The sequence below is a fragment of the Molothrus aeneus genome, chromosome 3 (assembly GCF_037042795.1).
Source record: "Molothrus aeneus isolate 106 chromosome 3, BPBGC_Maene_1.0, whole genome shotgun sequence".
Lineage (NCBI taxonomy): Eukaryota > Metazoa > Chordata > Aves > Passeriformes > Icteridae > Molothrus > Molothrus aeneus.
In genome coordinates, this window is record NC_089648.1 from 17296809 (window position 1) to 17541459 (window position 244651).

At 47.8% G+C, this 244651-nt stretch overlaps 5 protein-coding genes and 1 long non-coding RNA gene across 14 annotated transcripts; 3 read left to right on the plus strand and 3 right to left on the minus strand.

The window, feature by feature from the left end:
* Positions 1-39506: 39506 nt before the first annotated feature.
* LOC136555226 (uncharacterized) lies at positions 39507-41022 on the minus strand. Its single transcript, XR_010783443.1, has 2 exons — positions 40921-41022; positions 39507-40263 (listed from the first exon to the last, which is right to left on the minus strand). It is a non-coding gene; the product is annotated as an uncharacterized lncRNA (long non-coding RNA).
* Positions 41023-52714: 11692 nt separating this feature from the next.
* SLC8A1 (solute carrier family 8 member A1) lies at positions 52715-167599 on the plus strand. Of its 5 annotated transcripts, none has more exons than XM_066546383.1 (9): positions 52715-52801; positions 62585-64420; positions 143961-144067; positions 146589-146609; positions 147357-147374; positions 148988-149118; positions 149733-149832; positions 153353-153628; positions 155676-167599. In XM_066546383.1, the coding sequence occupies exons 2-9, from the start codon at positions 62592-62594 to the stop codon at positions 156050-156052; spliced, it is 2859 nt and encodes a 952-aa protein (XP_066402480.1). In that variant the 5' UTR covers positions 52715-52801; positions 62585-62591; the 3' UTR covers positions 156053-167599. The 5 variants fall into 5 exon arrangements, with proteins under 5 accessions (XP_066402480.1, XP_066402481.1, XP_066402482.1 ...); XM_066546384.1 differs by lacking the exon at positions 143961-144067 and adding an exon at positions 144413-144516; XM_066546385.1 differs by lacking the exon at positions 146589-146609.
* Positions 167600-168873: 1274 nt separating this feature from the next.
* GINS1 (GINS complex subunit 1) lies at positions 168874-171159 on the plus strand. Its single transcript, XM_066547830.1, has 7 exons — positions 168874-168948; positions 169073-169137; positions 169241-169336; positions 169606-169696; positions 169870-169986; positions 170367-170441; positions 170701-171159. The coding sequence occupies exons 1-7, from the start codon at positions 168874-168876 to the stop codon at positions 170767-170769; spliced, it is 588 nt and encodes a 195-aa protein (XP_066403927.1). The 3' UTR covers positions 170770-171159.
* A 726-nt stretch (positions 171160-171885) lies between these two features.
* Positions 171886-187129, minus strand: LOC136555229 (ninein-like protein). Its single transcript, XM_066547831.1, has 14 exons — positions 187028-187129; positions 186080-186249; positions 185467-185650; positions 185095-185231; positions 184877-185014; positions 184520-184658; positions 183356-183466; positions 182734-182823; positions 180700-180796; positions 180083-180150; positions 174577-174828; positions 173343-173555; positions 172602-172718; positions 171886-172510 (listed from the first exon to the last, which is right to left on the minus strand). Exons 4-14 carry the CDS (start codon positions 185160-185162, stop codon positions 172322-172324), a joined length of 1482 nt encoding a protein of 493 aa, XP_066403928.1. The 5' UTR covers positions 185163-185231; positions 185467-185650; positions 186080-186249; positions 187028-187129; the 3' UTR covers positions 171886-172321.
* A 682-nt stretch (positions 187130-187811) lies between these two features.
* EIF4A3 (eukaryotic translation initiation factor 4A3) lies at positions 187812-194461 on the plus strand. Its single transcript, XM_066546393.1, has 12 exons — positions 187812-188030; positions 188205-188277; positions 189057-189123; positions 189994-190056; positions 190496-190628; positions 191317-191397; positions 191704-191845; positions 192623-192761; positions 193220-193335; positions 193828-193935; positions 194021-194148; positions 194263-194461. Exons 1-12 carry the CDS (start codon positions 187865-187867, stop codon positions 194277-194279), a joined length of 1233 nt encoding a protein of 410 aa, XP_066402490.1. The 5' UTR covers positions 187812-187864; the 3' UTR covers positions 194280-194461.
* A 1896-nt stretch (positions 194462-196357) lies between these two features.
* On the minus strand, positions 196358-234049 carry ATL2 (atlastin GTPase 2). 5 transcript variants are annotated; one of them, XR_010783330.1, is made up of 15 exons: positions 233956-234049; positions 217098-217375; positions 212126-212260; positions 210378-210482; positions 209596-209646; positions 207348-207404; positions 206673-206765; positions 206274-206412; positions 205320-205447; positions 203103-203159; positions 202247-202318; positions 200139-200570; positions 198898-198912; positions 198558-198791; positions 198157-198271 (listed from the first exon to the last, which is right to left on the minus strand). XR_010783330.1 is itself a non-coding variant. In XM_066546389.1 (15 exons), exons 1-14 carry the CDS (start codon positions 234014-234016, stop codon positions 198684-198686), a joined length of 1731 nt encoding a protein of 576 aa, XP_066402486.1. In that variant the 5' UTR covers positions 234017-234049; the 3' UTR covers positions 198160-198271; positions 198681-198683. The 5 variants fall into 5 exon arrangements, 4 of the variants coding, with proteins under 4 accessions (XP_066402488.1, XP_066402485.1, XP_066402489.1 ...); XM_066546389.1 differs by having other exon boundaries at positions 198160-198271; positions 198681-198791; XM_066546388.1 differs by having other exon boundaries at positions 198155-198791.
* Between the last annotated feature and the right edge of the window lie 10602 nt (positions 234050-244651).

Here is a 244651-nt window from a genome sequence, read left to right on the forward strand (position 1 = left end):
ACACCAGTAATCTCTTCTGATTGCACATGCTTGTCTTCCCTTTTGCCTTGGCTCCTTACATCCATGATGTTTAAGAGATTACATTGTTCATGCATCTTTCAATCCTCCACTAATAAATATTAACTCACTAATCAACCTCACTGAGCAGCTGATGTTTCCAGGATTTTATATCCCTACAGTTTTTCTGAAAACTGGCATCTGGCTGGAGGAATGCAGTCCAGAGAGTGTTCCTGCTCTCTGCTACAACTGTGCTTGGCAGCAGCTGGGAACCTGTCAGCTGGCAGGCTAAGGAGCATGGATGTCATTTGTCACTACCTACAGGCATCATCCCTGACAGAACAGAAACTGTCCACAAAGGAAACAGGGCAGGAACTGGATTTTTGGAGGAAAGAGGTCTTAATTAGTTCTGCTGCTTATTGAACACCTTGTTCTATAGGACATTGACATTCTTGTGGTGTGTCCTGTCTCCTCAGGCAGCAGCAGTCAGAAAAAAAGGAACAAGCAAAATGGTAAGAGACAGGGAGTATAAATGTGAATTTGTGATGCCCAGCTCTCCTGACCAGGTCCTGAAGGGTGGGTGGTGGCCCCTTGATGAGGAAATAGGGAGAGAACTAACACCTGTTTGTTTTCCAAAGCACTGGTTTTCCTTGAAAGAATATCATTTAAATGAGGACTGTACAGAGGACAGGTTTTATTTGCTTGATTTTTTTTTTCTTTGAGTGATATGTTTAGGATGTGACTTTTTAATAGCTTATTTATTGTAATGAGAGACCTGATGACCAGACATTTTCATGGGCAGGAATTTTGATGTTTGCCTGGAATGGAACAGGTTGGAGGAGTCTCATAGCAGCATAACTGCCCTTACAGGGCAGGAATTTCACAGTTCATTTGTCCATAGTCTCAGTGGCAAAACTGGGAAAAAAATACCATAATAAGTAATCAACCCATAAATGTGCCTACCATGGGTCAAAATGGGGAATAGAGTAAATTCACAGGAGGGATTCAAGAACATGTGGAATACCCCACAGTGATTTTTTTTTTTTCTGTGCAAGCAGAGATCATATTAAAAATATTTTTGACTCAGTGAAATGCTTTCTAACAAAAGCTTTGGTGTGAGTGATCAGAAAAACCAGCTGTGTTTAGTTAGGATCCACTCCCACATCTGATTTAGAAGGATGCCGTGTGCCTTATGTCCCTTCTCTCTTCAAAGCACCCTCAGTCAGAAATTTCCTCCCATGTGATCCCATGCAGTATCTCAGGAAGAAAAGGGAAAAATTTACTCTTCAGCCTGTGAATGAGCTGTGCCTTGACCCTGGTTGAAGCTCTTGCATTCAGATCATGAAATAGTTTCCCCCTTTGCAGGATGGCTGAATCCAAACTGACTTCTGGGGTAGCAGGGGCCCTTTATCAGTACCTGTCACTGTATCATACACAGGACAGGAATTCTTCTGGTGAGGATCTCTTTATAACGTTCAGGGAACCATCAGAGTGAGCAAGCACTCACTAGTCACAATGCTTCCACTTATTCCACACAGCATGAAACAAAAAAAAAGTTTCTTGTTTGGCTTTTCTTTTTCTCCTCTGTGGAAATCCAAAATGTGTAGGTCTAGTGTGGGAGGGATGCACTCATTATCTGTTTCTTGTCATGGATGAGCCAGAAGATATTATATCTTTAAGTAATTGAAAATAACCCCCCTTGCTTCACTTGCCTGTTGTTTTGTGGTTTGGTTTTTTCCCTGTATGTGCCAGAACATTCATTTTGCCCATGGTAAGTAACACCACCTTGGTCCCTCTTAGAACTAGAGGTGTATCTACTGTCACACAGAGGAGCTTTTGACCTTTGCCCATGCAGGTCCAGCAAGCAAATAATGGTTTAATAATCCCCAGTGCCCCACAATCCTTGCTGAGGAACAAACACTACTGCCCTGACAACCAGATAGGGCTGATGCCCAACAGATTACAAGGCCAACAGATGAAGGAGTGGAAATAAACCCCTGAGGGGCTGAGGAAAGGCTCCAGTTAAAGCATTATCCCATGCAATCCTGGCTGTGCCATGCACAATCAGACACTGCTGGAAGCCAGAGCAGTCTCTGACAGGCACAGCACAGCAAGGATGCCCTAAAGCAGTGCAGCCAAGCAACCTCTGACAGCAGAGTCACCTGGGCACCCCACCCACCCCTGGGTGCACAAGTGCCTGGAACCTTTGGAATGGAAATGCAAATTCCAGCCATCTGTCAGCTGCTCCTTCAGTGAGGCAGGGCAGAGGGGCTCATTAAAAATCAAATAAACTCACCAACAGCACAATACTGCACTAGGTCAAAATAGATGGTGAGCTCAAAACACACAGGGAAGATTCATGAGTTGCACACAAACTAGGGAGGAGACAGGGAGCCAGAAAAGAGCCAGAGGAGATGGATGCCAGGGGGGAGCCAGAGCCATGGTGTGAGCAGAGCTCTTGGTAGAGTGCAGAGGGCTCAGGTGTGAGCCCAGTGACCCACAGGGAAGGGACCTGGACAGCCTCTGGACAGCCTGAACAGCCCAGTGACACACAAGGAAAGGACCTGGACAGATTCTGGACAGCCTGAACAGCCCAGTGATACATAGGGAAGGGACCTGAACAGACTCTGGACATCCTGAACAGCCCAGTGATCCACAGGGAAGATGTGAAGGAACCTGGACAGCCTCTGGCTTTGGCAGAGGACAAAGAACCCAGAGAGCTGCAGGAGGAACCTGCCAGGCAGAGACAAGGAGATCCTGGTGCACAGGGATGATGCTGAACAGCCCAAATGTTTACACACATCCCTGCTCCTTGTGGCTGTGGGGCAGCAGCAGGGACAGCTGGGAACAGCAAACTCCTGCTCCAGGTATTGAGAAGGCAGCTCCTTACACCTTAGCAGGCATGAAAGGTGCTCTGCTCTGGCCAGGGAAGAGACATCCAAAGTCCTTCATCACAGCTCCTTCTGGGAGCAGCAATTTCCCCAAATTTCCCAATTTCCCCAGGCAAGCCATGTCTTTGTCTGCAGCATCCTGGCAGCTGCCAAAGATGGAGCATCCTTGGGCCTCTGGTCACCTCTTCCAGCAGAGCAGGGGTGAATGAGATTGCCCCAGGCTCTTTCTAAGGCTAAACCCCCAGTGTCTTGAAAGGAGGAGATGGCAGGGGGTTTTTGTGGGTTCTGATACACATTTGAAGTCAGGGATATTGTTATGCACACTTAGTTATGGATTTACATCTCTGCACTGGAAAATCTTCCCAGGCCTGCTAAGCTCTGTGGTGAGCTGGCAGCCACATGCAATATTTGAGTTTGCAAACTGTGAGGGGAAACTGGAACTGAAACCAAACCAAGTTATATTTGGGAGAACTTTGTTAAAGTGTAATAATGGTCTAGAGGGACAGTTGAGACACCAGCCTTCATAGGGGCAGTGTGGAAACTCACCTCACCCTGTTTCAGCTTAATTCTTACTGTGGCTTTGTTTTGATGTCACAAAATGGGAGAACTGGCAGGAGGAAGAGAGGAAGCTTTTAGGAGGGTAAAAAACACAATGGCAAAGGTCAGTCCTACCACATTGAACTGCTGTATTCAGGTTTCTTCTCTGCTCTCACAGATTTTCCAAAGGTCAAAAACTACTTGATCATGACCAAAAACAAACAGAGGGAGATGGAAATACAGTGTCTGCAAATAATAATAAAGATAAGGCAACAGGACATAATGAATGTAATAAATCAAGGCAACAGGAAAAACGCTTTGAATTTTATATTAAAGAGCACTTCTCTTTGCATTGAAGGACAGGCTTTGAGCTGGCTTCAGCAGACAGTACCCTAACTGTGATTCACACCAGCCCTGGGGATAGGGAATCAGCCCAGTTAGGGTTGTTAGCACCTCACTGAAGGCTCCAACAAAGCTGCCTAGGGCAGAAAAGATGCCAAAGGCACCCAGTCCCTCAGAGGAGCCCCAGGAACCCACAATTTACTTCCAAAAATCCAAGCCTGGGAGCACCCAAGGTGACTGTCAGGAGACAGCCTAACCTTGGTCCTCCCTTCTCACCTGGGGAGCAGGGAAAGTGAAACCTTTGTGAGGAGACATTGCACTTTGGTCATGTCCATGTGCCTGCACCCACTGCAGTAAGACCCAAGTTTGTGCTTGAGATCTCCAAGCACGACTGCAATGTAAATAATGAATTAACATAACAATGCAGATTGCAGATAGTGCTTTAGGCTCCAGGCAGCTAATATAGCCAATGTGAATTTTTCATAAGAACATAACAATCCCACCAGTCTATAATATCCTTTCCTCACTTTTATTTTGCTGAAAAGGTACGAATATCTACACATCATTTTCAATCATCATCACTTTCTGAAGGATTTTTTATTACCTCTAGCCATGACTCATAAGAGTGGGAAACAAATTACTCCTGCTCCAAGTATAAACAGTGACGGTTCAAAATGCCTTCAGTTTCTGTCTCCTGAACTGTCTGCCTCTCAATCAGTTGGAGAATATCAGAACATATTTACTCTGAACAGTAACAGATGTTTTCATCTTAAGTTAAATTTAAACTCAGCATCAATCTCCCAGAGAGGAATGAGATAACACAGGATCTCCTTCAGACTTTTAGATATGCTGTACAAAACCCTGCAAAAAGCAGCTCAGAGCTGAGACTTGGCTACACCTTGCCAATTTAACTAAATCAGCATCACTCTTCTTCAGGACGTTTTCCTGTCTGGCCATGCAGGACCACTCTGGTGGCCATCCTCTCACCAGCCCAGACTTCCACTGCTGGGACCAAAGCTGATCTGGGATTTGCTCTGTATTTAAGGAAGATGCCCCTGACTCTGAGAATAGTCTGATTTCATATTCCTAAAGTATTACAGTTGGGAATTTTGCAGCAAGAGCTATAAGAGCAAAACCATCTGAGCCCTGAAACTGCCCAGGAAAAGTTTACTTTCCTGCTTCTTGTCTAGCAGTTTTCTACTTCACAGCAATTTTTGAAAGCACCCTATAGTATCCCAGGGCAACAGGAACATAAACTGCCAAAGCTGACCTGGACAAGACTTTCTGCTCTAGGATAAATTTTGCATTCCTGGCACAACACAAACAGAAGCAGCTCCAGGGTGGAGGGTGGGGAGGATGTGGAAGCACAGGGCAAAGCTCCTCATACTGAGCCAGCTGAGGAAGCAGCAACTTTGGTGTGAAAAGTCTGCTTTGGAGAGCTATTCTGCAGGCTTTGCTCAGCACTTGGGCCCCATGGCTTCCTCACTTTTCCTCTGGTTCATCTCTGTTCAGCCTGCAGTGTCCTCAGACCTTGTCTCCTGAAGGCCCCCACAAGCTGATCCAGTGCTCCTCCAGGTGAGGAAAATCCTGCTCCTCTTCCTGTGTGGACAAGCCTTGGCTCAGCAAGTGTCCTGACCAACCCAAGAGACTTTGTCCAAAGGAACAGAGCTGAGAAGGTGTGTTGGGACACTTCAAGCACTGAATTTATCTCAAAACCACCTTGTGTTTACCTCAATCCTCACAGTAATGGCAGGGAGACTTTGGAAGAAACAGGTGGGACTGGTGAGTCTGCCAAAACTTTGGGCTTTTGAGCCATGGAAGAGACACAAGGTGTGCTGAGGCCTGACTGGATTAGTCTGAACTGATGGGAAAAACACATTTGGGGCATAAGCTGGGGGGCCTGATTGAGAGAGCTTGAAACTAGAATCTGTGAGGGAAGGGAAAGCCAACAGCAGGCAAACCAAGAGCTGCCATGGCATTACCTGAGGGGGGAAATGGCAGTGGGCACATTTGCACTGCTCACAGGAGCACAGCAGTCTCAGGGGTATGTCTGAGTACCCCAACACAGACAGCGTGAGGGAAAAACGGGATGAACTGCAGGCACTGGTCAGTTCCCAGAGTAAATATGGAATTATTCCTCCCAGAGTATGATTGGTGTTGGTGAGACTGGGTGGGATGAGTGCCACAGTGGGAGTGCTGGGGTGGAGGGCTGAGGGATGTTCAGCAGGGACAGGCAGGGCAGGCAAGCTGGACCTACCACTGTATAAGGGAGAGGTTTGATTGCACAGCCCTTAAAATTAGTGATGATGTGATAAAGAGGATTAGGGGGGTGTGGAAAACAAAGGAAATGTAGTGGATGTCCATCACCAATACCCCAGCCAGGACAGGCTAACTCACTGATGAGTTATTCCACAGGCAATTAGGAGAAATTCCTGGGTCAGTAGCTTTCAGCTTGCCAGGCACCATTTGGGAATACCCTGCTGCTGTGATGAACAGGTCTTGGAAATCCTTGAAGTTGGTAGAAGATAATTTCTTGTCACAAGCACTCAGTGAGCCAGCTAGGAAAGATGACCCCTGGACTTGCTTCCTGTGAACAGAGAAGTGCTCATGGGGGATGTGATGGTAGGTGGCTGGCTTGGCCACAATGATCAAAAAATGGTTAAGCTGAAAATTCTCACTGTACTGAGAAAAAAGAAAAGCCATCAGAGTTGCTACCCTGAACTTCAGGAGATCAAACTTCAATGTATAAATAAAGAAAGGAATTGTAGTACTTGCTCCTGCATGATTTTTATGGATAAGAATGCTTGGTCTGACCTCACATGAGCCACAGCCTATCCTGTGGACCACGAGAAATGTCTGTGTGTCCAGCAGGACCTCCTGACTTCTGGTCAGAGTTGTTTACCTGTGACACACCTCACTGTTCATCATCTGTGAGGCAGTGAGCAAGGATAATGTCACACATCTCAGGTAACCAGCAGCTAGGATTCAAGTTGCTGGCTGAACCCCCACTCACAAGTGACTTATCCAGATCATTTAGCAAATAAATTAGTCTGGCAAACAAACAAGGCAGATTCACTCCTGTAGAAAGAATCTGTCTGTCCTGGAAGGGACTGATTTGCATTAGTTCTGAAGCCCACCACTCCAAAACCTACAGAAAAATGCATAGTCTGCTCCTGGTTTCAAGGCAGGTTGAACATTTTATTCCTACTGTTGTCTCAGCATCACATGGGCTTCCATAGCTTTGTAAAGAAAAAGCTGAAGGACATAGCTGGGAGTTATTGTGTCTCAGTTATTGTGTCTCAGTTCATCTGCTTTTTGCAAGTGTTTTCTGTGCTAACACCATTAAGAGATGAGGCCACATGGAGGTCCTGAATTCACAGCATCCATTACAGAGCAGGAAATTCAACCTTGCACTGTTTGGGTGACACATTCACACTTCTTCCTAGCAGGGAACAAAACCTAAGCCCACCACCACTCCAAAGCAAGCACACAGAGCTTTGGGCAGCTGGCAACCCTGAATCACCAGGGCTTTGCGAGGACTACTTCAATTTTTATTTCAGAAATGCTGTGAGCAAGAGGCCAATTTGTGACCTATTCTTCCTTTCATTTCACAATAATTCCAGTTGCTATTCTGTGCATCAATCTTGTCTGCCTTTTCCACTCTGAAACCTCATGCAGTGTTTGCCTTCAGCTCCTGGTGCTCTGCAGCTGGAAGTGCTCTCACAGACACACAGTTTAGGCTGGGGATGGTCTCCATCACAAAAGCAAATCTCCCTGGTTTCAGCATTTCTTCCTGACTATGCCAGGCTGTTTTTAGGAAGGGGATGGTCAAAATTTGGACACAAAACTTCAGAGCAAGGTGGGCAAGTCTCTCTTCTCCTGTGGGCTCACAGCTAGTTTGGCTGCACACTCCTGTGTTCCCAATGGGCTTGGGAAATGACCAGTTCTGCATTCCAGGTGCAGGGAGGCAGCGAGAGGAGGGAGCTCAGCTCCTGCTGCAACATCCTGGCTGCAGCAGGGGATTTGCTCCCATCAGTCACAGCCTGGGCTTCTGTCACTGCAAACTCCTCAAAGCATCTCCAGGTCAGAGCAGAGAGACACTGGGTGTACACATCACCTTCAGTGGCTTGGAAAATTTCTGGGACCCTATGCATGGAACGAGGATTTACAAGGAATTTGGGGATTGACGTGCTCCTGAAAATCTTGTCAGTTCCACTGAGGGATTGGTTACATAATTCAGATAAATGCCAAGCTCCCTTCTCTGCATTTTCAGGATTAAATGTGTCTGGTCACAACAATTTTTTCTCTATTTTTCCTTTGAGCTAATTGTTTCAAGTAAAGAAATCACTTGCTATCAAAGCAAAAAAATTCTTATTTTACCAATGAAAGTATAATTTCAATTTTCTATTTTCCAGTTTTCCTTCTTTTATGGCTTTAAAATCTTTCATTTGGGGGGAAAAAAAACCCCATTTCACACAGCACTAGAAGGAACACTGATTCCTAAGTGATTTCCTAACGGCACTTAACCCTGCTAGGATAAGATGAAAATTTTCATCACAAAAATTGCACTGCTCGTGAGGTAGGCTGGAGTTACTCTGTTTTAGATTAAGTATCTGGGAGGACAATAAATAAATAACTGGTAAAGCTTTATTGCAGCCACTGTGCTGCACTGTGATACAGAAAGCATCACAGCTCCTTTTGCAATGCCGGAGTGCAAAGATGTCTGTGAGTGGCACATTCTGGACTGCTTTCAGCATGAGAAGCTAACATTGCTGGTCTGCAGAGTCTCCCTGGAGACTCTGTGATGGAAGGGCCCTTCCCAGATGGCATTCCCACATGCCCTGGATGTGCTGTGCCTGGCTCTCAGCCCCAGGACAATGGAGGAGCTTGCTGCTCTGCAGCGGGGTGAACCTGCCCTTGCCTAAAAGAAGTTCTCATGGCAACATGAGTTCTGTTTGAGAGTAGGTGATGAATGGAGTTGTTCTCCTGTAAGGAAATTGTGTAATAGCTCACATGGCTGAGCTGATGGAAGCTCTCCATGGGTGGGGTCTGCCCTGGTTTCAGTGCCCTCATCAGAGACCAGCTTAGTGCCACACAGGTGGGGGCTCCCAGGGCCTGAAGGGACATGGCATCATCTCCACCATCCTCTCCTTTACAGCTAAAAATTTAAATTGTACCTCAGTTACACCCAAGTGCCTTTCTGACTAGGGTCACAATGAAGCAGCCCCTCCTGGTGCATAGCAACATGTACATTCCATGTGGGCACTTCAGGATGCTGCAGTCCTGGCTGGCTGCAAGCTCAGCCCTGAGACCTCACCAAGAAACCAACTCTTCTCCTGGAGAGATTGTCTTCTACCTCCATGCCTCCCATGCTCTGGCAAAGCAAACTCCAAATTAATAGATAAAAATAATGCATTAAAAAAAAAGTATGACTAATGTTTTCAGAATTTTTTTAAAGTATCTCTGGAAACCAAGAGAAAGTTGCCTTGGCAACATTGTTTTCTGTTCCTCCTGTGCTCACTGTTTTCTTGTGTGCCTGTTTCTCTAGCTTACATTTCTGACAGTACACACAATAAATGGAGCTCTGGGAAGGAAATCAGCATTCAGCCAAAAAAAGGCTTTTCTTCCCTCTCACATCATCAGGGTGGAACAGTCCCATCTATGATTAAGAGCAGTCAATTACAAAAGCTAATTTAGAAATTTTCAATGCTGAAAAGAATTTATATTCATTAAAAAAATGTTCTGAATAGCTTCTGTAGGACAGACAACTCAGATTAAGTGGGAGGGGTAAGCACTGCTCTGAGCCTTTTTTCGACTGAGTATGAGCCCAAAAGGAGCTATTACCTCTATGTAAATGCCAATTTTCATTAAGCAAACAGAAAGTAGTGTAGCAGCTATGAAGTAACTAGGATATAATTCAAGCTGACAGCTTTGAAATCTCTTCCCTTTGGTCAGATCTCATTGAATTTGGCAAATGGATTCAAGAGCTGTGAACTTGCAGGTGAACAGGAAGAAAAAAGTCATTATGTCCTCTTGCTTCCACCCACCAAAAACTGTACTGAAAATGTTAAATAGTATTTAGAAAGATCAGTCATCCCTGTTTGAGTTCCTTGAACTTTCTGTATGTCATAAAAAATGTTTAATAATATATAAAAGTAAAAACTATAACTTAAATGTGTCTAGAGTACTTCTTGAAATCCATTCTCTGCACAGTGCTGTCTTCTCCATCACACCTCATGGAATGCACTGACTTCCAGCTAAGTCACAATTAATATTCCTGACCACAGCACTTTATTTTTGCCACATTTATGCAGATATTTTAGTTAAAAGGTCCACTCTGTCTTCTCAACAACTCTCTCATCTATAAGTTTGCAGTCCTCTCACCCTGCCAGGAGAAGTGCAGAGGAGCTTCAAGAGGCCAGATCTCAGTGTCACAAACGTTGTGTCCCTTCCAAGACTTTGGCCAAACCACCTGAGCTTCACAATATGGGGACAAGGCACTTGCACAAAGCTTAGAGCTGCTCCAAGGCTCTCTGCTAATGTGTGACCTGGCAGCTGAAATGCCTTCCAGGTTCAGGTCTTTCCAAGCCAGGAGATGGATTGCCTTTAACAACTTCAGTGCTTCATCCTTCTCCCCTTGATGTAGCCCACGTTTCAGAGTTCAAAAACATTTATAGCTCTCTGTAATTACTTACCAAGAGGCAACTGACAGCGTGTTGACATAATTTTGCCAGAATTAAAACCTTTAGATTTTCTGAGAAAACACTTAAAACCTTAGACTGCCAAATATCCCAGGGTTTCATATATCTAAAACTATTTTATACAAAGTTTAAGGTGTTGAGTTTCTTTGCCTTGAAATTTTCCAATACCTTCATGTGACCTTGCCTCGGGGAAAGAAAAAGAAACAGAAAGTTAATTCAAAACAGCCTCAGTCAGCACAGATATGTTCATTTCCCTGCTTCCTTTAGCATTGACAGGTCTGGCAAAGTTCTCCATCAGAGCAAACAGAGTCATCACAGGATCTCGTTTGTGATGTATGGCTCCAGCCTCACTGCAGTAGCTGTCGGGAGCAGATATCTGAATGTTTCTGTCTGAAGAGAGAGAGATTGTGCTTCTCCTGTGATGGACTTTGCTATCACAGCAGCAAGTTGCAGACAGACTGCAGACTGCAGGACAGACTGATGGATGTAGGTTTGCAGCCCAGCTCCCACCTGAGACCAGCAATCTCTCCTGCATTACCTGGGTCCCATCACTGGATGGGAAAATCCCCCCAGAGATAAGCACAGCCCCTTAGGTTAAACTCTGACAGCACTCAGGCCAAGGGAAAAGCAATTTTTGCCTTCAAGAAAGGCAGGATTTTGCTCATCATGGGGCATATTGAGGACAGATCAAGCTAGCAAGACAGGACCTTAAAGCAGTAACAAGAAAGACCACAGGGATGCACATGTAGATGGACAAGAGCACATCCAAAACACGATGGAGGGAAAAAGTGGTGCTGGACTGGAAAAACTCATGGGGCCTGATGTCTGGGTTCACATTCACCTTGCTGTGCCTCACCCTCTGACAACCCCTGGGGGACAGCTTTAGCAGAGGACCTACAACCACAAATCACCCTCATCTTCCAGACAGTGCGCATGATGATCAGCCTGAGAGATGCCTGTGGATCAAAAGACCCTCCCTGCACTCATTGCTCCTCCACGGGTGTGGATGTTCCATTCTCGCGTGCCATTCAGCTGCTGAGTTACCAGATGATTTGTGAACACTCAAGACTTCTACCTCACCCACCCACTGCTCAGATCAATTGACACTTCTGGAGTTGTTTGCCATGAGAGTTTTGCCCTCCCTGCTTCTCCCTTAGCACTGCCTTCCTCACACTTTCAAATTACAGCTCAAAAATCCTCCACAATAGATGGTACAAACACGTCTGTCTTGAGCAACAGCGGTGGCTCAGCTTTCAGCTAACATTCCTCACTACCCCAAAGCTGGCAGGGAGTCTGCAGAGAGCCTTTGGAATGAGTCCCTGTGTTTTATTTGCAAAGTATCTGTGGATGCTCCTGGTTGGATTTGCAAGGCTCCAGGAGTAGATGTGGATGACTCAGAAGATATTCAGCCCTCTGAGGAACCCTGTGGGTCACTAATGAAACAGGCAGAGTGGGACAGCAGAAGTGCTTGCCTTGGCACAGTCAAGCATTAATTGATTTGCACTGAAAAATTGGGGTTTCAGTTAAGTGATGTTTCGCAAAAAAAAAGTCTGGTTTTCAGCTAAACGCATTGAGTTTTCAACCAAAGCCAAAGCCTAATTTCTGAAAGCTAAATGAGAGCCAAAAGTTGGTAATAAAACATTGAGACTTGTTTTGGACAGATTGTACTATGACTTCATTTTAAACCAAGACCTCCTGAATCCCAAGAGGAAGGCAATTTGAGTGGCTTATCCACTCAGAGTATTACAGATTGGGATGTTTTATACCTCCCTCAGCAGATTTTTCTGCTTGAACATGGCTTCCAGTTTCAGCTGTACCCACTCAGGAACCTGATATGAGAAAGCACTGAAGGGTTTTTCACATATTCAAAGGCATCCACATGATCTACCATGCACTGCTTTCCACCTCCTTCCTCTAAAGATACAGACACCAAGACATCATGAAGACATCTTTCCCTCGTGTGAAAATCAGCTTCAGCACCAGCCTTGTGGAGATCCCTTCTTGCACTTTTACCTCAGGATCTTTGGAGATTGCGATGCCAACGCTCTCAAAGTTTGAAGAAGTGCTGACTGACATCCTCTGCAAGACTGGCAAACCTGTGTGTCCACAAGCAGAACCAGAGTCTGAGGAGAGCTCAGGATCCATCACACTATCATGGATGTTTCTAGAATTAACATCCTGGCTGTTGGAGCCTTTCCCATAGATGTTCCTGATCCTGTTCACCTTCAGGACTCATTAACTATTCCTTTAGGAATTAAATTACAACAGTACCCAAGAGCACTGAAAAATGCATGTGTATAAAGAACTTTTTTTTTTCCCTCTTTCTCCACTGATCCCAGAAGCAAAATATTGAACAGAGGCTATGAAAATGAGATTGGGCTGCTCACTCAAGGAACCAAAAGCCATAGTCATCTGAAGGCTGCCCTGTGCATATTAGAAGTTGTCATTATGTGTCTCAGTCAGCTCAGATCTGCTTTTCCTGAAGTGTGAACACCCATTCCAATTAATTTCCCAGCTTGTGCAGCAGATGAAAACCCTAAATCAAGGCAAATTACTCTTAGCTCTTTGTATTGGATGTCTTTGTGACTTGATGGACCATAGCAAGAACTGGAGTGACTGCAAAATATATCTAGAACAAAAAATAAGCTTTCATGTGGTGGGATTTATTATTTAATTTAGATTGAAAAATTATTTGTTAGTTATGCAGTCATTTAGTCATAGTCCTTAGGAACTGAGATTATTTTGAGCATCTTAAAAGTCACAATTACCCTTTGTAAGTGTAATTTTACGTGCTCCAATATCAGTGCTGATCACTGTGCAATAAGAGACATTTTTGTTGTCACACTGCTCCTCCTGGAAAAAAAAACCTGGGACATTGCAGAGTAACAAAACCCCAGGATGGGTCAGGCTGGAAGGGACCACTGTGGATCATCTGCTCCAACCTCCCTGCTCAAGCAGGGCCATCCCAGAGCACAGGGCACAGGATGGTGTCCAGGTGGTTCTTGGCTATCCCCAGTGAGGGAGACTCCACAGCCTCTGGGAGTCACATGAATCTGTCCCAGTGCTCAGGCACTGCACAGGGAAGCTCTTCCTGGAATTATCACAAAGGCAAAAGTTCCCATTGCACAGCACCACAGCTGCTGTAGATTGCTGCTTCCAGGACCACATTTTCAACCTTTCTGGCAAAGCAGTTCCAACTTTGTACTTTCAAGTGCTTACACCTCATTCTGTGAAAACAAGGCAAAAAGGGAGGAAAGCCTGAATCCATCAAAAAAGGTATTGCTTTGCAATGTTTGAAACATATCCATTTAAACAAAAATCCAGGATCAAGCAGTAAGTTTTCTGTGTTTTACACCAATATTAATGAAACCACTAACATTTTTTATTCACTGCCACAGAATTGATTCCAAATTTCACCAAGGAGCAACATCTTGTCTCGAACATCAGACTCTAAAACTGCACATGCAGTGTTTGGTTACATAACTGGGGACTTGGAGCTAAACCTTATTGCCAGTTTTTGGGGCTGACCTTTCTCAAAACAAGTGTGAAATTAAACAGCTGCAGAAAAATAATAAAACCTCCTGGAGCAGGCAACACTCACAACCCCATCCATTGTGGTGGCCAAGCAGAAAAACATTGAAAGCTGCATTTTAGCAATCAGGAAAGAGGCAGAGGAGACTTCTACACCCTCAGTACTATGAGGAAATCAGAGATGGGAAACTCAAGATAAACCTACTTAATTCGAAATGACACTATGGGGAAAAAAAAAGTTCAAAGACTAGAGAGGCCTGTTGGGAACTGGGAACGAGTTTGCAAAATTATTTTAAACAATGAGATTTTGTGCTTCTTAAAGGCTTCTCTAAAAGAAGTCGACGCTTTGTTTAATTGGAAATAGGAAACCTACAAAGCTCACCCTTAAATATATTTAAAAGCTTTGTAAATGGATTATCTGAGCACAGCAGGCATCATGCTTTTGGTAAGTGCAAGATGATATAAGCCTTAGGGAACTTTTGAAGATAGTTCATTCAATAATTCATTCACTTCCCTCTAATACTGTGTTGAAGAAACGTTAAACACTGGCTCTGCTTTAATAAGTGAATGATCACTCAAAATGTGGTTTCCTCACAGGATTAATTCAATTTGCCACCTTTTTCAAAGTAACCCTTTGCAAGGCAGCATCAGGAGCAAGGCTCAGGAGCAAAGGACCGTGCAGACACCAGCAGATAACTTATTGCCACACCAGCACCAGTTCTTTCTGAGCTACAGATACTGAGTTTGAAGTGCAGATATTGCAGATGGTGACACATTTTCATGTCTTGGCACAACATCTGAGGCTCTCTTCTAGACCTGATGACTTGATGCAGGCAGCATCCGGCACAGGAGGGAAGGCTTTCAAAAATCCTTCCATATTTTTATTTTAGGAACCGCTTGAGTGATCCTGGGCAAAATTCAAGGGAATTATATCAGCTGCAGGAAACCAGGAATTTGAGGACAGGACACACTATTGTGTTAAGTTTGCAAGTCCCAGCAGAACCCCTTGAAGAAGACAGCACAGGAAGGGCAGGAAAGCATCCCATATTCCTGCTCTGGGAAAAGGTATACATCAGAGATGGAAAAGGGTATGTGTAAATGCTCTGCAAAATGCCATTAAAATGCAAGACTGACACTTAGTAGGTAAAGTATTTCCAGAATACTTCTCAAGTGTGCCAAAAAAAAAAGTAAAAATCCACAAACCAAGCTTACTTTGAGCCTTTGAAATGATAAGAGGAATTAAATAAACTAATTCAGATTATTCAGTAAATTGAAAGTCTCTTTTTCTTTATGGGGAACAAGCCCAAATTTTCAAGAAAATTAGGAAGTGTTCCGTTTCATAGAGCAAGTCTCAAAATCTGACTTTATTTGGGATTAACTGTTTTGAAAAAGTTGTGCTTTTGTTCATTCAGTGGGACTTCTCTTCAACTCCCTGAAATGAGCAGAGAAGTAACAAAGGAAAATAGGGGTGGCTGGTATTCAGTGGAGGAAACAAAGTGTGAAGGATTTGAGGATGTGGCAGGAGGAATTGCTCCCTAATGTTTGAAGGCTGCTCTGCATAACGTGGTGGCCTTGTCATGGTTCTTCTTTCACTTCCACATCCCAAACAGGGCTTTTCCAGCCTTGCACAGCTGAGCAGGCCATACCTCTATTGGTCACCCAGACATCACACTTTGACTGGGCTGAAGCTGTTTGAAAAACATGACCCACCCCAAAGGCATCAGAGGCCTTTCCTGGAACTGCTGGAGTTTCTGGGTATGCTTTGCCTAAAAATGAATTTTCACATCTTGATTGTTAAACTGGTATAAATATATTCTTAGGCCTGAAAATCTATTCAGCCAGGCTGTGTTCTCATGCCTTTGCCCTCTACCTCCAAATGCTCCTCTGACAGCAAGTGGCCTCTCACCACTTTCTGCACAGCCCTGTGGATAGTCAACACTCACTGCTTCAAATCCTTGGAACACATCCTTTGTCTTTTGGTGCCATGTGATCCTTCCAACACTGCATTGTATTTAGAGATCATAATCCTATATCTTCTCTGTAAAAATAAGATAAAAAATCCTGAGAAGTAAATTAGAAAAGCAAAGGTGCTCCAGTGTGCTGATGAGCTATCACACCTGCTCAGGTAAGGCCATCCAAGTTCCTGAAGGCATCAGTGCCACCAAAAAACGAGAATTTAGCTCAGCCTTTCCTTCCTATAGACAGTCTTCAAAACAGCATAGGTTTTGGGAGGATTTAGAAGGAAAAAGACTGAAAGAATTTTAAAGCCACATGTTGTGTGGCCCACATTCCCTGAGATCTGCTCCCAGGTATTTTACAAATTCCCTGTGCAACCTCCAACAGATATTAAGAACTATTAACATCTATTGTGGGCTGTTCACAAAGGAACACTTTTGATAGCCAAGTCAAAATTAATGTGTATGTTAATAGGTACATTTCATTTCCAATGTCAGAAATTCCAGAAATTACTTTTTCTTAGGACCTTCTTTATCTTAGCTTTGACAACTCCATTATCAATGTAGTTCTGATGATATCAGGTGAATAAGGTTTGGTGTTCAGGTTGGGGTGTTCTTTATTTGCAAGGTCTGTGGATCATTTGGAAGCAGGAGCACTGCTGTCTTCATGCCAACCATGGATCCTGCACAACTTTGACCCAACCTGGGAAGTCATTTATGGAAATTTGCAGAATCATTGAGTAACTCAGCCTCAAGAATACCAAGTCCAGCTCTCTGCTCAAAGCAGGGAAACTTCAAACCAGATTGATTGATCATGCACTTGTCCAGTCAAATTCTGAAAACATTCAATGGTTACTGTCCTCTTCTGCTTTTCCCCCTTATTTTGTTTGAATGCAGGAATTTCTCAGGCCATTTCTCACTAATGTGGTGTAACTAAGCAGAACAGGCAGCTAAATCCCAGCCTGTAAATCACTGACCCTGTAAAATATGCTGATTCATTTGTAATTAGTCATATAATGCTCCCATTTCTCAATTTCTAGGATTATTTACTATTATCAAAATGGATATTAAGGGAAAAGTGTCCAATTCAGTTTTCAGTAAGTAATGGCAATATTCCAAGATGAATCAATGTGTGTCAGGTGAGTTTCCAACACTAGAGCAAAAACACAGGTTAAAGAAATTCCACAGTAATTATTGCAATGCCACAGTTTTTACTGTGCATTAAGGAAAGTTCCAGGAATTCTCAGTGCCAGGCTACAGCTCAACACTTTGGTGAAAAGACACCTTTTTCCTATTTGTTGTGTCTGTCCTTTCTAACACCTGAACTCAGAGGGGTGATCCAAGGACAACAGATTCCAGCACAGTTTGCTTTGCTGACTTTGGCACAACATTAATAACAAACATCAGCATTCAGATAAAATCAATTATTAGAGCTGTTCACACAACAGCAAGAAATCTGATCATTAAGGCCACATTCACCTGACTCAGTTTGCAATGACAAATCCCAAATACACTGGTCCTACAGTGACTTTCCCTTTTTATCCCAGAGGGAAGAGGCAGAGCTTTGTGGTCTGAACCAAGAGAAAGTGCAGCTTTCTAGAACCACAGAACCATACAATGCTTTGAGTGGGAAATTACCTTAAAGATCATCAGGCTCCAACCCCTCTGCCATGGGCAGGGGCATCTTGTCTAGACCTGCTTGCTCAAACTCTCCAGGAACACCTCCAGGGATGGGGCATCCACAGCTGCTCTGGGCAAGCTGTGCCAGTGCCTCACCACCCTCACAGTGAAGAATTTTCTTCCCTTCATTTAATCTGAACCTGTCCTCTTCCAACTAAAGCCATTCCCCTTGCCCTACAGGCCTTTGCCTTTAGCACAAGTGGGTACAACCCAACCCCTTCCCCTTCAGCATTAATCCCTGCTCAGAAATTTGGCCATGCTCAGATGGTCACTGATCAGCTGTATTCACAGAAAAGGAAACAGTGAGGGATGAATCAGCAATTGCTGCTCCTAGAAACTGGGGAAGACAGGCTATGCAAGTGGTCCCCACCCTTACTGGTTAGAGGTGTGACTCTCACCAGAAGACAGTGATTAATGTGCTCTTTCTTCCACTGGGCTGAATGGAAACAAAAACTGATGCTGTCTCTTTGGGGTTTGGGGTTTTTTTTGGGTTGTGGTTTTTTTTTTTGTATTCCTGCACCCTAGCAGCTGGTAATGTCAGAGTAACAGGTAAATCTACAGTTCTGGCACCCTCAAAACTACCTGGTCTGTCTTGGGGGAATCACACAGAGCTGTTGTGAGGCCAGTATTTGGTAAAAGGGTAAATTTTGGTGGCTTAGATTGCATTGCTTTTTTTCTGATGTACACACAACTTTCTTGAGCATTTAGAATTTTAAAAATGCTCCTATTTCCTGTGTACACCTCCTCTATCACTGACCCGTGCTAGCTCAAATCCTGAAGCACTGCAGCTCCAAACACATGAGGATATGGAAATCATATAAAATCTATGTTCCATCATTTGGATAAAATTGTTATAATCATCCATGCTAAGCAAGAGAAATCCAGCAAGTTTACCAACGGCACAGATCTGGGAAATACTCCAGCTAGCTCTCGAAAGATGCATGCTTGTGCTCGGAGACAGCAGCATGACAAAGCACCAGGTTAAATGTGGTATTTGAGAGAAAAAAACCTTGCAGCGGCATGACAAAGGAAATACAGCCATTAAAGCATCCCCCAGGGACAGGCCACAGCATCTTTCACCTCCCACTGAACCTTTCACCCGTCAGTGGAAGGAAGGAAAACCTCCCTGGCTGGAGAAAGAGCATGGCTTCTGCCTTCCACTGCAACCCAAGGAATGTCGCCCACCGAGCTTCCCTCCAGCAGAGGGGAGTGCAGCCTGTTCTGCAGGAGCTGTCAGAAGCTCCAGGAGAAGGGAAGAGCTTGGCATTTTCAACCAGCCTGGAGCGATGACTTCATCTTGCGCAAATATCAGTGAAAAGCCCCGTGTTCCTCCTTCTTGTGTAACTAGAGCTGCAGGAAAAGCAGGCTGAGGTTAGTCTGCTTCCACAGGTAGTCAAGTTTGGAAGGAAGTTGGTGATAAATGAGAATATTGCTACAGATGAGTTCCCTGTGCACAAGGATTTTCAAACAACTGCTCACATATTTCCACAGCACCAAGTGAACACTGAAGTGCATTTGTAAACTTGTTTGCTGGGTCAGACCCACCATTCAAGCTGACTCTGCCCATTTTACTTTTCCATTAAGTATCTGCTCTCTACTCTTGCACTTGGACACATTTTTAGTGAGTTTTTATGTGTGAGCTGTAATGGATTCACATTTTCCTCTTCGATACTGCTAAGCATGTTCCAGAACATTTTCTCTTCCTCTAAAAAGATACTATGCAGCAAAATATACCTTAACTTCCAGCCTTTTGGTATAAGCAGGTAAGGTCATTTGTCACAGCACAGCCTTCTGAGGGAGTAATAATCCACATCAATGTGGTTGAGGTCACTGCTAAAAGTTTTGCGGGACAAAAGCCAGACAAGACTGAGAGAGTCAAGCACACACTTGCATGATTTTTCCTGCAATTTTCATCTCAAAAATTGATTTTCAAAATGCATTTGCTTCAGTATTGAGCTATATTGTCTCGTTATTGCTGTTTCAAGATCACATTTGTCCATATCAATCACCATAATTGCTGTATTGTAAAGGAAGTCTATTAGAATTATGTCTGCAAAGATTTCACAATTCAGTGCTAGGAAGAGCCTGGGCTATTAACAAAGTGTAAGAGTAGTCTAAAATCCAAATGTCTTGGAATGATTGTCTTTGTCCTTGGCCACATTTCACCTGCTACCTCCAAAGGGGAAGAGGGGAATTCTTTCCCTCATGCCAGTGAGATTGTGCTCTTATTTAAAGCCTTTATTCTACCTACCACACAGCATCATGCTTTGGTTCTGCCCTGCCCATTTCCTGACCTGGGCTCACCTCTCTGCTTCACTTGCTCAGTAGAGACTGAGTAAATCAGTTTGTTCCCAAGGGAATGCAGCGTCAGCAGATTTAGACACCAGCTGTGGTAACTTTAGTTTCATTTTGCTCTGGAGAACTGGCATCTGATCCAGTGCATAAATATGTTTGCCAGACTTCTTCACTGATGAGGGTAAGAGGAATTGATAGCTCTCATAAGAAATACATGTCAGAAAGGCAAGGATGTTATTAATATGGAAAAAAGTAGTAAAAGTAAGAAGCCACATGGAGGAGTTACCAGGCAGAAATCAATCCATCAAAAGAAAAGCAGAAACAACACAATTTGTTCCTCTGTCTTCAGGCACAGGACTTGATAGTAAATTACTGTACCATGAAGATAAGAGGAGGTATTTAGATATTCTAAAGTGTTTAACCTTTCTTACATCTAGAGCATCTTTTAAGCTAAATTTCTATCACATCTTGTGGAAATAGGTGCTATGGTCCTTGGTGACTCCCCCAGTTCAAAGTACGAATAAAAAAGGCCCCAGAAATGAATCTGCAAGACTGTCCATCACTAATTCACCACCTCCTGTGTGCATTACTTTTTTTTTAAAATAAAGCATTAATTTTGTCACATGAATACACCTGTTTTCACCACAACACTGAGGTGATGCTATTCCCAAATTATCAAATGAAAGCTGTAATAGGCATTGGCTCCGGAGAATGAAACAGGGATTAGGGATTTCCTCTCAGGCTAACAGAGAAAAAACACATTTGAAGTGGCACAGGCTCACATGCCTTGTCTCTTCTTATTTGATCTCTGTCTGTGATACTTTGATTCACTCTTTTTTCTCAAGCCATCCTAACCTCCCTCCCACCTAGCTGGGGTATGCCAGTCTCTTCCTCTACCCATATGCCCTTTTCCCAGCTCTCTCTCCTCACCTGCACCTCAAAGCCAGACCCTTCCTTTTCTTCCCACCAAAATCCTTTTCCCATCCTTTCCCAGCCTATCCCCCCATCTGTAGCATCTACCTTTTGTAAAACAGTCTCCCTTTCCCTAGGGGTCTGCAGGGAATTTGTTATCCCTACCTCCCACACCCATGCTCATGCCCAGTGTATCAGGATATGCTACCTGCCTCCCTAAGCTGCCTTGTACCCAGAAACATCACCTTTTAAAAATCTGGTGAATATCTAAAGGCAAAATTGTCCGTGTCAAGCAAAGGGATAAAATAAAGAATGCAAGGTTTTTTCCCCTTTCCACCAAATGGGCAAACAGTAAACAAGTTTGCTTTGCAAGTGAAGCAGATCATAAAACAGATCAAAGCACTCCCCGAATCTCAGCAATAGTACGGATCATTTCTGAGTAACACATCCCATGGAGAGAGCTCTTTGCAGGGGCTGCACCAGCCAAAACAGGATTAGCAAGTGGTAGAAATAAAAAGAAATTTTCACACTTTCACTCTAGCAGTGAAAGCAGTCACTGCTAGAGTAACTCAAAATGTGCAAAGTACTTTCACTATAAAAGATACCAAGACTGAGGAAAAAAAATATATGGGATGGGATCCCATGCTACCAAAATGCTGCCACTTCTGAGAACAAGCATTGAAACTGTTAAAACACGTTTCACATTCTTGTTCCAAGTCATTCAGGGGCACATGGAAAATGCTGACTGCAAGGCACCTTGTACTTGGGCTCTGGAGATTATGTAGAACAGAACAGATTCATTGTCTCAAATATACTGCAGAATCTGACTCTCGCCTGTCCTTGCACACTAAACTGTTGTTATCCTTTGGAGGAATCCAACCCAAACAGAGTTCCCCATACTTATTTCTGTAAATTCATAAAGTAGCACAGCCTGAAAACTCAGTGGCAGGGAGGAGAATACAGGAGGGAGGCAAAGAGTTATTTTTCCAGCAGATACATGGACCAGACACAGTCATTATATCTCTGTCTGCACCTTGTGTGATCATCACATGCTGGGGACGAATTCTAGGGGAGACACACAAACACCTTTTCCTTGCCATATTTGCCCAGCATATTGGTCAGAGTGCAGGCCATTGGAGTTATTGTCCTGTTAGACAACCTTTGACAGATAATCTCTGGAACAGTTTTCTAACTATTTTCTTAAGCTTTCTCTCATTTAGATCTTTAGCTTGTGCAGCGCTTTCTGGCAGGAACACCATGGCTTCACTGTGCAACACGGGATCCATGGAAGAGGGTCTTCTCTTCAGTCTCTTTTAATATCTCTTTAAAAATTTTTTAAGGTTTTTCAGTGATGAAAAGCAGCAGCTGCTGTTTCTCTGCTCTTACCCTTATTCATGGAGGACCTGATCACAGCCCTTTCAGTTGTTTTCTTTTATATTTGTATTTAAACTTTATATTTATATTTAATCTTATATTTAAACTCTTCTTAAAGACCATTCACCCATACCTCGGTTCCCAGATTGCTTCTTCCTGTCCCTCCACTGCTTCCATGGAATTCTCTGAGGCAGAGTGCACAAAGCTTCATGCCATGTGCAAGTCTGAGGCACATGTGGGGTTTATGCAGCAGGATAACCATGTCATCTGCTTTTCCCTGGATATCTTTCCTAATAGTTTCTCACATCCCATTTTCAATTTTTGAGCATGCTGAGCTGGAAATTGACATTTTCACAGTGATTTGCAGAGTCTCACAGATCATCACACCCTCTTTGTAATTGGTACATGATAATTTAGAGACAAACAGCATATATGCAAATTGAAGGCTCCCCTGCATGCACAGATACAATTTTGCAGTTTAACAAAATGAATTTTATTGGCAAAGTCTTTCATTTTTTCTGAAGCTTCTAAGTTAGTTTAGACAATCCAGAACAGGTCTGTATCAGCAGCAAGCTTGGCCATATCCTCCTGGATGCTGTGTAGGAGATTCCACAGGCAAATTCTCTCCATGGAGAAAACAAGCATTCATTCCTCCTTTGCCTTTTGAAACACTTGCTATTATGCTTTCCTACACAGCTCCATTTCTTATTTCTATGTCCCCTCTAAGTCTTTTCTTACTCATGATTTCCTATGAATGTGCTTGGCAGATCTAATCCCCTGCACAACCACCAACTCTGCAGAACATTTCTGAGGTCTCTGCAGCCTTTAGAGATATCTTCACCAGCCTAATGTAGCTCCATCTAATTTTTCTCCCTTTTTACCATGCAGCATGGATGCCAATTTAACAACCTGACAATCATTAAGATCCTTCAGAGCACTGCTCAAGTTACCAGTTATTCAAGTTCTCTTCTTAGGTAGGACATGAAAGATCTCATTGGTTTAATCAATGAAAGCTTCTGTCACCCAGCATCTGCCCTTCCCTGCCCCCAGCAAGGAAGGGGAAATTTAAAAAACCCTCAAAAAAAAAAAAAAAAAAAAAAAAGAAAAAAAAGCTGAAGTTCTTAATTTAGGCAAGGAAGGGGGGAAGGAAATCATACCATAAAAGTTTATGAGGGAAAAGCAAATGAAGGGGCTGCTCTGGAGAACATATGTTCGTTCTGCAGAGACACCCCAGCTGACGCCAGCAGAGCACCGGCTGCTCCCAGGCTTATCTTAGCTCCTGTTGACTCAGTTCCAGGCAGAGAGGGAACCTTAGCACCACCACACTGCAGTTCCACTCTGCAGTGGAGTCGGAATTATTAAGAATCTCTCACTGCTTCCAGATACACTGGAAGCACAGGCTTGAAAATGCTTGGATATTCTAAAAGCAGAATCCTTGCACTTCTGGCAACCTTGAGATCTTAGACCATTAAGAATAACTGTGTGGGCTTGAAAAGAACAAGTTTAATCTATAAGATCTAGCTAGAGTTCAAGTTAAGGCTAGAGTTAAGTAAAACCATAATCTTGTTGCAAAAAAATCCTGTTGGGGTTTATGCAAATTTTTAAATTGTATTACTAAATCCACATCACAAGATACCACATCTCCTACTCTGAACTGGCAAACCTGCTGCTGTAGAAAAAAACATGTTATGCGGTCACTCAGGTTTCCAGGAGAGCCATCCCATGGCCATACACCTGCAGGACTGTTGACCAGGGCTGACTGTGGGGAGTGGACAGGCAGGTAAGGTGGGCTATTTCTAAACCTAGGGTTAATTTTACAAAGAGGTTTTCTTAAATAACATCACTTTCATTAGTGGAAACAGCATATCGAGGGAAAGGGAGGCCAGGACACTTACACAAGAACTCACTGATGCAAAAGTCTCAGTTAAAAGGTTTTTCAAGTGCTGTGAACAGGGCATGGATACCCATGGCCTACACTAAAACAGAAAACCTACTGGTATCAGGAAGGCCCAGGCATTTTCCTGAAAATTTTGCCTCTTTTGGAGATATCCCAGTGCCCTGCCCTCTCACAGTGCTTGTAAATGTGCCTCAGCCAGCCACTTCCAGCTGTGGGTTGTATCCACCTCTTTGGAGAAAAGGAGAACTTTCCTGCTACTTTGCAAATGTTATCCCACTGTCCTTGCCATAGGAAGGAGGGGAAAATAGTGCCTCTTACTGCCCCTCCTCCCAAAATACAGCTGTCTAAAACCCTCCTCGGGCAGAGGCACAGCACAGAAAATTTTAGCCCCAGAGGTGAATGTCTCTGAAGGTTATGGGGAAATGAAAACAAATGGGATTGAATAGAATCTGACTCGTGACCTCAGTGCCAGTGGTTGCTACGAGAGCCCAGAGCAGGGATTGCTTGTGACAGGCTGAAAGCAATCTTCCTCACACCACTCACACAGATTAATCAAAGACCTTGGAAATTTTGATTTATAGATCATATATTCCTAACAAGGATGTATTTATTATTATACATCAGAAAGCATCCATACAAATGAGACATTGCTAAACTAGAGCTGTCAGATATTTATTTTTGCAGTCAATAGAAGTAATGTTATTAGACTATCCAAAGGCAGCCTTCAAAAGCAAGAAAAATAAATTCCAAATTGGTTTAAATGAATGAATTCATAGTAATCACAGCTGAAATATCAAGTGATCAATCTCTGTCTCCATTGCCTTCCAGTCCTGAATATTTAATTAGCAGAAGATGAAACACAGTGCGAAGGTTAGGGTGTCTGATGGGGAGGTAAATCTGGAGCCAGCCCACACCCATGAAAGGAGCACTTGGCTCTCTGCTCTAGGCCTCCTGCTGGGTAAACAGCAGTCATCAGTGCCAGAAAAGTTCCTCTGCTCAACTTCTTGGAAATACAGGGAATTACAGGATAATCGAGGTGGGAAGGGACTGTGGTCAGGCTCAGATTAGGTTGCTCAGGGCCATGTCTGGCTGAAATTTGAGGGTTCCAAGCAGGGACATCCTACAGCCTCTCTGGGCTTCCATGCCTATGTTTGAACATCACAGAGAAAGAAGATTTCCTGGCAAATCTTCCTGTCTTCTTCTGGCTGCTGACACTGTCCCCTTTCCTATGCCTCAAGAAGAATGGGGATGTTTCTGACAGTACAAAAGGAAGCAGCAGGCAAAATCAGCTTCTCTCTTCTTCTTTCTGCCCTCCAACTACCACCAAACAGGGGGTAGATTTAGATCAGATATAAGGAAGAAATTTTAGAGGGACATTGTGGATACACCATCCCTGGAAGTGTTCAAGGACAGGCCGGATGGAGCTTTGAGCAAGGTGGTCTAGTGGGGGTGCCCATGCCCATGGCAGAGGGTTTGGGACTGGATGATCTTTAAGGTCCCTTCTAACCCAAACCATGCTGTGCTTCTGTGATTCTATTATTCTGGGCAGATAATCTTGAGGAAGGGGAAAAAAATGAGGACACTTAATCAATGATGGGACAGGACATGCAGGACTGCAGATCTGCCAGCCTGGAGCTCACTTTCAGACCCCTGAGAACATGCAGGAAATTATTAATGATTAGCTAGTAATTATTTTAATTGCATATTAAATCTCTCCTGTGTTGTATGAAATGCATTAACAGCATTAAGGAGCAGCTTGTGAAGTATAAGCAGCCATAGCCAGCAGTAAGAACTTCTGCTTTCTCCTCTGCTTTCCTCTCTCTTTCCAGGGAGGTGGTAAAGAAGGAAGCCATTCATGGAGGCTGAAGGTAGGAAAAGAGAATTTTGGGTTGCCTCAGAGCTGTGCACTTGCAGCTTTATGGCCCCAGCACTGGCAGTGTGAGTAATTTCATGCTTTTTGGAGGGAAGTGATACTTTTAGTCTTTGTATTTCTGTTTTATAGGCCAGACTTTCTGAAATGTTTCACCCTTGACAGGTTTACAGACCTGACATCTTTCTTTCATATTTAGTCATGTTCATGCACAAATTACCTAATTCCAGTCACACCAACATTACACCCTTGCTTTGCTCTCTGGCTTTGAATATTTATCTACTCTAGTTTATACTGGAGGTTGCAACAGGGAGGTGCAAAGAACTGCCTTTCCCCAGCCCCCATGGGAGAAGCTGCTGCCTTCAGCAAGGCTTCAACATATCCAGGAGAGTCTGGAGACAACCCCTTCCACAGGGAGACCAATAAAGGACATCATCATTGTCACCCCTGGACTTCTCTCCTGACCCTGCAGGTCCCTGAGAGCCCTGGAACATCTATGGACCACACAAAAAAAAGGGAGAAAGTTCTGCATCTCTTCAGCAGGGCAACAGGATCTGGAATGAGGGGCCTTGCAGCAAGAAATGGGCAGCTTCCAGTTTCTCCAGCACAGGCATGGGCCAGGATTTCTGCTTCTGCACTGCCTTCCAGGAGCCAAAGATGCCAGAGAGGCTGGCCAGAGGACAGCACAAGGGGGACACCCCTGGCACACTGAGGAAAGCAAGACTGGAAAATGTGGGGGATGAGGACCATCTCTGCTGGGGCTCCACAGAGGGGCCAGCCCCTCAGACTGTGGGCATCCCTGGCTTTGTCAAGCTAGCATGGAGCTAGTGGATAATGGTGGCTTTGGATCAAAATGCATGTTCCCAGTGAAAGCAATTTTGCTGAATTTAGACTCTTTAATTTCAGCAATACTCATCAGAGGCTCTTCATCCTGATTACAATGTTCATCTCCAAAAGCACTATTTCCACAGAAGTGCTGATTAATGTTATCACACCAACAAGGTTTCAGAAATGAAAACACTCTGGAGAAAAGTTGTCAAAATCTCATCAACTCGACATGACTGCAGATGCAAGGGAACCCCTGAGCTCCAGGATGGGAACTCCTTCCTAATCCCAGAGGGCTAAAGATGATCTCTGTGATTCCCTGGATGACAGATACCTTCAGGCAGAATTCTGTGACCAAGCTTTCTTCAGATAAAGCACTGCTTTTATCCTGGCAGCTCCACTGGCCTGGGTGAATCTGGTCATGGTTTCACAGCAGGGGAAGAAACCAAAATATGGGATCTCCTTTCTAGTCAGGACAAAGGAGTATCAGACCATAAGCAAACTGTAAAGATGAAAAATTTCTGAAATTCACAATATTCAACCATTCAGGGCTCCAAAATCCCGTCTGGCTGCAAGGAAGATTGGCAGAGCTATGCTAGTGACATTCAGTTGTGGCTGAACCAGACCTTCCTCTGGGTGGTTTGCTGTGAATAGAAGTGTGAATCTCCTTTCTGTCTGCCTTTCTCTTGCCTTCATCCATCATAAGACTGTGAACATTTTGAAACCTTCAACTGTTGTGTTACTACACTTCTGTCATGTTTGCTTCTGTTTTCTGGGACAGGTGCTGTTTCTTTTTTGCCATTGCAGTTTTGCCATGTGCATCACTAGTGAGAAAAATAACTGCTTTCCCTCACTGCATTATAGCTGTACCCAGAACCCAGCAGAATCCGACACTTCTGTCATAAGTGCCTCCGTACCTCCAGTGACAGACAGAAGTTGCCCCATCAGTCCAAACAGACACAGCAGCAGAAAACAAACTCACTCCATTTCTGCTTTGCACAGGAATGAACAAGAACAGAACAAGATCAAACCCAGTTTCTGCTTGCAGGCTGAGGTTCCAGATGCTAATGCACCAGGCAGCGGTGAAGATATGGGGTGATTTCCATAGGAAACCCTTTCCCTGCACTGTCCTTGTGTGCTGGCTGTATAAACAACTGGACTGCAGGATCAGCCAGGGCCTGAGGCTATGAGCTGGGCAGGGTTTGTAGCCAGAGGCAGTGAATTGGACCAAGCCAGCAATTCAGCAGGAAAGCCATGCAGAGCAGAACCTTGATCTTGCCACTTTTTGCAGGTTGAGAATGATTTTCTTTAATTACCCAGACTCATACAAATCACACAGATTAGAGAGATGGGCAATCACCAACCATGTGAAGTTTAGCAAAGGCAAGTGATGGATTCTGCACCTGGGATGGGGCAGCCCTGGATGTACAGCCTGGGGAATGAGAGGCTGGAGAGCAGTGCCATGGAAAGGGACCTGGGGGTCCTGGTCCATGGCAAGTTGAACATGAGCCAGCAGTGCCCTGGCAGCCAGGAGGGCGACCTGTGTCCTGGGGGGGCATCAGGGACAGCATGGCCAGCTGGGCAAGGGAGGGGATTGTCCTGCTCTGCTCTGCACTGGGGCAGCCTCACCTCGAGTGCTGGGGGCAGCTTTGGACACTAGAAACATAAAAAAGATATAAAGCTGTTAGAGAGTGTCCAAGGGAGGCCACAAGGATGGTCAAGGAAGCCGTGTGAGGAGTGGCTGAGGTCACTTGGTCTGTTCAGCCTGAAGAGAAGGAGACTGAGTGGAAACCTCAGTGGGGTCTTCAACATCCTCACTGAAGCAGGTGGAGGGGCAGGTACTGATTTCTTCTCTCTGGTGACCAGTGACAGGACTTGAGGAAAAGACATGCAGCTGAGTCAGGGGAGGTTTGTGTTGGATATCAGGAAAAGTTTCTTCACCTGGAGGGTGGCTGGGCACTGGAACAGGCTCCCCAGGGCAGTGGTCACAGCACCAAGCCTGACAGAGTTCAAGAAGCATTGGACAACAATCTCAAGCACAGGGTGTGACTCCTGGAGTGTCCTGCATGGAGCCAGGAGCTGACTCGATGACCCTGATGGGTCCCTTCCAGCTCCACATATTCTGTGACTCCATGGTTCTATGAATTTAAGAAAACAGGGTGGTGTTTGGGCAGCACACAGGAGAACCAGAGAGGAGGAAGGTGAAGAAGTGGCTTGGACCACAGTGGTGGTTAGGGAAGAAAATAAAAGTGTGGTGATTCTCCCCAGGTCCCTCAGGGGCAGCTGGACAAAATTCCTGTGCACTGTACAACCAGCAACTCCTGTTTGCCAAGACCCACTGCAGGTATGAATTTTTGCTCCTAGGCTGATCTTTTGATGTCATGTTTGCAGATCTCCCTTGATGATCACGATGAGAAAATGAGAAACAAAGGGACTGTGTAATGCAGAATGTTCCCTCGCTGGTAACCAAGTGTGCTGTCCTTTACAGACTGTTTGTCTCTGTTTGTGCTATTGTACCACGGTTTCTTGGCTTGCCTCGCATAGTTTCCGTGGTGCGTTGGGTTCTTTTGAAGCAGATTGTGTTACATAAAGCAGCTCGGTTTAGTGGCGTATGAATGGTGCCGCCGTCCCCCTGCCCTGTGCTCCGGGCAGCGATGTGATATGAGAGAGAGATGATGCTCCTGTCACAGCCAGCTCCGAGCAGCCTCAGAGGGCTTTTATCAGGCAAATGACGGGGCTATCAGCACCTGATCAGGTGTAAATGGTGCAGCCCCTCATGACAGGCTGCTCTAGGCAAACAAATTAAAAATAAAATAAAATTTAAAAAAAATAAAGGAAAAAGGTAGGAGGATTTTTTCTCCTTGCTTGGCAACCAGCAGTTCATTTTTTTTCCAGCTGTGGTTTTCGAGTTTCAGATGACAACCCAAATATTTTCACTGAAAGCAAAACTCTCAGGGAAACCCTCTGTCTCTTTTACTTTTTTTTTTCCAAAGGCAAAACTTTCAACAAAATTGTTGAGCACATCCAGTGTTAAAACATTGTCTGGATCCTCTGCTTGCTTCTGCTAGCTGGGAGCCTGGCCTGTTGAGACCTGAGGTTTCTAGTAGAGATTTTCAAAATTGTCATTTCTCTGATGTTTTAAATAAATGTAGGCAGCTGTCTGAGCCATACATCTCCCCTAGCCAAAATTTTGTTCATTCCAAGTGGATTTGCTCCATTATAAGTTGCCTGCAAATAATTTTAAAAAGTGACAGTGTTTCTTAAATTACCTTAGCTCTTTAAATATTGAAATGCATCAAATATTAATGCTTAGCAATTCAGAGTATCCTTAGTCCTGGTTCCTGCAACATTCTGATCAGCATTAGAGCCACGTTCTGCCAGCTCTGGGGTCTGAAGAGGGGGTCCTACCTAAGGGAAGGTCATGAGCACCACCCTCAGAAGCTGGTGCCCTGCCCCAGGGGTGTTTTTGGAAGGGGGAAATGGGGAAGGCCAAAGATCTGGGCTGGTTTCAGCAGGAGTGAAGCCAAGGAGTGAGCAGGCACAAGCAGAGCCAGGAGCAAGCATGGACTAGTGCAGGCACCATCCAAACATGCTGCTGGTGGCATGTCTGGTCCCCAAGGCCAGCAGATCAGGTCTGGAGCGGGCTGGTACCACCAGACCCAAGCTCGTGGGCTTTTCAGCTCCTGTTTGGCCATAGAGCCCTCAAAGTTCCATGCAAATTGAAGCCCATGTAGCTGTTTCTGAATTCATGACTATCACAGTGCTGTGATCCTCATCTCTCCACCTGCAGAGGCAGCTCTGTCAGAAGACAAGGAAGATATAAAAAAGCACTGCATGTGTATTGGGCATGTCACAGCTGGAAAAGCTGCACCTGCAGAAGCCCGAGTTCCAATGAACACTGATAATATCAGAGCAGCTCGTCCTTTCCTCCCAGCAGAAACCCCAGAACAAAATTCATGTCTTCTCTTTTATAAGCTGAGGAGAAGGTCTGACTCAGCTGCCTGAAGTATCTCATCTGGGAATGATGATATGCCATTCTGCATGCACGTTCCCAGGCTGGTGTCCAGTGGAAGGGAGCTGGGGAGATGAGACAGGCTCCCTGACTTCTGTATTTACAGCTCCCATCCAGGAAATGGGAATTTTCACAACTTGTTCATCAGCACGTTTTCTGCATGGCAGATTGCCCCAAACTCTGATCCTCAGCAGTGCCACAAGGCTGGCAGCCAAGCAGATGAATTGTCAGGGAATCAGCAAGAGGGTTTTGATGGATTCCTTCTTTCCTCACTCCCACCCCACCTCAGCTCACCCCGTGGCATTTGAGGCTCAGCAAAATCAACATGTTCTTCTGGAACATTTCAACTTTGACTAATCAGAAGAGTTTCTGACAGAAAAATGTTCCACTGGAAAATTTTTGACCAGCACTAATTAGCATTTTTTCTATTAGCTTTGTCCTGAAGGCACAGTAATTTATGCCTTGGTGAAATAAAACAATCACTAAGAATTGGACACTCCCCAGGTTCAAGGCATATTTGCTTACCCTAAACGAAAAAGTCTTATTTGCTTGCAAAACTTTACATACTTAACACAAGGAAAGAATGACTGCCTGACTTTCTTGTGCTTTACCTGGGCACAGGCCCAACTGCATTTTAATCACTTCGCTTTAAAAAAAAAAGGGGTAAGTAGTGGATTTTCACTTGCAGAGCAGTAAGGTTCAAGCAACACTGGAAAAAAGCCATGGATGTGGAACAAGAGCTGAACCTCACTCAAAGAACTTGAAGGTAGTCACAAGAAACAAGAGGAAGACAGAAAATGTCACAGGTGCCCTAGCAGTTCAGATTTTCTTGCTATTCCTCTACCATGTGGTTATATCCTAAACTGAATTTCTCACAGGATAATTAAGGCTGTGAGGGACCTCTGGAGGTCCAGCCCCTGCTCAGGGCTGGGCTGCTTCCACATTAGATCAGATTGCTCAGAGCTGTGTCCAGCTTTCCTAGCACATAATGCCACATAAATGCACCTGAGCTACACATCTGAATGTGTTGAAGCCTGCCCATCCATCCTTTTTCTCCAGAAAGCCTTCATTTTGGAGCCCTGTGCAAGCCAAATGCAGAATGACAAGTCCCTGGTGGTTTCTGGGAAGCGGCTGCGAATGCTGGGCAGATGGTGCAGCCTTTGCTGCAGTGAGAATACAGCTACAGGGTCTCCCAGGAAAGCAGGCTGCTATATTTAAATCACTCTTACGAAATCCACATTGATATTCATAAAAGACACTTCAACACCTCTTTGGTGGCTCCAAACTGCAGCACACAGCCTGGGGAAGAGCACACATGGTTCTGAAGACCAAGGCCTGCTTTCATTTTGTGGCTACAGCATTGATAGTGGCAGGCAGGGAGGACAAAGAGCACAAAAAAGCTCAGCCTCCTGGAGCACAGTCCGGGACAATCAGCATCTAAATGCTGTGGGAGAGCCTGGGGAGAATTTTCTCCAGGAAGGTGTTTGGCTCTGGGATGGGACTCAGGTGTTGGGGGGCTCTCCAGGAGGGCCAGGCTTCAGCAGATGAAGCCCCACCACCCTCACCTGGCACAGACATGGGTCCTGGTCCAGCCCTGCATCCACCAGCACTCCTGCAAGTCCAGCTGGTGCCAAGCCTGGCAGAGCTGCTGATGTCTCCTGCATGTCTCACCACAAAGATGGACTTTATCCTCCTGGTCTGCTTGTTCTGGGGAGGAGGAGAGAAGTCAGTGGGCACAAAGGTCAAAGGTGCTTTATTTCCATCTCCCTGAGGCCCTCTCGGTGCTTGGCAACACTGCTGTCTGCTCTTTCTTTTGCTTTAGGAAAATGCCTTTCACCTTATCACCACCCTGATACAGACTTCACCTCTCCCAGCATGGAAGAATGGAAAAACCTCTCAACAGAAAATCTGAGAAGCTCTTTGGCCACTCTCTGTGGGGAGCAGAGTTTAAAGGGGGTGGTGTCACCCATCTAGAGGGTGACACGGCCACTGTGCCAAAAGGCAGATCAAAGCCAGAAAACAGCCTACTCCCTTGTCCTTGTAGCTACTGAAATTCTGAGTGCAGCTTTGTCATGTTATTCTCAAAGCCACCTAGGTTTTTCTTTGGCACTGAAAACCACAGACACCTGTGGTTTTCAACATTTCCCTCATGGAAAGGAAGACACATGCAATGAACTGAGATTTTTCTCATCTTAGCCCATTTTTGTTGGTCCTTAGACTTCCTAGGAGCAATACCTAAAGTCAAGATACTTGTGAGATGCAAATACACTCACATGTGAGTGCCAAACCTTGTTTATTTCTTGTGCTGCTTCATGCCCATTTGTGGGCAACCTAGTAAAGCATAGAATGGAAATCGCATGAATAACCCCGGAGGAATCAGAAGCATTATTCAATATTTAAAACTAAGCAGGAATTTAAACACTTTGCTGAATCATGTTCTTATTTGCATTAGAGCACAGACCTCCTGAGTCACCAGGTGTGTCTAACATGCAATGGTGATATTTCTGTTCAAGCACCTTCCTAGGATCAGCTTGGCTCCTGCTCTTGAAAGGCTGGAGAAACTCCAGGGCAAATTTCCAGAAGGAATTTTTCTCATTCCTCTGCATAACCCCAAACAACAGGGGGCTACATTGGAAAATGTACTGAAAACTGGAGGGTCTCCTTCATAACTACTTATCTTTTCCAGAAGACTCCTTTTGCTGCCTGTTGCATGCTTCCGTTGGCCTTCAGTTTGCTCTGGGATGTGCTCCCAGGGAGGCTGTGCTCTGGATGCTGGGGAGATGCTGGGAATCTCCCCATATCCCCATTTATACGCACACTCCCATGCATATTCCCTCCAGTTTCTGAGACAGCAAACAGCAGGAGTCAAATATGCCACTTGAAGAGGCACTTCTACTTGGGCAATTTGTTAATGTAGAAAATGTAGTTTATCATTAATTGTAAAGGTGGAGCTGGTGAGCTCTTTTAAAAACTTTTCTTCCGCCTGGTGTTCAACAGATGTTTAGGAAAAATCTCAGTCAAGGTCATTGGTGTGTGGGAATATACAAGGAATTTCCATCTCCTGCAATGAATCAAAGCCACCATGTTTGAGGATGCCATTTTCCATGCAAGTGCCTGAACAGGGACACTTACATTCAGCCTTAGACATCTTAAGTCTCTCTGAATATGACTTTTACCAGATTTCGTTCATCCAGAGAGCCCAGTATGAAGCAATTGATTAGCTCACTAATATCTCTTCTACTCCCAGCTGCCACTATAACAAACAATAATAAAGACATCTATTTAGTGTTTCCCTTTCATTGGAGCCCTTAACGTTTCCATTTGCACAGCAAAGATTACAAAGGGCAGAGTTAAGGGTAATTATATGACTTATTTCCTGACCTGTGCCACAGGGCTCTCTCCCATGTTTGTTCTTTATCAGCCCTTTCTGAAACTGAAATCGAGGAAGCAGGAAAGTACCTAGAAAGATAGGGAAAAGAGCAAGGAGTGATTTATTCATAAATAGATCTGCAGGAAGCTTCCAAACTGCAGCTTCTCTCTTCAGAGTTTCAGGCATGTCCCACGGTGGCTACTGTAATATCAGAGGAATGCTTACTCCTGCTACTGCTGCTAATCTGGGAGCAGTCACGTGGCTCAGCTGTATTCTCTCTCTCCAAAAATTTGACTTTTAACCTTCCTTTTCTACAGACATGATGTATATTGCTTTGACATGATTCCAAGTAGCAAACATGCAAAACTCTGACCTATAAGCAAAGCAAATGGAAAAAAAAAAAAATATTTATGAGAATAAAATTATGTGAGCCTGCGGGAAGGGGAGAGAAAAATCTGCCTGGGTCATTTCTGTTTGTTTTCCCCTAGGAATAACTTTGGGAAAAACAGCAAAATGTTAATCTGGGGAGAAGGAAAAAAAGAAAAGGTGTCCTGAGGTGCAAATCAAAAAAAAAAAAAGGAGAGACGGCAGCAAATGTAATTATTTATTTGCGCTCATTTACGTGTCAGATGAAGCTGAAAGCTGCCAGATAGCTTCTTTTCGACAGCTTGGAGTTACTGTTGGGAACAGATCCATGTATGGAAGCGAAAGCAGAAAAGCATAGATAAGCTGAGATCCAGCTATGCAAACCATCTTCAGAGACACTTAAAGGACAAGCACCCCAGCTCCTTTCTTTCTGGTAAATATAGAGACACTATCATATGAGGGCTTTTTTCCATTCTGCATGACCCACAACTGCTGAGCCTCGGCTGGGGTAAGTGAAGAGCAACTCAGGCATTTCTTGGGAACACCTGGGGATTCGGTTGGACTGACATCCTGGGAAAAGCCGTAAATCTGGGGCAATGGGACGGCTCCAAGAGCTGGATAATGGTTAAGCTCTCTGAGTAGGAAACATGACATATAACAGCTCTGCCGCTGGAGGGACAGGAACTTTCCAAGTGTCTGAAGGAGGCAAGAGAAAAATGTTGGAAAACAAGAGTTTTATCACTCAAGAAGTGGATTCACAGACTGAGTGATGATAGAGCTTCAGTGGGCAGGAAGGATCAGTGGTGGTTGCCAGTGTCAGAGTCTCTCTGTGTTTCTATTTAAAAAAAATTCCTTTCAAAAGTCAAGGGCTTTTTCTTTCCTGCTCTGCGCTACTTTCGTTTTGAGAAACATGTTTCACTTGGGTTGAGATGACTGGACATTAGGAAGAGCTCGTTGTAAACGACTGTTGTTTTTCTTGGCACTTAAAGGCAGTTTCCCAATGTTTCTCTGTAGATTTGAGGTTGATTACATCCTGTGCAAGGATTTTTGGTTCAGCTTAACTGCCATTACAGTGTTGTGAAAGCCAGCTCCAGCAAAAACAGCTGTGTGCTGTCGTGAATATTTCCAAAGTACTGAAGTAATAGGTCTCCTTCAAACTAGCACAGAAATGTGTCAGCTCTGGGAATTGGGCACTGTCACAAAAACAGAGCATAGCCTTGGCAGAGAGGCTTTCTTCACCAAGTGTTTTGTTAAAAAGAACACAAAAAAAGCTTTTTATAGCCTTGGCTTAAAATCTGGTTTGTATATGGTGGCACAGTTAAACATGAGGTTTTTCTTTAAATGCTAGTGAATGGCTTTGGGTTAACATTTCATGTGTTTTCAGATGTTATAATATTGTATTCATAGTCCTACTGCAAAGTTCTAGGTAAAGCATTGTCATTTTTCAGGTGGTTAATAGACTGGAAAAAAAACCATCAGAGCAGGTGAAGTGAAATTATACAGAAAGAACTGAAAATAATATCAGGAGTATGATTGAAATTGTAAGAGATTTCCAGAGATATGAAGGATGATTGTAAAGGGAAATCACTCGGCCACAAATGTCATAAACATTTCCATTCGTGAATGAAAATGCCTTCCCTTGTCCTTACATAAGAGGAACATAATGGAAGTGTTTGCTTGTAACCCCATAGTAGAGTCTGCAGTTGAAAGGGCCGATGCCCTCATCTTCCCTTATTTGGCCAGCATCTCCACAGATATTCCCACTTTCCTCAGCTTTCACCCTCACTGAAATACACATCTTGTCTTTGTCTGGTTTCCCTTGTCTGTGCTAGGCAAACTTTGATTCTTTTGACAGGTACCTTTTAAACACACGCCACCTGCCTACAGGAATGCAGATGCAGAAATCAATCTTTAAATAATTGGGGTCAATAGATAGCTTTTAAATTGCTAGTGAGTCACTAACAAAGAAACCTTTTAGCTGCTAACGCTATGAAATAAAATTTCTGCATTTCATTCTTACTCAGATTGTTTCTATTGAATATGGTCCTGGTTCATAGGTTGCTGTGAACCTGCTGATATAAAAAATTTCTTCCTCAATTTTTCTTTTTTCTCCCCACCCCCCTTCCCCAGATTGTGAGCTTTCCCTTCCCCAAGAGACACAAAGAGCAGCTGATAGTGTGTGGTCCCTTGAGCAGGGCGTTACCCGACAGCTGTGCTGGGTAGGTCAGGAACAGGATGGCAGGATGGGGCTGGAAAAGCTGGGACTTATTTAATTTGCTGTTTCCATTTGGTGCAGGGCCTGGGGCAGTGAGGCCTGGTAGACAAAGCCCTGGTGGCATGAATCATCTCTTGGTTGCCAGCCCCAAGGCAGACTGCCCTTTGTGCCCCCCTCCCTCTAGCAGGAGCATTTTCAGGCATTAGTGTTATCACTAATACTTATTGCTATTATCAGTGTGCTGGCTGCTGTTAATATTTACTATTGATTAGCCAGGGTACCGCTGGGATCTGTTCGGCCCCTTGTGTGCAGCGGGTGGGATCTCACTGAGAGACCCCAGCCGTGAGCACAAAGAGCCCCAGGAGCATCAGTGATAGTATCACTAATATCTTTTAGCAGTGACTCGTCATTAGGAGCGCTGCAGCCTCCGAGCATCCACCGCCAGGTCCTCCCACGCTCCATTCTCTGCCAGAGTGCAGGCAGGAGAGGGGGAAGGGAGAGCTCTGCTCTTCCTCACCATCAGCCTCAGCAGCAAGGCTCACTCAGGGCAGCGCATACACATGGAGTGAAGGATCAAGGGCGAAGCTGAGCCCTGTGCCTATTCCTGCTTTCCTCGCCCCGGTGGCACCTGGAGGGAGCAGGAATATGTTCTGTGTCTCATGAAAGGAGTCAAGGCACACAGGACTTCTAGATGCACTGGTGGCTTGTGCTCCCAAACCTTGGTGGCTTTAAAAAAACAAAGCCAAACACACCTGGATTTCAGATAATACATCTGAAGAAAGTCTTTGCACCAGGCATCCACAGTTAGTCCCTGAATTCAGACTTTTGTGTGAGAAGGCAAAACCACCTTTGTGGTTTACAGGGTGCCCAGGAAGAGAGCATCCCCAAAAAGAAATCAGCAAGGAGGGCTACAACCCTGAATTCACTCAGTAAGGATTTTGCAAACTGGCTCTGACTTGAAGTAAGCCCACTGCACATTCTCCTCCTCCAGACACCTCAATGTTTTTGTGGAAGGATGGTGTTTGGACACCATCTCTGTATTTTCTCTAGGAAGTCAGAAGACTGGAGCACATTCTGAGGACACGCTGACAGACTGATCCACCTCTCTGGCCAGATACACATTCCTGCCTATGTCCCAGCAAAATGGCCTTTGTGCAGTGGTTCTGCCTGCTCCCAGCCTCAAAACCTGCAGACCCATTTGCCAATTGAAATCTGATTTGGCCCAAGAATTGAGGCCTCTTCAAAAAAAAATCTGAAAATGTCCAGCTCTCTTCTTTGGTTTTCTCACAAAAACATAATCTTCCTATTCTTACAGGAAGAGGAAACAACATGACAGCTTTTAGTAGTGGTGGTGTTTTCTGACAATTTACAAGTAAAGCAGGGAATATATGAGTGGACATTCATTCCAGAGCTGATCCTTTGGGGAACTCACTATTATTCTGGCAGCATATAGGGGAAAAACAGCAACAATGCAGTAAACCTAGAGGTCTTCAAAACTCAGTTTATTCCTATTTAGGGCTCCAGCCATCACTGTTATCTAATCATAAATGTATTTGCATTGCATGGGGTCACTGCAGGGCAAAACTTAAGTTATTTTGACTTCCATTCCTCAATATATTTGGATTTCTCTTATATTTAATGCTGAACTTTCTCCTGAGTTTGAGATGTTTGTTTTTAGGATCTTTCCCAAATCCTTGGAATGCTGAACTCTGACATTGCTATCGTAAAATTCAGGTTTCCATGTGTGATGTCTCTAGCAGAGTCTTTTCCAGAGACATGAGGGAGAGGGAAAGGGAGAAGAGAAGAGAAGAGAAGAGAAGAGAAGAGAAGAGAAGAGAAGAGAAGAGAAGAGAAGAGAAGAGAAGAGAAGAGAAGAGAAGAGAAGAGAAGAGAAGAGAAGAGAAGAGAAGAGAAGAGAAGAGAAGAACATTTCACTCTGGAGGATTCCACATCAGTTTATTTATGGAGAAAGGTGGGCAAAGGAGAAGGAAAATGCTAACAGAATGGGTATTCTGCAAAATGTGACTATTGGGTAAAGGTACAGTGTGAAGACCAGTTTGGATTCCACTCAGCTTAACAAGGAATAATGACTTTTCTCTAAATAACCAAAAAGGATGAATGCTCAGAAACTACTTCTGCCACAGAGAACTGTTCAGGTATAGATTTTCCCCTGCCAGGCAGGAGATTCAGCACTTGTGTTGCTTTACTCTCCACAGGAATAAAGTGCACTGAATAGTATATAAAATCCTTTTCTTGCCATCAGTCCCCCAGAGCTCTCAAGCTCTGCTCAGGATGAGTTTCACCAGAAGTTTTGTCCCTGTGGTATTTCCCAGGTTATCCCACAGACCACAGTGTGCCCTGGAGTTTGCAGACTAATCCTGCATGACACCACCACACATCATTTCCTGCTCTTCCAGAGAAATGTTCCTTCTTTCATTGGAACATCAGTTTGGAGTTTTTTACTCTCTAATATAAGAAAAAGCAGGAAAATAGAGGAAAATGTAAAAATAAGAAAGCATGGAAAGTGCAGGAATGGGGCCTGCAAAACAATTGCCGCCTTTCTATGTCCCCCCAGGCAAAGGTTTCCTTGAGTCCCTCTTGGAAATGGCACAGGAAATGCTCCCTTGTTGTGATTTAGGAATGGTATTCCCCAGTTTAATACAGCCACTAAAATCACTCTATGCTGCTCCCTCTCCCCTCCAATTGGAGGCACAAAAGGCAAAGATCACGGGTCGAGATAAGAACAATTTACTGGGAACAGCAATGGGATAAGAAAATTAACAGTAACATCAATAATACTGAATGTCAGTGGAGATAAAGAAAAGAAACAATTCACATAGAATTACCCCCCTGATAACAGCAGTATCTGATGGCTCCCCCAGCCACATTTTCTCCATCAGGAGGAACCCCTTCTGCCCAGGACAGTTCCCTTCCCCTTACTCCTGGCAATAGCACGAGGGGCTATGGAATAACCTTCCAGTCCCAACCATGTCCCCTTCTGGCTACTACACCCCTGCAGGTACCGAGGTCTCCCATGCTACAAGGAGATCTCCCATCTCAACAAGCCTTAGGAAGAAAGGGACAGCACATGAGCTCAGTGGAGGTGATGAAGGGGCCCACAGTGACTTGGACATGTTTTCAGCCTCAGGCAGAGAAGTCATGGAGAAGTCAGGAAGCAGCTGGTGGGTTGTGCATGTCCACCTAAGGCATCCCTCAGCACCCTCAGGGTTTCTGCAGGGGCCTAGGGTTTTGTGGAATGTATCTCTTGCTCTACAACCCCTTCACCCATCCAAACCTTCTTGGTTTGACACCTGTTTCTAAGAGGGAACCACGCATCCAGGCTTTAGTGTGGGAACGGGGATCCCATTTCCTTTAAAGAGCACCTTCCCAGCATCAGCACTTGCCACATCCACACACTGGAGCAAGGAAGCAAATCCAAGTTGACGACTCCTTTCCCAGCCTCTGATTCCCAGCTCACTGCTTTAGCTGCAGCCTGGCAAGGAGGACAGGAGAATTATCCTGTGTTATTTTTTTGGCTTACAGAAAGGCTCCAAGCGGAGATCTTATGCTTCTGCCCGAGACGCAGCAATAAACTTCTGGATTTGCTGCTGCTGTGCTGAGACTGCCAACATGTACACAATAAAAGTAAAGCCTTCCTGTGGCCACAGACCACAACATGCTAGTGATCCGTGGTATTATCCTGTTATTTAGTGAGTCATCCTTGCTGCTGAAAAATACACACAGCCCAGTAAGTTGTTAACAATAACACTGGATGTGAGAGACTGGTGTTTGTTTTATTCCAGTGTAACTTATTCCATATGGTCCTTTAAAGCATGCTAAACGTTACATGGCTTTGGGCTGCCAACTATTATTTCAAGATGAACTCACAGATCTAGAACATAGCTACTTGAAGCAAGGCTCTGAAAGTATTCTCTGTCCAGGAAAAATGCCCAGTTCGGGAGCAAGACAGATGTTGGGGATTGCCCTCTCTTTATCTGGATAACCAGGTCTCCACTTTTATTGAGTGGCCACAATAGTGATGTTTACTGCTGCTCTGCTGCCTGCTATGACATCTTTCAGATGTAAGCTACATGCACAGGGCAGAAGCCATATCCTGACCAAGGAAATAAGTTTAATTTCTAGCATTTACCTCTTATGCATGTTTTTCCAAGTCGCTGATGAACCAATTATCTGTGGAATCCTAGTATGTTTTCCAAATCTCCTTGGTAGCCTTAATTCATGAGAAAAATACTGCAAAAAGAGAGACATGCAGCTGTGAGAGGTGTCCTCGCTTCACTCTCTGGCTACATCACTCAAAAGTTTAACCCAACAAGATCCAGCACCACAGTGTCCTTGTGCTCCTGCCATGTTCTGTCCTGGACTTAGCCCACAGCACTGCTTGGAAAACAAACACATTAAAAAGTTTGTCTTGTCACTAGGGGTGTTCCCCAGGCCTCAGTATCAGGATAAGTCCTGTTTATTTATTTAGGAAATGGTGGAATCACCATTCCTGAAGGTATTGAAAAGATGTGTAGACCTGGCAGCTGGGGAACATGGTTTAGTGGTGGACTTTGGTGTGTTAGGTTAACAACTGGACTCATGATCCTAGAGGCCTTTTCAACCTAAAACATTCTGTGACCCTACTTTTTTAGCCACTGGTTGAAGAAAAGAGATGCTCCACAAAGCATCTTTCTTGATAACTGAGAGATTTGCCTTTTGGCTTGAGTTGATGTGATCCAAAGTGAAGTTTTGAGAGCAAGAGTAACTGACACTTAGAGTTTTTTAGAGCCTTGCTGATAACCTCACCCTTCCCCTGAAGTGTGACATGTGTCCAAATTAATCTTGACAAAAGAGTTAATCTTGAAGGTTCTCTGCTGTGAGTGCATACAAGGACCATGGAGATGTGTATGGGGATCATGTGAAGGAGAATGGTGTGTGTGGGATGTGAACCTCTCATCGTCAGAGAGGAGAAATCTTTGTACTGCTTGCCACTGACAATCTGCTTAGTAGGCAATGGTTTGTCTGTTAAGTTGTCAATCACCAGTTAGGATTCAGGACAAATAATGACTATTTTAGAAAAATTACTCAGACCTTTTCTAGATGCTTAAAACCTCCAAAATAAATCACCAAAGACCCACCTGAGGATCCATAATTTGGTGAGAGTCATTGCATTTTTAGAGGCCAGGGCAAGTCTGTCTATATGTGCACCATCTTCATGTGAACCTGGAAAGGGCCTTAAGGTGTTAAAATGCCTGAAGATGTTAAAATGCCTGAAGATTTACCTCTACAATAATGAACTAAAAAAAGTATTCAGCCTTTTACCCTTAATTTCAATGTTCTTACCTTAAAACTAACCAGGCAAACTATTTTGAGCATGCCTTGAGGCACGACCTAGAAGATTGCTACAAAACAAGACAAGTTTGTAGGCATTACAAGCTGTGCCACTACCGATGTTTTCTAGACATTTTCTGTCCCTGTTGATAAGAACATGCCAAATTTTAACATCCTTCTCTTTGAAACACATTCTGGTTATCTTGAAACGTGCCTTGATGTACGCAGCTTACAGAAAATCACACAACAGACAAGTTTGAAGGCTCTAACCTTAATAAAGTTGATGTTTCTCCAGCACAGACACCCTGCCTTCATCCTGAGTTGTAACTTCATTTCTTGCCTTTGGCGTGGATGTCATTTGATGCATGTCCCTTCTTTTGTGGCAGTGTCTTATGCAGACACTGCACTTCAGCAGGGTCTTGGGCACACAAAGCCATCTGCAGGAAAGCCCTGTGCTGAGTCAGGCTCTCTGAGGAGCTGGGGGTGTGCTGGATGTGGAAGATGTTCGGGACCTGGCTGACTTCAGGTACAGCCTCACACCTACATTGCCGTGGTGGTTTTGTATAGGAGGTATTTATGGATTATGATGTAAAGTTTTTATGCAATTGACAATCTGTTTGAACTACTAAAAAGTTATAAATGCTTTTGTGAAAAATACATGTTACAGATGGAAGAAACATGTGAATTTTTTTTTTTTTTTTTTTTTTTTTTTTCCTTCTGGTTGGTAAAGAAGTAACATGGCTGGCCCAGCCCTTGTTTTGGTTAGGTTAGGCTGGGCTGCCCCTGCTGTGGGCACTTGCTGGGTTTTTCTTATTAGCTGCTGATTAAAGGGAGAGGAGAAGTTATTAGCTTCTTACTTTAGCGTGTTACTGCTGAGTTTTAGTTTAGTTCCTGAGATCTTTGTTACTTTTCTTTAGTTATAACTTTGATCTGTAAGGTACTGAGCCCAGCTAGGGTTAAGTGACTATTTGTAAGCCCTGGGTGAGACATTAACTTTTTTTAGTGCTTTAATTTTCTTTCGAGTGAGAGAAAATAATAAAATCTAGACATGTGGAAGAACAACATAAAAACACTGAAGTCAGTAAAGAAGAAGTCAAGTCCCAGATAAGAAGGATGAAGAAATGCCTTTAGTTTTAAGGTAAAATCCTCTTGTAAAAACGGGAAGAAAGACTCTTTTTCCCTACAATGCATGAAGGTATAAGGAAATAAAAGTGTTCAAATTATAGGTATCAAACAAAGGTCTTCATGCTAAAGCAAGCAAATATTAAGCTAAGTGGAATCCTATGAGAAGTTTGAACGAAGAAAGAGAGAAGAGTAATGAAGGTCCTGTAACCCCAAGAAAGAGAAGAAGATCTCTGTTCCTAAAGATGAAAATTATTTCAGAGATAGATAATGAGAAGTTTTACCTTTAAACACTAAAACAATACCCTGTAAGTTGAAATACCCCATAAACACAGTTGTAAGAAAAGCTTATAGAAAATGGGAGGGATTTCATGATTACAAATCTCCCTGGGCAGCTGCTATTCATGAAAATTACAGAAAATTACAGAAAAAGAGCCACAAAAGAACTGTTTTCTTGTGGAGAAGTGTCCATAACATTAACAAAAGAGACTTCTCTCCCTAAGCAAGCTGAAGAAAGTCTATTCTAAAAGTAGTAAACTAACTGAAACTTTAGGCATCATCTCTTTACATTGTCATTAGGAAAGAAAAAGAGAAGAAGGAGAAGAAAAGTGTCCTAAGAGTTTTGTTCTAATTCTTATGACTCTTTCTCTTAGTTACTATTAATAAATTTTTCTTTATACCCTTTTAAAATTTTAAACCTTTTACCTTTCTCCCAGTCCTATCCCACAACAAGAAATGAGCAAGTACATTCTAGTAAATACAATAGCAACTGGCCAACACCCAACCCGCCACACTTGCTCATTTATCACGTTGCCATAATCAAGCATGCAGCTGACCAAAGGCCCCAGATCAGTCTGGCTGTGTCACTTCCTTTACCTCACATTTTGGTTTTGCCTCTTTTTTCTTTCCTGGATTCTGCTTCTTTATCCAGTCCCTCTCCCCCAGACAAGCCAGTGATTAAGCTGGTGCCCTGCCTTTGTTATCAGCAATGTTTCTCTTTCCTGCCATTTTTCCTGCTGCTGTCTAGTCAGTGCAGCTACTGATCACGCACGGTCAGCTGCACGTGCATCACCCCTCTTCTTATAATCTGCAGGTTCTGGTAGCTTCTCATATCTTTATTTCATGTTGTTAGACTGCCACAAGTCAGGGTTAACCAAAGATATTATTTTCATAGAATCATAGAATCACAGCATGGTTTGGGTTAGAAGGGAGTTTAAAGATCATCCAGTTCCAACCCCCCTGCTGTGGGTAGGGACACCTTCCACAAAACCAGTTGGCTCAGAGCCTCATCCAACATGGCCAGGAACACTTCCAAGGATGGGGCATCTGCAGCTTCTCTGGGCAACATGTTCCAGTGCCTCACCACCGTCACAGTAAAGAATTTCTTATTAACATCTAATCTAAATCTCCTCTCTTTTAGTTTAAAACAACCAGCATTGTTCTATCACTACCTGCCTGTGCAAAAAAATGGCTGTCTCATGAGCACATTGGCATATGAATCACTCTCTCTCTTTTGTACACTTTTAAAATTAATAGTGTTGCTGTTACCATTCATTTTCTTATCTCTCTGCTGTTTCCAGTAAATTGTTCTCATCTCAGCCCATGATCTGTGCCATTTTTGTTGGAAGGGGGAGTGGGAGCAGCACGTGGTTTTAGTGGATCATTAAACTGGGGAATACCATTACTAAAACACAATAGCCTGGACAAACCTTGACAGGACAAAACATAACTGGGATACACCATGGGCTTCAGAGCAGCAGTCAGCTCTCTTCCCTGGTGTCCTGTGAGCTACATGGCTCATCCACCCAGGAAACTGGCTGCCAGCCTGGACTGAAGGTCAGTCTGCTCCCAGGTTGTGTGAAATTGGATAGTATTGCCACTTAGACTTTGCTATGCTCTCCCAGCATGGCCTAATTTCCAAAGTTCTGACTCTTCAACAACACCAAATTTTTGTCCCAAGCCTAAGGCACGTCTTCTTTCCTTTCAGCCTAATCACAACCTTGGTGCTCTCTTTGTGATGTGCTCACTGTCTTCTGATTGTTCATCTCAAATTTTCTGGTGTAATGATGTTGAGAACTAGGTCACCTACACTCAATCTGAGGTTTGCTCATCCTGATCTTAAAACTTTTCAGTGATAAAATACACACTTCTCCCTCTTTACAGACAACCCAACTGCCTACACCATTCCTCTCATGGCTATGGAAAGTTTTTCCTTGTGCCAAACTTCAGTGTCCCTGCCTATAGTTTAACCCCCTGACTTCTTATCATGTCCACAGGAGGAATGGAAAGCATCCGCTCTTTCAGATGTGCAAGGATAGATGTCTCCTCTTGACTTGTCAGTTTGCATTCCTGCAATGTTTCCTCTTGAATCATGTCTTCGAGACCTCTCACCCCTCTTATTTCTTATGCAGCTGTTGTCTGCTTCCCTGATGCCACTGGCCATATAAATACAGCTGTTAACTCTGGAATCCACTGATGGCAAATAAAATCCAGGTACTCTTAGTAGCCCTGGCACAATGACCAAAACACCACGCTGGTATCTTGAGGTGCAGGGGGCAGAAAGTTTCTGAGTGACTGAGGTGCATGTGGAAGGGAGCTGAGTGAAAAGAGACAGGCTGTGTTCCCATCAGGCCTGTAAGACACTGCCCTACCAAACACACCAGCAAACTGGTCCTACAGCCTCAGAACCAAAACAGATCTCAGAGAAGCTGGGTACAGCTTCCCCAGAGCAGCAGATTTCCTTAAGGGACTTGGGGATTTCTAACCATGAGGCAGGTGGCAAAGAAGCATCTTCAATCATTTTAAAGAATCATCACAATCCAGAAAGGCATGATAAAAACATTTAGCTCAGGGCAGCTTTTAAACAGGCCATGTTTGAAATTTCAAGGGGGAAACAGATTAGCACATGAGAGCATGGAAATTTGAAAGGAGAATCCAATCCAGTCTTACAAATGGAGCAGTTTCATATCTCCAAAGTGTCCAGCAAAACCCCCAACCCCATAACCACTAAGCAATCAGGAAGTTAGTCTGTTTTTCTTGTTTCTTGCTTCTTTCTTCTTCTTTTTTTTTTTTTTTTTTTTTTTTTTTTTTTTTTTTTTGTAAATTCTCATTACATGCAAGGCTTCAATTCCTACATTTAGGGCATGCAGCAGTGATTTCTGCTCAGCACTGCTGGAGCAGGCAGCACAGAGAGGATGAGCATTTTTGGTTCATACATCTTCAGACAAAAACAGAAGAACTGGAGCAGACTGTGCCCAAACAGCAAGATCTGTGCACCAGTGTGAGTCCCTGGCCAGCAGACTAAACTGTGGGGAAGGAAACTGGGAAAAGAACCCAGCTGCTGTCTCAGCTGTCCCAGGGGGAAAGTCAACCAGGAGCAAGGACACAGGATTTCTGCAAGGTGCCTTGGAAAAGCTAAGGAGCACAGAAATTCCAACCACATGGGTCCTTGTGGCTAAAATTGACTGATAACAGCAGACAACATGTTCCTCTCTCCCCAGGACTCGAGGACTCTGGCAGAGCTTTTCTGTGCTGGAGGGACACCTCACCAGGCAAGGCCACTTGGAGGTGAAACAAAGCAGAGCTTGGTAAAGTCAAAGCAGCAAGGAGTCAGGGAGCATTTCTGACCACTCTCAAAGCAGCAAGGAGTCAGGGAGCATTTCTGACCACCCCCAAGGACAGCAGATCAGAGCCCACTACAGAGAAGAAAATTTCCCTTTAGGAGAAATCGTTGCACAACCTCTCACCTAATGGGCCTGGCTCTCGCAAGGTGTTCCTCCAGCCTTCTTCATCTAGAAGACATAAATAAAATATCAATACAGTGCTTTGTGCAGCTGAGGCCAGTCACATCCCACTTTTAATAAAAAAGGCCATTTTCCCTGGAATACCCAGCCTTGCTGAGGCTGGCAAACAGAATATACAGAGGAGGCCAAATCACTTTCACAACCAGGGGCCACAGCCAGAACCATGCACTACATCTGATTTGCCTTGTGCTCCCACTGGTAACTATGGGAACCTTGCTCATGGATCAAAGAAGGAATAGGGCTAGAGCTGCTGGGGAAGCCTCACAATCCCCAGTTTGCAGGACACGGCTCCCAGACTGTGCCACATTGTACTTGCACTTCTGTTTTTCTGGAAGTCCCAGCTCCTGCAGTCATGTGATTACTATTTCAACACTCTTATGGTTTTTTAAACTTGCTTCTGGTTGCCAAGTAAATTGGAAAGCACCAAACTCTAGGGCTCAAGAGCAGAAGAGAACACATTATTTGTTACTTTATAATTCTGTACTTATGGGGGATTTTTTTTTTTTTCCAACCAAAATTTTTCCAGGCCTTGGAATGGTGGTGAAGGGGGCAGGAGCGTCAGCTGGAGAGTGCTAATGCCTATCTGATGGCAGTGCTACGCCAGGGCTGGCACACTGCACTTCCATGGCCCTTTGCAGGGAAGCAGCAGAGTCACTGGGCTGTGGCTTTCACTGGGAAACAAATTTCTGTCAACCTTGCATCTGCATTTTGAGTCCCTGCTCTCTGAAGTCTTGAAACAGCAAAACAAAGCTCCATTGGTGTCATGGTTTTGCTAGGGAAAGATGCTAAGGGACAGCCAGTTCAGCAGGGGACATCTGGCCCTTCATTTTCCAGTGATTCAGTGACTCCAGCTAGGAGCTGGGTTTTGCCTGAGAAGTGGGAGTGAGATGCTGGTGTTAGCATGCACTGCTGGTGAGACAACTGGCTGCTGCCAGAAGGCTTTTTTGTTTCCACCCCTTTGAGAAGAGTGAGGAGACAGTTTGCACCTTGTACATCTCTCACAATAAGCCCAGCTGCTGAAGTCATTCTGTGCACATATTGAAGTTTTCCTGTACATTCCTGGTGACCAGAAAATGAGTTTTTTCCACAAAGTAAAGTACGACTGTGAAGCAGAACTTGAAGAGAAGAATGTGCATCTTGTTTTTCAGCCTAGATGTTTTGCAAAATATGTGCAACTCTCCTCATTTCCAAGCTTCCTAAATTCAAGTTCAGCCCCTCTAACCACCCCTTCTTTCAGTCCTCATGCAGCAGGTGGTTTCCAGTGCAAATGTACTTTTGTGTCTGTTATACATAAGCAGTGCTCTGCAAAATTTGGCCAGTCAATGCTTCTTCCAGGAAAGCTCTCTCCCAAGCTGTTAAATGCTATGCTCATGAATTACTGTTCTGGATTTATTGTTTAAACATGCATAAAACACAGCACAGAGCAAATATCTGGGGGGAAGCTCTAAAGGGGCACAAGCTTGGTTTCTCCATTTACCCCTGCACGCTCTCAAAGCAGGGGAGGGACAGCAAATCACACACTGCCCATTTTTCACAGGTGTGCCCAAACATTCCATCAAACACTGCCTCCTCCCCAGGGTGCAGTCTGTACTCTCAGCTTTCCAGGGCAGAAGATACCTTTCACATCCAAGCCCCCTGGCTGGCTGATGGACAACTGTGTTGCAATCAGACCTCCACAGGATCATCAGGGCTCAGACTGCACCAGGCACTTGGAAACAGCTACAGAGGCACTGCCTAGAGAGCTCAAAGAGAAATATATTGATGTCCAGCACATGAAATTGCCCTTCCTACTCACTGCTGTGTCCCACTCCATCTGCCACATTTCTAAATCCCTGATTTATCCTCCCAACAGCAAAGGCTGGTTTGAAGGTGTCAGTGAAAGGAAGTGCTCAAATTGCTGGAAATGATGTTTCTAAGCATCTTTTTTAGAAACACCACTCTCCAGGGATCTCCAGGTCTCTGCCAAGAACATGCATAGGAGAGCCAGAGAATGTTCAGGGAGCGCATGCTCAAGCCTGCCGCAGCAAGGAGCAAAGACAGATGGATGGCAAGCAGAGGTGACAACCCATCTGCTTCTGCAGGACCTCTCTGGCATCTCCCAAGGGACTCGAGGAAAACCATGACCAGAGATAACCAGCCAAAGCAGACTCACTGGTTATCCCCAGCATCATCTGAGACCAAAGCATTCCACTGAGGAGATGTTCCAAAGAGGGACAAGAAAGGGTGGTAGGACAGCTCCTCAGAGATGAACATGCTTTGGCTGGGCTGAGCATTGTCCTGACCTCTTCTCTCTTACACGGAATACAAGGCAGAAATTTTCCAAGCAAAAAGTGCCTGAGGCTTTGTGCCCCCCTCCTCTAAACTGTGCAGCAGTTCAGATGTCTTTTTTCACAAGGCCACAGCACAGAGAATTGGCCTGCACCGTTCTGTCCTGTGCTCAAGGCTCCACAGCCCACTAACCCCATTCTTCGCCAGGAGGAATTGCCTTTGTGCTCTGCACATGCAGACAATACCCAGAAACCTCCTCCAGCAACTGCAGAGAGATGCAGGCTGCTGTCGGGAGAGCTGTGGGTGGGCATGAATGAATGAGGGAATGAATGAGCTGTTCCCTACTACTGGCATGAGAATCTCCATGATTTGGAGACGAGGAATCCGTGCTGTAAGCATGGCTGCAGTGGCAGGTGCTCTCTTGCATGGCTGCAAGGAGTCACAGGCAGGTAGAAGTAGCTGGAGCAAACAGCTGCCTCTCCCAGCCCAGTGCAGGCTGCAGTCTGGAATGCTGAAGCATGGATGTGCCCACACGGTGACAGAACTTGCTGTGTCAGGACATGAGCAGTCCTGTTGGGTTTTTGCCTGGAGCACCAGGCAGAGCGCAGGAGCATTTGCTCAGCTCGCCCAGCAGATCTCACAGCCCATGCAGAGCTCCATTCTGTCACAGCCACCACTTCAGCTAGCTTGGCTGAGAAAGAGCAGAGTGAAGCATGGCCACTGCAGTGGGGAGCAGTCCTGGAACACAGCACCTCCTCTCAGCAAGTGGACTCACTGTCTCTCCCACCCCCTGACTTCCACCCTTTCCTTCAGAGCCCATCTCCACCTTTCTCTTGGAGACTGTAAGAAATGAAGATCTAAATGTTCCTGGAAAGGGATGTGTGAGGGACCAGGGAGTGGGACACATCTTCTCCAAACCTCCCAGCCTCATGTTCTTCCTAACCAGTCACTTTTGAAGCAGCCAGATCAAAGCTGCTCCCATGTTCAGATGGGAAAGGGATGCTTCACCTTTTCTGTCCCAGTGCCATTAGGGCTGGGTGGGTACAAAGGGCTCCTGGACTGATGAGCATCACCACCAGCACTGACAAACTCTTTGTTTTCTCCAGGTCCCCTGGAATGTCACAAAAATCCCGCAGCTGAAGCAGCCTTTCTGAGGGGCTCAGCAGGAGGCACTGGAGACAGGAACACCACTGCAAGCTGCAGAGAGAGGTGAGTTTGGAGGAGCTGTGGGTGTGCCTGGCTCTTCAGAGGGCAGCTCACCAGTGGATGCCCATCAGCACAGCCTTGGTGATCCAGAGGAGCTGGGTACTGCATTCACTGAAAGAGCTGGGAAGTAGGTCAGCAACATTACTGAGGGAATTAGGGAGTTTTAGGGAGAACTCCATGACTAAAATTTGAGTTTCACTGCTTACTGGTGCAGTGATTGGATTTCAGTGTGCAGGGTGAAAAGCACCAGCAGGGATTGTGTTTGATGCACCCATGCCAATTTCTGCTGCTCACACTATCCTTTTGCCATGCCAGCTTGTGCAGTGCCTTGCATCCTGCAGCCCCTGCCAAACCAAATGCCACTGAGCCACATCCACTGCTCTGCTCAGCTCCTGAGCCCAGCACAGCACTGGGCATGCTGCACACATTTAGCTGGGCTCATTTTATATCAATGGCCCTGCTGGGAGAATTGAGTACCATCAAAGTACCACACATGGCCAGATGCAGACTTATCCCTCCTCTAAAGAGTTTTAAATCAAAAGAGGTGAGGCAGAAAGTCAGAGTTAGCTATTTGACACAAAATCCTGGTTTTTTCTAAACCAAATTCTTATATGGAAATGCCTTTCATTCCATATACAGGCAATAAGCTCTTAAAGTGAGACCAAAATAAAATAACACCCATAACTGCTGCAACACTAATTTTAAGTAGCTGGTTTGTTGGTTGGCCAGCTCATCACAAAGTGCTTCACAAAGGAGTTTTGTGACAGTGTCCATGTCCTACCCCTCATGTTGAACAGAGAAATTTAATTTTCCAACTCTGCTGAAAGACACGGTGGTGCAAAAATCTTCCAAAAAAATTTTTTTTGAAAGCAAGTAAGAAAAGCACAAATGAAATTGACAGGTAAAATTCTGGGTTGCTGTCTTGCCAGTGGTGACCAAAATTACAGGCAGGGCTGACATGGTAAGAGGGAGAGGATGCAAGAGGGTGCAGGAGCTAAAACAATGTCTCTGCTTCCCCACAGTTCTTGTTGCACTGGGGGATCTGGGCACAGAGGGTTCATCAAGGTCGCTGGGTACTTGCACACCAGTGTGTGAGCTATTAGCTCTGCTCCTATTTTAAGTTCCCAAAGTCACAGAGTTTTGCCTGGAGGGTGGGACAATGGGTTCATCTGCTCCTTGCTGGAGCCAGCGAAGGGTGGAGGAGTCATTCAGGCATGGTGAAAGGGGAATTGCCCACAGGAAGGACACTTTGGTCAGCCTGAGGTGCAGCAAGTCCTTCTGTGCCAGGCTGCTGCCTTCCTGCAGGACCCTCCTGTGGGGACAGGAGACTCTGTGGGTTCAGGGGCTGAGCCAGCTGCCAGATGTGAGGCCAGCTCCCAGGAGGGTCCCAGCTGACCCATATGCTCCTTGCCTGTCACCCCACGTCCCCTGTTGAGTCTGGCCACAACTCTGAGGATGTGAGAGGGGGGTGAACGTCAACCCAGGGCCCCTTGGGATGCTCCTGACCTCCTGCCTCCCCACAGCTGCCATGGGCAACACTGTGGGGCACGGGGACAGACACAGCAAGGCACTCCTTGCACACACACAGACACACACACGGACACACGGACACACACACACACACACACACACACGGACACGGACACACACACGTTTCCTTTCTCTCCATCTTCCCCAGGGCTCTCTCCCTCCTGAAGGGTGCAGAAGGGTTCAGGATCGCCCTGGCAGGCTGCAGGTCGGCCGGGGGGATGCGGGCAGGAGCTGACCGACCAGGGCTGTGCTGGAGGCAGGCAGGGCATGGATGGGGACTGTCCCGGGCAGGCCGGGCAGGGCTAGGGGCAGGCAGGGCAGGGCTGGGGACTGCCCCAAGCAGGGAGGGCAGGGCTGCTGGGGGTGGGTCCGCAACCAGCCCTGCCTTTCAAAGTCCCTCGATCCGAGGAGGAATTCGGGAAATATTTCCAGCAGCGGGTGGACGAGGAGGAGGGCTGGAGCTGCTCCCCAGGAACGGCAGGGCCGGCGGCCGAGGGATGCGGAGGGAGGGGAGGCAGCCTGCGGGGCGGGCCGGCTGAGCGCATCCCCGGGGCGCGCCTGGGAGAGTGTGCGCGCGCGCTCCCTCCATCCATCCCTCCATCCCTCCCTTCCTTCCTCCCTCCCTTCTCCCTCCCTCCCTCCCTCCCTCTCTCTCTCTCTGCCTCCCGCCCGCCGCCGCAGCCGCGCACCGGGGCTCCGCCGCCCGCCCCGCCGCGATGCCCCGCCGCTGCTGAGCCGGCCCCGGCGCCGCCCGCTCCCGCAGCCCGCCAGGTAGGACCGAGAGAGCGGCCGGCCCCCGCCCCGACCCTGCCCAGCCTCACGCTGCTTCCCAGAGCGCGATCCGAGTGCCGGCGGAGGCTGCCGGGGGGCGGCATGGGGCACCGGAGCCGTGCGGGAGCGATGGGGAGGCGGGGGTGGGATGCTCGCACTCGGCACACACGCCCGGGAACGCTCCCTACAACCCCGCCGCGGCACCTCCGGGCGGGCGGAGGGGCTCGCCGCCCTCCCCCGGCGGCCAATCGCGACATGTCGCGACGGGAGGCGCGGCTGCGGCGGGGGTCGCTCCCCCACTATCCCGGGAGCCGGGCATTGCCGGGCATTGCCGGGCATTGCCGGGCAGGTGGGGTCGGGCAGGGGCTGAGGCACATCTCCTTGCCGGGGGGCTCGGGGCGCATCCCCCGTGCGCGGCGGGGCGCGGTGCCTCCGCCTGGCGGGGCTGTGCGAGCCTCCGGGCAGCGCTGCTCTCCCTGCCTCGAAACGCTGCCCGAGGGGAGTGCTCAGAGGCACCTGCAGCCGCGCCGAAATTCCCATTTTCCTCTCGAGCAGCGTGCGGTATGAAGGGCTGGCATTAAGCAGCGCTCATCACGTAGGCTTTGTCTAGGTGGAAGCATGGCTGGGGCTCTTCCGTCATCTTGAGTTTAATTCTTTATTCACAGCCTTGTTGCTTCCCTCCCCGCCGAGCCATGCAAAACAACTCCACACTCTGCTCTGTCTCCAAGGCGAGAGCAAACTGCCAAAATGTTGCAGAAATGCAGCAAGCACTAGGGAGGACTGGAGTCTGAAAATGAAAGCTGTAGTAAAATCACAAGGTCACGGGTGTGAGGGTGCGAGCGTGTGCTTTCAGGGCTCCTTTTCCCCTGCGCTTTGCAGGAACCTGTTCATTCCTCCAGTCCCAGATGTTGCAAATTCGCAAGTCAGGCAATTGAAATGAAGGCTGAGAGAGGCTGGGGTTCTCTGTGTGCTCCCCTGGCACCTGCCTAGGAATTCACGTGCTGTTTGTCGCCATCGCCATCGCAAAGGGAAGGGGTGTGCTTTTGTTTAGAAAAGGGAAGCTGGGACACTTGTGTCTTGATGTGATGGTGGCATCCAGGAAAAAAAGAGCTGTGACATATGGCTTTGGTTGGGGACGTGGCTATCATCAAAGAAAGGCATTGGCATTTGTGATCATTTGGGAACGTCTCTTAGCTGTTCCTTTCTCCCCTTTTCCTTCTGATTGGTTCTGCAATAGTAGTTTGCCTATTGTCCAGCACAGACATTAAGGCCAAATAGGGAAATAATGTGACATTTCTAGGACCACCACCTGCCAGCCAAGCCATGAGCCCCCACCACCAACTCCTAGGAAAGCTGTCTGACTCCTCTTACACCCCCACCAGCTCACCTCACCAGCTGACATGGACAACTCCTAAGTCAGTGCTGAGGAGCCACATTGGTCAAAGCTTCCTCTCTACCAGACTTTGCATTCCAGATACCTGAGGAGGTTGGACACACTCTCTGTGTCCAGCACCCCTGAGGGTCAGCAGCAGCACAGTTCTAACCTGATGAAACTTGGCTTGCTTCTCCTTCCCTCACTTTCTCTAAGGTTTTTGCAATCTCTTGGCTGTGAATGGCTCCTGAAACTTAAATGTTCACTGTCCTGTACCTGCCCAGGCTGTGCCTTGTCTTCTCACCTGGCACTACTGCACATGACATGGCACAAACTTTGATTTATGTCCTCACTGTTGGGAGTCTCTACAGCACCTAAAAGGATGCTGTATAGGCACAGCCACTTCTCTGCCTTTTGTAGTGCCCTGATACTCTCAGGGCATTCAGGGTTGCGATTTTCAGGTGTTACATCTGGGACAGAATTTGGATTTTTGCTGTGGCTTTGAGGGGACACAGTCTTGATTGCTCACTGGGGAAAAAAAGCCCTGTTCTCCAGCATCCTAATGAAACTTAGATCCTGTAATAAAGCCCAGTGCCCTGCAAGATACAAGCATCACTGGGCAATCAACCAACAGGTTGGTCATAGACAACACAAGTGACAGTGGCTCTCCTTGTGACTGGCACGGGAACAACCTGGAGCTCTGTCCAAGCTCAGAGTGCTGGGATCTGCATGTGCTCCCAGCTCCTGGACTTCAGTGCACACAGCTGTGCAAATCCTGGCTGCACCTGGGGCTGCTGCAGGCTGCTGTGCTCTGGCATCCACTGTGGGCTGAACTCCCTGGCTGGGCTTTCCCTTGCCAAGGGTGTGAGTGGGATCTCTCCAGCTGCTTTCAGGAACCTTGGAGGAACTTGGCTTTTGCTGTTATCTCTATCCCTCTGGTGATTTTAACTGAAATTGGAAAGAGGGGGGAGCCATGTGAACAGACAGACATGGAAACTGTGATTTCATGTGCCTGGCTTCCTAAGGAAACCTGGCTACAAATAGAAGTGGGATTTGGTGCTGCAAAGAGCTCCTGAGGAGACAGAGAAGGCGGGGGAGTCTGAGGAGAAGGAAGGGTGGCTAACCTTGTGTGTGAGGTAGGTAAAGAAAGGCTGGCACACACCCGGGCTTAGAATCCCTTGCCTGAGGTCTGGGGGTCTAATAGCTGGCCCTCTGCTCGGCACTAGCATCCAGCTCCCTCTAGAGTCAGCCGTGCCAGAGCTGTGCCTCTGGACGTGCCTCTGCTGGGAGGTGCTACCACCTTTCCCCAGGCAGGAGCAGCCACACAGATGGATGGAGCATGCCAGGGTGAGCCCCAGCCCAGCCCAGCCTGCCCAGCTCCTGCCTAGTACCGTGCCTGAATTGCTCAGGTCAACAACCTGCATCTCCATCAGTCTTCCCCCACAGCCATCCCCATGGACATCTCCCCCTCTTCATCCCTGGATGTTCACAGGGACCTGGGGATGGGGATTTATCTCCTCTCCCTTGAAGCTTTCTGTTCCTGCCCAGGGGAGCATCCCGCTGCACAGAAGACACATACACAGCTACAAAACCCAGTGCAAAAACAGTCCCAGAGGGAAGAGAGGACACAAGCACAGGGGAAAACAAGAGGCCTGTTAATTCCTCCCTTCTGGCCTCTTTGGAGCACCTCTGGGCAGATACTTCCTCCCCAGGCTGCCCAAGAGCCTCAGGCTTATTAGCAGTGTTTTACTCCCCCAGCACTCACAGGAGATGCTCTGCCCATGTTACACAGAGCCATGGAGCACAGGGAGATGCTGGCCTGCCCTGAGATCACACAGGGAGTCTGCCAGCCAGGCAGCCTCAGGGCCAGCTCATGGAGAACAGGCAGACTGTGCTAAAATCAGCAAGGGAGATGCACAGGCACAGAGGAAGGCATCTGCAACTCAAGAGGAATCACAGGAAAGAGCCTGATGCTGCTTGATAAAGAAGAGACCAAAGGCAGGTGGTAAGGGTAAAGAAATGGTCTGAAGACAGCAGCAAGTAGGAAGACAGTTGTTTGAGAAGCAGACAAACAAACAAACAAAAAACCCCAGTCCCAGAGAAATGTGGTATTTCCCCCTTGCTTCTTATTTCCTGGTATATTCCTTGCTGAGATCTTGAGTCGTGGGAGAAAGGGACAACTTGACACTTGGTCTCCATGTGTGAAAAGCAAGACTGCAATCTCCCTAACAAACAGTTCCAAGCTCATTTTCTGCAAGCTGCCCCCAAATTCAACCAATGCGGTTGAAATTGTCTATCAGGGATGTTTTATTTTCGCTATTTGTCCGTTTATTTTGGAGAGTTGCTGGGGAAATTGTGGAAGGAGATTGGATGTTTCATTGAAGAGATAGGATACTCGGAAAAATCAGTTTCAGACTGATAATTATTCTTACTTTTTAACGTCCTTTACAGAAACCCAGGGTGGCCTGATGTGTGTTTTACTTGATCGGCTTCATGGAGGGCTTGTGCCTCTGACTATATTTGGAAAGGTTTTGATGTTTTTTGTACTGATGCAATCAGGATGCTGATGGCCTGGAAATCATTTTCCTGATGCGGAGATCTCCAGGGTCATGGGTAGGGGATGCCAACAGGCTGTGCCTGTTTTGGAGTGGTAGAGCTGGGTGAAAGGGAGCAGGAGCCAGGCAGAGCCAGAGCAGGGAAGTGAGCCAAGGGTTTTCCAAGCAGTGTTTAAAGAGCCATCACGCTATGCTGCCCTGAGTGGCAGCACAGCCTTTGGACTTAGCAGCTCTCCTGCACGGTTTGGATGTGCCAGTGCAGCAGAAGGGTCCTTTTCCTGTCCTGGTGGGTGAATCTCACAGCTGTCAGGAGCTCAGTTTTACCAAAGCTGCGCCACAGGGTCAGCACCAAGATCAAAAGCAAAGCCAGCGGAGCCTGTGTCTGCCCAGACAGATCTCCAAGCACCCTGTACCTCCTTGCAGGGCTCTTGGCATCCCTTTTGTGTCCCTTGGCTGCATGAAGCTGGACCTGTGATGGTCAGAGACCAGATGGTTTGTTTGGGTTATTTTTTTCCCTACAGCCATATCTTTTCCCAGACCAGGCTCTGCCCAAGCTGTCTGCTGGAGGGCAGGCTGCTGATTACAGTGAGTCTGCACAGGTGTACAGGCTTGGGCACAGCCAGGCAGGGCCAGCAGCAGAGGAGAAGTTCACTGTTCCTCCAGAGATGGGGCCATGGCTGTAAGTGCCTTGCACGGAGGCAAGGCATGCAGTGCTTCTTCCCAGGAAGATTGCAGTAGATTCTTCTTCTCCTGCAAGAGAAAACGGGGGACAGGTGCTGTAACCTGGGGACTTCAGGTTTGACCATGGGGTAGGAGAGAGTCAGTCTTTTTGGGGCTTGCTGTCTTTTCCCCTGGAACAGGGTGGGGAGCAGCTGAGCTGCTTTGTGCCTCTGTTCTCTGTCGTGCAGGCTGGCTGTACTTTGCAGTGACCACTAGCTGCTTCGTCCTCAGTTTTTGGCCCCTCTGGTTGAAGGAACACCGTCTTTCTCCAGCCTGTGACACCAGAAAAGGTTGGCTTGAGCTGCCTTCCCTGTCTCTCCCTAGTGCACTCTTGCTAGGAAAAGGTCCTCTCTTGTCTAGCTCTGACTGTCGGATGGGAATCCCTGTGGTGTTGCAACATGCTCCTGGTTGTGCTCCCACATCGAGCTGCAAAGCAACCACTTTCCTGTGAATAACAAACTTTTACTGGTCCCAGCAAGCAACCAGGCACCCTGTGGGGAGAGGGTGCTGCTCCAGCCTCCTGCACACTGGTGACACAGCTGTGGCGACACCTCCCATCCCAGCTGGCAGTAAATTGGCAGGAATGATGCTCATGATGAAGATGATGGTGTCGCAGTGGGGTGGGCACCGTTGGGGGCTGTAATGGTGTGAACACTGCTGTGTGCCAGCTGCTCTGTGCACGTTTTCTGTGGGATGCTGGGAGAAAATTTCCATGTGGAAAGCCTCTCAGTCTTTCTTTGTGTGGCCACTGATTCCTCCTGAGCCCAAGCCATTTCCTTCCTTGCCCAGTCCTTCTGTAATTAAAGTGTCTGGACCAGCAGTGGTTTTTTAGTGCTCTTAAAAATAATGGTGCTTCTAGTGTGGTGCAAATGGTCATAGACCCCTGTGTGATACCAAGCTTTAGGAAAATAACAGGGAGGGTCTTACAGGGGATATTTCAGAGCTGAAGTGCCTCGATGGAGATGGGACTTTTGGGAGGCTGCTGCAAAGAAAAAGCTGTGCTTTGTTGAAATGCAGAGCAGCTCTTAGGCTGGCTTTGCATGCAGCAGCCAGTCAGCCTGAAGGATTGATGCTGCCAGGGAAAGATCAGAGCAGAGTCTAAAAGGCTGTTTCCTCCCCATCTGGCAGCTCCTCAGCTGGGGGGCAGAAGCATGAGCTGGCAGCAGGAGCTCTCTCCTACCAATTTGTAAAACCTAGAGCTCCCATGTCCAGCAGGAAGGCAAATATCTCTACAACCCTCCCAGCCCTGCTGTGGGCAGCAGTGCCCTCCTGGTGTTTGACAGCATCAAGGGGTGGAAGAAAGGCTGGACTGACAACCCTTGGCCAGAGCTCCATCTAAGCTGAGCTTGTTCTGGAGCCTCTCCCAGGCTTTCCTCCCTGACTGTGCAGAAACACCTGCTGGCACCCCTGTGGAGCTTGTCTGGAAAGGGAAAGGGGCTCAGGAGAATCCAGGCTGGGCTCTGTCTCTCCTGGTTAGTTTTGGCTGTCCCTGAGAGCTCTCCAGCAGCACCAGGACAGTTCCCCTGCTGCAGTGGTAAAAAGGGCTCAGGGTGCTGTCCCTGGGTGTCAGGTGGTGCTTGCGGGCAGGGCAGTGCTGGGATTTTTCACCACACGTGTATGGCCAGCACCCAGCCTGAGGGCAGCCTGAGCCCCTGCCCTGTGCTGCCCTGATCCCTCTGTCCCCAGAGGCTCTGGGACAGTGCCACCAAGGCCATGAACACCGGGGCAGGCAGGGTTTGCCAGGACTGCCAGCCTGGCACTGTGCATCAGCTGCTGCACACGCTGTTATTGCTGATGGCCAGGATGGGAAATGCAATTGAGACCTTAATGAAAAGCTAACAAAGTTGGGTTTGGAGGGAGGGCTGCTATTCAGGTGGCCTTGCTTCCCCTTGCAGCATGTTGGAAATGATTTTTCTGGGAATATTCCTACACTATGCCACAGTGTGCCTTGCTTCCCCTTGCAGCATGTTGGAAATGATTTTTCTGGGAATATTCCTACACTATGCCACAGTGTGCTGACTGTGAGCTGAGACTGTAGGCAAATGCAGAGCAAGAGGGTCTCTGGGGACCAAGCTGTTTATTTTGGATTGTACAAATAAAGAAATGCTGATGATTTAATAGCAGGTGCTTCTCAGAGATATTTTGAGTGCCAGGCTCTGGTTGCATGTGTGTAACTAGCATGTTGTGGCCAAACATTTTCTAGCCCTTCATAATTCCTGAGCCTCATTGTGAATTGGTTTAAGTAGGAAAGCTGGTCATGATGTATGAACCTCGCTTGATGGCTACACCACAAAATGCTGGAGGAAGTACAGCAGAGTTGGGGGAGGCTGCTGCTGCTGCCCAAAGGATGCACATTGGCATGCCTGGTGGATATCTCTTCCAAAGTTCCAGCCATTTCTTATCCCTCTCCAGAAAAGCTCCACATTTCTTACCTCTTGACATCTGAGGGAAAAATATTATTTGTACATGGAGTGCTAGTTGGGAATGCCAGAAATACGGATTGCTCAGATGCAAGCCTCTAGGCCTTTTTTCCTCCTGTTTAAAGTAGTATGGGACTTGATTTCAAACAAACAAACAAACAAAATAAACAAACCAGAACAAAACCCAGCTTACATTACAATGTTTGAAAGGGGAAACACATGATAAATAAAGTTTAAATTACTTATTAATTTGATTTCGTGGGTGTCTTTTTTTTCCTGAATGAGACTTCCAGTATCCAAATCCTTTTAAGACTGGAGAGTTGGTCCAAAGTGTGATGGGACTCTCTTATTCTTCATGACCTAAATCAGTGACCCAAAGCATAATATTTTTTCTAGAACCATCTGTTTTCTCTTCTTGCCAAGGGGATTTCACAATGCCTGATTGCTCTGAATAATTGTACATGTGCAGGGATATGACTTGCCACAGGGAGAAAAATTAACTGAACAAGGACAGGTGGATGTTCTTGAGTTTTCTGAAGAAACTACTACCCTTTAGAAGGAGAGGGTGAAGAACCATGCAACTGAGTAATATTTTATGCCTACCACGAATTTTTTTAAGCCTACATATTTAAAAAGGAAACAAAACTACACTTAGAAGCTATCTGGGATTAACAGAGTAGGTACCAAGTCAGCCTGTGTTTGACAGGCCCTTTATCAAATGTCTCCATGACTTGGTTTGGAGCAGTGTGAAACACAGGAGTACAGATGTTGGGTGACTAATTCATGCTTCAGCTAAATTTCAATGACCATGAATGCACATCTGTTTCAGCTTAGCCATCCACTGAAGGGTGTGCAACAAGGTGCTCCTCTTTGCAAACATCATGCTTGCATTTTTTTCACTTTGGGCTTGTAAGCAGTGGTCACAGCTCACATTTGGGAAAGCAGAAGATACCCAGGCACTATGATCAGGGGGGCAATGAGTCTGGTAGTAAGAGCTTTTTTGTGGCATTAGCAAGATTCCTAATGCAAACAACTTTATTTTAAATCTGGCTTCCTGCAAGAGACTTGCTTTTTCTTGTTCAATTCATCTGTTCTTATCACCCAGCTTTCTGATTTGCTCACTTCCTCCACTATGTATCTTTTTATTTTCTTAATTGCAATACCAGGGAGTGGGGGGTTGGAGGCAGACCAACAGTTCCTGGTGAGAAAATGCCATTTATATGAAACTGTCTTGATAAATTCTCAGTATTACCTTCCCAGACCAATAACAGTGCTACAGCATCAATAAATAAAAGCAAACGGAGGAGAGGGCTTTGATCCACCATTACAGTGTCTCTTTGTGGAGCAGATCCCATACTGTGGTGTGGGATGGTACTCCTTGATTCCTCCAGCCAGTTGTTCCCTTGCACACAGCTCTGTCCCTGCATGATGTGCCCCTGCCCTAACGAGGAGTTAAAACCTTTCATGGCTGAGCTTTGTTGTTTTTTTCTTTCAGGGGTTTGGGGTTTTTCTGAGGAAAATCAGCTCAGCTTTTTGTATTTCCCAATGCAGTCGAGGTATTGACGTGCTCATTTTCCTCTCTTCATAGAAACATTTTTAAGTACCATCTGATTAAATTAACTTGGATTGGAGAAGCGTGATATAGCAAAGGCTCTCCTTGAGGAGAAAATACAGCTTTAATAACTAGGGATCTAGCTTTATTGGCTAGTAAATTTGAGAATGTAACACTGAGCATGCCCAGGCTTTTTTTTTTTTTTTTTTTTTTTTTCACTGAGCATCTCTTTGTACTTAAAGGCATCTGTTCTGTCGGTTTATGCACTGTTAACTAACTGCAAACCTCTTTAACTGCTCCTCTACATTGCTGGAAAATCCTGAGGCAGGACAAAGGCAAGAACGGCTGTCATGCCTGATGACTGATGTTGTAAATGGAGTGAGAAAGGCCCTTGAAGGGGAAGCCGTCAAAGCTGACCTAGTGGGAAAAGAGCGTAGGGACATGTTTCCTCTAGAAGCATGCCAAGAGAGCCGGGCTTCGATGCATATGCGGCTCTTTCCAGTTTTGGGAAGGTGCAAAGTGATGCACTGTAGAAGGAATGGCTCCAAAATCATTAATTACAGGCTGCCCTTCTGGTGCACCTTATGACCAAGTTACTGTTAAGAGTAAGGTTTTGCCAGGGCTCAAGCTCACTTTGTGCAGATTTCCAGTGTGGAGTAGATGCTTGGGAGGACTGTGAGCAAGAAAAGACTGTGAAATACATAGCTTACAGTGATTAAAAAAGTATAAAAATACTTTTTAAGCATGATGAGGAGATAGTAGATTTCCCTGTCCTCTCCTGCTCTTACTCTGAATTCCAGTGAAGTGAGTGCACTGTAATTTTGAAATGGGAAACACTTCTGCCAGCTGTGAAGCAGAACGATGGGCTTTAATTAGATTAGAGTAACAAGAAAATGCAATTGAACAAATAGGTTTTCAACAAAGAGAAAGAAACATCATGGTAGCTAAAGGGGGTAGGTGCTAGCTCGCTGGTACCATCTGAATCCATCCTGGTTCAGATGACTGAACTAGAGGATTTCTACAGGGAAAACATCACCAATCATAACAAAATGGGCTCATCTGCTGCATCTTCTTGAGTAACAGGATAACTTGATCCTATCTTCAGAGAGGAAAATCTGTTATCTCTGGTTGGCCTCACTTAATCTTTGCTTTTTGCCTCTTCAGGTTGAGGATGTTCGGGACCCGTCTGGTGGAAGCGGCCATGTCACGAGTAACTCCCGCACACGCCTCCTCAGGGAGCTTCCCTCTGCTGAGCCTTGTCCTGGTGCTGCTCCTCCATGCAGAGGGCACACGTGCGGAGAGCCCCAGTGAACTGCCCGCCAACGACACCGAGGAGTGTGCTGGCTCCTACATCTGTAAGAAGGGAGTGATTTTACCAATATGGGAACCCCAGGACCCCTCGTTTGGGGACAAAATTGCTCGGGCAACGGTGTATTTTGTAGCCATGGTGTACATGTTCCTGGGAGTGTCCATCATAGCCGACCGCTTCATGTCCTCCATCGAAGTCATTACGTCCCAAGAGCGGGAAATAACCATCAAGAAGCCCAACGGCGAGACCAGCAAAACCACCGTGAGGATCTGGAACGAGACTGTTTCCAACCTCACACTGATGGCCTTGGGCTCGTCTGCTCCGGAGATCCTCCTGTCTGTCATCGAGGTGTGCGGCCATGGCTTCACGGCGGGGGACCTGGGGCCGAGCACGATCGTAGGGAGTGCTGCCTTCAACATGTTTGTCATCATTGCAATCTGTGTGTACGTGGTGCCAGATGGAGAGATAAGGAAGATCAAGCACTTGCGAGTGTTTTTTGTTACAGCGGCCTGGAGCATCTTTGCCTACACTTGGCTTTACATTATTTTATCTGTGTCTTCTCCTGGGATTGTGGAGGTTTGGGAAGGCTTGCTCACCTTCTTCTTCTTCCCCATCTGTGTGGTGTTTGCCTGGATAGCTGACAGGAGGCTTTTATTTTACAAGTACGTCTACAAGAAATACCGAGCTGGCAAGCAGAGAGGCATGATCATTGAGCATGAGGGTGACCGGCCCTCCTCCAAGGCCGACATTGAGATGGACGGAAAGGTTGCTAATTCTCACGTGGAGAACTTTTTGGATGGGACACTGGTGTTGGAGGTGGATGAGAAAGACCAGGATGACGAGGAAGCCAGGAGGGAAATGGCTCGGATCCTGAAGGAGCTGAAACAAAAGCACCCAGACAAGGAAATTGAGCAGCTCATAGAGTTGGCCAACTACCAGGTCCTGAGCCAGCAGCAGAAGAGCAGGGCCTTCTACCGCATCCAGGCCACCCGGCTCATGACCGGCGCTGGCAACATCCTGAAGAGACACGCCGCAGACCAGGCCCGCAAGGCTGTCAGCATGCACGAGGTCAACAGCGAGGTGACCGAAAATGATCCCGTCAGCAAGCTCTACTTCGAGCAGGGCACCTACCAGTGCTTGGAGAACTGCGGCACCGTGGCCCTGACCATCGTCCGCCGGGGAGGAGACCTGACCAACACGGTGTACGTTGACTTCCGGACAGAGGACGGCACGGCCAACGCCGGCTCTGACTACGAGTTCACTGAGGGGACGGTGGTCTTCAAGCCTGGAGAGACCCAGAAGGAAATCCGCGTTGGCATCATCGACGACGACATATTTGAGGAGGATGAGAACTTCCTGGTCCATCTCAGCAACGTCCGTGTGAGCACCGAGGCCTCAGATGAGGGCGTTCTTGAGGCCAGCCGTGTCTCAACACTCGCCTGCTTGGGATCACCGTCTACTGCCACCGTCACCATTTTTGATGATGACCACGCCGGCATCTTCACCTTCGAGGAGCCAGTAACACACATCAGTGAAAGTGTAGGAACCATGGAAGTGAAAGTGTTGCGAACCTCTGGAGCACGAGGAAATGTTATTGTGCCCTACAAAACCATTGAAGGCACGGCCAAAGGTGGAGGAGAGGACTTTGAAGACACCTGCGGGGAGCTGGAGTTCCAGAATGATGAGATAGTGTAAGTCAAGGTTTTATTTGTTTCTTACAGTCCCTGTTTCTCCTGAAATAAAATGCACTTATCTCCCAGAGCTGCACTGGAGGTGTTTGGGTGCCAGTGCATTGCAATAAGCCATGAATGGCCTCAGGTGCTGTGGGGAGCCTGAAACACTGCTGTGTCCCTGCTTTGCCAGCAGACTGGAGAGTGATGCCTGGTCAGGGGCACTGCAGCCCTCCAGCAGCAGGGAGGTGGAGCTGATTGGGAGCTGTAGCCATGCACTGAGCAGATCTCTACAGCCTCTGCTGCAGCTTCTACAGCTCTGCAGTAGAGCAGAGAACAAACCCCACCCAGGCATGAGGGCCTGAACTGCAAAGGGCTTGAACTGAGTGTGTGAATTGTGGTACCTGCTTCCTGTTTCCTGTTGAGGCTCAGATCATCCAGTACTGGGTCTCAGCTGTCCTACTGATGCTCTGCTCAGGGCTTTGGTGAAGGTTGCTTCACCTCTTCCTGTTCTAAAGAGTGCAGGCCTGGGTCATTCTCCAATATGCGTCTTGAAAAAATGCTGTCATGCAGGGAAGCCTCATGGTAAGGATGTAACTGCAGCCACATTCAGCTGCTTGCAAGTAAAAAAGGAGGCTGAAAGCTGTTGGAGGCTGCTCTTGAGTGTTGCTATTTGGATGGTGGGGAAATTATTAGTGCTGTAGCCTTATTACAATATGTGGAGAGCATAAATTTGCTCAATAAATCACAGTAGAAAACATCTATCCTTGGGTATGTCATGAAGACATTTCCTTGCCCAGCTGGTGCTCTGGAAGGAGTAAGGTTTGGGAGCTGTGTTTTTCCAGTCTGAGGCTCTTCCTACAGTGAATTCTGTGTTTGCAGACAACAGGGACTAAGTTCTGTAGCACAAAAACACTGTGTAGAACTGAAAGAAGTAACTGGTAAAGGGCACTGCTGTGTAAAGGGAGAGCGAAATTTTGGCTTGGGTGTTATTTATTGTGCTGCTGGTCTCCCAGGAGCTGAAACAAACCATGGTGTGTGCCCAGAGTGGTCCTTGTGTTCTGTCTGTCACCTGTGTCTGCTGTGTCTGCAGAGGGAGAATGAAACTTCTTCATAAAACTTCTTGAAGTAGATGGCAGGGGGGAAAAGGTGATTTGTAGTTCTCAGGCAGAATTTATACCAGTTGGGATTTTGACTTCCCAGGAAAAACTGAGCAAAAAGTTCACAGCTCTACCATGTTGTAGCTCTGGAGGCTACAACAGACATGCTGCTCACACAAGGGTCGAGAGCACATGGCTCCTGACTCCTGAATGATAAATGTAGTAGAGAGGAATGCATTTATTTGAATTTTTTTTATCATTTTGGGAGAAGCAGGGAGTTGTCTGCAAAGATCCAATGAACTAGGCTATAAGGATATCTCCCAAAGGCTCTTTGCTTTTTATCCAGGTCACTCAGCACTACCAAAACTGGGCTAGTGGCAGTTAGCCTTTGCCATTTGTTCCCAGCTCCCATGGGATGTGACATGTTTACATGGCAGGCCAAACACACGACCACAGGCTCTGTAACAGTGCTCAGAGAGGCTTGGAATATGCCTTGCCTTGGATCCAGCACTGTGGCCAGGATCTCTGTGCTGTCCTTCATCCAAGACCTGTGTCTGTGCTGCCCCTTGGTGCTTGGGCTGTGATGAGGCAAGGTGTTCTTCCCAGTACTGCTATGCCTGGTGTGGCCTTCCCTCCTCTGAGCTGTTCACTGCTGACTTTTGCCAACAGCCCAGTAACCAAGGGGTGTGCTGGAAGCCAGCTGACCACATCCTGTGGGATCTGTGCTGGTGTGCCCTCACCAGGGCTGCAAGCCTCCTCCTTCCTCTTCTTACCAGCTGCCAGAATGTGCACAGCCAGCAAGAAGCAGGGGAAAGGAGCTTTCTCAGAAACCCAAGCCTGCCATTGTATCTCTTATTGTCTTTAAACTGCCCCTCCCAGGAATCACAGTGAGTGACGGCACCTCAGAAGTGTAAGGAGGTGGTGACTGCAGGGACAGATGTTGACCAAGGGGCTCTCTCCATTCAGGTGGGAGAGGACACTGGCAGAATGAAACCAATGGTACATATTCCAATCTATCCATGGGCTCAAAGGCAGTATTAATCTAAAGCTCAGCTATTAATCTAAAACTCAGCTGCCACAGTCCATGCTCAGGTGCTGGGTGGTACAATCTCACTGGCAGATTTCCTGCCAGGTCCATGTTTTGCCTGGACACGAGTTTAGGACAACACAGAGGCAGAGGGTTCCTGATGCTGAGCTGCTGCTTAGAGGCATGCTCCCCTGGAAGAATTTGCTCCAATAAATATATACTAGCACAATATGTGGATTATGGAGCTAAAGACTTTTTGCTCTGTCATCGCTTGATAGTGCTGTACTTCAGTTAAGCCATGGTTATATGGAATGGTGCAATTCCCTAGCATACTGGATTCAATAAAGTTTTAAAATTCTGGGTTTTCTCATGCTCTGATGGCCAACAGATGTCTTTGCTGCCCTTTCTAAAGGTCTTTAGTGCCTCTTCAGTTCTGCCATTCAAGTCTGAATGAATCAGCTTGATAAAAGTAAGATGTGTTTTTCTGGGGCAGTAATAACAAAGGTAGGGCAGTACAGGGAGACATGAAAATGAAAGAAAAGCATGCACAAGCCTCTATTAGTAGAGGGCTGGCTTGCTGGTAAGTCCCAGTAAAATTAGAAAGCGCTGGGAGGGCCCTGATCTTCTGGAGACCTTCCTCTGGTTCCCAAAAGGCCTAATTATGTAACATGTTGTTTGTTTGCAGTGTCCAGAGAGACTTTCCCATTTTGCAATCTGTTGATGTCCCCCCTTCCCAGAATACACAAAATAGCAGTTTAACTGCTGAAGCCATGCTGCTCCTGTGCATTTAATCAAACATCTCATTCTGATGCTACCAAAAAAAGATGTGTAGTGGAGAAGATGTTGGTCCTCCTGTGGAACATTTCAACCCAGCACTGCCTCTTGGAGTGGTGCTTTTCTGCTCCTTGTTCCTGGAGCACAGCTTGTGTGTTCAATGGATGCATGTTAGGTTAAATAAACAGCTTTTAGATGGAGTTTGCATGGCCCATTGTTCCAAGCTTCGTGGAAAAAGGTGTCTGGCTGGGGTCTGAGCAAGGTCACTCTCAGTGATGCTGCACAGGTACCTGGGGCTCTGAGATATCAGTGTGGGTGCTGTGATTTAAAGTGTAAGAGAGCCTTTCCTCTGAGCCCAGCCTCAACAAGGTGGCTCCAGCCTTGTCTTGCACCTCCATTAATGATTGAAGCTTTCTGCAGGAGAACATGGGGAAGATGTGCACTTGTAGCCCTTCCTGCCCCCCCAGCTACTACAGCTATTGTGATCATAGAAGAGGTCACTGGTTCATCCAGGCAGTGTATTTTTATCTGCTGACTGAATGCTAAATAATTCAAAAGAAGTCCAGCTTCCTATATTAGAGAAGGAAGCAAGCTTTCCCTCAGCTGATATCCCATCAGCTCTTCTCCTTTCTGTCTCAGCATCAGGAGGAGCACTTCTTCCAGATGTGACTGCAAAGCCCTTTGAAAGCAGCGTGTTCTTTCATGTTCAAAAAACACCATTTTTCTAGGGATAACATTGTAACTAGAGATCTGTTACAATCTGCACTCCAGATGTCTGTACACACACCCCAAAAGAAAATATTTTACTGCATTAACGTCAGTGAAGAAGATGGTACATATGGACAACCAATTAAACTCATATTTCACCTATGCACTCACACCTGTAAATGCCTGGAAAATCTTATGTCAAATGGTCTTGCTGTTCATAATATGCAGTTTAGTTGTTTTCATAAAACATGTCTGCTGCAGATTTAGGAAATGACACTCTTTGCCCACTGAATTTTACTTGTCCAAGTCAGTTTTGGCATTTCTCTGGAAGCATAAATTTAGGAGATGAATACTAAAAGAGACACAAACCATCAGTTACATTCTCTGATTTTTTTTGGGAAAGTGTCCTCAGAAACCACATAGGCTCCTTCCCAAGAGCCCTTTAAAAATGTCAGTGTCAATAAATAGAGATGGTGGCAGGAGGGAACCAAGTGGTACTGCTTTTTTAAGTGCCCCTTTTCTTTTCTTCTCCAAAAAGAAGTTGGGTCAGGAATTTCTAAAGAAACAGCAAAAATAATATCCTGACTCAGCCCTGGAACGCCTCTATATCAGTTTTTCATCTGTGGCTTGCAGCTTCAGAGGAAAAAAGTAAAGCCTCCAGCATGAGCAGCCCTGCAGTAGGATGCAGTTGAAGAGCAGGATGTCTTCTGATGTGGCAGAGAGAATGCTGTGAACCAGGCTGGAAGGGAAGCAAAGAAACATTCCCTTTTTCAGGTTTCACTGTTGAGCACATTCTCTTCCTCTTTGTGGTCCCACTCTGTTCCTCTGGGCCAATGTGCATCCCCTGACTCCACAGGCCCAGCTTGCACAGGGTTAATGTCTGGCAGCACACTGTGAGATATCAAAGGAGACCAAACAAAGATTAAACTCTTGCTTGGCCTGCTTCCAGGGCCCAGCATGGGCTTTGCAGAGTATTCTCCCCTCACCACTGGAAGTCTTGCCTGGCCCAGTGGGATTTGCAGGCAGTACAGACATGGCCAGCTGGATCTAGGGCTTGGATCCTTGGTCCAGTGGGATTTGCAGGCAGTACAGATATGGCCAGCTTGGATCCTTGGCAGAAGCACCCAGTTTTCCTTGCCCATCCAGTACGGATCCCTCTTGGGGAGCTGGCCCCGGCCGAGGCCCACAGCAGGGGTGTTGCACCACACTGGGACATGGATGGGGCCTGCTTCCCTTTTGAGGAGGAGAAGTTCTCTGGGCCTGAAATGCATAATTTCTTTGGTTCCTGAAGACCAAAAGCTGGTTGTTGCCTCTTCAGAGGGGAAGATACAGCTCTAACAGGGTCAACTGTCTTTTCTTTTTCTCCTCTTTGTTCAAACAATGTTTAGTCTTTCCTGAAGACTCTTAAAATATTGGTCTTAATATCTCCCAGGCATGGGCATCTCTCTTAAAGTGCTGTGCTCCTGCCTCAGCTGCATGGTCAACCACATCGCTGTTAGGAGACAGCAAGGGAATAAGGCCATGTGATGTCCACAGACCTTCCCCTTTGTGCTGTGCCCAGGACATGGCAGGTGCTGAAAAACTCATTCCCAAGTGCCCCATCAGGTCTCAGGCCCCTGAAGGGCAAACTCACAGCTGTGTCTCTGAGTGTCCCATGACTTCATTTCCTCACCAGGGTGAAGCCACTGCGGGCACTCCTGTGGCACTCATCATGGTAGTGTGGGACAATTCCTGCCCCTGGCTCCCTCAGGGAGGGTACAGAGCACGGGATGCAGACTGTGCTGTTTGCCCAAATAAGTCAGGAAATCCAGGAACTTGATTGCATGATGTCCCCTGTGGAGGGGATTAGGCAGTGAAGTCATGTTATTGGACAAAGCAAGTTGCGCCAGCACATCACTGGGGGTGAGTGGCTGGGGGAGAAGGGTGAGGACAGGAGTTAGCTGAGGAACTGACACAGTTTTTGTCCTTGGAAAAACAATGTTTCCTTATTTGTAATGAACTGTTGTTGGCAATTTACTGCTGCCAGCTGCATCTCTGTGGTTGATTAAGGGAGCTTGGATCTTAAATATGTAATAACTCCCTGAAAGCCATTGAGAGGTAGTTATTAGCTTCATCAGGGCCTGTGCACACATCCGCCGCGCTCCCTTATGAAAAGGCTACCTATTAAATGCATTGTAGTGATTCACAAAATGCGGGATCTAGTCTTGTTTTAAGAAGTTAAAACAACAGCCCTAGCAAAGCTTGTTGGCACAGGAAAGTTATCTCAGAGTGAAGCATTGCTCCACAGCTCCCTGATGGGGAGACAAGAATAGGAGGTAGGAGGAGTCCTATTCCTTTTTGCAGACCCTTCTCTCCCTGGCCTGTGTTTGAGCACCACTGGGAGCAGCATTGGCACCAGCAGGTTTTTACAAGAGAACAGGCATCTCTCCCTCTCCCAGCTGTGCAAACAAAATCCATGGCTGTGGCAAGCCCTTGAGCAGGGAGAGGTAATTCATTGTTGCACAGGATCCCAATGGAACTGGAGTTCAAGTTGGGCATTTGCCTTGGGAGTAGACTTCTTTGCTGTGACACTTTGCCCTTGGGTTTGAACTCAGAGGATGGCACTCGGTATTCTTCCAGCAGCAGGGCTGAATCCGTGGGCTCAAAATGAGAGTGACAGGACAAAAAGCAGACAGCTGACCACAGCCAGCATCCAAGCATCTGTACAGATAGGCAGAGAAACATCTGCTGCCATCCAAAGCCAAACAGAGAGGAGAAGCTGGACCTGGCAGAGTGAGTCAGAAGCAGCCCCTCCTCAGAAGGAGAGGCTGAGCCTGGAGGCAGCATCCCGCATGCTGCAGGCAAGTGAGTGTGATCAGCCAGCTCTCTGCTCTCAGGGGGATGTGATGCTGCCCTGCCCTTGCCAGACCCAGTCTTCCATGTCTGGAGCTGGTTTCTGTGTGTCTCCACTGACTCTGCTCACACCAGGGACAAAATCATGTGTCCACTAGCAAGGACATGCACATCACTGCCATGCAAGGGGAAAGTCACCTATCCTATCCCTTGTGTCTGCTCCTTCCCCTCTTCTCCAGCACCATAGGGGAACTGTTTTAGCTTAACCTTCACAGTCTGGTCTTGCTGACCCACCTGTGTTTTCCCAATACTCTTGGATGAGGAGCTTTGGTTAGCAACGTCTCACAGCCACAGTGTTTGCCATGGTGTGTGCATGGCCTCGCTGCACTGGTACTATGGGGTATGTGTTCCTCTTTGCAGTCCTGAGCATGGCTGGAGTTAGGGTCAGTCCTCTCCAAGTCATAAATGCCACTTAGCCTGAGGACATCTTGGGAGATATCAAAAACTCTACTAATAAAGTTTCTGACAATGACATTAGAAGCACTGTGCTGGTTTCCAAGAATGGCAGTGCTGGATCCTGGGTGACAACAAACAGTAACAACATTCTCTGTTTTAAAAATATCTTAGTGTAAGAGAGAAAATATTCCCATTGCTGTGTAAGTAAGAGGGTGACCAGCATGAGCCTCCTCTGCCCAGTCCCTATATGGTTCCATTTCCATAATGTCTGGACTGCTTCCTACACAATCAAAGTAACAATCAAATGTGTCTGGCAGTGAGAAACAAAGCAATAACAAAGAATGGGGGGCATGGCTGGATCCCTGTCAGCTGGGTGCTGGAAGGAGAGAGATGGAACTGATGACATATTCCTGCCCCCTCAGAGCAAAGTATTTTCCAGGGAAAGGTCCCCTGAGTGCAGATGGCTGGGTGCAGGGATAGGGCACAAGTGAGTGGAGTCCAGTGCAGAGACACTACCTTTGGAGTTTTTCAAGCAATGGTTTAAATTCTATGGCATTGTTATCAGGAACCTTCTTTTGAGGGCTTGAGTGATTTCTCTGGTTATTTGCTCCCATTAAAACACTGATGTGTGCTTGTCACACACTGTGCTATTTTGGGGCCATGCAATATGGCTCTAATTCAACCACAAGCCCAGTACACCCTGCAGGAGACCCTTGTCCCAAGGGCTAGATGCACTGTCACCAGGTGGCAAAGCTGTTGTCTCGCTGGCTGGGACATAGGAAGGACATGAAGGCAAAAAGGGATTGATTTGCTCAGAGTTCTTTTCCAAACTTGGTTGCTTCCTTCCTTTGAGATGTGCTTGTGTGCTCCTGGTTTAATTTGTCAGGACACGTGATCCTAAAGAACAAAATAGTTACGCGTGGGTTTTTGCAAACAATTTGGAGTAGAAAACTATGGATCCATGAGCACTCAGCAGCCCTCAAAACTGCCAAGCAGGCTCTCAGCATCCCCCTGCCTGGCCCTCTCCCTGGTGCTTGCCCTCCCATCTCTGTACTGCTCATGTGGCCGTGGCTGTGCCACCCTCTGCCCCCAAACCTCCCCCGTGCATCCTGAGCAGCAGCCTTGTGACAGATGCCTTATTCTGGCATGCCTTGGGATCAGGGCAGGCAGCAGATGAGTTCTTCTGGCATGCCTTAGGACCAGGGCAGGCAGCACTCCTGTCTGGAGCCTGTGGACACTGTGCTCCCAGGAGCTGTGTGTCTGTCCTTGGCCACAGCCACGCTCGGCCCTCGGCAGTGCCACTGTGCTCACGCTGCACAGCCCTCACTGAAATTCACAGCCCTGTCACAGCGTGTAAGGCAGGAAAAAATCCAGTTCTGCAGGGAGTCTGGAATGAATTGAGCTGCAGAGAGCAAGGGAGAGACGCCCTGGTTTCATTGAGAAGAGGAGGATTGATCTGAAACAAAACCTGTTACTTTGGCTCAGGCAGGTAGGGAGCAGGTTTTACCTGCACAGGAGCCAAGTGCTCGCTTGGTTCAGTAGATTTCCATTCACACTTTAGGTTTGGTTATTGAAATTTATCTTCCTCCTCAGTGACTGGGTATGTTACAGGACCAAGGGGAATAAGATATCACCCCTACACAGGGCAAAAATAATCTAAACATAGTCTGTATCAATGCCCCAGGCATATATCATCCTGGGAATAAGGAGGGAAGTGTAGCACGAGATTTACCTGACTCATGAGCTCTCTGGTGACCTGGAACTCAGAAAGACTCCTACAAAAATCTGAAAATGGGTCAGTTTAGTAGGGAGGATTGTAACAGAAAAGTGTGGGAGGGTTGGGTCAGAATCAGGCAGAGCATGAACTGGACAAGAATTAGATGGGAAGGAGATATTGTGGACATTCATGCCTTAGCAATGCAGTGGGAAAAGGAGAAGGGAGCTGAACAACAGCTTCTGCCAAGAAGCAGGCCCCTCTGTGATGTCTGTGATCATGAGGCCTGAGGTGTAGGACAGAGATGACACAGCATGCCCTGTCCCCAGAACAGGAGGCACAGGGAATTCTGGCCTCGTGCTGTAAGGGGAGTGCATGGGGGGCTCTTAGCAGTCCCTCTGGAAGGTTTCCTGGCCAATAGGTGACATGTGCAGGCAGGCTCAGAAGCTGCCTTCAAAAGCAGCTCAGCCAGATTAGGTCTGCTTTTGTACCTAAAAGAGCCTAGAATAAATCAACACGTTATTTGTAAGTACCTCAAAGATAACAAGGAGATGAATAACAGCCAGCATATATTTGTCAAGAACAAATCTTATCAAGCCAACCTAATTTCCTTTTATGCCAGCCTTTTGGGTAAAGGAGAAGCAGTGTTGTCATATCACTGAGCTTCAGAAGGGCTTTTAATGTTGTCTTGTTTAGCACTGTCATAAGCAAGCCCTGGCTAAATGGGCCACTGGGGTGAAGGGGGCTAATCTGTCTGGAAAGAGAAATGTGTCACTGGAGGGGGGTGAAAAGGTGTTCAGTAGGTGCTTGTCTTGAAATTGAGCTTGTTGGGCATGGGAAAGAGAAAATTGGTGTTTTAGCTTGCAGATAGAATAGTTTGAAAGTGTTATCAGAGGTAGGATGGGGCTTTACAGAGATGTGAATTAGCCTGAACAGAAGCAAGACACTGTAAAGTGCTTGTGTAAGAGCAGTCATAAACACAAATTCAAGTGGGAGGGGAACAACTAAGTCAGGAGGTGCCATTATGACCTGCCAGCCAAATCTGAGCTCAGAACACTGTGCTCTTGCAATGAATGAGACAGATGATATATCCTGAAGATATTCAAGAGGAGGGTAACCATCCTTGTGGCTCTCTCCTGGGGGAGTGGGTGGCCTCTATCAACAGCAGAAGACAGCTTAGAAGGCACTGCCCAAAAACTGACTGAAGGTATCAGGTGTATTGTCTCTTTCAATACACCTTGGGTCAGATGAGGCCTTGGGAACTCCTTCTCTCCTCTTGCTATGTGCTAGCCAGGCAAAAGTGCTCCTCGTGTGAGCTGCACTTCAGTCAGGTGGCCCCTTGTCCAGCAGGATCTTCTGCCATGAACCTGTGATGGGATAACATGCAAAGCAACCTACAGATGGAGCAGAAAGACCACATGCACACATGGCACAGCTTCCCTGTGGCCACCCATTCTGAGCTCCTTGCTCTCAAGGGACACCTGGGGCAGGGGCAGTGTCACTGTCTGTCTCCTTTGCTAATAATTAGATGCAATCCAAGGTTCCCTGCAGGAGAGCCCTGTCCCCGTGGGGGAAAAAGCAAGGCTGCACACATTAAGGAAGCTAATTAGAGGAGAAGAGAGCATTGGTACTGAAACCCCAACAGTAAACTTTGAAATCTAGATAAGGGAGCAGTATTTAATTATATACAATTAAAGCACCGTATCTCAGCCCCCTGAGAACCGGCACTCCTGGAAAGCCCTCCCAAAGGTGCTAATGAACAGATCTGAAGGCAGAGGTAGGCTAGGGGCTATGCTTATCAGACTTTACCTGGGAAACACACCTAAAGAGAAGAACTAACTAGGAAAATTCCCTTGGACCACCACCTCTTTATTGCTGCACCATGTCCCTCCTCTCCTAGAGCAGGTAATGGGAACCCAGGTCTTGGGAACAGAAAGGGAGATTGCTCTGCTCTTACATGCAGCTGAGCAAGGCCATTGCAGGCACCTACCTAAGGAAAGGCAGACCTGAGAATGCAGGGGAAGTCAGAGAGGGTTGTAAATACTTGGTCTGAGAAACAACCTTTGTGCCCTTTTCTCCCATTGTGCAGGAGAAAAATCTCCTGCCCCTGTGCCTGCCAGCCAGGGGTATCCTAGAATCTCCAGGGAGCACCATGCCAGTGTTCCCCTTTGCTCCACAAATCCTGCAAAGTTATCTAGGTTATTTTCCTACAAGTTCCCTTCAGCCACTAAAGCAACCACTTCCCCTCCCTGCTCCTTTGCTGCATCCCATATACAGTCCCTGACTTCTGATCCTTTCACCTGTCCTCTTCAAGCCAGGAGGGCAGTTTGCTTCCCCTGCAGAGTGCCTGCCTTGTGCTCAAACATTCCCTGTCAGCTGAGCCAGCTGAGCCAGCTGAAAGCTCCATGGACTGCAGCAGCAGCTCTCATCCCATGGCTGCTGCTGGGTGTTAATGCAGAATCATGACGAGGGAAAGCTTGGATGGATTCATGTCATCTGACAGATTAGAACTGCAGAACCAGCCTCAAGTTATCCAAAATTCTTCTTCCTCAGCAACTTCAAACCCTTAAGGAAGGCTTTTAGTTCAGCCTTGGCTGCCGAATGAAGTGGTTCCTGTTTTAATTTGTAAATATAAAGTGCCAGAGGGCTTCTGCCTTCTGAAGGCAGCAGCTTTGAAAAGCACAGGTGAAAGCCTAGGGCTCCTTTTCCTGCATCCTTGACGCCTGTTCTTGTTGAGGAGCACACCTAGTGCAGGTCTCTTGTTGTGCAGCTGCAGTGGGAGCTGCACGTTGTGCCTGGGGTGGGGGAAAGAACTGGAACTTCAGGCAAGGGGCCGTGACCTGGCACCAACCCTTTGTCTGACAAAGGGGACAGGGACCTGCAGCACTGCCTGGGGGTGGCCAGTCCCCTGGAGACTCTACAGAACCCAAATAAACAAGCAGAAGACCCCAAACAGATATCAAGTGTAAGGGGCATAAAGAGCACGAGGGGAATGGGGGCACAGACCGTAGGGGTGCAGAAGCCCAGGGATCCCTTCACTGACCCTGGAGGCATCAGCTCAGGCTGTTACTGTGTGACTGCACCTCGATTAAATGAAAAGAACCAGACATCTGCAGGAAACCTGGGACTGAGACAGTGAGAGAATCTGACAGTGTGAGTGGGGTGTGGGGTGGGAACCAAGCTGGGTTCACTGGAGCCTCCTGCTGCCAAGGGGCTTTGGTCCCAGCAGGGGAAGCCTTGGGTGCTGCACTTGTGACTCCCAGAGTGGCTCCTGAATGGTCACACAGCAGAGATTCCTTAACAATCTCTTGCCTGGCCTTTGCCCCCACATTCTGCCCATGAAGAGCCTTGCTCTTTCAATGTGCAAAGCCCATGAGTCACATCTGTGATGTTGTCACAAACAGCCTCCTTCCCTGGTGATACAGCTGCTTAAAATGTTACAAGACCCAAAAGTGATGCCTGTGCCATTGAGGCTCATTTTATTTGTCTGAGCCTTTCTGGTGATGTTTTCCTCTGCTGTGCCAAGAGCTAAAAACCTCAGGGCATCCTTCACTCATTGTGTTTTAGGTGAAAATTGAATTTGTTGTTGAATCCCAGGGCTCCAAGAGCTGTGGTCATAAGAAAAATGCTGACTAATATCTAGTGTGCCCTGTCTGGTCCTTGGTGTGCCAGGGAAGAAGCTGCCATGCTTAGGGAGAAGAATTGCTCTTAATTGCCAGTCCTCTAGAGCTGGAAGGAAAGGTGGAAGGCTTAAGTTGCTTCTCAGTTCAAGCATTCCTGCATTAGTATGAATGAGCATGTTGGTGTCTTGCAAATACACAAACAGATTTCCACAAAACACTTGCTAATGAGGCAAACCAGCAGTCTGTCCTTTCAGTGATTTGTGGGGAGTCAGTAAAAGACTCAACCTGGGGAGCTCATTACCCTGCTGAAGGAGTGCATTTTGAGGGGAGATGCTGGGAAGCTGTTAGCTGCCAGCTGTGAGGCAGGGCCAGAGGCTTGGCAGTGCTGGGAGGAAGCCTGGGAGAGGAGATGGCCTTTGCCTTTGTGGGCACAGGCACAGGGCTAGCTCACAATGAGAATAATTTCTCTTTCTGTGGTTGTGGGGCACAAGAGGGGCTGATTTCCTCCCCCAGTCACTGTAATCTCAGGGCCAGGCACACTGATACTGTGCTGGGGTTTCTGGTGTGAAATGGAGAAAAGCAGAGTCAGCGCCAGCAACAAGGGAGAGCCACAGCAACCTGCTTAACCACACACATGGTATAAACCAGAGGCCTTCTGGAAAACACAGCCACACTCCCAGGGCTTGAAAAACCAGCACTTAATCCTATAAATCCTATATATCAGAGGGAGTGTGGCACTGCTCAGCCACTGCTCTGCCTCACGGGCACAGTTCATTTGTCACCTGCAGCTGCTGCACAGCTCAGCCAGCTAATCCACAGCACTGCCTTTCCTCTGGTGTGAGTAGATGGGCTCAGGCAGCAGCTGCAGCCATTTGCACCCAAAAGGGATGCAAATACCTCAAGGTGCACGTGTACCTGAGGGCTGCACCTGCCCATGCCTCAGCAATTAGGGAAGTGAAAGGATAACGGGGGAAATGCATCTGTGGGGATGAGGTGGGCTGAGGTAAAATATGAATAACTGGAAAAGGAGTGAAAGGAAAAAGTGAAAGAGGAGCCAAAATCACAATGGTTTTTATGAATGCCTCCTCTTAGCTGCTGCTGAGCACTTGAGAGCTGCAAAGTGCTTGGTTCCCCTCAGAACCCCCTGTCCCATCAAACCTTAGAGCAAGGTTGTGCTGCTCAGGTTGGCAACAGGTACTTTGAAAAAGCTGTCAAGTGTCATGTTCAGTGTGTTTGCAGGGAGAACCCTGGCTTGGCACTAGGCATCAAAGGTAAAAGCAATGAGGAAAAGAGAGTACTTCTAGCCTTGCCAAGAAAAATCACTTGTCTGGGAAAGGAAGAACTAAATTGATCTGAATTTTCCTGCTATTCATCAGCGTTTTGGTGCCAACGCAGTGCATGTAAGAGAGGAAAGAAAAAGGATAAGATGAAGAGCTCCATATTTAATATTGTGTTAATCTCTTCCCTCCCAGCTAGAGCAGAGGTTTAAAATACCTTTCCTGTACGTGAAGGAAAATGTACTGATCTGTGTGAGTGTTATTGTTTAGGGAAGGAAGATTTACCTTTTGGGAAATCTGCAACCTGAATAACCCAATTTGGAAGTCTAAAGAAATTAATTGACATTTGGGGTGGTCAGATTTTTTTTTTTTTTAGTTATTTCTTGCTTCACAGAAGATTCATTTTGCATTTTGACCCAAACTTTCCTCTATTGACTTGGGAAACTGAAGCAGGGGGGTTACATTTCAGGCCAAGTGTTTTGGGAAACCCTGCTAACAGCAACTGTGACAGAAGGTGAAGCAACAACACTTCAGCACCTCAGCCTCTCTGTGAAAGCCCATACATTAGGAAGGTATAGATTGTCAGGCAGCTTGTGCAACAGCTCTTTGCAAGTAAGGATTTACTTCTAGCACCCCAGTTATGTGGTGGGAAATCCTGCAGAGGAGCAGGTGGAAGTGGCAAAGCCACGTGCCAGTTTTGGACCTGGAACTCAACATGACAGTGACCTCCCCCAACCCCCTCGGGGAGTGGGGAGCAGTGCCTGCCCTCCAGCCCTGCCTGGGTGCAGGCACTTTGATTTGTGGCATAAGTTTTATTCATTTATTTCTTTCTGAGCTTAGGCTCATGGACTAATTAGAGGAGAACTGGTGAGCTCAGCTAACGCATTTGAACACTGGTAGCTTTAGGCTTGCATTTGGGTCATTAAAAATGAAGTAAAATGATGTTCTCTTTGCACCAGCTATTGTGAGCAGGGGCCTTGGTTTGGCAGCAGTTATCTCCCCAACACCACTGCACTAATGACTGCCAGCACAGAAAGAGCAGCATGTCATTAACGCAACAGGGTGGTGGGAATCTGCTGCAGGCAAAGCAGGATCTGGGACAGAGCAGTTTATGTCACACCTGTAACAAAGCTGGCACCAGCAGGCTGAGTTTAAACCCTTAGGAGGCTGGAAGGCACCATAAGGGGAAGCCCTTCCCTCGGGGCCATGCTCCCAGGGGTGTGGGCACGCTGCAGGGGGAGGGAAGTGGGTCTCCTGGGGGTCTCTTCTGCCTGCTGGTGAGTCCAAGCAGCCTGGGTGACCTTGGTATTTGAGCAAGGCTTTCTTCATTGTTCTGTGGGATGTCTCTGCTGGCTGCAGGCTGGTTTTGGTTGAGATGGAGGCCATCAGTTTATAACATAAAAGGCTGTGGAGAAAGGCTTCATCTCAAATTTGTCTAAAGTGCAAATGCAACATAGCTACATACGCCAAAGCAGCTGGGGATGGCCTCTGAAGATAATTTGGCTTACCTCCCTGTGGGACAGAGGTTGTATATGTTTGTTGGTTGTCATTCCTACAACAGCAGAAACTGAGGAAATGTTAGATTGAGGATTTCCCCCACAAGTACCTTGCTGCATTTTCTCCCCTCAGGGAAATTTAGGAAAATTGGAAACTCCACAGAAGCACACCTGATTTTCATTTAAAAAGCTGGAGGAGGAGAAACCATATAGATTTAGAGGTGTTGTTTGCTTGTATTTTAGAGTAAACACCTGGTATGAAAGAAAATGTCTTTTTTGCCTACTTCTGTCCCTGATGACAGAAACCTGCATTGCAACACTAAGGATGAGTGACCTGCAGAGATTTACAATGCTGGGAGGGCCCTGGGCCGTTGTCCTGCTGTGGAGATGCAGTCACATTGCTCCAGGTTCCATTGAGAGGGAGGTGGAGGTTTGCTTGCGTGCTGTGACAGTGGAAATGGCTCACATTTCTTGAGCTGCAGAACAAAATTACCTTCAATTTCTTCCTCAGTCGCTCTGTGCCTTGTAGCAATGCTCTCCAGCGGTGGTTGCAATGCAGGCATAAATAAAATTTGGCATGCACTGGGACTACACATACCTGGAGCCATAACTTAATGAGTTAAATCAGAGCTTTTATTATCTAATTTCTCATTGTCATCCAGTTTCTTGCATCTCTGTAGATAATTGACATGGAGAATAGTTCTTGCCTTCTGGAAACTGGCTGCCTTTTGAAATGCTCCCATCAGAGATGCTTTTTTCAGGCTTGTACTTCTTTCTTCTCATTATCCTGTTAATAGGTCTGACTGGGCCAAGAGGAAGAAGGGGAATGTACTGGCAGGGTGCACGGTGTGCCTTTGCCTTGGGGATGTGGGCACTGGGGCCTGGGGAGCAGCCCCTGCCAGGTGAAGGGAGGATAATTCCCCTTTCTGCCAGAAGAGCTGTAAGGGTGGCTGCAGCCTTGTGAAGGGAAGCCAGCTGAGCCCCAACTGGGGCTGAAAATGCCTCGGAGCAGGAGGGCTAATCCCCTGGCCACTGCTCCTGTTGGGAGGCTCCATGGCCGCTCTTTTGGCAAAGGAGCTCTTCTGAAATCTCAAAAATCCCAGCTGCAAAGGCAATGCATCTCTGAAGTCTAGAGGAGTATAAAAGACTGCAGAGTTTTCCCCAGTAGCTAAACCCCTGGGTTATATCTGTTGAGATTGCCAAGAGAAGATCCAACAAATATTTGTACCAGATTTCTACCGAGGACGCTGCATATTCACATGAAAGAGTGGAGACGGCTGCTCCTGCAGCTGGGGAGAGTGAGCCTGCATGCAAATATCACTGTGCTCTTTTGGGGACAGCTCCTTTTCCTTTCCAGCCTTGTGCTTGGGCATATCTGGCAGATGTCTCCAAAAAATGGCCTTTCTTTTCAGATTTGTCCCTGTGCAGTGTTTGGAGCAGCACGTGTTGGGCTGTGGCACGAAAGGCAGGGGGAGCAGTGTGCACTGGGGACAGAGGTGGCCAGGCTTCCCAGGCGTGTGGAGTGAAGGTTGGCAGCAAAGGGGCTCTCACATAAGGCAGCAGGCATCAAGGTCACTCCTCACTACACCTAATCCTCCTCTGAGGCTGGAACACCCCTTCTTCCCACAGAGACCTCTTGGCTTTCATCAGAGAGCCCCTGTTTCAAGCTCTTATCTCTGTCCTGCCATTCCAGCTTCCTCTGCTCAACTTCTGTGTGATGATCCCAGGGTTAGGAGTCTTGTGCTCTGCCTCATCCTGCCTTACAATGTGCTGTGCCTACCCAGGCAGGTGAAATGCTGCTCTCCTGGCTTGGCCTTGCAGGCTCCCTGCAGAGAGGACTGGTGTCTGTCAGGCCCAGTCCTCAGAGGTCACAAATGAGCTGTATTTTCCTGGGATAGAATTCAGGATACCCCGGTGCCCTCGGGTGCCCCGGGCCGCAGTGGGATGTGCGGTGGTGCATGTGCGTCCAGCCTGGTGCTGCCTGCAGGATGAGCTTCTGCTGGGAATGCACCAGCACTGCTTGGATGAGCCCAATAGTGCCCTCTGATGCAGCCCACACAATAAAAACTAGCACAAATAACAACTACCAGCACACCCCCCCTGCTGGGGAGGGTTCTGTTTCAAAGTGTAGCTCTCAAGCCTGCATATCCTTATTTGCAGTCACTGCAGAGAGGTTTGCTGTATCCAGGGGTTGTTTCCACCCTGGGAACTCACCCTTTGCTGTGTCACAGCTGGCTGGTGTTACTGCTGCTTTGGCACTGAGACAGACCAAAATATGGTTGGTTGGTCGGTGGTTTCATGATCACACTCTGTGAGATGCAGCATGAGTTACAGAAGGAGAAACAAAGAAGGGTTGGTATTGAAATAGAAGTGGTTCTCATGGTTTTGACACCCCATATGGCAGGGACATATGCAGAAATGGATTTGCTGCTGTTTGCTTAATAACAATAAGCAGGTTGAGACAGTATGTTAGATCTCAGAAAGGAAACGTGACTTTTTGGTTCTAATCTCTGCTTTTTAATTGAGATGTTCACTGCTGTTTTCTTGAAATTCAGCTGCGAGTAGTGGGAAGGCATTCAACTGCAATGAAAAGGAAAGGCTGCCCCAGGGGCACATGCCTGTCAGAATGCTCTATGAGATGTCCAGTGCAGAGGCTGATGTCTTGATGAGGACCAAGCGTTGTGAGCTCCAGCTCAAGGCTTAGACATGTTGGCAAACTCACTTGACTGGTTTGAGATTAACATTATGGGTGAGCTGTTACAAGCCTGCATGCAGCAGGCTGAGAGCAGGAATGCCAGCTCCTTGCTTTTGAGCACGGTGCCATCTCTGTGCTGGAACAGCAGTGTCTAGGCAAGAAAAAGCTTTTAATATCACAGGGTCAGAGCTGTTGATTCTTCAGGGGCCACGAACCTGATCCTCCCCCCGTAAGAAAAGCCTGCAGTGCTGTTTTTCAGGCCTGTCTGGTTTTGAACATACATCATAGAACCATAGAATCATAGAATTATTTACTTTGGAAGGGACCTTAAAGATCACCTCAGTCCTACTCTCCTGCTGTGGGCAGGGTCTCCTACCACTAGAGCAGGTAGCTCAGAGCCCCATCCAGCCTGGCCTTGAACACTTCCAGGGATGGGCAGCCACAGCTTCCCTGGGCAACCTGTCCCTGTCAGCAAATGCTTAGGAAAAAGCAGAGGAGGGCAAAGTGGAAATGCCTCAATCCCACCCACGCTCCAGGGTGGAAAGAAGGACTTTGTGCTCTGCACCAGGGGGGACACAATGTGAGTAAAGCCCTGCAGTTCATTTTCTGCTGGTGCAGAAGGAGGTGTGGTGGGAGTTCTTAAAAAAAAACCCAAAAGTGTAAAATGTGGACTTTTGCTATCAGAAGAACTCCTTCAAAAAGGATAAGTCATAAACACTAGTAAAGTCTGAAGCAATGCGTTTCAATGCCTTGTGATTTTCTTGGTCCCTTTCCATGCAGGAGTTGGTTTTGCTCTCGTTTTTTGCCAGCCTGAATACCAGAAAGCACCATTCCTCTGTTCCTGTGTCTTGTAGAACGCCCTGCCTCTGCCTGGCAGTGCTTTCCTGCAGGAGTGCAGGGGGTCACCCCATAACTTTTGCTTTTTAATTCCCAGCTGCTGTCACAGGCACACGAGGCCGGGGGACGTCTCAGCATTCAGAGAATGCTGCGCCCTGCCGTACACGTGGCTGTGAGTGTGACATGCTGAGACATCCCTGGGAGAGCAGAGCTCTTAATGCAACAGCGTGACAATCATACTTCAAAGCTAATTGACGAAACGGGCTTGCTAATTTTACAGAGGTTAATGGATCTTCTTGGAGCCCTGTGTGTGAGCAGTGCTGGGGACTTAGCATCTTTTTCTCCCCCATGGAGTTCTTTGACCATATATAGCCAAGGTATCAACTTACAGGCCTGGGATTTCAGCTTTCTGTTTAGATTTCAGATGAAAGGCTGCAGTTGGAAGTGATTGTTATAAATATTTCCTGCTATCTGGTAGCAGGCTGACTTCAGCCCCTTCTAAGGAATTTGCCATAATTATCCTTTACCAAACTGCAGTGAAACCACCGCTGCTGGCGGAGGCCGGTGACTGGAGCACGTCCTCCTGCTGCCCCAGGAGGATGGATGGAGGGACACCATGAACCAGAGAGCTCACTGGAGGCTGGACTGCTGGCTGAGGGGCTCACCAGGACTGCTTGTGCAGCCCTCACCCTGCCTGGCTGCTTTCTCCTTGCTGGCCAGAGTGACCAGGGCTGGGCTGGTTTACAGGAGCTGGGGCTTGAGAGGCATCCTGAGGCTTGCAAAGGAGATGGGAGTGCTCAGTGCCAAGGGCAGCCTGCTGCTGTGGCCACACAGGGCACAGGAGGTGGGACTGGCACTCTTCACTTTGCAGGAGCCTAAGGATTCACCTGGGCTCTGCTCCCTGTTGGCCACCAGCAGTGAGTTCCCAGTGGAAGGAAGGGAAGGAAGTGTAAAATGTGGACTTTTGTCATCCAAATGCTCAGAGTAATAGGGATGAAAAGTGCTGTCACCCTGCCCAGGACTCTTCCTTTTTCATTTTTCCCTTTATCTCTCCATCTCACCTATCTCTTTGAATCTCTTCATGTATCAGAAACCCACATCAAACCAGCCAGAGCTGCCACTACATGCAGTAGGGCTAAAAAAAAAAAAAAAAAAATGCAGCTAGATCAGTTAGAAATCCTGACTCCCGGGGCCCCTGGAAATTTGTGCCACAGAAATGCTGCACAGTTGTGCAATTTAGTGCCTCTGAAGAAGAATAAATTTGCTTTAAAAAAAAAATCCATCAGCATATTGCATATATTTATAGTTAGCTGCAAGCCTTTCCAGTGAGAACTTTTAGAATTTATTTTAAATTAAAGTGACTAGCATGACATACCAGTACTTAGCCTTTTAACAAAAACATTTTAGTCGTATAAATACAGTTGCTATTATTAAACTCTAGGGAAAGCCAGCAAGCTGCTCCAAATAGCATTGCTCTGGCCTGCCTGTCCAAGCTCCTCTGTTCATACCCAGAACCAAGACATTTGAACACCTTGTTGGAAAGCAGGGGTTCGTTTTATTTTCTGTTCCCTGGATGGCTTTTTAAGCTTGTTTTAAACTTTGTTTCCACTTTCTCTTCTTTAGTCCCTTCTCCATTCCATTATGTTACTCATTATACTGTTTTTCCTTTTCCTTGAGACTTTTTTTACCTTTTTCCTCCCTCTCTCTCATTGCCAGGGAAGCCCAATTCTCCGTGGTACTTTCTGGCCTTTCTGAAAGCTGTTTGCTAAATTACTTGCTGGAACTGACTTTAAGGACATCACAAATTGCCCTCTGGGTTAGCAGAGAGTAAGGGTGCTTCTGTGCATTGAAAAAGTGCCTGTAAATGAGATTTCAGAAAATCTCTGCCCACTTGTCCTGTCTGTATTTACATCTTTCAGAAGTGCTAAGCGAGGGCAAGTTCTGATGCTGCAGAGTAAACACCAGACACGTTGCCAACAGAGTGACAGATTTTGACCTGTGAGCAGCACAGTGCAGGGAGGACCTCCTTTTTGGGGACCCCTCCCCAGCAAAGAGCTGTCTACAGTTAAAAACCAGGCAGGCAGTGCCTGGGGTTATTCCCATCTCCTCCACGTTAGCCTTCACCCTGCTCATTTCCAAACAAAAGCTGAGCAGCCATTCCTCATGCAGCTTTTAAGCCTGTGTGGCTGCTAAGAGAGGGAGGATGCAATAAATCATCCAGTCAATTAACCAGGGACTTTCTCCTTATTTGTAACCTCCCTTCAAAGCAAATGAGTATGACTGGTAATGAAAGGAAACATATGCAATAGTTTAAAAATAGGTGTCTGAGGCCAGTGGGGGAAATGTTTGCCCTGCTGCGTGTGGCATCCAGCATCTCCAGCTTGCCTGGGTCACTTCTCCTCCCAGCACCCACTGTAGCTTATTCCTTCAGGTGATGGAGCAGCATTTCCACATCCAATGCCATGCCAGCACCATCCCATTCACAGGACATTGCAGACTTTCTACAAACCTAAACCCCCCACAAATCTTGTCCTTGCAGATGAGGAATGGAGGCAGCGGGGTCTGGGAGCAGCCTGCAGCATTGCAGCAGCTCCCCTGCCAGCCCAGGGCCTTTGGGGTGAGCTCTCAGAAATTCAGCAGCCCACAGGTGGGACCTGAGTCTGCTGGGAGGAGAAAAACAGCAGCTGTGTCCTGGTCAGAGCCTCCTCTTGCTGGCTTCAGTCGAGTGTCTCCTGGGGGAAATCACCAGACCTTCCCAGGGTTTCTGATGTGCTTTAGCATTCACTGGGCTGAAAGGCTGGCTTCAGCTCTACACCCTGCATTTCAAACTGGACTAGAATCTCATGGGTTTGGGACACAGTTTTTTTGTTGTTTGGTTGCTTTTTTTAAATTTTATTTTATTTTAAAAATTCTTGAGGTCTTTCATATTCCTTGGCTTCTACCTCCTAGTCACTCTGTGTCCCTTAATGTGCATTATGAGGGAAGAGCAGGGCAGCTGCTCATGGCTTGGAGGTCCTGATCTGTGTACCTGAGAGACTCAAGGCTTTCCAAAAATGTAAGAGCATTGATTTGATGGCCCAAACAAGGGCACATCTGGTCAGGCTGGATGGACAGGATACTGGGCAGCAGGAGCATGGCGTTATTGTCCAAAACAGTGTGGGTCCATGGTGTTCCCCTGCAAAGCCAGGATTTGCTGCAAGTAGGAGAGCTTAAGATTTTAGCATTTATCTTTCTCTCCAGAATGAGAAATTGAAAGGTATCAGGAGTGTTCTCTGAATGTTAATTTCTGTTTGCTTTGTCCTTATTCCAGGTTTTGGTTTTGGTTTTTTTTCCTCTCTTAATTCTGACAGTTTAAAGGACTCCAAGAGTTATGCTTCAGAATTAAAAGCAGACAGTCTTAGTTGTGCTCTGAAAATAGCTGAAACTTTGCAATTATGGGGCAGTAATTCTCTCTGTCCCTGTCTGAGCTGGTCACTTGCCCTGAATTGCTTTTCCCCAGCTCAGCAGCACCCACCTGCTCACACTCTGCTCCCCTTCTCACCACAGAAAACAGGGCCAGAATGGATAGGGCAAGTATATTATATCCTTAATAACCAGTAACCAGGAAAAAGGCAAACACTCAAGCAAGTATGGGGGAAAAATAATTTAATCCCCGTAACAATCACTTTATTGTTGGGTTTGGCTTTTGGTTTATGGCCATGGGGTTTTTTTTTGCCTGGAGGTTTTCTGATGGTTCAAGAGATTAAAAAAAGCCTTTCTGCCATAATCTATAGCTTTAATAATCACCCAAGTAATTGCATTGTTTGTAAACTGTGTGGTAATGAGCATGTGTAGAGCTGTGATGCAGAAAGCAGAGCTAAATCTGGCCGAGGGTGCCAGGCAATATGCAGTGCAGCAGTAATGATTATTAATAGTGTGTGTTGACTGAGGCTGATAAAGCCCCAGAGTCTTTGTGCCATCTCACCAGACAAATACCTTGTAACCTGGAAACTGCCTGTTCCTGGGCTTCCTGGGGCTGCACTGACCTTAGGGACAGCATTTCCCCAGGACACAGCCTTGGGGTGCCCCCTGAGCAGCACCAGGGCAGGGGATGTCACCTGTGCCTTGCAGGTCTCTGTTCACAAAGGATCCCAGAACTGTGTTCGGACACAATACACAACACAGGTTTGCCTGTGGGGAGTTAATGATTCCCATAACCAGAGATAATCAGTGCTGAGCCCTATTTTTGGAGGCAAATGCCAGGTGAGCTGGTGAAATATTAAATAGGAAAAGTTATTGCATCGTTTGAATTGCATAGTCTCTCATTGAAGAGGGCGAAAAGAAATTTAACTGGAAAAATACAAAACCTCAGAGTATTGAAATAAGAAAATGCTGGATTAATCCAGGAAAAATCCCTAAACCAACCCAAAACCTAGAATCATTGCCTTTTCTTTCTTTTCTGGCTCTTATTCAATCTTTTCAAATAGGACCATATGTGACTGTCAAGGCCCTGGGAGGGGTTGGGAAGAAATTCTTCATTTACTTTCTTCTTTAAATATCTCTTTTTCTACCCTCCATCTTTCCCAGAATTCCCTGAGTTTATGGGAAGAAATCTCTGCTATGGCAAATGAAAAGTAAAACCACAGCAACGGTAACTTGTAGCATTTCATAATGTAGAAAACTGTTTAGCAAAGAAAATTAAGTCAACAGTAATTCTTCCCCTCCAATTTTTGACAGTTTTGAAAAATTAATGAAATGCTGAAAGTCAAAGAAATTGGTAGGACTCAGCAACAGTGAGGATGTAAAGTGATGGCAGAGAAATAAGTATAATAATAATAGGAATTAAAAAGAACACTAAAATAATACTGTAAAAAATAGTCAGAGGGAATGTGGTACTCAAACATTTTGTTTGAGGAATAGAGAGGGCTTGACATTTTCAGAAAGTAGTTCCAAGATAAATTTTGGGTGGGGAAAAAACTTCAAGCAAGACATTTTTGGGAAGGTCTGATAGTAAATATTATTATTCTAACGAGAATTGTGGACATTTAGAGGAAATAAAGTGATTTTCCTTAAGCCAGAGCTGCAAGTGGCCTCCACTCAAATGTAGTGATTCATCCTGCCTTGTTTAAGGATCTGAGATCCCTTATATTCAAAAAGAAAACTGGGAAAGACTCCAACCATAAGGGCAATTAATACTTCAGATGTGAAATCTAGAGCTAAAATTTTCACAAACAAAGCTATTTCTCATTGTAGGGCACTACTTCTCATACCATGTGAGCTGGAATTCCAGTAGGTAAAACAAGCAGCTAAAATGTCACCTATGATATTTATAAAAATGATCTTATTGCACAAGGTGGTGATTTTAAGGGGTTATGCCAAACACCAGCGTGCATCTTAACACTGTCAGAGCTCAGGAAATATCACCTGCAACCCAAGGCCATTGGCATTGTTTATTGAAAGCTTTCATAAAGATTTCTTCAGCTATCCATCTAGGCCTGGATAAGACCTCAGGGGCATTTCTGGCAGCAGAGAGCTGTTTCTTCTGTTTTCACTGTAGGACTAGGGGGGACCAGAAACCTTGGCTGTTGAGATCTCCCAAACCCAGTCTGTAAGAGATGGAGGACACAACCACAGATGCAGCACAAGTGCCTCTTTCCTTCTGGATATTTAACAAGAAGTGACTAAAAACCTGTGCTTGGCAGTGGGGCACTAAATAGCTAAGAATTGCAGTAGTAATAGTGGGAGGAATTGATTTTTTTTTGTTACTTAGACTTGTAAGCAAGTTTCTTTAGTGCCCATGGAACTAAAGGATCATTTGGGGACTTGGGGTTTCTGCTAAGAAACATCGTATTTGAGGACAGGTGATTGATCAGGCATCCATATGGACTTCTGTCATGACAGGCCTTAGGAAGTGCTATCATTGGTTTTCTCAAGCTGAAAACAACCAAAATAGCTTTTGTTGCAGAGTAAGTGGTTTGGATACTATTTTCCCACTGCATATTGTACTTTGCAGACAAAAAAGACATGAGAAATAGAAGTGACTGATTTTTCCATTCCTTAAGCTGCCTCCATGTGGGCTGATTGCTCAGGGGATTTCAAGGCAGACTGAAACACAGACAAATGCTGGCTTCGTATACGCTCTTAAATATTGCTGTGTTTTGAATTTTATTAGAAACTTGGCAGGCTTCTGCTTGAGCTCTAACTACCTTTTCTGCCTTCAGTTTATCAGCTACCATAATTTTAGATGCACAATCACAGTGTGCAACAGTGTAGCCCAGCACGCATGAGCAAGGGAAGCACTCTAAAAACATGTCTGGTTAAAGTACTTGTCAAATTAGTAGCTGTCAGCCAGGATAAATTAGACCCAAAATGGTACACGCACAAGTGAGGAAACACGTTCTCCAGCACGCCTGGTACCATCAGTCCTGCTGTGCTTGGACAGGGAGCTTAACCAGGAAAAAGCCAGGATCTTCTCTCTCTCATATTGTTGGAGTTCTGCCCAAAGACACCTTGGGTCTACGTACTGGAGGGGATATGTGTTCAAAGGAGAGGATGTGATAAACCCATACATCTGTCAGAAAGTAAACACAGCCTCGTGATCTTCCTGAGCTGGTTGCAGCTCTAAATCCTGCCGATGAGGCAGCCATAATTCCTTGTGCGAGACGCTGAAGGCAGATGTACAAATCCTGGTTTAACAGGGGAAGTAGGTGTTTTTCCATTGCTCCAAAGAAGCATTTCACTTGTGAAATTAGTGCCTTCTGTTTAATTTTGCTGCAGTTTGTCCTGTCCAGGGTCAAAAATGCAGGATGGCAGGTGCTGCTGTGTCTAGCTGATTAGGTCTCACAAACCCATAGGGATGTGGAGGACACGAGCAATTTGGGAAGAAGAGATGGGTGCAAAACTCTTGCAGAAGGAACCCAATTCTTTGGAGCAGCACCACCTCTGAACACTTTAATGACCAAGAAGGCAGGAGAGAAAAAAAGCTGGTTGATAACTGATAATGCTGGTAATGTGATGAGATGCTTTCTTGAGCATGGTCCAGGCCACAGCACATCTGGGAGTCATCGGCAGCTTGCCACCTGCAAGGGAGATGTTTGTGGTCTCTGTCAGCGTGAGACAGGGAAACTCCCTGCTTGATTCAGCTTCCCACACCAAGAGATCCTGTGCTGGCTGGTGTGCAGACTCTCTGCTTGTGAGGAACTGGGATGTGCCCTCAAAGGGGGGGACACAGTTGTTCTTCAGGGCCCTGCAGCACAGGCCTGCCTTGGGGACAGCAAGGGCTTTGCCTGGCGTGGCTGGCACAGCTCTCTGAAGCAGAGGTTTCATCACACCACGGGGAAACACCAGGGAAATAAACAAGGCTTCCAGGTAGTCTGTCAAACGCCCACATCACCGGGTCTCAAGGTGGAGTGATAATGAAGACAACATGGGGAAAGGCAGTCTGTACCCAGCGAGGTTTTCATAAGTGAAATTGGAAATAAATCACTGCAGATGTGATGGCTCATGCCAGCTCTCATCCACGCTCATCCCCTTGCTCTGCTTTCCTCTCCATTTGCTAATTCCTCTGCTGCAAAGCACTGTTATCCTGGTTTACTACCCAGCTGGGATAGTCTCTGAATCTGCCTTGTAGAGGAGCTGCACAGGCACAAATCAACCATCTCAGCCTGGGAGAATAAATTAGGAAAGGAGAACTGGAGAGCCTGACACATTTGATGTGCAGAATTAGGTGTACTGAACTGATTAACAGCAAAGCCCTCAGCACTTTGGCATATTTGTGTGCCCCCTTGAAACTGAAAGCCGGCTGTCATGGTGCCAAAAAGCAGCCGCCCAGAAAGGAGGGCTCCATGGCTGCCCCTCCCCTCCCATCATTCCAGAGAAGTTAAAGCAAGGTCTGGGAAAGCAGCCGTGTGCTGGAGACCTTATGAGATGTGGCTCAGAATAGAAACGCTCTGCCTCAGCACAGCCCTCTTGGAAGCCGTCTCTCAGCCAGAAGGGGCTTGTTCCCATCTCCTTAATGACAGTCCCCCAGCTGTAGAGCAGGGGAAACCAGGGTTTGCACACTCCCCTGGGTAGTTTTTGTGTTCTTGGGTGAAGGGCAGCTGTTCTTGCCTTGTTTTTTGCCATCAGAGATGTGGATCTTTGTTTTGGAGCAGATGGACAAAGGCAGCAAAGCACAGGCATTGCTCGTGCATGTGGGGGAAGGCTGGACTGTGCTTATCTCACCATGCTTTGGGAAGCCAGATTGCTCCCCAAGCCAGCTTGGTGTGCTCCTGGTTCACACCCAGCCAGCCTGGCTTGCACAACTGTGCCTCACCCAGCTCTATGGTGAAAACCAACCCTTCAGGGTTTAAAATCAGCTCTGGGTAGTGCCAAACCAGACAGAGCAAGAGGTGCTGGAACAGCAGGGCTGCCTGCAAATGTCAGAGAATGGAGAGCTGTATTTGGGGCTGCTGGTGGTGGAATCTGCAGCCAGCAGCCTGCTGCTGCTGAGCAGGAGCAGATGAGCTTGTGGGGGCTGGAGGGTGCTGTCTGTGCTGCATCAAGCAGCAGAGAGCTGTGAGAGATGGACGAGTTTCGGGAAATGGCCGTCCTTGGGGTAAGCTAGGACCACTGTCACTGTGCCTGAGGCATATCACTGTGCCAAAGTCCAGCCAGGGGATTTCTCAGGCAGTGGCAGTGGTGCCATTGCACACAGGGATGCAGAAGGGAGGGTGGCTGGGGTGGCTGTCCCTCAGCACAGTGGACTGAAGTGCAAGGCAGTGATCTGAAGCATTTTGAAGATGTTTTCTCCTGATGTCTTTCCATTTGGCATGAACCCAACTCTGCTGGCAAGAGCCCAGGAGTGCATTGTTGCTGAGAATCACAGAACCATTAAGATTAGAAGAGACCTCTTCCCAGATACCTCTGGTATCATTGAGGACGATACCAGAGATGATTCCATCTGGTATCATCATTCTCTTCCAAAGATACCTCTGGTATCATTGAGTCCAGCCTTTGACCAAACCACCACCATGTCAGCTAAACCACAGCACTGAGTGCCACCTTCACATTTCCAGTGATGGTGACTCCACCACTTCCCTGAGCAGCCTATTCCAATGCCTGACCACCCTTTCAGTGGAAAAATTCTTCCTGATGTCCAATCTGAACAGTTTGAGGCCATTTTCTCTTGTCCTGTCACTAGCTACCTGGGAGAAGAGGCCAACCCCCACCATGAGTCAAATCTCCTGTCAGGGATTTGTAGAGAATGATAAGGTCTCCCCTGAGCCTCTTTCCTCCCAGCTAAACACCCCCAGCTCCCTCAGCTGCTCCTCACAGGACTTGTGCTCCAGACCTTTCAGCAGCTCCATTGTCCTCTGGACTCGCTCCAGCACCTTGGTGTCTGTTCTGAATTGAGGGGTCCAGAATTGGACACTCAAGCTGTGACCTCACAGGTGCCAAGCACAGGGGAAGAATCACTGCCCTGCTGGCCACACTATTCCTGATCCAGACCAGGCTGCCATTGGCTGTCTTGGCCACCTGGGCACATTGCTGGCTCATTTTCAGGTGCTGTGAACCAGCACCCCCAGGTCATTCCTTGCCAGGCAGTTTTGCAGCCACTCTTCCCCCAGCCTGTAGTGCTGTAGGTGGTTTTGAACCTTCTACCATTGGCCTTGACCCCTCAGCCTGTCCAGATCCTTCTGCAGAGCCTTCCTGCCCCCCCAGCAGATGCTCAGTAACAGCAAGCAGGACTCACCTGACAAGGAATGTGGGGATGAGCTGGCTCATGCTCAGCTGCCACTCCATCCATCCCACACTGTCTCAGAGAAGTGTCAGGGCTGAAGTCCTGTTAGTCCTGGGTGAATGCTCACTATCAGTCTGACCCTGTGAGTGCTCTGCAAAGAGCCAAGTGCCTTTTGGCCACATCAACCTTGCTGTGCATTTCCAGGCAAACCTGCAAGGAAGCACATGCCTAGGATGTAACACACATGCTGCACGTGCAGGAAGTTTCCTTGTTACAGGTAGATGCAAAGATGCTGACTCAAACCTCTCAGGAGAATTAGGCAAGCTCTTTGCTGGTTTCTCCATGTCTCTGAATTATTCAAGCAATTCAAAGTAGAGAGTAGGTTACTCAGGGACCCTCTGTGAACAGCCAGAATGGAGACAGTCTGGTGAAAAATGCAGGGAGATTAGGAGAGCTGAAGCAGTAGGATCCCCTGGGCAGATAGCCAGGGAGGCTCTGCTGAGGCAGCAGGACTGCTGATGCTGGAGGTGGTGATTGTAGCAGAGAAGTGGGTGCTTGTAGCTCCTGCACCTGACAGAGTGCAGTTTCACTCTGGGTCCCCTTTGCAGGCATTCTGTCCCCTGAATTTCAGCAGTATTGCACAGGGCAGAAATCAGTGCAGTTTTATAGGATGTTAGACAGTGGCTCCAGCCAAATCTGGTTTTGAATTCGGGAGCAGCAATCAACCAGCATGGCCCCCTTCTTGAACTTTTCACAGTTGTGTGTCCATGTCAGGCTTTGCACACCTGTGCATATCAAGTGCTCCCCAGTTACAGAAATCTGGCATACAGAATCACTCGTCTTTCAGGAGCAAGGGAAAAATTTGCCTCGTGTTTCCTGGCTTTGGCAGTGATTCTCACCCTTTTATCTGAAGCCCTTGAGATGTGAGAAGCAGGGATGGTTCCTTGCACACTGCAGATGGGCTGCTGCATGACAGAAATGAAATGATTCCTCTTGTGTGTAATCCAGAGGCTCAGCTGAGTTACTCATCAAGCCCTTTATAAACCACTTTGTAGACTGCCACTGCTGCTTATTACTTATGATATCTTACATTGTCTGATGAGTTACAGGATTTTGCCTGCTACTTCTTCCATCACATTCAACTCTGAGCAGCTTTAGTGTCTCAGGCAGCTTCTGCTGACTCAGAGCCACTCAGCCCTGCTGAGGAACTGTGAGTGGCTTGGAACTACACTGTGCAATCCACTGGAACCTGGAAGCTGAAGGGTGAGGGCTTCCAACAGGTACACTTGGAAATATTCAGCATGGTGGCATTTGGGTAAGGAACTTTCTCCAGCTCTCTGTGTTTCGCTGCTAAGCACACAGCCACTGGTCTCGAGGAGGCACGTTCTCTGTCTGATCTGCATGGAGTTTGGGTGCAATAGGATTTTACACACATTTTCTGGAGTTTTGAGTTTCATTTCCTCATCAACAAATACAAGTCTGTGCAGGAATGGAAAGTGCTGAAGTGCTGGAGAAGGTTCTGATGGAAGCTCTATGGAAGAAGCACTGATATGAAAGTGTCCAACTTTGGCTCATCACAGTGTGGTGGAAATAAAGGGATCAGCTGAAAGTCTCTTACACTGTGTGCTGCTGGCTCTTGCTGGAAACTTCTTCCCCATTTTTTTGTTGTTGTTTTTTTGTTTTTTCCTTGATGTGTGCAAGGGGAAAATACCACAGCTGCTTTCTCTGAAAAGTCATGTCTCCTAAACAGCTCCTGAGTCGGGGAGGCAGGCAATGAGGTGCTCTGGATGCATCAACATGAAACCCCCTGGAAAACATTGTTTATGTCCCAGCCATCCTGCTGGCATGCTGGAGACAAGCCTTGCTGGTGGCATAATTCAGGAGCTCACTCGCTGCTTTAGAACATGATTCCTGCTATCAATATTTCCAAAATAAAACAGCCAGGACTTCCAGAGATATGGGGGGGGGGGGGGGGGGGCAGGGGGGCAGCCTGCCTGCCTAGCCCCAAGCTATGGGTGGTTTTGGGCATGGCAGGGCTGGATTTGAGGCAGCCTGGCACAACCCCCAGAGAAAGCTGCCACAGGAGGAAGGGTCTATCTATGCTTCCAGCAGCAGCACAAGGACAATGGGCAGACATTAACAATGTGAGCTGACCCTCAGGTTCTCTGTAGGCTCCTACAAATTTGAACAGGGTCTGAACTATTAACCAGTTAAGAGAAAAATGCTTTCTTCTTTGAAAGAAGCACTGTCTTGGGTTGGATCTAAGGCTTTGGTAGGTATGTTTAGCTTTGACTCACTTGTATTTATTTGGCAACCCAGCTCTGTTTTGTATCCATGTGAAATGAGAGGGATTTCCAAAGAGATCTGGAGTTTTCCCCACTAGCTCTAGCAAGAATCCCTCCCTGCAGCCTCACAGTCCTGTTCCCTTCCCAGAGTCCAAGGTTCCCCTGCACTCACACCCTGGGTTGCTGAGCTCCCTGCGCAGCCTCTCTCATCCCTTTTCTGTGTTGATGTCACAGTCCTCTTCTGAAATTGTTTATTTCCCCCCTTGCTACCTTCACCTTGTGGAATCAGAAAAGACCAAGGGCAGGACATTTTCCCCATGGGCTGGGTGAGGAGGGGAGGGCATGGAGGGCACCATTCCGTGGGCAGAGCTAGCTGGCAGGAGGAGAGTGGGGAGAGAGCCCCAGCCACAGTGCTGGCCCCAGGCAGTGTTGGCCAGGCTGGCCCCAGCCCCAGGCTCCACTGCATCACCATGACCTACATACACCCCTGCTGCTGGTGGATGCATTCCCAGACTTCTAAAGAGTTTGTTCCCCTTGGCCTTGCTGGGAGGAGCCTGGGATGTTTTTTGGGGCCAGGCTCGGAACATTGCTCGCCTCAGAAGAGCTTCCTCAGTGTGCTTTTTTTTTTATGGTGTAAATAATGAATTGTACATTTAATATTAAACATCCTGTGCACTTACCAGACCTTGCTGTGCACGTGAAATTTGACAGAAGAAGTGCGTGAAGGTGGTTTGTCTTCACAGCCATGCAGGATTCCTAATGTGCCCCATTCTTTTTTTCGGGGGAGCAAGGTTTGGTCCTTTGCTCTTCCTTCTGCTGCTCCAGTCACTCCTCAGTGCATCTTCCACTGTGCTGAGCAGAGTCCTCAGAGTTCCTCTGCCTTGGCCATCCTGCCCTTTCAACCACAACTACCCACATCTCCTCATCCTTCTGCATTGAAACCCCAGCTGCCTACATGGGCATGGTTCAGCGCACAGCCCAGGAGGACCACAGACACAGGCAGAGAAAGCCTGAGGGATTTGCTTATGGTGAAACAGCAGAAGTGTGTGTGCAGAGCCTGGTGGAACCAAGACAAGACTGTTTACTGGCAGGAAGCTCAGCAGGGTGCTGGAGCTGAGCAAGGGAGATGGAGCAAGAGAAAATTAGTCATTTGGGAAGGAAGGACTGTCAGTACAGTGGGTGACGTGTGCATGGTTACCTCACAGCCTTCCAGGGACATGCTAGGAACCCCTCCTCTGGAGCGATTAAAATCCAAATGTTCTCATCCATAGGGAGGGATCCTGCTGGCAGCAGGGAGCTTGTGTGTATGGGCATGGATGCATCCATAGGTGAGGTGGTGGACAGCAGCATGATGCACTTGGCTTTTCCATCTCTGACTTCTGTGGCCCAATGACCATTGATCATTTTGGAAAGCTAACCACATTACTCCACAGCTTCAGTTGAATAAGGAAGCAGGCAGACTCCCTGGGGACCTGGCACACTGTGAAGCAGGCATCCATCTGGGAGAGCATTATTGCATTAGCTCAGCATTCCTGTTGGTATTGATGCATGTTCTGCTCCTGTGCTGCTCCTTGCAAGCAAAGGCTGCGTGGGGTAACACACACAAGGTGATTAGACAAGGCTGGGCACTCTGTTTTTTTAGGTGCTGTTGTTTGTTTGTGTAAAATTCATGGGAAGCAGAGGGAGGGGAAAAAATCAGGATGAAGATGAAAAATGATGCTGCACATAAAGCTAGCTCTAAATCTATAGAGCTGGCCTTTAATTCAGTCATCATAGTCTGAAAGCAGCACACACACACACATGTGCAAAACCCAGGCTGCAGATAATGAATTTTGAGAAAATGAGCCCTCAGCTCCCTCCTCCCAAGCTTTACTTTTTAGAGAATGCCCTTCCTTAATTTTGGAAATGATTGCATTATCTCAAACTGCTTGTAAATCTTGTTAGCCAAGTAATATAGTTTGGACTAAATGTCTGTTCCTACATGAGCCTCAGGGGAGTATGGAAAATAACCAATGCAGCCCTGTTGCAACCTCCCACCAGCTCTACAAAAGAGACTCCTTTTTTCTGATTAACCTCAGTTCCTTTCAGCAGTGAGGCAGAGAGAGGCAACAAGATTAATGAAAATTAGGTCTATTAAAGCCAGCCTTGTTTTCTAGTCGTGTGTATAGCCTTGCCACAAGCTGAACTCGTCACCAAATGCACAATTAATCAAAGTCAAGTGCAGGCACTTGGTGTCTCTGTGTGCATGTGTGTGTGTGTGTGTGTGTGTGTGTGTGTGTGTGTGTGTGTGTGTGTGAGCATGCACTAAGGTGGCTGCTCCAGATTAGCAATTGAAAGGAGCAGAGGAACAGAAGCAAGATGTTAGTTTTCCTATTTATTATTTATGTGGTTGAGAGTCTGCACCCAGCAAAGCTCGGGGAGCTGTGACTGATGAGTTAATTGGATACCACACTGGCATCTCTGGAAGAAGCTGTGGAAACCCAGGGACAGAAATAGTAGCTGGGACTGCAGGAGAGCATGTCCAATGTGTGTTGACGTGCTTAGTGATGCAAAGCCACAGCTCCTGCTCCTGCTCCTGCTCCAAAGGGAAGGGACTTGTCATCCTTGGTTTTATTTCCCAAAGGACGCCGGTGTAGGGTGGGAGCTTCTATAAGGATCTATAAGGATCAAGATTCCTTACATTAAAGCTGTCTGATCTCCAGCTTTGGGGAATTGCTGGGGAGGTGCCAGAGACAGGCCCAGCTGCATTTCTGTACATCCCAGATGAGTCTTAGACTCTCACTGTTGGCACTTTCCTCCTACCAGCTGCTGCCATCCACCCCCTTTTCCTGCTTTTCTGACGGGGTTTTAGGGGGTGGGGAGGACACTCCGAAGCCACTGCTGGCAATGATTTCTCTGGCCATTCCCTGATGTGTGATTGCCCTGCTGACCTCCTTGGATGTGTGTCTGGGCACCTCCTCTCTGCCCATGCAGAACCCACAGCCTTTGCTCTGTATTGGTGGTGGTCCAGCTCTGAGTTTCCCTTTACCAGGAGCCAAGTCCAGTTTCTCTCCATGGATCCTCCAGGTGAGCTCCCAAGCCCCATTAAATTGCACGGGGATATTAAATGCATCCATTGCATCCATTCTCCTGGCCCTGGTGCCGTGGTGGAACTGGGTCTTGGCCAGACATGACTCCCCTTGTGTGGTCCCATACCAAGGGGTTGTTTGTTTCACAGGGACAATGGAAGGGGAGTGAAGGGACTTGGAGACTTTCCCACTGCCCCTTGGTGAGACAGCCCCTGTTGTGGTGTGAAGCAATATCCTGTTTCACCCTTCCCGTCCCACAGGTGTGCCAACCTCTCCCTTCCCCTCCCCCTTGTCCCCTTGCTAAGTGCTGTCCGTCAATCTTAACATTCCAGCAAGGGCGTCCTCTGGTTGGTCAAGTTCAAAAGATGCTTCTCAGCCCTGGGGTCATAGGCCAGTCTAGGTGTCATTGTCCCCTGAGACTGCCCCCCTTTCCACCTGGTTGGTGGCACACCTACCCCTTCTCTTCCCCCTTTCCCCGGGCTTAAAAAGACAGGGACCATGCAGTCTGGATTCTGTTGGGGCTATTACCAAGATTTGGAGATCTGTGACCATGGAATAAAACTCTGGATTAACCCTCCGGCAGAATCTGTCTCCTTTTCCTCTTCACCTCACCTAAAGCCCTTCCATTAGAGGTAAAAACTGAATTCCTGCTTGTCTGGACTTGTTCCAAGTGCCTAGCTGCAACATCCAGCCAGCCAGGGGTGTCTCTGAGGTGAAACACCACAGTTGCCGCCTCTGGTCAAGCAGCAAGGGCCAGAAGAGCCCAGGCACGTTCCACCCGGTAATATTGGGATCTTATTCCATAAGCCCCCATGGGGAGCAAGGAAACCCCCCAGCCCCTCTGCAGCACTGCCTGGGGCTAAACACCTCTGAACATTTCTCATGTGATGCCTTTAGAAGAAAATCACAAACTTACATTGTCTGAAAGCCAGTCTAAGCCTGCTGATGGCAAACAGGATGAAGAGAGTCCAACAAGTCCAACACTGCAGAGAACCTGGGCAAATGTAGATCTTCTCATTCTGGTAGACCATGCTGCCTCTGGGAGCAATGCAACAGCTGAAAATGATGGGTTTTACCTTTCCAGCCTCCCTATAGAGATTGTGGGGAGATCTGCAGTGGAGATTTCCTGTGGGCCTGTGTGCTCAAGCAGTCCCAGAAGGCTGGCTTGTACATGTCACTCATCTTCACCACCCTGTAGCAAACAGGACAAGAGATGGTGGCCTACCGGGCTCACCAAGGTCAGAGCAGGGCTGGGAATAGCATTAGGGTCTTTTTTTCCCCTTGGTGGGACCACTGAAAGGGAAGTAGCAACCAGTTCTAGTGACCAGCAGGCCTCTGTGCACCCCTGCTTTTGCTGCAGGCAGCACCATGCCCAGGCCCTGGCTGCACTTGCTCAATTCCAGGCAAAGCTCCATGTTTTCCTGTGACTGGGAAGCCCTGAGCCAGAAGTAGTCACTGCTGGAGAGTGCTCTTAGGGGACCAGATGGGCAGAGCCCCCCAGCAGACTCAGTGCTGTGCCCAGGGCAGGTGCTGAGCAGGACCTTGGCAGAGTCACATTGTTCCTGTGTGGCTTCTCCTCCCTCTCCATCATCCCAGAGCTGTTCCACATGGAAGATGTCAGTGCTCTATGGCACAAGAAGAAAATATCAGCATGTCCAAGGGTGTACACAAGGATCAGCAATTAAGCTGTTTCACTCTGCAAGCATCCCCCTACCATGGTGAGTGGTTTGATTGGGCTTGGTTTGTGGATCTTGCCAGGAGCTGTGGTTTCATTCCCACCACAAAGCTGAGCCCACTGTGGGAAGATCTCATCCCTTTCTGTACCCTAGCACTGATTAGGAGCAGCCCCTTTACTCACTCTTTTCTCAGGGAGAGTAATTTCTGATTCTGGGGGACACCATCAAGGTGCCAGCAAAGACAGAGAGAGGAAAAAGCCTTTTGTTCCTGCAGCAGAGCAGCCCTGCCCAGGGTGCCCCAGCTGGAGAAAGACATCGCAGGGTTGTGACTGGGTGGTCAGCTTTGGCCTCTGAAACTGTTGGGGAAGGGTGTGAGCAGATCTAGAGAGCACTTTACCATAGGAAAGGACAGGAGGATGTGACCTCTGGAGCTGCACCCTGGGCTGCCTGTTTGCCCTCTGCATCTTGCAGTGATTTCATTTCCATACCCTTCTCTTCCAACCAGGCACTCAGCTGTGAGGCACAAGGTTGAAAGGAGTCAGGCCAGGGAGGGAGCATGGGGAAGTAAGGCTGCTGTAGGATAAAAACAGCTGATGGCTGAAATCCTATCCACTGAGAGCCAGGGGAAACCTTCGTCCTCGGTTCTGCTGAGTCCTACATGGCTCAGAGAAAAGGGAGTTAAATTACTCCCCTTACCCAGTAAATTCAACCCTTTTTGCTTTCTACAGACACAGCAAATTTTTTTTTGTTCATCTTACTGCATGCAGTTAAATGTTTCAGAATAATCATCTGGATTTCTTAGGATCCCATTATTACTGTGGTGTTGGCCATGCAGGTTAGGTCAGACTCTCCCAAAGGAGCAGAACCTGCCCAGAACCACTGCTCTGGGTCCACACTTGTCAGGTGAGCTGCTCTTCAGCCTTTACCAGGGCCTCAAACAACCAAGTTGAGAGGTGGCCATGGGAGTTGAAGGACCTTTTGGTGGCCTCACTGGTGTTGGGCTGTGATGTCCCTGACTCCCTGTGCCCACCATCCTCTCCCTTTCTGATGCACCCAGCTCAGGATACAGAGAAAGGTGGAGGGAGAGCTGCACCATTTCCAGAATCACTGGTTTGGGGCTACCTTCCAGCATCTTTGGACCAATTCTTTGTTCCTAGTTGTTTGGCCTGGACTGAATGAGAAAGCATATTTGTTAGTATTTTCTCATAAAAGCACAGGGGCTTGCATGTTTTTTTTCCTAAACTTTCTTTTAAAGTAACTGTATTTTCCTCCTAAACATCTGATTCTGTCTTTAATCATGCTAATTTCCTGATCTCAACAACGTGTCAGTGCCACAATTTGGTGCACTGTAGGTAAGAATATAAAAATCCTTTTGTTTCTTTGAAATACGTTGCTTTTTCATTTCACCGAGATGATTTATTCTTGTGTCAAGGAAGAATAAATGAGAAGTGTCAGGCAGACCTTTTATATATTGCTTTATCTTTAAGCTAAACAAATCCCCTGTGTGCAGCAGCCTGGCTTAGTATGGAAATCTCTGCACTCCTTTATCAGTTGTCACCCTGTTACTTGATGTTCTCCCTTTCTGAAGTAGAATAACAGAAACCTCATATGTGCCTTTGCATCTGCTTTACTGAATGTTATTGTGCTGGTTGGATACTATTTTTTTCAATCTACTGTTTGCACAGCAAAAGGTTGTATTTTGTTTTTATGATGTCAGAGTTCTTCGCCGGGCTGGCTGCTGGGAAGATGTTTTCAGGAGCAGCTTCAGCTGATTTACAATGTAGGGCATGTAGGAGTAGTTTGGGTCTTTTGCCATTGGTATGTGTGCTGCTCTGCATTAGTTTCTTCAGACTTCATCTTCCCACTCCCTTGTCCTCCTCGGGTGCCTTTGGAGGTTCTCACAGTTCTCTCTAAGCTGGAGTTAAATATGCATCCATGTGTGTTAGCCTCAGGTACCTGAGGTCGGTCTCTTCCACGGGCAGCACTGACAGAACCAGAGGACACAATCTAAGCTATGTCAGGGAAGGTATAGGCTGGATATTAGGAAAAAAATTTCAGCAAAAGAATAATAAAGAAGTGGAATGCTCTTTCCAGGGAGGTGGTAGAATCCCCATCTCTGGATGTGTTTAAAAAAAGACTGGACATGGCACTTGGTGCTAGAGTCTAGTTGAGGTGCTAGGGCATAGGTTGGACTTGATGATCTTAGAGGTCTCTTCCAACCTCATTATTCTGTGATTCTGTGATTCTGTATATGTGTACATCCATGGACACATCCATACATTTTTCTCAGCCTGTTCAAGGCCTTCTGCAGCCCTGTACATCCTCCCACGCACCCCACAGGTGAGCTCATTCCTTTGAAAACTGACCACTTATTCTTCCTCCTTGTTTTCCACTTCTGAGGTATTTTCAAAGCCTCAGCCTCTCTCAGATCCCTTAGCCATTGTCAGTGGCTTTCACTGCTGTCCTTTCATGGGAGCTGGGCCAGGCTGAAGCCATCTGAACTACGCACAAGATACGCACAGAGCGCTCTTAGATGCTTATCCTGAAATTTCCTGCTCTGACACCAGACACCTCTGGTTGATGGCTCACTTTCTCTTCAAATTTAATTCAGTTACTGCACAAAGCCACTTTGTGCCCTGAAAAAGAGGTTGGAAACTTTTCGTGCCGCACGTGAGCTGGGGGCAAGAGAGGAAGACAAAACGTCAAAGGCCTTTTCTTAGCTCTGCCAGCAAACCAGCAAGGCAGATCCATGGCCACTGGCCACTCACCCCACTTGGTGCACTGAAACCCAAATAAGCCAGCACATAATCAAATCTAATTCCCATCCAGAAATGCAGCCAGGTCCTCACAGAGGGTCAATCACCACAGCCTGCTGAAGCCAGTGAAGAGTCCATGCAGGACCTGGGCCAGGCTCTGTGTTTTCCAGGTGGGCCATGAAACGGTATCACTGCTGCAGATCCAGGCAGCCTCCCTCAGCAGCGGAGGATGGACAGCTCCTTTGGGAATCCTTCAGGAGGCCAGGAACAACATGATCAAGTTTTACATAGGGCAGTGAGGCTATCTGGCCCCTCTCCATCCTGAATTAACATGAGTGGTGCATCCTCTTGGGTGAACATGAGGAGAGCTACTGCCCTGCTTGCTTTTGCTGTAGCCTTTCAGCTTTAGACCACCTTAGAAGGAGCCAGATTCCTTAATTTTATGAAGGGCTTTTTTTTTATTATTTTAAATTTAAGCTAGCCTTACATTCACTGAGTCTCTTTGTGACAAATTTCCCAGTGACAATTCAAGGGGGGAGTGTTCCACTCTAGTGAGGTCTGGGGTCTCATTCAGCACAGGGAGTGGCTCTCTGATACATAAAATTCGGGTTCACCATGATGGGAGAAATGGAGCATATCATGCATGCTGTTATTGAGTCTCTGTGAAACAATGTTAAACAGTATAGAGGAGAAAGAAAGCATAAAAACAATCCTTGAGCTTTTTTTATCCCCAAGCAGCACTGCAATGTGTGTAGGGGAGGGCAGAATTCAGAATTGTTGTTTTTCAGTGAAGTCTCATTTCCCTTCAGACAGGGAAACCAGTCCCAGCAGAAAAGCACTTGCTGCCCTGTGAACTTTGCAAGGAGAAATACCAGCAGAGGCCTAAAGTCAGCAGCTCTGGTTGAGCTGTGTACTGAAACAACACAGGAGATGGGCTGGTGCAGGCTGCACACGAGTGAAGCCCGGGGACAGCTCTGCACATAACTGATCATCCTGCCAGGGTGGTGTTTGCTTTCCCCACTGGGTGCAGGTGGCTTTCCACTGCTCCCACAGGTCCTGTCTCTGGCTGAAAAGGAGGCAAAAACCCCCCTGTGGCTCCCATCCTGCATTTTCTTCATGGGTGCAGATGCCTTGCTGCTTTGCAAGGCCACAGGGATTTCTGTATCTTTAAGAGGTGAATAGGAACTCCTGGATTAGACCCAAATTGTGCATAAACCTTCTCTATCAGGGCAAAGCCTTAAGGCTGATTTGGGAACTGAACCTACCCAAGGGTTTAAATGGCTTTGAAGCCCATCTTCATGTGACCTGCCCTCATAACCTCGAGTGAGACACTGGAACAGGCTGCCCAGAGAAGCTGTGGATGCCCCACCTCTGGAATTGTTGAAGGCCAGGTTGGAAGTGGCCCCGGGCAACATGCTCTAGTGGGTGGCATCCCTGCCCATGGCAGGGGTGTTGGAATTAGATAATTTTCCAACACTGAACTATTCTATGAAAATACTTATACAGGCATGGATGGTAATGGCTCCTTTGAGTGACTGGGTTGTGTCAGTGTCCTTGGCAGGGGGGCCTCAATCAAGCTTGGCCGACATCACTGACTGAATTTACTGAGATTTCTCTCATTTTTTCATCATCCTGCCAATCTTCCCAGCTGGGCAAGTGATGAAAGGCCATGTTTACCACCACAGGAAAAGGAGAATGTTGAGAAATATGGTTGTTGCTGGAGGGGTATCTCCCAAGCTTGCTGCATGAGGTTTAGGCAGAAGTGAGTAAAATTTAATTCAGTTACTGCACAAAGCCACTTTGTACCCTGAAAAAATAGTTGGGAACTTTTTGTCCCACATGTGAGCTGGGGGCAGGAGAGGAAGACAAGCCCTGATGTGAAAATGAGGCTCCAAAATCCAGCTTAGGGCAAAGGGTTCTTGTCCTGCATGGTGCTGTGCTTCTCACATGTCTGCACTCCACTGGGGAGTTACACTCTCACCTCTTTACTCAAGCACTGTGAATAGCTCCCCAAAACTGTGCAGCAATTCTTGAGCTGTCCTCAGGAGTCCTGGCCTGACACCAGGAAGCAGGAGCCCATCTCTGACTTTCAGTGCCAGTGGGGCAGGGGGTTGCTAATACCAACATTAACACTTGAAGTCTCCTGTGGTTTAAGAGCCGAGACCTCTGGTCTCAATTGCACTGAAATGAAGAGCAGATCAAAGGGAAGAATTTGGCCAAGATTCTGATGTGCCTCTGTGTTTATGAATGTGCACTGCACAAAGCAAGTTACAAAAACCCCACTTGGGTGTGATTCACCCAAATATTGTGTGGGGGAATCATTTTCCACCAGGGAGATAATTGCTAATTACATGAGTGTGATGCAAATTCATTTGCAAAGTTTTGCTCTTTGCGGCCAAAGAAACCAAATTTTGCAGAAGCTGAGCTGATGGGTATTTAGGCAACAGAGGTATTGTTATTTCTGTCAGAGCCCTGAGCTGAAGTTTTTAAGAAAGCTATTGCTCTTTGAAATAACTTCACTTTATTTATTATCTCAAAACTTTCCCAGAGTGAATGACAAATAAAGCCTGTGTTATTTTTCCAGGGCTTATTTTGAGATAAAAGCTATCTGATATAAGGGGTTCCTCTGGCAGCTGGACAAGGAGACCATACATAGCATCAAGGGGCAGGGAGAGCTGCCTGATGGATGTGAGATGTGCTGGAGGCTTTCTCTGCCCTGCTTGAGAGCTGCTCAGGCTGCTTGATACACAGGTGTGGGGCATGAAAATGGGACATGAAAACGGTGGAGTGTGGGGAAAAAATATCCCCTCTCTGCTCTCCTGTCCCCTCTGTGGTGGGCACCTCCACAGCAGAGCGTTGGTGTGGTCATGGGGCCAGAGCAGAGTGGCAGAACAGGGCTGGGGGCTGCCAGGGATGATTCCATCAGGAAATGCAGCCTGGATGAACGTGTGGCAGCAGCAGTATTGTGGTTACACGGCCGTGGAGCTGCTAATTAGGGATCATAAGCTCAAGCAAATGTGGCTTATTTCTGTGTGCCTCAACAGAGAGCTCATCCTCCCCTTATGAGTCCTTTAGTCCTCGCAGCCCAAGTCCCTTTAATTTATCCAGCCTGTGCTGGAGTGGCTCCCAGCAGGTTTTGATCAGGAAGAATGGAGAGGGCTTGGGTTGCAAGAGCTGAGGGAAGCTGAATGAATCATTAAAAGCAATATAAGAACCTAAAAGCCTCCACCAAATGCCCTTATTAATGCTGATTTGACTGTTTATTCCACTTGACAGGGATGAAACCAGAGGCAGATGCAACAACTAAATCCTGGGTCACTGCAGCACCCTGCCCGTGGTGCCTGGCCTTTGCTGGAGACGTCCCTTGTGCATCCAGGCACGAGGTTATGTGTTTGGGGGAGCAATTCTCCTCTCTGTCTCCTCAGGGCTGGCTGCTGCAGGCCAGGCAGGGTGTGTGGCTGCCCAAGCAGCTGTGGCCAGATGCCGTGCAGGATTTCTCACAGAAGGGAGAGCGGCGGTGGCACAGCTCGGGGCGGCCACGCTCAGCAGAGGCAGGGGCAGGCTTGGTCACTGTCACCCATCGCGCTGGGGGCATTGCTGGTGTCCCCCAAGGGCTGCTGTGGGTGCCTCGGGGTACTTGCTTGCTGTCCTTCCTGTGCCTGCAGGCTTTTTGCTTGCAGCCAAGAAAAGGAGGCTGAAGAGGGAGCTTTGGAAGGCTTTTTTAAATATAGATTAAAAGAGGAGCAGAAATCGAGCTCGTGGTCTTTGCTACTTACCCCAGAGTAAGGCAGATGCTCGTGCTCTGGAGTCATTCTCTGCAGGCAAGGGGAGCAGGCTTTGTGCAGCCTGGCAGAGAGGGCTGAGGGGGACATCTCCCCTCCCCAGGACTCACACATGCCATCCACACCAGCTCCCCACCTGCTCCAGCAGCCAGCAGCAGCTCCCTGTATTGCAGAGAGCTGGGAAAGCTTGCAAGGTGCTCAAACACCATGGCAAAAGTGATAAATGCAGACAATTTCAGGCAGATTATGTGTGCTAAAGGAGCTGCCAGTACCTGGAAGAGTCATTGAGGGACAGCTGCTGTGCAGCAGTGGAAGATGTTTCCTTTTCCTGCCACTCCCGCATCAGCAGTTGGGTTTAGGTGCCTTTTGAGCATTCTGAATGCTGTTTTGCAGTGCATACTGGAGACACTCCACCATGGAGCAACACTCTGCCTTGCTTTGGTGTCCTGCAGCTGGAAGGAGAGAAATGAAAGGCAGGCCAGCAGCTCCACCAGGAGCAAGTCATCAGAGGGATGTCCTGGCATATGTCAGGACAGAGCTCTGAGGGTGTTGAGGTCTCTCCTGACCCCTGCAGAAGACAATTATTAGCAGTGTTTCACGTCTCCTCTCTGTTTAACAGCATTTCTCCAACTCACGGCAGTGTACTGTAAAAACCATGGAGGGTTTTTAGAGGAGGGCCTGAGTATGCACCAAGGAGCAACGTGCCAGGCTCTTTGCAGCTGCACACAGGCTTTGCTCAGTGCTTGTGCTGCTCTGAAACCTTGCCAGTGCCCAGTGCAGCCCTGCAGAAGGGGCACACAGGATCAGGTGCTGGAAGCTGAAGAGGTCTCAGAGGCACAAAGCAGAACTTTTTCTGGTCCAGGTCTTCGGCATGTCCTGCATCTTGCTGTTAGTGGCAGATTGTCATTGGCAAACTTTTAGCACCATGCAAGCCAAACCCACCCCTGGGAGCACTGGGAGAGAGTTGCCCTTATTTCTGTGAGGTCTTTCCATGTCTTGGCTGCCTTGGATGGCCGGGCTGGCTGCTGAGCTCGCTCGCTCGCGGTGTCTCAGGATAACTGCGGCTGGCTGCACGTGGCTCTCACCCCCTGCAGCATGTGCCTGCTTCTTTGGCTCCAAAGGCTGAATTCCTGGTGCTTTTCATAGCATTGTGCTTCCTCCCATCTTCAGAGCGAGCCATGTTTCCCAAGGATAAAAGACCAGAGCTAAACCAGGCTGAATTCAGAGCTGCTGCGTTTGTGAAGCGGAGCTGATCTGGATTTAGATCAGCAGAGCTCAGCTCACGGTACAAAAATAGACAAAATTCTTCAAGGCAAACTGGAAATGTTAGCAGCTCTTTGAACAGCAGCTCTTTCAGTTTATCCTCCTGACTTTCTCCCTAAAATCCTGCTTGTTGCACAGAATGGGCCCTGTTTTCTCCCTCCTCAGTCCTGCAGCTGTCTGCAGCTTTGCTGGCATTTGGAGCTGTCTCTGTGGCAGGGTCTCCTGGGGTTATGTCACCCTCCAGTTCAAGTGTGATGGTCTCCCTGGGAGTGCCAAGCCAGGGATGTTTCTTCAGTCAGTTTGAGAAGAGGAACCCTCTGATCAGGTAGATCCTTGGCTTTGGTGAGGTGGGGCTGGGAGGTGGGAAGGAAATCCTCTCTGCTCTTCAAATGCATCAGGCTTCAGCCTCGTTGCTTCCCCCATAAAATGTCTTACAGGGAGCTGTGTGTGCACACAGGTGCAGCTGCAGCCCCTCATGGCAGGAGAGAGAGCTTTCCAGGGGGGAGCTTGCATGGCACAGTAGAGGAGAATCAGTCCAGGCAGCCCCAGTGCTGCAAGGGTCAGAGCAGCCCTGAATTAAACATTTGGTTTAGGAGGGTACTTGTATAGGTCAGGGCAGCTGCCACATTGTACCCAGTCCACACTTCCAGCTTTTCCTCTGCGAGTGTACAAGGTGAAATTTATGTTTGCAAAAAAATAGAGTAGCTTTTTTGTGCTGGGCATCCCCTGATGCAAATAAGATCCCTTGATGGTAATGCCATGCCAGCCCTGATCAGTAGATGCCTGGCTGTTGATGGCAAGAGGTGATTGCCCTGAATTAGCAGCAGTCAGTGTTCCAAGATTCCTCTCTGCCCAGGCTGGGCTGGCCCCTTGCACACCTGGAATCAGGGGATGAGAGGCTCAAAGCTCAGTGCCTGCTCTATTTTTCCTCATCTCCATTTTTTTTTCTCTCTTTTTCTCACATCTGCCCTGTGCATTTTAAATCACATCTCAGGCCAGCTGCAGCATCCTGCCTTATTGCAGTGATATGTCTGTGTGTCGTCCACACTTGCTCTCTTCGCAGCTGAAGAAGCTTTTCAAAATAAAAATTCCCTCTCTTGCAAGCACCACACAGATGAAATATGCTTTCCTTAGTAAAATATTAAAACAAATCTCTTCCACACAGGCACAGCCCATGGAAATGTCTTTAAAACACACAGGGAGGCATGGATGCAATATTTACAATCTTGAGCAAGGCAATTTATAATCTGCCTGAGCTCCCTGATGCTATTTGAGGGGTTTTTTTCTGAAGTGTATCAGAACAAATTAATCAACATTTTCCTAACTATATGCATATGGACTTGTAAAATTTTTTGGCTGTAGGTTGCAGCACTGATTGCTCACAGGGCTTATCCAAGTGTCTGGGATTTGATGAGCAGGAGAATGCACCAGCCACTCCAGTGAATTTCTAATGCAAACTGACCAGCCCATTTTCCCGTCTGCAATTATTAAAGGTCAGCTCAAAATGAACCAGGGAAGGGGAGGGATCTGGTTGCTTTTTGCTTTGATACTGGGCTCTTATTTCTCTTCCTTGGACTGGGGGTGGGGGCAGGAATGGAAGCAAAGTGCTCTTCTCCCCTTGTGCTCCTGTTTCCTCACTCTGGGCACAGAGCTGGCCAGAGACCTGGACCCTGCCAGTCCTGGGAGCCTTGGGGCTTGCAAAGGGTCTCCTACACCACTTCCTTTGGCTTTCTGCTCATTCGCCCCTTCCTGAATTTTCCTCTTAAAAGAAGTGTATAAAAGAGACTGTCCCACTGCTCTGGCAAGCTCTTCCAACCCATGAACTCAGCTATCACATGCTGAACCATTTCTCATATGGCAAAACACAGCTCCAGGCACCTGCCAAAAGACTGACTTTTATTGTTGCTATTAAAAAAAAAAGTAATAAAAACTGTCTCCCCCCCAGAATGTCAAATTTTATTGCCAGGCTTTGCCAGAGCTTGAGAGATCCCAGTGCTGACCCCTTGGGTACTCCACCTCTGTGTCCCCTGCAAGCACTGGTGCTGAAACTGCAGGGGCACAGCAGGAACTGGGGTGAGGTGGAGCCTTTTTCTGGTGAGGTGCTTTGGAAAGGCTTGCTCCCATCCCCTGCCACTGCCTGGATGTGCATGGTGTGCCAGGGATTTCCTGCATGTGCTTCCTGCTGAGCCTGAGCAACACTTCCACTGCCTCGATGAGTTTTCCTGCACTTTTCTGTGTGGCAGCTGCAGTTGGGAGAAATACAGGAGAAGAGGAGTGAGGAGAGGAGCAGAGAGCTGCCTGAGGAAGCCAAAGGCATTTCTGTGTGTCCCTTTGCTGCCTCATGTCACAGGGTGCTTGTGACCCGTGGGTGTATGTGGCTTCAGCCAGACCCTGCCAAGCATTCCCAGGCATGGGCTGAAGTGGTTGAGCATTGGGAAATGCCTGCTCACTGCAACCATGTGGCAGGAAAGCCAAACCTGTTTTCCATGTTTCAGGATCCATGTTTTAGGAACATGGTTGCTGAATTTTAAGGCATGCCTTAGATCCATGAATACTGGCTTGCTCTAACTTCTCATGTGGAGACCAGAAATGCACAGAGCTATGAGGAGGCAGCTCTCTCACAACACAGGTCTGAAACCAGAGCAGACCTGGATCACATCACATCAGGTCAGGACATCTGCAGGCAGAGAGGGGCTGAGATTGCTCTGGAACAGGTGACACTGCCTGCACACCCCTCTGGGGCCAGAATTTGCAGAAGTCCTGGTGAATCTGAAAAGCTTTCAGCACAAAGCAAACTGCTCTGCAGAGGTTCAGAGCCTGCTGATTGCCACTGGAGAGAATCCACTCCAGCATCTTCCAGCAGGAACTGCCAAGCCTTTTGTACCAAACACTTGGAGATGATTTTCTGTTTGCCACCATAAATTAAGACTTGGTGTTTCCTAAGTTTGTCCCAAGCAGCTGAGTTGTGTGCCTGGTAGCCAGAAGGAGAAGCTGACCAAGGAAGCTTTGCAGCACTGCTGACAGGTCCCTCTCCCCCAGGGCCCTGAGGGACTCTCCCAGCAGAGCTGAGTTTCTCTGGTGGTGCACTGGGGCAGGCTGGCCAGCCTGAGCCTAAAACCACAAAACAGAGCTGCAGCCAGAGCTGGGCTGCTGCTTTGGCCATGCCATCACTGCAGAAGGTCAGTGCTGTGGCAGAGTCCCTGCTGCAAGAATGGCAACACCCAGCAAACCTGAGGTTTGGAGACTCCCCAGGGTGAGCCCTTCTAGCCATGGCAGGGTTCTGGGGGTTTCACAGCTCTGCCTTTGGCCACCAGCAGCTTGCAGGGCCTGTTGGGTAGCCCAGCCCTGACTGTCCATCCCCAGAGATCACAATGCCCCAGTCCAGTGGCAGGAGAGCTGTGGGCAGCTGGGCACTGAGAGGTTGGTGCTGAGACCGAGTGGAAGCAGATGAAAGTCTCTTGGATGAAAGTCTTTCACAGTGTGACTTGTGGGACAGCTAAGGGCCAATGTCTGCTCCCTGAAGAAGCCTGGCAGAAAAGTTACATGTGATAAATCCCTGCTGCACAGCCCCTCCCATGCCTGCCATGCTCTTACCATCCAGCTAGGCATTTGTCAGCATTTCCTGGGTGCTTCAGCAAATGATCCTGCAATATCTGAACTAGGCATGCATGTCCTGCAGACCTTGATGCTTTTTCTGGGAAGTGGAGGGTCAGCAGAGAGCTGCTGACCAAGGTTTGGCAGGTCCCTTCTGCTCCAATGCAGCTCTCTGCTCCCCTGTACCTACAGGGAAGGGACAGGAGGAATAAATGTGGAGTGGGGTGCAGCCAGCTTGTGGCCTCACAAGAGTGTGGGGAGGGCTTCCTGAAATTGTGGCATCCTTGGTTTCATTGCCTTTCCTAGAGCAGAGACTGCCATCATTGTCCCTTTTTCCCTCAACTAAAGTGCCACTTTTAAAGGTGCTGCTGAGAGCTGTGGCATGCAGTGTCCCCGTGCTTGTGCCAAACAGCCCCTTGGGGTGACAAAAGCCTGTCCTCCCTATTCAGTGATGGCAGCAGAGGCTGGAGTTTCTGCCTGACCAGCAGAGTTTCAGCACAAGCTTCAGGAGGGCCAGGATTTCTCTGGCTGCCCTAGAGCATAAAGATGGGACAGCAGGAGGTCCCGGGCACTTTGCCCATGGGCACCCTTGCAGCACACTGGGAATACCAGGGATGGGTGTCCAGCACCCACTGCATGGGCAGAGTCAACAGGGATATGGCTGTGGGGCTGCTGAGACTCCAGTGAGCTCCTGAGAAGTTTTGGGTGAGTGAAGGCTTTGAAGCATCTTTATAAAGCAGCTGGGCAGCTGTGGAGTCACAGCTGTTGGCAGAGGGACTCCACAAGTGCTGGGTAATGTATCACTGTGGTACTACCCCCCAAAAGTACCTCCCTGCACTTGGTGCTTCCAGGATCCCTGTGCCAGGCACCCAAGCTCCATGATGGCTGGGAGAACCAAGAGGCTGAGCCATTTGGTGAATTATTTATCCATTATTCATTTACTCAATATGTGTATAATGCTGTGCACTGAGTGAGCAGGCGTAAAATTAAAAACCAAAATGATGGATGCTGCCTTATCAAGTGCTCCTCATCCCACTCTAGAGACTCATTCAGCTTTAAATATTGATGGTGGATGGCCTGTTGGCAAACAGAGATTGTGTAAATCCATCCATCTCCTCTCGCTGCCACGCTTTGGAGGCAGAGCTGCAGCCCTGGCCAAGCCATGTGGTCTGTGCTGCCTGGGATGGAGAGGGGGCTCACAGTCCCTTTAATTACCTCCTGAAGATGGCAATTAATCTGTGCCTGAGTACTCACCTAGGTGGCAACACAGGGAGCTGCAATGTTTATTAAGCTGATCCTTAGAACATCCCTCAGAAGCTGGGCCACCTCAGCAGGGACTGCAGCACGGCTAGAATCGCAGGGCTGCCGTTCCCTCTGCGGAGCTGCTTCAATAGCTGCTGCCTTCTGCTGCTCTTCTTCCACTTCTAAACCTGCCGGGCACACATTCGTATGGAGGATTAACTAAAAAAAAAAAAAAAAAAAAAAAAAAAAAAAAAAAATTAAAAAGCAAATCCCTGCTGAGAAAGATGGTGTGATGCCAGAGGAGATTTGGGAGCTGCTGTGTTGAGGGACTAGCTCAGTGAGGAGCAGCTTCCCAGGTGCAGGGGGAGCTGCATTCCTGCCCAGACAGTCTTTCCAAAGAGCTGTAGGACCCTGCATTTCCCAGGTGGATCCTGCCCCTGCCACCTCCAGGCCTTCTCACACCTTTAACAGGAGCTGCATTCCCAAAACCAGGCACAAGCTGAGCAGACCAAGAGGGGCTGCCTGCACAAGGATAAATTCAGGGCTGTCCCAGGTGAATCCTGACGCTGGGGATTTGCTGTTTTTCTCTCTCTTTTTTTTTCCTCCTCTTCTTGCTGGGCCCATGCATGTGGCCCGAGCTCCTCACAAGAGTAATTTCTGAGATGAGACCATTGGGTGCCAGCTCAGGAGGCAGCAGGGCCCATCACACATGCCAGCTTCATCCACAGCATGGAGTGGGGAAGCAAACACCTTTCCAGGCTGTGTGAGAGCTCAGGGGAGATCTCCATCCACAGCCTCCTCTACCCTGCCAGCATTCCCACTGCATTTCACACCGTCCCCTGCCCTCCCTTTCCCAGCTGTCAGGAGTGTGGGGAGGGATGGGGGCTGTGCACAGAGGGCAGGGATTTATCTGCTCCTCAGCAGCCTGGAGGCACCCTTGGGAGCGAGGTCGCAGATGGATGGCCTGGGGGAGATGCCAGCAGAAAGCACACTGGAAACATCTCCTCTGGCCCTCCTGAGCTGAGGCATGTGGCAAGGTGCCTCTCTGGGGACGCTGTCCTTGCACGACTCCGGGGCTGATTCACCACGTGCTGCAGTGTGACTCCCACGTGGCAGCTCCTGCCTGCTCCTGCCTGCTCTGGCAGCCTGTGCAGGCAGCTCAGGGCATCACAGGGCTTTCAGGACAGCAATAAAAAGCAGGTTTTCACGCTGGCAGCGTTTCAAGGGACAAAGCAGCGTGACTTTGGGGTAAAGGCCTAGAGAATATGGAAGCTGAAGAAACAAAATGCCATCAACCCCTCTCATCCTTTCTCTCTGGGAGAAAGAAGTGATATTCTTTGCACATTTGAAAAGCCCAAGACAAGTATCTAAAACGTGGAGCATGGCCAGTCCAATTACTTCTCTTGGTCTCGTGCCCAGGGTTTATTCCATGAAACATCTCAGTGACAAATGTTCCCACTGCAAGAAACTTTCTAGTACTTCTTTTTTTTCCATTTCTTGACACTGTAAACTTATGCCAGAGGCTGCTCAGAACCAAGGTGTAATTCAGATCCATCCAGACCTCTGCAAAGTGCAGCTGGAAAATATCTCAGGAAGGAGATAATCACTACAGCCTTGAGAAACAGCTTTGTGTAAATGAACCAAGAGATTTCTTTTGTGGGAATAAACTCTCTTGGAGATATGTCCTTTCACTCCTTTAATCTTTCCACTGGGATTTCCATATCAGCAACCTAAGACCCAGCCAGACTGTATTGCTTATTTTCAGTGTGTTTTGAGCACAGATTAATTGCAGATACCCAGCTGTCCTGCTCTAACTAACCATCTCATACCATTAAACTAAACAACTTCCAACCCATCTGAAAGCATGCATGAATAACATTTCTAATTGCCATTCTTCATCCACTGAAAAGAAAAAGTCCTGGTGGCAATTCAGGTTCAGACCTTTGCCTTGCAAAAAATCAGTGCCTCTCTGTTGAGCACACTTGGCCATCTTGTGCTGGCAGAGAGCTGCTGTGTGTGCTGCTGCTTGAATGCAAATTGTTTACACAAATGCTGCAAGAGGATCAGAGAGCAATGGGAGCTGCCACCTCCAGAGGTTAAACTCTGCTCTGCACCTCTAGGCTGGATCACAGCTTCTAAATGGGGAAGAAACTGGGAGGTAGTGGTGCATTTTGGAGGGACAAGGAGTGTGCTAGTGGCAGAGCCACAGGCATGGAGAGTGCCAGGAGAGGAGCAGGTCACTATCCTGGCCCTGAATTGAGTCTCAGCATTGGGGCTTTTTATTCAGTGCAAGACCCTGTGCCAGGTCTGGCTGCTTAGCCAAATTAGTAGTGCCAAGCAGGAACAAGATGTACTGGCGAGTTTCCCTGGGACCAGGTGGGTCCTGGCTATCCCTCCAGGGGAGCCAGGGGAGGAACAGGCTCCCCTCTCCCAGGCAGAGCTCAGCCCCGATGGCCTTGCTCTCTCACAGCATCCCCAGCTCCCTTAAGCTCCACTTAAGGGTTGCATTGATTGGTCATGTTGGAGTTAGGGACAGGCAGCTTACAGAGGTGTGCAGAGATGTGCAGAGATGTGCACCTTCTCCATCCCCCACCACCGGCCCTGGGTGGCACAAACCCTCCCAACCATGGCTGTCCCCTGCATGTGCTTCATTCCCTCCAGATATTTCCAAGCACTCATGGCACAGCAAGCACCAAAGTCCCTCTCTTTTCACTATTCTTGCAGAAATCCAGTTCAAGCCCCCCGTCTGCAACCACAAACCACTTCCCCTTTGGAAAGCACAGGGACAAATGGACTCCAGGGGGGCCTGAGAAGCACTGTGTGTAGAAAATCAGCAATACCTGGGACAAAGCAGTCACTTGCAGCTCACAGAGCAGCTGCTGTGTGCTGATGTCACAGGCCAGCAGGCTGTTTGTCCCTGCCTTCCCTTTTATCTCCCATGGGGAACCTCCTGCACTGTGTACGTGGATTTCCCTGATGGAGCTGCTGGATCTTCACAAACCCATCCCTCCCCATGCCTCTCTTGAGATCTCACTAGAAAGTCTGGAGTCTTGGCCATCCAAAGGTGCAGACAAAATGGGAATTTCCATTTTGAAGCAGCCTGAAAGCCCCAGGGGTTGCACACAGACAAGGCCTCCCCAGCTCCTGGGCTGCCATGCACCACTGGCAGTGCTGGCAGGTACCAAACCATGTTTGGGGTTTTTTACCAGCCAGGGACTTACATTTACTTCTTTGCTTGCTGGAGGGAAGGCTGCCTATGGTTCTGGTCCCCAGCATTTCACAAAGGCTTCATTCACAGTTCAGTTTGGGGTCCAACAAAGCTTCAGATTTGTGGGAGACTGCTGGGAGCTCTGGCTAGTTATTAAAATAATACTGGTATCGCTTCCACTACCCTCACCCAAGCAGAAGGTGCTGGAGAATGTGAGCAGTATCCTCTGCAGCCTGCAGAGGAATGGAAAGCTCCTCAAACCAAACTCAGTGACTGAAATTCAAAGCATGGCATTGAATTTTTTTAACAAAATGCTGTCATTATCCTAAATATAAAAATGTTTGATTCCAAACCATTTTTCATAGTAATATTAGACAAAAGTAGCTTGTTCTAAACATGTCACTTTTGACAAAACCAGCATCTTTGTGGCTGAAAATAAATACTCTGCGAATAAATCTCTATGCCAGTACTAGTGATAAGTCTTTCATTTCATGCTCTAATTGAACATTGGCTTTACAACTTAAAAGCAATCATCCTAAATTGCCTTCTGCTAATATTAATGCTTCAGACAAAGGGTAGCAGCCAGATTATAGGTTCGTATATTATTCAGGCAAATCTGGGTTTTTCATACATCACTTCTAAAAAGAAAATTAATTTTTCCATGTGTCAAGAATGAAAATAGTAATAATGGATGATACCCTTACATCACCCTGTATTGCTGAGATTGGCAAGAACATTGCCTCTGAACAAAGTGAGCGTAGATAGCATGCGTGCCTTCACGCCAAGCAGGCGGGTGAGCAACCTCAAAAGTGCCACCGCCTGTGACTTAAACCTGCACTTCTCCAACTGACAAACTAGATCTCACATGCTGCACTGATAAGCAACACCCCCTTCCCCTGTTGAAGGCACACAATCTATTTAAATCCCCCACCTGGCAGGTGGCTCTGTGAATTGGCAAAGACTCACCCCCTCAAACAGGGCTGAGAGCAGAGCTGCAGGGGGCTGTTCTGTGACCCCACAGTGTGCCATGGGTCTGGTTTTGGGCAGGGTTGGAGCACTGCTCCAGCCAAGTGACCAGCAGCACCCATGCAGGGCTGACACTGAGCCTGGACAGATTCCAGCCATGGTCGTAAAAGTTTGGTAACAGACAGGGTCTTCCAATGGGAAATAAACAAAAGCTCAAACTTTAGCCATCACCTGAGGCTGTGGTGTCAGGGCTAGACCTGTCTTTGAAGCATCTGGACTCTCCACTGGATGGGAGTCACTAATCATTTGCACATTTTCCTCCTGCTTTATCTATTTCCCAGCCCAGCTCCCTCACAGGGATGGTGGTGGGTCTGCACAGCAGCCCTAGTGCCACTGTGCCACCCTGCATGCCCTCTGCTTTTTTGGCTGTGCCATGGGAAACCCGCTCTTTCCCAGGCCTCTGCTGGGAGTGGGGTATTTTTAGCTCTTGGTGCCGGGGCCAGGTGTCCATGGATCCCTGGGAACTGCCTGTTCCCACTGCAGCTGCTGCCCTCCACTGCAGGCACAAGCACCACCATCTCCTCCTCACTCAGCAGCTTCATTCTCTCACACCTTGCTGTCTCTTGCAGGAGCACATTCCCTCTGTCAGCTTCAGAGAGCCACTTGTACTCACCCTGCAGTCTGAGATCCTGTCTGCCTTCTCACTCACCCTGGCATGCTGACCCTCTGACCCAGCCCAGCATGTTCAGGGACTCACTGGCACCTGAATTGTTGGGGGGTGACTTTGGCATCAGCTGGAGGAAGTCTGTGCTTGTTCTGAGCTTGGGTGATGAGGGGATCACAGCTGGCTCCAGCCATCACATCTGCAGTGCCAGATCACCCCTTTGCCCACCTCAGGTGCTCTGGGCCTCATGCAGGAGATTTGTGACCCTAGTAATGATGGTGGGAACTCAGGCTGCTGAGGGAATGGAGGTAGCAGGTGATGAAGGGAAACCACCACATTCAAACTGTGCTGTCCTAGCACTTTTCTTTCTTTCTTTCTTTCTTTCTTTCTTTCTTTCTTTCTTTCTTTCTTTCTTTCTTTCTTTCTTTCTTTCTTTCTTTCTTTCTTTCTTCCTTCCTTCCTTCCTTCCTTCCTTCCTTCCTTCCTTCCTTCCTTCCTTCCTTCCTTCCTTCCTTCCTTCCTTCCTTCCTTCCTTCCTTCCTTCCTTCCTTCCTTCCTTCCTTCCTTCCTTCCTTCCTTCCTTCCTTCCTTCCTTCCTTCCTTTCCTTCCTTCCTTCCTTCCTTCCTTCCTGGAATCCATCCTTCTTTCCTTTCTTTTCTTTCTTTCTGGAATCCTTCTTTCCTGGAATCCTTCCTGCCTCCCTCCCACATGTGGAAACAGCTGCCCAGCACACTGATGGCTCCTTGGGCAGAGACAGAGTGGAAGGTTGTGTGACCTGCAGAGGCATCACCCAGTAAGAAAAGGCAGCTGTAGCTGGGAGCTGTGCCTGGCTCTGGGAGCATGGCCCCAGCAGGGTCACATCCCTGCAGGCAGAGGCTAGAATGCCACAAGCAGGATGGAGCTGTCCTTGCCCTTGTTGGAGCAAAAGAACTTGTGGCTCTCCAGCTCTTTCCTTGCAGGAGCTGAGGCTCCAAGGAGGGCTGGGAGGGAATGTGTCATAGCCCAGGGCTTTCTTCTTGAGGTCAAGATGATTGGACAGGCAGAGGGTGAAGAGCAGCTGCAGCCCTGGGGAGTGCACTGTGCCTGGCAAAGGATTTCTCTTGTGTTGACTGAGGAACATCTGATACCAACAGGGCTGAAATGGTCACACAAGAAATCCTGAGCTTCTTTAGGCTCAGGAGGCCAAATCCCAGTTGGTCATGGTGCCATCTATGTCCCATACACCACCCAAGGATGCCATCAATGCCAATCTACAGTAGCTCAGCAATTTGCAGCAACATCCAGAGTCTCATGCAGCACTTCCAGGCTAGAGGTGCCCAGGTGCTTCCCAGAGCCTGGCTGGCCTCGTGCTGTCCCAGAGGTAGGGGGACAGTCATGGTGAGGCTGGCACAGAGGTGATGTGAGCTCCCCAGCACGGGGCTGGCAGGCTGAGCACTGCCCTGGGCTGTGAGCAGCACCTCGTGCAGCCACAGAAGCACTTGGGGCTTATCTGCAGGCTGGTATTTACTCTGCAGTTGTCAGTCTCCTGTGAAGAGCAGTGCAGTACCAAAATGCCTCTTGTTAATGGCTTGTTATCAGGACTGCTGCAGCTATGTACAAGCCTTATCTCCTTGATCCCATCTGTCTCAGGAAATGTGGTTGAGGGGAGAGCAAGGGTGGAGCTCAGTGGCTGCAGGGGTCTGGGAGAGAGCCCTGGACACCCCACAGCTGCATCATGGCCATCTCTAATCATCCCTGCTCAGTGGAGCACTTGGAAATGTCACTGGGGAGCTGCAGTGGCCATGACTGATCGTGTCTCTGCTGCATGCTGACGGAGGAGAGCGACTTCAGCAAGAGGAGACCTTGGCTCCTGAGCCTCCCCTTGAAGTGCAGGAATGAATTATGCAAACTAATCTGTCCCTTGGCTCCTCCAGCAGCTGCTGCCTTCCCAACACCTACTGCCTTCATATCTTTCTTTATCTCTGAGCAGTTTTAGAGCCATTGAGGCTACATATATTTTTAGTCTATTGTCTGTGTGTGTCTCAGGATGCCTGTGGGGATGGGGGCAGCTCATCACCTGTTGTAGGATGTTGTCCCACACACAAAGATAAATTGCTAAGCCAGCCTTGAGCAGAGCCTCTGGGGTCCCAGGTGCATGAGGAAATCATAAACCATATTAAATTATAACCAATTTCCTCTGGCAGCCTTCTTTTGGCTCAGCTAATGGATATATAAGGGTTCCTCTGCTGGATACACACACAGGCTGGGGATGGGTTATTAGGCTCCCTGCATGGACTGATGCTGTCTTCAGTGGATGGGAAGAGGGAAAAGGGTGGACAGAGAAGTGGCCCATTGGAGAAGGGCATCTGCACAGAAGTGTTTGGTCAGGCTTTTGTATCCATGTCCCATTGCAGAGGAGATTTGGTCCTCACTTGTCCAAGCTAAGCAGGTGTCCCCTCCTGCCCATGGCTGCTGCTGCACTGCTTGCCCTGGCTGCCTGCTGGGATTTTGGTGCCTGAGAGAGCTGGAAGCTGAGGCAGGCAGAGAGGAACCAAGGGGGAGCAGGATGGATGTGTTGAAGAAGGTGGACACAGGACCCTCGCAAAACTCATAGCTCAGCCACCTCTTTGCCACATGCCTGCTGTGCCTCTCTCCCCAGGGTGATGTGCCCAAGCCACAGGCTGCCAGCACAGCACAGGAGCCAGGAGAGCTGCCATTTTCCCAGCTGTCCTCCTGCCCTGCTGAAAGCCACATTTTATGTAGAAGTGAATTGGCAAATGGCCTGTCTCATTTTGATTCAAAAAGCTCCCAGACTGGAGAGCTGCAGTGAAAGTGGATGTTTTAATCTGTCACTTGCTGGCAGGTGGGGGAATGGGCTGACCAGAGACAGGGAGGTCATCAGCTTTTGGGGGAATTAAAATAGGAAACCTTCTTTTTCATTCCAAGTGTTGGGGAAAACACAACCTAAACATCTAAAATCGTACAGAAATGGCTTCTGTAAGGCAGAAGGAATATTTCCTTCCCCCTGCTCTTTGTCCATGCAGAGCAGGGGCAGGCAGGGCTCAGCTTTTATGCCAATATTGTCAGCCAGAAAAATGTGTTTTAGTGGTGGCTGAATCTTGGAAGTGATGCTGAGCTGGGAATGCTCCCAGTGATGGCAGCTCAGAATGGAAATGGTTTAAAAGGACTGTTACCCTCCTGCTCTCCCAGGAGCACTCAGTTGCTCGTGCTGGCCCTGCTGTGTGCTCAGAGAGGTTTGGGCAGGCAACACCATCACACCTGACTGCTGGAGGTGTGGTATGGGAACACTGAACATCAGATTTATGCTGAATTTTTACAGAATTAAGGTTGTAGGGACAAGCTTTGCTTTCCTGCCCGTGGGCACTTGTGTGCACAGGTAGCTCTCAGCACACTCCATGCAGTGCAGTGACTGCCAGGCCACTGAGAATATTGTGTGAAATCATCAGGACACTTGCTTGAGGCAAGACAGCACTTGAGAAGGCCATGGGGGCAATGCTGTGTCTGCATGGTCACACTGCCCTGCTGCTGGGCAATCAAAGCATTAAATTCCCACAAATCACTCATCAGGAATCTCTCAGCAAGCGGATGCAAACAGGTTAAGCCTGCTGAAATGGGCTGAGGTCATCATTCTTCCAAGCAGCTCTTGTACAGTTTGCATTTTTGAGATACAGAGTTTGAATTTTTCCCTTTGCTTTCAGCTGTCTGGAGCACCAAGTTTTCAGCACACAAGATAATAAAATCCAAGATTATTAGCTTTTGTGGTTTGCCACTGTTTGCAGAAGAAAATAATAACTAGCTTAAATACCTATTAGTCACCCATAGCTCTGCATGTCTGCATTGTGAGTTTAGAAAGCAGATGCAATTTAGAAGGTCAGGGTATTTATTTTTTTTAATTTTCTTTATGAAGAATCTCTTAAAAGTGCACTTGGGAAAAATCAGCTTTTAAGTATGGAAAACTTGATACGGTTTGGCAGCTCTCACCCATTAAAAAGCCAGTGCTCAAACCCATTTCTAAAGTGCCAGTAGGAAAAAGAAATGATTCCTGCCAGAGTTTAGAGCCCAGCTTAACCCTGAGCCCAGCTTCAGGAAACAGATGCAAAATGCTGTGTGTGGTTTTGTGGTATGCTGTTGTCTAAGGCTGGTTTTGTGTCACTGGTCAGGGCAGGGAAGTTAAAACTCTTTGCATGGATCTTTTTCCCTTCTTAGTGTTGTTTCATTTCACTTTACAGATGAAAGCATCTTCCTCTGAGCTAGGGAGCCCCAGAGCTCTTCCCTATGTCTGTGGGATTTCTGGCTGGTTTCTTCTCAAAGGCTTTGGAGAGAGGGCATGAAATAACCAGGGGGAGCTGGGAAGCCTCCTTCTTGGCTTTGCCTAGGAAAACATCCCAGCAAGATGGACCCTGCATCCATCAGGGAGGTCCTGACCCAAAAGCCTGAGCCTGCTGGCCAGGTGTAAGGTGGAAGGCTTAGGTTGGTGGGGAGGATGAACCCAGAAAAGAGGGAAGGTGATTTTTACTTGGCATCATCTCATTTCACTTGGTTAAGCTGCTGTCACCACCATTTCATGGTCTGCAAGGGCCTCACAGAGATTTCAAAGTGCTCTTCCCAAACCCTTGCAGAGGGAAGGCTGGGAGGGTGTTTTGTAGGTTTGTGCTTGCATTATAGACAGAAAACCAGGGAAGCAACATTTGAGAGTGGATTGGAGATGTCAGCAAGGATCTGTCCAGGGCTCACGGGTTTCCTTGTGTAGCCCACATCACCAAGGCAGGGCTCAGAGGGACCAGGCTCAGCCATGGAAGGTGCAGAGGGCTCAGGGAGAGAGCCCCAGCTGTGATGGGCTGAGCCAGCCCTGCTGCCTGTGCCTGGGGAGCATCCTCCATGGATATCACACTGGACCCCTGTGGGGCTCACAGCCCAGTGTTTGCCACCAGGGCTTCTCACTCCTTTGCAGCAGCAGAGCAGGGAAAGGCTTTTTCTGTTGCAAACCAAAGCATTCAACCCATGGCATGCTGCAAGCCATGCTGCCTTCATCAGTCTGGAAATATCCCAGGGAGGTGACAGACCCTGTTCACTAAGCCCTTTCTTGCAGGGAGAGATGGTGCAGGTCTCTCCACTGCCAATAAAATTCCACTCAAAGAGGCAGAAGGGAGCTGAGCAGATATTCCCACTGCAGGAGCTGAGAGCCCCTTGCAGCCTTTCCCATGGTAGAGAGGGACAAGCACGTCTCTGTGCTCCTTGTCCTCAGCAGCACCAGTGCAGCATGCAGGGCTCAGGGGATGAGCTGTGTTGAAAACTAGGGTGAATCTGATTTCAGGCTGCTGATCCAATCTATCACTGGTCTGGGGAGAAGAAGGAGATGCCCTTGCTGCTCAAATCTAGGAAAAGTTGCAACTAATGGGTATTGATCAGAGGAGAAAGTGGATCTGTGGGCACAAATTTATGTGTGAGCTTGAAAGAAGTATGTTCCCTAAAAGAGGAACAGTGTGAATAATCAGGCTTTGAGACAAATGCTAATCAGCATTGCATCTTGCTTCTGAATCTCCAAACACAGTGTTTAATCTCTGAAATTAAAAATTTCCCTGGTGAGAAGTTAGACAACTTCAAGGGGCTCGTGTTTGAAAGATTCAGCTTGGTGTGCGTTGGGTTCGGATCTTTCTGATTGTGTGGAGCTCAGTCTGTCCAGAAGCTGGCCCAGCCCCTGGGTCTCTGAGCAAAGCAAAACCATCCATTTCTTCCCTCCTTCATTCAGAGACCAAGAGAGAAACATGTATTAATCAAAGGCTACCCAGGACAGCTTTCAATCAGATCTAAAGGCACAGAGTTCCTCCTTGGGAGAGCCATGACACAAACATTTTCCCATTTTTCCCATTGGGAAATATTTGATCAAAGTTTAAAGCTCAGATGTTTGTTATGTGGAGAAGTATCTATCTCCTGCAAGTAGCATCTTGGTTTTGGTGGTCTGGAACTATCTTGCTTTGGATACAGGAGCTTAGCCATAGCAGAAAAATGGATTTATAGGGACTTGACTTGGACATTTGACAACTGTAGGTCCAAGCAGCTGATTAATCAATAACTGGTATCCACCCCAGCTTTTCACTGCACTAGTGATTTCTAGTTTAAAGCAGTCTCAGATGGATTCACCTTTTATTATGTGCTCTGAGAGCCTGGAAAGTGTGCACCTGCATGCATCCATACAGAAACCCATGTGAGCACCCTGACCTTGCTTGGGGTGGGCCTTGCTTTGACCAAAGACCTCTGGAGGTCCCTGCCCTGACCTCTGAGCCCTCCTACAGCTCTGTATTTCTGTCCAGGCTTCAGCAGAGAGTATCTGTGCTTCCCTGAATGCTGTGTGTCCATATATGCACATATGTGATGCTCACTACAGCAAAACAAGCTGAATGAAGTCACAAAGAAGCAAGAATAAAAACTGTGCCTTGCTCATAAAAAAAATGAATTATTAAAAAAAAAAAAACACACCAGCAACAACAATATATAAGGCAGAGGTTTGTTTGTTCCTCTTAGGAATAAGTGTTCTGGTATTACAGTACTTATTTTGGAAATTTCATGACAGTGATTTCATCCTTTGTAGCCACGTGTGGCTCAGTACATTTTTACCATGGTTGCCAAGTAACAATCACTAAGCATTTGTGTCTAGATCAGTAGAGGCAAGTGGAGGGAATGGATAAAATCTATTTTCAGAGGCATAATCATTGTTGGCTCTTTGTAGGTTAATGGTTAAGTTCTCTCTCATCAGGGACAGTGTTTTGAAGGCCTTGGGATTTACAAACAGAAAAATAAAAAGCAAAGAGACTAAAGAGGGGGGTTTTTTATCATTATTTTTCTTTCAGAGCAGAATGGCTTATGAGTGATTAAGAAGGCATTAACTATGTTGGATGTCAAGTCCCGCGTGCAACAGGAGCTCTGTAATCCTCTCCTTGGGGCTGCTCTGTGGCCTGATGGTTTCCTCCTGTGTGTTTACTGTGCCAAAACCTGCAGCAGCACAGAGCCCACTCTGGCCTTCATCTGCTCCTGGGGGCAGTTCTGCTTCTTCTTCACAACTGGTGCAGGTGCAGGAAGGGTTTTCCTTGCTGCAGGAAAAGTGTTGGAGCAATGGGGGGAAAGCAGGGAGGGAAGGCAGAACATCTGGCTAAGTGTGGCACAGCACAGTTACAATATCTGGCTAACAGGCACTGCTCCCTGCTCGGCCAGCCTGGGCCAGCTCCTGCCATGTCCCCAGGCTCAGCTGTGTCACAGCACCTTCACTGCCTCGGCAGGGCTGCTGCTATCACTCAACTCCCCTTCCCCTTTCTCCCAAGAAGGAAAAGTTTTCTTTTTCTTTTTCTTTTTCTTTTTCTTTTTCTTTTTCTTTTTCTTTTTCTTTTCTCTTTCTCTTCTCTCTTCCCCTTTTCTTCCAAAAAGGAAAAGGCCCTTTTCCAACCCTGGAGAAAGGGACAGGTGTTAATTTCATTTCATTATTCTTTCTGTGGAGGGCCAGCATGTGGGATGTACCTGCAGAGAGGGTGTGGCTTCCTTACTTCATTTCCATCAGGTGTGGGCTCAGAGGAAAGAAACTTAAGCGAGAGGAGCACCTGGACACATTTCCAGGAGCCCTCTGTGACCAGCCTGGGTTTGTCTTGGCAGCTCAAGACTCAGGGATGAGCCAAGGAGGCAGCACTCACTGCTGACTCTGGCACAATTCAGCATCCCCTCCTGGGAGAGGAGTCAGGGCTGCCCTGCAGCTCCTGCTATGACAGAGGGAGTGATGAGGGAGGGCAGGAGAAATGCAGGGAGCAGCTCGCGGTGCTCGGTAGTGAACACACTCAAGAAGGGAGTACAAAGAGGGGCTCCCCCTCCCCTGTCATTCCTGCTTCTTGTGGAATGATACCTGGCAAATGGCACTGCCCTGTGCCTGGATTACAGGGATAACAAACCAAGGTTTTACTCAAGGGGATGAGCACTCTGTGAGATGGCTGATCCTGCTCACTCAGGGGAAATCATGACCAGTTTATCAAGGTCTGAGACACCCACGGGTGCTGCCTGCTGCCCACAGCCCTGGAGCACCAGCAGCCTTTGCCTGCCTGCTTTTGACATGGAATGAAGAGCCAAATGGCATGGGTGTGCTTGGCAGGAACAGGCTGTGAGGAAGGGCTTGGGAGCACTGCCACACCTGGCACTGGCAGCACATTTCCCTCCGGTTTCACAGGGGCATGAAATTCCTGCCTGGTGTCCCCCAGCCTCCTGCACACAAATCCCACCTGAAAGCCAGGCTGTCAGCAGGGAGGAGCAGGGGAGAAAAAGGGATTTTCTGAGTGTTTTTGCAGGTGCCCTGGAGATGGCAAGCATGGAGGAAATCCATCTCACACACGCTCTCCCCACGGCAGGAAGGCGTGGTTCCTGTTTAATTGTGGGATGCAGGATTACTGTTCCACAGTGCTGAACAGGCTGAAAACCAAGCAGGGCCAGACCAAAATGTGCCAGAGCAGAACTGCTGGCACTCTCCCATCCAGGCCCTCCCCCTTGTGAAACAGCAGTATTTTTAGAGGATTGGTCATATCAGGGAGTTCAGTTCATGTCTGTTGGCTGGGATTGCTGAGTCCATCTGTGATTAGTGAGTGATGTAAGAGGGGTGGAGCTGGAAACCACCAGGATGAGTGGTGCAACACAAATGGGAGTCCCAGAGTGTGCCTTGGATGTGAGCATAGGCATTGCAGATCTGTCATTTGGGCCAAGCAGTTTTTGTGATCTGCTAGGCTGGTGTGTGGTTTAATGAGGATATAAGGACAGATGGATTTAGGGCTGGGAAGTTGCTTTCATAGACGTGAGAGTTTCAGTCATTTTGAGGATCTTGTGAGTGTGTTCATAGGAATGTTGTTGCCTCTATATGATTACAAACATGGAAAGTAAGATTGTAAATGAATCAACTAAATGCATAAGCATTCAGGCTTATGCAATACCAATATTGCATAAGCTCAATATTAATGCAAATGCAATATAAATATTGCATTCAGCTTATGCAATACCAATAGCATAAGGATCCTGGATCCTCAGACACAGGGAAATGCGTCATTTTTAATAAAAGAGGCATCTACGTATTTTGGGTCACAAATACCATATTTGAGAAAATGAATCTCTGGTGATCTCCCATCCTTCAGCATCTTTTTCCTCCAGAGCAAGAAGGTTTTGAGGATGGGAGGGGTAACAGAGCCAGTTCAGCCTTTAGTGTCAGTGAGGGCATTGTCACTTGTACTGCCAAACCCCAGAGCTGGGGACAGCCACTGCCAGGCTGAGCCAGAGCAGAGCTTCTCTGTGTGCAGCCCACTGCTGACCACAGTCCTGAGCAGGAGGAGTCCAGATGTGTCCAAGTGTGGGCTGTGTGTTATACTGCTCCTTGGGGAGTTACAGTCAACAGCTGCAAAGGGAGGTGCAGAAAAGGCTTAGTGCTCAGATCTGCACAACAGGGCCCCATCTGTTCTGCAGGAAGTGCATACTTGTAATAAATTAACATCTTATACCTTCTGACAAAAAAAAAAAACCAAACCATAAAAAAACCCCACCAACCCTGCTGAATTCAAGTGGAAAAAACTTTCTCCTTCCACTTATAAAATCCAGTAGCTAGAGCAGCTCCCAGTCCAGCAGGAATTTAAGTTCACACTGAAGAGTTTCAGGGTTGGGTTGAGCATGTTTTTTTCACGTAGAGTGTTTTTTTCAAGTAGATTTTGACATCTAGATCCAAACTTAATTGTCTTCTTCTGATGGACTGAGATTTGGGAAAAACTAGAGGCAGACCACTAGTAATTGCCTATGCTTTTAAAAACCCTGCCTTCCTCTGAGAATCACAAGTGGGGGGGGAAAAAAACCACACGGCTTCTTTTTCACATCTTCATCTGACTGCATTTCATGGAGCAGCAGAGATAAGGACCCCTTCAGGACCTTTGCTTTTTAAACAGGGGCTGAATGCTGGATTTCACACCTCACTATCAGAGAGTTTCTGCCTGTGCAGTGCCTTACCTATTTGGGAAGAGGCACATGGCATTCCTGCCTGGTGTGCCAGCACTCAGCCCTGGAGGTGTTGAGAGAAAGGCAGCTGGAGCTGGAGCTGTTTGGCTTCGACCCAGAGGGACATCACTTCTCCAGTGTGTTCCAGGCAGATATGGACATCTTGATGTGCCAGCAGCCCTCCCCATGCCACCAGCTGGCTGGGACATTTCACTTGGCACCTGCCAAGGCTGCTTGGTCAGATCCAACATGGCCACGCCACTCCTGCCTCACAGCCACTTCAGTCCCATTGGGTCTCCTGCCTGGTGAGGTGTTTTGGTGCATAAGCCCAAGCAGCTGCTGCTTGCAGAGGTGTGTCTTGTCATTTTTTCAGCAAGAGGAAGCTGAGAGGCAGCATATACAGCAGTTTGTTAGATCAGCAAAGCCCCCGAGGCTCGGAGGAGACCCCACTGGCGTGTCAGGGTGGTTTTGTTGAGCAGCATCCCACTGGGCCTGGCAGCACCATTGCTCCAAGGCAGCTCTGGGGAAGCACTCCACCAACGTTTGGAGACACCCACTCAATGGCGTGGATGGAAACACAGCCTGAGGTGGGCATGGCATGGGGAGAGATGGCAGGTCAGCACCGTGGGGACATTGGGGATGAGTGACAGAGACAGGAACACTCATGTCAAGCCCCTTTCTGAGTCAGTTCAGGCTGAGAGCCTTCACAGGCTGTAGTAGATCAGCACATGGTCAGATTGTTTTTGGAAGCTAAAAATAGCAGCAGAGTGGAGTCAGTCCTTGGTTAATCTGGGCTTGTTAAGGCCAGACATCCCGATCCAGTTCAATACTTTTGTTAAAAGGCTGCATTTGCAGCGCTGCCGGACTGGCCCGTTGCCCACTAGGGTGACACTGGCCACTGGGCACTGGGCCAGCTTGACTGGGTGACTTCAGCATCCTCCTCTAAAGGCTGCAACAAAATATTGGCCTGGCTCATTCTCCTGAGACCTCACAGAGTCCGTCACAAGCAGAGCTGGGATTTCTCTGCTGGAGCCCCAGGCTCACGAACATCCACTTCTGTCCCCTGAACTCTGCTGGCAGGCCAGAGCTTTCTAATGTCTAATAAGAGCACTATGCCAAAATGCATTTTTGAATGTGGCTAAAAAGTCCAGGCCATCATGGACATCCCAAGGAGAGGGGAGAGAGGGAGGCAAGGCAGGAAAACAAGTGTGCATTGGTGATCCACTGTGTTTGGCTTCATGACAGCCTGAATGTTGTTCCCTGGACATTCTGGACTGTCCAGTGATGGAGGAGGCTGCTGAGAGCAAATGCTGCTGAGAGCAAATCCATTGGCTCTGGAAGCACTGGGATGAGTCCTGTGCCTCTTGTCCTAGAAGAAATTATCACTACAAGGGAGAGGGAACCAGAGGAGAGTGAATGGGCAGAGCAGCATGTCCTGGTGTCTTCAGGCTGGCTTGGCTTGCCTGGGAGAAGCCTGGGCCATCCAAGTGGCAATTTATGTCATTTCTGATGCCAGGACAGTAGGTCACTGACTTAAAACTGGGAGAAAGATTACTTTGCCCACAGACAACTGATTAAAACCATATTTTCCACACATTTGAGTAGTGATTAGTGATGAAATGTAAATTTCATGTAAATTGGTGCAAATGGCTGGTGTGCACAGCCAGCTCCAAAGTCAGGCATTTTTCTTTCCTCTGAGGCATTTGGACACTTTAATGTTCACGTGGAGGAGCTGGACAAACCTACTTGTGATCCAAGCATGTAGCTGAAGCAAACAGTGTGGAGAGTGTAGGAAATCAACTGGCACCTGAATACACTCACCAAATTTGGGTGGCACCTAGTTTGGGTCCATCAGTACATGGATCTTGTGCAAAGATCTTTATTAAACAAGCAGCTTATTAAATAGCTCAAACAGGCCTTGCACATCCCTCACTTCCCAGCCTTCTTTCTCTTGTTTGCCAGGGCCTCCCTGCAGTTCTGTCAAAAGCAAAAAAAGTCCCAACCCCTTGCCACAAAGAATAATCACAAATATATATACACAAAAATATGTGCATATTTTTAACTTGATTCCTGTTTTCCTTTGGCTTGCAGATCCAGAGCATTGCTTCAGCCTGAAATGCAGTGAGGCCAAGTTTCCTCACTTCCAGGCAGCTTTGTGGGGACAGCAGGGCCAAGAAATAAATAAATAATGGCTCACAGAGTGAAATATTATATTTAGGAAGGCTGATGGGTCCTCCTGAAACCCGGTTGTGAAAACTTTAAAAGTGTCTGTTTCCTGTAGCTATCAACATGCTGGAAAAGGGGAAGCCTTACAGGCTTGTCAAATTTTTCCCAATGGCTGTAGCTTTCCCAGCTGGTCCTGATTTGCCTGGATATTGCTCATTTTTCTAGAGCTCGTAACAACCCTGGAATGGAAATCCTGGCTCCCCTGGCACCCAGTGTATCTCCATGGTGTGCTGGTGGGTGAAAGCTGCCAGCCCAAAAATTATTTGTCCTGATTAGCTCTTGGCTTTCCCTGCAGTTTGAGAAAACGAGGCTGGAATCATGAATAATAGAGTGGATAGAGGAGACCTAATAAAGGACAAAATTCCTGGTGTGTGTAAGTCCCATCAGGTCAGCAAACAGGTTTGTGCTGCTTGTGGCACTGCCCTTCTCCACACACCGTGTTCACAGGGTTTGAGTGTGCTGGGAAACCACCCCCTTACCTGTGCCTGGCTGCTGGTCATGAATTGCAGGAGGGAAACAGGGCTGCTCCGGACTTAAAAAGACAAAAGCAGCCCGAGCCAGCAAGGAAGCTGCAAGTGCTGGGGCTGAGTGCCTCCAGGCTGTGCCTCTGTGTGTGTGTGTGCCTATTAAATATACATGGCCCTGCTATTTGTGGGACACAGACAGGGTGGGTGCCAGGGGAGTCACTGGGATGATGTGGGAGTGGCTCTGCCCCATGGCAAACCCAGAGGAATCGGTGCCTGTACCCAGATCTTCTACAAATCAGATGTAAATCTCACCATCTTCAGCTTTCAAACCAGCCTCCCTCTGATGTTTTTCATGGCACAGCTGTTTCAGGTGGGAAACAATGGCATTTTCTGCCCCTCTGAAAAAGCTGTGGTGTCCTCCTTGCCCGAGTATGTGGTGCAGGGTTCTCTGCTCTTCAGCTGGAAATCATTTCTGTTTCCTGCTTTCCTGGCAGGGCCCACTGCTCGCAGATCCTTGTCCACTTGGAATATAACTTGGGCATTTTTATCTGGATTTCTGGGAGCTGGGAAACATGTTTTTCTGCCTGTTTCTAGGATTTTGACATGCAGCTGTTTATTTGAGACATAGAAATGGAAATCTCATCTTCACGAGTCACTCTGGAATTTTCCTCCAAAGATCAGTGAAAGCAATCATTAATATGGGGCATCATTTATAGCTCTGTGCAGAATAATCCTCTAGGCTCTCTGGCAGCTATGAATTGGAAAACAATAAAGACCATTGCTACAGGGTTCTTAAAAAAAACAAAAACCAAAAACAAATAAACAAAACAAAACAAGACCAGAAAAAGCCACAAAAAACCCCACCCCAAATATGTTCTTTGATATATTGTCTAGCTCTCAGAAAAGGAGGCAGCAAATTGAAAATCTCTCTCAGAAAATGCGTGCAGCACCATTCCAAATTCTTATGGTTTTGGGGTTTGTTTTTTTTCCATGCCATGACGTCTTCCCTGAGGAGAGCCAATAAAATTAGAGACTTTTTCTAACGTGCTCTGTGCAGGTGCCTCTGGGGAAACAGCAGCCATGGGCAAATGTTCACTCCCAGGGAGAGCTCAAGGCTGCTGCAGCTGCCCCTGGCCCCAAGGCTCAGCTGAACACGAGCCCTGTGCCTTCAGAGCTGGGGCTCACCCCGGCTTTCCTGGTGCTGCCACACTCAGAGCCCTTCTGGAGCTTCGTCCCCTGCTTGCTGCTGAGATTTTCCCCATTCATTTTGAAACGCAGTAAAAACCTGCTGCAGATTGAAGCAGGGGGAAATTTGACTGGGTTGTGTGGGCTCACAGCCCCTCTCTTCAGCTTTGGTTGGGGTCCCCAATCATTTTGCTGCACAAAGGCTGAGTCTTTGGGTGCACTTGCAGCTTCTGGCCCATCACACTCCAGCACATGGCCAGGAACCCTGACTCACTATGCTTGAGCCCTGCTGAGGTTAGGGTTTAATTTAACCTAAATAGCTTTAAAATGTGAACACTGGTGAGGAAATAAAACTTAACTGTGTGTGGCTACTAGAGGATCCCTACCTGACTGTAGTAAATAAGTAAATATGCTCATGGTCAGTTTGACATCTTGATATTCAATGGGAGGCTAGGTATCATGATGAGATGAAGTGAATTGATGTGATGAAGGACAGCAGGGGGGCTGCATTGCAGAGCATTTGGAAGGGCACCTCAGCCTGTCTTTGAATGCAGTCTCCAGCTGAGATTTCATTCTCTTCTTTGAAAGCATTAATAGCCCCACAACAGCACTTGTCCATGCTTGAAGGAAAAGCAAATGAGTTTCAGAGAGGAAAAGGGGCAAGATACAAAAGACAGCTTGTGTTTCCTGGCTGGTTGGTTTGGTCAATTTGGTTTCCTCTTACTCCACTTTACTATGGTTTCCTTGAATCCTGACAGTGTCTTCAGAGCACTTCTTAAAAGCTACTTTTACTTTTACAATACTGCAGTTGCCATCCCTAGGGAGGCTTTCTGGAGCCAAAGGCAGCTCATGCTGGCTTTGCTTTTATCTCTCTCTCTCCCCCTCCCCAGCTTTGCACTGGGAGGACTTTTTGGGAAACCATTTTCCCCTTGGCCTCCCTCCTGCCTTCCTTGCACCCAACAGCTCCTAAACCATCCCAGTGGTTCCCCACCAGGCCCACACTAGGGAGAAACTCCTGAACACAATACTGAGGTGAGTTTCCACTTCTTCATGCTTTAAATGCTTCTAAGTCTCCTGGTATTAAATTGCCCTCCCCAGGAGCAGCAGGGTTTTTTTGCTAGCATCACTGCACCTGCAGCCAGAGCACACAGCACAGGGAGCAGGCTCTACTGACCCAGCCAAGGACTTGGGACACAGATAGACTAGCTTTGCCAGCAGCCCTGGCTCACTAGGTCAAACTCAGGATCAGGACAGAAAAGGACAGAAAAGGAGAATCAGCCCCTGCAGATCCCAGTCTGAGTATGAGGGGGCAAGTGTCCGTGTCCCAGCAAGCTTCATTTCCCTCCACAAGCTGGTAAAAACACTGCAGAGAGCCTGTCATCCTCCCAGCAAAGATGCAGGGTCTGTGGTGCAGAGTCCATGTGCCTGGAGACACTGGCAGCTCAGAGGCCAGCACTGAAGGAGGAGGAGGAGGAGGAGGGGAGGCATGGCTGTGGAATTTCTCAGGCCCTGTGGTTGCCCCTGCCATGGGTACCCAGGCCAGCCAGCTTTCCTGCTGCTGCCAGAGCTCCCAGCTCCCCAGCAGCTCCAAGGCACAGGAAAAGCCCTGCTGAGGGCACAGCCTGTGCAAAAACAGGTTTGGCACTGGGAAAGAATGGAGCATTTCCAGAGCAGATTAAATCTTCCAAGACTTTGAGCTGCCAGTTTGAAGAAGCCTACGCATTTTGCAAGTTTTTAGAGTCTTAGGACTTGGTCTAATTTAAGCAAATTGGCACATCCTGAGCACTAGAGAGAGATCCTTCTGCTAAGTTTCATCCTCTGCAGCAAAGCATAAGGAAGAGAGAATTACTCAATATAGTGATTGGGAAAAAAATGTTTGCATGGGCAGAGCAGCATTTCTTTTTTTTCCCAAAGCTGAGACGGTGGTGCTTTTCATTACTCTCTCAGCAGTGGCCACTCTGCATGGAAAGTTTCATTCTGAATGGCTAAAGTCTGGCAAAGCACCAAGCAGCTGAGACAGACTCTAAAATAGTGGAAAGTCGTGGGCAGGCTCAACAACAGGCACTGCCTTTAACTCACAGCCTTTGACTGCATCAGGCATCTGGATGAGCATGTGTAAGATATGAGGATCTGCTGGAGAAACAGCATCTGGGAACTTTTCCCTCTCCTTGTCTTAACTAAGGGTTGCAGAAGGATGGAAAGCAGCTTACAGGCTCTGGGGTTTGTGTGGGAATTGCCACTTCCATGTAACATCTGCAGTTCCCAGCACAAGAGAAATGTGCTGCTGGACCTGAGGCAGCCCCTGTGCAGCCCTGGCATGAGGTGGGGCTGGAGAGAGCCCTACCTTCTTGTACAGTGTGGTGATGCTTGTCTTCTGATCTTTAATGGTGGGTCTTAATGATCTTAAATGTCTTCTCCAACCTAAATGATTCTCTGATCCTGTGGCTGTTACAGGAGCAAATCCGGCACATGTGTCTCCATGGGGCTCTGCAGCAGGATTTTTTCATCCCATATTCCATGTATCTACCAGCCCTCTGATCTTACAGACAGACGCTGGAGCTGCTGAGCTGGCCACAAAGTGTGGAATTTTTAGCCCCACACAGAGCTGGATTTAGTTTGCTCCCACAGGGAGATCTCCTCTGAGAACCTGAACACCCAGGTCCAGGCTGAGGCCACTGAGTGCTGTGTCCTGCTGCCACAATTGCCATAAATGGGGCTGGCACATGGCTGAAACCTCTGTGGGCAGGGGCTTTTCTGAATTGCCATTTTTAAAAGCTCTTGGCCACTTTCAAGCAGGTACCTGCAAACCAAAATGTGGAAATTTTCCCCTGGGAAAAGGGGAAGAGCTGCTGGCCAAGGCTGAGCCCATCACAGGCACCCTGCCTGGCAAAGTCATCACAAAGCATTCAAGTGGCTCTTCCACTCTCACGTTTCTCTTGGCCACTTGGTTCCTCTTATTTTAGCTTTGAACAATCTCCTTGGTAACTGGAGACAGAAGCAGAATTTTTTCATTCTCCTCACTGGATTGGTCTCCTGCCTATCTCGGCATTGGGAGGGATCCTTGGCAAACCTGTGTTTGCATTTTTGTTCCCACCACAGGCTTTAACCCCATGGATCACTGGGGACTTCAGGATATCTGGTGTCTCTTTCAAAGGGTTTTTGTGCCCAGAGTTTCAGCTGAGAGGGGTGTATTCACAACTGAATTTATTTGGCAGTGAACAGGTGGTGTGTCAGTCACAGTGTGAATGATGGTGACTCCTGAAGTTGCCTACATGCTCCTGACCTCCAGAGTGTCCAGCAGCAGGGAAGCTTCACTGGAATGGCCCTTGTCAGGATGCTGCAGCCACCAGAGTGGCAAAACCCTTCAGCAGGGGCAGGGACTGGCTCCTGCTGTGGCAGCACCCTCCAGCCATGTCCCACAGCCCTGCACACTCCTGCCTGAGGACATTGGGATCCTTTGGTCTTTTTGGAGCAGTTTCTGTGGGGTAAAGGCCTGAATCCCTGGCAATTCCTAAAGACCCGGAGGTGTTTGAAAAGGCAGGGGAAAAATCCTCTCTCTACTGACATACTTTTTTCATCTCAGCTCTGGAGATGGAAGTCCTTGAAAAGGAAGAGGGGGGAAAACCAACAAACCAAACAACTACTAAGCTGTCTGCAGATTTGCTGGGCTGGAGACAAAGAACCCCACTGCTGGTACTCAACCCTACCACATGCTTTTCCTTGGCCAGAGCCATCCCCAAAGGATGAAATTAGCAGTGTGAATACATGAGGCCAGCACCATTAGTGCAGACTTGAGATTTTGGGGTCATCTGTTGACTTAATGGTCCAAACAGTGTCCCTGCTTAAGGCAGCATTGTCCCAGAAGCAGCCCCTCTCTGGGGGAGGCTGATGCTTTATGGGACATTGTCTGAGCTTGCTGGCCTTATCCCTGGATAGAAAGGACAAGAATGCAGGACCTGCATCACCTCCCTCATAGGGCTTTCCTTGTGGCATAGTGACAGCACGGCAAGGCACTGGGGTGTAGCTCTCAGCTTGGATCAAGGTCTTCAGAAATCCCTGCACAGCATCCCAGCATCATGATTCAAGCCTATATAATGGCAGCATTTCATGTGCTGGTACCCAGACACTTCACTTGGTCTTTTATACCATCAGGTAACCTCTGATACTGTCCCAGCACAGGGAACTTGCCAAAGGGAGCCTGGACCAGGGATGAACTCTGCATTCAGTCACTTAAAATGCTAAATTGTGAACCTTCCACTTGAGCCTCCCTAGAACCCTGGCAGAGGATAACTTACAACTTCTTCTAATAAAAGTTCAGTGTGAGTCTACTTTCCAAGTCTTGAAATCCTTCACTGGGCAGGGGATGATGAATGTAGTGATGGCCAAGTGTTTATTCCTGCCACATCATCAGGAGGCTTTGATCCTGCTGCTGGGTCACCATGCCAAGGATTTCAGAGGAGTGTCTGGAAAAGCAGGGCCTGATCTTTGGGGCCAGCCATCAAATAAGAGGAGTCAGACTCATGCCTGGCTGAGCATGGAGCTGAAATGAGGTGGATGCTGCTCTTGAAAGCAGACCTGCACATTCTGTATTGATGTTTGCCGTTTGAATTTTTGTGGCATGCCCTCTGCTGTCACTGAGAATTCCTCGTCTTCTCCTTCTTTTCCCATGTACAACTGCTTTTTCAGCAGCAGAGCTGGCTGTCAGCAGCCCTGGCAGAGTGGCAGGGCACAACCATGACTCCTTGTCAAGTGTCTTCCCAAATAAGAAGGGAAATTGTCCCGTGCCCTGAAACCCAGGCAAGCAGGAATGGAAATGTGCCTTCCCTGGGAGGGAAACACTGCCAGGATTGATACAAAGTCTTGCTGTAATGGCGGTGCTGGAGCAGTTCATGCACAGCACATGTTATTTTGGGTTCCTTGAATCCTGATTCCTGATGCTGAAGCCATGCTGTTAGACATTGACCTATTATTTCTGGTGGTCCCCACTGTCTTGTTTAGTCAGGTTTAACTCGGCAAAGTTTGCTAAATGATTTACAGAACTGCAAAAATGCCCTTTTTTGCTGGCAGTTGCTCATTGAAATTCATTTTGTGGAGGCCAAAAGCCATATAAATAAGAGTGATGTCTTCTGTTTGAGGAGCGTTGTCATGGCAACTATCCAGGTGCACACAGGGAAGAGCAAGTCATATTTATTTGAAAGGTGAGAGCAATTATTGTCATGAGGGGGAACCTGGCTGCAAAGAAAAGCTGGATGTGTATTTGGGTGCAAGAAGCAATTGTGTGCCAAGTTTCTGTCTCCTAATTTACCTGCCTGCACTACCCACAGACCTGACTGCCCAGCCAGGTCAGTCAAGAGAAAATCCCAGAAAGGCAGACTAGGGGAAATGCCAGATTTTGGCTCTTAACCCTGTAGGCTTAGCAGTGGGATTTGCAGGCTTTTATTCTGAGCAAGGATGCTGGGCTGGGCTGGGCTGAGCCCTGGGCAGTCAATCCTTTGCTTGCAGCACAGGCTGGATTTTTCAGGACTAATGCAGTTTTCAGCTGGCATGGGCAGGGCTGTGCACAGCCAGGGGAGAAGTTATTTCTACTCTGTCAGCTTTCCTGGGTACCTTAAGTAATTGCTGCTGGGGGTGTTTTTGATCAAATTCACATCAAATGTGTTTTCCCTCCTAGTCATCAGTGCTATTGCACTCTTTGGGCAAGCTGTCCTTGGACCTGCAGACACTGATCTAGATGGGTCTCTTCTGTTTGATTCCTCAGGGATCCTGCCTCCAGCAGGCACTCTGGGAGCTTTAAGAGCTGTGGATCATAATCACTAGACATGCATGGCAATGAGATTGGGAAAAAGCAGGAAAACAGCTTTTTCCTGGTGTCACCACATCCAGAGCCATGGAAGAGGAGGCCACAGCTGGAGCTGTGGAAACATTTAAGCATGACCAAGGCTCAGGCACTGGTTTGGGGCAGATCAAGAGAGTCCCGTTCACCCAGCTGGTCCCTTGCAAGATGTGACAGTGGCAGATGGATGAAGAAGTGCATTAGTCAGAGCACAGAATTCACAGTCACATCAGAGCAAACATTGAGGATTTGCCAGAAAAACATTTCTGATCTGACAAATCCTTCTCAATATGGTCTTCCTAGGAGGAGAGTCAAGCAGCATTCAGTCTGGCATGTGAAATCATCTTACCTGGCAATCGTTGCTTCTAAGAAGTATTTTCTGAGACACTGAGCATCAGCTGTGCCTGTCATCTCCCAGCTATTCGAGCAGCAACAGCCCTCAGTCTTCCTGTCTCTGCAGACCACCTCTCATGCCTTGTGTTTCTGCAAGGCCAGAGAAGAGCAGGCTGGGTCTTTTTCCAGGGTTTTCCTGGTGGTGATGCTCTGGAGCAGGACAGTGTTATGTATTTGAGCCTTATGTTGTCATTTAAACTCAGCACATCCCCAGGCCAGGGGAGCAGTTGGTTTATGCAGACATGGAAATGACAACACAGCCCTGCGGCCTGATGGATTCAGGAGACTTTGGGGAAGGAGGTGGAGGGCATACAAGAAAATGAGAGTAGCCAGATGAATTTTGGCTCCAGAGGTGGGGGGAAGGTACAGAGGGACCATTTCCACTTCCCCCTCCCCTTGTTTGCTGTGTCCAGGCTGGTTTGCTCATTCATTTTGGGAGGCATTGGAGTGTGAAGCCCCATGCAGACCTGGGCTGCTGGACCAGCAAACCAAGCTGCCACATCAGATCAGCTCGCATCCATACTTCCCAAAACATGCGTCATGCTTCGTTTCAGGCAGGTTTTCCTTTTCCCTCCCTGTCATGTTTGCACTGTGCTGCAGGCAGAATTTTCATTAAGTACAGACATTTCGTGTCAGCAAGGCTTGGTTTGGCAAAGGATCCTGCATGGGTGACTCATGGGACATCTTACACAGATGGGAACCCATCAGCAGGAACAGAAACCCTGACAGCCCCTCTCCTCTGCCAAGGACCACTGTTGAGCAGCTGAAAGCACAAGGTGTGGCACGAGGTCTTTCAATTAATCTGGCCCATTTCTGCCCCTCTTCTGTCCCTCAGGAAGGTTTGTCCCTGTGCTGGCTGAGCAGGTGTCACGTTGTCCTCACCTGTGTCCCCACACACACACACACACGCCCTGTGGCTGGCACAAACACCTCCACTGTGGACCTGGGTGCCTCTCTGTACATGAGGCTGCCACCTCCTCACCATAAGGTGCAATTTTGTTGTCAACTGGTGAAAGAAAAGCCCCATCCCCTCCTTTTCTTCCCAGCAACAAGCAACTTCCTTCCTCGAGTATCTGTCAGGAATTTGAGCAGGAAAGCTGCTCTTGGTGCTTGGTTCCAACCATGCCCAGGGGTCTGATCCAGGCTCCTCACTGTGACTGGGGGCCATTTATGTGGCCCTGCCCTCTGGCTCAGTGGCTCAGGTGGTGCCCAGCTGTGATGGTGATGATGATGATGATGATGATGATGATGATGATGATGATGATGATGATGATGATGATGATTTGGGAGTTTTCTTGCCCTGAAGCCCCTCTGCACAGGCACTGCCCAGTGACCTGTACGAGGCTGGGAGCTTCCCAAGCCCATCTCCCATGGCAAGCTCTAACTTCAGCTAATTAATGAGTGGCTGACAGGCAGATGTATGAGAAATCAATGTGGCAGGGTCCTGTGGGAGTCTGGGAGCCCGTGCTAGGACAGGCAGCACCGATGGATGTGGCTTTGCAATGTCACCTCCAGAACATCTGTCCCTCATGGCTATTCCTCAGTTAATTGATGGCCCTCTGGGTGGGAAGTGCTGGTCTGCTGGGACATCAGGGCTGGCAGCACCAGGCTTCGGCAGCACAACCCACTCCTGGCTGCCCAGCCTGGATGCTGTAGCTGTGAATCTGCAGCTGAACATCCTCCAAGCTACTCCTGTGGCTCTCCTGGGCAATCAGTGGAAGCTGGATGGGTGACAAGCTGCAGAAGTGCATCATTCCCTCTGTTGATTCAGGAACAAGTGTCTGTGCAGACAGCAGCAGCGTGCCACATTCTCATGGGCAGGTTTGTTACTGACTGCTCTGACAGCTCGTTGTGTGTGTGTTGTTTTCCTGGCCCACTGAAGACACCACTACTGACTGTGTGCAGAACTTCTGTGCCATTCCAGCTCTGGCATGACTTGTGGTTCTGAAAGAAAGCTGAGGAAGTGAGAGCTGGACTTGGGACATCTCTGCTCCTGGAGATCTGGCCCTGCCAAGCAGTGCCCTGCATGATGTCCCCTGTCCTCCAGCATGTCCTGCCTGAATCTTTCCAGAGCTGGCTGCTGATGCTCTCCAGCCTCCCGTGCTCCTTGCAATGCTGGTTGCTTGTCTGAGCCAGGAGAGGGGTTTCTGGCATTTCATTGAGCTAAGCAGTGCAGTGTAGATTGGGGAATGGCAGGATTTTTGCAAATACACTCAGGATTTCCACAGGTGTGTCATGACTGCAGATGTTTGGGTTCAAAAGGAATGCAAAGGTCCATGGAGATCCTCACCAATCATTTCTGATGCCATTTGATGCCTTGAGGGAAAAGGCCAGTGCAGACAGGAGAGCTGGGAGTCCCAGATCCTTATATCTTTGCCCTGTGCTGTGCTCATCTTCTCTCCTGTGGTCAAAAAAATACTCACAGAGAAATATTTTGCTGTTGATCTCTGTCCTGCTCCTGGCACCCTGTGCCAGACTGTTCTAGCTCTTTACACCTGTACCTGTCCCTGCACCACTCATGGGATTGCTCTCAGGGTGCCTTCCCCAGCTGGCATTTTGCTCTAAGCTTTGCTTCTCTTCTTGTCCTGCTTTTGCCATTGTACATTGTTTTAGCAGCTCTTCCCTAGAGCATCACCAGCCAAGAGGACTTTTCTATGGGCTGTGGTAACTAAGGGTTATGTGTGGGAATGCTGTGATAAAAGACCTCTTCAGTTTGAATGAAATAGTGTGGTTTGAAATGAAAAGTAAGTCCTGATGGAGAGCATTGGACTTGGAGCAAGGGCAGAGCTTTGTATGACACCTCCACAAAGTCACCACCCCTCTCCTGTTGCTGCTGGGTGTCTGCAAGAGGAGAAGAGCTGGAGCTGAAATTCAGCAAGACCTGTTTACTCTTTGATTTCCAGTATATGGAAATGGGATTAAATTCATTCCCTCAGCAATTGCTTGGGCTGCAGACTCAGGGAAGTTTCTGGCATAGAAATGCCGGCAGTCAGATGGGTCATGGTCTTCATGGCAGAGCAGCTCCTTAGCTCAGGTGAGATGGACTCAGCACCAGTGCAAGGAAAACCCAGCAACATCAGCCCTGGTTTGCTGCTAACTTGCCCCATGATGTCACTGGAGGAAGGAACAGGGAGGTATGTCAAGACTGGTGATTTATGTCAACACAGGACCTCTATCCCTGTGATTCTTCAGAAATTGTTCTTTCCCACCTGCAGTGTGACTGAGGGTTAAAAGAGGGAAAACTAATCCAGCTGTTTAAAAGGCTGTGGTGTTGTGCATTCATAGGATCTTGAGTGTTTGGCTTAAATATCCTGAAATCCTGCAGACATTAGGTTGTGGCAAAAACACCACTGTCAGCCCCAAATCAAAGCTGATTCTTGGCCTCTGTCTAGAAGAGGCAGCTTGGAAGCACCTTCTGTATTGACCCCAGATTCCCACGAGGTGAAGAAAATGTGTAATGGTTTAGAGGCTGCTTTTATCCCTTGTTTTTCTCCCTCTATCTTGTGGCTTTGGGACTCCTGGATCCTGGCCCTGCAGTGACACAGCATGAGGGGTTTCAGGGTGCTAATAAGTGTCCCCGTGGTTTTCTGTTATGCACTATCACAGCTTTTTCTGGAAGAGCCCCTGAGGCACAGGAGACAGAGATCTAAAATACAAATTTCAGCAGGTACTTGTGCTGTGGGGACTCTGGTCTCCCCATCCTGCTGTGTCCAGCTGGGAAAGTGCAGGGACAGAAGCTGCAGGCAGTGCTGTGGCTGCTCTGGGAGCCTCAGTCAGCCATCCTGGCTCTGCCCCACCTCATTCCCACCACATCCTGGGAGAGGAGTGAGAAGCAGGGACCACGTGGAAGGGTCCAGCAGGAGCAGGGGGACACCAGTGTCTGTCCTAGATTGCTGTAGCCAGCAGTCCTTACTGTAATGCAGGATAAAAGGTGCAGTTGCCTGGCCCTCCTCCTCTGCACTGCCCAAGCCCTGCCATGCGCTCTGTAGCAGGCAGAAGGCTGGGATGGAGATCAGGCACGCTCTAACAATAGCCTGTGTTCTTTTCACATCCTTGCTGTTTCTCAAACACCATTAGGAGGTAATCCTTTCCTCCAGGATTGCAGTCTCATCCTAGGGACAAATTTGCCTCAGCAATTTTTGCTGATGGGAAATTCACCCAGAGAGCAGACTTGCCATTTGTTCTGCCTACCCATTTTCCCAGCAGCCTTGTGCAGCAGAAACAGCAGCAGCACACAAGTCTGCCCAGCACAGGGCACTTGTTCAGACCCTGGAATGATCACTTGGAAAACTGCATAACACCACCACCTCCTGGCAGTGGCACTTAAAGCCCCATTATTCTGCTTTATTCTGTGAAGCCTTATTGCTGTTGTACCTAAGCATCAGATTTTTTTTTTTTAATTGGCACACAGATTTCTTTTTGTGAGGGAGAATTATTTGGTGGGGCTTTGAGGAGTGCCACACATGGCAAGCCAGAGTACACCCATAGAAAGTTTATGTCTTGATGTCTCTGCTGTCCTCGGAATTTAAAAAGGCACCTCTCTTAATTAACTTTCCTGAGGGGATTTTTCCTGCATGAGGCCAGGATGCAGTGTACATTTTAATGGGAGCTGTCAGAAAAATTATTGATTTGGTTAGTAATGTTTCTGAAATTGTGCCATTCTGGTAATTCTATCAGGTTCTCTTTGAAAGCTTAACTGAGAGCATTTTTATATCCTTCATTAGTTTTTTAATACATGATAATTTCCCCTAACTCATCAATGCAAAGCGAGATCAGCTGCCTGCTTGGTAACCATTTTTCCTGTGTACAAACCTATTGCAGCAATAATTACAAAGTGAACAAATTATTACAGATATTCATTATAAAATACAATTACACTGAGCCGTGCTGCATTGTTACACTTTTCACAGCCATCACTTGCTCTTGAGTAAATGGTTTCATTAAAAGCATGAAGGGCAAACTTAATACACTTCTGACTCACAGCAAACAGCACAAGAAATCATCCTGGCTGTTCCTCTGAGTGCTTGAGGTGTTTACCCTGAATGAGTAGAAAATGTTGACTCTGCTGCCAAATACTTGTCAGCTTAGCAGAGGGGCTCTGGGTGGCCAGTGCAGATGTGCAGGGAGAGGAGAAAGCCAGAAATCATGGCAGTGTGGCCTCAATTTCACTCCCCTAGAGCGTGGCTTTCTTCTATGTTTATGGGTTTTCAGTGCTGGGACCTGCCAGGAACAGCAGAACCTCCTTCATCATATCTTGGAGCAGCCTTGGGGCTGCTTCAGCTTGTGCTGGGTGCCCGTGGAAAGTGCAGAGGAGCCAGGGGTGGGATGGGAAACATTTCTTTGAAGGACAGGGCATTCAGGCTTGGGCAGGGAGGGAACAGTGGGAAAGCTGGTTTAGGTAAAAGCATTCACAGGAGGGCAGTGCTGTCAGGTGAGTGTGGGGGGAAAGCAAACCCAGCCAGAAGCAAACACAGGACTACAATCACTGCCTTGGCTTTTTGTTTGGTGCTGTTCCTTGTCTGGATCAAGATGAGAGCCAGGAGGAGGTCCTGTCCCCACAGCAGTGCCAGGACAGTGAGCAGAGCCTCCAGGGAGGAGCAGAGGCTGCTGGATTTCTGTCTGTGTTGTCTTTGCAATGGCTTTGCTGTAGGAGGGACCACAGTAGCACAGGTCCACCACCCCATGTTTATACCCCAGGTTTGGCCACCTTCTGGTGAGCAGCTTTCAGCCAGCTGTTTCTGTGAGTCCCTGAAAAGAGCTGAAACACCTCTGTGCTAATTTTCTTCCTCTGAAAGAGCAATTTTTACTTCATTGGGTGGCTCAAGGAGCAAATCTCTCTCCTGGTGGCCCCAGCCTCCTGTGAGGCTTTCAGCTTCTGTGGTGTGTGCTTGTAGCTCTGCTCTGAGAGGTGACTCTGCCTTCAGACATGTCCTGATGATGTTCCAGGGGCAAATTCAGTAACCCCTGGGTCATGTGAGAGGGCATTGATGCTCAGCTCTCTAATGGGAGAGGACTAAACCTTGAAGGCTTGGGAAAGGGTGTGCTGCTTGTAAAGTAAAATTTAAGAAGCAAAATCCCACTGTCGGTGAAGCTTTCCATGTGCCTGCCCTAACCAGAAAGGCCATTTTTCCTTTGCACTCCCTTCACAGTAAAAGTCCTAACTCCAACATCCCTTTCAAGCTTGTAAATCAGAGCCTCCAAAGCCCAAACTAAGCAGCTGATCATGATGTTGTTCGTGAATCTGCTGAGCCTGGGGAGACAGAGCCTCTCCCAAGCCCAAGCTTGAGCATCATGCTTCCAGGGGCTTGGTCTGTGCTGGTCCCAGTGCTTGTGCTCATGCAATGTGTGCAAGGTGCCAAGGGGCTGTTCTGTACCACAGGTTTTTGGAAAGGGACTTGTCTTGCCAAGACACCTCTGGGGAAGGTTGGCCCAGCCTGGCCATGCCAGGGAGGATGGCACCTGCAGGCGCCTGGTGTTCTGTGGTCCATGCCCATACTGAGGCAAGCTTGGCCCATTGGCTCCTGCCCTTTGCTTTTGACTGTGCTGTCCCTCCAGCCTGTGCCACCAAAACCACTGTTTTCTGTCCACAGCCCCCTTTTCCTGCTCTTTCCACCTTCCTTCTCTACCTTCTTCTCCTTCTCCTGTTCTGCTCCCTGTTTTTCCTCCTCCCTTTTCCCTCCTTACTCTTGAATCTCTATTTCTTCTTCTCTGTTCCAGCAAAACGATATCAATCAAGGTGATAGATGATGAGGAGTATGAGAAAAACAAGACCTTCTACCTAGAGATCGGGGAGCCCCGGCTGGTGGAGATGAGTGAGAAGAAAGGTGGGGGATGTGCTCCGGGGCTGAGCCCAGCCTGTGTGTCCCTGTCTGGCTCACTCATGTCTGGCACCTGCAACACCGAGCTCACATCCCCAGTGCCTATGGAAAAGGGCAGGAGCAAGGCCACTCCCTGTCCCCCCTGAGCACAGCCCTGTCCCCAGGCCAGCAAGGCATGACCTGGGCCAGGTGGTGAGGATGCTCCTGCCCTTCCCCATATGCCCCAAAGGGGGGATGTGCAGCCCCTTCCCCCCAGCCAACCATCTCTGTCACTACAGCACCCGGGCGGACGTGACCTGCATGTGTGTGCGATGCCAATCATGTGTTTGCCTTTGTCTTGTGTTCCCACAGGAAATTCATTACCCTTAGAGTACTTGACCGTGAGGAGTATGAGAAAGAGTGCAGTTTCTTCCTTGTGCTTGGGGACCCGGTGTGGCTACGACGAGGAGTGAAAGGTGTGAGAGTAAAACCAGACCAGCTCTCGAGGCGCTGCCGCTTTCTCTGTGTCTCCCTACTCTCACACTCCTTTCTCCTCGCACTTTGGCTCCTGGCCGTTTTGCCCTCCCTCCTCTGAAGCTTGGCCGCTGCACCTTTTTGCTCTGTTTTCTTCCTTCTTTCGTTTGGAGAGGACTCCATCCCAGCCCAGGGAGCGAGGAGTGCTCCTGGCACCACCCCAGAGCAGGAGTCACCAGCCCCCAGAGACATTTTGGGAGTGCTGCCCTGCTGTGCCTTCATTTAATCCAAGAGAACATCCAGCCTCGACAAGTGAAAAGGGCAGCGCTGCATCATTTTTATCAGAAGATAAAACAGCTTTCACTTGAGATAAAATGCATGGCCAGAGCAGTAATTTTAGCCTTTTTATACTGGCACTAGGATCTGAAAATAGATGAAAATCACAGCCCAAGTAGGTAATATCATGAGATGCAATCAGTTTAGGTAAATCAGGTTATGCTCAAATGAAGTTTCATGGCTCTGCATTGGATAATAGCTTCTCACAGGAATAATAAAAACAATTTCCTCTTTCATCACATTTCTAAACCAAATGCCAAACTTCCCAAAAAGATAGAGTTCACCTATTTTCCCATGCTTTTTTTTTTTCTACTAGAAAATTAAATGAGGATTAATGGCAACAGCTGGTTCTGCACACTACTGGTGGCTGAGCAAGAAGCAGTTTTAGAGTTACTTAAGAGATGGACCATTATTAAAGCCTCTGCAGAAGATTTGGTCTGTGTGCCTTGGAGCTGCTTTCTAGTTTCTGGGACATCAGCTCTCCTTCCAGCAGGCATTAAGCTGTAATATTTCTTTGATCAGAACAGAGAGGGCCCTCAGTGGTCCCCACACTGAGTGGGACCATGCCACGTTCCTCTTCCGCTCAGGTGCTAAGTCAGCTGCATCATCCCCTCCATCAGCTTTCCTGATGGTTTACGTGACTATCTAACAAAAGCTGGGCTAAAAAATCAGCCACTGGCATGACTCAGGCACTGCAGGTGGGGTCTGTGTCATTAAATGGCGCTGGTGGCATCTGTGGAGCATGGACTGTACAGCCAGGATAAAGTTACACATGGACAACTTAACTCAGCATCTCTGTCCTTGCCCACAGGGGCCAGTGTGGGCTCAGCCTTGCAAGTCCAGCAGGTGCAAACATGCTTTCCAGATCCAAGGCTTAAAAGTTGTGGTCCCAGCTCTGAAGATCCCAGATGAAATTTTTATCTAAAAATAAAAGGAAAAGGAAAAAGAATTCTTTTGGTCACAAAGATAACTGGGAAAACCTGAGAGAAGCTCAGGCTTGTGAGCTCACTAAGTGGAAGGCAAGACAAAACTTTAAAGGACTATTTAAAGCAGCTATTTGCTGCTTTGGCCATGCAATTTTAAATTTCTTTTTTCTTTTAAACTTGTTTCTTTGTACTTGATTTGGTACAAGAAGCAGCAAGGCAGGAGGAGCAGTGTGCTCAGGGAGACGAGGGCATCTCTAAAATGTCACCCCTGGGCTGTGGTGGGGCCAAAGAGCCACCAGGGCACCAAGGGAGAGGCTTTTTCTTTCATTTTGGAGATCTAAAATGTTGACCAAGAAGACCCTTGAGCCAAGCCTTGCCACAGACTTTTCTTCTCTCATTGTCTGTGCCAAAAGTGCAGCTGCCACCGGAGCCATTGCTCCCCATCAGGCAGCTGGAGGAGTCAAAGCCAGTAGCTGCTGCATATGGGACATCTTGTGTCCCACCCCGGGGCAGAACTGCCTCTGAGACCAATGGAAGATCTTGCACATACAATTCAAAGGGGAAAAATGAATTTTTGGGAGTATGTCTTCTAATCCCATATCCACCCCATGTTTGCAGTGGTTTTTATTTTAAATTCACAATCCCATGAAACATTTCTGTTCAGTGTCTTTCTCTTAACACTAATGGTATCCTGCAGCTTTACAGATCTGAAATCTCTGCCCTGGGATCTGGTGTCTTTCTGTGGATATCCCTTTTGATTTCATTATTCATTTACTTTTCTTCTTCTGTGTTTGTCTCTGTCTCCTTCACAGCCCTGTTGTTGAATGAGCTTGGTAAGCGCATTCATTTTTCCTTTCCATTTTTCTGGTTTGCATATCTTTGGAAGACAGTCGATTTTGCTTGATGTTTTTCTTTGCTCACAGCATTCTCTTTTAGGGTGGTCAGCACTGTTTAAGCAAGCTCAAGTACCTAATGCCCCATCTTTCCTTAGAGTAGAGCCCCAAAGTCACCAATATTAAGAGGTGGTGCAAGGAGCATTTTTGGAGGGGGTGGTGCTGTTACAGCCAGAGTAAATCTGCCAGCACCCCGAGATACAAACCTGTGCCACACAAATGAACCCATCACCTCTAAAGTGGTGTGGCAATACAGGATTTCCTGGTGACTGAGAGATGCTTGTGGCTGGACAGGAAAGTTGGCCAATCCTTTTTGAAGAGACAGTACAAACCTTACCTCCTGTCTTGGGGAGACTTAGAGCCTAAGCAACCTTTGAATTTCCTTGCTGGCCACCTCCAGGGTAGGGCAGCTGGGGAGTGGGCATCCTCATTCCCCATGCACCCACAGATTTCACCCCTTCCACAGCATATATCAGACACCAAGGGGTGGCAGCTTGCACATGTGGGTTGAAAAGCCTGTGTCCAGGTTTCCCCACACTATCCCTGAGGTGTATGCTGGGGAGCAGACCCCATGTCCATAGTGGGGCAGGGAAGGACCACCATGTCTGTGTTGACGTGCAAATGCGAATCCTCATTAATTCTCTCTCTCTCTCTCTCTCCCTTTTTCTCATTTTTTGTTTCATCTAGGTGGCTTCACCATCACAGGTATGGATTTCTACTCTTCCCCTGTCCCCCTGTTCCTTTCTCTTAATGGCCATATGCTCACCCTGCTCTTTCCTCTTGGTTTCCTCTTTGCTTTTGTTCTGTCCTGGAGGGAAACTCTGCCATGGTAAGCAGGCGCGGCCTGCCCGGCCCGGCCGGTCCCGCTAACTCCGTGTGCTCCCACAGAGTGCTCTGCCTGCCTCACACACCTAACCTCCCCTTGGGGATGGTCACTTGTCACCCCCCAAGCCACAAACAACTCCTCTCCGTGTCTTGGAGCAGGGTGGCCTTCTCCATTTGGTCCAGTTGTCCCCTCCCTGCGCACAGGGCTCTTTCCTCGCTTCCCAGGCCCGAGCGCTGCGGGAGGGGCAGGACCTATGGCTCCTCTGGCATGAGCCAGCCAAGCTTCCCTCCTTCAGCTGAACAGCACGGGACAAGGAGGTCCTGGGTCCCCTACATTGCCCCTCAGGAGCCCTGGAAACATAGTTCAGATTTAGGAGGCTCTGGCTCCAAGGTGGGTCTCTTTGGCCTGCAGGAGGAGAAGGGCTTTCCCTCAGCTCCATGCCACCTGAGCAGACAAGGGGCATCCAGCAAGGGAGCAGCACTAACCCCGTGTGACATAAGAGTGGAGTTTACTAACTGCACGGGGACAGCTTGTAGAGGGTGTGCAGTCCCCCCTGCTGATCTCCTGCTGATCACTTTAATAGGCAAACCTGTCTTCAGGAAGGTCCAGGCTAGAGATCATCCTCTTCCTTGCACCGTGGTCTCCATCCAAGGTACCTGTGGTGTGGCACCATGTCAGTCTCACATGGACTGACTGGGGTGTTTGCCTACTGACAGATTAACTCCAGTCTTCTGTAGCCCTAATGTTCTCCTGCCCATCCCTCAGGTGGACTGGAAGGGAGTTCAGTGGGGTCTGCATAAAGGACAGTGACAAAGGGTGCGCTGCCTGCAGTCCCCATGCCCCAGAGGTCACACAGATGACAGTGGAGATGCAGACCTGCTTCACTGATCTTGTACTCCCTCTGCTGCCTCCTCTTTTAGGGTTTGGAGCCAGGCATTGGCCTGTGGATGGTTTCTTACATCTGTGCTCTTCCCTCCAGCCCCACCATCACAGCAGGCATTGGCTGCCAGCCCCCTCTCCAAGGCAAAGCCCTGCTCAGAAGGAGGCAGAGCCAAGATTCCATCTCTGTCTCAGCCCAGGGGCTGCTGACAGAGCTCTCTTGCTGTAACAGGCTGGTGGAATTGCCCTGACTGTACCTCAGTGCTGACCTGGAGTGCTGGGGAATGGAGCAGCCTTAGTGCTGATCTTTCCCCTTCCCAGCAGCCCAGTGGCAGAGGCAGCAATTAATAACCAAGTAATTACCAAGCAATAAGCTATTCCTCAGCCCCAGGATGAGCAGGACTCCTCCTGAGGTTGGATGAGTTGCAGACCTCTTGGTAGCATTCCATAGAACTATCCTGTCTGTTGCTCCATGAACTCCTTCTCTGCTGTTCTGTCGCTTCTGTCGCTCATGCTCCCATCTGGAGGACTCCTGACCTCCCCCTCTGACAAGAGGCCAGATCCAGAGTGCCCAGCTGCGGCCTGCTTCACCCACGGGCTCTTTGCTTTGCAGAGGAGAATGAGGAAAAGCAGCCCCTGACCAGCAAGGAGGAGGAAGAGCGTCGAATCGCAGAGATGGGGCGCCCAGTCCTGGGGGAGCACACCAAACTCGAGATCATCATTGAGGAATCCTATGAGTTCAAGGTACTGTTCACATCCTGAATCCCTCTTCTTCTTCCCCCCTCCTCCTTTTGGGTTTGTGCAGTGCTGGGAGGCACATGGTGATGGTATTGGAGCAAAGCAAGGCAGTGCATGGAATCACATAGGAAACAGGAACTGAGGTCCCAAATGCTGCAGGTTGCTTTAAAACATGACCCTGTTCTCACAGTGAGTTCTACACACTGCTCCTACTTACAGGCAGCCTTGAGTGAGCCCCAAGCCTGGCACTCCCAGTGCAAAGGGCTGATAACCCCAAATGCAAGTAATGGTTGTGTGGCTCAGCTGCCGTGAATGCATGTGCCAGGCCAAGAGCTGAAAACCGGCCATTTCATTATCTTCTCCATTTTTCTGTAGTATAAAAATATAACAGGCAACCCTTACTATGGCTCTGAGATGGTTTAAACTCCCATCCATGAGCAGGTTTCCTAAGGTCTTTTTTAGCAGCAGCGAAAGGAATTGCAAGTACTTACATTTGGGTCTCTTGAGCTTAAAATCTAATGAGCTTGCTCCATAAACACATACCCATAAACAGTGGCATTGGTGGGCTTTAGCCCTGTATCTCCAGCCCCTAATTCTCTGCTCTGCATCTCTCTCCACAGAACACGGTGGACAAGCTCATTAAGAAGACGAACTTGGCCCTGGTGGTTGGCACAAACAGCTGGAGGGAGCAGTTTATTGAGGCCATTACTGTCAGCGCGGGTGAGTTTGGGCTGCAGCTCCAGGTGAATTACGATCACCCTCGCCTCGCCTCGGCAGCATCACTAACACAGGCTGTAGTGGAGCAGCAGGAGGCAAAGCAGGTGGCAGAGTTATTTACAGCTTCTGCATAAATAAGGCAGCTGATTAAAGCCTTTTGTGAGGGCACCTTGTCTCATGTGTAGGAAACCTTCTGCATGAAGCGTGTCTGTAGCACCAGGCAGAGCAACACCTTGGCTGGTAGCAGACGGCAGAGGGGGAAAAGTCAGTTCAGTGGGAGAGATCTGGGAGGAGAACACAGTGTGGAAATTCAGAGTGGCATAAATAAGGCTGGTGTGAAGCAACAATGCTCCCCTTCCCTGGTTCTCCCTGTACCTCTGTGGTGAGGACAACGCAGTAGTGAGGGTGCAAATCCTGAAGGCAGTCACTCTCTCTGAGCCAAAACTCTCCCTTGACACACCCTGCTTTCTGGAACTCCTGCTGCCCCAGCCAGCTGTGGCTGGAGGATTATGGCTCAGCAGCCCAATAGCTGCAGCAGCACATCATATCTGTGGCTGATCCAGATTCTGTGTGATCTTATCTTCCCTCCCTTGGAGAATTGCCTTTCCCTCAAATGCCTTGTTGTGCCATTCTCGCAGGTGCCACTGCCATGTTTACCAGTACAGGATATTATTCCCATATATGTGGAAGAAGGAAGAAAAGGTCTCCTCCAGATGCTGTTTTAACAGCTGGAAACACTGTTACTTACTGTCTGGATGTTACAATCCCAGAGCCCAGCCTGGGCTGTGTGTGCACACATTAGGGCAAAATCAACCAGTTTAAATTAAATCCCTGGGGAAGGCAATTACCTCTCATCTGGCTAATTGTGTGCTGAAGTGCATGGGGGAGTGCTCAGCTTCCTACCTCTAACTCTGCTATACAACGTAACCTCTGCCCAGCACCATATAATTAAAAATGATGGCAGTACCATTTGCCCTCTGCCTCTGGAAAACAAGGGCAGGACACTGTGCAGCAGCTTTCTCCTCAGATTGTGATCCCTCCTCTTGTAGCACAGTTCTTCTCAGAGCCTCCAGGCAAGAGCCTCCCATTATTTTGGATTCAGCATGAACTTATCATGCAAGACAATCCTTGCTGCAGGTTTTGTAGCTAATATGGCTAAACTAATCTATGCCAGAACCAATTATGTAATTGCATCCCATGTTAAAGCAAAGATAGTCACTGACGGTTGGATCCCATTTCTGTGACACACGTAAAGACTGCAGTTATGTGGATGCCCTGTTGCCCTCATATCTGGAATATACAGCCATGATCAGAGCTAACAGATGATTAACAAGCATTTAATAAATGGGATGTATTTTGGTGGACATGAGCTGTCCCTTGCAGTTGTGGATCTCAGTGGTAGTTTGTCTCTGAGCTCTGGAGGTACCCTGGCTTTAGCTCCTCAAGCTTTGTGCCAGATAAATTAAAATGCCTTAAGCACTGGAGATTGGGTTTGAGGTTTTCCCCCACAGCTCACTCTGGATACCAGGTAAAAGTCACCCATCACCACTTCAAAATGTAACATCCCAGCTGAGAAAAGAAACTTTAAACCCCCATTTCCCACCCAATGATCAACTCAGGGCAGTGTTTACTGGGGGATGGAGCAGCAGAAGGTGAGGTCTGTGGAAGGGCAGTGCACAGACAAGGCTGTGCCACACTGTGCTGTGCCATTCTGGGCTGTCCAGAGCCTGTCACTCAGCTCCTTTAGTCTGCGCCCAAAAGCTATAAAGTTTCTTCCACAGCAAAAACATTCTGGGGCTTGCAGGCCTGTTTATGAATGCGCCCCTGGGTCACCACTCTGTGTTTCAAGTCACCTCCACAAGATCTGGCCAGCTCTTCAAAACAGAGACATCATGGCTGCTTAACACAATGATAGGCAGATCTGGATGAGTGTTATGACAGTGGCATAGATGTTCATTTTTCAGTCTGTTTTACCATCTCCATAAAGATTCAGGTCCATAGCAGTCCTGATGCCTCCCTGAGCTTGGCAGAGGATTGAAGTACCTGCTGCAGAATTACAGCTCGAGCACAGCATGGTCTATCCTGCCATTAGCAGCCTTTGCACATTGAGGGAAAACACAGGCCAACATAGGCTTTCCAGGCTGGAAAACTGCTCCTTATCTTCACAACAATGCACAGGAATGGGTATTTATATCTGCCAAAATAATAACACTGATTAGCTGCTGTTTCTGCCATAGTGAGTTTGAAGCTCCAAAGCTTGCATCTTCCCCTTGCTAAGGGGCTTCTTTCAACAGCCATGCAGGGAGACCTCGTGGTCCACATACTTGGTGGGAAAACAAAAAGCATCAAAGACATGGAAAATCACCAGACAAAATGCAAGAGACGTCTTTAGCATGACTTAGCCTTGGAATCCTGAACATTTGTGACTTAGAAACTCATCCTTGTTTCTTAAGGGCAGCAGGAAAGCTCCCACTGGCTTAGTTGGAAAAGTGTCACCTCCCCTTCAAGTCTGGGAGTGGTTCCATGTGAGCAGGAGGAGTTTTTGACTATGCCACAACAGTGATGTTGTGCACTGTGCCAGGCTGGGGAGGCCCCACATTTGCCGTGCAGCTTGCCTGAGGTACAGGCTGGCCAGCAGGCTCTCCAGACAGCTCCTCAGAGCTGCAGGAGCCAGGCAAGGGGCCACCAGCCCCAGGGGGCTCCCTGGTGGGGTCACCCCCACCCCGTGGGGACTCCCTGTAGGCTGGATGCCAAGTGCTTTTGCAGAGACAGGTGAGGTGCCAATGCCTGGAGCAGGAAAGGGAATTCCCACTGACCTAGGACAGACCAGACATCAAGGAATGGGCAACCAGAGCTTATAGGGAAGCATGTGAAGGGGCAGGGAAGTGCAGCAGGGAACGACAGCCAGCAGTGATTGAGCGGGGAGGCTTTAGGGCAGGCAAAAATCCATCACTTGATCCTGGTTTGCAGCAAAGGTAAGGTGAAGCACCAGAGCAGCTCAGCAACCATCAAAGCCAGCTGCCTTTCCAGAGAGCTGAAAGCAATTGCAGGCACTTGTGGAAAGCAGCTCAGAGCAGCCCAGAAGGGGCTTCCCTGTGGGAGTCTCCTCAAGGCAGGAGTTGCTCTCAGTGGGTTTGCCTGCCCCAGTCAGCTCCAGCCAGCACAAGCTTGGCTTTTTCCCACTTCTTCTGGAGGAAGAGCTCTTGAGCAGGAGCTGAGTCCCAGAAAGCAACTGATGGTTAAATTCAGGCAGAGGTGCTGGCACAAGGGTCTGCATTTTCTGAAGTGCAGGTTGTTTTTTTAAACCATTGCCTCTGGGGTCTATCTCTGTGCTGTGGAAAGGGTAAGGAAAGGTCATCGAGCCACTCTGATGATTGCTCAGAAAATAAGACATTTGGAAGTCAAGGCCTTCCAGGGCCCAAATCATGAGACACAGCATTTTAGGAACTGCAGTTTGCACAGGAGCTTTGCCCAACCTCCCCCAGGATAAGCAAATCTGATCAGGCACTGCTGTGTTCTCCAGGAGAAGATGACGATGACGATGAATGTGGGGAGGAGAAGCTGCCCTCCTGCTTTGACTACGTGATGCACTTTCTGACCGTCTTCTGGAAGGTCCTTTTTGCCTTCGTGCCCCCGACAGACTACTGGAATGGCTGGGCTTGCTTCGTTGTCTCCATCCTCATGATTGGGCTCCTGACAGCTTTCATTGGTGACCTGGCATCCCACTTTGGCTGCACCATTGGCTTGAAGGACTCCGTCACTGCCGTCGTGTTTGTCGCCCTGGGGACATCGGTGCCAGGTAAGCAGAGCCACGGGGTTTGCTGTGAAGCTCCATCTCCACCCAGGCTGGGGCTGGGGCTGGGGCTGGGGAGGGCTGTGCTCTGCAGGATCCCAAAGCACAGGTTTGAGATACAGATGGAAATTGGTTTTCAGTCTCAGATGGGCTGAAGGATAGAACCAGGATGTGGATTCAGTCCCGTGGGAATTATTTCAAGGCCCATCCCACTGTAAAGACTGTGAAATATCTGTTTCTGTGGGCAGCCTCCCTGGTATCCACTTTGGAATTTGCCTTCAGTTAAAATGCTGCCAGCATTGGCAGTCCTGCATCTTAAGCATCTGCTGCTTTCACTTTGCTCCTGGGTGAATTAAGTGTGAGTCTGTACTCAGGGCACACTTTCCAGCATGGACACCTTTGTGTGAGACAAGGTTCAGATGGATCAAGGTGAGGTTGCTGAGCTGGGGGAACTCTTGAAATGCAACTTGTGAAGCTCTGTGGATTCCCATGTCAGCTTGTGTAAGAGAGTCTGTGCCTTTCACTCACCTTCTCCCATGGGCTGTGCTGGGCAGGCAGAGCCTGATTTCTGGACAAGGGGCTCTGACCCACCCCAACCATCCTTTGCATCAGTCACCCCTTCCCTCACCACCTTCAAACTTAGAGTTATCAGCACCTAGATGCTCAGAGATCCTGAAATTGTCCTACTGCTAGCAAAGGCAAAGAGAAGAAGCAGCAGAACCAAAAGAGAGCAGATCTGGGGCAAGGAACAGAAGAAGGAGCATTTTTTAGACCTCTGGCAGCAGAGGCTTTAGCAGAAGGTTTGCAGAGCTTCTTCACATGTTTGACAGTGAAAGTCTTCCCTCCTGCTTTGGCTGGCATAAGGTGGCATTTAAGAAGTTCTTTTTTAGAATACATTGGGCTACTCTTGTTTCGGTTGGCTCCCAGGCCTTGCTGTGTTAGCTGGGTGCTGGTTCAGCCCTGCTTTCCAGGAGATGGGCAGGCACCAGAGGAGGGCACACAGAAATCAACACTGACAGGGACTTTCTCTGTATTGAAAGCACTGCTCAAACTTGCAGAAGTGCACGTGGTTGTTTCTACACTCATCCCTTCTCCCCCAGTGGCAGCTGCAGAGCCACAAAGGCATCAGCACTGTCCCACAACTCTGTCACTGCACCATGATCAAGGCCTTTTCCTTCCCTTAGGTGCATTTCCATGGCAGCTTTTTTTTTTTTTTAATAAAGCAGACTTTTGATTTCTTTGCTGCAAATGGACCCTCTCACTGTGCTTCTATGTGCCCATCCCCTCCTGTTCCATGGAGCTGGATCTCTGTGCCAGGCTGCACTTTGCCATCACACCTTGGAGCTCATTGGGGAGGAACAGAAAGGAAATTCTGTAGAATATAAAAATGTGAAATATGACCTCATTGTTTTCTTTTCCTGAGCCACACTGGGCTGACTGTACTCAAGGGAATCTGGGAGTGCAGATATGCTCAGGACTCACCTTCTCATTGTTAGCTGAGAGTGCTCACCTGAACCAACCCACGGGCTAATCCCTCCTGCTTTTCCTTCCCTCTGCAGATCCAGAGTGGGTTTGGATGTAAAATCAGCACTTCCCTGTGGCGCAGAGCAGATCAGGCTGGTCTGCCTGACACAAGGTTTTCTATTAAAATGGCCAGCCAAGTTTTCTCACTGGTACTAAAGCTGGCAGAGCACCTGGGCAAGCATGCACCCACCCACACAGTTTTACTTCCCAAGGGTTGGAGGATGACCTGGTTTACCAAGGTGTCAGGGCCTGCACAAGGCTTCAGGGAGGCAAAAGGTGCTAGAGGCCATACTGGGGGAAGCCCTGTATTTCTGACCATTGAGATTCCCCCCTGTGCATTTCCAGACCCTGATGGTCCAGGAAGAGCCAGATGGTCCCCTGATTCCCTGGAATTTCCATTAGAAGGGGCTGTACTCTATCCCCTTACCCATTATTTTCTTTCCCCAGGTGTTGCCATTGACATTTGTCCCCAAGCTGCCCTCTTTTCCTGGGTGTTTCCTGAGGGTTTCTCCCCGTCTTTCCTTTGCAGACACATTTGCCAGCAAAGTAGCAGCAACGCAGGACCAGTATGCAGACGCGTCCATCGGGAACGTCACCGGGAGCAACGCTGTGAACGTTTTCCTGGGCATCGGGGTGGCCTGGTCCATCGCAGCCATCTACCACGCGGCACACGGACAAGCCTTCCAAGTCTCCCCTGGCACACTGGCCTTCTCCGTCACCCTCTTCACCATTTTTGCTTTTATCAGTGTGGGAGTGCTGCTCTACCGGCGGAGACCCGAGATCGGAGGTGAGCTGGGCGGGCCGCGGACTTCCAAGCTGCTCACATCCTCACTCTTTATCCTCCTCTGGCTCTTGTACATATTCTTCTCATCTCTGGAAGCCTACTGCCACATAAAGGGCTTCTAAAGGGACAATCAGAGATAGTAAATATGTGTATATCTATATATATCTATATAGAGTGATATATAGGTATAGATATAGATATAAAGCTGTGTATAATGAACAGAGAAAGAATAAAAGAGATTTGCCATGTTCACACACCTGCTGATGGAAAGCGGCTTTGGAGCATCCTTTGAACTAGGCAGGACCCCAAAGCCAGCAGGACCCCTCCCCAGGCAGCGGCCCCAGCCAGGAGCCAGGGGCAGGGCCCTTTCTGCAACTCGACCAACAGGAGCGGCCGATGGCCACCGAGCCCCTTCCATCGCTGACTCTCACCCGCTGGCCCCGGGAAGATGGATGAGAAGGTGACCGGGGTGCGTCGGTGTGAGCAAGGCCAGAGTAGCTGGTGAGAAACAGAGCAGTGGGCAAGGGAAGGAGAGGAGAGCAAGGGTTCTGATCTCCCACCGCCATCCAGCTGCCTTCACCACCCGGGAACAGGCCCTCTGGCCCTGCTGGAGAGGAGCGAGAGACCGAACTGAAGACAAGGGGAAACTGGGAGCTTTCTAAGGATAGAACACAAACCGTTTTCGTCATTGCTTTGGGGTTGGTTTTTTTGTTTCGTTTTGGCGTGTGTACAACTAGCATTTCCCACCCACATGCCCCTCACCTTTCCCTGTCCATGCTTTGGGGGTGCACAGCCGCAGCCTCGTGTCCCGTGTCCCAAGCCGAGGCCGCGCGGAGCGGCGGGAGCCTTCCTCCCACTCCTCCGCCTCCTCGGGCATGCTGTCGTGGTACTTGTAACATTTGCATGAATGAAATGAAATCTATCTGTATATAGCATCCTATAGCGATAGTCCTTCCAACCATGTGGGTTGAGCATTGCAGATTACAAGCATTTTCTTTTCACTGGGTTTTATTTATTTTTAGTTAGTTCAGTTTTGCCATAGGGTTTTGCTCGTTTGTTTGTTTGTTTACTTTTAGCGGGGGTGGAAAGGAGGGAAAGCTGTCCCCACTTACTGCTCGTGGCATGGCTCCATGAGAAGCAATAACAGCCATGCAGTTGTAGGTTTTCAGGGGAGGAAAACCCACACTCCAGAGACTTCAGGCTCTGTGCAGCTGCGTGGATGGGGTCCTCTGACGTGCTGAAGCCAGTGTGAGGCCTCCTCTGCCCACAGGAGGTGTTACACAGGGTCCCAGGGAGTGGGGTGAGCAGTCTGAGGGGAACAAGCTTGGCTGACTCCCAGCACCTCACATGCTTCTGCCTTTCGAGTCGATGGCTGCCTCAAAGCCCTTGGCCCCCTGCTATTGCCTGTACCCCCAGAGGTGTAGTGACAGCCCCTGTTTCTGAGTGTTAAGCCATCAGGACCAGTCCCCAAAGCTGGTCCTTCCCCACAGCCATTTGGAGGCAGGGCTGAAGGGCAGTACGAGATCTCCCACTCCACTGAGCGGTGACCAGGACGCATCCCCCCAGGAAAAGGTCGTGTTTTGCACTCTCCAAGTCACTGGACAGGATGAGACAGGGAGGTGTGACTCAGCATCACCCCCAGGTGCCAGGAATGCAGGCTGGGATAGAGAGCTGAGCCAGGGAAATGTGGGTGTAGAGCTCCCCAGGGCGCAGCACGGGGCAGACACTGGGCACTGGTGTTGAGAGATGTCTCCTGACCCGCTGCCCTTTGCCAGGCTTCCAGACATTCCAGCCAGGCAAAATCCCAGCCTGCATGCCCATGGTGAGCTCTTCCCACTCAGCTGAAAACCATGTCTGATGCTTGTACCATAACCAGCTGGCTGGGGGTATTTGTACTCATCTTGAACTATCTGTGGAAATTTTAATTAACCTGCTGTAAGATTTTCTCTAGGAATATGAAGTTGTGGGGTTTTTTTTGTTCTCGAGCCTTTTTTCACTTTTGATTTGTTTTGGGGTTTTTCTTTTTTATTTCTCATTGTTTTAGGGGAAAAATCAAACACAGGTGCAGGTTGTTCAGGTTTATGATTACCTTTATGTACAATGATTTCATTTTCATCTGTTTGGCTTCATTTTTTTCTTTGTGTGTATTGCCCACCACTATAGGCAGTGAGTCCACTAATTGTGATAATCCTTATCAATGGTACACAATGCACAGAGAAATAAAGTTTGTAATGATTCCTGATGGATCTAGTACTGCTCCTGCATATTCTCTATGGAAAACCCTTCTCTCCCCTCCAGCTGTTCCATCGTAGCCATCTTTCCTTGACTCATTGGTTTGCCTTCCCCGTGTTTCTGCCTCTGGCAGGGGCAGTGGTGCCTTGGCACGGCCGCCCCTGCCCCATCCCATGCCCTTCCTCCCTCTCCATCTCCATGGTGCCTCAGGCTCGGTGTGTGCTGTGCTACAGCCAGGGCTCACAACCTGCTCCACTCTCAGGGGGATGCAGGAAACCACCCAGGGACAAAACTGCAGGGCAGCCCACCCTCCTGGGGCCAGGAGCTGCCCCTGTGCTGCCTCCCTGGCCAGTGCTGGCTTGCCCTAGGCTTGGGGAGAGCCGTGGATGTGCCCCCAAGGTACCAAGCAGCTCTTTCTGCTTGTGACCTGTATAGAACTGCTCTCACTACAGCCTCACAGAGACCTGTGAGGGTTAAACCATGAGCTAACTATGAGGGAGAATGCAAGAGGTGCATTAGCAGGGCAGGGTCCATGGATGCCAAAGCAGACCTGAGGTCCCCCACGAGGCTGGGCTGCTCTCAGGAGGTGCCTGCCCATGCCCCAGCCCAGGTGCCGTGGGCCATTTCAGACCCATCTGTGCCTCGACACAGCTCAGCCAGTACTGAGGAGGAGAAAAGTCTCCCCATGGCCAGGGATGTTGCTCCTCCCTGTGTTTCATCCAGCGTCTGTTGAGCTGTCCCCAGATAAACTCTCCCTGCAACGCTTGGGAGGTCCTGCTCTGACAGCTGAACTCAAACACCAGCCCTGGAGATGGGCCCCAGGCAAGCACTGCCTTCAACACTCCCCAGCAGAGAGCATGGCCAGCAGTGTCCCTGTGCTTGTCCCAGGCAGTGGATTGTGAAAGCAAAGCAGCTCTTCTGACCCAGTAATTGCATCTGCTGAAAGGTGATGTAGGTGTTTTCCCCTCATCATTTGCTTCTTCAGAATGAATTGCCTTTGCTGAAGTAATTAACAAGTCAAATGGGACTTGTGTGGCCACTCAGGTTAGCAGGCAGTAAAAAACTCTTGTGCTCATGGAGCTTTCCAAAGGGAATGATGGAGCAGTGCTTGCTGAGGACAAGGCTGTTCCTGCAGTTGCTCTCTGCCAGCCGTGTGCTTTTGGGCATCTTTACCAAGGCTGTGCAGTGTGACCTGAGTGTGCCCAGTGTGACCTGAGTGTGCCCAGTGGCTCATGGAGAGGTCCCGGGGGAGCAGCCAGGGGAAGCAGTGTTCCCAAGGGTGCCAGGCCTGCTCTTCTGCACAGTCTCCTCTTCCAACCACACTCTCCAGAGGCAGAAGAGAACTGTCCTCCCTGGGAAGACACTGGCTGGCAGTGCTGGGAGGCAGCACATCCCCGGCACAGTCACGCCTTGTCACAGCTCAGCTCCCTGGATCACCTGCCCAATGCCAGAACTCTCCCATCTCTTCCTCGTCCAGCCTCCCACCCTTGCCTGCACAGGGAGAGCATGGAGCACCTCTGGTAAAGGCCTGGGTTTATGGATGTTGCCAGAAGCAGCAGTTCAAACCCTCAGCCTTCGTCCATTTCCCTGCCCCATTTGCTCTCACCCCCTCTCATCACCCCACCAGCCAAAGGCAAACTTTTCCATGGAAAAGGATGCAGCACATATCCAAAGGACATTCAGAGACAGGAGACACCCAAATAACTCCACAGGCTACTGCCAAGCACGTGGGGACAAGCAGAAGGAGCACACCAGTGATAGCCCCAGCCATCTTGGACAAACTATTTCCAGCTCTTCAGGGCTCAGCGGGCGTGGAGGCAAATCCCGGCCACAACCTGAACACTGGGAGAAGGCACAAGAAAAAAGGAAAGAGCCACAGATCTGCAGTGCCTCATGGCTGAGCCCACCCCAACTGCCACCTGTGCCAGGGTAGCACATGGACTGCTCCATCCCAAGGTGTGAACCCCTCATCTCCAGCCAAACAAGGCTCCTGTCCCTGTGTCACCCCTGCCAGGCAGCCCCTGGTGCCTCTGGGCTGAGGGACCATCACAAGACTCCTTTGTGCATCTTCATCCCTGCTCCCTGGAGGGACAGGGGGGAGAAGGGAGGCCTGGAGCTCGCCGTGGTCACGAGCCTGGCTGTGAACTCTCTGCTCTATTTCTGCTGTGGGCAGGGACTGGGGAGGCAGAGCCCCTGTGTTATTGTTACAGCTATTTTTAAATTCTCGCGTAAGAATCGGCGGCGTTGGTGGCCGTATACATAACTCAGGAGGAAGTTCAACTACATTCCTGGAGGGACAGAGCTGAGCAGAGCCAGAAAGTGAGGAAAACTGAATGCTGGATGGTGTAATTCCAGGACAAAGCCTTGCATTATTTTCTGTAGGCTTTGGCACCCAAGCCCACCTGGAGAAATGTGTTTGCAGAGCACCTGGAACCTTTCTGGCCTCTCTGAGCACACAATGACCAACTACTGATGCCGATACCCGTGCTCAGCACAGCTGTGGAAAAGCCTGTTTATCTTGTAAAACACTGGCTTGCACAGGAAAGCATCCAGAGGCATCCATATTCTTGCAAAAAGCGCCGAGGGACAATAAATACAGAGAGATTCCTCACCTTTTAAGGACGTGAGCCTTTCTGCTGTTGGAACTGGAGGTGCCAAGTACCTCTTGCCAGCCAGCAGCACCCCTCACATGGAGGGAAGGGACACTGCAAGGGAAAGGGGTCTGCCTGGCCACATAGGAGCTGTTATCAGCAAAGACAGGCAGGAGCTTGCTGCTACCAGCAGGGTTTTCTGCCTGTGGGATGCCCCTGAGAGCATCCAAGGAGTCTCCACAGGGCCTTGCTCTCTCTGGAGCATCTCGAGAGCAGCCAGTCCTGCCCCTGGGACTCAGTGCCCCCAGGGTGGTTCAGCACCCCCTCCTGCAGGCTCTGCACCCTCTCTTGGCTCCTTCCCCTTTCCCAAAGCGAATGCCAGCTTGGGGCTGCCCTCACCACAAGTGGGGAAAGGGCACTGGGGCACCCAGTGTTCCCAGAGCAGTGCTGTGGAGCCCTGCTGGAGCTGGGTGTGCCAGTGGGATGCCCAGCACCAGAGGGCACAGGGAAGGGACAAGTGCCAAGGGCTCCCACCCAGACCTGGAAACCTTGTTCAAGCACTGCCACAGCATGTCCTGGCTGCCACGGGCACGGGCATGCACTTGGATTTCTGCACAGACACAGCACAGCCTCCAGCTTCTCTGGCTGCCCATGGGCACCAACCGCAGACAGGATTTTTATCTCTTTGAGTCAAAACAGCCCTTGGCCTGGAAAGCTTTCTGCCCCTCCAGTACACAGCCCCACCCAGGTTTGGGGGGCAGTGGGAAGGACCATTAGTGACCCACCATTAGTGACCCCACCTGATGCCAGGGTCCTCCACATTCTGCCTCGAGCCATCTCAAGGTCCCAAAATCTACACTCAGTGACAATCCAGCCTGCAGCCTGCTCTGTGCTTGCCTCCCCTGTGAAACCTCTTCACATTCCATTTTCTCCCAAGCTCCCTGCAGAGGAGCATCCCACAGCTGGGGGTTTCCTGTGTGGGACAGAATTCCTTCCTCACTGCACTGAACAACAGCACTTGTTAGCTCAGCCTTGCTGTTTGTGTCTCAAGGAAGATGAACCACCCCACATCATGGACCTGGAGCAGGTCCAACAAACCAAGGAGCAGGCAAACTTCCACACAAACCCCACAAACCCTCCTGCTCATCACCCAGGCACCATCACAGCCACTGCCCACAGGCACAGTTTTTATTGTGCCATTGTCCTTCACTCATTAGTCTGTGGAAGATTTTTTGCTGAATTTCCATCATTATCGAGTCCCACAGATGCTCCAACTCCATCCCCCAAGCCAAACATCCTCTATGCTTCCAAAACAAACTAATTTGCTTTATCTGGGGGTTGAAGGCTTTCCTGCCCTCTCTTGAAATGGGCAGTTGAAGTAGAGCAAGTTGCAATGGCTTGGGATGCTTATCCACACTTGGAGCTCCTAAACCCTTGCAGCATGTGGGAAACTGCCACAGGGCTCTCTCCCTGTACCTCCCAACCTCTTTGTGGAGGTGGGATTTATTTCTCCTCCATTTCTTCCAGCTCAGAGGAGTCTCTTGACAGATGGGAGGCTGAGACCTGCATGGAGCACAGCCTTGCTCTGTTTTCCTGATGGAAATTGCCTGTCCATGGCACTGCCATCCCCAGGAGTGTGTGCCCCTCTGCCCCAGCCCACAGCCCCTGGCAGGCTCCTCGCTCACAGAAGTGTGAGATTCTGTCAGATGAGCTGCTTTGCACAGATACTTAGAAACATGCAGAATTTCTAAGTCCCTGTGAAATTGCTGTGCTGGCACAGGCAAGGCTGGATCCTGGTGGTGCAAAAGTGTCCCAGAGCTTGTTTGGGAACTTTATTGAAAGGTTTCACAAACTGGCAGCTTTGTGACTCCCAGGGACGCAGGGAGGTGCACAAGTGGATTTCTCCTTGTTTCATGTAATGCTGAGATGCCTCCCTTGGCTTCAGCTCCAGCCCTGTGCCCTGCCCTGCCTTGCAGTAGGAGCTGTGATGAGCTGGCCCTTGGCTGAACTCCTCCTGCTCAAATGAGAACAAACTCATGACTGTTTGTGTCTTCATTTGCTGGCCCCATGTTGCCTCCTTCATCTTGCGAGCTCTTGAGGAAAATGTGCCCATGCAGGGAGCCTTGCAGGAGCCCTGCTTGTCTTGCTCTTTAATCAGGCAACTTACCCTACTTTCTGCAGCTCAAGAGAGCAAAAGATGGCAATAATATCTCTTACATTGCAGGCACTGTGTTACCAAGGAGGAAAATGTTATTTATTTTTTCCCTGACAATACTTGTCCTACTTCTTTTTTTCCATAATGCATTAAGCATTACGAGGCACAGCTCTGCACACAGTCCAGCTCTCAAGACTACCTGTTGAGGACATTGCTCAGCAATCCAGCAGTTTTATTTGTGGATGAAGGGCAGAAGGTGGTGAATTCTCCTAGGGATTCCTAGCTCCTGCTGGAAGACACACAGCCATGGTGGCAAAACCCACAAAACACAGGGTTCTGTGAAATGCAGCCCTTTGCATCCTGGGTCTCTGTGACAAGAAGACCTGACATGAGGTTGTAAAATCCAAATCGTGAACTTCCTGAAGGCCACTCAGCAGTGATGGGCACTTTTATCCCTCCTGCTGTCTCCAGGCTGCCCAGAGAGGTCTCTGGCACACCCGGTGCTCACCACGTGAGAGCATCACTGCTGATCAAGCGAGAAGAGGACACGGAGTAGACAGACCACATCCTACCTCCCACCCCAAATACAAACCCAGCAAAAAGCAGCCAGACTGCCAGGCAGTGCTTGGGAAACCTCCCCATCTCAAAGGCAGCAGGTTCCCCATGGTACTCACTCCCCATATTGCTGCCCTGAGGGAGGGGCTGCTCCCTGCTCAGCATCCTGCAGGCACAGCCAAAGGAGACACCTGGGCTCCCTGGGCTTCCTCGTGGGAGCATCAGCCAGAGATGCCTGCAAGGAGTGGCCATAATATTCCAAAGGAGAGATAAATGAGATGGGAATTAGTTAAAAACCCCTACAGTAGGGGTAATTTAGATCCATCACTTATTTTCTGCTGTAATGAAGTGGCCAAATTATCTTGATGCTTAAACGACCACTCCAGTTCTCAAAAGTCATTTCTGCACACTTGAATGGCTGCTTCTCCTTCTAGAGAAACCATCTCAGAAAAGAGGACATCTTTCTTGGCAGAGATGTAATCCATGTCAGCAGCTCCTCCCACTGTCCCTCTCAGGAGCAGAGGGACACTCGGGCAGGGATCTGCCTGCACAGCCTGTGCAAGGGCTGCTGGACACTGCCCACAGCAAGGGTCCCCTGGAATAGTGGGATGCAGGAGGGAAGGAGCTCAAAGTGGGCCTGAGAAGCGGTGGGGACAGCTGGTGGCTGGATGCAGCCCATGGGAGGAGGCATGCAGCAGGCGTGTGGTGAGTCTCCTCATGGGCACCCCATGCCAGGGTGGTGGCTGGGGACAGCACTGCCAAGGCAAGTTGTCCTCTGGAATTTTGGATGTGCTCCAGAAAGAATGGCTCTCACTTTCCTGCTCTCCTCTAACAGGCGCCAGTCTCTGACAGGCACCAATGTGCCCCTGCTCAGCCCGAGGGCAGCTCCCCCGGAGCAGCACGGGGCAGGCAGGCAGGGAGGAGGCTGTGACCACCCTTCCTGATGCACCCAAAGCCACCTGCCACCGCCATCCTGTCACCCATCACCCTGTGTGTGTCCCCTCTCACAACCACAAGGCACTCTAGGGCAGACAGACATCTTGTGCAAACCTTGATAGAGAGAGAGGGAGAGAGAGAGGGAGAGATCTCTGACAGCCCAACCAGCCCCCTGGTCCCCCCAGCAGGGACAGGGCAGGCAGACCCCAGCTGGACAGAGCCAAATTATTCCAAAGCTGGGCTGAGAGTTTGCAGGAGAGCTGGTTTGCCTGGAGACAGAAACCAGAGCCTGGGTCATAAATTGAGCTCCACCTTCCCTCTGCCACCTGAGCCGTGCTTGGCGCCACAAGCTGGCCCTGCCCCAGCTTGTGCCCCAAGCTGAGGGTCACCCCCAGGCTCAGCAGCTGGAGCCCCCCAGTCTCTCTGTCTCTGTCACAGTTCCTCACAAATTCAATGGCACAATGCAGCTACACTATTTGAAAAGCCATAATATTTGTTGGTACAACTCTTTTATTACTGTCAATTTATATATATATTTGTTGATAAAAGAGGTCATCTTGGGAGACACTTCCAGTCTACTGGGAAATAATTGTCCGATGCTGTATATTCTGTACATGCTGTATAAACAAAGCAAAATATGTAAATCTCAATGTTTGGTGGACTCGGTGCTGCAGGGGGAGACTGGCACCAGGCGAGGCCCCTTCTGGGGCCACCACGGCTCGGGCTGGGGGCTCCCAGCAGAGTCCCCGTCCTGATGGGCTCTGACACGGTCTGGGGCAGGGTCTGGCCCTGCGTGCGGCTCCCTCGGTGCACGAAGGTGGAAGGGGCAGCTTTGGGAGCGGGAGCAGCCGCGCTTTCCCTCCCTCCTTCCCGGGGCACAGCAGGGGCCGGGCACGGCCGGACCCATCCGGAGCCCAGGGTCACCCAGCTGCTCCCCAGCCCGCAGCCAGCGCCCAGCAGGACATCTGTAAGCCTTGGGGGTCCCAGAGAGACGATTCCCCGCGGGAAGGCAGAGACTGGCTCCGAGCGTCCAGCTTCTCCAGCTCCTTCCCAGCCAAGCCAGCCGCCCTCCCTGGCGTGTCCTACAGCAGCCACGAGCTGTGACCTTCTAACCCGACACACGCTCCTAGAAAACCTGTTTCATATTTTCCGTGGTATTGATCTACAACTTTTGAAATTATTGGACACAGTCGTGGTAGCCTAAAAGTTGTGCTGAGCTCATATATTTTTATATTTGTGGTGTTTTCCTATCAATAGAGAGTAGTGAACCCTATAGCTGAAAGTGAACTATTCAAAATAAATATATGACTGCAGAAAATATTTGTAAAAATAATTTATTTTAAATATTCTGCCAAAGATAGCTCTCTAATGATCTGTAAGATGTCGTTTCTCTCTTTTTGCTCTGAATGTCATTGTGAAAGGACCTTTCTCCCCATATCTTTTGAAGATTTCTTTTTTTTTTTTTTTGTATCTTTAAGGGCAAAGAAATATTCCAATGATTTTTTACTAGAGCAGTAAATAGAGTAGTAGGGAGGCACGAGACAACTCTGCAAAGGTGACAAACAGGATCCAGTAACAATCACTCTGAAAATCTGGTTTTTCCCATGGTTCCTCTGGCTGACAGATGGGGTTGGAAGCCTGGGACAGCTGTCCAGCAGGAAGACCTTGGCTGCTGCTGCTGCTGCTGCTGTGGCTGGTGTGTAGTTTCCCCAAATGAGAGAAATCTCCCAAGAATCCCATCCCCAGGCTTGGGGCATTTGGATCCCCTTGCATCCAATCTTAGCCTCTCCATTATTTATGGGCATGATTTATTTACTATCCCTTAATAGGCCCTGTGGCACATGGGGAACCCTCACCCAGAGCTTGTGGGGCTTCAGCCCAAAGCCATTCCCTCACACACCTGCCAGCAGCCCTGAACCCCTGGCACAGGGAATCCTGCTGGCATCCAGACCTGTCCCCTTCCTCACGTGGGGACAGGACAAGGGACAGCCAGCCACCAGGGGACACTTTGGCAAGAGGATCCATCCCTGCAGGTATCCACTTAAAACAGGGGGAAGTACAGCCTTTTACCATGGAGAAGCTGCCTAGATTAGCCTTTGAGAAATTACTATTTTTTTTTATTATTATTATTGTGGAGAAAAATCTTTCCCTTCTTCATTTCTCCCTTTTGAAATGACTTTTCAATACTAGGGAAAGCCTTCACTATCTTCTGTGATCCCCAGGTCTGCTGCAGTGGAAATAAATCCTCAGCCACGTCTGTTAGGCTCCACCACTTCAAAGAGATTTTTGGCTCAGATTTTTTCCCTTCTGAGCAGATTCACAATTTCTTAAATATCTTGGTCATAAAGGTCTGCAGGAATCAATGGGTAAAAAAAGAAATTAAAGCCCTGTTCCAGTGAATGTGTTTCCACAAGCAATTCAACTTTTGACTCCCCCAAGGTCAGGCACGTGTTTTATTGGGAAGGGAGGTGGGAAAAGCAGTTTCCAAGCCATAGGGTGTGGTGGGAGGACTGCTGTCCGTGGGTGGCACTCTGCAGCCCTGGGGAGCACTGCCAGGGAGCGTTTGTTCCCCCGGGCTCTCTGAACCTGGGGCTCTGCAGCTGCTGCGTTACAGGGAAACAGAGCGAGCCAGGGAAGACAATGGTGAGAAGAATTGGGTTTCTGATCACTGTGCATTTTGTTAATTAGTGAATTCAAATAGTTTTATTTTTACCAAAAACAGATAATCTTTATTCCAGTAAAGACAACTGTTGACTTGAGATATATATAAATATATATATATTATTTGAATGGTTTATATCCTGTTGTTCCAACTACATAAAATGGAAACATGTTGCAAGTTGTGTCATTTCAATATACAAAATAAATGACTTTTCCCTGCATGCTGCCTGGGTATGTTGTGATTTGAATTAAGAGTTATATTTGAATTGCCTTATTCAAGAGGTTGTATGTTACCTAACTGGGGAATGACCTGGCACTGTTCATCACATTACATGTGTACTTGATGCTGTGTTATGTCAAATTCAGATGAGTTGTCTGTCATCTATGTATTTCGTGGGAGATCTTTTATCTTGTTAAACTGTGATATGTAAACCTTCATTGCCTGAAATAGTCACAGTTGTATAAATCAGTGTCTTCAGCTGTTTTCCTAATTTTAACACAATTCCTAACACAAAATATAGATGTTTGTAAATTCTTCATTCATTTGGTCTATTTTTATGTATGAGGCTTTTTTAATCTGGCAAAGCAATAAGATAAGGCAGCTTTCCCGGAATTTTTCAATCAAGGCTCAGCTACATTTCTATCCCTCGGCAAGAGGCAACAAGCAATTTTCAGCAGGGACAATTGGCATTGGGGATGTCTGTTTATTGCTGTTATCTCTCCTGGCTCGGATGGGCCATTATCACGGCAGACCGCGATGATGAATGACGAGCCAGACGTGCGGCTCCTGCAGTGACAGCGCTCGGGGGACCCCAGGCGCTCCGCAGCGCCTTCCTCAGCCCCGCAGCTCTGCGGGCCCGGGCTGAGAGGGAGGATGGGAGGGGAGGGGTCCCTGCAGACAGGAAACAGCTCGGAGAGCAGACCCCCAGGAGCCCACCTCCAGCTGGCAGACCACTGGAGCATTTCTGGGCAATTCCATGCCTAAAATCCCAGTAGAGCAGTGGTTGGGATCATTAAACACTCTGGCCGGAGTCAGTCGCGGTCCCTGCTCAGCTGTGCGGGTGCCACAGTGTCCTGAGCAGAAGGAGCAGAGGTGGCTCGGGCACACGAACCACGCCCAGGCGTCTCAGCCGTGGTGTGAGAGCCCCACTGTGCTCTCCCCACTCTTCCAGCCCGGACCGCAGTTGTACAGGAAACGCTGCTCTCTTTTTATGTCAGTAACCATGAGAAACACATGGCCAGAGAAAAAGAAATTCCTGGAGCAGGACAAGCTGTGGTGGTCCTGGGTTATTGAATCTCTATCCAGGGCTTCGAGTGCTAAAAAAATTCCTATCCCATCCACAAACGTACCCATCTCTTTTTTTCTTTTTCTCCTTTTACTTCTGGCATGCTCCGGGTCGGAAGGCTGTCAAAAGGGAAAAATGCGCGGGGAAGGGCTGGGGGAGCATGGGGAGGAGGCTGCCAGAGGCAGCGCGGTGCGGCAGCCCGCGAACCGCCCAGAGGAGTAGGGGAAACAGGCTTGCTAGAGGCGAGTGTGCGGTAGAAATTCCAGTTTTCGCTCCAACCCCTCGGGGGCTCTCAGTGTGACCCCAAGAGTGTCACGGCGGCCGCCGAGAGCCGCAGCAGCGCCACCGCGGCCGCCGAGACCGGCGCAGCTCAGCGCAGGCAACGGCGGGGGCGGGGGCTGGGGTGGGGCCCGGGGAGGCGTGGTTCCGTCTCTAAGCCCTCTGATTCCCATTGGCTGCCGTCGGCCCCTCCCCTGCCGCCATTGGCTGGTGCGCGGGCGGATTTCCCGCGCGCGCGGTCGGGCGCGATGGCGGCGGAGCGGGGCATGGAGCTGGTGCGGGAGCTGCACCGCGCCGCCGGCGGGCACCTCCCGCCCTTCCGGGTGAGCACCGGGAGCACCGGGTGGGCCCCGCCGGCGGGCACCTACCGCCCCTCCGGGTGAGCCCCGGGAGCAGCGGGCGGGCCCGGCCGGCGGCCCGCGCTCACTGCCTGTGCCGCTGTTGCAGACGGAGGAGCTGCGGCAGGCGCTGGAGGAGATGCGGGCGCTGTACGAGCGGAACCAGGCGGATGTGTGAGTTGGGCGCTGCCCCCGGCGCGTCCCGCCCAGCACGGGCGGCGCTCCCCGGCCCGCAGCTCTGCTCCTACTCCTCTTTCTCCTTCCCCTCATCCCCCAGGTCCGAAGCGAAGGCGGGACGGACGGACCTGATTTTCCTCATCCGGTTCCGGCACTGCTGCCTGCTCCGGAACCAGCGCTGCCTCCTGGCATACCTGTGAGTCCCCTGGGCTCATCCCTGCCGGCACAGCGTCCCCAGGGCCAGGGTGGCGGGACTCTCGGCCCGGGCAGGTGGCTTCTCCACGAGCAGCAAGGCAGCTGTGGAGCTGGTTCTCCTTGTGTTCGTTGCTGGTATCACCGCAAAGAGAAGGCTCTGCTTCCTGCTGCTCTTTAAAAGTTTAGATTAGTGGATGTCACTGTGGTCTGGGGATGTTGCCAGCACTCACCTCAGCAGAGGTGTTGGGTTTGCCCCATTTCTTCCCCTAGGTATGACCGGTTGCTACGGATCCGAGCACTGAGGTGGGAGTATGGCAGCGTTCTCCCCAACACCATCCAGTTCCACATGTCAGCTGAGGAAGTGAGTCAGCCTCGTTTCAAACTCTTCCCCCCTTCCTACATATTCCTCCTGATGGATTATTTAATACAATCAAAATAGGGTAGTCTTCCCCCCACTATAAACATGACATTTAACACGTCTTTCTGCAAATACTTACTTGTGTGTATTCATTGTCTGTGGGTACATGCCCACAGGTGGAGTGGTTCAATCGGTACAAAAAGTCTCTGGCTACCTACATGAGGTCAGTAGGAGGAGAGGAGGGGCTGGACCTCACACAGGACATCAAACCTCCTAAAAGCCTGTACATTGAAGTAAGTGCAAGGTTTCTGCCTTCTATCCATGAATAAACATTTCCATGACTATCTCTTTTTGAGCATTTCATCCCCATCCCAAGTCAGTTCATCAAGCAAAACCTTTCAGAGTTCCAAAGCTTTCACAGGTTTCTGTGTTTTACTCTGCCCGGCAGCATTTTACTCCTTCTACTGAGAGCACAAAGTATGTTGAGAGATGGCACTTCTGGTCTGCAGGGAGTTTGTGGTGGGGCAAGTTATCCAGTAGGAGATTTTTGCAGCTTTTTGCAGCAACTTTAACTAGACCAACTAGAAACCATGTTCCCATGCCAAGGACTGTTACCTGGAGGGGGTGGTTGGTTTTTATTGGACTCTTACAGAGCTGTGTTTCCACTTTGCAGGTGAGGTGTTTAAAAGACCATGGGGAGTTTGAGATCGATGATGGCACTACCATCCTGTTAAAGAAGAACAGCCAGGTACCTGTGGCAGGAGTGTGGTCTGTTCTCTTCCTTCCCTTTCACTCCCATGACATGCCCCCTGCTCATGCTGGCCTTGCAGCATGTCCCAGTCCCTGCACACACAGCTCCTTGCACGTGCTGTCTGCATGGTCCAGAGTGCAGCTCTGCCTGATCTGGTACCATGAGGCACTGGATGTACACCACAAGAAACAGAGCTGGTTGTGTGCAGCAACAAATCCAACAAATTCAAGGAGGGTTTTTCTGTGTTTCTGTGCAGCACTTTTTACCCCGCTGGAAATGTGAGCAGTTGATCAGACAAGGAATCCTGGAGCACGTTCTGTCCTAAGTGTGCAGGACAGGAGGGACAGCTCTTGCTTGGTGACCTGCCCACGATGGGGACTGAGATCTGGTGTGTGCAGGACTTCAGAGACCTCAGTATTTCTGCAGTGGCACCCTGCCACTCCTCCTAACAGCCTTTGATGCCTTAAAACCACAGCTCTTCATCAGCAAAGGGTGCATGCTGGTAATACAGCAGTCCTGGGAATCCAGGATAGTGAGGGGGCATTATCCAAGCCCCACAGCTACACCCAGGGTTTGTGAATGCATTTTTGTTTGGAGTAGTTCTTTGTTCACACTGTGCATCTAAGACACCAACTGGCTGGGCTCTAGAAGCCAGAAAAACTCCATGGTTGCAAAATAAAGAATTCCTTCAGTCTCCTGGGTTTTTAAGAGTTAATGTGGTGTTCATTCAGCACTGATCTGGCTCTCCAGCCAAACACATCCTGACCCTGCAATGTGATGGTTATTTAAGTATCTCAGTGGAACTGCTCCTCCAAGTGTCAGATAAGGCTGCACAAGGTTCCTTCCAGGATTACACATGAAGCCTTGTCCCCATCAGAGACCCATAAATGTGGTTTCTTGAGGTGCTGTGTAAATGATCATTGCAGTCTGGGTCATGGGCCTGGGTTTTTCCCAGTGTGCTTGGCCTGTGCCTCTGTTCCTGTGAAGAATCTCTTATCCCAGAGCACTGATCTGGCTGGGCCTATGGGCTAGTTGGAGTAGGAGTTGGGAGAGGGTTTTAAGGATTCTGGTTAGCACAAAACCAGAACAAGGCTGAAGAGTTGCTTTCCCTGTCTGGTTTTCCTAATGGAGCGAAAACACAGGCTCTTGCACTGTGTCTGGGAAAACACTTGCAAAAACATCAGCCCTAGGTAAGACTGGAGGTTTGCTTGGCCTCCATCTCAGACTGGAGCTGAAAAAGCAAACAGCTGAGGGAAAATGCAGGAACAGGATAAATGCCTGGGACATTACAGCATTGCTCTGTCGTGCTCACTGCAGAGGCCACAGTCTGGTTGGGTTTGGATCCTAGGCTCAGGCTGTAGGAGGAGCTGTTGGCAATAAATGTTCAGCAGTAGTTGGGGAAGGTGACTGAAATACAGAGCAGACTGGAAATAGCAGGAGGTGCTGTAACATTACAAATTTTTTAATGCCACAACTCAGGAGTGACCAAGCACAGGGTCCTGCAAGCCCTTCTGCCCTGACTTTTGAGATGTAAGTGTGGCTCCAACATCAGACTTCTGCAGAGAGGGAGCACCTGCACCACCCCCAAACACTGCCAAAGGAAATCCTGTGAGCTGGCTGTCCTGAGACAAACATGACATAACAGCACACTGCCACTGGGAAAGGCACCAAGGCTGTTGCTTTCGTTGGAAAATTCAGCTATCCATAAGACCAGTTTCCTCAAAGGACTCTAGGCTCCCCATCTGCTATTTTCTGCACAGGAAAATCCTGTGGCAAGACCAGAGAGGACGAGGCTGATTTCCCAACCCAGCGATATCTCCCATTCTGCACCTGACCAGCCTCAGCCAGGAGCAGGGGCTGCCACTGCAGATGTTCCATCACCCACTCAGAGATGCTGGTGTGATTTTTCCAATAAGCTGCTTCAGAGCTGAGGCTTGTTCCTCCAACAACTGGTTCTTCTCCTCCATGCTCTTCTGCTTCAGCTCAGCAGCCTGCAGGGCCATTGCAAACCTCCTGTTCTCTCCACGGAGCTCTTCAATCAAGAGCTTGTTCCTGGAGAGTTGGGCCTAAAGCAGGGACAGGAGGCTTCAGGTTCAGCATCCCATGCAGGGGCACCAGATGGGCAGGGACACACAGCACCAGCCCCTCTGCACTCACCTGGGCATCTCTGAGCTGAGCTGCCCTCTCTGCCAGCACAGCTTCAGCATTCCTCAGACTCTGCTCCAGCCCCTCTGCCTGCTCCACAGCTGCCTGCAGCAGCTGCTCGTGTTCCTCCTGCAGAGGGCAAGAAAGTCTGTGTGTGGGTTGTCCCTGCACTCTCCTGGCCTCTGGCAACTCTGGAATGTACATTTCCCCAACAGGCCCTGTTCATGGACCCTCATGCTCCTTGAGGCAGAGCAGGGGGGTCCATCAGAGGGGCAGGATACAAAGAGCAGTGCGACAGGGGTCTAGAGCAGCACAACCTTCCCTAGGTCTGCACCAACCAGTTTAAGACAAGGCACAGATTTTCCAGCAGTTTTTTCTATAAAAAATAAGCCATTGGCCTCCCCTTTCCCAGCCACATCCAGTAAAGCTCAGGGAGGGACAAAGTCTCCTTGTGCCTGCTCATTACAATTCCTTAGGTTATAATTTGCCCTATCTTTGCCCAGAAGACAAACTCACAAGAACCCAGCACCTGGTTGCTCAGTGCCCTAGAGATAAATTCACCTGTTTGAGTGCAAGCTGGTGACTGGAGGATTCATGAAGAATTAAAGTTGCAGCTGAATTTGAAGGTAAGTGCATTTTCTTTGTGGGTTCTTTACCATCTTCCACCCAAACCTCTGGTGGCTTCAATCACAGCTGCCTTCCAGTGTTCCCTTCACAGTACCCTTGACTGAGCTCCTGCAATTCCCTGCTTACCTGGATCCTGACCAGCTGCCTGCATGTCTGCTCAGCCTGCAGCTGGAGGCTTTCCTGGAGCTGCTGAGTCTTGCACTGTTCCTCTCTCAGGGTGTTTTGCAGCTGCTCAAACTGCTTCTTTGGCACCATGCTGTTTATCTGAGCCTTGGCCTGCTGCAACTGCAGAGTGTGCTGGGCCTGGGCGAGGCTCAGGCTAGCTTTGGCTTCCAAAAGCTGTAACACAGAAAGGTTGACAGCTGGTTACAGCTTTGAGCCCACAACAGGCCAGGCTGTGTTTTGGGGCAGAGGAGAGGTCAGACAGTGCCCTCAGCCCTCGCCTCAGCTCTCACCCCAGCACAGGCACAGCAGAGCTGCAGCACCATGGCAGTAGTGCTCACTGGGCAGCCTGCAAAGCAAGGGAGTGAGAGCACTGAGAGCTGCAGGAGGAGACACAGAGACCCCTTGCTGAGAGATGCTTCCCCCTGCTGAGCAGTGAGGAGCAGGAGGATTCTCTGGGAGGGAGTCCCAGGACCAAGGGCCACAAGAGCAAGAGACAGAGGGGGCTGCTCACTTGGGTTTTTGGATACATCCCAGGCTAGCTGTGATGTACTGAATGTCCTGTACTACATGTCCTCTGCTTCCTGTCACCAGCAAAGGGCAAAACTGGTAATGGGAAGCAGATCTGGTCCAACTTTGGGATGGCTGGCATGGGTAAGCTGTACTTTGGAAAGCCAGTCCCCAGGATAGAATGCAGGAGAGGATTAATAACACATTGGAAGGTTTCTCACATTGGCTTTCCTCCCTCTGTCCTGGTGATCCACATTGCTCTGCTCTAACCACCTCATTTCCCATCCCTCAACAAGCCCTGCCTGGCTGCTGTCATCCCTTCCCAACCCTTATCCAATTCTGCCACTGCTCCAGCTCCTCTATCAGCTGAGCCATGGGGAACCACAGCTCCTGGCACCCCTGTGAGAGCCACCTCCCCTCTGCCCAGCCAGCCTGCACAGGACAAGGACAGGGGGGCATCACAGGGACAAGCAAGCAAGGAGCTCTCCCCAGCTGCACCTGAACTGGATTCAGCCATGGCTGAGCAGGAGGGAGAATCCTTTGTCCTCCACAAAGAGGAAGAGTACAACATTTTTCTGAAAACTCGGACACCCTCCCTTCTGGGGAAAGTGTCCAGCACAGCCCCAGGCAGGACAACACCAACATCAAGAGTTCATCAGCAGCCTGCTACTGAATGAAGGACACTCACCTTTTCCTGTGAGGCCTGGAGCTGCTGTTGGAGCAGCTCCATCTCCATCCAGCATGCTGCATGCCTCTGGTGGTGCTCCAGCCTGGCAGCAATCTCTGCCCCTGGTAGCCACTCAGCCTCCAGAAGGCTCTGGCTGTGCAGCTGGGCAGTGCCAGGGCCAGCACTGTAACCAGCCTTGTGCTCAGGGGGCTCACAGCCCAGCTGAGGCCTCTTGACATCCTGGTGAGAGAGCCCCTCCTTGCCCTCATCACTCTGGAAAAGGTGGAGAAAAGAAACAACAAATCATGCACAGGATGCTTGGGGTGGGAACACAGGCAACAAAGACTGACTGAGCCATATGGGTGTGAGACTGGGAGGGAGAGAAAGCTCAGGGAGAAAGAGTGAAAGTAGTGAAAGTCATTAAGTCGTTACAGACTTTCCCCTTCTGTAAGACTTACAATGTCACACAAGTTTTCACTGCTTTACAAGTTATAAGATGAAGCTGGTCCCTCAAAGGAAGACTGGGTTTGAATGTTTGAAACAAATATTTTTGCTTTCCTCTATGAACATGTGCAGTTTTTGCCCTTCTAAATCCTTCAGCCAAGAGCCTGGCAGTTGGGGTTGATGGCTTCCTACCAATGCTGTTAACTCTGCTGTTTCAGCCTCTCAGCTCCTCCAGCTTCTCTCTACCCAACTCACTCCTGTTCTTGCTGCTGGGAAGAGGGATAGGATCAGCTTCAGGCCACAGAGCAGCAAAGAACAGCCCCCAGAGAGCCCTGTTTTGGGTAGTCGCACATCTGGGTTTGGCCTGCAACAGGAAGCAAAGCCAAGCCAAAACAGATATGGCCCTGAATCAATGTAGGAGTGAGTCAGGTGCCTCTGCCCCAGCAGGTGACTCAGCCCAGCCCAGCCCAGGGCAGACAGCCTGGGGACATCCAAAGTCCTGCAATGCTATCAGAGACCTAAAACCAAGGAATGAAGAACAATGGGAGGGACAGTTTAGCAGATGGGGATCATCCACACCAGAAACCTGCCTCTCCCCAGATTTATGGCTCAGTGGGTGACCCCAGTACCTATCTAAAGCTTTCTAAGGAGGAAATCCATCCCATGTTAACTCTTCAGCAAGCTGTTCTCCAGCAGCCAGCATGGGTCTCCTGTGCAGGGAGAGACAGCAGAGTTAGAAAAACATGCACAAGCCCCATTTGGGGGCTGGCATTCTGTGCTGGCTCCCTGATTTCTTCCAATTTGGTTTCCAATGACAGCTAAGGACTAAGAAAAACTGAGAAAAAACTTTCCCATAGCTCAGGCAAAATATGTGGGGACAATCAAGAGACAAGACTAGAGAAGGAGCAGATCTTCAAGGGAAGGGAAATAAAGGGGAATAAGGACAAAGAGCATCAGACTGAATTGATGTGGCTTCCAGCTGGCTAAAATTATTTGGCAGTCCTGTGGATACAAAGTGATTTGACTCATCCAGACACACCAAGACTTCATTACAGGGTGACAGGTGGTGAGGCCAACCCCTCAACTGCAATAAAGCCAGGTCTGGAGAAATCAGCTTGTTTGTGAGGCCTCTGTGATTTCACAGTGCTGGACACAAAGCTGGGACTCCAAATCAAGGTGGCTTCATTATCCTTCTGTGGGTACTCCCAGTCTCCCAGGAGGCCATGAATACTGGCACATGTGGGAATGAACCTTAGTCCTGTGTTGGACACTCCTATCCAACAACTGCTGCTAAACACCAGAGCCATACAGGACCCAAATCCCTCAAGGGAAGGTGCAGGATAACAGACCATCCATCCTGGCAGGAAGGACAGCACTGCAGTTTGTGGCAGTGCCTGTGGCATGCAGAGAGCTGTGTGAGGAAGTTCTTCCTCTCTCCTTGAAGCACAAGGACCAATCCATGGGCTATGTGGTGTTTGCTCACCTCAGTGCAGTTGCTTTTGGGAACTTTACATTGGATTCACATGCTGTGCTTCCTGTGGCATCTCCAACATCCATGTGGCAGAGGAGATGAGTGTGCAGTCAGCCACAGCCACAGGAGCACATCCCAGCTCCCTGACCACACTCCCACCATCAGTAAAAGACATAATATAGCTTTTGTCTACATGTGCATAATATTGCTTTTGTCCACATGTGCTCAGTAATATTTATTAATTGGAAGTATCCTAGCTCATAGCCCACTTCATGAGAGCAGCAGAACAAAGCTGCTGTTGGAACATCCAAGAGAACACAGCTGCTGTTACAGTGTTCAGCAGCCTTGTGTCTCACAAAGCCTCTGCTTTTTCTTTGCAGCAGCATGTTAGATCTTCAAACTACCTTTGCACTCAAACCTGACACTCTCTTGAGCTCTGGGTTCATTTTCCAAGTACTGCACAATATCTTTGAGCTGCATCAGCTCCAGTTTCAACCTGTTCCTCTTCCTCTTCAGCTCTGTATTGACAGCCTGAATGTCAGGTTTCCTCCTATGCTGTTACACCACTGTCTCCCAGAGCTTTTTTCCTTCTCTTCTTGCCCTGCAGGTCAGGTTTATGTCCTGAGATGTCTGCTCTTTGAAGGCATTTAACTCTGCCTCCTTCCCAAGCACATCCCCTTGTCTATCAAGATTCAATTTCTCCCTAACAAATGCCTTCCACTTTGTCTCCAGCTGCTAGATTGAACAGGCCATTTGTTACAACAAACATCTGCACTGTTTGCACTGGTGTGTCCATCATACAATTGCTCATTTCTTCTCTGTTCCCTCAGTGATGAAGTTGCAACAGAAGATTTTGGTCTACCTGCTCATCTGAGTCTTAGAGGATCAGCTCATTTTCCCGCAGAGGACAGCTCTCCAGTCACCTTGTCCCTTCCAACAGCAGAGCCCTCAGCTTCACTGTCTCTGCATTACTCCCATTTCATCCTGGTGCCTTTTTAATCTTGTCATACCCAACACCCAGCATTTTTCACATCTTGGCGTGTTCATCATTAACCTTTTCTTACAACTTGAGCTGCCTCTGCTTCCACAGAGACTTGGTCTTTTTCTTCTGCTTCCACTGCTGCCTCTCATGGGTGCCCTGCTCTGGAAGGCCTCACCTTGGAGCCTTCATTGTTGGGAAATCACCTCCTCTCACACCAGTGCTGCTGCAATGAAGTCTTACAGTTGTCCTCATGCTGGCATTCACTCCATGACAGCTCTTGCTATGCTCAGCCTCTGCATCTTTCCTAAAGACAAAAACCATCTTGCTGACCTGGGTTTGATATCACAGCCTGAAATGCTCAGCCAGTCTCTGAATGTACATTTGCTGGAGATGCAATACAAAGGGTTTTCTATGTTGCAAAGTTAAGGCAATTTGTTAAACTTCACAGAAAGTTCCCACACCTTTTGCACTTCTTAAAGACATCCAATTACATCTTTTCCAGCAACTCTGAAAGCTCCCCACTGCAGTCAGTCCATCTGCCATTCACCAGAGATAAAACAGCTTAAATGCCTTGTATTCCTGTTATTTGGGTTTGTTTCCCTGGTCTACCACAGACTTCAGCCAAATCACCTCCCTTCTCCCTCACCTACCCCATATCTCAACCCTAAAACAGTGACAATGACCTAGCAAAATTCTCTGCTGGCATATTGCCAAGGGGAACCCTGATCCCAAAGGGAGACACAGCAGGGCAGAGGCAGGAGGAAGGGAACATAAGCAGTTATTCAGTGACAACCTCTTTCTTTCACAAACCAGTCTCTTTTACCTATATGGAGAAACTGAAGACATTTTTTACTGCTTTTAAGATAGCAAGTTGTGATCATCTAGCAAGTAGAGGCAGGTTTGCTGAAGGACCAAGAAAGAGGTAATAAGAAAACACTAATGAAAGCTCTTTTATATCTCTCACTATGTTAAGATACAGTCTTTGCTGGGCACTGCCTCTAACACAGCCTTGTAGAACATGCAGGGAAACTTAGAGTCCTGAAATAAAAGCATTCATGTAAGGGGAGTTGGATGTCTCACTTCAAACAATTGCAGCCCTGCAATTCTGCCCAGGTTTTCTTCCAAATTAAAGCAGCTCTCCTGTGAAAAATCAGCCCTGTGAAAAATCAGCCCAACCTACTCAGGTATGAGCAGGACATGCACCCCTAATTTCCTCCTTAGCCCCAGAAAGAGAACAGTGGCAGACCCCAGGCTCACTCTGCCCCTGTGCTGTGTCTTTATTTCTTCTCTTCCTGGTCCAGCTGCTGCCCTGGATGGCAAATGTCTTCAGTATGCTGCAGTCCCACCCTGGCCTGCTCCATCTCAAACCTCTCCTCCAGCTCCATTCCCATTTTTGCTCTTCCAGCCCATTAATTATAGCCCAGTACTTTGCAACTGTTTCTTCAAGATCTCTTTTCTGGTATCCCATCTTGCACATCTCAGCCTTGAAACTTTCCTCACTGTCCTTCCTCTCCCTCTCAAAGTTTTTCCACATTAACTCTATTTCATCCTCATAACAGTTTATCTGTTGGAAGGAGATAGGATTGGGATATCAGCACCATGCTTCTGAGAGCTTTCCTCTCCTCCAATAACTCCAATTCAGATTGATCTATTGGTCCCACTCAACAGAGGACTCTCTTCAGGCAGTTCTGGTCCCTGCTGAACTATCAGTCTCATGCATTAGTGTCTAACAAGCAAAAAACAGTGGGTCCCAATTCTTTTTCTTTCAGGCTGCTGCCAGCAAGCAGCACAGTTCTCCCCATTCTCCTTGTTTTGCAAGGAGCCCCAGAGAGGAGAAGGGAAAGGCCAGGGCATCATCTGCCACTGGCTCCTCATATCCCTCCTCCACTGCAGAGTGGTTCCTTGTCAGGATGTGCTGGTAAGAAGCTGCTGCTCCCCACAACTCCCCTGTGAACACCAGAAACTCCGGGATTTGGTGTGCACAAAGGCAGGACTATAAAGCAGACAGAAGATCTGTAGGCAGCTTTGTGCTCCTTGAACTGTTCTGTCACCTGCAGGGCAGTTTAGGATTTTCTCTTGCATTGCTGCAACACAAAACCCAGCAAGCATCACAGACCTGTCAGTTCAGCAGCAAAAGGAGTAAATGTGGAAACTGAGGCCTCTCCCATGAGCATTCACAGCTGTCTGAAGAGGAGGCTGGGCTCACACTGTTACCTCAGAGCAGCAGGTTAGAAGTGTGCTGCAAGCCAAGGGTGACAAGGCTCTGATACAGCCCCTACCATCAGGAGACACCTGGCTGCTTCTCCTCTTGGTCCTGTCCCTGCTTTTACTGTGACAACAACACTGAGTGATCTCTGGTTCCTCATAAGACCCACACAAACATTTCACAAGGTGACAGTGATTTCCAGAGAGCCTTTGCCAGCCAGTGAGGCAAAGGCTCCAAATCCTCCTGCCAGCCAAGACAAGCTGGAGAAGCACAGTAAATGACCCCACAGAGTGATGAGGCACCACCCTGCTCCCCAGCCTGAACTCTCCCTCCAGCAGCCCTACTGGAGCAGATATCTCATCAGTCACACTGTAGCAGCAGCTGTGTGACAAGCAGTCAGGACATCTCCCCCCATCCCACTCACCTTGGTTTCCAGCTGCGCCTTCAGGTCCTGCAGCTGCTCTTGGAGCTGCTCCACTGGGAGTGACATTTCTGGAAACACAGAAGTAGAACAAGAGGGCTTGGAGAAGGGTGTGATGTCAGAGAGGAGCCCTGTGAGGGGAGGCCTACAAGACAGGACCAATCAGGATTGGCTGCAGCTTCATCCAGTCCATAAGGGGTTTGGGGGGTTGCATACAACCCCAACATATGAACATTCCCCATCTACCTGGCAACTAGTCCCAGGGCTGCATCACCCCTCTTGGCCAGAAGCTTTCATCTAATGCTCAACTTGAATTTTCCAACCCACAGTTTGGGGCTACTTCCTCTTTATTGCATTGTTTCCTCAGCATGTTCAACAGTGAGAATCTGCCAGCTCACAGGTTCCATCAGCAACTCTGAAGCTGGAAAACCCTCCTCTCCTCCATCCCCCTCCTCCCCACCACCCATCCTCTCCTTCTTCCCTCCCATGGCTACCCAGTATCAGAACTGGCAGCAGTAGTTCAGGCACAACAAGCCTCCCCACACTCCCATGCAGACTTGGAGGCAGAGGGAACTTTGTCATTGCTAAGAGGACGGGCACTGAGCCCTCCTGCACGTTACCTGCTGCTGGCAGCCCTCCCTCAGCCCTGCTCTCCTGCAGCTGGAGGCGCAGCCCCTGCAGCTCCCTCCGCAGCGCTCCGTTCTGCTCGTACAGCACCTGGAACAAACACTGCTCAGGACACAGGACAAAGCTCCTGCAAAGCTCCTGGCAGGGCCTCCCCCGGCCCCAGCACAGCCTTCCCAAACAAAGGAACACATAAGATAATTTGGAGGAGTCAAAGAAGAAATATAACCCCAGATTTCCAAGACCACCATCACTACACATTGTAAAGCGCAAAAGCACACAAAACCAGGGGTTTGCCAACACCTCAGGGGGCTGGGCCTCCTGAGACCCTCCTGACCTAAATAACCACTGGTGGAATCCAACACAGAAGAAACATCATGATCCCAGCACACGCCCAGGGGTTTGTGTTTACATCCTCAAGGCTCTGTTGTGGGCACACGGGCTGGCCAACAAGCACTACTCTATGCAGAGAAGGCAACCAGCAGGATTCACAGGGAAGCAAAGCCCACAGGCCTCTGGGAGGAAACTTTTCCAGGTTGCAGAAGGAATAAAACAAGGGAAGAAGGTGCTGATCCCATGGGAAGCACAGCATGAGGCAGGTCCTGGTGCCAGAGACACCCCAAGGCCAGTATAGGAGTTTATCCCATCTCCATCAGCAGGAGTCCCAGAGCTGAACACCAAGTAATGAGCCACCACAGCAGTGCCATGAGCCACTTCCATGGAGGGGTCTGGAGAGGGGCAGCTGCTTGCTTCACTTCACATCCTCTATCCTGTACTGGAAGCAACAGCATACAACGCATCCTGCCTTCTTCTGGACTGTTCACTTTGAGCAGACATCCAATTCCATCCCATATCCTGCCACCCAGGAAACTGATGTGCTGTGAGACACTATGAACTAGGACACTTCCAGGTAACAAATATTACTGAGCAGATGTAGACAAATGCAAACCCAGTTTGTTTCATCTCCATTCTAAACAGGAAAGGGGGGCTGAGAGCATTCAACGAGGGTAAAGGATAAACCCCAGTGGGTGCCTTCATAGGGGCAGGTGAAGCCTGAAGGTCAAATCTTTCCACCCATCAGCATTCCCATGGACAACTCTGGGGCTGCTCAACGAGAGGAAAAATTGCAGCATTGAGCATATTCAACCCTCTAGTGCCACCTGGAGCAATGCTGCACTGGATAGTGTTTGAGAATGTTGCCTTTAATTACAGCTTGGAGAAGGGCTGCCTGATGCATCTACAGAATGGCTTTGCTGCATTTCAGCCCTTGCTGGGGGGATGTGACTGTCCCTGTCCCTGCTCAGGGGTGCTCCCCAGCCACACACAGACTCTGGGAACAAAGAGGCAATGTGACAAGCACAGGACTCAAAGAACAGAGCACCCAGCACCAGTTAAAGATACACTAGTTAAAAATGCAAGAGACACACGTTAAAAATGGGAGAAGGGAAACAGTTTTTGCTCATGCCTCAGAGAGCCCCAAGCTCTGGGAAGGAGCACAGCACCCTGCAGGAGTTGCAATACACACAGCACCAATTCTTGGACCACACACACACATCAGATATCTGGACTGGCTTACCTTGACTCTCTAGCAGAGTTCAGCAGCAACAAGATTTTTAGGGTTTTTTTAAAGTGGGGGCAAGAAGGAAGGAAAAACAAAAAGATAGAAGACTTTAGCTGTTAATTTGGTTTCCAAATTAGGAGAACAGCTTTCTCCTCGTGCTCAAGAAGAAATCCAACAGAGCCCAGGGCCTGTCCTTAACAACAGAGGTACATGGTTCCAACAAAATAGTCCATGGCTACAAGCAGGAAGGAATTTATGATCCACCCCTACTCTCTCCTGCCAAAATCCCTGCAAGGCAAACAACCCATGGAGGGCTTCAGGAGTGAGAAGACAGCACTCTGCGCAAGGTAACAGGGATCTCTCTGCCCTAAGATCAGATCTGCCTCCTTCCACTCCCTCAGGCCCAAGTGGCCCAGAGATGTGCTGCAGAGAGCAGCAGTGTGACACTGGCAGGGCTGCCCACACGTACCTGGCACTGCCGCTCGTACTCCAGGACAATCTCGGCAAAGCACTCGCTCTGCTTCAGGAACTCTGGGCTGTGGGGCTCCCCCTGCTCCAGCTGCACAAAGAAACACTTCTCATCAGGAAAATCAGCTCCAAATGGAGAGTCAAAAGCTCTGCTAAGTCCCTGGGGTCACGGGGCACACCCGTACATTCAACAGAAGGCTCCCTAAAGGGCCCATCACCTGTGGGATGGGTTAGAAAGAGGAGGAAAAACAATTTTCTCCACATATGAGACAGCAAAGGCAGGATTTCCTGGCTAACAAGATCACAGACTCACTTCTTTCCCCAGATTCATTTTAGGAGTGGAAGATACTAAAACAAGCCCTTTACTTCAATACTAGAAAAAATAAAACTTTTCTGGAAACCAAACTCTATAAGTTTTCCCTTGGAAGACTGCAGATTTGCAGAATTCTCTACAACTGGAAACTTTCCTCACACCCTTTTTTCTTTCCCAGCTTCCAGGTTGTCATTAAAGCACAGGAGAGCTCACACAGGGGGAGACCATAGCAACTGACAAAAATAAGCAAGATCAATTTTTTTATGAATTCCTGAAAAGTTTTTATTTGACTGCAATAGAGAAAGGTTACCTTATCCTTCACAATGTGGTTGAGTTCTTTTTGCAGGTCCAACACCATTTCCTCAGAGGCTGACAGTTTCTCAGCCATCTCTGTGACCTTGTTTTGTAGCTGTGTGTTCTCCTGCAAGTAAAATGGAGATTTCCCTGCTGCAGTGAGTCCTGACATGGCAGGATGGGTTTATCAGCCACAGGTACTCAGCAGGGAGCTGTAAAACAACTGGCATATCAGCAGGACAACCACAGCTCCCAGGAGACCCTGGACATGGCCTGGTTTTAGCCAGGACAGGGCTGATTTTTGCAGTAACCAGAAGGGGATGTGGCTAAAGCCCAGATGTTATTCTGAACCACCTCATTCATTGGGGTCAGAGGGAAGGCACTCTCTCTCAATTCCAGGGAGAAGGAGGTGCCTTCCAGAGAAAATGTGGCTGCTCTGCAATGAGCATTCAGCATGTAAATCACCCTCTCTTTTATACACTTTTGTTGTTAATACTGTTGCTGTCACTGGTTGTTTCTTATCTCACTGCTGTTTCCACTAAATTGTTCTTATCTCAACCCATGGTCTTTGCCTTTTGTGCCTCCCATTCTCCTGCCACTGAAAAGTGGGGAGCGAGCAAGCGGCAGCGTGGTTTGGGGAGTCTTGGTAAAAAACTGGGGAGCATCATTCTTAACCCATGACAGGAGAGCATACTGCTGATACCACATGGGCTCATGTCTCCAAAGGACAGGAGTGGGTTTTGCACAGTAAGAGCTAGACAGGATCAGCTCCACCTCTGCTCCCCAAAATTGTGGTTCCCTCACAGTTAACAAAGGCAGCAAGTCCTGAGCTATCTCCATCTGTACTTCTACACTGAGCTGGGGTAATCCCAGGCATGCAGACACCATCATCTCTGCCTTTGACATGGCCCCTGGCACAATTTTAGCTTTGGCCATTGTGTTTTCAGGTGTTACCAAGGGCCAAACCACTGCCAACAGACAACACAGCAGTTTAGTAATGGCATGGCAAGGTAACAAGTTCTGTATTTAATACAACTGGATGGATGTGGCTGATGATTCTTCTCCATAAAATTCCTGTTCTTCCCAACAAGAGCAAAGTGAACCATCTATATTTGTCACCACCTCTGCTTTGCCACCTCTGAAAGAGCGAAGGTGTTTCATCCAAGGCAGCTGTACTTACATTCATCACATGGTTCAGTCTCCCTTGCAGGTTGGCCTCTTTGCCCTGGAGGAGCTGTGTAGCAGCCTCCAGCTTTGCCTGGTGACTCACTGCTTGCTGCAAAAGCAGCTCTTTTGCCTCTATTTCTGCCTGAACATTCCTGGGGATAAAAAAGCAACATGGTTGGGACAGACAGAGCATGTTCCTGGATGGCCACAAGCAGGAGATGAGAGCTTTGTCGGAAGGATGCTGAGATCATAGTGGTGGAGAGGGGTCTTCAAGGACTTTCCTGCCACTACACATTGGCAAAACAAGTGGGAGATTCAAAAGGGATGTGTGAGCACATTTTCTCCACCCCACCAAAAGAACCCCTCCTACCTGAGCTTGCTCTGGGTGTGCTCAAGAGCAATGTACTGCTCATCCAGCTCCCTGCCCAGCTGCAGGCAATGTCTCTCTGCCTTCTCCAAACTGAGCCTCGCCTTGTCCCTCTCCCTGGCGATCTGCCTCACCTGGGTCCTGCAGACACAGCGGAGCAGGGCATGAGGACACCCCTCAGGCAGCCCAAAGAAGGCCCTCACAGGGAGCAGAGCCCTTACCAGAGGCACTGCAGTTTGTATCTGTAGGAGGTGTCAGCTGCAGGCTGGAGGCCACTCCTGGGGACCATGAGTGTGCTGTCCCAAGCTGCAGGCAGCCCTGCCAGGCTCACCTGCTGCTCCGTGCGGATGCTCCTCCTCTGCAAGAAAAGCACAGACTGAGATCACCTCCTCCCTCTTCTAACAGCTCCAACAGGATTCCTGTTGTCACACCATCTGACCACCCTCCAGTCTTTCAGGGATGCCTCCCCCATCTCACAGATAAGCCTAGATCACATCCACCTCCACGTTCCTCCAGCCCTGGGGTGACCAAACCCATCCTGAACCTGGCTGCAAGCGCTCCCCTCACCCTGGGCAGTTGCTCACTTCACCCACCAGCACCAATCCAGGCACAACCAGGGACCCTGAGGATCTCCTCTGAGCTCTTCCAGGGCTCAGGTGGCAGTGACAAGTTGAGGCTTGGCAAATCCAGTGTCTTTGCTGAGGCTGGAGAAGTGATGTGGGCCCAGGTAGCTTGGCCAGAAGGACAGGCTGCTTCCCTGAGTGCTCCCCTCTGATGCTGAGGAAAAAACAGAAGGAATAAGTCAGTGGGGCCAAACTGGCAGAAGAAAACTGATGGTTTTCAATATCAAAGGGAAACTTCAGAGACCAGATCAATACTAAAGAACATTTTAAAAACAACCCCAGGCTGCCAGGAGGGAGATGTCCTGAGCTGCCCTCATGGCAGCCACAAGAGCAGGTCTGCAGGCACAGACCATTCAGTTTGGTCTCCCTGCTGACCCATCAACACCCAGAGTCCACAGAAAGACCAGCACTGAAAGTTGTATCACTTACAGGGTCTTGGGAAAACTGTCAAAGGGGCACTGACAGCCAACATTTTATTTGACAAAGAGCAGAGCCCAGAAAGCTGATACAGAACTCAGAACATTTCCAAAAGCACCGATTTTGTACCAGGTTTGGAAGAAGCCTGTCTTCAGAGAGCTGTTACCTCAAAGTCTGAAGCCAAAAGAACGATTCTTTTTTCTTTTTTTTTTTCTCAAGATCCTGGATTGAGCTGTCCTGGCTGTCAAGGCAAGCAGAGATTCACTTCCACCTTAGCACATTCACGTGGTGTTACTTCAAAAGCAAATGTCTTGCCAGTCCTTGGAACTGAATGCACTAAGGAGAAAGAAGTATTTTACATCAAACAAAAATAAACGTGGATGAAGCTTGTTCATGCACTAAAAAGAGGACAATCTGTGTCACATGTGAGGTGCAGAGACATCAGCACTTCTGAGGTCAATGTTAGAACTGGGGTGATGTTTTTCTTCTCCTAGGATGTGCAACCCTCTCCCTCCCATAAAAAGATCAGGCTCAACAGCCCCCTGTTGTTGTGCATTACAATCCCATACCACCCAGGCAGGCATTGCTTCTACTCAGGCAGCTCCCAAGGGAGCCTTTCAGTGGCTGCAGTACAGACCATATCTAAAAATTGTCCTGCAAGTGAAGAACCCTCCCCCAGATCACCACCCTCAGATGCCTGACTGAATCCTATGGAATCACCTAGTTGTGAAAAGTATCTTGGCCTGAATTGTTCACAGTAAACCCTGATCTTTAGCCTCCTTTTTTTTTTTTTGGTTTGTTTTTTTTTTGTTTGCTTTGGGTCTTTTTGTTTGTTTTTTGTTTGGGGTGGGGAACACGGGAAATGGATGAAGAAACCTTTTTAAGTGTGTGATGTCTGGACTCGTGTCTGGATTCCCTACAAGATCGTTTTAAAACATCGAACACAAACGAACTGTCCTGTGTAAGGAACTGGCAAGGACTTAATTGCTCCTTGCCCAAGGTTTGTGGAAATCCCCTCATGGAGCTGCAGATCAAGGCCATAACCAGGATCCTTTTTACAAACCCCATCCCATGGAGTTGCTGAGTCTTGGCTGCTTAAGAGACATTGACATACCGTGGAAAACGGGGTTATGCATCCGCGGGACGGAGGCACTGCAGCATCGGCTCGGCCCGGCCCTTACACCCCGCGCATGCGCAGGCCGCGCGCACATCCCGGTCCAGCGCCCTGGATGCATTTCCCGGGTGAATCGGGAGGAGCAGTGGCAGGAGGCGGAGGGAGCTGATGCCGCTTTTTTACTCGGCTCTTTCCGCAGTGCTGTGTCCAGTTCTGGGCTCCTCAGGGCAGGAAAGGCAAGGAGCTCCTGGAGAGGCTCCAGCGGAGGGGGGCACAGAGGTGATGACGGGACTGGTGCACCTCTCCTGAGAGGCTGAGGGGGCTCTCCGGGCCTGCTTAGTCTGGAGAGGAGAGGACTGAGCGGGGATCTCGTCAGTACATACAAATATCCCAAAGGCAGGTGCCAAGAGGATGGTGCCAGGCCCTTTCCAGTGGCGCCCAGCGGCAGGACGAGGAGCAGTGGCCATAAACTAAAACACGAAGTTCCACCTCAGCATGAGCAACAACTTCTTTGCACAGAGCGTGGCAGGGCACTGGAACGGGCTGCTCAGGGAAGGGAGGTCGCGGGTTCTCCCTCTCTGGGGACACTCCGCACCCAGCGGGGCCGATCCCGTCAGGGCCCTTCCAAGCCCCCCCCTCCCGTGGTCCCGCTCGCGCGCGCCCCGTGCCCTCACGCGCACGTCCCGCTCAGGCGCACGCGCGCGACCCGCCCCGCGCCTCTCCCGGCCCGTCCCCCCGCAGGCGCGCGCCGCTCCCGCCCGCCCCCCGCGCAGGCGCAGTGGCGGAGCGGGGCGCGCGCGGCGGGCGTTGTGCGGCACAGGCGGCGGCGGCGCGGCCATGGCGGGGTCCGCGGGATCCGCGGGCGGCTCGGCGCGGAAGCGCCTCATGAAGGAGGAGGACATGACCAAGGTGGAGTTCGAGACCAGCGAGGAGGTGGACGTGACGCCCACCTTCGACACCATGGGCCTGCGGGAGGACCTGCTGCGCGGCATCTACGCCTACGGTGGGCGGCGGGGCCGGAGGGGAAGGGCCGCGGAGCCGGGGGCGCGGGGCCGGGGCTCGGGCTGAGGGCTCGGAGCGGTGCGGGGGCCGCGGCAGGGCCCGGATGTGCGCCCGGCCGCGCCTGCGCCCTGCGGCCGGGCCTGGCCTGGCCTGACGGTGTCTCTTGGCGCCGCAGGGTTCGAGAAGCCGTCGGCCATCCAGCAGCGAGCCATCAAGCAGATCATCAAGGGCAGAGACGTGATCGCCCAGTGAGTGCAAGGGGGATGTCGGGCACATTCCCTGCCTTGAGGCTGGAAGCGGGATCGGCTACCCGTGGGCCTGGGCTGGTGCCTGGCAGGGTGTGGGGAATGACCTGAAATTGGTGGGACACGGGGACAGGTTGGTCAGAGCAGCTGTGGATGTCCCATCCCTGGAAGTGCTCAAAGCCAGGCTGGATGGGGCTCTGGGCAACCTGGTCTAGTGGGAGGTGTGCCTTCCCTTGGCAGGGTGGGGGATGGAGCTGGATGTTGTTTAATTCCCTTCCAATTCAAACTACTCTGTGGTTTTATGGTGCGACAAGCAAACAGTGAAATTGATTAACTTGTTGTGATCCTCTGCCAGTTAATGCCAAAGTTTATTAGGTTTAGTTACTGTAAAAAATATGCCTTAGAGACAAAGAAGGATATGCATCCCACTGAAAGAATCCTTTCTTGGTCACCAGTGCAAATTACTGGTCTTGCAAATTGCATTGGTTTATCTGTCATTTACTTGAAAAAAGTGAATGTATGGCAGATGGCAAAAAGTTAAAATGCTGGTCTGATAAGGAGCAAAGGTGCCAGAGCTGGGGACCCTGGAGTGTTCTGTCCCTGATACTGCAGCTTTCAAATCTGCCTGACAGCAGATCAGGCTCTGATCATAGCAAACCTTTGTTGACACTGTTGAGTTCTTTGCACTGGGGGGTGGGAGAGAGCACAGGGGTGGAATGTGTTGAATTGCCTGTGCTGTTGGTCCAGACATGCAGAGTATTCACCAAACATCTGTTTCTCAGGTCACAGTCGGGAACAGGGAAGACAGCAACATTCTCCATATCTGTTCTACAATGCCTGGATATACAGGTAATCTGAGAGCAGCACATGCTAAAAAAAAATTTTACCAAAACGCTGGTCTTCATTGTAAAAGTGTGTTCTTTAAGAGTGAATAAATTAAGTTTTACTTTGAAATCTTATAATTATGAGCAGTGAACCTCAGACAGAATTCTGACTGAGAGCTTCACCAGACTCTGTAACAATTTAACTGTTAAAGCCATTCTGGCAAAGTAAGTTCAGATGATCTTGTAATGATAAAGTTGTCTTTAACAGCTGATCTCTTTCACCTGTTAGGGCTAAGTTAATCTCTCAGCAAGCAGAATTGTCTTCAGACAGTCCTAATAGCATCATCAGCCTATCTGGTGATAGGTGATCTGATTCATTGCACAGACTCAAACCTAGGTTATTGACCAACAGCTGTTTTGTTCTTGTTCTGCTCAGAGGCATTGTGTCCATCCAATAGTTTTGGGGTATAATTGGATGTGCAGATTCAATTGAATAAAAGGGTGGGTTTCAGTGGGCTGGGATTGTTACTCACCTGTCACTGTCTGGGGGCATAAAAATTAAGGTTGCATGTTCTAAGTAGAAAGGAAAGCTTTTGATTTATTTCTGTAAAGTGCTCGTAATACTTCTAAAGGTGACACTTCAAAACTTTGTCTTGGAGTTCTTGAGCAATGCAAGGTGTTTATCTGAACCAAACACACAGAACTGAAGGACTTGAAATTTGGTTCTATTTAGCAAGAAATGTACACACCTTTTTTTTTTTTTTTTAGCACAAAATTCTGTTCTAAATCCTTCAGCTGTGGCATTTCACAGCTTTGATTCTGTGAGCTCCATCACCTCTTGCATGCCTGGCTCTGGCCTGTGGTTAACTTCCATGTGATTCTGTGCTTTAACCAGGTCCGTGAGACCCAAGCCTTGATCCTGGCACCGACTCGGGAGCTGGCTGTGCAGATCCAGAAGGTAGGAGCATTGCAGTCCTTGTCTGGGAAACCTTGCAAGGCCTGGGGCCAGTGCTCTGCTGATTCTCTAGCAGAGCTCAAAGCACAGCTTCCACTTTTTCTTCTGTTCCTGAGGGAAATAACAGAAGCATGATCTGATACAGGGCCATTTGCTCCTCTGCATTATATCCATTGCTTTGGTAGTCTGAGGTTTTGCAGAGCCCTAACTGAGTTTTTAAGGCCAGCCCATCTAAAGCAGTTGTGATCCCTGAGGAAATGAGTCCCCAGTGTTTTAAGGCCTGCTGTTGTGGAGGTTTGGGTAACAGACATTAAAAATCCTAACTCCTTGTGCTGACATCTCTTTAAAAAGCCCACAGCATGGCTGCACAGGCCTGCATCTCCTGACACAGGCAGCCTGGGGAGAGCTGGCGTGGTGAATCCCTTCCTTTGTACCCACACAGGGCCTTCTCGCCCTGGGAGACTACATGAATGTGCAGTGCCACGCCTGCATCGGGGGCACCAACGTGGGCGAGGACATCCGCAAACTGGATTATGGGCAGCATGTGGTGGCTGGCACTCCTGGCCGGGTGTTCGGTAAGGAAATCCTGGCATTCAGTGTAACACCTTTAATGTAACATTGAGGGGAAGTGTAACAAGGTAACAACTTACTGCTCTTGTGCCTGGAAAAGACTACGGGGAAATCAGTGGTGATGGTATTTTCATTCTCTCTGTTTATGCTTTGCTTTCCATTCTTGAGGTGACTCTTTATGTGGTGGCTTTGGAAAAAGGAGAAAGTATTGTAGTCCCTGAATCTTCCAAGGGGATAGGAGCCAGGCCTACATGAATGCCAGAATTAGGCCCACATTTTCTATGTCCTGGTGGTTGCTCTTTCTTTGTTAAATCAGGTGCACTTGCAGCTGGTACTTTCTGGTTTCACTGCGTGAGGAGTTTAACATTTACTGCTCGTGGCAGTTACCACAGGGGTAGTGTTGGCCTTCAAGCTCCCATCTTCTGCATGTCTGAGGAACACATAGCACTTACACAAGCTCCTGTCACTGGGAGAACATGAACTGGTCCCAAGAAGTGGAAAAAAAGCCCACCAAAACTTAGCAGCTGTCAAACTGGGCTGACTCTCAAACAGGATTTGTGGATTCTGTTGACATAACATTCATCTGGCATTTTGTATTTCTCACATCTGTCCCTCCTCCACCAAAATGCCCTGACAGTGGTGGGGCTCACTTGCTTTCAGAGCATTCTCATCTCACAAAGTGAAATCTTACAGATATGATTCGTCGCAGAAGTCTGAGAACTCGTGCCATCAAAATGCTGGTTTTGGATGAAGCAGATGAAATGCTCAATAAAGGTAAAACATTTGTCTCCCTTCTGCTTGCTTTCTCCTTGCTTCTTTGAGATTCTAGGGTGTCCCAGCTGGCAGGCCCACTTATAAAAAGTTAGAAGTTAAAGTTTAAAAGGTTAGACTATTACAGTTAGTTATAGGCTGTAGTAGGTTAAGCTACACAACAAGCCTTGTCTGATGTTACTGATTCACACATTTATGTTCATCCCATAGTATAGACCCAGTACTGAATTCCAGATCAGATTGTGAAAGAAAAGGATATTTGGGAGAAGGATGTGCTAACTGTTGTGTGTGGCTTGACTTGCACTGCAGGCTTCAAGGAGCAGATTTATGATGTGTACAGATACCTGCCTCCAGCCACACAGGTTGTTCTGATCAGCGCCACTTTGCCGCATGAAATCTTGGAAATGACCAACAAGTTCATGACAGACCCCATCCGCATCCTGGTGAAACGGTCAGTGAGTTCCTTTGGAGAGAACAGGGACTCTGAGTTGGTGCAGCCCTGGGCAGGTCACAATATTCACTGATTTAAATGTACAGGGAGTCTCTGTGTTCCTTCTCATCATTCCGAGTGTCCACAGATGTGCTCATGTCCTGTTTCCCAGCAGGGGCTGGCTTATCTCCCTGACTTTATCCTTGTCCAGTTTGTGTGCTGCTGCTCAGCCTGGATGTCCCCTCATTCTCCCCATGGATAACAGTTTCTCCTCATGGAAATCTATCCTTCACACTTCTCCAATTCCTGGGCTCCCCCAGAGGATTGTTTTTTAGGCTTCCTGTTAAAATTTCCTATTACATGGCAGGTAAAAAGCCCCTTCAGCCAACTGATCCCGGGTGTTCTTGGAGGAACAGTTTACATCTGGTGGTGTCACGGGTCCTTGTGCACTGGGACTTGGGAGGAGTCTCCCTCTTCCCTGAGCTCTTACACTGCCCCATTTCGTACATTTGAGCTTCTTGAGACTTTCTTCAGTCTCTCTTGTCAAGAAGCTGGAATGTAAAAAAGATGAGAACAGAAATGTTCCCCTTTGGAGCTGTCTGGCTGGAGCAGAGCAGTTCCAGTCTTTGCTGCATGGGTCATATTCAGGGCCCTTCTTAAAGCTGAGTTTTCCCAGGACTTTCTGGAACAACTTGGATTCTATCTGGACCCAGCAGCCCACAGCACATGGGGCAGAGGGGTGGTCTCTGGTGCAGCACACCCAGCCCCTCTAACTGCTTGTGGTGCTCTTCCCTGCAGTGATGAGTTGACCCTCGAAGGAATCAAGCAGTTTTTCGTGGCTGTGGAGAGGGAAGAGTGGAAGTTTGATACCTTGTGTGATCTCTACGACACGCTGACCATCACCCAGGCTGTCATCTTCTGTAACACCAAGAGAAAGGTACAGGGGCCATCGGGGAGGCATGGTGCTTCCTGAGGGTGACTCCAGCAATGCTGGATTAGTTAAGAGGTCTGGTTGCTCCCCCATTTGGAAATAGTTCAGTAGGACTATAGGTTAAACCTTTGGGATGTGCCTAACTTAAAACAACAGAGGCAGACCTGATACAGCTGACAGGAGCTGCCTTTTTAGAGAATTAAGAATGTGCTCAATCTAACTGCTTATAATTCCTGGAGCAAACCCACAGTTCCTGAATAAATGCTCTTAGTTCCTTTCCTCTCATGGCTTGTGGAGCCTTGTATCACACAGCTGATGCTTTGTAAGGATTATTTACTTCCCTTAGTCTCAAAATGCTTGTGGAGGTGTCTCAGTTCATACCAGCCCATCTCAGCAAACATTCTGGAGCTCAGCTGCTGTGCTTGGCTGTCTGAGCAAATAACTAACCCAGGCTATGTTCACAGGTCGACTGGCTCACAGAGAAGATGAGGGAAGCCAACTTCACCGTTTCCTCCATGCATGGGGACATGCCCCAGAAGGAGAGAGAGTCCATCATGAAAGAGTTCAGATCTGGTGCAAGGTAAATGCCCCAAATGTTGCTTAGATCAGTGCTGCCTCAGGGCAGGAAAACCCTAATGCCTCTGTCTCAAGGCTTTGTTCAGCTCAGATTAAGGAGAACTCTGATTTCCATCTCTCTCCTGTGGTGCGGAAGGGTTGAGAGCTTGCCATCTTCTAAGGAGGGACACTCATACCTCTGGGTGTAGAATTAGTCTGTTCTGTTTTGCTGAAGATGTTGGGAGTTGCTGCACTTAAAATTCAAGGAAAAATGTTTGTGCTCCATCCTCAGTATTTTAAACACTTGGGAGCATTATTCCTTCTGAAAGATCCAAGCTGTGTTGGTCCTGTCTTGGCTGAAGTTTGGTGATAGTGCAAGGGACAGCTTTCCATGCAGCAGAAGTGTGGGTGCTGCTGGTGTGCTGTGGGCAGGGGGGAGCATGGAATAGCAGGGGATGCTCTGTGCTGGAGACTGGGGGTTCCCAGAAAAGTCCTGACTGTGCCCTTCTCTTTGCAGCCGAGTTCTTATTTCCACAGACGTGTGGGCTCGAGGCCTGGATGTGCCTCAGGTGTCGCTGATCATTAACTACGACCTGCCCAACAACAGAGAGCTCTACATCCACAGGTAGGCTGGGGCTTCCCACGGGCCACTGGGGCTGGGGGAAGTCTCCCACAGTGGCTCCATTCCCTCTTCCCTCGTGCCTCTGCAGAATCGGCCGCTCAGGCAGGTACGGCCGGAAAGGCGTCGCCATCAACTTTGTGAAGAACGACGACATCCGCATCCTGCGGGACATCGAGCAGTACTACTCCACCCAGATCGACGAGATGCCCATGAACGGTGCGTGCTGCTGGCCCTTCCTCTGCAGAGAGCACGGGGCAGCAGTGCTGGGCTGTCCCGCTGGGCTGGGGCTCTCCACACACTCACTAATCCTTTCCTTTTCTCTCCTTTCAGTTGCTGATCTGATATGAAGGTCCGTGGTTAGCAGGAAGTTGTACCTTTTGGTACCCTCCACAATTATCTTTTGGACCCGCATCCTTATATCGTATTTTTTGTCGTATGTTCTTGAGTTGAGCTGCACTTGAGAACTTGTGTAAATATTGTCTGTACTCCCACCCATGTTTTTCAATTAAAAAAGGAGGTTTTACCATAACCTGTGCTTAATTACTTTAATGCAGCACGGTAACAGGCAGGGAGTTTTGAGATACTGCCGTACTTGGCTAGCATAATGAAACAAAACACTGGACATTCCCCATATCTGGGTTCATAGAACACAGGGCTTCCTGTTCTCTACCCTTTTGTTATTGTTGTGCCACGCCACCTGATGTACTTTTAGTTTCCTTAACTTAACCTTAGGATCAGACATCTACAGGAAAAATCTGTGACCTCGCCCTAGTCTGCTGTAGGAAAATTAAGTTAGGAGATAGCCAGAAATTTCCTATCCTAAGGAACTTGGGCACACACTCCAGAACAGAAGGAGCAAGTATTCTGTCTTGTCACCTTCTCCACCTCTTTCTGCTGCTGTACCTTGTTACATCTGCCCTGTCACCTCTGCTCCTGTGTCTCTCTCTTGCAGGATGGTGTACTTTGCCACCTGTAGGATCTTCCATGTAACTTTCCTACCTCACTCTGCCATGTCCCTCTGTGAGGCAGGAGTTGGCCACAGGTCAGTTACCATCTTCTGCTCTCAGCCTTTCCTGCTAAATTCAGCTTTTTGCATGCTCAGGGAGGACAAGGCAAGCAAGGCCTGAGTACACCACAGAATGTGGTTTGCACAGAATTGGGTCAGCTCTCAGAACTCCTTTCCTGAGTAGCAGTGGAATAGCCCAGGGTAGAGAAAGCAGCTGTCACCTCCTTTAAAGCCCTGTGACACTCCTCAGTTCCCTGAGGAACCCACTCCGTGCACCAACCTGATGTTCTTAACAGTACACAGAAGTTGAGAAATGCTAACCTTGTTCTACTAGGAATACTGACTCTAAGGGGTTGCCCATGGAGGTGAGGCCACTACAGCTTCATGTCCCCATGTGCCACCAGCAACAAGGCTGAGCCAGCATTCCCACTGGGCACACACAGGGAATGTGCTCACACCATCCTTCCAGATCAGTCTTCAGCACTGGCACAACAGCACCAACACCCTCACCTGCCTGGGCACCCAGTCACCGTGAAGGGCTGTGGGGGACAATACACACACAGGCTCTGGATCCCTCCAGGAACTGGGCAAGGAGGCTCAGCTGATCCAGTCTCCAGCCTGGGGATCACCAGTCTGTTCCAGTAGCCAGCTGCACCCCTGCACATCCCCACGGTGCCTGCCCTCAGCAGCTGGTCTTGAGACAAGTCTGTCCTCAAGTGGCCCTTGCAGAGCCTCTCTTGCCCCCACAGAGGGAGTCACACATGAAAATGGAGCCCTACCCTCCAAACCAGCCCAGACCTTGTCCCTCTTGCAAAAACAGATGTGTCCAGCCCAGACCTAGAACTGCTGCCACACCTGGCTCCCTTACCCTCCTTGCTGGCTAAATCCAGCTCGCTGTTCAAGTGACACAACCTCACTCCAGGCTGCTGCCACTCCAAACGTGCAGCCCCTGGGACCCCAGGTCCCATTCCAGTCCCTGGCACTTTGACTTCCATGCCCACAGAATGGAGTCCCTTTTTCCAGGGAAGGGTGAGATGGGGTTAACAGTCAACACGGCCAAACAAGGACATGAACCAGCCCCTTCCCCCACCTCATTAAAAGTCATCTTGACCCTTCCCCTTCTCTCCCTTCAATCCCTCCCACAAGCTCGAGGGGATTTTGTATTCGTGCTGCAACTTGGTGGCTGGCACAGTGTTCAGGAACTCTGCCCCCACAAGCCTTGAAGAAGAGTCCGTATGAAGCCTCCCAACTCCTTGACAACATGCTATGAAGAGTTCTGCTTTTGCCATCTCCGCAGGGCACAGCCTCAAATCTGACCTGCACCTTCCTGGAGACCGCGAGCAGCAAGGGCAGGCCTGGCCCTGCGAGCCCCCGTGTGACTCATTTGGTTCATAAGAGATTAATCACCAGAGCACGGGCTTGTTTGAATAACAGTATTTAATCTGTACAGGTTGAGATATCATAAAATGCGACATTCCTACCTCATCTTTAGCATCATTCCCCTGGAGCTGAGCCCTCACCTGCAGAGGGCAGGTAACCACCACTCCCCAGCAGTTCTTTGCAGTGCAAAAGTCACAGTGCAATTGCTTTAGTCCTAGACAGATGATTTCCCTCACTCAAGAGAGGGGAGATGTTAAAGCTCAAATGTTGATGAAAATTGTTACCATTTAGGAATGCAAACAACCCAGCTATTGCACACAGCCATTTCCAGCTGAAACTACAGCAGTTAATTGTTTAGCTGCCTTTACATTCCACACAGTTGATACTGATTTAGCCAAGAATGAAAGTAAAGCCAGTAACAAGATTTCAGAGTGATACAATTGTCGGAGGGCAGAATCTGACAAGCAACTCCACAAGTCAAAAGCGTGCTTAAGAACAGCAGGAGGTTTTCCTATACAGGGAGGGGGTATGAGCTGGACAGAGGTCACCTTCCAGAGACAAGCATGAGAGGAACATCGGCTTCAATAGAAAGCTATGAAGTACAATAGAACAAATCTGTTCATATAATTGTCAGGATAAGTATTTGACATAGTTTATGTAGTAGAATACAATTCTTGAACATTTTTTAAAAATAAGCACGGATTTCATTTCATATATACACAACTGATTTTAATAATGTACTGAAAATAAATTACAGGAAATAACTTTAAAATGCAACAGAAGACAAGAGTTTCACAACAAACATTCCCATTGATTTTTCCAAGGGGGTGAGAGATTGCAGTGCTCAAGGCAGGTAAATATCACAAATATATCAAAAAACTTCAAATTGTTGATGCATTCACACATTTACATGAGCCACAAACATTCCTTTACAGGAACTGCACTTAGCTACCACAGAACCAGGTTTTGCCATAAACTACAAAACTTTGATACAAAATCGTATTTATATATTTATATTTCATATACATGCCCTATCTGTGATTTCTTAAAAAATAAAAACTAAACACACTGTACAGACAATCCTAACTCATTGCTTGGTAGCTGTAGGCAACATTTTTGGATGGAATTTCTTCCCCAGTAGAATTAATGGCAATATTATATACATGAAGGCTAAACTGCAGAAAAAGACAGCTCAGTTCCGATATGCACCTCCCTCGGGACCAGGTCTGCGAGTTCAAGGCGAGACACCCTCTGTGCTGAGCCACTGCCTCCCTGACAGCCCAGTTCTGCGTGAGGAACCAGCACATGCATCTGTGTAACACTGGGACAAGGCAAGAAAGCAGGAGACATGTTGTAATGGAGGGGCTGCTCCGATGGCTGCACCGGCCGCGCACAGAAACACTCGCGGGAGCTGGCGGGGGTGGTGCTCTCGGGGAGAGCACAGCTGGATGGGGCTGATCATGACACTTCCCTGAAGTCAGCTGCTGCAGGGGACAGGCTCGCCCTGTAAGCCAGAGCCTGCACGGACTCACAACGCTGGGGAAGCTCCCCCTCCCTCCCCCAAACGCGGGGCACCAAGACTGCATAAAGCTGACCCACTCCCTCCCACCCAAGCGGGCTCCATGGCACCAGTTTGTCTGAGAAGCTGAGCACTGACAAATGTAACTCTTCCCCAGTGATGGCAGCAATCTGTGAAGCCAATCACACTAAACTACTTCTACAGTTGATTGTAAACTTTGGTTTATTTTTATTTTTTTTTTTTTATTATTGAGTTCTCATGGTACAGCAAGCACGTCTAGGATGAGAGGGCAGAGTTGAAGAGGAGACGAACTGTCAGTCTGTCTTTAGTCTGGCATGGTGAGCCACCTGCTCGGTCAGGCCTGCTTTGATAGAGTTTTTTACAGACTGCCTCATATGATCCTCCATCAAATTATCACTCATGGGCTTCAACACCTGTGGAATGAGAGATGTGCAAAAGAAACAAGAAAATGAGGTAACCAAGGAAAAGAAGATATAAAATCATATAAAGAGATGAGACTTGAAATCATGAAAAAATTTAGAATGATGAAGTCTGACACAAAGTGGCATGAACTGAAAGAGAAATGAATTTTGCTGCTAGAGTAATGAGGTTAAAGCAGTCACATGCTATGGACACAAGTGATACCCCTCCTACACAGCAGTATTTCACTGAATTCAAACCACTTTACAGTTCCTAGAAGATGGATGTGCAATTCCATACCCCATATGCAGCATCAGTCTGGTATGGTTACAGCATTTATGCAGACCGGCCCAGACGGTCCAGCTTATTGTCCTATATGTGTAAGTGTGAACACTTCAGATACAGAAAGAAAGTTAAAAATACTGGCTAGTTTTTCTTCTTGTTATTGTTGGATGAGAGTCGCTGTCGCGGCACTGATGTGAGAGCACGACGAACCGTTCGGCGTCTAAGGACTTCAAAGAGTTTGGAAAACACCTAAAACACGAATTCAGCTGTTAGGAAAAATGGCTCTCACAACATAGCAGAAACTCAATCAAGTTCAGAAAAACAAAAAAAAACCTGATTGCCAGTAACTTCTCACCTTCCTGGGATTCCTCTGAAGCAAGGAGGGAAAAGAAAGGCAGAGATTCAGAAAAATCAACAGCAAGAATGAGTATTTAATCAGAGTGACTCAGACAGGACCTGCAGTGCTTTGCATATTGCTGGTGATGTGCAGCTCTAACAGCAACACTGCTGAGGGCTTTTGGAGACCACCTTCCTCCAGCCCCCAAGTGGCAAGCTCCTGCCAGCATAAGCCAAGCTCTCCCCCTCCCAGGGAAGGTAGCAGCCAAACCAAGCCTTCAGTGCAGCAGCAGCTCCATTACTACTGGAGAGCCTCAATTTTAATCACTAATGAGTGGTGCTTACTCAAGATTTAGCTACCAATTTATTTACTGATGCTCATTTCCCTAGTTTTAAGAATCCATTTTTTCTGCTCCAGTGTAACTCAAAACCTGACTGGGACCCTCAGCAGGTTGCTCAGACAGGCCTAGTGTACCAGTGCCTAGGATCAGCCTTGAACACAGGAATTTTCCAGCTGTGGAAGCAAGCATCTGTGCAGAAGGCTCCAGTTAGTTATCTGCTCATGCCTCACAGGACACACTTTAATGTCACCCCAGATAAGCTCAGTGCACCCTTTATTTCCAATAACAACAGCAGGAAAGTGCTTTCCTTCTGCTGGCACGGGACAGAGCTAGTCAGAATGCTCCAAAAACCACTGGTCAGGAATTCTCTACATTTGCCTTACTGTAACAACTGAGTTCAGGCAGCAAAATCTCTATGCAGAAAGTTTTGTCCTCCATCTCTGCTGTCCTTACACTCACATCTTTTCTTTTAGGAATTTGTTGAGTATTCCTTGCAAACAGCAGTTGCAGCCACTGAAGCTGTCACAGACAGCACAAGTCTCCCTGATGGACGAAACCTGCTGTGCACTCTCTGGTAGCAGCTGCTGAAACCCATCACTCAGCCAGTTCTCTCCAAGGACTAATCAATTCCTTGCTCTGAATAAGGAAAGAGAGTTTTGAAGAGTCCCCTTTACCGCCTAAATAACCTTCTGCACCTTAAGCAGCACTTCTCTGATAATATCCTAAGCTTATTTAACGTTCCTTGTGTGCAGCATCTGTTCCTGAAGAGAGCAGTCACACTATTGAGCAGATTTTCCCTTTGGCAGCACTAGCATTCTCTATTAGGTCTAGAGCAGCTTTTCCCTCTCAGCACTGAACAGAAGCTGTTTGATATGTCTGCTCAAGACAGCAAGATTTTGCAATAAAGACAGATACCAACCTGTTCCCATATAGCTTCAGCGATCTGATCAATGGCTGTTCCAACTTCTCTGAATTCCCCAGAGTACTTAACGTATGCCCAAGTACAAAACGATATAAGAGCCATCCCCAGCACGAGATTACACAGGGCAGCTATGGAGTTCATGCCAAGGAACCCAGTCAGTCCTGAGATTATGTACATGGCAAACATGACTGCAAATAGAGTGGCAGGGGTACGAGCAGCATAAAAGATGTTTTTGCCATCGTTGTGCTTCACAAAATTTGCATAGATCTCTTCGATTTCCACTTCCAGTTGCTCCTGGTAGCGCCGGCAGAACTCCTCCCCTCCCATCTTCTTGACGGAGCGGAACTGGCGGATGGCGCTCTCGCGGAAATCCTGGTGCTTCTGCTCCAGGTCCGACGGGGCAATGTAAGGCTTATCTCCCCCACACACCTGAGGGAGAAGCAGACACCATGGAATCACACCCTGAGAGAGCACCTGCCCCTCGCTGCCCCCCTCGGCTCTGGGAGCCCCAGGCCCATCCAAAGGTATTTTGGATCCTGGCAGGGCAGGAGCCTCACCCATCCAACCACACCCAGACCCACAACACAGGACTGAACTCATGCTTCCACTGTTCTCTTCAGGCAAGCCCAGAAGGACAGGACAACAGCCACACACACATCCCTGCTTTTTCCCAAAATGAAGTCCTGGACATCCACCAAAACTCCCTGGAAAATGCCTACCAGTCTCACCCTTCAGAACAGATTTTTCACATTGCCCAGAGCATGTTAAACACCAGGAGCTGCTGAGGGATCAAGAGGCCACCACACAAATAACTGCCACTGTTTTCTTATACTCTGTGACACTGCACCTGTTGTTCCTTACATTTCAGGTCATTAGGGGGACAGTATTTTGGTTATGCACACTCAGCAAAGGAGGGCTTTGGTTCATGAGGACAACTCAGAAGCTGCAGCAAGAACTACCTTTACACAATCGAGTTTTAAATCCAAAGAGTTCCCACTTCTGTTCTTAAAAATAGAAGTTTCAGAGCTGTGTCAGATAAAGAACATCATATGAGACATCTGGATAAAAAACTATTCCATAATTTGTGCATATCTCTACAGTGATATAAAAATATACAGTACTGGGGAACATTACTATGGAAACAGTCTGTTTAAAAGAACATCTGTTTCTGTTTATTCCCTGCTCCAAGTTAGAAACCTTACAGCTACAGAGTCTCAACAACCATCGAAGATTCAAGTTTGGAAGGCAGACTTGGCACTTATTATAAACAACACATTTACTATTTCAAGACATTTTCCAAAATGGAAATAGAGGAGTTCCCTTAAACCAGCAGAGCATTCTCCAAACAGCCTGCTAACAAATGGAACTGGCTTGTCTGCCACTAGCACTAGGTCTTACTTTAATTTCAAAACAACTACTTCAGCAATTAAGACCACAATTAGCCTAATTAATGGGGAGCTATGTTTGTAGCATGTTCTCACACCTACTGGTCTTTCTGGTTGAACAGTTTCACAATAAGCACAGTCCTGTTAAGCTTTATGAGACAGGTAATGGTTTTCAGAATTTCCTATGATAAAACCTTGCCTACCACTACATCAAAGTATGAAATCCATCCAGCATTCAGCCTAGAATCATATCAGATCACTATCTTCAAGAGAAGAAGCAAGTGGGAAATTACATACACAGGTTTTTCAAAGTAATTCTTGTATTCAAAGGGGTTTCTTTAAACTTTTGAATCGCTTCAATGCTTGCATTTTACAGCTAATGAATGGCCACAATTCAGAAGCATGAGACTACAGAACTAGAATTCCACCCCTGTGCAAGCCTGACACAACAAATGTCTGCTCACCTGCTTGTGCATTTCGTGCCACAGGGTTTTGAGATGCCTGTCAAGAGCCACAGAGGGAACTAACAGGTGGGAATCCTGCACACACAACCATTCTCAGACCTCCCCAGCATCACACCCAGGCTCAGAGTGCAGAAAACACACAAGTCCTGGTCCTGAATCACCTTCCCCCACTGAAGTGCTCACACAGAGAGGGCACCATGGAAGCTGAAGGCCTGTGTTTGCATGTAGGTGTTTAGGAAAGGTTGTGCCATCATACCTGCTCCATGCCTTTGCTGTACAAGTCTTTTGCTCCTGCCACAGCAGCAAGATTGTTCGCCTCAGCTGTTGCCTAGAAAACATGGAGCATCCTGTGTCATTCACAGCATTCCCAGGTTTTACACAGCACTGCACTCCAAACATACCCCCAAAACCTCCAGAGCTCCTGATGGCCAGGAAAAGGCCACACAAAAATAAGAGAAGTTTAGCAACAGACATTAAAACATATTGCTGCCGTTCTTCAGCTTTCTAGCACAGCTGCAAACAAACCTCAGCTTGCTCCTACAGGCTTTTCATCATGAGCAATCTCCTCTGAATGCTCTACTGTTAATAAATACATAAGGGTCACTAAACTATTATATTTTAATCCTGGTACTGGATTACTTCCAGTACCCAAGAGGAAAGAAGGAATCTGGGATTATTTCTACATTACAGATGTACAGTTTTGGTGTAAATGGTAATTGTCAAGTTTGTCAAGAATTTAAGTCTTATTTTCTACCTGTATCATATCAGGGACAATTATTGTAGTTAAAGCTGCAAGATGTCCTTTTCTGGATATCTCTCAGCCAAACAGCAAGTTACAGGAAAACAATGCTTAGACAGTAAAGCAGCTAAAAAACCCAACCAACCAGACAGACTCCAGCTCTATTTGGTGATTTAATTTCATTTGGTTGATGAAACTGAGGGAAAAGTACCCAACCATCACAGTTCAGGGGGCTTTTCAAAGCACACAAATCATTCCAGAACTACAGCTGCGGGGGAGAGACTCAGGCCCACAGCAGTCATGGTTCTTCAGTTGAAAAGAACTTATAAAGTACACATCATCTAATTAGATTATGTGAAAGAAAATAAAATACCTGCAGCATAGATTTTGGATGAGGTAGCTCCTCTCCTTGATAGATTTTAATGTAAGCCTAAATGGGAGGGGGAAAAAAGAGTTTATTTTTCTAAACATTTATGTTTGAGGAGAATAAGAAATGAGGGATGATACAAAGAGCACAGATTATTTCTCTGTAATAGTGCTGAATACTAAATTATGCAATTTTCTTCACAGAAGTCTGGCAATTTTCCCCCCTCACTTTCCTATGCCTGAGACTGGGGCCCAGCAGGGCAGCAGAGCACCCTGAGGAGACATCACCACTGTCCCAGGATGTGACAGGTTTTGACAGCAGGTTTCTACTCCCTCAAATACATAAGGTCTTTGCTATACAGGGAATCTTCACCCATAACAAAAGAGTGGAGATGACTATCCCAGCCTTTCTGGCAAGAGGTCGGCTCAAATTTACCCCTGTGCTGGGAGAACCAATATTTACATTTCCCCACATGCCTTGATCTACTGAAGCGTAGGAGGAAAAAAAAAAACAGATCAAGGCACTTTGTACAGACAGAGCTGAGCAGACAAAACACTTCCAGAAGCTAAGCAGGCAGCCTATCCCACTGTGCCCCACCCCACTTATCCTCAGGGGTCCTTTCTTTCCCCCGGGTTTCAGGGGGTTGGAAGAGAACACACACTTCATTTCTTGTCCAGCCCCCACAAGCTGGCCCCTGGCACAGCTCCTGGGGACAGGGAAGTGGGGCACAGCAGGCAGCAGCAGCCATTCCAGGGCCTTGGACAAGCTGTGCAAGCTACACCAGCAAGGCCACTCTCAGCCCCTTGAGGGGGGGTCTGTCCTCACTCTCTTCTCACCACTGCTGCCTTCCCTCCCTGCCCTGGCTGCAAGCCTCAGGCCTGAGGATTTCCTGCTCCAAGGGAGGAGAGAACAAGGTTATCAGGGTCCCCATGTACGCAATGCTCTAGGTTGGAGAACAACCTACAAAAACATATAGAGTTCTACAGGACTCTGCTCCCTTGACAGCCTCCTTGCTTCTGTAGCTATTTCCTCCAAGTAAAAGCCATACAGTTCCCAACTCAGGCCTCACAATCTCAGCTTCAGATGCACAGTCCCAAGGGAGCAGTCCTCTTTAGTTACATAAGCATGGCATTTCTGCAGCACCCCACAGCACTGCTCCCCAGATGGATACAGGATGCAAATCAGCTTTCCAGTAGAGGTTTTACACTTGGGTTTTCAGGATGCATTCCTTTCTAAACTGCTTCTGAACATGCCCTCCCTGCACTGTACCTGAGTGGGTCCTACTAGAGAAAAACTGGAGCAAAAAGCAGAGTGCAAGCATGTAAACAGAGAGTGAACCTCTGTGCTGCCGTGCTGATTTTACACTTGCCAGAACAGCCATCACTTCTGCATCCCATACCATGTCTTTCCTTCAAAAAGTTACTTTGTTTTACAAGTGAAGTTAAATGAGCTCTGGTCTCAAATTCCTTCCTTGCATAGCTCGTTTCATAACATCAGCCCAATTTTTCTACCCCCAAAGTAGCAATGCAAAATTCCTGTCTTTAGGAGACAGTGGCATCATTCCCACCAAGGCAACTGTCTAAGTCGTTCCAATTCCAAAGAAAAAAAAAAATAAGGCTACACACACCAGACCAATCCCAGGTGATGCAGAGATTATGTTATCACATTTCTGCTGGTGTCACCATGATACCAAAAAAGTTCAAGACTAACAGCTGTGAGTATCCTGCATAAATATTACAGAGCACAGTGGTGCTACACATGCAAGTGTTTAGAAAGCACCTTCCTTGCATATTAAAAATCCAGAAAGGGAGTATCTGAAATTTTCATTGCATACCTAGCAGTTTAAGAGCTCTTTTTCTATCTGTAAAAACTACATGAGACCTATTTTAATTCAAAATAACCAAAACAAAAAAAAAAACCCAACTGGGATTTCAAAGTAGGAAAAAAAAACCTAATAAAGCTTGAGCTATTTCAGCCTACTCACAGAGAGGAAAATAAAAGCCACCAACCCACAAATTTGGCTAACAGTAGCTTGCAAAGAGCTGTACTGTTAGGAAGTAGTGTGCCAGTTCTGGAAAGTCAGAGTAATGAAATGAAAATAAAAGCGAGCTGATCAGTGAGTGTTAGCCTAGATACCTTATCTTCTCTGGGAACAACATGGCCTAAAATTAGAATACTGACTTTTAAGCTATTAACAGAAATAATTAGTATGAGTTTGCTTACCTTGAAGTATTCTACAAGATCTCTACAGGTCACCTTGGATCCACTAATCTCTTTTTCTACCAAGTTTTCAGGGGCAAGCAGTAACGGTATCAAATTCCGCAGTTCATTCTTAAAATCTTCATCTATATCTAGTAAAATTCAATCAATTTCAAGAAAAAGGTGGTTAGTTTTCAATCTTGTATATCCTAAAGGAACACTGATAGCCCACAATCCTTCTAAATCTACAACATCAAAACTCTGAACTGCATTTTTAAGGTATTTAAAGGCTTACATACATAATATAGCTTTAGTAAATTCCAGCTACTCCTAATGTACCAATCTTAACTGGGAGAACAAGGTGTCACTGTCCTTTCAAGTGCATTTCCCCAATTACACCAATGCACAATGACCTCCCAGGTGTGTGCCCTCAGCACAGCAGGGGCTGGCACCCCACCACTGTAACTCACTGTTACAGCTTTTGCCATCCTGATGCATTACCTCTGTTGGGGAACACACATCCCCTGGAGGAATCCTGACTGCCTCTCATTCTGCAGCAGCAGAACCCTGTGGCTTTTATTTCAGCCATTTCAGAGCTGACCTGTGGTTTAGCAAGTTTTTAGAGAAAAGCCTTTCCAGAAAGTAAAGTCTTTAATCTTGGGAATTCTGCCCTCTGGAGCCCTTAGTTATCTTTGGAATCTCCATTTAATGACCTTTAAGCATGTCTCAAGTTATCAGATTACAATGAACAGCTATACACAAAGATATCCATTCCCTCTCCCTGCTTTAATTCCTCTAGTTTTAACCACTAAAAAGAGCACACAATGCACATTTCTAAATTCTGCAGCTTCACCTTTTAGCCTTAAATTTTCCAGTCAGGCATTTCAATAGCTAACCATTACAGTGCTTAACTTTCATCATGTAAGAAAACAAACTCAGTGATCTGAATCAAGAAACACAAAATGAAAAGCTTCCTACCATTCAATCTCCCATCAAAATTTGGATTTGTTGCAACTTTAAGACCAGGGTGGGGCAACAGGAAACACCCAAGATTACTGAAACAGGAGTGAATATGCTTCCTTACATTCTGTAGCTCTTCATGTTGGTTTTGCTTTACCTGAAGGAAAAAAGAGGCATTAAGAACTGCTACCAGTTTTACAGCACTGCAGTTAAGATCAACCATCTTCTTAAAAGCAATAAGAGCACAAAAGTGTGTTTAAGCTTTTATTTCTGAACCTAATAATGTCAACTTTGCCTGTAAGTAGAAATACCACAAATGTATTTTATTAGCACAAGGAGCCAGCTCATGATGCATCATTGTCTTGACAGCAAAGTGTCACTTAGAAGATCAGAACAGGACTACTGGAGATAACTTACCTGCAATCTTTTCTCTAGGAACTTTTTTCCTCCTTCCAAGCCATATGCATGTTCATAAGGATAACTCCAATCTCTAATTAAGAACATTAATGTCTGCAACAGGAAGAAAACAGCAGTGAATGGTTTGCATCATTCCTAAGGTTGAATATTCTATCACATGTGTGATTATTTTAAGTATTTGGCTGCTCTAAAATTAAATGTATTATAGATTACAAGCAAGGATACTATGTAAGTTTTTTGGTATATTTGGTTGCTCTAAATGTAGCAGCTCTGTGGTGCAAGTGTTCGCTTGCTTAAAAAACCAACTAAACAGAACACCCACCACCAAACAGGACCTTTTCTCAGAACCATCTACCACCAGCAAGGACCAACCATATCTCAGAGTAATAAAAAAGAAGGCAGCACAAAATTTTTCTCCTTAACACCTGCATATCACTTGACATTTTGATTCCTCTTATGCCTTATAACTCAAGAACAAAGCTATACTTGCTCAAAATGTGATCCTCTTCAGCATTTTTCTATTGGGTTTTTGCAAAGCCATGTGTCAATAGTGAAGGAAAATTAGTCTTGCAAAGAACTGGTTACCTTTAGCGCCCAACTAATTTATCTGCAGAAATTATCCTGAGCTCATTTTCTACACATTAAACTGCTTAAATCCATTTAACACATAGTTACCTGAAACGGCTTTTGGTAGATTTCTTCCATAGCTAGTCTTCCATATTCTGTAAACAACTGAGAGAAAGAACAGTGTAAGGATGTGCCATATAGAAAACACATTTTTCTGCTGTGAAATATTCTATTACGTCACTAAAAAGTAATAAAGCATTCAATCTTATATCTTATGACAGGTTTCAATCTTACATCTTACTACAGGTTGAGAATGGCAAACAAACCTCAATAAGGAGTATACCAACCCTCAATAAGATTCAGGTAGGAGACATGATTCCCACAGGCTTCACAGTGCCATTCCTGAACTGTCAACACACTGCTGTTTTAAGTGGGTGGCTTGTAGGCTATTCTCAGAGAAAAGCTGGCTGCATTTCTCACCAAGTCAGCTTCCAACACTTGCTTCCTAGGCTAAGGAGGTAAGCCTGACTAACATTTGCCCCTTACTTCCCACAAAAGGTTTATTCCTGGAAATCCCAGGGAACTTGGCTCTAGCCAATATATCAGACATTTAAATACAAGCCAAGTTCAGCAGCTTCTCAGATCTCTGCTTCAGCTCGTGACCTTAACTAATAATTGTTCCTTCCCTCCAGTAAAAAGGCAAGTATCAGCTGTCTTCCTCGGAGTGCTTCCACTATCTTTAACACCAGCAGCAGCAGCATTCCTTGCTGGCCTGAGCAGGCCAAACCACCCACAAGACCAGGAATTAGGGACTGTGCTGGCTGCTTCAGCACACGTCAATACTGGCAGGGCTTGATCGATGCCAGCCTCCTGCAGGCTGAGACAATGGAAGCACACCAGAACTCTCCAGTGCCAGGCAATCATTATTCTGCATTAAACTAACTCCTGGAGGGCCTCAGGCAAATTATGGCTCAAAGGGCAGTTCTGGTGTTGATCACAAGAGCACCTGGGAACTTACAAGACTAATTTAACACAGCTTAATTTCCAAGCCCTTGTTACCCTGAGCAAAAGCAGTTGTGAAGTGGCCAAGCATCCACAAGAGTCTGGCTTCTTTGACCCAAACTCTTTACCTCATTCACTTCCCTGCTAAAGGAAGGGAATGAGGTAAATGAGCAGTCTCTGACTGCTTTTTGCAGTCTCTCCCTGCAAAAGGCAGTCAGAGACTAACAGTATTTTACAATTACATAAATTCCTGTTAAAACAGAAATTCAGACTTTCCTTCCCTTAGATCATGATTGCCTGCTGCAACTCTAAATGCATGGGTGTCCCCTACCCAGGGCTTGTTTTTATCATCCTTCTCTTCCCTTCCTTCCTTCAAATCTCACCCTCCAGGAGAACAGAGATACACTGTTTTATTCAGATTACACCGAGCCTCTTAAAGGACCAAAGCCTCAAGGGAAGCCTGGCTTTCAAATAATGATCTACAGATTTTTTTTTTGTTTTCACAGCTCAGTTGGGTTTTTTGGGGGGTGTGGGGGGTATGGGCCCAGTGATACAACCTTGCTAATTGAGAACACCTGCATAAGACTACTTTTAGTTAGTGCTCTTTTACTTCCAGTATTGGCAGCCACTCTGCTGCAGCACTGAAGACACACAGAACAGTTTTAAGCTGTGACAAGGTCATGGCCTTGGCATTTGGTAACACACAAGCTACTCTCTAAAGCTACAGGTTTTAAGTTAAGGAGATAATGTTCTTGCACCATTCACATGAAGCCATAATTCAGTGGCCTTTGACCATGACATGATGTTGCATTAGAGGATAAAAACCCCATGGTGAAGAGAAGACATTCTCCTGCTTTTATTTCTAAGCAGAATAAAACTCTGCAGAAGTTTCTCAGCTGAAAAAACAGAGATGGCTTCTGGGCAGAAGACTCTTTCTGGCCTGACCCAAACTCCAACACTTCCTTACAAACTGGTTATGAAACAACATCCATTTTCCTATTTTATGAAAAACATGTAGCACTGGAATTTCACCATTAAGGATTTCCATAAATAATTTTTGTTTCTCATTTTCTCAGGAATTTCAGAACTTGCAATACAGAGAACAGACATTAAAAGAATCAGCCAGATTAGAAGCCCATACTATTTTACCTCTACATTGGCACAGTAGAAGCATCATGGAGTTGATGCAAACACAGTTTTTACAGATTGGACCAGTTTTAGTATCAGGTCAAATTCAGTGTTTTACATGAAGCAACAAACAGCTCCCAAGTCAGTTACATGAACAGTAACTTCTAGAACATTGTCAAGACTATCAGTTTGGAAGCAGTTTAACATAAATTCACCATATTCCTACCTGCAAGTGCTGAAGGTCATCTTCCTGAATATTCTGAGACAAGTTGTATACCTGCAAGAGACAGCCAGAGAATTACAGTGTCACATGAAACCACTGTCTTACATTCATATAGTCTCTTTCTCACATTGAGTATTTTTGCTCCCTCCAGCAAAAGTCTAACTACCCAAAAGCCAGCAAGTAGAAAGGTGTCACAGAACACATCTCAAACAAAAGTCACCTCCTTATTCAAAAATGATTCACCAGAGCCAACTCCACGGGACAGAAGTAGCGCTCTACATAGTCCTGCTCCTTTTAGGTTGTGGCATGTCTGAAGAAAGTCACTTGTCACCCCTCAAAAGCCTGCTCACTTTTGGCACTTCTAAGGCACAAACTTAGAAGTAGTTTTGAGTATAGCACAATTCTCAGGAGTTTAATTGACACTTGAACATAAGCAGCAATTTAAAGTTTGGCTGATCATAGCATACTGTCACCCTAAACTGTATCTACAGCCTTAAAAAAGATTCTGTAACACATCTGTAAAGAAGCAGTTGCTACTTTGACATCTTGGGGGGAAGGGGATTTCCCAGTTCTGTCAGCAATTTAATACAGCCTGGCCTTGCATAACCTTGATTCCACACAGTAACTTGGCTGGTTTATGTACCACACTGAAAATAAGTATGGAATTTTAAATCAGAGATGGAGGAAGATATGCAGGTGAACTTTCCAAGTGTGGCTCAGGATATATTCTTGGCATGTTCAGGATAGAGGGTTCTGCCATTATTTGCCAGCAGGGATATTCTCACCTGGACAGAGCTAGTCATGGTGCTCAGGGCAAAAACTGTTGCACAGTCTTTGATAGTGGATTGGCTATCAAAGGCACCTTGGGTATCCATGAGTAGTACAGCAACCTGCAGAGTTTGAAAGAAGAGCAGCAGTTAACCAGATCATGGACACTTCCACACTCCTGGCCACTGGGATCAGTTCTGTTTCAAGTCCCTGCCCCTGTGCCCGCTGAAGAAACCTCAGCCAGCTCCCTGCACATGACTACACACACCCACAGCTGAGTGAGCAGCAGCCAGAGGGCCCTGCCATCAGCCTCTGGCCTTGCCTGGCTACCTTCTCCCAGAGAAACAGCCCTCCCTGGCCCAGTGGGGATGCCATGCAGACCAACTGACAGCTCTCCTTCACTGGAAGAACACCAGCCTCAGCGGCAGATCTCTCTTTATTAGAGCTAGGAGTAAGATGCTACTTATAAATACACACACACACACACACACATATATATATATATAACGATAATTATTTTCAGCAGAAAACAAGATAATTGATACTGTCTGCTGGAACAACAAGAAAGGAAGTGATATTAATGAAAAAAGTTTATCAGTTGAACTCCCATCTTTGAGATCTGCTACACTTCCCTTCTCCTTCCCATTGAGAAGCAAGAACAAGTGAGTGATTTGTTCCCAAAGCATAAGCAGATTCACACATAACTGGTTTTTAACCAGAGAAATGTTTGGTTAGCTGTGAAATTTGTTAAACACCACTAAGCCACTATTTTTAAAATCCATGTCCCACAAATTGGGCATCAGATGTTTCCTTTGCAAATGCAAAGGGTATGAAATTTAAATAACCTAAAACCAATGGTTCAGAACACAAATAGTTCAAGATCATCACCACTATTGTGGAGTAAATATTTATTAATGACATTAACACTTGGTTTCAGCATAAACACCTCCAAGTAAACTTTGCAGTCAAACTGACTTGAGTTAAAAAAGAATCAAGGTAGTGCTTTTTTCTCACTGTTAGACTTAGTCCTTTTTTTATAGACTGCTTGCTAAAATTATATGGAAGGACCAGCTTCCAGACCCTGAAGTACTTACAGCCATGCACTACACTTTACTAGAACACAGCTAGAACATAGTCTCACCCTTCAAAGAACAGCGTGTGTTACAGAGCTTTTCCCCCCAGCATTTGCCTGTAGAAGGTATTTATAGCCATTACAGATTTACAACATCCCCAGGATAGCCCACCCAGCAGCCTGGACAGGGCAGACTTTGCCAAAACAAAGTACTCAGAATAAGACTATTGTTGAAGTTTTCTACTGGGTTGTAAGAATCAATCTCCAGCCTTACACTGATAACAGTTTCCAGATATGTTACACAGCTGCTCAGTGCAAAGGAAAGCAACCAATGTCCAAACAGCAGCCATGAAATCCATGACATTAAAAGTATACACAGAGGCAAAAATCCTATTTAAAAGTTTTAGAATGATAAAAACAGTTTAGGCTGAAAGGGACCTCTAAGAATAATCTTGTTCCAATCTCTCTGCCAAAGGCAGGGACACCTTCCAGTAGACCAGGTTGCTTGGAGCCCCACTGCACCTGACCAGGAACACCTCCCACATGGGGCATCCACAGCCTCTCTGGTTTATTAAAAAAAACCCAAAAAACATCAAACCAAAAAAAAACCCAACCCACTACACAACCAAACCAGGAAGCCTACAACTCCTGCAAAGGAGACCTTGAGTAAATCAAGGTAAGTTAAGCACTCACCTTTGTTCCATTAGGTTTTTCAATTACAAACACTTCACTCCAAATCTGAATGCCAGTGGTTTCCCGTTCACATCCACCTCTCCATGTAAACCCGGTCAATGGCTCGGTGTTTCCACCTATCCAACAAGGAGAAGTCTACAAAACAAAAGGAAAAACTTATGTAAAACCAAGGAGGAGATTTCTATTTTTTTTAACATGCTATGTTTTAGCAGACTTTCACACTGTTTTTTCATTTTCCTCAGAGCCAGCTGACAACACTACACAAAATATTACAACAGTGCTACTCTGCTGTTTCAAGATCATCCACAAAGCAACCCCACGTATTAGAGTGGCTGCACAACTTCTTAGTCACTGGAATATAAGTGCAAATTTTTTGAGTCTCCAGCACTCAGAGATATTGAGAACAGCACAGTTTTGTCCACCAGTTCCACTCTCACAGCTGAGAAAACTCTGCTCAAACACAACAGCAGATTGTCGCAGACATCTTTTCACTAAAAATCTTTTCTTTAGGATTTCTCCTTCTGAGAAGCTAAGAAGCCTCAGAGGACAGAATGTAAGCAATGGTTATCTGCTGCTGTGGAATGCAACAGGTCCACCTGTGATTGGCTCATCTTAGATGTTTATAATTAATGGCCAATCAAGGACCGAGCTATCTCGGACAGAGTCCAAGAGAGCTGCCTTTGTTATCATTTTTTTCTTTTCTATTCTTAGCTTAGTTAGCATCTAAAGAAACCTGTCTTTCCATTTCTTTTTAGTATAGTGATAATGTTATATATATATATATATATCATAAAATAATAAATCAAGCCTTCTAATCATAGAGTCAACATTCTCGTCTCTTCCCTCATCCAAGAACCCCTGTGAAGACAGTCACAGCAGATATTTCAACTCAGGAACAGCTAAACTTCAGCAAGAGACAAAACACCTGATCTTAACCTAATCCTCTCCCTTCCCCCTCACTAACAGCTGGCCAAGCATTTAAGTCCCTGCACTAACAGAAGCCAGCACCAGACTCCCAATGCCATCTTGCAGAAACCACAAAGAACAGACAATAACCAAAAGATTCACAGTCTATACTTGCCAGTTACAGAGAAAAGGTCAGTTTAAGAGTTTGATAGATGCCAAACAACCCACCCATATTAGAGCTAAGAAGCTATCTGAGAGGTGAGTACAGTTGGCAGGTAACATTCCTGGCTGATGGAATTGTAATGAGGTCTTCAAGGACAGACAAGGCAGAGCAGCAGCTCACCCACAAGAATTCAGCCATTATATGAGCATATCTAACCCAGAAATGCAGCTCATGCACTGGCAAGTAAGGAGGATGAGCAGGCACCCCAAGGAAGTTTCACTTTGATAGGTTTTTCTGTAGCCCCCTCATCAGTTAAACTGTTGTCTGCCTGCCACTTCTTTCATAGAGGATTTCAGTGTATACAAAGCTTTCTTTCACAGGCTAGAACACAGCAAGCTGGCATAAGAGACATTTAATGAATTGCCTTGAACTGCCCAGAGTAGATTACCAGCCAGGAAAGAGTCCACTGAGAAGGTCAAAGTGGGAGATTTCTCAATTCACTTCAGGGCTCTACCTTGCTGACTCCACACTGGCAGTTTTCAGATAACAGCTCAAGACATTTCTTCACATTTCAGAACACAGCATGAGTACCCAGGGACTGTACAGAATAAAAATACTTGAAACAACTAAGCCAAACTGCTTATTTCTAAAGGGGGATGGGAAAAAACCTTCACATTTTTTTCATGCCTAGCAGCATGCAGGCAATCCAGCAGTTCTGCACCAGCATTCTTCCAAATGCTAACAGTGTACCACTCAACTCTGCTACTTAGATCAGACAAAGGTGAGATAAGCAGATGAAAATTCAGAAAATGAACACAGGTATGCAAGTAAAGACTTCTACAGATCTGTACAGTTGTTCGGGTTTGGCTGTTTGGAGTTTTTTTCTTTTGTTTATTTTGACAGGCACACACACCTCTACCAGAGACACTAAGCAAAACCTGAACAGCTTTTCCCTGTAGTTTTTCTATCCCAGAAGATGCTTATGCTTCCACAGACCAGTCTAGAAATGAAAGCTCCAAGCCTGCTTTGTGCTGCAGCACACTCCAGGATGCAGTTTGACAATCTGTATCATATCTCATGTACCTGTCAATGGGCTGCAGCTTTCTACTTTTCAAAAAGAATCTGTTATTCCGTACGTTCCATTTTTCTTTTCTACAAGAATACTTTAGCCCATTTTGGTCCAGACATTATTCTTATTTGTATTCCTCCTATTTGTAACAAATCAGATCAAAACTACACAGTTTGACAAGTCCCTCAATGAGCACTAGATATGACCTCATTTGATTTCACAAGTGATTCCTATCACAGGAGACTTTGGTGTTTTAACAGGCTCAGCTTCACCTGAAGCTGCTTCATCTTATGGATGATGTACTTAAGCCTGCTTCTGACTGACCTCTGCATCACTTTGAAGCACTCCTCTCTTGTTACCTGCATCTTTCCTTAGCTAAACCTCAGTATTTTAAGTATCCATCCATCAAGCTGGCTTGAAAGATATTCAGGAGATGGGAGGAGGGAAAAAAGGCTCCTACCTGAAATCAAGCTGGAAGCTGCTCTACAATTTTACCTCAGTCCCCTAAAGGGTAATTTCTCGAACTTTAGTCCACACTAAGGAAAAGCCCAATGCAGCTTTATTTGCCTAGTGCATTAATACACAGTACACTTTGAGAATTAATTCAAAATAAACTTTTACATCTAAACTTACAGGTGTTGCTGCACCCAACTCTTACTAAAGCTTAAGATCACAGGATCCTTGCAGCAGCTTGCTGAGTACACAAGTGCTGCTGTTCCATTTCAAAAGAGTAATCACAGCACTAAGGATCAGTGCTTGAAATGACATGTCCACCTCCCTGAAGGCAGTGATCAACCTCTGCCATGCCAAAATCCTACCTGTGACTTCAGCTGGCACCAGTGAGATTTTTACAATGGCAACTTTCCACATGACCTCTGGCATTCAGTTTAAGACAAGAAAATGAGACTCTGAAGGTTTTATTGGCGAGTTTTTCATTATGAATGTTAATGTCCACATAAAAGGACAGCCCAAAATTGCTTGATTGGCACATGAACTGAATGCAGTCGCTTTAGTATTCTGTGTAATATTTAGTTCACAGAAAATACAGACTTGCAATTGAGCCTGACTAAAGATGGAGGGCTCAAAGTACTGTACCAAGATCTCTCCTGCTGTACTAAATTTGGATAAGCAGAGGATATCATTTGACTTCATACAACTCAAGAGTGCTCCAAAGAGGAGGCGTTGCATTTATCCTCCATCACCCCCAGTTCCCATCAATCAATTTGCAGCAGTTCTGATGCTTGACAAACTCCTTCCCTAAGCCAATTTACGTCACTGAGCTGGCAGAAAAACAATTCAGCAAAGCGCAGTGTCTTCTGATGCATCAGTGAGTTGGATCAGCTCAACTAAGGGTCTGCAAGCCATACATCTTCAGAACGGAAATACCTGGCCAGAAGCAGCACACGGAGAGCAAGACTCCTCTGCTCTTGGTAAGAAACAATTGTTAGAGTAGATGGGCAAGCTTGCTTTCACCTTCAGTTCAAGAGAAACAAATGCTATTTTGAAGGACATTTATAGAAAACTGAGAAAAGTTTTCTATAAGTGCACAATAAAAGAAACAGAGAGGCCTGATACACAAGGCTGAAACAGCATTTCAATCGGTTCTGCTATATGAACGTTTGTTTTATTTCTCAATCTGAAAATTAAGAGTATTTGTTTAAAGCCCAGCCCTTCTGTTTTCAAAAGGAAACTCACACTACCTCTGCCCAGCCCAGCACCTTGCTCAGATCATTGGATGCAGGAGTTTGCATTTTTCTTTGTTTGCAGGGAGTGGTGGGGGTATTATTGTTTGGTTAATTTTGAACACCATCCATAATAAATGAAACCTTCTTCCTTCCTAGGTTAAAAGAGTCTCAAAAAGTTAGAAGTACCAGCTTGCTACTCTGGATTCCTCCTACCCTGAGACCCTATCCTCAGAGTCCTTCTTCCACAGCTCTTGCAAAATAAGGGAGAGGAACTCAATAACAGGCACCACTGGGACTGAGAGAAGGAAATCTTCATTTGCTGACTATCAGCAGCTTTTCTGCTGTACTCTCATACTTCTTGTAACTGCAGAGTTCATCTTCATTTCCCCTCAACCCAGCTAGCACAAATTAGCTCCAAAGAACAGTGAACTTTAAAAAAGGAATCAGTTCTGAGTTTCTAAGAACTTCGAAAAGGAACAAAACACTGACCTGTCAATATTCATAAAGCAGATTAAAAGAAACACCCCACAAACTGTAACAGTGTGTATGGTTCACAGAACACCCTACGTGACCTTCTCCATGTAAGCCAAGGGCTCAAAACAAGACAATGCTAGCCAAAAGCTACAAACTAAAAGAAAAAATTAAATTTTGGATCAGGCTTTAATCAATCAATAACTTAAAAAGGATTTTAAGTTCCTGTACTGCATTCAGAAATGTATTCTAAGCAGCAAAAAGGAAACTCTCTCCTTTTTGTCATACATTATATTTAAGCAGATTTAGCTATCTGGTAAGACTTATTTTTGCAACAATGGGCAAGTGAGTGCTATAATATGATTTCAGGAGATAAAGTCACAGGAAGGCTCCTCCAAGTCACCACCTGGAAAAGCCCTTCCCTATTCAAGTTCTTCTTGTGTCCACTTACATTGGGACACCAATGAATTCCCTTGATAACTGCAAGATAGGGTACATTGAAAACATGTCACTTAAATACCCTTCTTCAAGTGTAGAAGCAGAGTAGCTGACTTCCCCTCCCCCAATATATCAGAAAATTTTTACTTGCTATATTTATGCTCAATTTAACAAACACAAAGAGAAATTACTAAAATACCAAAGTACTTTTCTCCTGCAGGACAAATCCAAACTACTCACCCTGTTATACATGTATCTAAGCATGAAGTCCAGCAAAAAAGATTTTCCTTTGCGGAAAGCTCCTGCTACAGACACAACTACTATGTTAAGATCTTTAATATGTTCCTGAAGCAAGATTTTTTCCAAAGCTGATTCATCTAATTCAAAGTTATGGTCATCTTCATGAGCAAGGACAATCTGTATGGGGCGCGGCTTATCCAGTTCCACCTCGTCATCTGAGTCCGGCAGGGCATCCGAGTCCGGCAGGGCATCGTCCTCCTCTTCTTCATAAAGCTTACCTGCAAATTGACAGGTGAGAACACTTTAGTGAGGCACAGCTTAGGGAACAACACTTTTTCTTTTATTGTGAAGCCTTGAGCTGGGCTTACATCTCCAGCAGCAAGGGTGATGCTCTTGGGAATGCCAAGAGGTCAACAGAAGCTCCCTGTCCATTTTCATCAGCTTTGTGTCTAGCCTGTATTTCAGATCTTCTCTCTTTCAGATATTCTTTATGTATTAAGGAATCACAAAAAAACCCAACCCTGATTTTCAGCTTCAAAACCCCTTTTAAAGGCATCTTAAGTCAAGGACCTTTTATCTGGGTAAAAAAAGAATCATTTCAAAGAAGCTTGAAAGAGGACTAAAAAAGGGCATTTTTATATCACCACCTTCTTGTTGTAAGGGTGTCAGGGGAAATGAATGTTTTCTGTCAACAGGTTTGTTTGCCAACAGGTACAAGCAAGACCATGGATCTAGAATGGAAGCCCCGGATAACAAACACCAGATGAATAAACTCCTCTCTAATTCCAACACTGTTTCAAGTCTCAATACAGCACAGACTTCAGAATACCTATTCCCTATTTGCAAGACAATAAACTACTGAACATGTGCATGCCCTAACACTTCTGGGATAAGAAAACAAACAAACAAAAAAAACCCATTGAAGCAGTTTCTGGCTTCATATTCTTCCCATAATGCACTATTAAACAAGATTTAGCAACAGTAAGTATCAAGTCTTTAAAAACAGTTAAGAGACTACTTTATACACAATTTAACAATTAATACCCTTTCAGGATAAAACAGTAGCTGAAAAAAGTATAACTCAGATTAAAGCTACTAATGAATGTAAGGTAACATAGCCCTTCAGACACACACTGTATCAGTGCAAATATCCTATATTCCTGACTTCTAGAATTCAGGAGTTAATTGGATTGGAGGCCTAAAAGAAAACCAAACTACCCTATCCAAGGGGAAGTCTCCTCTCTTGTTCAGGCACCACAACACTGAAGTTTGTCCCACAAATCAACTCTACCATTCCTGACAAGCATCTGGAAAGCTTCTTTGTGCTTACTGAATTGCCTCCCACTCCCAATTTAAATTCTGCCATGTTCTATTGGAAGCCCATGTGCAAAAACCTGACCAAGGCACCTTCCTACCAGTTACTTATCTGGCATTATCACATATGATTTTCGGTACACTGTCCTTCTAGTCATGTTTCCATTTCCCAGCCAAGGCAGCAGCAGCCACCCCCAATCCCTTGATGTGTTGCTCACAGAGAGGTTTCCTGTGGCAGCAGCCCACAAGGAGTGTTCTCCTGCAGGATGCATCCATGAGGCACCATGGAACACACAGCTTCATTCATTCATGGCAGAGAACCTGCCAATGCTCACAGGACCTGCCAAGTCGTTCCTGTCAGACTTTGCATGTGAGATACCATTCTCAGCAAAAGACTTATGAGCAGGGCTCCAGTTTTGTGGATGTAATGAGACACTGCAGTTATCACCATAAATCTGAAAAACTGCTAACACAGTGACCCTGAAGTTTCTCCAGCAATTTTCTCCTTACCTAGCTCTGACAACACCTCATTTAATTGCAAAATGACAGAGAATGTTTCCACTTCCAAACATCAAATCTTGTTCTGTCCCAAAGCCCAATGGTATTAAATCTTGAAAAAAATTGGTTTGAACATACTAAGCTTGCATGGTGCTTGGTTTGAACAGGAAGTACACTTGAGTGCCTAAATCCTAAGCAGCTAGAACTAAACTGCAACATTATCCAAGTGGATGTGCAAAACAGTCCCCAGCATCACCCTAGCTCAAAGTGATTAATACAGCAGGCCAAAAAATTGATTATACTAGCAGGCCTGACAACTGGAAGAAGTAACTTTGAAAAGAAAATCCATCAACAGGACACCAAACTATACAAACTACACTGACACTGACTGGTCAGCACTTCAGAGGAAAGTCTCTCTCTTTTGGCCTCAAGGTTTTGTATTCCCAGATATTAAACAAACCCTATCCTCTTTTTTGAAAGAGTTTCTATACAGGCGTTGCCTCATATAGGCAAAGGATAGGATCCTTTGGAGGCCAGAAAACTTGAGAGGATAGCCCAGGAATGGAGGGACAAAGATTTTGACAATCAGAAAGAAAGCTTCCAGCATCACAGTCTACAAACATAAAGGGAATATTCTATTGATAAAAGTATTGAAGTCAGATAGTTCCAAGAAGAGGTGCCTGTGTTTTAGCAAACACATTCACACAATGTTTCACAGCCTCTGCTTCAAGGTATGTTCCTGGTAGTGCGACTTGGTTACTTGGAACAGCCTCCTATTCTTTTATTTAAATACAAACTTCACTTAAATACACAGCTGCAGTAAGGGATTGGGTCTGTAAACTGGGGCAGACTGAAAAATGGTTTGAAGCCACACCTGCAGCTTCTCTTCATTCACTTGGAGCCTGACATTAACCACCCTGTCCTACCTGGAAGTCATCAAAACTTGTCAGACCCCAAAGACCTCAAGCTGTAGCAGCATTCTTGTGCCAGCGCAGAGCGCAGCCACACAAAACCTCTTCAGGCCAAGGAGATTTCAGAACAAACAAGTGGAATAGACCTTTATCAATAGTTATTTATAAACAAGCAAATTCTCACTATCACAAGGAGATAGTACTATCAAGAGCTTACACAAAATATGCCCATTAAAAGCTCCCATCTTGTTAACAGCATTCTGCACCACTGAAGCTCATTAGCTCAGAGGGAACAGGAAAGAAGATTCATCCTAGACTCAACTCCTATTAGATTTCACTTAGCAGCAGAAATTGGGAGTCAAGTCCAGAGCACCAAGTTGGGTTTGTTAGGTTGGTTTGGGTCAAGTTGGATTGTTGGCTTTTTTTTTCCCCTTTGACTAACCAGCTTAATATATCTACAAGTTCCCAACCTACCTACAGAAAAGACCATCATGGCCATCAGTCAAGCACTTTAGAGGGTGGAGACCTACAGTGCTGACAGCTGTGAAAGCAACTTGATCCATCCAGAAGAGCTGGTTTGATAACTTCGTGCTTGAGTGGCAGAGAACACCCCTCCTTTCAAGATTTTGAACTAGTTGGCAATTAACAGGACACACATTGCACAGGTCAAACATGTTAACTACAGAACAAGTGCCACTGCTTGTCCCAGCAGCATAATCAGCATATGCAACCCTGTCAGGTGTCCTAGGCAGATGTCACACCCTTTTTTGATCCTTTATCCTGATTTGGGGCTGCTACCCTGTCACTCTGGCTAGTTGCTGTCTCAGGCAGCACTTAGGGAGCCTTTCTAGAAGGCTTCAGTATCATGGCCAGAAAGGTCACATTACACTTCCAAGAATTACTTTCAGTACAGCCTCTGGAAACAAAGGTCAGGACAAGAAACAACCCCCTTCAAAGTCCGGTTTTCTGCAAGAGCACTGTGGAAATTCTCAAAGTAGAATAATAATAAACATGCTGACAGCACTGTCCGGTCAGCTCAGGCCAAAAGTTTATGTAATTCACAACTCAAAGCCCCGTCCCTTGGCTGTCCCCCATTCCTCACCTGCCCCAGCACAGTCACAGTGTACTACTTAAAACTCAGAATTTAATCTGATTTATTCTAATCCCACAGAATGCTCTAGGTTCTTGCAATAGTCCAGTCCCAGCAAATCAAGTATAAAAGACATGATTACTACCTTTAGAAGAGGTGGCATTCACAGAATGGCCACTTCTACTACTACACTACTTCTACTTTCTAGCCTGCTGGACTGTACTTTGGACTTGCAAAGTTCAAGGCAGCATCCCTTTATAGGTCTCTATAACAATACATTTCAGTACTGCTACAGAGGCAACCAAAACAACAGAATTTTGTTGGTTTGGGGGTTTTGCTTGTTTTTTATAGTACATTTTAACACTTTGCTAAGCCCAGTTTCTCCCCAGTAATGGAGTTAGCAACCCAGTACATTCACACAGGGAGTGGTTGTTTTAGAGGAATGTTCCATGTTCTGCACACACAACAGAGAGGCAATGCTGCCTCCCACCACAGGATTAAAGACTGATCCATTCACTCACTCATGGGGTTGATCATATGCTGTTGGAAACTCCCATGTGCACAGAAGATCTGAACCTCAGGCTTTTAGTACATACATAAGAGTCCTCATCTGTCAAACCATATGGCACTAGAACTTGTAGCACAGTGGTGCAGGCCCAGGAAGTCACAGCTATATTTTTCTTTTTTCAGGATGTTAACCTGACCTTTGAAGTTTCTGTAGTACTGACCTAGCAGACTGCAGACTAAGGTCAGATCTGCTGCTCTGTCTGGAGCTGATGCAAAAAGATCATCAACTGGACTTGCCCTTGAACTCTGCCATCCATTCACACCTATTACTGTGGCTGTTCACCTATCAGTCCCTATGTCATTCTGGCTTCTTCCAACCTGAATTATTCCATTAGAACCTGTGGGCTAATGTATGGCTCTGACTGACACGATCACTTCCTAACCCAGGTCAAACAGGCTGGGAAACACAAGAGAAGCAACACTGTGCAGCAAGACACAGAAGTAGACAGATTTGAATGGGAGCAAATATAGCCAAGGGAAGATACTACCACTCAGTTTCCCTATAAACTCCTCATTTCACTCAGTAACAACTACAGCAGGACTGCTATTTATTCTCACCAGCTAAGTACCCAGAACAAGCACCATTTGTTGAAATACTAAGCCAGATTTTGAGAACAGTAGCTTCTTGTTAATGCAGACAGTATTTCAACTGAACAAACCCACTAAATAACCCATTTCTTAAACCACGAGGTAAAATGAAAAGCCAATTCCTGCTTCCCCTAAGTACACAGCCAGCAGCTGACCTACTTGTCCTGCAGTGTAAGAACACGAGCGTGAAAACACTCAGACACCTGCACACAATGAAAATAAGAGACAGCCTGCTTTAAATGCAAGTTCTTCCCTTTAAGCACTTTAGTTGACAGAAAATACAAACAGTTACCTTTAAGTTTCAACCTAAATACAGCTTGAACTCTTTGAACATATTATCCACATCCTTTCATTTAAAAAAGAAAAAAAAAAGAAAAAAAGCACATACTAATTGCTAAACTCATTTGGTTTTAGATATAGTAAAGATTTTTGATCAACAAGCACTGAATCACAATTAGTAATTGCTTCTGTGGACAGTGAGTTGAACACAATTGCCCACAAATGCAGCAGAAGATTAAAATATTTTAAATCCCATTTGCTTTTTAGTTTTAAGCCACTTTCATCAGTGTAGCTGTCCCTCATCAGTACTTCCATTTGCTCTATCACAAGGAATTTAAAGAGTATAAAGCCATAAATCTTCTAGCTGGTAGTCTTAATATCTTGCTTGCACAAAAACCTGCACTTTGCTAGAAGTCAACTTCAAATCAAGACTTCCAGCACCCCTAGACCCTTCAGCTTTGAGCATCTCTGAACTCTTTTTCCTGGTGCTCTACAGCACCACACATTTGCCTCACTACAACAGCAGTTCAAATCTCCTGTTCACATTTCAATACAGATGCTTGACAGGCTCCCCCACCATCACCTGAATGGTGAAAAGCAAGCTGAAGTGAGCTACACTAAGCTCAAGCTGTCCTGCTTGAAATTTTGTTCAACCTCCACATGCTGAGGGAGTTCATGGCTTGAATCAAAAGCTTAAAATAATTTATCATGAGGAAACTGCTGCACTGTATTTCAAAGTAAGACATTCTCTCAGTGCTCCACGTAGGAAATTTTCCTTGGAGAGAAGGGAGACAAAGTGCTTAAACATTTCTTGTTTTGATGTAGTGAACGAAGGAAAGTGTAGGCATGTGTGAAGTGAGTTCCAGAGCACAGAAAGAAAATATGTTAACCTTCAAACCTTATTTGGACACATCTTCTGGGAAAAAAAAAAACCAAAACAAAACAAAACTCTAGATTTAAGCCACAAAATTGTCCTCCCCTTTTTCCAGCAGTGCTACTCCATGCAATAAACTCACACGAAACTATGGGGCTGCCACAGACCTTAATGCATCGCTGCTTTCCTATTGCTGACTAGTAAATAGTGCCAAGTAGCTAGTTTTAAGGCCAGAAATAATTAAATGTTTCGAATATTTCAGCTATAAATAGGACTGGTGAGCTAAGTTCCAAAGACTTGTTTGGACATCCAATAAGACCAATAGAGGAGTAGGGGGCAGGGTACAGGGAGAAAGACACATTTAACTCCCTGTGTTCCTTCAGGGCAATGGGATGTTAAAGGGACAGATCTAGAACTGTTACATAACTGTGAGCTGAAGCAAAAAGCACCTGAAGCTACAATTCTGTCAGGAAAGAGGAAAAAGATGATATTCTGATGACCTAGATACCTCTGAAGCACCACAACTAATCAAACAATAGGCTTGTCTACTCCTAAGTGCCTTAAATTGCTCCTCTGCTCGATGGTCCGCATGCAGGAGCAGACAGCTCTCCCCTACACAAAGTACTGATAAGCTGGCATTTTGTGTTCTCCCTTTAGGGGGACAAAAAAGCAAGAAGGAAACTTCATGTAACGAAAGTGTGTAGCAAAAAAAGTCAACCCTCAAATTCAGCTCTTCTCAACCAATACAAGTAAGAGAATGCCAATAAGCAGAGGCTTAGACAGAAGCAGTACAAACCCATTAAGTTTAAAAAAATATATAAAATGACTGCATTTTAGAAAGTACATCATGAACTTGGTAAGAAAGATGTTTCACCATAGCTACAAGAAAAATCATGCAGGGTAAGGACAGTGGCAAAGCATGCTTCTCATCCTTCTTCCCCTCTGCCCAAAAATCACAGCTATTAATAGCACACTCACTGAAGGACCGAACAGGATCTCTACCCACAGTAAGATTCACCAGTACTTTTCCAGCCCCCTCAAAGAAAGCTGTACTAAAACACTAAGGGCAGATTAAAGCATTAAAAGGCCTCTTGCTCACTTTTTCTCCCCTTTCTTACCCATCAGGCAGGCTCTTGAGGATGAGAATGAGAGTACTCCAGATCTGACAGTGCCCTAGTTCACCATGAACTCTGGAAATGGCAAGTGACAGCTCCTCATGAACACTGAAAGCTAACTGGATCCTTGCAGGCCACACACATTTAAACCAGGCAGACTTCTGCTTGTATTTCGGAGTGATTTTATTCAAGGTTGTTGCTCACTCAAGGAGTCAGTATTTTCTAATTGGTTTAGGCCATAACTTCTGTTCTATGTACCTTGTATGTACCCTCATGTCAGCAGCCAGTAATTTAAACAACGAGCAGCTAACCTAAATTGGTATTTTGAGCTAGAACAGGGAGAAAAGAATGAAGTGAGAGACACCAACTGCAATTACCCCATGTTTGGTCTCTCAGTTGCCAGTCAGAGGTGGTTTAGTGACCGAGGTGCATCTGCACCACAGCCACAGAGGAGCTCAGCAGAAAGCAGCGAGTGCTTCCTTTCGCTGTACTCAAGGTATGCCAGAGGGTCAGGTGTCCTACTCATCTCCAGCATAAACAAGTTGTCACTCACAAACACCAGTGTAGGGAAACACAGGAAACCAAAGAGGCTCAAACCTTTCATTTTTGCTTTTAGCAAGCTGAATGGCAGCAGCAGTGTGGCCAGCAGGACGAGGGCGGTGATCAATGTCCTGTACTCAGCACTGGTGAGGCCACACCTCAAGTACTGGGTTCAGCTTTGAGCTCCTCACTGCAAGAAAGACCCAGAGGTGCTGGGGGAGGGTCAGAGCACAACTCTGATCAGGAGCAGCTGAGGGAGTTTAGCCTGGAGAAAAGGAGGCTTGGAGTGACCTCAGCAATCTTTACAATTCCCTTAAAGGAGGCTGTAGTGAGGTGGGAGGTGGTCTCTTCTCCCAGGTAACAAGCGACAAGATGAGAAGAAATGGGCTCAAATGGTGCCAAGGAAGGTTTAGGTTGGATATTGGGAAACATTTCTTCATGGGAAGGATAGTCAGGCACTGGAACAGGCTGGCCCAGAAAGTGGTGGAATCACCATACCTGGAAGAGTTCAAAGAACAAGTGGATGTGGCACTTGGGGACATGCTGTTAGTGGTGAACACAGCAGCACCAGGATAACAGCTGGACTCTGATCTTAGAGATATTTTCTAACCTTAACAATTCAATGCAGCTTCCAACTAAAGGTGCTCTTTCAGCCCAACCTCAGTTCACACTCAGCTTCCCATCTCTCAGTTCCTGCAGCTAACAGAGCCTTCCAGTCAGTTCTTCTAGCACTGAACCCCAGAATCCTACATTTCATTTCAAAGAACAAAGGACTGTACAGAGAGCGTAGGTTTCTTTAAAAAACTGTCTTCTCTAGATCACACAGTTTGCAAAACTGATACAGTAACTAGCTGCAGACAACTCCATGAAGTATTTCAGCTTCTTCTTCTCCCTTCTTAACTGTTCTTAACTTGGTAGGGCCACTGACACCCATCAGACGAAAGGGAAGCATAACAGGAGAAACACAACATGTGTCAACACAACACCCAGATCAACAATGGGAATCAAAACAGGAAAAATGTTCCATACAAGGCACAGTTAAACAGAATTGAAACAAAAAAAAATTTTAAATCACATTTTGTATGTCTTCACTTTATCTCCACAGGAAGAAGAGATTTTTCTCACACAGCTATAACAAAAATAGTTTTTATCAGGGTCCCTGCTACTAAGCATGTAGAGAAACAGGCCTTGGCTTGCCATATGCCTTTCCTGCAATTAACCCATAATAACTGATACAGTACCTGAGTCCATACACTTCAAAGCCCCACACGTACTGCCACAACTCCTGAGTCTCTGCCAGGCATCATTGCTGCTGCTGCTACACACAAATCCCTTGTTAAGGCAACAGCTCAAGGTACATTAATTCTGCCAACACGACAGTGCCAGTAGCTGCCTCCTCCCCTCTCCCCGCTGCCTCTTCAAGCCTGTTTCAATAGCACAGCTGAGTCTTAACCACCCACTCACAGGGGCTCTCCCACTCTTTCCCATTCCCAGCACCATGCAGCACCACACTGTCTTTCCTGCTAATTCTGCCACACATCCACCGCTGCTTAGAGTCGAGTCAGCTACCGAAGCCAAACCAGCAGAAAAAGCAACCCAATACAAGCAGTTTCCTACAGACTGTATCACCTCAAACAGAAATCCAACCAGCACTAGAACTGAAGACAAACAAACAGCAGAGGCACACAATCTCCTTTGCAGGGCACAGTTCAGCTGCACTGTTGAACAGCCATGGGCTGGTGCCCTCCGTGCTGGCACTGCTGTCCCAGGTCCAGCTTATCCTGGACACCAAGAGATGTGCTCTGCACCCCACAGCCTCTGAAACAGCCACACAGCACCGCTGAGGGGGAGGCACAGACTGCTTCACTGGGCACCGGTGCCAAAAGAAAAGTTCAGCTCTGTAACTACAACCCAATTCAGCTGGAAAATTTCTCCAGACTCCCAAAACTCACAAGTACAGTTAAGAAGCATATTCATGTAAGAACTGACTTGGTGATATGTGATAACACTGCAAAGATGGGTAGACAACTGGGCTGTAACTGGATCTGACTGTGTGTTGCCAAAGACTTGTCTCTATCTGAATAAAGTCCAGATTTAGGCTGGGGTAGCCAACACATTTGTTAACCTTCACTTAAGAACAAGGTTTCCTTCCCTTACAAATAGAGGCTGCCACAGGTTTCAGTTTGTCAGTGTTACAGGCCAGGACGTGTGGCTGCTAGGAAGACCTCGAGCTTGGCACAGTCCTTCCTGCACAGGAGGAATATTCTCTTGAACACACCTAGGGAATGCACTGCACCTGCTGAGAGCTGGGCCTACTACAGAGGAGATGAGAAAAACACTGATTTCAATATCACTCGTGAAGTTGTCCCAAGGACATTATAACACACACTTCAGCAGCTCAGCTCCATACAAGCACCTTTCTATGTTCAAAGGGCTCAAGGCTCACCCAGTCACCTAACAATTTTTAACATCATTCACAACTCTCGTCACCACAGAAACATCAGCCACTGCTACAAAACAAGTCTCAACAAGAGCATTTTTAATTTTTAAACACATTTTCCTGAGACAGGAAATGCCATTGTCATGTGTACATTGATGGCTGCTGGCCAGGCAAGCCTAGAGGTACAGAAGTGAAAGAAGTCAGCAACCTCAGGTGTAAGGCAAGCCACACTTATCATCCCAACAAGAACAAACAGAGGGGGCTGCTTACTACTTCTCTTCACATCAAGGTCTCAACTTGTCTAAATACATCTGGACAATCAAACTGCTTTCCTGCAGGACTACCCTATGTTGAGACCACAATGGTTTAATATACATCTTCCACTTAGGTGAAGAAGAAAGAGGCAAATACAACTCTAAAAAGTGTGTACATTTTAGCACAACCCTCCAACCAACAGTGTAGTCTCTGTAGATCATACTTACTGTCCTAATTTGGTGGATCCATGAAATCTTTCCTTACAATAGACAGAGTAAGCTCTGGGGAGAAAAGGCTAGGATTATAAGATGAACTGAAACAGAGAAAGATAGCAGTGTGCTCCTCTTCAAAGCTCACTAAAGCTTAATCTAGTCCTAATGCACCAAGAAATAAATCAACAAAAGATTAGACTAAAGAACAACTCAGTTTGATATTTGATTAATGACACAGTGATACGTCTGCCACTCAAAGTACTTAGAGAAAGACTCTAAGAATAATATTCAGTATTTTCACTGAAAATGCCAACTTCCAACCTCTTCAAAAGCACCAAATTGCATTTCAAGGGTCTTCTCAAACAAGCAAGATTTGTCATAGCATCTGAAGGTTTTACAAGCACTTAACCACATTTGCTATCCAAATGTTCACAGCGTGTTCATTTTTCCATTGAAAAAAATTAAGTTTAAAAACAGAAGTCACATTTCTGAATGTTTATACCAGAAGTATTTTATTTTGAAAGGGTTTTTGCCTTTTAAATCTCAACACATAACATGTAGATCTTCAGCAGCTATTTCCATAGTACTATTAGCTTTAGAAAATACTCCAGTTCTACGTCCTAACCCTCAAAATCATTACTTACTGCACTTTTCCAAACAATTTATTAGCAACAAGCCTGACATACCAGCAGTTCAAAAGATTTCCTTTTAAGAATTTTGAACTGCTCTCCCTTCCTATCCTAATGACAAGCTTAAGACTTTGCTCCCTGAAAGATAAGTGTTAACTGCTTTGAGGGCAGCTTCAAGGCAATGTTTAAAATCTTAAACATAGTTCCTTAGTTCAAGATTACAAAGTATTTAAGAAACTTAATTCTCTTAAAAGCAAGATGACTTCTTGCTTTAAGAAAGTGATTTGATTACATCAAGAGCCTTAACCTCATTTTCTACAGCAGTTATTTTCACTATTATTTTATGTCTAAGCAATACATTAAAGGAGGCCAAGCTTCTGTCTCCATGCCTAGGAGTTCACATACTTCAAGTGGCTGTTCCTCCCCTGAAATCAGGGCTGTGATGATTCCCATATTAGGCAAAGGATTGACAGATTGAACCTTTTATTTCCCAGAAGTTTACAGCTCCCCCAGTAGATCCCACCACACGGACCAAGGCAAATGAACACCTACAAGAAAAAGCCAGAAGATCCTTTCTTTCACACAGAAGAGGCTGAGGAGGGGAACAAGACAGCAAGTTGGCAGGCAGTATTAGCACAGGATTGGGTTTAAAGAAACAGCTAAAATAACAGCACTTAGTCTTCCACTCAGCAGTACCACCCTGCTGGAGGAGATAAGAGGTGAGAACAACTTTTCAAAGTATGCACAACACAGGGAAAGCAGTCCTAACACACCAGTACAAGCGGTTGACACATGTTCTCCAACAAGTTTCTGTAACTTTCAATCCAAGTGAAAAAAAAGGCACCTTGTTATCCTGGAGGTATTATCCAATACATTGCTCAGAAAGACATTCCAAATATTTTACTGAGACCAATAAGAATTTGTAAATTCAACATGCTTATCTCTGAGGTGACGGTGGAAAAATAAATGCATTATAATTTGACATGAACTACAGACTGGAACCTGATTCTGATGTCACTGGAACAACAACTGCGTAAGAGCAAATTAGGTTCTACTCTCAAATATCAGTTCAGTGGGAATTGCATTCTACATTCCATGTCTGCAATCTGTGCAACATCTTAGCAGTTCAAGTCTTCAACATTGTGGCTTCTATTCCAGTCCTTTATAAGAAATCTGCAATGACCTGCAGTAGCAAATCCCACCTTGCCATGCAAAAATCACCAATATATAGGGCTGGAAATGCAATCATCATTTACTCATCATCTGCACTGAAAATAAAGCTGAAAATACATTTAGAAAAAAAAAAAACAAAACAACAAACTACATGAGACATCTCTCATCCTAGTAAAGCATATCAATATTTTCCCCATACAAAGGGTAAAGAGAGGCCAGTAACCAAGCTATGAACAAAAAATCCTGCCCCAAAAGACACTACACAGTCTTTTACAAAGACTTTTACCAGTCCTTTCACCTATTACTCCATTATAGACAAGAGCAGGGCCACTCTTCAAATAAGCTGTATTTTCATTCATCATTTCTGCAAAGGCTCAAATGGACTTCTCTTTCACCCTATACTTGATTTCCTATTAGTCCTCCTCGTAAGTTCATCAAGTGGGCATCAAACAGGAATCCCACCATCCATTCTACCTGCATTTACTCCTGTAAGTTCCTCTGGACTGCCGTGGATGCTCAGTAGTGCCATCTTTGGTGGCAAACATTCTACTCTAAGTTTTTCCAACCTTAAAGAGAAGCCAGCTACAAACCATAATTAAATTAGCATAGTTTTTCTCTTTTTTTCCTGTTTAGTTAATTGAAGAAGATACTTATATAGCTTCAAAGATCTACTATTCTCACACTGAGATATAAAGCAGTCTTGTTACTTCAAGGAGTAACATTGCCGTGGAGCAGCCAAAATTCTCAGCGACAGATTCCAGACAAACTGAACAGATAACTTTAGGAGGATGTTCACAGGCTTACACATCCTGTAGAGATAATTATGGCCCTAGAACAGGGATGTGGGCTCCCTCCCAAACACAATGAGAGACAGTGAGCTCCTTGCTTTGCTGCAGAGCAAGAACTCCAGTTAAACACCAACTTGGGCAGTTGAAGGAAGGAACTTCAACAGTCCTTCCAAGTTTGATATTCAAAGTGTTTCAAAAAGCTTGGCAAGCAAACAAAGTCTTGTTTTCCTGACAATGAACACTATACAGAACATAGTATTTCAGAAATGAACAGAAGCTAAAGGTCAGGCAAGTTAGTTACCAATGCTCTCAAAACATAAGTTCCTATTATGTATTAATTTGCTCCTAAAAATGCCTTGATTGTAATTCTTATCCTCAAAGACATCACCCATTTCTTATCAGTCATTTCTTTGCAGTTAACGGAAACTGCAGACATCAATGTGAGCCATGTTTTCACATATTTTTAAAACCTGCTCATCTGCTTGCTCTGGTCTTTCAACCCCAGAAATGTATTCACGTAAATCAACTCCCTACGCAGCACCATGACCTTAAAATCAGCTACAGGATGAGATAACAATTCTTTGTATCACATCAAGAACAACCTTCCAAAACCAAGGTAAGCTACTTCTATCTTTCCTCCAGGACATCTCAGGAAGATCAAGTTGCTGAAAATGTTTTAAAAAAAGAAACCCAGTCATACTTCAGCAAGAGTAAAGTATAAAGAACCACCATACATAAGTATTTCTGAACTTTTTCAGTTGTTGACTAATGGCAAAATCAGCACATCTGCCTATGCAGAAACTTAGAAAAATTTTTTATGCCTTGTTCACTTTAGATAGTTGAGGTTAAAGATAAAACCTAAAATACTGACAACTAGTATAGTAAGTTTATGAAGTAAATGCAGCCTTCAGCAAGAAGTTGAAAAAATGCACTCAGGCAGCTCACAGATCACACTGTAGGCACAGCATGCAGCAACAGTAGAAAAAGAAATTAAGTACATTAAAAGACAAGGCAACAACTCAGCCTGATTTTAAAGTTTAAAACTTCCCATTCAAAGACTGCCTTGAATATCAAAAATCATCCCAGGGATGGGGTCTGTTCATAATCACAATACAAGAACAAAAGCAAATTCAAGCCTAACTTACGTAAGGTAACATTTGAGTGAAATTTGGTAGTTTTCTTTATGAATGTCCTTGAAACTCCCATGGACTGTGATAAGATGTACAACAGTCTGCTAACAACAGGCACAAAGTTAAAAGTACTTTTATTACCGTGCTGAAGTGAAGCCTGTGCTGGTGCTGGAGACCAACACCACCATGGTTCACTACCAAGCCAACAAGGACACAGAACTCACACCTGCACTCCCATCTGCCTATTTCATCTGGTTCGGAAGTTGGGAAGCTCAAAGCTGGGGACAATGCGATGCAGCCACCAGGAGAGAAGTGCTCCTCTATTACACTGGAGAAAAACCCCTTCTCCCCCAGCAGAGCTGCTCCTGTCCAGGCTAGCCAGCACGAGGCAGTGTACCTTCCATTATTAGGGCAGGAAGAGAAAACAACTCCTCATCTATCACAGCACTCACTCCAGTCAGTGCTACTTTATTCGTACAGCCAGTAAGCAAATATTAATCACTGATATTCAAGCAAACCACAGAGACTGCAGTTGACACAAGGTATCTAAGAAGTATTAGGACTCTTTTAAGACGTGGCTCAAGTATTCCTGTGCACCCAACACAAACAAGAGCTGCCCAGCGTCCTAAACCAGGACAGACTGTCATGTTTAAAAACAATGCTTTTTACTTGAACAACAATTCAAGTAAAACTCTTCTGCGCTGGGACTATTTCTCTGCTAGGTTTTGAGCTGCAGGCAAGTGAACGTGAAAAGGAGAGAATACAGCCCTCCTCAACTCCACTCCCTGCTTTCAAAATAATTCCAGCAGAAAAAACAAAAAGCTAGTGCTAGTGCTATTATTTGAGGAGGTGCTGTAACAGGATTATTGATTTTAGGGTAAGCTAGGACATAACAGCTGTTAAGCAACACTCAGTAATGGTAAAGGAGGAGTTAAAGGCCTCTCCTGTTCCACTGCTGCTCTTGTAACTATTCCAACCCATCCCTCTGCTTTATTTCACTGTGCAGAAATCCCTTCTGCAGGCAGGCACAGACCATCCACACAGACCCTATCACCTAAGCTGTTCCATGACTAAAGTTCAGATGCAACTAAGAGTGACATGTGCATGTTTCCACTGCTGATGATGACATAGCTAATTAAAGGCCATTTATTACAGGTGTGCTGGAACTTTTATGACCTTGAGAAAACTATGCAATAATCTAATGCTTGGAGATAATTAAATGACACAGTGGCAAAAACACAGAAAACTGAAATCAAAGAAAACTGAGCAGTGTTGGGAGAGAGAGAGACCAGCCCTTGAGCAGTAAAGCAGTATTGTATCCTCGACTTCAATCTCTTGGGCTCTTTTAAATTATTCAAATTGCAATGCTCCCAAACACAATCAAACTTTTCCTGATGCTCAGAACCACTGCCTTTTCCTCCCTGTAAATCAAGCCAGGTGAGTTGTCATTCTGTATCTCCCAGTTTATAGTGCAGCAAGATTTCCCTATCGCAAGTTGGCTTGCAAATCAAGCAATTGAAATCAATTGTGGCACATGGCATCTGCTAGGTTTTGTTTAATTGTGCCCAGCCCAATCTTTCTGCTTCCAAATTAAGTGAGAGTTACACAACAAAGATGTTAAAATAGTTCAGTGTTCCAGTGCAGTGCTAAAAACCTCACATGATCCAAACTCAGCGTTCGAGGCAGTACAAGCCTCACAAGTCCCAGGTGCCCCCTCGCCAAGCGTACGGCAGGGAGACTGCTACGAGCTCTGAGATTTTAAGCCGTTCCTGAGAAATAACCATACTTTAAGAAGCACACTGCGCAGACTCCAGCACACCCGAGGCTGAACACCCAGCCAAAGCCATGTCCCATCCCCACCGGGGGATAGATTACAGGCGGGAGCAGCGCTGACAGCGGAGCGCAGCAGCTCCGTGTGGGGGACGTGCCGACAGGGATCGGTCACCTCCTTCCCCGAGCTGCCCGGGGCTGCTCCCTCCGCGAGCGGACGCGGCCCCGGGAAAGTCGGCGCCCTCCAGGCTGCCTGGCTCTGCTCCCGCCACTGTGCAACGCCAGCGCCCCGCGGCCCCGGGGCCGCAGCCCCCGCTGCTCCCGGGGCTGAGGCACCCACGGTGAGGCCCGGCCGCTCCGCAGCGGGGAATAAGGTCACCGACAGTGGCCCCCGGGCCGCCCCCGCTCCGGCACGGGCCGCCGACCGCAGCGGGGGAGGCCCCGGCAGCGGAGCGGGGAAAGCGCGGTGACCCCGCCGGGGAGCGACCGCGGGCCGGGCGGGGGGGCCGCTGCCGCGATTTCCCCGCCGCCCCTCGGGGGCGGGCGGCCGCCCACGCCATTTTGAGGAGGGGGGAGACACGGGGGCCTTTCCCGCGGCGCCGCGCGGAGCCGCCAGGCCGCCCAGCCCCACGCTCCGGACCGACCTCGCGAGCGCAGCCCCGCCGCCGCCCCCGGGCCTCGTTACCTGCCGGGGCGGGCCGGTGGCGGGCCGGGCCCGCGCGCCGCGCCGCGTCCCTCGCCGCCATCTTGTCCGGGTTTAAAATTAACTCCCCGTGACGTCAGAGCTCCGCCGCGAGACCTTTATCTCGCGCCGGGAGGGGCGGGACCGGAGCGGGGGCTGCAGCGGGAAGGGGGAAACGCTGAGGGGCCGGGCGGCGGGAGGGCAGCGGACAGAGAGAGCGAGACAGACAAACAAACAAATAGACAGACAGACACATACACACAGAGACACAGACGTGCACACAGGCCCAGCTACCCGGCCCAGCCCCCCGGCTGAGTGCCTCCCTCACGGCACCCGCGTGCGCTGAGGTGGAGCAGTGGGGCTCCAGCGGGGCACAGGGCGAGGAGGCCCCCAGGCCATACAAACACCTCCTCAGGCAGCGCATCTTTCAGGGGTCCCTCCCTCCCTCGGCCACAGCTCGCTCCTGTAGAGCTCACAGCCGGAGCGTCACCCGTGTGCTGGTGTCCCCCTGCGCCCTCACCCTGCTGGGCCCTGGGGACAGCCAGGAGAGCGACCGGACCGCTCTGCATTTCCAGCCCTAACTCCAGCTCCTCACTCCTCACCGTAGCACCGCTGCTGTACTGGGGCTGGAAACACGCAGGACTGCTCTAAATCAGAACAAGCCACACAAGTTTCCAAGGAACCAAACATTCCTGCTGTGTCTGGGGTTTGCAAGAGTCTTGCTCCTCTCCATCCGAACTGACCTTGCTTCATCCTTTTCAAAAGGCCAGCTGTGAAAGTGAGCTGCCCTTACTGCATGAAGTTTTTAAGTCTGTGAGGTTTCCTATTGCTAAAGGTTGTGTAAACTTTCTCAGGCAAATTGGTCAGTATGACCTTGTCACTTGTTAGAAGAACACAATATCCAATAAATCATGTGAAGTGAGCAACAGGCTTGCAAAACCCCACTTCACCCTGGCAATGCTCTCTGTAGAAACCATTTTTCTCAGTTTTCTCAGTTTTTAGCTATGCTAACTTACTTAGTCCTGGAGAGACAGCTTGTGAGTGACAGCAATCCTAAAAGCAAACAGACTTTGGTTCTGCCAAAATGGAGGTGGAGGGAAAGCTCAAAAGAGATTTTCAAAGTAAAAACCAACTATCACAGAAGCGCTTACAACTGCTTTCCAAACCTTGCTTTCCTTTACTATCAAAGTAGCACATTAGGGGTTTCCTAACACAGGGGTTCATGAACCTCCTGCTATGCTTATGCTGGCAGCCCTTGTGCCAGAAAGTTTAATATCTACAACATATGAAAAAGAAAGTAAAATGTCCAAAAGATGCTGCAATCACAGCAAGTGAGAACTGCAGAAGGATACAATGATCAAACTATTATCATATATTCAATTCTAGTTATTGATTACACTTGGATTAATAAAATAGGCAGTTCTGTAAAATAACTTTATTATTGTAGATTTACGTCAGCATAAATGGAAGCAGGATTCAACCCTTTTGTAAAAAAAAAAAAATATTGCCATGGGCCTTTTGCAGTTTAACATCCTCTATTTATTTGCTGAAATGAGCGTACCATTGCTTGTCCTTCAAGCCTCATACCAAGTGAAGGAAAACCTTTCTTTCCATCGGAAGGAAGGCAGAGCACACTCTGTACACAGAGGAATTGCAGAGATATTCAGGCAATCAGGCAAAGGGAAACAACTTGAGGTAAAACACATTGACACTGTTAGCTGCCAAATTTAAGCTTCAGCAGCTCAATATGCAAACTAAAAAAAACAGGGAAAACACCACAATACTAAAGAAGTTTCCTAATTCTGCTGTTAGTAAACAGCCTTGTTCCTGGTCAACTCTGAAACAGTTTACACAGAGAAGAGTTTGAAATAGTGCGTGTTCAGACAGATAGATTTCTGCTTCATGCAACAGGATTTGCTGCTGGTGTAATGTGAGAGCAGAAGTCAAGAACTTGGAGGTCAGAAAGCTCAGCCTTAATTCTGTCCCCTTATGTTTGCAGGAAGGAAGGAGACATTTTTTGAGCTGAAGATTTTGCTATCAACATCTCTTCTCCTGGCTGCAAAGGTCCCCATCTCCACTGCAGTCCCACCTACATTCCTCTGAGCCAGGCTAGGAAAGGAGTTAGGACTGAAACTGCTTAAGCTGGCTGTGGATTTGGCCTGGAAGGAGCTTGGGAACAACTGTGCAAGCCACAGGCAGTCTGTGGTGGGAAGGGATTGCTGGAGCAGAAGGATTCCTGACCCACAAGTGCTGGCTGGGCCAGTAGTCCCTTCAGCCACCAGAGTCACAGTTTTGTACTACAGGCACTGGATTTGGCCATGCTGCTCTGAAAACTCTGCTGTCCCAAGCTTGTCCCAAACCCACTTTGGGCCAGCCAACAAACACCACCAGTGTCACCCATGCAGTGAGACAAAGGCTGCTCAGCCATGCTGCTTGGAGAGCTGTCCCTTCCTGAGCTGGAAGAGCCACCACAGTGTCTCCTGGCCTTTAGGCATCACACAGCCTGGCAGGGGACTGGCCAGTTCCTGAGCCATGCAGGCCAGAGGCACCCACTGGACACCAGGAAAGGCTGAATCAGACTTGGGTCCTTTATGCATTTCTCTATAAAGTGTTTCTCAATCCTCATCAGCCAGCCTGTGCAATGCAGTTGAGCTTGTTTAAAGTAATCCGTATGATGACAAATCCTTAACTTAAACACCTACCTGAAGCACGCTGAGCACCACTGCTGGGCTGGGAAACAGAGCCATGTCCCACCTTGGAGGGCTGAGGGTCCTGGGATGAGCTGGAGACGTCTCCATTGGTGCTTCTGCACTTACCAACCCCTCTCCTCATCTGCTTCAGGCTGCCGAGTCCAAACGAGTGACCAGGAGATTCCCACTCCTCCTTCCCGACTGTGCAGTGCTGCAGGCAGTCAGGAGCTGAGGACAGACAGCTGTGAGATAAAGGTGGCTCTTCTGAAAACCACCCTGTGCACAGCAATAAGGCACCTCTAACTCTCTGGCTGTAGTTGCTAGGACCGCCCAGGGCTTCCCAAGGAATAAAACTGGGGAGGCAAGGAGAGGTGAGCTCTGCAGCACTGAACCAGTGCTAGCACTGGGAACAGCCAGGGCAGGCAGTGCTCAGCTGCCCTCCCACCAGACCCCACCAAGGGAGCTGTGCCATTCAGGCAAGTCTGAGATGTCCTAACGGACTCCCACTGGGAAATCCCCCTGGATGTCGGGCTTGTTGCCAGAGGCAAACACGTGCCCTCCCAGGGACTGGAAATGCCCTACAAGGCACCTCGTTTTGCTTTTCTCTGAAAAACACCCAGGCTGCCGTACCACAGCCCTACTACTTATGGACTTCTCTACTCACAGCTTCCCAACTCTTCCAGCTGGAGCGCTCCTCCCTGTGCACGGTGCCAGCAGGCGCCTGGAGGATATGCTGCTCCCTGAGCCCCTGCCCACTCTGCAGCTGGATCCTCCCTTTGGCTCCCTCTTCCCAGCACCCATTCCTGTGCCCTGCCCACAAGCAGGAACACGCTGCTTGGTCCTGCCCGGGCTGGCTGATGTTTGCCTCGCTACCTCGGCAAACATCTCAGTCCCATAAACAGGCAATCTTGGTTTCCTATGCATTTTTTTTTTCTGATGCCCGCCATTTCCCAAGGGCCTCTCTCTCAGATTCAGGGCTGCCTTCACCTGTCACATAGGTGATCTAAAAGTCGCTGTGTGTCGTTAGAGAGTGCTCAGCACAGCCCCGGGCTTGTAGCTACCTGTGTGTGTTGCCATAACCTGGGGTTCACCCAAGCAAAGCCAAGGTGAGACACAGCATGAATCTAAGCCTGGTTCTTCTGCAGAGAACTGCAAGAAAGCAGAGGCATTTGGGAGCAGAAAACAAATTGGGAAGGAACGGAAAAAACCCAATTTACTTAATCTCCTCAACCTGAAGCTGTCCCACATGCTGAGAGGAGATGCCTTTTAGCTGGCTACACGATTGAGAGAGAGAAAGCAGCCCCTCCCATACCACTAATTTATAGCAAGCTGAGTGGGAAATGTCTCATTCTTCCCTGATGTTGACCCAGGAGCTGCTCCTCTGGGGAGGAAGGTGGAAATAACATCGAATTTTAGCAGTGAGAGCAACTCAGAGCAAGTTGCTAGGCACCAGCTGCAAGAATTGCCTGCAGGTGCTCTTGCAGGAGAGGTTGGGCTGGTTGATTGGGCTCTCCTGGTGCAGCCAGAGTGCCAAATACCTTTGAAACGGGCATAATCCGTTCTCAGCCTGAAGGAGCTATTGCACAATCTTCCCAGGATTAAGGGTTTAAATCGAGGGACTGTGTCACAGCTGGGGAAAGGGCAGGGGGCAGGCTCAGGAGCCATGCTGGCCTGTGTGGCTCCCTGGGGTGGAGGGATGCAGCCTGCCTGGGGAAGTGACAGTCTTGCAGGGGCACATGAAAGCCATCTCCTTTGTCCTGCCCTGTCTACATCTTATCAGGGTGACTGAAGTCTTCAAAGGATTAAATGGCTAAGTGGTTTTCTTCTGCTCCTGGAAGCAAAGCTCCATAGCCAGCTGAATCTCTCATTGCAAGCATTTGCTCAAGCAGAGTCCTATCATTTCAGTCTGTATAAACACAGCGAGATTTCCATCTCACTCTTAAGCGACAGCACAAGACGAGGCTGTTTTTAAAGTCTGGCTTAGATACTGACTCCTGTGAAGGCTGCAGTGCTGCTTGGAGTGCCAGTATGCCTGCAAACCCCAGGGCTGCCCCACTGCAGAGATGGTCTACAGCCAGCACACTGCTCCCAGCCTCATCTGGAGGCCAGCTCTGCTTACCCACCTGCTGCCTGCTCTGCAGCTCTAAAAATAAGGAGCACCTCTTGGGTTTGGATCCCATTGGTGTCATTTCCCAATGACCCTTTAGGCCTTCAAGAACAGCACAGAGAAAGAACTTTCCCACACCCCCAGACTCTATTTTCCAAACTTCTCATCCTAGGAAAAGAAGCATTGCTCCAGCTGTCACTGTGACACCCATCAAATGTCTTGCAGAGACAATCACACCAGCCCCTGAAGTCACACAGCCTCCTTCCAAGAGCTGTGTCTGTTTTTCTGGTACAAACAGCAAGGCTCAAGGGAGGAGGAGTCCCCATATGATCAGTGACTGTGTTTCAGCCCATACTACCAGTGCTTTGTTTGCATGGGGCAGAATGCAAAAATCAGGCTACAGGAACAATTTGGGACGGAAAGTACTCCACCATCACAGAGGCCTCAGTGGCAGTTCAGAGTCTCACCAGGAAAAATGCTGCATAGACATTTCATTCTTTAATGCAATAAAATCAGACTAATTAGCTCAGCGTGCTGTAGGTGTTTACCAGCAAACACTCCTATCAGCACTGGCTGTGTGCTTTGGAAGAGGATATTTGTCCTTCAGCATAACTGATTTCCCATATCACAAGGCAGCTCCTCCCATATGGGGCAAGGCATCACCATGTGATCCTGATTTGAGGGAAGCAGCGCAGCTTTACACCTGGGCAGGGTGTTTGGGATTGAGCCCTGTGCAGGCAGACCTGGCTCCTCGTTTCATGTGGGGTTAGGAATGATTGCCCTGGCAAACAAAGGGTGCTAATTACACAGCAGAGTTTATTTGCATCCTTTGCAGCTACATGACTGGCTTGCTGGGTGAGACTTACAGGTCCTCACAAGGAAGTAGGTGGTTTATTCCCAGGGTTTCACATGCTTGTTTTCCATGCAAGTCCAGACTGGCTGCATAGAGATGAGTTGTGCTTAAGAGAGTCCTGCTGAATTCCCACAGCAGAATCTCACCTGCAGCTCTCATTATCCTTTTCTGGAAGGCAAATCCCTCCAGCACATGGTCACGCACACACCCTTGGATGAGGGTCTGTCAGGATAGGATGGGTTTGGGTGTAATTAAACCACATGGTTGCAGCTCACTGTACCCATCTCAGGAGAAGTTTTGGACTAGCACAGGCTGCCTTGCTAACTTGGGTTTCTCAAAGAGAGGATAGCTGCCAGCAGGAGCTGGCATAGGACCCAGTGATGGCAGCACCCAGGAAAGCCAGGTGAGGTGGGGACCTGAGCTGCCCCCAGCAGCACCATGGGCTTATGAGAGGGTACCTGGGGAAGCAGCACCCTTCAGGGCTGGGATCACTTCTGTGCTCCCAGTCAGGCCTGGATGTAGCTTGTGATCCTTAACACACCAATGAAACTGTCTGGATCTAGTCTCAGGTATTGAAGCAAAGTCTAGGTCTGAGTCTAGACATGAAGGACAAGACCAGTTCTGTGCTCTGTGTTTGTACGTTCAGTCTGGCCCCTGGGCCAAGCTAAGGACACAAAGTAGAATGTGCCATTTAATCTGGCTGGATTAATGTGTGAATTTAATTGGATCTCATCTCTTCTCAATAAAATCTAGAACATGCTGTTGAAAAATTGTATTTAATCTTCCTCCAAGACTTTTTGCATACATTTGAGCAAGAAACTTGCAGCACAGGGCAATTGCAATGGAATGAGAAACCAAGTTTTAGCAAAACCCAGAGGGTGGGGCTGAGATCAGCATCCTGTCATCTTTGGATTTGTGAATCTGATTCAGAAGCTGTCCTGCCCCCTCTCCCCCAGGAAGACTGTAAAATTAATTTAAGTACTGTCCTGTAGGATCACTCCATGACAGTTGTCTCTGTACCCAGTCAGCCTCAAAAAGCACAGTATTGCACTGGCTATGATCACATTTAGGTAGTTTGACAGAAAAAGGCTCCAGGGACTAATCACAAGAAAAAACATAAAATTGTTTGGAAATATTATTCAGGGGGATATCACCAGTTTTGTTCTTCTCAAGTAATGCTAACTTGCAAGAAAGAGAGAAACAAGGAGAGGAGGAAAAGGGGACAGCAAGCCTGGCTGTAGCAGAGGGCTGGAAACCAAAAGGCAAATTCATTTGAGATCCGGGGATTAAGATCCAATCATTTGACCTCAGATTAAAAAGTGGATAAGCACAACAAAGAATAGCTTAAAACATTTGGGAAAGTGTAAAGGAAAATCAAGTGGCATTAAATAACAAAACAGCTGCATTAAGCCAGAATGCCTCCCTGATCATAGGCAGCAAATCCAAGTAAGGGATTTGCTCAAGCTTCCTCAGCACCATTCAGTCATCCCCCAGCATTCCTATTTCAGTGCCACCCTGTGAGTTAAATCAAAAAGAACTCGCCCTGCTCCACACCAGTTTGTTGCTTGTATTGAGCTGCTCTCCCTCACCCTGAGGGGAGCACAGCCACCTGCCAAAACCCCTTATTAGGAAGAGATTACCCAGCAGAAGTAGGCTAGCTAGCTGTAAATGCGTGCTGGAGGACAGGAATCCCAGGACAGCAATGCTCAGGCTCTGAGTGCAGTGTGGCTGCTTCCCAGCTTTGCTTTGTGAGCTTCCCCCAGCAGCGTGGTTTCTTTTCCTGGACTTGGCCAGGAAAAAGGGAAAATCTCCTAGGGAAAACGATCCAGCTCCCTTGCAGCCTGCTCACTTGCAGCCAACACAGATCATCAGTAGCCATTCCCACAGGTTCCGTGATGTTCTCCAAGTGTGCAGTTCAGCTACTTCCTTCTGCAGCACCTTTGAAATCATTAACGCAGCGCTGTTAAATGGGTGTCAGTCCCAGGTGGGCAGCACAACCTGGTACGGTGGCACTGGCCCAGCCCCTGGGTGCTGGTTGGCAGCTCATGGCAGGCCATGGCTCTGCCCCAGCCTTGGCTCCACTGCAGGTGTAGGAAATGCAGAGAGCAGTCATGGGCTGGGGGGCACAGAGCTGAGCTGGATGGATGCTGGGTGTTCACCTTGCCCAGATTCAGCGGAGAACCAGTGTCCCTGTGACAGGCACAGTTCCCTGCTAGCACGCTTCAGCCACAGCATCCCACAGACAAACACCAGCCACAGCCACCTCCCCACTGCCACCATCCTACAAACAGGCTGTGTCCTCACAGAGTGCCTCTGCCACTGAAAAGCACCTTGCAATGAGGAACCCCAAGGCTGGGAAGGGTCTGAGCATGGGACTGCCCAGAAGTGTGTTACTGCTTTTCCTTCTCCTTCTTGTCCAGTGGACAGTGATCCTGTTTTTCCAGCAGCCCCACTGCCAGCTGCAGTGGCCTGGCAGGCGCAGTGACCCCGAGTGATTATTTAATAGCGGATTGTATAACAGAGCAGGGCAGACATTACATTTCTGTCTCTGACCTCAGCCCTGGGACATCTCCCACCCATAAAACTTCCAGTCTAATCTTTCAGACCTTAGAGGAGCAGCCTTAGGCATGTGACACCATCCTTCAGAGAGGAGTGACCAGTTGGGACCAGGTAGCTCTGGGCAGGAATGGGCTGCCCAGCACCTCTCAGTCCCACAAAAGGGAAAAGAGAAGGGAGCCTAATGCTCCACAAAGGCTCAGGTTTGGAGCCCAGACCCTGCTGAAGCGCCCAACATGACACTGCAAAGTCCCTCTGCTCCCAGCTATTCATCTAAATGAAGCACTACACTCGCCTCTCCATTCAGAGTGAGCTGTTTCAGCAAGGTGAAGATGGATGAGCTGGCCTTGAGCAGGGCAAGCCAGCTCCACCAGCTCCCCTGGGTTCCAGCCACACAGCCTCTGGAATCTGGGAGCAGCTGAACCCCTTGGACGTACTCCAGTAGGGGTGGACAGTGCCCAGGAGCCAGTGGAGAGGTGCCTGCTGTTCTGAATAGTCCAAAACCCAGGACATGCCAGCCTTGTGCTGGTGATATCCCCAAACTGTGTTGCTCTTCCATGGGGCTCAGGAGACAGTTCAAGGCAATAGTCTATAGCCCTCAGTGGCCAGGAGGATGCTGTGGTGTTGCAAGGAGATGGGCACAGGCAGGCCTTGCTTATCAGCGCTGGGCACGTGCCAGGTGGCTCAGACCCATCTCATCCAGAAATCCATCAAAACCAGCTTCTCCTGAAGCCTTACTGCAGCAGACACAACAAGGAGCTTGTTTCTGAGCTTGACTTCAGCATGTCCTGGCTCTAGGCATTCCCTTTCAGCAGGACTGGGTGGGTGTGAACAGCCCCTCCAGGGTGAGCATGGATCTGCTGGAAGCTGGAGAGGACTAGCAGGGCCACCAGGCTGGTTGAGGTCAGGGAACATTGCCTACAGGGAGAGGTGGAAGCAGCTGGCTTGGCTAGTTGGGAAGGAGAGGAGGTTGGGGTGATTTAGCAGAAGTCTACAGTGACTTGGCAGCTAGAAGGGAGGATGAAGCTGAAGCCTTTCCAGGAGGTAAGTCAGCCTGGTTGGTTCAGGGTGTTAGGAAAAGTTCCTTCCCTGGAAGGGTGGTGCAGCCCTGGGACATGGACCCAGAGTGGAGGGGTTCCCATCCTTTCAAATTTTCCAGCCTTAGGTGCTCTGACCCAGCCTTGGCAACAATCCTGCTCCAAAGGCTGGCTGAATCTGAGCCTGCCACAGGCCCCTTCTCACCAGCACTTTCTTTGAGAGGCAATTCTACACCAAACTGATCCAAAATCAGCCTCCTGCCTTGAGCCATTTGTGCCAGCTTCCATCAGGCACTGCTCCTGTACAACTTACCAAAATATACCTGCTCAGGGGTGAGCAGTGCAGAGAGCATTCCATAGCAGGCTGAGCTTAGAAGCACACAGTTTACCAACAGCCACAGCAAAAATAAGTCCAAAGGGCAAGATCAGAAAATACAATATTTAAAATCTGTGACTCATTCCACAGCTGGGCCAGGGAGGCAGCTGCTGCAATGTGGGTCTAACCATTAACCAGGGGGCTTAGAGAGGTGTGATGCTCTCTAAAAAACAGGGTGCTGTGCCTGAGGTCTGTGTGTGCCAACACTGGGAGAGGGTGTGCAGCAAGGCACAGGGATGCTCCTGCAGAGCCCACTCTGAGTCTGGAAACTGCTACCATGTCTGACCCCTCTGCACCCTCCAGCAGCAACCAGCTCTTAGAACTCACCTGAAACCTTGTCTGACCAACTCCTTGGCAGGGAAGAAAAGAATAAGAAGGCACATTAATGTATTTTTAATAGGTTACATAAACAGTTACATTCAAAGCTGCCTTGCAAACAGGTGACACAAGATACCAGTGCTTCCATGGAGAGGAGAGCCAGGCCTTTTATGCAGAAAATATTTTGGTTGTCTCAAAGGCAAATTGTCCTCCCCTTGGAGGAGACAAATCTCAGCTGGAAGCAGCGGCTTCCATTTGCTAGGAGGATTTTTATTTTTCAAAGCTGGTCTATTTCATTTACAGGCAATGGGGAACTGGATGGGAGCAGGTCTGTGGATCTTTAAAGCCTCCTGTGCCTGTCTGGTGCCTGCAGTGCTGCTGCTGGCAGGGACAGCCCTGCCTGGCCCTCTCCCCCCTGGAGTGATGCAAGAGATGCCTTTGCACTTCGCCTTAGTAGGAAAGCAGAGCTGGCAGCAAACCCGCCCGGGAGGCAGCGCAGGAGGCTGGGGGTGAAGGACCAGAGCTCGGTGCCCACGGCAGGGTGGGTGACAGCTCTGGGCAAAAGGTTTGCCCAAGGAGTGTCTGGGGGCAAGTGCTCCCTTATCACACACTCATGGGGCTGTGTTTACCAGGCTGCTCCTCCAGTTTCCTGTCAGCTGGAGTTTCTACCCTGCTCAAAGGGCAGGGGCTCACACTGGATTTTGCCATCTGGATCACATGGACCCAGCAGTGCCCAAGGAGAGCTGGCCACGCTGTGTGTTC

Bases quoted from the DNA above. Each gene is read 5' to 3' on its own strand.
- SLC8A1 (XM_066546383.1), top strand. From the start codon at position 62,592: ATGTTCGGGACCCGTCTGGTGGAAGCGGCCATGTCACGAGTAACTCCC. The intron at 64,421-143,960 runs GTAAGTCAAGGT...TCTCTGTTCCAG, and splicing joins TTCCAGAATGATGAGATAGT to CAAAACGATATCAATCAAGG. The intron at 153,629-155,675 runs GTAAGCAGAGCC...TTTCCTTTGCAG, and splicing joins CCTGGGGACATCGGTGCCAG to ACACATTTGCCAGCAAAGTA.
- GINS1 (XM_066547830.1), top strand. From the start codon at position 168,874: ATGGCGGCGGAGCGGGGCATGGAGCTGGTGCGGGAGCTGCACCGCGCC. The intron at 169,337-169,605 runs GTGAGTCCCCTG...TTCTTCCCCTAG, and splicing joins CGCTGCCTCCTGGCATACCT to GTATGACCGGTTGCTACGGA. The intron at 169,987-170,366 runs GTAAGTGCAAGG...TCCACTTTGCAG, and splicing joins CTAAAAGCCTGTACATTGAA to GTGAGGTGTTTAAAAGACCA.
- LOC136555229 (XM_066547831.1), bottom strand. From the start codon at position 185,162: ATGGTCCCCAGGAGTGGCCTCCAGCCTGCAGCTGACACCTCCTACAGA. The intron at 182,824-183,355 runs GTAACCTTTCTC...TTCTTTGTGCAG, and splicing joins ACCACATTGTGAAGGATAAG to CTGGAGCAGGGGGAGCCCCA. The intron at 172,719-173,342 runs GTAAGCAGGGAA...TGCCCTCTGCAG, and splicing joins GGCAGCTGGTCAGGATCCAG to GAGGAACACGAGCAGCTGCT.
- EIF4A3 (XM_066546393.1), top strand. From the start codon at position 187,865: ATGGCGGGGTCCGCGGGATCCGCGGGCGGCTCGGCGCGGAAGCGCCTC. The intron at 188,278-189,056 runs GTGAGTGCAAGG...TCTGTTTCTCAG, and splicing joins GGCAGAGACGTGATCGCCCA to GTCACAGTCGGGAACAGGGA. The intron at 192,762-193,219 runs GTACAGGGGCCA...CTATGTTCACAG, and splicing joins TCTGTAACACCAAGAGAAAG to GTCGACTGGCTCACAGAGAA.
- ATL2 (XM_066546388.1), bottom strand. From the start codon at position 234,016: ATGGCGGCGAGGGACGCGGCGCGGCGCGCGGGCCCGGCCCGCCACCGG. The intron at 212,261-217,097 runs GTGAGTAGTTTG...TTTGTTTTGTAG, and splicing joins TTAGATACATGTATAACAGG to ACTTCTCCTTGTTGGATAGG. The intron at 200,571-202,246 runs GTATGATGGCAC...CTTCTCCCTCAG, and splicing joins ACAGCAAAGGCATGGAGCAG to GTGTGTGGGGGAGATAAGCC.